This window comes from Sceloporus occidentalis, unplaced genomic scaffold (genome assembly GCF_023333645.1).
Source record: "Sceloporus occidentalis isolate IW3139 unplaced genomic scaffold, rSceOcc1.0.p SCAF_181, whole genome shotgun sequence".
NCBI classification, from domain to species: domain Eukaryota; kingdom Metazoa; phylum Chordata; class Lepidosauria; order Squamata; family Phrynosomatidae; genus Sceloporus; species Sceloporus occidentalis.
The window spans coordinates 1045146-1333503 of NW_028317161.1; the positions used below are offsets into that span (position 1 = coordinate 1045146).

The 288358-nt window shown below is 40.2% G+C and overlaps 3 protein-coding genes and 1 pseudogene across 3 annotated transcripts; 2 read left to right on the plus strand and 2 right to left on the minus strand.

Annotated features, from left to right (window-relative positions):
- Positions 1 to 16814: 16814 nt before the first annotated feature.
- LOC149278771 (peptidase M20 domain-containing protein 2-like) lies at positions 16815 to 25520 on the minus strand. Its single transcript, XM_089501765.1, has 7 exons — positions 25083 to 25520; positions 22819 to 22967; positions 21634 to 21776; positions 20753 to 20907; positions 19748 to 19883; positions 18846 to 18953; positions 16815 to 17014 (listed from the first exon to the last, which is right to left on the minus strand). The coding sequence occupies exons 1-7, from the start codon at positions 25518 to 25520 to the stop codon at positions 16815 to 16817; spliced, it is 1329 nt and encodes a 442-aa protein (XP_089357891.1).
- A 13054-nt stretch (positions 25521 to 38574) lies between these two features.
- On the plus strand, positions 38575 to 43926 carry LOC149278772 (uncharacterized; annotated as a pseudogene).
- Positions 43927 to 52915: 8989 nt separating this feature from the next.
- On the minus strand, positions 52916 to 57557 carry LOC149278773 (proline-rich nuclear receptor coactivator 1-like). Its single transcript, XM_089501766.1, has 2 exons — positions 57297 to 57557; positions 52916 to 53371 (listed from the first exon to the last, which is right to left on the minus strand). Exons 1-2 carry the CDS (start codon positions 57555 to 57557, stop codon positions 52916 to 52918), a joined length of 717 nt encoding a protein of 238 aa, XP_089357892.1.
- A 3136-nt stretch (positions 57558 to 60693) lies between these two features.
- LOC149278774 (mRNA-capping enzyme-like) lies at positions 60694 to 223097 on the plus strand. The gene is made up of 16 exons (XM_089501753.1): positions 60694 to 60757; positions 62965 to 63074; positions 63730 to 63833; positions 75669 to 75757; positions 83351 to 83426; positions 92007 to 92259; positions 97947 to 98056; positions 100376 to 100477; positions 113836 to 113971; positions 115529 to 115600; positions 125947 to 126111; positions 149850 to 149918; positions 167607 to 167707; positions 202380 to 202446; positions 221769 to 221892; positions 222934 to 223097. The coding sequence occupies exons 1-16, from the start codon at positions 60694 to 60696 to the stop codon at positions 223095 to 223097; spliced, it is 1806 nt and encodes a 601-aa protein (XP_089357879.1).
- The last annotated feature ends 65261 nt before the right edge of the window (positions 223098 to 288358 follow it).

The window sequence follows — 288358 nt, forward strand, 5'->3', positions numbered from 1 at the left end:
TTAGGGCTGAGGGGCAACTGCTGATTGACTAGGATAAGCCTGTCTTGGCTCATCAGGCAGGAGAAAGTCGTCAGCAGTCGCTTCCTTAATTAGAGAGCATTCCTTGGAAGGAGGGTTGAAGGGAGAGTCCATAGGGCCCATACTTACAGGTTGCTCTTGCTAGAAGGGCTCATTTTCTCCTGTATAAAGCATAATTAAAAAGTCAGGGATTTTCCAGCAACATCTCATAGACTTAGCTATGTATTATACAGGGCCAGCCAAGCTCCTTACGCAGCAGAAACTTAATAATTTGGCAATTAGAATGTATAGCAAAGTCAAGGAGTCTGCCGCAGACTTACTTCTAAAATTGAGGTGGTCTGTTATAGCAAGAATCCACAAATACCCAGGACTATCTTGCCCAGAGTTGCAAATTCACTCAAGTTAAGCCCCTATGTTTGCTTTTGTACAACAGTCCACAAATCCTCACACTGGAGGAGGGAAAACAGAAGGCTTTGCCAAGCTGGTTCAGTAACCAAATTAGCATTTTCTATATCCTCCCTCTAAAGGTACAGGCGCTGGCACTTTCTACAATCTGCATACCAAAGGAATATAAAAAAAAACAAAAAAAACACTTTAATAATTCATTTTAATTCCATAAGAAAGAAAAAAAATGTTAAGTTCCTTAATGTGCCACGTCAAGTCACTTCCTAGGTGGGAGTTGCGTCTCTATTGGCTCAGCAAGACTCCATTTGTGATTGGGTGTAGCATTTTCCATACTTCCATTACCTCCAAACTGGGATAGCAAACTCCACCGAGCCGTTAATGTGACAAAATAGACAATTAATGCAGGACACACTGTTTGTCTTATCCCACAGGTCTCACTATCCCTACTCCCTGAAAATCAAATCTAACATTTTAGCATTTGTAACGTTTTTACTCATGGTACGTAGACTGTGGAGGACCAACTTATAACATGCTTTTCTGACAAGCGTAATGCGCTTCATAGAATATTTTCTCATCCAGCTTCTCATCAATCTATGTGTTGCCAAAGGATTTCGAGCAGGTTCTCTAGGGCACAACAGTTGTTCCAAATCAATGTAGCAGCTCATCCTGCATTGACCGCCAAAGAGGAAAAAGAAATAAAGGTTAGCAAGAAAGGGAAGCCACATTCCAGTAAGATTTGAATAACCCCCAACCACCCTGAAGCCCTGACTCCAAGGTATGAGGGGTGCATGGTTTCATTGGCTGATGCTGGCAAAGTGACCCAAATCCCTTTGACAAAATCATGCAATTTTAATGCATGAACTGGCTATTACACCTGCACTGCTGAACACTTAATAAGACATTTTTAAGATTGTATAATTGTGGATTATAAAGAACGTTACTGAATTAAGCAAAGAGAGAAGCATAGAAAAGGGGAATGAAACAGGGAGGCAAAGAAGCAGTTGTATCAAGGGAACAAGAGAAAGCGGAGGGACTATGAGCAGCAGAACTGTTTGATGGGAGGAAGGGACAGAAGGGTGACATGAGAGAGCTGCGCAGACGGTGTTGGTACTTAATCAATAAAAATAAACCTACATGTTCATACTCACTGGTTGAAAGGATCACTCCAAGGCTGGTTCCACACTATGTGGCCACACATAATGGTGGTTTTGCAAATACTTGCATAACTACAGACCATCTTGCCTCTGATAGCAAGTTCATGTTAGTCTTACCAGCTGCAAGGGCTCACGGCATGTCCTAGAATGTCATATCTTCTCATCATTGTCAGGGTCTCTGCCAAATCTATGTGTCCACCACTGTCGCTTGTAAAGCAGAAAAAGAAAACAAGTTAATGAGCCACCTGAAAAGGCTGTTCTATTGAAGCAAGCAATTTGCCTTACCACCTAGCCCTCTTTTACCCAATAGTGCACTGGCCCAGACAATAGCCCGATGCATAGATGACCATGCAGCATTCAGGAGCATCACAGACCTTAATGGCACTCGCTCTTGCTTTTTTACTTGGTAAACACAAAAACAATAGAACCATTTTCAAAATGCTAGCAAGGTATGATTTTCACAAATTATTTTGTATCTAACATTTCACCCCTGAGTTATTGGTACCCATCGACTAAAAAAAAGGGAGAGGATGACGACTTAAAAAAAGGAGACAGAAACAGGTGGTACATAAAGACAGGGGAATTGTGCTAAAGAAGGTGTCCGGCTGTGCGCGTCAACAGTACCCGAATTTTATATTTTCATGTAATTATTGCATTTGTTTAAAAACTGAAAGTATGGAAGCATTTTGGGGATAACCTTAGAAAGAAGATACACTAAAGGAGAAGCTTCAATATCTTGGTCTTTTCCTGTTCCAATAAAACTGTAGTCTTAACCTAATGCATATTAGCCAAACATATCTCTCTTGTCTATGAGATCTCTACCAAATCTTGTCTTAGACAATGACACTAAATGCTTATCTTACAACCTTGCGATAAGCAGGTCCTCAACACCAACAGCCACCTGGGGACTAACGAGTATATCTAAGGGAAAGGATTTTATTTCAATTGCCACCAAAAACAATCATCTCAGGGTGGTGTCTGTTGGGGAAGGCCATTAGAATAAAACGGTAACCTACATGGCAACAAATATTGTAAAACACCCACTACTCATTACACACAGAGGGGAAGATGATTTTTGTTAAGCGAAAAGGTCTTACCTTTAATGAAGGGCTAAGTCTTCTCTTTAGCCAGTGTCCATGGATGGGTTGCAATCATTTCTTGCTCTATTTCAGGAAAGTATGACAGTGTTAAAGACTTTTACTTATTCTTATTCATAAGAGATATTGTGGTGCCACACTCCCTTGGCTATTGTGAGGTACCCTGTGGGACTACATTGGCCATTTTTTCTTCCAAAACGTACAGACATAGAGAGATTGAATTACAATATGAACCATTAGGCCCATCTAGCCTGTGTGTTTCTTAACGCTGAAGTCCTTGTCTTTCAGTGTTTCAGGGCAGCTATACGATTTCCCGGCAAATGTTTAACTTCCATCACCCTACTAAACTCTACCACTTCTGATTGAGAGGCTGTACAACTGATCTACAACCCCCTCCAACAAAATAATTACATATTAAGAAACAAAAATCATATACAGGATCCATGAGGATGGACACAGACAGAAGGGAAAAAGGGATTGTGGAAATCTCCAATGGAAATCCCCTGGTCAAGGCATGTGAGATGGAGACGGTGCACTCACAGCCAGAATCTGCTGGCGCTATATAAATAAATGTAGGGGGAAAGCACATTTGGACAAACAATAATCCACTAGGGGCGCTCGTGTATCCGGTTTCAATTATGTAGGGAACAGAAAAAAATAAAAAAATACTAATAGTGTAGTAAAAGAGTGGATATTTCTCTGTTTGTTATTCCCAAATTTTACACTCACAATCTACATGAGTTGATCTGGGTTCAGTCAAAACCAGCCTCGGGTTCCATATGTTGGGTCTATGCAAAAAAACAAACATCAAAAGCCCATGGTGTAGTACCGTTTTGCAATGAAAAACGCCAAAGTGAGAATGCATTTACACTTAGGTTGATAAATGTATGCCTGTAGTTCCAGATTGCCATCTGGGAGCAGTCACCTCCTTCCTCGATGCTGGGTGTCCTTGAGGTTTTGAAGTTCTTCACAGCTTAGGCTCAGAGGGTGCTTTATATATATATCAAATAAATAACTATAAACTGCAACACCAAAGGTATTGTAGTAAAAATAGTATTTTATTTTGGATCCATGCCAGGATTAAAATGAGGCTAAATTTGCTTGGTATACAGCAAATAATGCTCGTAGTAACTTAAAAAGAATAATAAAACCGTGTATAAAAGAGTCCATAAAAGATAAGTCCTTGTATACCGGTATAGAAGTCCTAGGTGATTCACTCAACGCGTTTCGCCAGTTCTGGCTTCATCAGGAGTGTTTTCCGGCATATATAAAAGAAAGGAAAGTCATATATTTATTTATTACACCTTATCTATTTTTACTTACACTGGTCTTCACACTCTTTCGGAAAGCACATTTGGCCAGGGAACTAAAAGCAGAGTGGAAACAAACTGTTGAGGGAGACTTCTCAATTTAATAGAGGCAAGCAGGAGAGAGCAGAATGGGACATACAGTACAGAGAGAGGGGACGTTAATAACAATAATAATAACAAAACATTAAAATGCTAAACGAGGCATAGACTGATCCACCTACTATTGGGGAAGTGTTGGTGACACTCACATATTTATCAGATGGAGAGGATGACCAAGTGTATAAACCATACAATGGTTCAAATTTGATCTAACATGGCACATGGATTTTCTTATGTTTCAAATCTGTACTTTGATTACATTGCCTATGCTATACTGAACAAAACATTGTATAATTTATGTCACATGTTTCATTATCTGGAACAAGTTCTAAGCCAAACAAAAGGGTAAAAAGAGAACTACAAGCCAGAGAATATTGGTAATAGGAGGAATACAATGAGAGAGGATAGGCTAGAAGAGTAAGAGATACGGGCCTTGGGAAAACAGATGAAGACAACGGTGAAAAGAAAACAAAAGTAAAGAAAGAAAAAACAAACGCTGAAACTGCAATTCAAAACCAATAAACTATTAAGTATCTCTACATGTAAAGAAGCAACACAATTCTCTGAGGAAACTATGAGTACTAGAAGAGTTACAGTGAAAGGAAGTTTCAACTCACCATTGTAGATAAGAATAATGCAGGCTGAGGATCAGGAAAGACTAGGGAATCTCAATATGTATATCCTTAAAGGCATTTAACAAATCACAGGAGGGATGTTTGTTTCAAAAGAGGAGAAATGGTTAAACAACGTTCATAATCTGAAACTAGTGAGTTAGAGGCTTAGTTATAATGTAAAGAAGTTTTACTCCAAGAGTGGTAGAGAAATGGAACAGACTCCCAGCAGAAGTAGTAGAGACTAATAAAGCAAAGGAATGTAAACATGCATGGTATAGGCATAAAATCCAACATTAGGCCTTGGACTGATCGAGGTCTGACGTTACAAAGAGAAAATTTTGGTGAGCTGTTGTGCAGGAAGAATTTGGCTACCATGTGCAATGGAGAGTTCAATCACCTTGCACAAGCCCATTGACTCTTGTGTTATACTCTGCCAGCTCAGCTGCCTCCTGGAGAAAGCGGCCAGGGTTAGCCCTGGCTAACACTAACAAAGTAAGGTGTACAGCAAAGTAAGGTATTTGAAATGGAAACCCTTCTGCAAACTCTTGCCTTAGCGAATAAACCCCACTGTTTGTAGTGTAGCACCTGCCTTCTAAGGGGCCTAGTATTCACACATCAAGCCAGTTAGCTTCAAAGATACAACACAACAGAAAAGGGATTGAACAAGACACGTTAAAGCTTACTTTTTGTTCCGTGATTATTGTTTTCAGTTCTTATTATTGTTTTATTTGATTGCTTTCTTGATGCGGGGTGTCTGGTTGTCCACTTTGGGTCCTTTTGGGTGTCGCCTACATGCATCACACTACACTTAATTTTGTCACTTTAAACATCAGGGGCCTAAATAAACCAGAAAGCCGCTCCAGTCTGGCTCATTTTCTGCAATCTACTAAATCTAAGGTGGCTTTCCTCCAAGAAACCCACTTCAGGGATGGCAAAGAGCCGCCTCTATGCGCTAAACGTTTCCCCCTGCGGTATTTCTCTAGTTCACACGACACTAAGACCAAGGGTGTCGCTATCTTGTTACATAAAAGCTTACCTTTTCAACTGGTTGACACCTGGAAGGACTCTGAGGGGAGGTGTATTTTAGTCAAGGGATATATTGTTTCGCAGATGGTTACTCTTGCCTGCATTTACGCTCCTAACCGCAACCAAACAAGCTTTTTAGTCTCGGTCTTGCGCAGGCTTGCGGATTTTCAGGATGGGATTTCTATTGTGGGAGGCGATTTTAATATGACACTTGACCCCAGACTGGACTGCTCCTCTGGACGTTCCCATATCCCCTATTCTCGCATATCCCAAGTTAAGAAGGCCCTCCACAATATGCAATTAGTTGATGCTTGGAGGGTATTACACCCATCCATTAAGGATTACACGTATTACTCAGCGTTACATTCCCGCTATACGCGAATTGATTCCATTTTTATTACTCATTACCACTTACCTATGCTCTCCTCCTCCATCATTGGGCCTACTACTATAGGGGATCATGCCCCGTTACATGTCACCTTGTCCCTCGCTCAGCTCCCGCCTAAGGTGTAGAGTTGGAGACTGAATTAATCCCTCCTGTCGTCTTCGGCTGACGTTCAGGTACTGGCCGAAGAGCTTCGTCATTATTTCCGTGACAATATCTCCCCTGAAGTGCCCTTCTCCACGGTCTGGGAGGCTCATAAATCTGTTATTCGGGGGCACTTAATTAAGTTAGGGGCCGCTGCTAAACGCCTTGCACTTGGTGAAATTACCCATCTTACTAACAAAATAGCAGCCATAGAGGGAACCCATAAATTCACTTTGAACCCGGATCTTTTGACTCAACTAGGTGTGCTAAGAGAGAGGTTGGCATCCCTGGTCAATACCCGTGCCAAACGACATTACCTTCTGACGCGTAGACATTTTAATGAGCTTGGAGATAAAGCAGGGAAACTGCTAGCCAGGGCAGTCCGGGCAAAGCGGGCTATGTCCTTCATCTCTAAAGAGCGAGATCAGGCAACTCATCACTCCACCCCTGACATAGCAGCCTGATTTCAGGCCTATTATGCCTCGTTATATGGCTTGCCCCCTGCCCCCGGTTCGGTGCCTGCCGCTGGGGACTCGCTTCAGCAGTACCTGAATAAATTTTTTCCGGTCCGTATCTCTAGAGAGGACTCCGCAGTATTGGATGCCCCGATTGATCTCACGGAGGTTGAGGCGGCAGTAAAGTCTCTGCCTAATGGTAAAAGCCCTGGCCCTGACAGGTTTACCAAGGCCTATTACCAAAAATTTCTTAAGATACTTGGCCCCCATTTGGTCACCCTGTTTAACGGCCTGACTAAGGGAGATCATTTTAACCCCCATACTAATATGGCTCATATAACTCTTATTCTGAAACCGGGCAAGGATGCGGATCTATGCGGTAATTATCGGCCAATTTCTCTGCTAAACACAGATATCAAATTATTGGCCAAAATATTGGCGGCGCCTCTTAAACCCCTTATCCCGGGCATAATCCACCTGGATCAGGTGGGGTTTGTTCAGGGGCGGGAAGCGCGTGACAATACCATCCGCGTTCTAGATGTGATAGACCACGCGAACAAATCAAATCTCCCTCTTACCTTGGTCTACTGACGCAGAGAAGGCCTTTGATAGGGTCTCCTGGCCCTATATGTTTCAGGTCTTCTGTCATTTAGGCCTCGGTGGAGTCTTTTGCAGTTGGATATCCGCCTTATATTTTAACCCCTCTGCCAGGATTAGAGTGAACGGCTTCCTCTCAGGCCCAATTCCTCTTTCAAATGGCACGCGCCAGGGATGCCCCCTCTCTCCCATCTTGTTTATCTTTTGCATGGAACCCCTAGCTACTGCCATACGATTGAATCCCAACATCAAGGGTATAAAATCCTCAACCATGGAACATAAACTGGCCCTGTTTGCGGATGATATGCTGGGAATGTTGTCTGACCCTCTATTATCGATCCCGCTTTTTCTAAAAGAGCTAGAGACGTTCCAACAGATTTCTAATTATAAAATTAATTTAGCTAAATCGGAGATTCTGGGGGTTCGGGTCCTGGATTCGGTCAAGCAGGTCTTGACTGCATGCTTCCCTATTAAATGGTGCCTTACTAGTTTTAAGTTCCTGGGACTACAGATCCCTGCCGACCTTTCTTTATTATTTTCTCTGAATTTTTTCCTCTTTTGGACCGAGTGTCTCGTGACCTTCGACACTGGTCCTTCCCACATATATCTTGGTTTGGGAGAGTTGCGGTGTTAAAAATGAACATACTACCAAGGTTTTTATACCTCTTCCACACCTTGCCGATCTTTATCTCCTCCTCGCATCGCCTGGCCTTTTAACATTTAGTTAGACCCAAATTATGTGGGGGCCTGGGGGTTCCTCACTTGGAATTATACTATCACGCAGTTGAATGGACTATACGGGTCCGCAAGCAGTGGGTTCAGCTGGAGGGGGGGGTGCTCCCACACCCCATCCATTCTTACCCATGGCTTCCGTCCACGTTCAGTCACTCATGTCACGTTACACACCCCACCATCGCACCGACTTTCTGCATCCTCAAAAAATATGTCACTAAGGGTCAACTTTTGTCACACCCCAGCCCTCTTTTCCCTATCTCCGACAATCCGGCTTTTCCACCTGGGTACCTTACTGGCCGTTCCAGAAGGTTCACGCCTGTATCTGCGGGTGCCCTGCGCTTTTGCCATGTTTATGTTAATGATGTTTTGAGACCTATGAAGGACCTCCTAGGCCAGCGACCACCACATGCAATCTCTTTTTTACATGCAATTACATCACTTCATCGCCTCTCTGCCCCGACGGACTGACTACTGTAGACCCTTGATGGCCTTTGAACACCTATGCTCTGCAGCCTCTGAGCCGCCCCACCTGATGTCTGCGCTCTACTCCATGCTATTAGCATTAGATATGACTTCTAAGCCCTACTTTTTGGCCCTCTGGGAACGTGAGTTTCCCCACATTTCCACAACTGCAGACTGGGATAAAATTATTCAACTTACGCATAAGGGTGCCTTAGCCAGTAGAATACAGGAAACCTCCTATAAATTGCTTATTCGGTGGTACCGCGTTCCCGCATGATCTTCACAAGTTCCTGCCGGAGGTCCCTGACCTCTGCTGGAGGTGCGAGAGTGGTCTAGGCACCTTTTTGCATATATGGTGGGAGTGCCCATTAGTGGTTCTGTACTGGAGGGTTGTGGAGCGCGTATTACGGGAAGTAAACGACTCAGCTTATACTCTGACTCCTGCTGCTGCCCTTTTGCATCACACCCCCCTTTCCATAACTGCTTACAAGCACTCGGTCACTTATCATATTCTTAGCGCAGCGAAGGCGGTGATACCTCTTTTCTGGAAACAAAAGGACACACCTCCTATACAAATCTGGCTTAACAAGGTGCAATTCATTTCGCAAATGGAGGAATTGGTGTGGACCTCCCGTGGGAAGGAATTTCAATTCAACAGAAGGTGGTTTCGGTGGAGGGAACTTATCGCCTCCCCTCGGTTCCCTGAGATACTGCACCCTGTAGGTTAGTTTTACCTCCATTTCTAACTGCTGGGTCCCTTCTGGTTGCCAGTCTCTGGGACCAGTGGCACCGCTTCTGTTCAGGTCTCACTGTTCAGGTACTATTTTTGTCAGCTTGTGACACCGACTCACGCATCGTTTTATGTTTTTCGTTTATGTTTCTTTTTGTTCTTATGTTCACGGGTTACATTATGTCCTTTGCTCTAAGCACATTACGTCTCGGTTGAGATGTATGTTATCTATGCGAATGTACATTCCGGGCATTCTGGGCATCTCTCGTCCTCATACGGGTCCTGGACTTCTGCCCTGTTCAGTACCTGTCCTTATGTATTCCGTTATGTACTTTCATGACGCATACCTGTACCATTGTATTACGGCACAAATGTCCTAGCTGATTATACATGCATTTTCAGACCTGTTGTTTTCCGTGGACGGACTTTTGGGTACCATCCTAATCATAATATTATTTTTTGAATATGTTGTTTCCTAACGCATTATTGTATGCTGTCTTACTACACTGTGCTGTACTGCAATGTTTTTCTTTACACACCTTGCAATAAACGGAGAATTTACAAAAAAAAGACACGTTAAAGATATGGAAAGAAGAAGAACTACTCATGATAAGTGAAGGAAAATACATTAGTATTATTGGAGACGATAGGGTCTGAGACAACTTGTGCTTTCAGGAACAGCAAAGGAAAAAAAAAATGAAAACACAAAAGAATAGGGCCAATGGCAATATAAAAATCGAGACAGAGGAAATACTGTGCAAAGATAAGCCCTGGCCTGGACACATCCCACTGCAACCACAGCACCTGGATTTCTCAAAGAAATTGAACATCAAAAGAACCAAGTGCTGCAAGTGAAGCTTAAAACCCCCTGGGTCTCAAACCCAATGCCTGGTTGGCTGGTGGAGTCACTTGACCAGGTTCAGCCAATCAGAAGGCAGGAGTAAGGCTCAAAGAAAATGGATGAGAACAATACACAAGGGTGTGGGGGGAAATGGGGCATTCATTTACATGGAGGGCTGGCTGAGGGTCATCACATAAATCAATACACAATGTGGGGCTGTCTGGTAGGATAAATACATAATGTGGGGCTGTCTGGTGGGATAAATACACAATGTGGGGATGTATGGTGGGATAAATATTCAATGCAGGGGTAATTTTTAAGTTGATGGTTTTGTATGGCCTTTGCATGATGATATAAAAAAGCACAGACAGTTTTTGTATACATTGTACAGCCAAGTCACTGTTTTTGCAGCATGCTTACACCTGTTTGGTAGGCCTCGTATTATACATTTGTATTATTTGAGCCTGTGACTAGCTTGGGTGCACCAACATTTTTTCTTTTCCCTTTTATTTAATGATATAAATAGCCAAATGTGGGGAAATGGCTAATGCTGAGAGAGTGACCCAAATCCCTTTGACTAAATCATTCAATTTACATGCACGAACTGGGTGGAATAGAACCCGAGAGCCTCATGGACTGTAGTTTGGCCCCCTAACCGTTACTCTACATAGCAATACAGAGAAGGCACCTTGCTTGTCTCCCACACAAACACAATAAATAAACTAAAGCAGGATAGCATGTAAGGGCAGAGACTGGACGACTTATGTTTTGGTCTACCTGCTTGCTGACAATCACCAAACAGAGACAAGAGACAGTTCAAAGAGAAGCACCATGGAGGGGAACTCAGGATCTCAAGTGCCCTAGTCCAACACCCTACGCATGACACTACAGACACTAGCAAATCTGTTCCCTGCAAACAATCCATTGGTTTTTCACCTCAATGCAATCTTGTAGCTTGCCTTCCTCCCAAACACACCAAAAAAATCAATTGGAGTGAATTGAACCCAGAACCTCAACCATTGCACCACAGGGAACAGGTATAAGAAACAATCCTTTAGTTTTACCTTTAGCTAACCTGACTCCCAAACAAATGCACCGAATAAACTAAAGAATGGTGGCTTGTAAGGGTAAAGACAAGATGGCTTATGTTTTGGTCTATGTGCTTACTTAATAATAAATATAAAAAAATAAAAAGATACAAGTACAATTGAAACATGGGGGAATAGAGCTCAGAACCTCAAGAAACCAAGTCCAACACCTTAGCCATTACGCTACAGAAACAAGACATAAGTTTGATTGGTCAGCCCTGGTCAGGTGACATCACCCACCAATCAGGAGGCTTGGGCTGAGGGCAGCCCCTGATTTTCTGAACCTAGTCAGCTGACTCCAGTAACCAATAAGCAGGTAGCCCAGCTTCCCCTCTCTCTGATTGGTCAGCCCTGGTCAGGTGACACCACCCACCAACCAGGAGGCTAGGGCTGAGTGGAAGCCACTGATTGGCTGAGCCTAGTCAGCTGACTCCAGAAACCAATCAGCAGCCGGCCCAGGTTCCCCTCTCTCTGTTTGGTCAGCCCTGGTCAGGTGACGCCACCCATCAATCAGGAGGCTAGGGCTGAGTGGTTGCTAACAATAGCTTTTTTCTCCCTTACCAAACAACAACAAAAAATAAAAAGTTGAAGGTGCAATTCAACCCAGAACCTCATGGACTGTAGTTTGGCTCCCTAACCATTACTCTACATAGCCATATGGAAATGGCACCTTGCTTGTCTCCCACACAAACACAATAAATAAACTAAAGAAGGATAGCATGTAAGGGCAGAGACTGGACGACTTATGTTTTGGTCTACCTGCTTGTTGACAATCACCAAACGAAAAAAAACGCCAAACAGAGACAAGAGACAGTTCAAAGAGAAGCACCACGGGAGGGAGCTCAGGATCTCAAGTGCCCTAGTCCAACACCTTACGGATGACACTACAGACACTAGCAAACCTGCTCCCTGCAAACAATCCATTGGTTTTTCACCTCAATGCAATCTTGTAGCTTGCTTTCCTCCCAAACACACCAAAAAATCAATTGGAGTGAATTGAACCCAGAACCTCAACCATTGCACCACAGGGAACAGGTATAAGAAACAATCCTTTAGTTTTACCTTTAGCTAACCTGACTCCCAAACAAATGCACTGAATAAACTAAAGAATGGTGGCTTGTAAGGGTAAAGACAAGATGGCTTATGTTTTGGTCTATATGCTTACTTAAAAAAAAAAAAAAAAAAAGATAAAAGCTCAATTGAAACATGGGGGTATTGAACTCAGAATCTCAAGAAGCCAAGTCTAACACCTTAGCCATTACGCTACAGAGACAAGACATATGTGCACAGAGAAACAATCCTTTAGTTTTAAGCCCCACACAGTCCTTTAGCTGGCCGGACTTCCAAACAAACACACTAAATAAACTAGAGAATGGTGGCTTGTCGGGGCAGAGACAAGATGGCTTAAGTTTTTGTCTACGTGGTGATCCATAAGCCTTAGGGAATTGAGCCCAGAACCTCAAGAATCACCTAAACCTCAACTTGTGTGGGAGACAAGCAAAACACTATTTCCTTATGGCTATGTAGAGTAATGGTTAGGGAGCCAAACTGCGATCGTGTGGTTCTGGGTTCAATTCCACCTTCAACTTTCTCTTTTTTTCTGTTGTTGTTTTGTAAGGGAGAAAAAATTGGTAACAACCAGGCAGACCAAAACACAAGCCACCCAGTTCATGCATGTAAATTGAATGATTTAGTCAAAGGGATGTGGGTCACTCTCTCAGCATTAGCCATTTCCCCACATTTGGCTATTTATATCATCATGCAAAGGCCATACAAAACCATCAACTTAAAAATTACCCCTTCATTGAATATTTATCCCACCATACATCCCCACATTGTGTATTGATTTATGTGATGACCCTCAGCCAGCGCTCCATGTAAATGAATGCCCCATTTCCCTCCGGTTGCGACTAGTTCCTATCCGGTAGAAGGACCATGTCCTTTACAGGGATAGGAAATAGCTTGCTCAGTGTGTGTGAGCTATTTTCTAGCTCACACAGGTTCCTTACAGGGATAGGAACTAGACGGTTCATAGTGAGAAATCTTGTTTCCATCCAACTAAAGGACTTTTATACCATCAGGTAACAATGGTCCTTTACAAGGATAACAATCCCTAGTTACTATACTGCAAAGGGACTCATATCTCCAGCTTACACAGGTCCCTTACAGGGATAGGAACTAGATAGTTCATAGTGAGAAATCTAGTTTCCATCCAGCTAAAGGACTCTTATACCTTCAGGTACCAATGGTCCTTTACAAGGATAACAATCCCTAGTTCCTATACTGCAAAGGGACTCATATCTCCAGCTCACACAGGTCACTTAAAGGGATAGGAACTAGACGGTTCATAGTGAGAAATCTTGTTTCCACGGTCTTGCCATGGTCATAAAGGCAAGAAACATTGTCTATTAGATTTTATTTACGCTAACGCGGTTTCGTAACATACCCATAGATATTCCTAATAATAATTGTTGTGTTAATGGGTACAGGAGAAAGACACAGGCAGTGGAGCCTTTCTTGGATATTCTCCCTTGTGTATGGCAGTCCGACGAACATAACTGAGCTGTTCCCACTACCTTTGCACTTGTCCGCTGCACAATACTTCGTAGGCAACAGTTTATGCCTGTCTCCTATTCCAAAAAGCCGCCACCACGAGGACGTAATCTATTAATCTACCCATGTCACTAAAAAGTTAATGTTTTGTGAGTGGTTGAGATAAACTGTAGAAGAAGAAAACAGTATAAACATCTAGTTAAAAAAAAAAAAGATTTTTAATTGCAATTCCAGATATATTAAATGCGTTATGTTCATTTAGTTATTCGTGAACATTTTTTATTATTATTACTATTATTTTTTAAACATATACAGCTGTTGCTTTATTTTATCACATTCTCATATACATTGTGAAGCTCTCAATTACAGACATGGCATTTAGTCTATAACAAATGAGTCTATTCACTAAAAAATGATGTGCAGGAGAGTTGAGATCCCTGGCTTAACTAGAGTGAGTTGTGCGCTCTCGCTCTCTCTCTCTCTGGGGGCGCGCTCTCTCTCTCTCGGGGGGCGCGCTCGCTCTCTCTCTCTCGGCGCGCACTCTCTCCCTCTCGGTGCGTGCTCTCTCTCTCGGGGGGCGCGTGCGCTTGCTCTCTCTCGGGGGGCGCTCTCTCTCTCTCTGGGGCGTGCTCTCTCGGGGGGCACGCTCTATCTCAGGGGGCGCTCTCTCTCTCAAGGCGCGCACTCTCTCTCTCACTCGAGGCGCGCACACACACACACTCACTGGCACAGAGAGACACACACACTCACTGGCACAGAGCGAGAGAGAGACACACTCACTGGCACAGAGAGACACACACTCACTGGCACAGAGCGAGAGAGAGAGACACACTCACTGGCACAGAGAGAGAGAGAAACTAACTGGCACAGAGAGAGAGAGACACTCACTGGCACAGAGAGAGACACAATCACTGACACAGATAGAGACACAATCACTGGCACAGAGAGAGACACAATCACTGGCACAGAGAGAGACACAATCACTGGCACACAGAGAGAGTGTCAGAGAGAGACACAATCACTGGCACAGAGACAGAGAGAAACTCATTGTGAATTATTTCACAGATTCAAGTTTCCTTCTGCCTCCATAATATTCTGTATTTTCAGTAGTTCTGTTAAAACTTCATGCTCACATCCCACGTTATTGAAAACGTGGAAACAGCAGCCCAGCACAGCCCATTTGTAGTCATTTGCACGTCCCGCGCTGTTGCTGCTTCTTCTTCCTGTAGTTCTTTGTACCATCCATGTGACCAGTCACATGGTCTGCTGACATCACCAGAGTGCTTCTACTGGGTAGGAACTAGCCGTGACCCTTTTTAACGGATTGTTAACATGAAGACACACAGACTGCAGCTTATTCCTTATTTCTCCTGGAGAAGCCAATGCTAGTTGGCGAAACGCGTTGAGACATTCTTATACATACGGATTCTTCAATACGGACGTTTTTAACCCTTCACTCTTGATTGAGACTTTTTTTACCTATCGTTTACATGCATTACACAGTGGTTATGCCAACTTGTCTGTAAGTTCTACTTTTTTCATTAAACATTTATAAGAAATTACTGCACCATCTGTGTGTTTCTCACCTATATTGCAGACCCCAAGAAGAAATATATTCTTTCTTTTGAGCCTCATTTCAAGTGACTTTTGTGAGTGCACTTAACACATTTATTTAAATCTTTGTTTTGAATTTATTACACTATTATTATATATTTTTTTCCACATGTTCATGCGCCCCTTTTTCGACATACTGATTTATTGAACACTTGTGAGGAGTGTGGTTTGGGAGCAGCAGAACGTGTAGGGTATATATATATATATTTACTTATTATCACATTCACGTGAAGGTGGTTTCTTTTGTTTCTATTGTCTACTAATACGTACCTGTTTTTCTTTTTAGAGGTCACTTCACCCCTGGTCATCTAAATTACATCTATTTCTGACAATTTTATTCATCTCTTTCCATCATCATCTGCATAATATTGCATGGTTGGCCACTCATGGGTGAGTAATCCATGTTATACATTATGTTCATAGTCAACCTGGTGTGTTCAGGACCCTCCATTATATCTTGATAGTAGATGCCTGACCTGTCCCTGGTATGCTTAGAGACTCGAGTTTACTTCCATAAATAAGTAATTTTTAGGTAAATATTCATTTTTCTTATTTTTATATGACATTTATTTCTCTTTATTTTACCCTATTTGTGGCACTATCCTGTTTGATGGCGAGCCCATGCCAATTGATATTGACATAACTATCTCATGATGGAAATTATTGAATATTGAGATTATTGTTTGAATGATATTGATGAATTGCTGTAACTAATTCTAATGAATTATAACTTGATTTGTTCTTACAAATTAAATTCATACACTTGATAATAACATTTTCTGAACCCTATTAATTTCCTGTGCTGGAGTGCATTCTGTTCTGCAGTTTTGCTCCATATTGATGGGTGAAAGACACACTCTATCCCCCAGTTGGAGGAATGGGGTAGAAGCTGACCCTGTGGTATGAACTGTGGGTTCTTTTTTTGCAGAAGTACTCCAAGGGGCCAGAATTTTGCAGAAGTATTTGTGGAGAAAGATAGCGTAACCGAGAAGCAGACAAAGAAAGAGGACAGAAGAACAAGAAGAAGCAAGAGTATAAACTGAGCTGCACAAAAGGAGACATGAAAGTGGTTGGTGGAGAAGGTAGGGACACACAGAGAGAGCAGGAAGGAGCGAGCGAGTGTGGGAGAGCATGAACAAAATTGAGTGAGAAAATACTGTTTTACTCTTCTACTAATGTGTATTTTTTTGATGTTTTGAAATCTGAGGCTTTGTTACATTCAAAAGGCGTTTGGCATTTTATTTATTTACTTGCATATTTCTTGTAAGAAACCCCCATGACACAAAAATATTTAATGTGCAGGTACTATGCAGAACAAAGAATAATCACGGCTTAAAACTATAAAAAGTTCTGGTCTATGGGGTGCAAAATAGGTCATAATATTTTCTTATTTCCTGGATGATCATTGGTTATTCTGTAGCAAAAAGAAATTAAACAACATTCTTTTATGAATAGAAAAATGCAAATAGTAACTCTTAAGGGGCTATTCAACAGGATGCACTTCCAGCTCCACTGCTTGATACTCTGGTGTTTTCTGATGCATTTAAGCCATTTTCTTCAATGCGTTTCATTTTTTTAAAGTCTTCATAAACACTTTCCATCAATCCCGGTTGAAATATTATATCTAATGCAGTCATTGCCAAAGCTTTCGCTGTGCGAAGCGCATAAAACTGGGCGTCTTTGGATCCTATAAAAAAATGATTACAAAAATTTATGAAAACCTCTTTTATTTGCCCCTTCTTTAAGCATTACCTTTTAATAGAAATAGCTGTACCATAGGTGTTCTTCTGTAACGTACTGCACGTGGGCTTTCTAATTTTCTAAACTACAAGAAACGTCTGACCTTGTGATTGCCAACAAGGTTTTGCCACCAAGTACTAAGTCATGTTTTGCAAAGGGGTCAAATGCAAGTTGAAAATCAATTTATAACTTATTTGAAATGCGTGATTCTGGATTTTTTGTTTAATGTATTTTGTGCAATGCTTCCTACTACCTAGGGTAGCACCAGCTGCCCCTTCCCTAAGAGAAGAGGTACTACGCATCCTTGTCGTTTACTCCCTCCTTGTGTTTATCTTGTAGTGGAGGCCTTTCTGGTGGTCCTTCTTTCAGTATAACTGCTGCAGTGGTCACCATCTGTGTGCATTTTCAGGCTCAGTGCAGTGCTGCAATGGAGCAAGTAGGCAGTCTCTGCCTCCACTCTCAAAAAGTGTCCATAGGCCTAGTGAGCCTAGACTTAATGCTGCCCTGGCAACTGTGAATACCATTTGTCGGTGACTAAGACCCCCCCCCTGGTATTCAGCCATACAGTGGGCCAGTTACAAGTGAGATTTTTTTATGTCCCTAACCATACTATTTACCCAGCACAGCACAGCACAGCCTCCTTGGAGTACTTTTTAAGGTATATGGAGTCATATCCCAGTGCTCCAATTCTTAGAGGCACACAATGCCTTTTATTGTAATGCAGATACCAGCCACAGAGGAGGAGGCGACTGGGGGCGCTTCCCTAGGTTGGGCCTAGGGCAGCCCCAAAAGTAAATTTACCACTGCTGTTTGTGTGTTTAAATGTAACATACAAATATGTGTGGTTGGCCACCAGGTTTGCACACATCTCCGGAGGGATTTTGTCCCACTCCTCTGCAGATCCTCTCCCAATCATAAAGGTTTCGAGGCTGACATTTGGCAACTCAAACCTTCAGCTCCCTCCACAGATTTTTCTATGGGATTAAGGTCTGGAGACTGGCTAGGCCACTCAAAAAACACCCCCAAAGCATAATGTTTCCACCTCCATGTTTGACCGTGGGGATGGTGTTTTTGGGGTCACAGGCAGCCTTCCTCCTCTACCAAACACGGCGATTTGAGTTGATGCCAAAGTTCTCCGTTCATTGGTAAACTTCAGACGGGCCTGTACCTGTGCTTTCTTGAGCGGGGGGACCTTGCGGGCGCTGCAGGATTTCAGTCCTTCACGGCGCAAGTGGACATGGTGGAGAGTATGAAATCTGATTGATTTCTTCTGTGGACAGGTGTCTTTTATACAGGTAACAAGCTCCCTTTAAGAGAGTGCTCCTAATTACAGCTAGTTACCTGTATAAAAGACACATTGAAATACTTATTTCACTGAGTAAAATGCAAATCAATTTATAACTTATACGCGTTATTCAGGATTTTTTTTTTGTTATTTTGTCTCTCACTGTTCAAATAAACCTACCATTAAAATTATAGACTGATCATGTCTTTGTCAGTGTACGAAATCAGCAGGGGATCAAATAATTATTTCCTTCGCTGTATATATAAAACAAAATGGACACTAGTCATATAGCCACGTTCTCTAATACTGGGCAGGCATGTCTAATATTTGAAAAAAAGGCCATAAACAAGCAAGTTATTTTAAATATACCTACTTGACCACAGATGTCTCAATAAAAAATAACCTACTTCTTTACAGACACAGAATCCCTGGCCTGTTTGCAAGCCTCAAGGAATGAAGTTATTGTAGTGCGTATATTACTTTTTCAACACACCTGAAGCTTCAGTGTATTGTTCCGTGTGATTAAGAGCTTCAGAACCAATATAAAAATAAGGATGAATACCAGGAACCGCAAAGCTCACATTTCCAAAATCTGTGGAACCTACAATTAAAAGACAAAAAAACAATTGTTCAGATTTTATATTTTTTCTTCATCATGAATGCCAAATTTACACTGTAGCAGTGCATGGAATAAGCAAGTTTAATACGGTATCATAACTTCAATTATTTGTCTCTAACAAGTTAACACAGAATGCAGGTTATAGTCATCATTCCAGAAAGTGAACACAGGATTGGGGGATGTTGGTGAACACAATTATATTGCAGTTGCACATATTCTATACAAAATATAATATGAAATCTAAACCAATGCAAAAAAGGTGCTTGGAAAGTGTCAAAATGACCCGAGTTGCACACCATGATTTATCTACTGTTCATAAACATATAATTTCCGGGGGGTAATTGGTATCTGCAGCAACTGCACTATTCCAGTTATTAAAAAAAATGTGATGCACGCCTTGCAATATTTGCCCTATACCGGTCGAAATAGATGAAAATCCTGGCCATATAGGGTCGTTTCCAAATCATGACAAGTTAATTAATATATTTGGATATTTTTTTCCCATTGGTTCAACATTTGTACAAGTTATACGTATACAAAACTGTTAAAAAATAGTTTTTTTATTTTTTACCTGCTTTTTCAATTTTATTTCAAACAAAACAACGTATTACCGAGCTTAATATGGTTTCAAATGAAAGTCCTACTTGTGCTGAAAGAGGGTGCACTAATAACAGTTGAAGAAAGACATAGCAAAAAACACAAAAACGGCTCTGGTCATTTAGCGCAAACATGGTAATAAACCCCCGGTCCTGAAGGGGTTGATTGTTAGTATTTACCTGAAAGACTGTTTAGCACCATATCGTTTGTTGTGAATTGCATTCCCAATTTTTTTCCATTTTCTTGATAGGCTCTTGCTAGTGTTTTATTTGGGAGCACATTGTCATAGTCATGGCCAGTAGAACTTAAATCTACCTGCAATCCAGATACATACTTATTAAATCAAAGGGAAATAAAAGTAAAATTAAAAACCGAAATGTATTTTTGTATATGTGTTTTTTTCAGTATATGTTTATTTTTCTATGCAAAATAGCTGCCTGCCCCTGCTATTATCTGACTGGTCGGTTTAGCTATGACCCTGATGCACCAGTGGTACAAATGGGTCAGAGCTTGAGAATACACTCCATATGCCTGTGCATGCACATGTTGAAACAGAAAGCTGACATTAAGAAAACATCTCTTAAACAATGCTTTATCTAACACAGATTCGGTGTTGCAAGCATAACCTTTTTGTGAGGTGCCATTATAACATAACTTTTTTCACTTCTACCATGGCTGTCGCCATGCACCAAAAAAATTTAATAATACCAAAGATCCTATGGCTCCATATTTAAGTTATATTTAAGTAGCCACGGTATGCATAGTATACTTTTGTGATGCTTTTTGTTTAAATCCCTTGAAGTGTATACTTTGCATGACCACAAAGTTGACTTTTACACTTAAACACACCGTAGCTTGCAAAACACCTAAAATGTGGTTGCTAGGTGTAACAAACTGTGCATATGCATGGAGTATTTTACGCTTTACGCAGAGTATTACCAGTGAGGGAAAGATCAAAACTCTACAAAGTGTTCTACAGAAGAGAAAAACGCTAAAGAATACAACCCAGATCTTAAAATGATTAAACTATGCATTAAAACGCTGCATTTTCCATCATTGCTGTGCTTTTAGTGCATATGAGACTTTCATGAGAAATTAATGGAACAACAAATACCTATGCTTTTTTTTTTTAAAGAAAACTAATTCCTCCATTCGAATGTCCAAACATCGGGTTATGTATATACCTGGCAACCAGTTGCCTCAGCTGCAGATTTAAAACAAGCATAAACCTTTTCTTGTAAAACAAGGAGATCTTTGCGGGATGAAGCGCGCAAATAAAATTCTAATTCAGCGTATGAGGGAATGATATTTGGTTTGATGCCTCCATTTTTTATTATTCCTGGAAAACAAAAACAATATTTATTTAACCCCTTAATGACAAAGCCTGTACATGTACGGGCTCAAAATGCTTTGTTTTCAATGGGTTTAGGGACCGCCCATTGTCCTTAAGGGGTTAATCCTTGTTGTAGAGCCAAAAGGTGCATGCTGAATGTATTCCATAAAAGCATGAGCAACTATTTAAAGAGAAAAGAAGAAGAAGAAGAAGAAGAAGAAAAAAAAAGGAAGGGTTTAAAATAAATCACATTGATATGCAAATAGGTATCATCAATGTGATATGTGTTTTATTTTTGCCCCCTTTTGTATCTTGGCCCTAAGTAGTGTATTATCAACCTTTAAATACATATTTATATGAAGGGATATTTTTTGTAAATTTGTACGCTGAATTGCCTACAGGTGTAAAGCCGTGTCTCCCTTACATTCAGCCAACACCAGTTTTTCAAAGCAGTACAACCGTCTCCGTGGAATAAAATATTCGTATATGTAATAGGTGAAGACTCAGGATTCCTTATGCTGTCTGTATTAGACATGTACCTTTCTCCATCATAAAACAAACTGCAAATATAAAAAAAACCTGCAAATATGTTGTATAATAACTTTAGAGCCAGCCTTAAATGTGCACACACTCAGCCTACAAGTTTTAGTAAGACACTAAGCAAAGGTATACATACTTCTTTTATTACGGCTTGTGCAGGCATATGAAACAAGACAAGAAGCGGGTTCTCACCATGAACTCTCCAGGTGGGTTTCATTTGCTGTCTTAAGACAGACACATTGTTGTATGCAAGAATAGCAGCATCTAAAGCATTTACTCCTTCCCATGGATATGCAGCAGCATGAGAAGATTTCCCATAATACTTCACAGTCACACTAGGAGACAAAAAGCCATCCATACAGCAACACAAAAATAATCAACAAAACAATTTTCAGTGAATCACAATCTGATGGAATATAATTACAAATGGCTTAATAATCAACATTTTTGTACAAAAGAGGACATCTACTATTCTGCATGTCCCATGCACCCCAAGGAGGACATCTGAATATCTAGCAGTGATATCTAGCAACTGCATCTCTTTCCAGTGTTGCGTGATACTATTTGGAACTGCTCAGTTCTTTGTTCTTTACAAAGCTCAAATAGTTTCAATATATTTACTAACAATGTATTAAACCATTTGGTTTGAGGCCTTATTTAAGACATCCACAATAGTATTGTCAGTTACCAAGGAAACTGAGGATATTTATTGTCCACATGTATCCACCTGCTTCTATAGGTTTAGGCAGCCAATCTCACAGATGAGACGAGATAATAACCCCTAGAAATTTGAGTTTTTTGTCTAAAATATCAAAGCTGTACTGTGGGAGCGGTTCAGGTGGGTCACCGGTTTTCAGGGTACCAGTTTAGTCCATCATTTCCTTCATGCATTACATTCTGCCTGTTTTAGCTTTGATTAAAAAAACAGAGATTTTTGTTTTTAAAACAAACCACTGCTTTAAATGGGTTGGATTAATGATAATACATGCAACAGAACTTTCACAGGAAGCTTGTATGAATTTCCTTACTCTTCTATACTAATAGAATTAGTGTCTTCAAAATAAATCTGTGCAGCCAATTGTGTTAGCTTTACCCACAATTAAACGACTTGCAAAGCAAACCTTAATAAGGCTAGTGGGCTACCTGAGCTTGTTCTGAAAAAAATTTCTGCAGCTCAACTAGGTAGATTGTGAGACATCTACAATGGCAAAACAGACATTGAATAGCCAGCAAGGGGAAAGGCAGTGATATCTAGAGGAGATGAATAGTTTTAGGGGGCATATGGAAGTTCCAATAAGCTGGGGCAAGCTTCAACAGCATAACTTTTCAAGCAGCTACCCTCAAGATAAGTAGTTATAAGCAATATGCTACACTCACTCATGTACTGCAACATCTGGCAGGTAGGCTGCGTCGTCCTGTCCTGGATGAGCCATGAACACTGCATTCATCCCCTGAAATGCACCAGCTTGGAGAAGATCAACTTTGCCTCCACCCTCCTCCTCAGCTGGTGTACCCAAAACGGTCACCTAGTACAAGATAATTACAAAAGACTAAATGATTCTCCTGCGATATATTCTACAAAATCTAGAATCTATGCTCAAACTATAATTAAATCTTAAAAAGTTGTATGAATATTATACTGCTTGCCCTTGCTCTTGAGGGCACGCTATGAGAACCCACAGCAATTAAAGTCACAGTGTCTGTAAACTGGCCTGAACTTTCATAAATAACAAAAAGGCACTTGAGTTTAAATTACTTTGCTCAGTCTTGGGGTTTTATATACATATAGAAGTGCAAATAAGTTTTTCTATTACAAACACTGAATTGTTTATAAACAAATCTGTATCTGTTGTATATGTCTTTTTTTCACATTATTTGTCACACATTCTATTTCCTTTGTAAAGAGCATAGATCAACATCAACAAAGATAATGTCAACTGATAAGTATTTAAAGACTTATAAATCACAATTGTTCCTGTCAATGCTTTCACATGATACCTTGAACTACCCAAGACAAATGTTCATCAACTCAATACCTGAGGCTGTTTTATATGTTGACTTAATTTATTAATCATACTGATTGATTGGCAAAACAGAAAGCATGATTGGATACATATTTCCTGATGGATCCCATTTGGCCAGCATGGATAGTAAAGAGTGTAAAAATGATGTTGCAATTAATTTTCCTTCCAGATGATGTCTTCGAGCAGCTGCTTACCTTGGTCAATAGGGAGTGGCAATCAACAAAAGTGGCATTTAACCTTAGCCAGCAGCCAGAGATGGTGTTAATGCAAAGAAATAACACATCTATAATTTGCTTAAATGGACATTATAGCCATCGTATGCACTTGGCGAGGTTACTTTAAATTGCCATAATGTACCCCCCCCATGAATGCATGGGGGAGATTCTCCAGAATGTCCTAATACTGACCACCTATTCAGATCTCCATGCTCATGGGTGTTAACAAGGGGTAAGAATTGTCGGACCACAGAAGAGGGCAGCTGCAGCTTCCACCACAGGGACATACTTTATGATCTGATATGAAAAATACATATTAAAGTGTTGACAGAGTACTTTAACAAGCATTTTTCTTCAGTGGGCAGGGCAGTAAACCGTCCCTTCAAACAAGCTAACAAATGTCTAGCGCACGCATTTTTGTATCATATTATAAACATTTGGGAGCTCACGAAAAACCATACATTCTACTCTATCTGATTCATTAATACAAAATCATCGCTATGATTGCAATACATATGGGTTTGGCTGAAATACCTAAAGAGGGTGAAATCAGATCTTGGGATGCAAGGCAAATACGGCAAACATGCTGGACACTAAAAATATCAAAGATTTGTGGTTACAAAAAACACCAAACCCACCATCATTCTAATCTCCATCACCTCTATCATTCTAATCTGTTCTTGAATTGTAGACACTTCAAAGCATTGTCCTGCAGTGTGCCCAAAAGCTGTGCTTTCCCCTTTCACAAGGCTACCACCCATACCCTCCACCAAGGGATAGAATTCAACGCTTACTATAACTTATCAAAATGACAAGATATAGAAAAAGTGTAAAAGATATAAACGCACACTGGAAGAGCAAAGCATAGAAGGGGAGTGAAGACTACCGGTATTTGACACTTGGACCAAAATACAATCCTAGGAAAGCACATCTTATACCTGGACTCTGCACTTAAAGACTCAGAACTGTTTAAACAGACCAGATCTCCTAAACAGACCAGATCTCTTAGACCAGTGTGTGTATATATATATATATATATATATATATATATATATATATATATATATATATATATATATATATATATATATATATATATATATATATATATATATATATATATATATATATATATATATATATATATATATATATAACACAAATATCACATATGCAGCCAGTGGCACACTTCAGGGTGTATGCTAATTTTTAGCAATTTCAACAGGAGTAAACAAGTGGCATTAGATCAGACTGTTCATGAGTATCATGGGAGTTAAAAGTTAACCTATAGAAGCTATTACTACAAGCTACAGGAGAAAGGTCGTGTTCCGGTTCAAGAAATCGGGGGTGACATATATGCGGTAACCATGACAACAGAGGCAAGCAAGGCGCTCACACGTACTTTGACAGCTCTAGGTGGCTGAAGGCTCTCCAGGGCGCCCTTCAGCCCCAGGGCGGCGGCAGCCCCGACCTCTGCAATCAGGTTATGGCCACAGGCGTGCCCCAAGCCGGGTAGAGCGTCGTACTCGCACAAGAAGCCAATTTGTAGGTACGCAGCCTTGTCTCCCCGCGGCCCCCAGTCAGCACGGAAAGCGGTGTCTAACTTGTACCGCGGCTGCACTTCCCATCCCGCGCGTGAGGAAAAGAATTGTGTGAGTCGGTCGTGGGCCTGATGCTCCTTGTAAGCCAGCTCTGGCTGGCTCCAGATATCCTGGCTCAGCGCTTGCATTTGCTCGTCTTCCTGCTCGATGACTTCGCACGCCCGCTGCTTGCATTGCTCCAAGAGATTTGCGTCCTCCCCGCTCCCGATTCCTGCACGCAGTTGCTTTACCGGTTCCATGGCACGCTTACCGTCTGTCAGATTCTACAAATCCTGGGTTGTGTCGTCGGGTGAAGTTATGTGGCGCGAGCCACTAGGTGACGTCACGAGCACCTGCTCCTGGCCCGAACGCCAAGTGGTGGTGGCGGCGGCAGCGGCGTCCAATGTCCCCGGGTCGCATTGGTATGCTTGTCACGAGAGTGCTGCTTCTAGTAGCCCTATTCGGTAGTTTTGAGGAGGCCATTAGGAGTTATTCTCTGCTATTTGGAAGCTATATCAGGAGAAATAGCTATTGGGAGACAGATGTTAGTGGTAATCGCTGTAGGAGAATGTTATGCTCTGTTAATCCTTCAGTCTGGAGACACTAAACCTTTAAAATAGTAGCCTGTCACTAAAATTACGTGCGCCTTTTTTTTTCTTCTCTCTACCACTTCCCACTATCTCCTTTCTTTCTGCTTTTTTTCCTCTGTTCCTTTCCCACCTTCTTTCCCCTTCCTCTCTTTCTTTTCTCGTTTGCTTCTTCCCTGTTCGTTCTTTTTTTCTGTTTATTTTTTTCCCCTTCCTCTCTTTCTTTTCTCGTTTGCTTCTTCCCTGTTCGTTCTTTTTTTCCGTTTATTTTTTTTTTCTCCTTATCTCTTTGCACAACACTGTCCTTTCTATACACAGCATGATGCAGCATGCCCTATCTTTCCTCCACACAACATAATCCCGCAGACCCTCTTCTCTCTGCACGTTGGCTATTGCTGACAATTATCTTGAACCCTGATCTCCCTGATCTCTCAGGGAAATGTCCCAACAATGCTAAGACCTTAGATCATATAGTTATGTCCTATAGGTCATCCAGCACACTATTCTCACACAAACTAACAGTAGACCTAACATACGGTACATACTGTACAGAAGATAACAGGGTACGATGAAAAACTCAATATTCAAAAGGAACATAATGGAGATTTAAAGGAACTTCTTTGCTATTGTATGCATTAAAGTGTATATGCAGGCTGGGAAGTGCCTTTAAAATAATATTTCAAGTATATGAGTGGTGCCCATTTAACAACATACCTAATTTATGCACAGACAAACCTTTTAACCTATGACAGAAATACTAATCTGCTGCCCCACCAATGAAGAATGTACATTGAAGTAATTAATTATGCATTATTTAAAAATAAAGTACCTTTTGACAAGAGTGCAAAACAGCAGCACACCACCTCTCAGTTTTTTATGCCCCTCTTGGCTTCATGAATTAGGCAATTGGTAGCAGCACTTTGATCATGAGTCTGACTTCTTGGAATGGTTGTGCAAGCCAGCGAGCACATTTCCGTATACGTTTGCTTTATCCTATTCTTCTTTTTCTCTTGAGTTTAAGATAAAGAGAGAAAGTATTAATAACATAACATTAAATATGACTATTTGAGTTTGTTGAACATGCCATTCCAAAACCGTGGTCATTAATAAGGAGTATGCCTGTGGGGATTAGTGCCCATTCAGCCAAAGGTGCATTTGTGAGGTAAGGCACAGCAGTTGGATGAGAAGGTCTGGCTTGCAATCAACATTCCAACGCATCCTAAAGGTGTTCAGTGGGGTTAAAATAAAGGCTCTGTGCAGGTCACTGGAGTTCCTTCAGACAAAACCTGTCAAACCATGTCTTTTTGGACCTTGCTTTATGCACAGGGGCAATGGTTGGAAGCATAGCATTGTCCAAAATGTCTTGGTATGCCCCCTTCACACTGTCATTCCCAGAAAGCTGTTATAGCTGCAAAGGCGGACCATCAATGTCTATGTATTTAGACTGTATAAAGTCCCTGTTTGTGTAATGGTCAGGTGTCCCAACACTTTTGTCCATATAGTGTATATAAAATACACTGACTGACTAACATAACAATACAGTTCACGCACACTGCTGGGCATACAATTGTCTAAAATTACTTTGTATGCTACAACCGGATGCCCTGGTTTTAGGCCTAACCCCAAAAAAGAAGCGCCAGACTACCAGTGACTGCGTGTTTTTCATCCCTCCAGCCAATGCTTGGCATTGCACATAGTGATCTTCAGCTTGTGTACAGCTGCACAGCCAGGGAACCCCATTTCATGAAGCTCTTGATTGCTTCTACTAATGTTGCTTCCAGTGGCACTTTGGATCTCTGTAGTGAGTGATGCTACAGAGGACAGCCGATTTGTACGTGCTTCATCACTCAGCAGCCATGTGAGTGTGTGGTACATTGCTTTGTGGATGAGCTGCTGTTACTCCTTGATGCTTCCACTGCATTGTACGAGCACATAAAGTAAATAAAACATTTAAAGGCACCCTTCTGGTGTCACCATAATATCATCAGCGGTACCCTATAGTAACAGTGAGATCCTTGGGGTCTAAAAAGCTTCTAAGGGTATTTCTAGCAATGTTGCATTGCCCTCTGACAAGTTCAATTTATAATGGATAAAAATGCAAAAATATTTTGATTTTCATTTTTGACCACTCTTTGACATTTCTTTCATACGTCTTAAAGAATGGGAATACTTTCCAGAGATTGTACCTATCCTGAAAATAACAGTATATCATTTGGTCGGAAAATTACAGCACGTGATTGTTTATTCTGAACTGTGTGTGTTGTAAGCGCTGCACAATCTTTCACAACACATTTAACTTTGAGGTGTATGATTCCAGAGGGAAACATATGTTGGGGAAGTAAACAAGGATCGACTTGCCAGAAACATAACAGGTGGACATACAAGTGCAATGACATATTGGCTTTAATATTTGTTCATATCATGACGGCAATGGGGCTTTAAAATGATTTAATGCTAAACCAGGAGAGCTATGATTTGCATTCAGTGTGTACACAGTAGCAACTATTTTAGTACCAGTATATTTGAATCACTGGATTTTGAGAACTTCAGGTCATAGTTTTCCATCATTCAAGAGGGAATGCTTGAAGGATTTAATCCATGTTATTTTATATTTGGTTCCCTTTCTTTCGAGGGGTATGTTGCCTTTTTTAAAATCATTTAACTTCTAACTTTTTTATTGCTGGACTGGACATTTTTTTTAAAGGGAGCAGTGACATAGCCCAGCCTAGGGCAGCAGGTCCAGGGGGAAGTCCCCCTGGTACAAAACTAGGTGGGGTGATGACTGATGTCATATACTGGCGCTCCATTTCTTTAAGACGAACATTGCCTTTTAGTGTGCCGAAAACCTGACCACAGAGGCTGAGGGAATAGGGATTGATGCCCTAAGGCAACCCCAAAGGTAAATATACCATGGAGGGGTCCAGTTCTCTTGTTTGCTCATAAATAGTAATTATGTTTTTTTGCTGCTTCTGATTTATCCTATTTTAAACAGGTTCCTTTTTTTTGTTTAGATAATTTTAGATAACTTTGTGTTACACAATAAACATGTCTATTGACTTTCCAGTTACAGATCAGTAAAATGTTGCATCTTGCAGCCAGATTGCGTAATAGTCTAGAATTTGTGATATACAAAAATAGCATTTCACCTCTACTATTAGCACGTTATGTAAACCTACTGGAGTTTGTCAATGGTGTAAATGACAGTGTCAGATAAACAACTTTGCCTGTTCCAGGATCATGTGTTCAACATGACAGGGCTGATCCTATAAATCAGAACTCAAATTTTAAATAAACATACGTCTGATCTATTTGTATCAGAGAATTATGTAGTAAATACCTACACTGTAATTATTTTACCATCTTTGTTGGCTGCACCAAGTTAGTGCTTTTTAAACTAGATGCAGGGCCAGTACAACTGATACAAGTGTACCGGGCCCTAACTGTGAGAGTGGGAGCAAGGAGGTCGAACCCCCTGCTAGGCTGCAGTGTCTCCACTACCGCAGTAGTAGAGAAAGAAGTGTAAATGAGGCACTCAGGGAACTAGCACCCCTAGGACTAGCTCCACCAACCCATCTCCCTGGACGTACTGCTAGGCTGGTGCTGCAGGCCACGCTTCCTTAGGCCCAACACACTGAGCCTGAGCACCAGAATATGACATCATTTTCCAGTGCTCAGACAGCGTATATGGACTTTAAGGGAGCAGGGCACAGGCCTCCTGCCTCCTGAGACAACAAAGCTAGGTTGTGTGTGTGTAAATAAATAAGTTAGTGTGTGTAAGTATATTGCTATTTGTGTGTATGTTAGTATGTTTTTTGTGTAAAAGCAAGGCTGTTAGTCTGTTTAAGTATGTTACTGTATGTGTATTTATGCTAGTGTAAGTACTGTGACTGTGTATGTATGATACTGTGTGTGTAGGAATGTTACTGTATATGAGTGCAAGTAAGTTAGTACGTGTATGTTAATATGTGTGTAAGTATGTCAATATGTTGCTCTGTGTACGTATGTTCATGCATGTGTAAGTGTGTTAGTATGTTAGTGTGTGTGAAATGTTATTGTGTGTGTATACGTATATAGGATTGTTTGTGTAAGTATGTTAGTGTGTGTGTAGGAAGAGCTTGAGGGTCAAAACCTTACGTCTCACAGGGGGCCACTGGCATTATTTGTTATGCCACTGAGTAGAGAGGCAGCAGTGTGTGTATATGTGTACTGTATTGTGTTAGTCAATGTGTATGTTTTATATAAACTTTATAAACAAAAGTGTTGGGACACCTGACCATTACACCAACAGGGAGTTTTTTGACATTCTAAATACATTGACATTGATATGTAGTTGCCGCCCCAACCCCCCCCCCCCCCCCAAAAGCTATAACAGCTAATACTCTTCTGGGAAGGACAGTATAAAGGAGGCATACCAAAACATTTTGGACAATGCTATGCATTGGGTACAGTTTGGAGAAGGCCCTTTTCTTTTCCTGCATGACTGGGCTGCAGTGCACAAAGCAAGGTCCATAAAGAATAAAGACATGGTTGTGTGAGTTTGGTGTTGAAAAACATGAGCACTGACCTCAACCCCATCAAACACCTTTGGGATGAACTGGAAAGGATATTGCGAGCTGGGCATTCTTGTTCAGCATCAATGCCTGACCTCACAAATTTTGGGGAAAGCTTTACCTGAAGAATATATATATATATATATATATATATATATATAGTGTTGGGTGTGTGTTAGTGTATGTTGTTGGATAGTGTGTGCATGTATGTGAGTGTTAGTGTGTGTACATATGGTGTGTGTTACTGTATAGCATTTGTATGACTGTATATGCACGTGTAATATTAGAGTGTGTATCTTGTTAGCATGTGTGTGTGTGTTATCGTAAGATTTTAATGTTTGTGAGCTTATGATGTTAGTGTCTGTTACAGTATGCTGGTATATATTGTGTAAGCATCTGTGTGTAGCATCTGTGTGTGTTATTGTGAGTTTCTGTGTCAGCGTATGGTGTTTGAGTGTTAGGAGTGTTAGTTAGTGGTGCCTGGATGGGAGAAGAGGAGTTGCATGAGAAAGAATGTGTGTTTGTGAGTATAAAGTGGTATAGTGAGTGTGTGTTAAACTGAGGGGGGCTTTTAATAAATACTGTATTCAGACACCACTAACCACTGTTCTCATAAGGTGTTCTTATGGGAGGAGCATATGGTGGAGTGATGAGTGGGCTGATGGGAGGGGCATGGGGGTCCAGGCATTAAGCATGTGCTGGACTCCAAGATTTCTAATGGCTGCATTGACTGAAGATGGAGTCCCAGGAAGGAATGGCTATTTAAATAAGCAGTGAGTTTTGTATTAACTGCATCTCTTTTGTTTCAGCTGGATAAAAATGTAAGCAGTTGATGTATATAATTCCTGACTGCTTAACTGATTTACTTGATGTAGGTGTTAGGTGGCAAGCCTCCCGAAGAGCAGTAGAGAGTGCACATGGAATTAGAAGCATAATTTTGATTTTACATATTTTTTCAGCCCATATAGTCTGCCAAATAGTTCTGCTGTAAAGACTCAAACCTCAATTGGTTGTTATGGATACTGAGCCAGGTATGTTAAGGTAGCCAGATGCCCTGGTTTTCAGGGTACAGTCATTTTAAAATGACATGTCTTTTCTGGTTATTTAAACCAGGAAGTGTAGCCTAAACCTTAAACATTTGTGAATTATATTTCACAGTCACCTTCTATTTTGCAACCCATGTCAAATATTTATGGTATATATTGTAATCAAATAACAAAAAATAAAATATTCAATTAAAGATCACTGTTAAACAGAATTTTAGAAAATCCACACAAAACATCTTGGATTCTTAAATTATTGCTTATTTGTCATTAATGATCAAACTACCGGTAGTTTTAATATAAGACAAGGGCAATGTGCGTAAACACAAAATGCTGCTTTGAAACAATCATTTCATTTATTGAAGGTTAAAGAGTTCATCAAAACCTCATACCATCATACCACCCATGTGAAAAAGTAATTGCTCCCCTCAACCTAATAACTGTTTGTGCCACCCTTGGCTGTAACAACTGCAATCAGACGTTTGCAATAACTGGCATTAAGTCTTTTACATTGCTGTGAAGGAATTTTGGCCCACTGTTCTTGGCCTTACTTGAGGGTTTTTGAACATGAACTGCCTTTTCAGGTCATATCTCAGCACCTCACTCTGATTCAAGTCTGGACCACTCCAAAAACCTGTTTGTGTGCTTCGAATAATTGCCCTGCTGTATAACCCAACGGCTCTTGAGCCCTAGATCACAAACTGATGGCCGGGCATTCTCCTTCATAATTGTGGTAGAGGGCAGAATTCATGGTTCCATCAATTTTGGCAAGTCACCCGGTCCTGAAGCCGCAAAGCATCCCTAAACCATCAGACTACCTTTTTCACACAGGGCTAGGCAAAGTTTGCTACCTTTTTCCTTCCATACAAGAAATCATCATTTATAAACTGCAAATACTTTTATAAACTGCAAAGGACTTTTTCTGACCTTTATTTGAAAAATATTTAACTTATCTTCAAAAGCTAATGAAAAAAATTACATGTGGTCATTCTGCCCCCATCTCCTATTTGGGACATCTTTGAAACTGGCCAATTCAATTTACCCCATCAGACCATAGTTTTTGAAGACTAGACACTCCAAGGTATTTCTAGTTCTGGTATTTTAACGCTGTACATGCACAAATTTTACCACCAGCCTTTGTCAAAGTTTGTGGTAGTATTTTTTTGTGTGTTATTCCCACACATATTGTACGTTAGGTATGAATTTACAGCTGACTGTTATTTTATTTTTTTTATGTATTTTATTAATCACATTGTGATAAGTAAAATGGGCTCCATTAACTTGGAGAGACCCTTTTAATAACTTTTATGTTTTAGTTTTTTTAATGAGGCGTGCCGTCTTGCAAGAGGCAAAATCTCTTGCGGTCATAGTGCGCCATGGGGTGCCTTTTCACTGTTGCTGAATGCCTCATTATTTAGGAATGAGAGGGGCCCCTGCAATAAATTTCGATTAGTCTGCGCCCATCTTTGTACCCGGCCAATTCAATTTACCCCATAAAACCATCATTTTTTTTAACCTAGACACCCAATGGGTATTTGAAATGCTAGTGTTATCTTATTCCATGCAAGGATTACAGCGCTAATAATATATATTTTGTACTTTTTTTTACATTTTGTTGGAACTGGAGGTGATACTGCATAATTATTTTTAAATGGCTGCAGGGGACTTGGATCCTCGTCTCTGGCGCAATGCGCGCAGACAACCTCTACTGCTACCTAACACTGGGGCTTCTATGACAGAGTGCCAACGTGACATGACCTTCCGGTGCTCAGTCATAGAAGCTTTGGCGGAAGTGTCAGGTAGCAGCAGAGGTTGTCTACGTGCATCGCACAGACGTCCACCGGCTGCCTCAACTAGACACCAGGGAGTCTGAAGCACGGGGGACAAGTCTGGGGATGCATTGGTAAGTCTGGGGGGGGGGCAGAGTGGCATATCAAGGGAAAGAGTGGCATACATGGGGGTATAAGGCATATTTGGGGCAGAGTGGCATATAGGTGGGTATAAGGCATATCTGGGAGCAGAGTGGCATATAGGGGGCAGATGTGCATAACTGGGGGGCCAATAAAAGAAAATAAAAACAAGAAATTCATTTTTTGCAATCATAGTTTTATAAAATATGAAATAATTATTTACATGTGAATTAATATTTACTAGTAAAACTTTTTTCCTATAGGGTAATCTTATATTAAGAGTTTTTCTTTTTTTCCTAAATTAATATTCACATTTAGTGGGATCGTCTTACAATGAAGCAAATACAGTAATTAGCAAATGTCACACTGTAAAAAAAAGAACTTTTGTGTTCAGGTAAGATGTTTTTTTTCTTTTCATTTTGGAAGAATGCACATTAAAGTACTCAGAGCTCTCACATTCTTCATTAGAGCAGGTATCAGGGACATTAGACTGTCCCTTAAAGCAATAAAACAATGGTATGGAAACACGACCACAGAGAAAGTGTGGAGCTGCAGATACTCTGAAAGTAAGTGTTTTTTTTACCTTGCAAGTTAAAGAATCTGTATTTTTTGGAGGCATTATGCTTGCACATTAATATTAACATTGTACAGAGCTACAGAATATGATGGCGCTCTATAAAACAATAAATAATAATATTATGTCTAATTATTTTGAATACTTTCAATTTTCTTACAAAAATTACACCAATTATACAGCTTAAAACAGCATTGTATTTTGTGCTAAATAGGTCTCCGAAACAGATGCCAGATATATACCTTAATTGTGCTATCAACCCAGTGATGTCAAAAAGGCTGAGCAGGTGACACTGCAGAGTATTAGCCCAGAACAGAACTAGGCTTGGATTCATTACTGAAGAGGCTTCATCAGACTATAATATTTCAATATTCACCTGGTACTTTGTTACGTCACAGAATTGTATACCCTTTTAAGGATATCTAAAGAAAATATTGACTATAGCCATAGCATTACATGTATATCACAAGACCATGCTTTACTACTGCTTATGAATTTATTGTTTTGATAGAATGAACTAGTCACATTTTTGTAGAGATGCTTTTGTTCACAGTATTTGTTCCTTCGTTTTGGATGTAGCTTTCTTTTCCTTGGAGACATGTTCAAAGATACACTTAATGTAATACTGAGTAGAGCAGTAAATTCCAGAGCTATGCTTCTTTTGACATCAAAGGTCATCCACCGTCACCTTGTGGGAATAAAAGAAAAACAATCATCTCTTAAGAACGAATTTCAATATTTATTATGCTTGCATTGTGCAACAATCAGAGAGAATATTTGCTGCTTTTCGTGGTATTTCAAATATTAACAAAGTATCATGAGTAAAAGGGCATGTTGACAAAAATACATGGCAGCTATCAATACCACCATTGTCATATCCTGCACACAGGTTGAAAGTCACCCAAAACAAGATTGTAGTCGTTTTGGGGGTTCAACTGGAATCAAATCTCTATAGTCAATATCCTTGTGGAGGACAAACAAAGGAATGCACCACCAACTCCAGCTGGCTTCCCGTCATTGTTTTTTTATTGACCTTGTTTTCTACTCTACCACAAGACGTTGGAAAAGACTGCATTAGAAACAAATCTGGATTTTTTGGGAGAACATGCAAACAAGTTTTATTTGGACTGAAAATGTTCTGATATAAATATTATTATCCAAATTGGTATTTATTGTATGACATGTAGTCAAGTGTCTAAATTTCACTTCCAAATTGTTGTGTACAATTCAAACATTTAGGAGATATACATACGTTTTACTAAAGGATAGAGGATTCTTGTTCTGATTATGGGAATTATGTGAGATGTTTGCATTAAAAGATTTAAATTAGTTGTAATACAAAATGCATAGGTCTGCTATCTTCTAAGTTGTTTCTTCCATAAAACAATTAAGTCACGTACTTGCTGCCATTCTCCAAACAATGGGCAGCTGCCAGAAACCAGAAATGATACAGGACTACAGCTCACTGTATTCCTGGAAATTATCTTCCCATGGACATTTACCAGGCCCTGCATCCTTTCTTCCTACCATAGGGGAGCCATGCATATCCTCCACTAGAGATCTGTTTCCACAGACTGAAATAAAAATAAAAGGGCATTTGAGAAACAGGAGGATTTGCTTTAAATTAAAATGACATTCTAAAAAAATAAAATAAAAGGGAGGCAGAGATAATTTTATGAAATATTAGCCAGCAAAATAATGTATGAGGGGGTAGTTATAATAATAGTTTTCATATTGCATGCTTACAAATTACAAATACTATGTTCTTTTTTCATTGCAGATTTTTTCAACATTGTAATAAAATAAATTAGAAATATGTTAGCACTAAAATGTGTGGGATTATGTATGTTTTATTATTATTACCAATATAAATTACTCATAAGGACAAACTAACATTTTTTTCCCCACAGATTAAGGTAAGATTTCATATAATCGACCTTAACGGATATGCCATCTACTTATGTTATAACAGCTTATATTTATCTATTCTATGTATCCCTAATGACAAATGTGAATTAAGTACATGGAATATGCAGTTGAATATAGATCTGGTGTACTGATAGAAGCATGATCTGCGCTTTGAATAGTATATTTGCCCCCTTCCGCCTTTGCCCGACTTGTCTTACATTATTTAATATTAAACTTTTATTTAGGGTATAACCACCCCAGAGGTTGTTTATTAGTAAATCAATTAGAGATCTGTAGAAGCAATGCCCTGAAAGTACATGGCTTCTATACATGTGGGTATTTTATTATGTAAAAAATTATTTGAATAATGCAACAAGTCTGAATAATTACTTCACGTTACGATGTGTATATGAGATCTTTGTGGTCCTGTATACGCTTACAGCCGTAGATATTTCTCAAGACACCCTGACAAGGATGAGGACAATTGAGAGAGGGAAAAGATGTCGTTTCTAGGACATGTTCCAGCCATACAAATATCAATATGCAGTAACTTGCATGGGAGATACAGTCAAAAGCCTTGTGATATTAACCACAGAGAATCTTTCGTGGAGTCACAGAATTAAGAATGAAAGTTCATAAGGTGCAATTTACTATTACATAAGGTAGGAAAATAATGTACTTAACAATTCAGTCTTTTTTGCAGGTGTATTTGTTTAGAGCAGGTCAAAAGAAAATGAATTTACTAAATGTGTTTATACATGCAAACAGGGGTAAGCCTAGAATTATTGGCACCTGAATGTGTTATTTCTAATAAAAAAGTGTGTTATGCGCCCCCCCACACCCAACTAAAACACACATACAAACCAACATACGAGCTTGCTCTGACTTCATGACATTCTAGCACCATACTGTGACACACTCAGGCTAACACCATGTGCTGATACATGCACACATGCTAATACCACACACACACGGTAACAGCATCCTTTCTCACATGCTACCACATGTATACTCTACTGCCATACACTAACACAGTGATCGTGCATACATTCACATATCATAACAACACACACACTCTCTCTCTCCCCTCATCCAAGCAGCCTTCACAGCTCCCTTCATTGCAGCGCTGCTGTCCCCCTACTACCATAATGTTTATGTAATAGTAATAATGGTTAGGTGCCACGGTCACCAGGGAGACTGGGTGTTGTGCACCAACCTTAGTGTGCTGAGCAGCCAATCAGAAAATAGGACCGTTTCACATTAGTAAGTATTATGTAAATAAACAAGAAGGAGAAGATACCATTAACCCCTTCAATCCCAGGGGTTTTTGGTACCTCAAGTCCCGGAGCAATTTTGCCATTATCTTTTCCTGTGAATAGTGTACCCATGTAAACTATATATTGTTTTTTTCAAGGAGAGATACAGCTTTCTTCTGATACCATAGTTGGATGGTGAACTGAAACTGTAGAATGAGAAATTTTGTAAAAACTAGCAAAAATTAGAAAATAACACCTATTTTTGTTTAAATGTTCCCTCTGAATCCTCATAAAGGTAAAGTGATGGAAAATCCCCTCCAAGTTTATCAATTCAGGTTTCCTGATTTCGGAAATACCTAATTTATATAGATTTTCCATACTTTCCCAGCACTTATAGGGAACATACTATAACGTGTACATTTTTAGTAGAATTTTTATGCTTATGGCTTAACGGGTTTGGGGGTTGTGAACGGGGGCAGGAGGGAGAGTCTACCTTGAAATTTTTGCCAGGGAGAATATGCAGTAAAAATAACTTTTTACTTGTATTGATAAGGCTAAATTATATTGGGACACTTGTTTTAAAAAATAACTATTTTTTAGTATTTTTTTTTTAACTGTTCTCTATGCAGTATGGCTAGAAATCCCTTTGGTGACATCACTGGGCTCCCTATAAAGGTCTTATTTTTTTTTTTTTTATATTTTAATTATCCTCTATCTGATCTCTTATTTGCTGATCACACTTCAATCCACAAGCTGGGATCAATAGCACTGCATTGATGATTGCAATGTGTGTGATCAGCCAGCAGGAGGAGTCTCTCCCAGAGAGTTTACTGCAGATGTCAGCATTTACACCTGACATCTGGCGATTACTGATTGCTTGATATCTATTTTTGTAGACTTACCTGAACATTTATGAATAGTCATGATCTTCGTGAGTCATTGCATGTGCGAGTCTTAACCATACTGGAAAAGTGATTTTAAGAATCTAGATCAGAAAGTGGCATGCCTGTTTGTCATTTTGTCACACCTGAAGTGGACCCTGTCGCCCACACATTTTTGGATGGCAGGTCTACTTTAACAATGAACATAGCCATTTTAAATACTTAAATGAACCAATTCTTATTTTATTAACTGTATTTACGTAATCGGACTTAAGGTTAAATAAAGTTATTTAATAAAAAAAAGTGCGCTTATATAGAAATATCCGAATCTGTTCCAATTGGGCTTTGGGAACGCTGCCAGAAACAAAAATGGCCACCCAAGAATAGCAAAGCCTCCATAGGCATCGATAGCAAGTCAACGCCCCCTACATGGAATACCTCCGAGGCGGACGCCCTGAACGACGGCATTACGCCTGTCAAGAGCCGCCTACGTAGTATTGCAAAATCGAGACTATTTTATTGGTCTGTGTTTTACTCCCCTAAAGTGTGGGTCCGGAGCGAGTGTGACGTCTCTGAGTTTCCCGGTTTCCAGCCCAGGTCTCGCCATGTCCCGATATTCGCGACCGCCCAACACTTCGCTTTTTGTCAGAAACGTGGCCGATGCCACCAGGTAAGCGTACGGCCTGTCAGCTCCGGTATTAAATGCATAGAGGGCGGGGTGCGTCGCGCCGCGGCTTTTGTTCTGTAAAGGCGGTACGCTAAGCTTTGTGTAGAGCCGCTCTCCTTTAAAATGGCCGAGGCCGCTGTATACGTTACCTTGCACGCTAATGGAGAGAGATTATGGTGTAGGTGACCTAGGCCTGAATCGCGCGGGGTACGCGGATTTAGTCAGGTTTACGTGTGATGGTGTGAGTTACACGGCTCGGCGGGTCTTTCTACCGCCATAAAAGTAGAACAATTGTCTCTCCTTCACGGATCAGCCCAACAAATCTAGCATCGGCACCCATTCACACATACCCCCCGCCTTAATTCGGAAACAATGCAAAAAAAAAAAGGTAGAAAATACATATTTCCACAAGCATGCCAACGTTGTAGTCCTGCTTTTGAGGACTCATCGTGCTTCCCAGGTGTACTGTGGTTCGCAAAAGTTCATCGGTAAATTTGCCTTTTTCTTTAAATATATATATTATCTGGGGAATCACGGTGGTTGGGCAGTGGAACCATAACACCTGCATGTTGGCACAAATGCATTACCACTGCTGTGTGCTTCATGGGCCGGTGGCTGATTTCAGATTGGATTTTCCTCCTAACTTTCTTAACGTGTGGATGAAGCTGCTGATGGTGGTAGATGACCTCTACATTTAACCGTGAACACAAGTTTGATGGGGCTCTCGTGCATACAGTTACACAGCCAAAACCTGCTCTCTGGGTCTGGGACATGACTCTGGAGCCTACTGGCAGGAGATTTTTTTTTTTCTTCTCGCAATCACTTTTATTTTTCCTTACGTGCCATCGCTGAGATGTGGTTTGCATCCTGGGTCTACGCTGCTTCAGGGAAAGCCAAGCAAGCCTGCATGTTCCTCTAATCTAATGCACAGTTCATATATATACTATTCCGAATAGACTGGTCTCCAGCTTTGAGCTAACCGTGTTTCATTGACTGACTTGGTATGCAGTAACTGTATTAACGAGTAGTTTGGTTGCCACAACTACGTTGTGTTGTTGCCACAACTACGTTGTGTTGTTGCCAACGTTCTACTGTAAAGTAATATATATGTTTCAGTGACTGGAGAAACCGTTTCTTGCACCTCTCACTACTTTTCATTATAAGTGCTTCTTCTGCGTAATCTCTGCGTATCTACAGAGGCACAGATCATTCTTCTTAGTTGAGTGATTTTGTTTGCAATAATTTTGAGAACGTTTAGTAAATCAAGGTTTCCCTGAATAGGATATTGTGGGCTTCACTGTGGCTTAAACACTAACTTTCTAAACTTTACAGGCAGCAGGGATTCCAGGTAATACACAAAATATATCTGCCCAGTTTGTATATTTGGGGCTTTTCATTCGTGTTTCAGGGTTCCGGTGGACCTCGACTGTGTTGACTTCCCAATCCCTCCGTTTATGTTTCTAGTGGTTCTTTTCTGCAGTAGACAGTTGTGACGAGAATTAATACTCAATATATATATTGCTTGTAACTTGATCTCCTAATTGGGCTGTTCGAAGGCCCTGGTATTGGTTTGCCGCATGAAACAAATCTAGTCTGCTTTGTTTCCTCTTATTAGTCTTGGGTAAGTATAGAAAGCGGGGGAGGGACGCAAAGAGCACAATTTCACTTGTTTATATACTTAAAATAAAAATAAATAAATAAAAAAAGAAAACATTCTGGAGTTCCATTCTAGGAGATTTATTTGTAGCGATATAGTCCTGTTGTTGTCGTGCCGCAAATGAAGACATCCTGCCAACCATTTTTCTCTACCTTACACACTCCAGGCCGGAGGATTTGCGCCGTGAGTTTGGTCGCTACGGCCCAATAGTAGACGTTTACATTCCACTTGACTTCTACAATCGTCGTCCCCGAGGATTTGCTTATATACAATATCCTTTATGTGCTTGTGTTGATGTTCAGGAGTGTGAACGTGCTTGCATCCTAACTGAATGTGTGTTTATTTCTCTGTCTCAGAAAATGTAAAGCAGTCCACAGTAGCTGGCAAGCACCCCAAGGTTTGAATGAGCCTGGTTAGATAGGATCAAGCGTAAAGCCCACAGACACCTTTGAAGTTGCAGCTTCAAGGAATAAAGAGGGAGGGTGGAAACAGATAATAAAGCTGGAAGAGGGAAAGTACTTGCCAAGCACTAAAGACAAAGCCTGCACCAAGCTGAGGGGTTCACATTTCCTACCTTTAAGTCCAAAGCCAAGTTCGATTTGGTTGATCACTTTCCAAGTTCACCTTTCAAGCCCTAAAGAGTAAAGGTCAAGGTTCAAGATCAAGTCAAATGAGGTAACTGCAGAAGTTTCCTTTCGTATCCTACAAGTATGTTTACTGTTCAAAACGGAGATATGAACAGATATGCTCACTATCTACTGTTTAAAATGTAACTGCTTTAACTGGTGGGGTGCTTTTCAGAGGGTTTGTTTAAAGCAGTAACTATGATCGTCTTTGCATATTGTATCGGAAACCCACTTTAGTTTGCTATCTGGAAGTTTTTTGGACGAGAGCTTCCATAACAGCACCTTGGGCATGCCAATAAATACAGATAGCACACTTACGCAAGTCATTTTGGACAGCCTGTACTTGCTTTAGAGAAGTGTGTCAGGTGCTAGATATTACCTTAAAGATATTTAATTAGGAACATTTTTACATGCCTGCATTTTTATGATAAATGGTTTAGAAAGCTTTTAAAAAGGTGCAAAAGTTCCAAATATAGTTCACCAGAATTTTTAATTGGTATTCTCTGAAGCCCAATGACTCATTTTTCTTTCTGAAGCAATCAATTGTGACTTTCCAGTTTTCTGACCGAGCAAAGTAGGCCATGTAAGCATTTTGCATTTGCATCGGTTTCTTACAAGTGGCGCTCACTCTTTGAGCATAATAAAGCTTTCACCCTTGCCGCTTAAAAAATAAAATAAATCTTTTAAAAGCAACTGCAGCTCAGAGCTCTCTCTGTGTTCCCGTCTTCACTCCAGTGAATGTGTTTGGCTGCCAGTGGTGTGCTGGAGCCCTTTCAACGGTAAGTGTATTTTTTTTATTTTTTATTTTCATTTTTACTTTTTTCCCCATGGTTAAATTGTGTATGTTTAGGTACTTGATGCTGTAAACTGTCTCTTAAAAAAACCAAAAAACAATTGATATGAAAGCTCTTTGTAAGTACTTCCATGGTGTGGCAATTGTTGCCACCTATTGGGGGTACCATCACCAAAGTCTTTTGGGGTGCTTTCCGTGTATGTGCACTAATTGAGATCCAATGCCAGGTGATTCACCAAGCCAGGGCTGAAACTTACTGGACATATCAGGACATATCAGGAAATTTGTTCGGCCAATCCCATCTCCTGCTGGGCAAATGCATATCGGGATATTCTGTGGAATATCCCATGTATTTGCAAGGGGGGGTTACAGCATGAACTTAAAGGGACATCTTGGTTATCATGTGTGCGTTAAAGCACATTTAATTAAGATGCACGTATGGACGGTGCCAGTTTTTGTGTGTATGTGTGAGTTAAAATGCTTCATACAGTGCAAAACCCAGTTTCCCGGCACTTTAGGTGCCCTCGTGCTTTCTTGGATATTTATTTTTCTACACAAATAGAGTGCAATTTGGCATCTACTGCTTTTTATGTTACTCTGAAGGATGTATGCTGAAAACAATCTCTAACGCTACACCCCTGTATTTTCCTTTTCTTCATATTTCTAACAAATCTTTTTCTGGGACTTCCACACCTTGGCTACTTGGCTTGTATTTCCTTTGTGTTTCTCATCTGTGTTCTGCAGTTTGTGAGTGAGTAGAATCTAACATCCTGTTCAGCTAAAATGCTAGATTGAATTTTGTTTGGCAAAAGTACCATATAATGGCAGTTAGCAGAAGGGATGAGGATGCACACAAACAGAAATACATATTGCTTATCTGTTGAAAGCAGTCTATGCTTGTGCATAAAGAAGGTAACGGCAAAACATAAACTGATGTTGGCTGCTTACACTGCTGCTTTAAACAGGTTCCTCTAACTATGTAGAAAATACATGAAGTGCTTAAATAAAACACCTTGTACATTTTATATATATAAAAAACACTCCTTAACGGACAGTCAGGTTTGAAGATGTTCGTGATGCAGAAGATGCCCTTTATAATCTCAACAGAAAATGGGTTTGTGGCCGCCAAATTGAGATACAGTTTGCTCAAGGTGACCGAAAAAGTAAGTACTTAAGAACTACAAATATCGTATAGAGGGCACTAGGCCGCTTTTCTCGCAGGAGCTATAAAAATTACACCTTGCTGTGCTTCAGTTTTTCCTAATGCATTACATTTCAACAAATTATGCACCTTATCGTTGCTTATGAAAACTGAAAAGGATTTGTTATAAAATATTCTTTTTTTTTTTCCTTTTCTTTTCTTTAAACTTTGTCTTGTCCTCTAGCACCCGGACAAATGAAGTCCAAGGAGAGACATGCTTGTTCCCCTGTTGATCGCAGAAGATCCAGGAGCCGCAGCAGAAGGCGAACACGTAGCCGAAGTTCCTCTTGGGATCGCAGCAGAAGAAGGTTAGGCCATTTTAGAACATAGGCTGTTGATTAGCGTAATATGCATTATGATTGGTGGTTGGAATAATTTTCTAAAGTTACTATTTCCTTTTAAGCAATAAAAACCTGCTCAATTCAAAACAGTCAGCTGAGTTAATATGGTAGTGCTAGGTACCATACTTGAAGCTTAATTATTTAACTACAAAAATGTAAGATGATATCAGAATTTAATAGAACATCCATGCTCTGAAATAGTAACGCAGTTAGCTCTATATAGAGTCAGTAGCAGAAATTGAATAATTAAAACTGTTCATGATACATTTTGGGTTCTGTTTATGTACTTCATTTCTCCTTTTTTTTTTTTTTATTTATTTTTTTTTTTTTAGGTCAAAGCACAGAAGGCATTCCTACAGCCATTCAAAGTCCCGATCTAAATCTCCTCAAAGACGTTCAAGGACCCCACAGAGACACTCTTTCTCCAGGGGCCGCTCAAAGTCACTTGAGAAGTCACCATCTGGTTCTCCACCAAAGCAGTCTGGATCAAAGTCTCGATCTGGCCAGAGGCGTTCTGGTTCGCCAAGATCCAACTCAAAATCACCCCATCATAGATCGTCCAATTCACTTTCTCAGAAGGAGGTTGTACGACACTCTCGCTCACGTTCCCGGTCTAGGTCACGGTGTTACAGGGGCAAAAACAGTCGACAGTCTGGTTCTGAGGAAGATTAGGGGCCTTAATCTCTAAATTTTAGGAAATGTAGGGCCCTGCACGTTATCTTCAGTGCACTGCAGTTCGATAATCTGTCATGTTAGTCTTATCATTAGGCTTCCTGAAAGAACCCAATATTTTGGTTAGAACAGAAGATTCAGTAGCAAATTTATAAATTGGGCTATATTATATCGATGTTCTAAGTGGTAAAGTTTCAAAGTTTCATGTCAGTATTACTTTTTCCCCTGTAGCCCCCCCTTTTTTTTGTTTTTTTGTTTTTGGTCCCTCAAAACTTTCAAAGCCTGCTTCCCAGTTTAAAAATATAACAGAACATTTGATACATGCCCCAAAGCTTCTGGACTTGGGAATACAGTTACACGATTCCCTTTCTAGCAATTTCTGTTTGTTTCGTTTCTCATATTATGTACTTTAACATCTTTTGATACATTGGCAAAAGCATTTTTATGTAAATAAAAATCTGTCTACTCGTTTGTCTTTCAATATTCACCTATGCGAATTCAAGGTTTTGGAAAATAATTTTCTGAAAGCGTCTGAGCGCTTAGATCCTGATTAAGGAATATTTTCGTTTCTTTAACAGAATACTGGTTGTGTGCATGAAGTATCTTGACTTTGTTACTTTGTTCTTAGGTTTGCAGTGTTGAAGATAAACCTGTATTGCATTTCTTTTGTTCTGTGTATTTTAAACACAATAGTCTTACTTCATAGTGGGCTTTAGAAGTTGTCCACAAGTGCTGTTTAAATAGTGTTGGACATAGTTATGTATTTTGTTTAAAAGTTTTAATAAATTTCAAACAAACCAAAACTGGTTGTTTTGCAGAAAGAAATTGATTTTTTTTTCTCAGCAATTATCTACAAAGCAAGCAAATGAAGGACAATATCTATAATAGATGTGGAAGCCTACCTGCATATTGGTTGGACAGGTTGGTTTGTTACTCCGTAGCACAATTTTGTGAGCGGTTATTGGTAAATTGCAGGAATATGTGAGATAATAGTTGACTCCCTAAAGGGAGAGTGTGATGGAGGGTTATGCTTTTTAACTCTCACTTCACTATTCATTATAAAAGGCCAACAGGTTTCTCCAGCAAGGAGGACAGAGCTGGCCATACTGTCATGGTCATTGTGCATAGACACTTTGAAGACATCTTACTGGTTTCAAGGGAAATGTCCACCAATAATTTTTTATTACTAGTTGCATATCAGTTGTTTGTGTATATTCTAGTGCTGTTACAGCCTGATTTACTGGACAAACACTCTGACTCCTCATACTGTCTGGTGAACAGTAGGCTGACTCCGTGGCCAGATACATTGCCCAATGACAGTATGGAGCAGAACAGGCTTTCTTTGAACTACCATAAACAATCAGCTCAGTGTTTGAGCAGGTAAGTCTCCCAAAATAGCATATGACAAGGGCAGCCTCCAGGTCTGCAGATAACGGAAGTTCATTAGAACAAAATGATAAAACTGTCAATGCTAATCTACATTACTGTGTATAGCACTGTATTTTATGCTGAAGGGACTTCCTCTTTAACTATGCTCTCTCTATATATATTATATATATATATATATAAATAAAATACGGTACTACACAGAATCTTCTAATAAAACACTTTGCTCTCAGAGATTACCATTTGCGTTCTCTTCCACTAAAGTAGAACTTTGTGGGAGAGTTGTGGATTCATTTATTTCACCCAGGCGAGTTTTGACAATTGTGGAGGGCTGAGCTATCGTTGAATAAAGCATAGTTCAACAATGCAGATGATCCTTTATAATGCATAGGAACATCATAGAAATTTCAGTGACCTGAAATGACAACATCCTGGCTGTATTGCGCAAACCCTAACGACTGCACCAGCAGTATATATACACTTTGCCTTTTCTTGATAGGGTAGTCTGGTGTTAAAGAAATTAAGGTCGATAAACGAGGGGGCACACACTATGCGTATGCTAAGCAATTTGTATGCAGAGAGGACCTCTGGACAGCCCAGCCAACAGTATTGCTATGTCGTTACTATTATTACTATTTGTTTCCCTGCCATCCCAGGTGATACTAAGGATAGACTCCTCCTCCATACCTGAGATAGGGCAGGACTCAAACTTTAAAAGGGCCCTCCCCTCCTACTAACACCAGTTAATAATAAAGGGACTTGTCTTCCCTTTATTATTTTCTTTGGCTCTAGGTTGAGCCGTTTTCCCCGGGCTAAGCCCCCATTCCTGGGGGATACCTTGTACCTTAGCCGGATGGCGGGTGCTGCATCGCCCAGCGCTTGCTCCGGTTTCTTGGCGCGGCTATGGTGCTGTGGTGCCGCCGTCCCGGCGGTGAGCGCAGCAGCTCCGCCGGCCGTGTTTTACGGAGTAGCCAGCATGTAGGCTGGCACCTCCTATGGCCAGGGACGCTTGCCGGTCTGCGATTCAGCGGCTAGACGCTGCTGTTGCGGCTTACTGGCATCGGCCATAATGGCGTCTGCCGACTTCTGGTTCAGGCTTCTGCACTTCCGGTTGTGCGTTCCAAGCCTCGTTCTCGGTCAGAATTCAAATTTTTGGCGCCAAACTCTCTGCTGTTGCAGATTACAGCCTAATTTCAGTGATTTGGCTGCTATGTGTGTTCCTGCTGTTTTCTTTTGGTCAGGTGCTGTTGCATCTTTCATTATGTCGGCCCCTGATAATTCTGAGCCGCCCTCTGTTGAGGACAAGCCTAAGAAAGCTGTTATGAAGTCTAAACATGCCCAATGCTCCGGGTGTCACAAGGCTTTGCAGGTTTCAAGGAAGAAGCTCTGCTCCACTTGCCTGAGATCTGTAGCGGATTCCGAGCCATCTGGGGGTAGGGAGTTTTCGACCTGGCTTAAAGAGGAGATGCAGTCTACCTTCTCTGCCTTCCGTCAGACTGTTCCTGCCTATCACCACCTTCCAGCGGTACAAGACCCCGTTCTCCTGGGGAGTCAGCCTTTGTTGTCAGACTCTGAGTTTGATTATCCTGAGGTAGAGGAAGGTTCCTCAGAGGAAGGAGAGATCCGGGAGGAAAGTTCATTTTTGTTCCCAGTGGAAGAAATTGAGACTTTAATTTCTGCTGTGAGGTCAGCTATGCATTTGGAGGAGGCCTCCACCCAGAAAAATGACTCTTTCTTTGGTGCCAGCTTCTCCAAGCAGTCTGCCTCGTTTCCTGTTCATCCTGCGCTTTCTGACATTATCAAGCAGGAATGGAACCACCCGGAAAGGAGGGTTAACCTGTCCAGACGCATGTTTCCCTTTGATGAGGACTTTGCTCCGTTTTGTGCTACCCCGCTGGTAGATACTGCTGTTATGAGGGTCTCCAGGAAGACTACTCTGCCGCTTGAGGATGGCTCTCATTTTTCTGACCAGATGGAAAAGAAAGCCGAAGCTGCAGTTAAGAAATCTTTCGAGGCTTCAGCTGCTGTCTTTAAATCTGGAATTGATTCTGCCTCAGTTTCCAGAGCTGTCAAGATTTGGCTCTCCCAGATCGAAGAGGATATTGCTGCCAAAACCTCCAGGGAGACTATCCTCAAGAATGTTGCTGCCGTGAAATTGGCCGTGGATTTTCTCTGTGATGCATCCATTGAAAACATCAGAATGACGGCCAGAGCTTCAGCGCTTTCAGTTGCAGCTAGAAGAGCCTTGTGGCTTAAGGCCTGGGCGGCGGAAATGCCTCTAAGAACAGGCTTCTTAATATCCCTTTTAAGGGTAAGACTTTATTTGGGGAAGAGCTGGAGTCCCTTTTGGAGAAAACCACAGGGGACAAGCATTGGATGCCTCAGCGAAAGCCTCCTTCGAAAAGACGGCAGTCCTTTCGGCCTTTCTTCCCGGGACAATCTAGAGGCCATAGTTCTAGATTCAACCCCTCGTCCAGAGAACAAAACTTCCGAGGCAGATTCCCTTGTGGAAGGGGGAGATTTGACAGGATCACCTTCCCCAAAGCGTTTCAAGACCCCAAGAACGCGGCATGACGCCTCCTCCATTCTGGTGGGAGGAAGGCTCCGTTTTTTCAGAGACGGTTGGTTCTCACTCACCCGAGACCCTTGGGTGAGAGCCATTGTATCGCACGGCTATCGACTTCAATTCCGGACCAGACCTTTAGACCGTTTTTTGATCTCCCACCTTCCTCCAGACCAGGCAAGGCAGTCGGTCCTGTTATCCACCATTCAGCAGTTGTCAGACCTCAGAGTCCTGGTTCCTGTCCCTTGGCCAGAACTGGGCCAAGGGGTTTATTCTCTGTTTTTTCTGGTCCCCAAGAGACCGGGAGGTCTTCGCCTAATCATAGACTTGCGCTTTTTGAACAGTCACCTCCAGTTCGTCCGGTTCAAGATGGGAACCGTAAGATCCACCCTCGACACCTTATGCCTCGACGACTTCATGGCTTCATTAGATCTGAAGGATGCATATTTCCACGTTCCCATCCATCCATCTCATCAACGTTTCCTGAGAGTGGCGATTCCTCAGGGTTCAGCTGTCCAGCATTTTCAGTTTCAAGCCCTTCCATTCGGATTGTCGGCGGCCCCAAGAGTCTTCACAAAACTTTTGGCAGTCGTACCGGCCCATCTCCGAGTTCAGGGAATCTCAGTGATTCCTTATCTGGACGATTGGCTTATCCATGCCCAGTCAGCGCAGATTCTTCGGGTTCACCTTTCCACAGTGGTCGACACGTTACAAGATCTCGGCTGGATTCTGGGACAAATTGTGCACCGTTCCCTCTCAACAACTAGTGTTCCTGGGTCTTTGCCTGGATTCCTGTTCCGGGAAAGCTTTCCTTCCGACTGCCAGAATCGAGGGGATTCAATTCCTAGTACGCAGGATTCGCTCTGCGCACCGCAGCTCCTTACGGTTATGTATGTCCCTGCTGGGCAAGATGGTCTCCGCAAAGTATGCAGTGCCCTGGGCTCTGGCCCACATGAGAGTACTTCAAAGATTTGTCCTCAACCATCTAGAAGACAACCCATTGGCTCTGGACAGTCTGTCTTCCACCGCAGGTCAGAGCTTCCCTCTCCTGGTGGCTCCAACAGAACATCCTTGCCGCAGGGAGAAGATGGTCTCTTGTCTCCAAGGTACTTCTCACCACCGACGCCAGCATCAAGGGATGGGGAGCTACGTTTCAGAACCTGTTTGTGCAAGGTCTCTGGTCCCCAGCTACAAAACTTCTTCCCTCGAACTGTCTGGAATTACTTGCAGTAGAAAGAGCTCTGCATCACTGGGAACGTCTGCTCGCCGGCAAGGACATTTTGCCTCGTTCCGAAAATCAGGCAGTGGTAGCCTATGTCAACAGACAGGGGGGCACAAGAAGTCCTCGACTTCTCCGTATATCGCTCAGGATTTCCTTTTGGGCAGAGTCCCATCACATGACTCCGCTGTCCACCTCAAAGGAACTTTGAATTCTCAAGCGGATTTCCTGAGCAGAACTCCTGTGCTAAGCGGCGAGTGGGCTCTGCATCCGGTAGCCTTCGATCTAATCGTCCAACGGTGGGGCTTGCCCGAGATCGACCTGATGGCATCCAGAAACAATGCTCAGATTCCTGTCTTCTTTTCCCTCAGGCCTCAGGATTATCCCTTGGCAATAGATGCCTTCACACAGGAATGGAATTTCCGTCTCGCATAAATTTTCCCTCTGTTTGCTCTAATCTCCAGGGTCCTACAGAAGATCAAGAAGGACCATGCCTCCGTGTTCCTGATAGCACCAGACTGGCCAAAGTGAGTCTGGTATTCCGACTTGATCGCTCTAGGTCTCTCTCCCCCTCTGAAGCTCCCAGCTTGGAAAGACCTTCTGCATCAGGGTCTGTTCCTACACCCAAACCCTGCCGTGTTCCACCTGACGGCCCGGAGATTGAACGCGAACTGCTGAGAGCGCAAGGGTTTTCTTTTTCTGTGGCTGAGACTCTTCTGCAGAGTAGAAAGAAGGTTACCTCTCTGCGATACATTAAGATCTGGAAGAGATTTCACAGTTGGTGTTGTTCCAGGGGGATTTTGCCAACTTCCTGTTCCTCTGCCTCTATTCTGGACTTCTTCCAGGAAGGATTCGACTGTGGACTTCAGCCTTCTACGATCCAGGTGCATATTTCTGCCATCAGTGCTCTCCTGGGGTTCGAGCTTATATCTCTGCCTATGATCAGACGTTTTGCCAAAGCCATCGTCAGGATGCGTCCTCGTTCTGTCACCAGGATGGTTCCGTGGGACCTGAGTCTCGTCCTTCGTAGACTCACATTACCTCCTTTTGAGCCTCTTCAGTCGGTTTCTCTGTATTTATTATCACTGAAGACGGCCTTTTTAGTAGCCATTACTTCCGATCCAGATTCACTCTGGATCTGAAGAGATGCCTCACCATCTATTTGGAACGGACTCTACCCCTGCGTAAGTCCTCTCGTTTGTTCGTGGCCTCTTCAGGGCCCAACAGGGGTGTCAGCATCTCCAAGTCTTCCATCGCTACGTGGATTGTTGCGGCCATCAACTTGGCATATTCTGCAGCCGGCCAACCTGCTCCTGTGGGGATCCGTGCCCACTCTACTAGGGCAGTCTCCACTTCCTGGGCCGAAAGATGTTGTCTTTCGCCCGACCAGATCTGCAAGGCGGCTACTTGGTGGACTCTCCATGCTTTTGTGCAGCATTACCGTCTCGACCAGATGGCTCAGGAGGACTCTCTTTTCGGTCAGAAAAGGTGTATACCTGCCAATCCCTGGTGACACGTTTTTTGTTCCCTCCCTTCCTTTCAATAAATTTTGTTGCATCAGATTGCTTTGCATGTGTGGTCTTTGGTATTCACTGGTGTTAGTAGGAGGGGAGGGCCCTTTTAGAGTTTGAGTCCTGCCCTATCTCAGGTACGTTGGAGGAGTCTATCCTTAGTGTCACCAGGGATTGGCAGGGAAAAGAAGCTCTCGGTAAGTAGAACTTCCTGTTTCCAACATGTGTATTGAAATACACTTTGTATACACCTTTGCATGTTTATCGGAGAGATTGGGTTTATACATTTGCAGGAAATAATGTAAGCAAATTCAAAAGAAAGTGGCCAGGAGGAGGTCCAGTGTGCCCCTGCCCTGTGATTGCTACCAGCTCTCCCCTGACCATTATGGAAGCAAATATGCAAAAGGTGTGTAAAAACTGCAGTTTTATTTGCCACCTTATGAGGGGTTGGTGTGTGTATATATTAAAAAAAAAAAAAGCCAATGTTGCTTTAGAAAGGCATATACTTTTGCGGGGCAGTTTTGGAATCTACATGTCATTTAGGCAACAGTCCCAGACGTCCTTCAAAACTTGAATCTCTCTCTCTCTCTCTCTCTATATATATATATATATACACGTGTATATATATTACTAACTGAATGGTGTATATAAAAATGTGTTGTTTAAAAAGAAAGCACTACAGCCAAAAAATATATAATTTGTGTGAGAGGGAAATTAGCACATAGACAGAAAAGCATAGTAAGAACATTAAAACTGATTGTGTTCTCAAGCATAAAATGCTGTGTCATTTAGGGGTTAATTATTTATCTGAGTGGAATATCAACTTTAAATGACCCATCCCCACATCTATATATTTGGCTACTAAGAATGGAGCTATTACCTTTTCTGGCAGAAATGATTTTATTAAACTTACCTGTAGTTCTTTTTTGAGATTTGACATCATGGAAGATGATCGGCATCAGATCAGTGTCTGCGTGAAGCAGAGCCAGCATTATTCTGGTAACTAAAAGCTTTCTCCCACCCTCACAAAGGCTGCTCAAACCCCTTGGCCGTCACCAACATAATATCAGAGAACTAACTTAATATAGGGAATAATTAGGCAGATCTTAAGAAAAGGTATACATATTTTATACACGCACGTGCCTGGTTTTGTAAAAAGCACCATTATATGTTTGATTTATGGAACTGGAGGATTTAGAAACTGACAGACCTGCTTTAGGTTTCCTTATCTGCTATCAAGCACCCTTTCCAGGTTCACAGCCATACTATCCACTTTAATGCACATTAAATGGTCCCATTAATTAGTGGCATGTTTACATATGCGGGGGGGGGGCATAATCTGCACAATTCCCCATAATCTTCCATTTGCATATACTGTCCCCCACCCCCGTGCTCCCAGTTTCCAGCCCAGGAGACGCGTTTGATGAAACATCTCCCGCCACATGGTATGTTTAGTAACGGTCAGCTCAAGCCCTGGCTCGGAGAGGACTTTTCTGTCACCAGCTGGATGCTATTCTCTCTTGCCTGCAAACCTGAACGACGCGCCGTTAGAACTTTGCAGAGAAATGAATGCATTGGACATGACAAAAACACACACAAGACAATCCAGACATTTTGGGGAGGCCAAATCAATTTATTTATTTTAGCATTGGTCAATTTATAAATTAAGGGGGCATTTTAGTGCATCACATGTTCAAAAGATAGGTTTAAAAACCACAAGTTTATTAATCTTGAAGATTAGAATGCCAATATTTCCCAATTATTTGCCCAAAAATTTTAAAATACAAGAGACAAATCAAGATCAAATGAAGCAGTTTGGGTTTCTGCACAAAGGAGACCAACATTGTAATTTCTTTAATCGAACTGTTTTCAGTGCTTCAATATTAGTCCAGAATAAAAAGTAGAATATTTGTTTTGTGTCCACTAATTGCATTTGTGGTTCCTGGAAGGGCCACACACCGTGATTGCACCTACAAAGGTTTAAGGAAATAGGAATAGGTTTACTTAAAAGTTTAACTTATTTCATCAGACTGCAAATCAGCATTATCACATCGTATAGAAAAGAAAAAAAACTGGCATGTTAGATCAAAATACATAGTTTTATAACAAAACTAAAAATTTACCTGGAGTATAAACATGGATATACACATGTTACACTGTGTACACTATTTACACAACCATACAAAATATAATACTAGACATCTGTACACAAATGTAGAATGCAAAAGTCGCATTTCAAATGTTCAATGCTTTTTTGCTGGATTCTGGGTAGAGTGATAAGCCTGGTAACAAACAGACAGCAAGGGACGATTATAACTGGACTTTCAGCAAGGCTTTCAGCTGATATGTCATGAGCTCCTTACACTGGTCGGCATATTGAGCTTTCCTGTCCATCCAGTGGCTTGGTGGCTTTGGAAGAACACGTGGAGACGGGGGATCGCTAAATTTTGCTCCTGCATAATTTATTTCCTTATCGATCTCCTTGTCGGGAAATAGATCTGCTTTTGGTTTGAGGTCCCTGACATTTTCAGCGCTGGCTAAGGGCTTCTTATCAAGTCTTTGAAAATAACGGTTTACGAGTTCAGGTTCTGCTTGGAGATTTTCACTTTCGAGGGGAAAAAGTGTCTTTGTATGTTGACTGTTGCATTTGCCCTTTTGTCTCTGAAGGGTCCGTTGCTCACATCTCTGATTGGAAGTGTTGTGGGAAAAGTTTTTTTTTTCAGCTTTTATAATCTTTTTTTCGGTTTTCACCTTTGGTTTTAGCCCCTGTAAGAAAAATGGAAAGTTTCAGTTGCGATTTGCGCATAAGAAAGCTACCTTCCAAACATTTTGAAATACTGTGCCCCTTCACTGTAGCAAAACCTGTCCACTTCCATCCAGGGGCAATAAATAGTTTGTCTTTCATATGCAAATTATGAAATTTCATTTTCTGGGCCAACATAGCAAAAATATGTAGAGTTGCATAAGCTTTTGGCACCTAAAAAAAAAATCTGTTCTTACGATGGAATTGGATGTGTTCATCAGAAGTAATCCTTCATTCTATCTTAAAGCAGCGCAGGCGAAAAGTATATTAAGATATTTTTCCCCAAGCCTATCATTTATGAGACCAGTGCTGTACAAAATAAAAAAAAATGTTCACAAATGACAGTAAAAAATAAAATTAGTACAGCATGTTTTTTTGTTTGAGAAAAATGAGACTTCCTTTAACTAAAGATTAAACGGTAAATAACTAATCTGGGCAAACGGGAGGGATCAGCGAGAGCAGGAGATCTGGGACATACCCACAACAACACTTTTGGGATAACTTCTTTGTCTCATGACAGCCAATGTATCCACGTTTATATCGTCCATTAGCTTTTCCCAAGCCCCTTTGGCAAAACAGCCGCATCCAATCGCTTATTTTGAAACAGCCAGTCAATGGCAAGAAGGTTAGACCATGGAGGAGGGCTGCTGCAACTTCTAGCTCAGGTTAGTTTAGAAGGAATGTCTGGGATGTCAAACCTTTTAACAAGTACCTTAACAAAACAGGAGAAAGTGATTGAATGAGTAGGAATAATTATGGGCCACAAGTGCTAACTTGGTCATATAGACCCTGCTGCTCGTTCCTTTATTCGATTTGTATTCGAGCCGACTGTAAACGTTGATGCACTACAGTGGCCCACAGGGGGGAAAAAAAGCATTAAAAAAATTTGAGAAAATACAAGAACTATGAGCAAGACAAAAAGGTGGGGTGTTCATTCTCATAGCACCAATGATGTGCAGGTTCACAAACAGCAAGCAGGCACTGTGTACTAGTGATACATTACATTTTATTTCAGTAACCCCAAAAAATCAGTAATAGTATAAAAATAATTGAATTCAAACACATTCCTGATACTATGACCCTTTAGTGTCATCCACAGTGATGATGATGATGATGATGATGACAATGACGACAACGACAGTGGTTCCTCATCCCTGCCAACATATCACGTGGCCAAATAGGGACAGTTTTGTTATTCGAGGTGTGGTTACCATGCGATGGGGATTTCTCAAGACGTTTTAGCTACCTCTGTGACCTATTGACAACGGTTTATTAGACGCTTCTCAAGAAGAAGAATAGATTTTTCGTAAACTATTTGAAACATATTGTGGCTTTTAGAGCCGTGGAACACACCACGTATTCCGAGGTCCCAGAAAACAGGGGCATCCGGTGAGCAAAGAGGGACTTAGGTGCAAAAGACGGCACTAAATAGGGACACGTAGGAGGTACGGTTCGTACTGGACATTAAAGCAGCCCATGGTGATACATATACATTGCTTAGTCAATAAATTACTAGACTGTCACATCTCGGCACGTACCCAGTCGTTATTTATCCTTACTCATTTTTTATTGATTTCTATAGCGCCATCATATTCTGCAGCGCTGTACAGCGGGTGAACAGAACATAACAATAAGACTTCATGAAACAAAAGAAAAGGAGGATCTTACCTAGAAGCACCAGAACAATTAGGATGCTAACGGGAAAACACGGCTAATGATTGTAAGCTTGGGATCAGGGCCCGCGTTTGTCTTATTGTTCTTGCTACACCCTTTGGATGCATGTACTGTAAGAAGCGCTGGGTAAACTGTTGGCGCTATATAACAGGTTATAATAATGACGGCAGCCAGGGGCGTAACTAGACGCCTCAGGGCCCGGGTGCGAGAATCTGTTAAGGGCCCCCCCACCCCCTCACCCCCCCCAAAAACCATGATTTTTACCCAACAATTTTTTTTCAACTAATTCAACAAATTCAATTTACATATTGAATCATAATCAAAGAAAAAGGGGCGCATGTACAAAGGGCATAATCCAGGGGTGTCCAAGTTTTTTCTGCAGTGGGCCACTTCATCAGAATTGTATACGTGTGCGGGCCGCACTCATTTTTCACTGTGACAAAAAATATGGCCTTTAATAAAATATGCAGATTAAAATAAAGTAAAATGACACAAAACCTTTACTCTTCCTCTCACTGATTTCTGGGCCTTGAAAGTTTTGCGACTACAAATTCAGGATTCCCTAGATTTATTCTAGGGATGAACTAAAATGAAAATTCTGGACCAAAACATTCAGGGTTCACTTAGCCAAAACCGAAAATGACCCCCACCGTTAAAAATAATAATAAAAACTCACATATTTAATAAAAGTAGGTAACACACAATAGGACAAAATTAGCAATATGACTTGGCATGATAGGAGTGTGATTGCTGTTAGCCTAGGCAACCAGTAAATGCTGGTACCTAGGCATGATGGGACTGTGCTCGCTGTGATTGCTGTTAGCAATCACACTCCTATCATGCCAAGTCAGCCAGTACATGCTGGTACAGGGTGGCTGTAAGTGATGTGCAGACCCCATACTGCTGGCAGCATCACTACACGAGGGGGGCAGCTAGCTAGGTTTCAGCATGTACTAGCTGACTTGGCATGATAGGAGTGTGATTGCTAACAGTAGTCACAGTCCCATCATGCCTAGGTTCCAGCACTTACACATCCATCCAGTAAATGCTGGAACCTAGGCATGATGGGACTCTGATTGCTGTTAGCAATCACACTCCTATCATGCCAAGTCAGCCAATACACGCTGGTACAGGATGGCTGTAAGTGATGTGCAGACCCCATACTGCTGGCAGCATCAATACACAAGGGGGGCAGCTAGCCAGGTTTCAGCATGTACTGGCTGACTTGGCATGATAGGAGTGTGATTGCTAACAGCAATCACAGTCCCATCATGCCTAGGTTCCAGCACTTACACATCCATCCAGTAAATGCTGGAACCTAGGCATTATGGGACTGTGATTGCTGTTAGCAATCACACTCCTATCATGCCAAGTCAGCCAGTACATGCTGGTACAGGGTGGCTGTAAGTGCAGACCCCATACTGCTGGCAGCATCACTACACAAGGGGGGCAGCTGGCCAGGTTTCAGCATGTACTGGCTGACTTGGCATGATAGGAGTGTGATTGCTAACAGCAATCACAGTCCCATCATGCCTAGGTTCCAGCACTTACACATCCATGCTATCTCACACACACACACACACACACACACACATATAATCATTAATTCACAGATTCATTCCCTCAATCACACACACTCATTCAAACACCCTCCCCACCCCCTTACCTGTACTGCAGCTCCCTCGATGCCGCTCACAGACTTCAACAGGGGGCGCGGCCTCCCTCTGCCTTCTCTGCTAAAGCACAGAGGAAGTAGGAAGTCACGTGAACTCCTCTTCCTCCGTGCTGTCCAGAAGACCCTCCCACAAGTAAGTAGCAGGGCTTGAGGTGCGGCTCGCGTAAGATCGGTTGCCCTGGCTGCCGATCTTACGCGGGCCGCACCTCGAGGTCTCGCGGGCCGCATTTTGGACGCCCCTGCCTTATTTAAAAAAAAAAAAACGTAAAAAAAAAAGATTTCGGGCGGCCCCTTGGCTTGGGCCCCCCTGCCGCCGGGGCCCGGTCGCAGTCGCGACCCCTGCGACCCCGGTAGATCCGCCACTGACGGCAGCAATTACAGGAAACACAAAGGTCACTGCACTGCTCCCTGGCAATGAAAGGGTTCGTTGTGACAGCCCTGGGACCTCAGCAGGTAGGTAACCAGCCACCTCTGATGGCTAACGGGGCGACGGTATATGCAGTGACACCGAGCTCTTCCCTGAGGTAGCGAGAACCCACCTCTCTTCGCAGCTGGCGGTACTGCGCCGCCCTTGCTTGCGGACGTTCCCCGGATGCCGGGCTGGGGGTCCTGGCTGGTGTGTCTCGGTTCTGGTCCCTCGGCCGCCCCGGCAGCGAGTGGCTATGGTGATGGTAAAGCCGGGTAGGGAATGGGGTCGCACGCACTTTATTCTTCCTCCTTCTCCTCCTGCCGCCACTCCCGGCTCTGCTCACGCCACCCCCGGGCTTTCGCCCTCCTGCCGTTCCCGCCGGCTCAGGCATGACGACCACCCCGTTACACCGGGTGTGCGAAAACCTGACTGCGCCAGAGCCTCGCTGCTATATCTTCCTTGTGCTCACGGTGCTCTACCGCACAGCTTTTCGGGTTTCTTCACTCCGGGACAAAGCGGATCGTTAATCCGGGTATCAGTGCAATAAGATGGCGACCTGCAAACCACAGCCTCCGATTGTTGTGTTTGTAACTTGACGCGCGCCCCCGACACCAGCTGTGCGCGCTCACGCAATTCAACCTCTCACTGCCTGACAGACACTGTCAGCGACATACCCGCATTACATTTACTACAAGTAACTCCCTATTGTACCGTAACCTAAAATACTTATTTACGTAGGGCCCTTAATGCAACGAGCAGCTTCCTTCTTATATCTGGACCAGCAAACATATATATATATATAACACATATATAATATATACTTTATTGAATAGATATATATATATATATATATATATATATATATATATATACACACATAGATATAATATCTCGATCTGTTCACATTTGGACCTGACTTTAGCATCAAGTTACGTCTTAGCTACAGAGCCTATTCGTCCCTCCTGATTGGCTCACTGCTTGGCCAATCACAAGAGACTCTGCTTTCCTTGGCAGCGCACTACTGTCACAGAAGAAGCATCATGGAAAATTTCAGCAGGCTCTGCTTAATCCCTACATTCACAGGCTATTGGATTGCTTTGCTTGTGGCAACGCTCATCGTTTTGTAGTTTCGTGTAAGATGAGAATGTTCAGCCGAGGTAACTATGCAAACCCAGGATTTTCGTAGGCATTAAAATTATTCTTTGATTATTTCTGCAGAGATGAATACTGGGCGTACTCAGATATATGGATTCATCACACAATACTTGCAACATCAATAATTAAAACATAACAAAATAAATGTGAAATTAATGTTTTAATACTTCTTTATACTTTGTTGTACTTGAGATAAATACCAATTGAAATGTATGTATAAATGTAAGTACGCGTGGGGAAAAGGTTCTGGACAGGTTAAAAACTGTATCCACTTGGGGCAAGATCATCAGGTGGTACTGAAATGTAAAAGGATCTGTGAGTTTACAAAGTATCAGAGGTATCAGAGGCAGGGTTGGACTGGGGATGCTACAGCAGATCAGTTGTGGATGGAGTGATGTTGTTCAGCGGCTTGATCAGAGAAAAAAAAATGCCAGCGAATGCTAAAGATAAAGAGGAAAATTTTAGGCACAGGAGAGATGGGTCACAGATATTGCAGAAATGAAGAATTTGCAGGTCAGTAGTACCAAAGGATGCAGAGAGGTTGAAGAAGGAAATTAGTAGGAGTAAGACCTTTAGTTTTTAAAGGTAAGGAGATCATAACCATTGGGCTGCTTTACCACCAAAGTACAAATTAAGAACAAGTGCCTATCATCATAACTAGGAGCTTCCTAAATGAGCTGACCCTGAGACTCTTTAAATATTAACCCTTTAATGGTCTAGCATGCATATTCTATGTTTTATGATTTGTCATTATTTAAAAATACACTTGATTGAGTTACATGCATTAAAACTGGGATGTCATCAATGACATACTGGTAGCAGAGACACAACTATTGGATATTAGATCCATGTAGAGTATGAAGCAAAATGTCCCAGGGTAGGGCCAATTGAAGAGATTACAGATCTCCCTCTACTAGCCCCAAATTAAGGCAACACAAGGTATATTCCTTCACTGTGTGGTGGCGATTGATGCTGAGCAGCGGGATATAATATAATTTGCTGGCACTCAGCATGGTATCCGCACTCACAGCGTGAAGCAGAGGTCTGAAGGGACATAATTGTAAGGGCAGTGTATATGTCTGTAAGGGCATTGTATGTGTGTGTACATAAGCAGGAGTTTATAAGGTGAACAAGGTATATGTGTGTGACAAGGAGTGTGTGCTAGTGTACAATGCTAGACTGTAGGGTGTTAGAATGAGTGTGTGTGGATATCAATGTACTGTTTTCAAATGTGTGTTACACTGGGTTGGGTGTTTGCGTATGGTGTTAGAATAAGTTTGTATCAGTCCACAGTGTGGTGTGTCAGTGTACGGTGTTACAGTGAGTGTGTATGGGGGTTTCGGTGTATAGTATTAGACCGTGTAGTATCTGTGTGTATGTTAGTGTGGACATGTGTTTGGGTATGGAAGTGCAGTGTGTGTTGGTATGTTAGTGAGTTTGGGTATGGAAGTGCAGTTGATTGTGTGTATGTTAGTGATTGCATATGGTGGGTGTTTGGATGTGTCTTTTAGTGTCTCTCCCAAGGTCAGGCTCTGGATCTGCCCCTGTCTGCAAAACCATCCCGTAATGTCTGATGAATGAAGGCTTAGTGTGTCAGGCACCTTAGACGGTGTCTTCAATAACTTGTAGTAGTATCTGTTGATGGTACTGCTGCATAACTGTTATTTAATTATCAACTTATTTTAACATAAGAGGTATACTATAGGCATAACCTTGTGATGGAAATACCCCAGCAGAAAATATCTGTGCATTATTTGCTTAAGAAGGAGAGGCAAATGGTGATGTAGATGTAATAAGAGTGTTGGGTAGAATGGAAGAAATAATTCCATGGAAACAATGAACCTTATTAAAGTGTCAGGTAACTGGCAGCATAGTAACATGGTCATCTATATTAAAAAAGACACAAAACCAATCACCAGACTTAAAACCAAACATTACTTATTATATCATTTTAGTCTCCACGCATTGGCTGCTACTATTAGTTGCATTAACTCACACTGATCACCACACCATGCAAAAAAAAAGTGTCAACTATTGCCGCTAGGTGTCGCTATACGCTCCATTCCGCAATTAGCAAGTAAACTCATGGAAGCGGAAGTCTCTTTGGTCCGGAAACAGTCTCCTAGCGGGGAAGCTTACCGAAGCGATGCACTATGGGGCCATGGTTCCACTTTGAATGGGGGAAATAGAGACGCGGGATTTCAGTGGGGGACCCGTGTCGTCACACTTCTAGGGGTGACGTCACGCCCTGGGATTGCCACCGAGTAAGTGGTTCCAGGAAGTGTCACGTGGCTTTACAGTCCACCGGAATAATAATAATAACAACAACAACAATATACCATCTTTGTGGTTCTGAGCAGTGACATTTCAGCATGGCACACAACAAGATCCCACCTAGGTGGCTCAACTGCCCTCGTAGGGGCCAACCGGTGGCAGGTAAGATGGAATATGCTTTATGAGGGTTGTAAAAAGCTTCATGGACAACGTGCTCTGTAACAGCAGTGTTGCTGCAGTGACCTCAGTAAACAGTGACAGCAAATATTAACCCATTGCTGGAGCGTGACATGGAGTAATGATTAATCAAGTGGACAAATATCCCTAGGTGATTTGCAGTGACAGTGATGTAGAATACCATAAAGAACAGCTGGGTCACCAGCACTGTATGTAAGGTTGTGCTTTTCTCCTCCGTGTGTTACTTCAGCTTTTTCTAAAGCCAAACTCCTTGAGCACTGGTTGGTGATCCTAAGATCTTCTTCTAGTAGCCTTTTTAGATGAATAGTCTTCTGTAACTTTGCAAAGTGCGTTGTCTGACGGTTGCTCTGATCTTATGTTAGCTTTTTGGTTATTTGATTAGTCACCTGTTTTCATTACTGCAAAATAACTGTTCACACAGCCTTTCCCCCCCCATTATTCTACGTGACGGTAATACTGAAACCCAAGCGGCTTTGTTGCTTAAATGTGACATGTTCGATATTTCACTCAAACTGGGTATCACAAGCTCACGTGGGAAAAGTTTGTAAGAGTCTGTAATGAATTTGGTGCTTTAGCCTTTAGGATATATATTTAAATTGATAGACGTGTTTTAGCATTAATTTAATTTTAACCTACGAAATATTATCCTGAAGATAGCTCTGCGTTGCAAATTCCATGTTGTCATTTATTATTTCTTGTTTTTATTGTTATTATTATCCTTTATTAAGCGTCAACATATTAAATGGGTTGGTGAACACATAAATAAGAAATATATATTTACACACAGACCCATAAGCTTTGCCATCAAGCCTTTTGATACTTTTGTTCAATGTTCCTTGTAAGAATGGTGGGCTTATAAGGGCCCTGCTCATGAGCTTACAGACGTGTGTTGTCATATAGTATGTACAATCATTAGGAACACCCCACTGGTTGCTACGGTGGTGATGATGATGATAATACGGTAATAAAAACTTTTCTTTCTACATAACATCTTTTCTTTGTGGCCAAGTTACATGAATGTCTCAGTCCTTATGCCACATTTGGTTTTTTTTGCAATATAAAAAAAAAACAAGACAAGAATGTGCATTACCCTCATCTCCTTTTGTACCAGTTTGTTATAGTGTGAGGTTTTAATTTATTCCTCTGAAATGTAATGTAAGTCACTCCAACTCCTAATTGTTTCCATGAATACTCCAAATCCTCCTGTTTTTTCCCCCCTATCCGTTCTGAACGGTCATGAAACATTATAGGGGTTTATTCCGTTACAGAGACTGTGATGTTATGGACCTGTTTCTGACGGTATTCCATCAGTGCAGTCTTATTCCCGTAAGGCACTTTATGAGCGCATGCTTCTTGTCTTGAGACTGAGAGAGCACTTGGTTCCTGTATCTGGCACTCAAACAAGGGTTCATTATAAATAGTGAGGGCTTGCAGGGGCGTCACTGTCTAAACTCACCCCCTTAATGAAAGGCCAGTTCTGCTAAATTTCTCCTGTAAGAAGGGCTGAGCTGCCCCTGTAATGTATCGATGAGCAAGATTATTATTAAACAAACTTATGTTAATAGTAAGGACTGAGACGTTTGACTGTAGAAATAATTCCTGGAGGGGTTTGAGCAGAGCCGGGAATAATGTTTCTAACGCTACGTTTAGATATAATAAGTTCAGCACAGTATGCGTTACCAAACCTATAAATTATATTTTAAAATATATACAGTAACAAAGTTCTAATCACAATGTCTCTCTGTTTTTATGTGTATAAAGTGAATGTCACATTTGTTGACCAATCTTTTCCTTTAGATGCTTGTCGCCTTCAAGATTTTTCTTAAGGTTCAGGTGTAAGACAGATGTTTTTATGTGGAAGTGATCTAGTATTCCAGGCTATGGCAGTATGCTTCTGCTGAACATTAAATCCTGGGCTCAGTCATTTCAGAGAATCACTGGGGAAGCGTATAGAAAATATATCTTGCCGGCCTTTATTTAAATAAGTAGTGCGTCACAGTATACTGGTTGAAATGTCATCTGGTCACCCTAACGCTGTTCCCCGAATGCACACATGCCTGCTCTCCTGACCGGTTGGGTTGCTTCACTCCTCTCCCCTATGTTCACGGTTAGTGTTTTTGTTGCAAATTAACTTTTTTCAATAATTTTTTACTCTTTTTTTTTTCCTGCAGGGAAATTTTTACCTCTCAAGACCATGCTAGGCTCCAAATATGATGATCAAGTTCCGGAGGAGAACCGATTTCATCCAAGCATGCTGTCTAACTACTTGAAAAGTCTTAAGGTTTGAAGGATCTCTGCTTACTGGTTGCGTGTGTCTTGCAGTAGCGACTTGTTTGTGATGGCATACAATTACAAGAAATGCTTTATATGAGGAGCCTGTATGTTTGAGGGTATATGTTGTTTTTCTTTTGTACTAAAAAAACAAAAAGTGTGATTACTTTTTGTAATTGTGGCCTATAAAGCAAATTACATAATCATTACGTTTCACATAAAACATACACAAAAACTAACCATATGCTATGTGTACATTTTGAACAATCCCTATGGAAGTTTTCAAGATATCTACTGAAAAGGTTTTTTAGTCCTGATCCATTTGGCATTTGCCAATACAAAAACTCTTTGGAATTACTTGGCTTTTTGAGTATATTGGTCATATTGGTTTGCTTCAACTAATAATCTCACAAATAATTATACAGTTTAATGTCTTTATTGAACATCCACAGTGGAGGGTGGAGCATTGACTTTAGGACCCATTGACTTTGTGTTGAAATTACGCTTGAAAACAACATAGCAAAAAATGTTAAAAACCCATAAGTGTAAAAAATACTCTTAGTTCTTAAGGGTTTCAAAATAAAAAGTGGTGTCATCACCATGGCAATGTGCTTACTAATGATGTTTGAAATTATATAATGCCTACTTTTTTTTTATTTCCTTAGGTAAAGATGGGGTTATTAATAGATTTGACCAATACAACAAGATTCTATGACCGGAATGATATAGAGAAAGATGGTATAAAATATATCAAACTCCAGTGTAAAGGGTAAGCTGCATGTTCCGTGATTTTTCATATGCCGCATACATTCCACCAACAGAATACCGTTATTTAGACTTGAATACACAGTAAAATTAAGATCCAGTAACTGTTTATGGGTTGTTTGTTGTGTGAGATTGGTGGTGGAGAATACATGGCCTGTTGGGGTTGAAATGTTGATGAAGCCTATATGTATGCTATGTACATCTATATGAAAAATATTTTCTTTTTAATCTAACCTCTTCAATCCCAGGGGTTTTTAGTACCTCAAAGCCCAGAGCAATTTTGCCATTTTTGGGGTATGTCGGTATAGCGATTTATTCTCTTTTCCTGTGAATAGTGCACCCATGTAAACAATATATTGTTTTTTCAAGAAGAGATAGAGCTTTCGTTTGATACCATAGTTGGATGATTAGCTGAATATTTAGAATGAGAAATTTAGTAAAAACTAGCAAAGATTAGAAAAATAAACTATTTTTTTTTTACATTTTCCCTCTGAATCCTCACAAAATTAGGTAAAGTGATGGGAAATCCCCTCCAAGTTTATCAATTCAGGTGTCCTGATTTCAGAAATACCTAATTTATATAGATTTTCCAGACTTTCCCAGCACCAGGGAGCATACTATAAGGTGTACAATTTCGTATAATTTTTATGCCTATGGCTTAACGGGTTTGGGGGTTGTGAGCGGGGGCAGGAGGGTTATACTGGCTAGATGTTATGCTAGGGCAATGGGAAGTAAGGTTTTTTTAAGAAATGTTTTTTTTTTTTTTATATATATTTTTTTTATTTTTATTTTTTTAAAATTTTTTTGTATTTTTTATATATTTTTTTTTACACAGTAATGGTTAGAGGTCCTCCTAGGGACCTCCTGAACATGCCAGTGATGTCACAATGACATCACAGCTCACATTATAATTTTTTTTAGTATTATTTATATTATTATTTTAATGATTTTTTTAATATTATTTTTTAAATGGACTAAGGTTTTTTTTTTCTGCTTTTCTCTTTCAGGACGGGAGGGGGAGTGAGAGAGATGGTTTCTCACTCCCCTCCCCGCGATCCCCCTGCACCGATCACACTGTTGAGATTGCAGCGTCTCTGTGCCTCATAGGAGGGCAGGATATCCCCTGCGCGATCGGGCAGTTTATGTGTAACAGCTTACCGGCTTTCATGCCGGAAGCTGTTACAGGAGATCGGGCAGCAGAAAGCCGGCGATGCCGGCTTCTGCTGACAGGGGGGAGTCCAGGCTGTCAAACTGACGCTGACCCTGACGCTGCACGAAGGGCTGGACGTACCGGGACGTCCATAGGGGTTTCTTAGTGGGCGTTTTTTGGACGTCCCGGTACGTCTATGGGGGATTGAAGGGGTTAAGGTTTTTGTTTGTATTGTTACCACCTTTGTGAAGGCAAATTGTTTGTTGCAGATGTGCTGTAGACTTGTCATGAAATACCATGAAAATATTTCAAAATATATTTCAGCTTGAATATTTACCAAATTGGTCAAATCGGTTAAGTCTTTTATGGAATCTCGGGATGGTGTTCTGTCCAAGTATGAATTTTGGGGCTGGCCTAAAAAACAAAAGGCTGTTCCTTTACACATAGTAAAGCCCTTTTATCCACTTAAGCTGTTGCAGGACCTCGGAGATTGGTGATTTGGAGAGTGGTGAACAATTAGAGAACTGCTTGTCTTCTCCATTCTATTGAATGGGGATCAGCATAGCCCTGCTGGACACCAGCACTCCTATCACACCTCCTATACTTGTTCACATTTTCTTTGATGGGAGTTGTTTTTCTTTTTCTATGGTTCTTTAGTGCTCATGCAGCTGTTCCTTCTCCTTGGTGTTCTTTATTGTATTTTTCTTGCTTTAGTGTGTCTTTGACACAACATAGTGTTTGCTGGATCCTGGACCACTGTCCACTAAGAGAAGACTGTGCAGCTACTGCCCAATCAAAAGGATATGAAAAGATCCATCGCACAGTTAGTTATTTGAAGCTCTCCTGGAATATGACTGCATATTCGTATCCAGCAAATTCTGTACCCTCGATCGTGGCAGCTGGCTGATGCTGATAAGGGGTTTCCCGAAGATACGTGGATTCTTTTAAAATCTTGTAACTCACATTTAATTGCATGAACGTGTGTCTGGTGTTATGTTGTTTCGGGCGTAAGGTATCAGTTTATGGTTCCTATTTGGAAGTCTTGATTAAGCAGATGGCTGCTTTCAAAGGACAAGAGCCAGCACTGAAATGGGTAACTTTTCCCGTCGTGTAGTGTCAGTACCACGGGGTGTCGCTCTTCCTGGGACAAGGACCTAGAACCGAAGAGGTTAAGATACCTCCTAACCCCTCCTACTCCTCCCTATAAGAGCCCCGGCAACCCTCATACCTTCAGTTTTTTCCTTGTCCCTTGTCAGGGACGGACCTTGTTTTTTTGTTTTTTTCGTTGGTGGGGCACACGGGTTGTGTCCGGGGGTTCCCTCCGATTGCTCCCCGGGTGGTGAGCAGAGCGAGGAGTAACGTCCGCATCGCGCATGCGCACAGCGCCAGAGGGCGCACAGCGCCAGAGGGCGCTGCGTTCCACCAAGAGTACTGACACGCTATTGAGCATGCGTGATTCAGTTTCTCTTGTTCAGGGCGCGAAAACTAACTGGTTTTCGCATATATATAGCTGTGCTGCCCAGTCTGACAGCAGAGGAGCTTGTCAACACTGGGATTTCCGTGTCACCAGCCCCCCCACACGGATTGAGGAGTTGTAAGGTAGGATTTGGTTAATCTTACCCTGTCAAATCCTCTGCCCTGTATATTTTCTACTAAAAATTTTATTTTTTTTTGTGTTTTATATTAGATGTCTGGTCCGGTTTCACCAGATAAGCCGGATAAAGAGAAATCTTTTACACCTGCTCCAAAAAAGGCTGTGGTTAAAACCAAACATTTATCGTGCACTGAATGTGCCACTCCGTTGCCGGATGGTTGTAAGAAGAAATTTTGCAATGCCTGCTCTGCTGAGAGTTTGGCAAAAGAAAAACAAAAAGACATGCAGTCTTTTTTAGGTTGGTTCCAGGACAACCTGGCGCAAACGTTTGAAACGTTTAAAGCAGCAGCAGCTACACCTGTGGAACCCGTTTAAACTTAAATCCCACAAACGTAAGAGGGTATTATCCCCTCATTCTGATTTATCCTCTGGGGAGGTTTCTAGTTCATCCTATTCAGCTTCATCTAGTGGGGAGTCAGAGGATGAGACCAATTTTCCTCCACAGGAGCTGCGTAAATTTGTTAAGGAAGTCTCACGGCTTTTTCAGGATTCAGACCTGTCAGCGCACCCCAAAGGGTTGCCCATGTTATCTCACATGCAGAATCTCATGTATAGAGAGTGGAATAATCCAGGCAAAAGAGCCTTTATATCAAAGCACTCTAAGCAGCTTTTTTACCTTCAGGGCGATGAAAAATGGGAAGATATCCCTAAAGTAGACGTCCAGATAGCCCAGCTTTCCAAACGTACGACCATTCCCATTAGTGAAGTGGCTGGTCTTAAGGATCCTATGGATAAGAGGGCAGAAACGTCTTGCAGACGTATTTACCAATCATCTGGATTCCAGTGTAAAGTGGCGTTGTCTAGCGCATCTGTGGCTAAAGCGCAGGGTGTCTGGTTGCAGTCCTTAGAGGGCAGTCTTTCAGAATCTATGGATGAAGGTTTGTCTAAACTATTTAAAAACCTGACACTGGCTAATAGCTTCCTGCTGGAAGCTGCAGAAGAGGGCCTTAAGCTTTCAGCCCGTAACATGGGTTTGTCTTCCGTTGCCAGAAGGGCGTTATGGCTACGTTCCTGGGCAGCAGATACTGCCTCCAAATCTACTCTATGCGATCTGCCCTTTGAAAGAACCGAGCTATTCGGTTCTTCCTTGGAGGAACTGATCAGACACATGTCTGATACTAAAAAGGCACTTCCTCAGGATAGGAAAAGCAGATGGAACAAGCGATACCAGTATAGACCTTCCAGGCCTTTTCAACCAGTTTTCAAGACTCAAGCCTTTCGTAAACAACACGAGAGAAAGTTTCAGGAACACCCTAAGAAACCAGAGGGTAGGAAGTTCTGACGGTGTTGGAGGTCGTCTGCAATGGTTCCTACCAAAATGGAGGCAAACCACAAACAATTCCTGGGTCCTCAGGATCATTGCGGACGGGTACAGGATAAAGTTTTCCAGTTTTCCTCGTCCTCTGTTCCTGATTTCGTGTTACCCCTCTCAGGTGAAGAACTCAGCACTGTTGGCCGAAAGCCTTACCCTTCTAAAAAAGGGTGTCATAGAGCCTGTTCCAAAGTATCAGGAGTTTCAGGGAGTTTATTCCCGTCTCTTCCTGGTCTCAAAGCCGGATGGGTCCTTCCGTCCAATTCTGGATTTAAAGAAAGTCAATGCGTATATTCCTTACCGTCACTTCAGAATGGAATCCATTCTCACGGTTACCCGCCTGTTGAGACAAGGGGACCTTATGGTTACGTTAGACCTAAAAGATGCCTATCTCCATGTGCCTATCGCCATAGCCTCCAGGAAATATCTCAGGTTTGCCATAAGAGTCGGGACAAGAGTTCGTCATTTCCAGTTTACTGCTCTCCCTTTTGGCCTGTCGTCAGCTCCTCGGATCTTCACAAAGCTTTTAACTCCTATTGCAGCGGCTTTACGAAAAGAGGGGATCACAGTCGTCCCTTATCTAGACGATTGGCTGCTAAAAGCAAGTTCTTCTCAGGAGCTCCGGGCACATCTCAGCTTTACGACCCGATGCTTGGGGGAACACGGCTGGATCATAAATTACAAAAAGTCCAACCTGATTCCAACTACGAAGATCCAGTTTCTGGGGCTCATAGTGGATTCCGTCTCTTCGAGACTTTATCTCCCACGCTCCAAGATCAAGAAGATAAAGAATCAGGTTTCCTTTCTGCAACAAAATCCAACCCTTTCCTTCAGGTTGGCTATGAGTATCCTGGGCAGTTTTACAGCGTGTATTCCGGCAGTAAGCTGGTCCAAAGCGCAGTTGAGACCCCTGCAATGGGACATCCTACAACGGTGGTCCAGGAGACCGGAGGATCTAGATGTTACCTTCACGGTATCCAGGGAGGTTTTACTCCGGCTGAATTGGTGGAAAGCAAAGGAGCGCCTCACCCAAGGGCGATCTTTTCTACCACGTCATTGGATCACCCTCACCACGGATGCCTCCAAGGTAGGCTGGGGAGCTCATCTACTCGACCTCTGCAGTCAGGGCAGTTGGTCCTTAATCGATCAAGCCCAATCATCAAACTTTCGGGAACTGAAAGCTGTGTTCCTGGCACTCAAGACCTTCGGTCCAAGATTACGGGGGAAAGCTGTGAGAATCCAGTCCGACAATGCCACCACAGTCTCATATATAAACAGACAGGGTGGCACCCGGATTCCAAGGCTACAGGACCTTTCAGACCATCTCATGCGCTGGGCCCAAAGAAACCTGGAGGATTTAGCAGCGACACATATCAAAGGAGTAGACAACTGTCTGGCAGACGATCTCAGCAGATCTCGTTGCTCCCAAGCAAACTGGTCCCTGGACAAGAGCATTTTTTCTCTCCTAGTTCAAAGATTCGGCCTACCAGATATAGACCTTATGGCGACCAGACAAAACAGGAAATTGCCAGTTTTCGCCTCCCTTTACAGGCAGGACAATCCCCCCCTGCTAGACGGAATGTCAGTGGTTTGGTCTTTCAAGATGGCTTATGTGTTTCCTCCAGTAGCCATGATTCCTCGGATCCTCCTAAAGATTCGGGTAGACAGAGCCAGGGTTTTAGCTATTCTCCCTTATTGGCCGAATCGAAGTTGGTTTTCGGAGCTGCTCAGTATGGCGATTTCAGTATGGGAGCTGCCAGTTTCCTCCCATCTTCTGGAAAACAAGAACCTGTCCAAGGATGTTCTTCTGCAGTTCAGATTGACGGCCTGGCTGCTGCAAGGATGATCCTCCAGAGCAGAGGCGTTTCCAATTCTATGTCAGAAATCCTCTTGGGTTCAGTACGAAGATCTACGTCCACTATTTATCTTCGAGTCTGGAATAAATTTCTCCACTGGTGTGTCTCCAAAGGTTTGGATTTCTCTTCTCCCCCCACAAGTTCTGTTCTGGTTTTTTTGCAGGAAGGTTTTTCAGCGGGTCTCACAGTCTCGACGCTTAAGGGACAGGTTTCAGCCCTGAGTCATTTTCTCCTGTCGGAGTTGGCGTCCCAAGTTCTCGTCAGGCGTTTTTTTAAGGCTGCCATCATTCAACGGCCTCCCAGACGTTCGCATTTTCCCTCCTGGGATTTGTCATTGGTCCTCCAAGCACTCTGCTCTGAACCATTCGAACCTTTGGAAGAGGTATCTCTAAAATTTTTATCCCTCAAGACGGCTTTTTTGGTGGCCATTACCTCAGCGAGGAGGGTCAGTGAACTTCAAGCTCTTTCCGCGGCTCCAGAATTTACTATTTTCCACCAAGATAAAGTCGTCCTGTATGTTAAACCTTCTTTTTTGCCCAAGGTTATCTCTGAAGCTAATGTCAATCAGCCATTAATTTTGCCCTCTTTCTTCCCGTCTCCTTCAACTCCGGAAGAATCACTCTGGCACACTTTAGACGTCCACAGAGCTCTACGAATTTATATAGACCGCACTGCCTTTTTCCGCTCCATGGATCAATTGTTTGTTAATTATTTTGGTAGATCCACAGGCAATGCGGCCTCCAAGCACACGATATCTCGATGGCTTTCCGATACTATTCGCTTAACCTACTCTCTCAGTGGTCAGGTTCTTTCATCCCGCATTACTGCTCACTCCACCAGAGCTATGGCTACATCCTGGGCTGAAAGGTCTTCGGCATCTCCAGAAGAAATATGCAAAGCAGCTACTTGGTCTTCCTTTCACACGTTTATCAAGCATTACCGGCTAGACATCTTCTCCTCCTCTGATGCTGACTTCGGGCGTAAGGTGCTTCAGGCAGTTACCTCGTGACCGTTTTTTCCCCACCCAGGAGGGGTCATCTTGCTATATCCCCGTGGTACTGACACTACACGACGGGAAAAATAGTAATTTTACTTACCGTAAATTCTTTTTTCCTTAGTGTAGTGTCAGTACATATATCCCTCCCTGTGCATTTTTGTATTAAAATTATTTTTTGCAAGCTATCTTGTGTTTCTTGGTACTTTCTGAAGGTATGAGGGTTGCCGGGGCTCTTATAGGGAGGAGTAGGAGGGGTTAGGAGGTATCTTAACCTCTTCGGTTCTAGGTCCTTGTCCCAAGAAGAGCGACACCCCGTGGTACTGACACTACACTAAGGAAAAAAGAATTTACGGTAAGTAAAATTACTATTTTTTTGTGGGCCTGAAAAGTCTCTCTCAGAGAGGATTTATCCAGTCTGCTAGCGTTCTCCAAAGGGAGAATTTAAGAAAAAGGAAGCCTTATTGATGCCAGGCAATCTCAACACCCTATTGGAGGATGGCTGGCATTGTTTCTTCAGTAATGGGGGTCTGTTATTACAGACCAGTGGGTGTGGAACATTATCAAACAAGGTTACATTCTATACCTGAATTCATGTCCTCAAAGATTTTTTTGTATCCACTGCCAGATCTTCAATATGTCAATTAAGGTTGGGAGAAGCGGTGAACAAGTAATTGCAAAAAATGTGACGGAAGAGATGCCTCTGCACCAATTACAGGTTATTCCTGGTTCCAAAACAAGACTCTATTCCATCGTATCCCAAACCTTACATTTGCCAACAAATCTATGAAGCAAGAACCTTTTCTCTCAAAAAAGACTGTATGCTTCTTCTGGATTTAAAAGACACCTATCTCTATGTCCCTATAGCAGTAACTCGCAGTGAGTTCCTCAGGTTTGCAGTATATCTTAACAATGTTTTGTTCCTTCTTCAGTTCAGAGCCTTGCTCTTCATAAAACTAGTTGTGGTTATGGTAGCTCGGTTGCATCAGCAGTGTTGGCATTGTGTCTTCCCTCGATGACTGGCTTATCAAACAGATTCCAGGACTTTAGAAGTCCGTTCTTTACCCAGTGTCTAGAAAAACACTGTACGGTTTTAAAACTTGACAAATCTGTGCTTGTCCTTTCAAGATGTCTTCAGTTTCTGGGAGTAGGACAAGGCCTTGAATATTTGTCAGGAGATGACCAGATTCAGACAGCTCTCAAAATCGGTTACGCAATGTTAATTTTGGGTTTGCTAACAGTCATGATTCTGTTCATTACTTGTGCTGCTTTCTGTGAACCTCAAACAGGAACTGCAATGGTGGCAGAATATCTAGAACCTTTTGACTGGGAAATCCTTACTACTTTAACAGTGCTGGATTCTTATCACAGATGTCTCTCTATCTTGATGTGGAGCTCATCTAGATTTCTTGAGTGTGTGCAGATTATGATTGTCTTGATGTCTTCAAATTTTAAAGAACTGAAACCAGAATGGTTGGCGCTTTTAACATGTGCACCTCAGAATCCTCAGGACACTGTTCAGATACAGTTGGACAATACAACAGTGGCATATATCTAGGGCTGCAACAACGTATCGATAAAATCGATAATCGATTATGAAAATCATTGTCAAAGATTTTCATAATCGATTAGCTGAATCGATTTTTATCGATTTATAAAATGATGTTTTTCAGAGCAAATGCTCTGAAAAACTCTATAACTCTAGAATCCAGACCCCCCGCAAAGCTGCAGGAGACCTGGATCCCCTCTCCCACCCGGTGAGGGTCGGTTCAAAACGCCCAGACATCCTCCGCTTCTCCCCTCCACTTCCGCCAGGGCTTCTATTACTGAACTCGGCGTCACGTGACCTTCCGGTGCGTCTTCCATCATGGAAGCCCCAACAGAAGCGGAGGGGAGAAGCAGCTGTCTGCGCGCATCGCAAGGACACCCACTGGCTGCCGGAGAGGATCCAGGTCCCGTGCAGCGCTGCAGGGGATTTGGATTTTAGTGCGTGATGTGCGCAACCTCTGGTACTTCATCTCAGTGCCACTTCCACCTGCCCCACCAGGGGTTAATATATCAACAGAAGAAAAACAAGTAAGCAGCACTGGGTAAGTATTATCTTTATTTTTATGCTCATTTGCCCTGTGTTTCTTCTGTTGATATATTAACCCTTGGTGGGGCAGGTAGAATTTTTGCGGGATCTATTAATTATGTGCATTCTTTAATTTGTGTTTTTTTTATTTTTTGATGTCTGTAATATTTGATTTATTGTTTATATTGTCCATATATTTATATTGTATTGTGTATTTATTTTTTTTGTCTATATTTAAGAAATATAAAAAACCTATTTTAGCGATGTCAGTTTTTCTCATATCGGGGGGGACATAAGACATATCAGGGGGCCCAGTGGTATCAGGGGGGGACAGTGGCATAAAGGGGCTATAAGGCGTATCGGGGGGACAGTGGCATAAAGGGGCTATAAGGCGTATCAGGGGGCACAGTGGCATAAAGGGGCTATAAGGCTTATCAGGGGGCACAGTGGCATAAAGGGGCTATAAGGCATATCAGAGGGCACAGTGGCATAAAGGTGCTATAAGGCGTATCAGGGGGCACAGGGGCATAAAGGGGCTATAAGGCGTATCAGGGAGCACAGTGGCTTAAAGGGGCTATAAGGCGTATCGGGGGGCACAGTGGCATGAAGGCGTTATAAGGCATATCAGGGGGCACAGTGGCATCTCAGTGGCATATAGGAGTAAAAGGCATATCGGGGCATGGAGGCATATCAAGGGTAAAATGCATATCAGGGGGCATGGTGGCATAGCAAGGGTAAAAGGCATATAGGGGGCTATAAGGCATATCAGGGGGGCACAGTGGCATCTCAGGGCACTGTGGCATATATGGGGCTATAAGGCATATCAGTGGGCACAGTGGCATATAGGGGGTATAAGGCATATCAGGGGACAGAGTGTCATATAGGAGGTATAAGGGGGCACAGTGGCATCTCTGACATATAGGAGGGTATAAGGCATGTATAGGGGCAGAGTAGCATATAGGGGGTATAAGGCATTTCTGGGACAGAGAGGCAAGCTGGGGGTGAGATGTGCATAACGGGGCAAAAATAGTTTACATGAATATTTGCTAGTAAAGCTTTTTTTGGTATTTTTGGGGTTCTTGTTAAAATATAGCTTTAGTTATTATGTCAGTAAAAAAAGAAGGCAAATCGTGAAATGCCATTGTAAATTATAAGTTTATTTTAAATAAACCAAAAATTTGCATATTGTTTTTTTTTTTTACCCGATTAATCGATTAATCAAAAAAATAATCGGCCAACTAATCGATTATGAAAATAATCGTTAGTTGCAGCCCTACATATATCATAAGGGAGGTACAAGGTCTCCCAGACTGCAAAGGCTAGCTTGCCAGATTCTTTCTTGAATGATAACAAATTGGAATGCAAAAGTGGCCGCCTTTGAGTCTCTAAACAAATTGGGGCATCCAGCTATTCTAGTTGCTCTGTTGGACCCATTACAGTCTGATCACCAAGGTTCATTGGTACAGCGTACCAGTCATTCTGATTGTTCCGTATTGATCCAACTTCTGGCTGTAAAAGATCTTCTTTACACTCACGACAGCTCTCTGGTTCCATACGTGGAAAGACTTCATGTAACAGCCTGGTTTCTGAAGGGGATTTATTAAGGAATCATGGCCTAGACACAAAGGTCATTCGTATTTTGCTCCTGGCAACAAAACAAAGCAACATCTAAGGTTTATTTCAGGATTTTCTCAGCTTTTGGACCATGGTGTGCTATCAAGAATATGAAACCATATTAAACCGTTATCTGCAACTATTCCTATTTTGCAATTTCTTTAGAATAGTTTTGAAAAAGATATTCAGCCAAAACACTGCTGCCTTAAGTGCCCTCTTCTTCAGGAGCCTAGCTGTTAACCCCTTAATCAAACGTTAGGCATGCTAAAAATTAGACGCTCATCTGGGATGTTTTGCCAATGCGTTTACCCCTTTAGCCCCCTCATTTTCTGTGCAGGAGATGTGTTTGGCTGAACATATCATCCATGCAAGTAAAATGCTTACCTCCAGTGTTGTCTCTGTTCAGACTCCTTTAAGTATGCACAGAAATTATTTTATTGGGAGCGCTTTTCAGCTTCTAATTGGCTAATTTTAGCAACTACTTGGTCATAAGAACCATTGGGCCACGGAGAAGGAGAGCAGCTGCAGATCAAGTAAGCCCTTTATTTTTATGTTTTAAAAAACTGCCCCTTATTAAGGACATTTAACAATAATTGTATATCATTTTATATTTCAAGATTAAAAAAAAATGTTGGTCTACCTCTTCTGGCTGGATCAAATATTTCTATTGACTCGGCCCATTTGGGTATGATAAAATGCAGGGCCTATCTCGGCATTTTTACAGGTGTTTCATAGCATTAACAGTGTTGTGCCTCAACATATTGGGGTCTTTAGTAACGCTACAAGTTGATTCTAATTTAGTAAGTTATAAACAAGTATGTAGCAAAACTTGAGGGTTAAACTGTGATGTAAAATAAGTTGCTGCAGTCTCGTTGTCTACGTGATAAACATTGGTGAGCTATTCATTGTTTTGTTTTTCACACTTGTGTTAATTTAAATAAAATTATGAAATCCATTTTTATTGAACATCCATTTAAAGAACAAGCTTTCGAAAGGATCAACCTCCTTTTTATCAAGTCGAAAGCAATACCAAGCACAAAATTAAAAAGAGACCTCTGCAAATAGTGTTTTTGTGAATGTGTGGGTGCATAGATTGTTTAAAGTACTCAAAATATGCTGCCAAAATGAGTATTTTAACGAGGTGGCACCGGAGTTTTGTAATGAATGTTAATTTCTGTCTTGTAGACATGGTGAGTGTCCGTCATTGGAGAACACAGAGACCTTTATCCGGCTGTGTGAACGATTCATTGACCGGAATCCTGATGAGCTAATAGGTATGTTTTCATAGTATATGTAAAATGTAAAAAAACAAACAAAAAAACCCATTGTACATTGATATGTCACAGTGAGTCTGAAAGGCCACATCTTATTACAATTACTGTGGTGTTGCATGTGCCATAATTTTGCAATGTGCAGCTCGGTGTGTGTGTGTGCGTGTTGTTTCTAACTACCCTCTTTAAGAGAGCCACTTACGTTTAAGATGTTTGGGATTTTTCGCTTGTTCGCTTTCTTTGGCAAGCAACATGGGTTTCCCCTAAATATAGGGTTCATGATTGCTGGCGCTACTCATGCCAGTGGCATGCTGGCGGTACTGAACAGCTGGCATGGGCTGAGGCAAGTGGCTCTGCAGTTTTACATATAATGGGAGAACAGTTATGTTAACAAAAAAATAAAGACTGGAACTTTGCAGTTGTGAATAGAGATATGCAAGCCTGCCTTCAGTAGAGATGAGATATGCAGGCATCTCTAGTGCGGTGGTGGCAATATAAACAGAATTACTCAGTAGTACGCAGAAAGTAGGCCATAGCTTTTCTTCGGTTAGAGATTCCCAAAACACTCTGGCTTTCTGGTGTTCATAGCAATATTGCCAGATGGCCCCTGGAAATGCCCCTTTAAATAGGATAATCATTTTTTACTATATTGCCATTTGTAATTCACAATAAGCCCATCAGCTACTCTTTATGTGCTGATGTAGTCTACTTTTATGTGAAATTAGTGCATTTACAGGGAACTGTAAATGTGCTATTATATGTTGTAAAAATGTAATCTGGTTCAACATCTGCTGCTTTTCATTTTAGAATGAAAACCTCATTTTCAATTTGAAGCTTTGCTGCTTATGTGCTGAATATGATAACTATGTGGCATATATAATTGATTCTTCATCGGGGAATCCGTGCCACGTTTCAGCATTTATGTGAGGTTTATTGCGTGGAGGTTTATAAACATGGATGTTTAGAATTTTTAATATAAACATCTTTTTTTACAACTTAGTTTGAAACTTCACATGTTGTGTAAACGTTGTCTCTTCATATTAAATATATTTCAGTAGCGTGTGTCTGTGTCTGTCTGTGTGTGTGTATATATATATATATATATATATATATATATATATATATATATATATATATATATATATATATATATATATATATATATGTGTGTGATAGAATCAGGAAAAATGGGCAAGCGTAAGGAACTTTGACTTACAAGGATGACTTTGACAAGGGCCAAATTGTGATGGCTAGACAACTGGGTCAGCGCATCTCCAAAACTGCAGCTCTTTTGGGGTGCTCCCGATCTGTAGTGGTCAGTACCTATCAAAAGTAGTCCGTGGGGAGTGAAGGCTGGCCAGTGTGGTTAAATTCAACAGATGAGCTACTGTAGCTCAAATTGCTAAAAAAGTTCATGCTAGTTCTGATAGAAAGGTGTCACAAATCACAGTGCATGGCAGTTTGTTGCGTATGGGGCTGCGTAGACACAGAAAAGCGCCTACGGTAGACACTTAAGCATAAGAACTGGAGCAATGGAAGAAGGCGGCCTGGTCTGATAAATCACTTTGTCTTTTACATCACATGGATGGCCAGGTACGTGTGCGTCGCTTACCTGGAGATCCTTTTTTTGGAATATCTGTAAATAAGTTTTCGAATATAATGAGAATGGAACATCTTCACTCTACCTCCTACCGAAGAAGCAGCGGTGTTCTTATAAGAGAAGGCGTACTGACTGCTGGGCTACTGTGTCAAAATGGTCACAAAATGAAGCTTGAGTATTTTCTGGGATTGTAGCAAGTACTTGTCAGATGAAGGTCAACATCCGCACCAGAAATTGGTTAAAGCATAGTCATCTACCCTTTGTGGTAGCCGTTCTTTTCTTCTATTGCTGGGCCAAGGAATTGGACAACTACATGAGAGAAGTGACGGGTAAATTTGAGGAGAGCTTGTTCACTAAGCGTAAGAACAATGCCAATTTTAAGCCTCTTAAAATGACAATCCCAGCTCCTTTAGAACTTCAGTGTTTATATTCATTGAAGATGTGATGGTTTTTGGTTACTTGAAGTGTTATAGAAATTGTATCCCTGAATTTATTTTGTCTGTGCTTTCTAACTGTTAATCCTCTGCTCTTGGAATACCCTGTGTGGTATAAAAAATTTAACGTCTGTGAGTTACTTGACTGTCATATGCAATAAAATCCCCAAAAACCTGTATCTTCTCAGAAGAAAAAATATCAGCTGAACTGGCTGCATTCTGTTGCCGTTATACTCATATGGAAACACGGGGTGGCAGTATACTACTGCAAAAGAAGAAATATCTTATTTGTGGTTTATAAATATGAGTAAAGAAGCATAGACCATTTGGTCTATATATTTTGTCTTTTTTTCTTGATGTTAAGACTCAAACCTTGGTCAGTCCTATGTCTCGTTTTAGGTTAAGGCTAACCTTTGTGCCTGACATGCATGCTTAAATGCCCTTACTGTGTTAACCTCCGCCACTTCTTGTGGGAGGCTACTCCTATCTCAAACTCTCTTAGTAAGGTAAAGCTTCGTTGTCTGCCCATTTTGTTTTCTGCTGTGAAAAACTCAAACTTTATTTGAACTTTAGCCTGGTCTTATATTCAGGAGAGACTTCTGCATATTCCATTGGTGTTCAATCTCTTCCTCCCCTCATGATACATTCTAACGCTACCCTCAAATAGTGTGAGGCTGTCAATCAGAGACAAGAAATGTAAGTGGTTTCTCTTTCATTTTTTTTTCTTTTGAAAGAATGCATTTTAAACCAAAGAGTACTTTAATATGGATTCTTCTGTAATAAAGCTGTCAGGGACAGGCTTGTAGGTTTCCCAACAAATTCAAAGCACATCACCTCAAACAACTAAAATTTAGAATGGCAATTACACTTTAATGCTACCCAGAAGAGTAATTTGACTGAACGCTGTTATTACTAAGATTCCACTGAGACTTAATTCTATAACAAGAAGCATGATAAGCACTGCTTTGTGTTTCCATAGGTATGTTCATGCTTTGTCCCTAATTATGGAAGCCACCATTTTATTTTCAAGTAACCGCTTTCTGTTCAGTGACTTGCATACTTGTTATATGAAGACAATTACCCCTCTGTTAAAATGAAAATATTAATATTTTAACCCTTTTTGAGCTTCGACGTTGAGGCGTTCAGCAACACTGAGATCTGCATCAGGGGCCATGTCTGGCCCCTCCCTGGGGCGTCAACGTCCACCATACAGTGTATGGCGGTGGACGGCCATTTTCAAGAGTTTAGGAGGAGTTCAACGATCCCCTCCTAAACTTCATCCCAGGACGTGCTTGTGACAGGGCCAGGCTAGCTGGCTCATGTGTCATATGAAGTTTAGCCGGGTCACGGAGCACTTTTGTGTCCGGTTCTGTATACTGTGACCCGGTAATATATTATATTGTGTTTATTGTGTAACCGGCCCAGAGACTGATGTGGATTCAGCCCCAGCCTTCAAAGAGACGATCCTATAATCTGGCTGGGGCTCTTAATCAGCCAACACAGCCCTGTCTGCCCAGACGGCCCCCGCACTACAGGGGGGATAACACAGGTGGGGGAACCCATTGTATTCTGTAATCCCCTCACCTGATACATCCCCTGTATACTGATGGGATTTGTGATGGGATGTGGCTGATGGGATTGGGGATTGGGTTCGGTACACATTGCATTGAGATTGTATATAAGTTCTGTGTGTTTGTAATAAAGAGAGTTCTTGGTTTGCTACGAATGGTGGTCTGGATGATCCGTGGATAGCTGAGTGCTATCCGTATGAGGGACTGACTGGTGATTCCTCAGCCCTCAAACAGGGGTACCCAGCCTTGGGTACGGTGACCCTGTAACAGTGCTACAGAGAGCAGTCACAACCGCCACTGCGAGTGATTTTGCCACTGGCAAGATGACGGCGCGTCCTTTACAAAAAATAAAGGATATGAACTACCGTATTGGCTCGAATATAGGCCGCACTCCCCCCCACCACACTTTAAGTCTTTAAAGTGGGGATGTGGCCTATATTCGGGGTCTAGCGCCCGACGTCCCGGGACATGCAGTTCCGGGTGCCGGGGAGGCAGCAGGGTTAGGATACAGATCCCCCGCAGCGGTGCAGGGGACCTGCATCCTACTCTCCGATACGCTCAGACAGCCTCCCCTGCCGGCACTTTCAATGGGGGGAGTGCCTGCATGGGAGGTTGTCTAAGCGCATCGTGCAGATGTGCAGCGGCGATGTGCGTAAACAGCCTCCGCTGCCGGCACATCTGCACGATGTGCTTTAACAATCTCTCTTGCCGGGAATTCCCACGGGGGGAGTCCTGGGAAGGGAGATTGTTAAAGCACATCGTGCAGACGTGCCAGCAGCGAGAGGTTGTTAACGCTTGCATCGCCGCAGCCGGTGAACGTCTGCACGATGTACGCTAACAATCTTCCTTGCCGGCACTTCCCATGGCGGAAGTGCCAGCACCGGAAGTTGAATACGCGTACTACGTAGCTGTCCCCCGCCGGCCCTGCAAGACCCAGGGGAGTCTGCACCGGTAAGTCTAGGGGGGGCACGACCTCTTGGGGGCAGAGTGGCAGCATATCTCAGGGGGGGATAGAGTGGCAGCATATCTCGGGGGGGGGCACATCACGGGGGCAGAGTGCATATCTCAGGGGGGGATAGAGTGGCAGCATGTCTGGTGAGGGCAGAATGGCAGCATATCGGTTCCACTAAGTGTGTTTTTTTTACTAAGAAATTTTTTTCTTTAAAAAAGCACCTAACTTTTAGGGTGCGGCCTATATTCGGGTGCGGCCTATATCTGAGCCAATACGGTAGTTTCGAAGAGGGTCTCTCCATACCCTCCTGAGAACTCTGGCTTAGGTACTGCATTCAACCATGCAAGTCAATGGAACCCAGCTTTCTAATCACTATGTGATTAGTAAAATAAATGGGGAACCTTCCAGTTCCCAAAAATGTGAAAAAAGCCTAAAATAAAATATATGTATATAAAAAAAAATATTTTTATGAGTATTTGAAATACCCTGGCGTGTCTAGTTTTCAACAATATATGGTTTTATAGGGCACATTGAATTGGCCAGCTTCAAAGATGTACCAAATTGGGCATGGGCCGTGGATCACCAAATGTCAAAGTTCAACATTGAAAAATGCACATGCCCCAAATGTGGCCCTTTTGCCCACAAACAGCCAGGCAAACCCATTCATGGGGCGTATCACTGTACTCGGGGGATGTTGCTAAACACATATTGTGATGTTGTGTCACAGTGGCATATACCAGGGGGCTATAAATTCATACATGAATTAAATGTGTGTGGGGAAAAAAATGCAAAACAATGACTAACAACAAAGTTTGACAAAGACTGGTGGTAGAATTAGTGCATGGAAAGAGTTAAAATACTAACATTTGAAATACCCTGGGGTGTCTAGTCTTCAAAAATATATGGTTTAGTGGGCTAAGTTGAATTGTCCAGCTTCAAAGATACCCAAAATGGTACATGGGGTTAGAATTGCCAGATTTGGAAAGAATGGTTTTGAAATAGCAAAACGCTACTTGTACTTATTGCCCCATAACATGCAAAAAGACATAAAAACATTGGGTATTTCTAAACTCAGGACAAATAGTAGAATCTATTTTGCAGGTTTTTTTCATTAGCTTTTATAGATGAATAAAATAATTTTTAAGTAAAAGTCAGAAAAAGTTATTTTTTTCAAAAATGTTCACCATATTTTATACCTATTTAATGGTAAATGATATGATACAATCAAAACAATGACATCTAAAGAAAGTCCTTGTCCTGAAAAAACAAATATATAACTTGTGGGGGTTACAGCTAAACACGGGCAGCACAGAAATGTTAAAACAGCCTTTGTCACAAAGGGTAGAAAAAATAAAATCGGCCGTTGAAGGGGTTAAAAACAAAGCTATGTTCAAACTTTGAAGAGGCAGGCTTCAATGCATATGATAGCTGAGTGATCTCTTTCAGTTTCCACGCTGTCCCAGTTGCAAATGCACAGAGAAATTTGGTAAAATCCCCCAATATGCATTTGCACCTTTTCCACACTGAAGCTACCTGGCACACAGGAGATGCTGCAATGTTTCAAAACATGTAGCAACCAGTCAGCATCAGGAAAGGGCCACGTTAAAATCAATAGAAACAGTTTTTATATGCCTGCGCACAGGGAGCCTTGTTAGATTCACTTCCTCCTTGGTATGTTTACCACATGACTGGAGATGTGTTCAGCTGGCATATAGTTGGGTGGGGGCAGTTAGTCGGCGGGAAATATATATGTGGGGATTCTGCAGAATCATGAACGTTTAAAGGGACCACTCAGCTGTCATGCGCATTAAAATGCATATTATCGTTGGCATGTCCCTTTTACTTGTAAAAGGGACAACGTCTAAACCAATAACGTTGGTTTAGAAAGAGCCGCATGTTTTAATGAGTTATACAAGCAAAAGTTTAACTGTGAGCAGTTTGAGTATTCTTAGATTGTGTTATGAGCAGTGCCTGGAAATAAAGTTCTGTCAAGTGGGAGAACTGCTGAGCTGACAGCCCAGAAAATGTCCTGTCGTTCCTCTGGTTCAGGTTCAGCATCTACGTAGACCTGCTGATTGGATAAAGAATTTGTATTCCCTCAATTGTGTCTTTAAGTGCTACAGTCAGTGAAGTGCTATTAACATGTGACAGTTTGATATGGAAAATGCATATTCTTCAAGCATTTAATTTCATGCTGGCTGAACCAAGGCGTGATAGATGGTGCTCACTAGATATCCTTTACTTCCCTTGATGTTTGATATCTCTTTGGACCATAGCTATGCAAATCTATGTAATTTGTGCCATCATTTTGCTTTGGTATTCTAATTACTCTGAATATGCAGGAAGGTTTAGGTTTAGTAAGACCTTTGTCTACTGCTAAAGAGATGCATGGCATCTCTTATCCTGACATCTCACAATCTGCCAGAACCGGTTGTGATAAAGATATATGATGTAGAAATATTATGGCTTCAAATGCAGAGTTTAATTAGACTATGCTGGGATTAAGTCTGTTAACTTAACTATTGAGCTTATGAGGTGAGTTCGTAATTGTTTCATGAAGAGGTTTGTGGTGTGGATGCAGTCAGAATAGCTATAGGCTATAATGTAAGCATTTGGTAAAGCTTCCTTCTTCGTAGGCCTAGACAGACAAACGTCACCATTGTTAAACTAGTATTCTTTTTTTATGCTTTTTAAAATGACATTAAATTGTGTGTTAATGTGAAAACGCCACTAGATGGACCCTCAACACACCTAAATAATTAAGCAATACAATCCAAAAAAGGAAATATTATTGAAATGCATTTAATTGATGATGATAATGACAGTCTGGAAATGTTCCATAAAGATCATATCAAAATGTTTTTGTTTTTATGCATTTAGCCCTGAGAACAGTAGGGTGTTTATTTCTTTAAAGTGACAATTTTCATGCAATAGTGTAGTTTCAAGCTACTGAACTCCAAAGTTAGTTAGAGGCTCTCAAATGTATGAATGCTTGAACTTTTTGCACAGGGTAATCTTATCTGTTTGTTTATTATTTAGGTGTCCACTGCACTCATGGCTTCAACAGAACCGGCTTCCTTATCTGTGCCTTCTTAGTGGAGAAGATGGATTGGAGGTAACATTGCACTTTTATGTTGAATCGTAAATACACAACTGACAGCATTTTTAATGGCCGCTGCTGCCTCATCCTATCTGCATGAATGGTACACTGATTTTTAACAGCTGCTGCTTTAGCTCCTGCCGCACCTAGGCTGAACAAGTGTTTCATTCTGTACCCCATTGTCAAACAATTACATGCTAGAATTAATCATCGGGATACTAAGCTAGGTTCTCAAAGGGCTAAGAGACAGGGTCAGATTCCAGGAGATCGGTCAATACAAACGTTAAGATGTTAAATGCTACAAAGTCTACAGCTGAGCAAGAATGAAGAGAAAGAATGACACCATCAAAGACCAGAATAAAGCCTTCGGGTGCCTGGAGCTGAGTAACTGCCGATGTTAATCTTAAACTTCGGTGCTGAGTGCACGACGCATTGTGAACGACAATAGTGCACCTCTCTGGTGTGGGACCTTCTCTGAGATGCCACCAGCGGTCTGAGTCAGGAGGCAGCATGAGCATTGCGTGTGTGCTCGTGACAACTACATTTGGTATCTGCCTTGCGTCATTGAGTCCTTGGTCAAGGTGTCATCCACTTGGTGTTGTAATAGATGCCGGGGCATCTTAGCAATGCTAAAGTTTCCTTACCCTAGCTTTTTTTTTTCAAAATCCAAAGTTTATTGGGGTTTTCAAAAATTTTTTAAGGATGAGGGAAGGAGGGGTACAGAAGGCAAAAAAGGGGAAGGGGGAGAGGAGCAAGGGACAAAGGAAAAGGAAATAATACAACATTTGCAATATAACATGCCAGCAGGCGAAAACATCCCGAAACGGACAGGACTATGCGCCCATCCTAGCGTAGACAAAACAAATAGGCAAAAAGAATTTTACACCCCTAACGAGTGAAGCAATCATGGAGCACGCCTACCCAAGAAGGAGAGCCAGTGGAACCAGGTAGCGGTGTAAGCCTCCCTCTGTTTAAGAGAAGTGGCGGAAAGGTCCTCAATCACCCTAATGTCCTCTACTTTGGACATCCAGGCATGGAGCGTCGGAGGATGGACCGACTTCCAGTTGAGAGGGATAAGGCATCTCGCTGCATCAAGCAAGTGACGCACGACTGATTTCTTATAACGCGATACAGGGAGCGACGTGTGGTGTAAAAGCATGGACAGCGCCTGGTAAGGCGGGGGTGAGTCAGTAAGCTCTGCAATAACCCGGTATACCTCCTTCCAAAATACCTGTAGCACGGGACAGGCCCACCAGATGTGAAGCATGGTACCAACATCCCGGCCGCACCGCCAACAGCATACGGAGGCAGTCGGGAACATGGCATGTAACTTCTCAGGTGTGCGGTACCAGAGAGACAGGATTTTATAATTAGTCTCCTGGACCTTGGTGGCTCTAGAACTCTGATGGGTGAGGGAGAATATCTTGGTCCAGTCAGCGTCGGAGAGTCGTACGTCACATACAGATTCCCAAGTCAGGCAAAATGAAGGGGGCGAGTCCGTCAACCCCGACAGCAGCAACGAGTAGAGCATGGAGATGGCCCCCGCCGGCGGGCGCTCCTGAGTGCATAAGGTCTCGAATACCGTGAGGCCCCTGTACAGGCTCTGCTGATTAGGAAGGGAGGAGACATAGTGCGTTATTTGAAGGTAAGTGAAGCGATCCAGCATGGACGGTGGACCGTGTGCGTGGAAAGCTGCAAAGGGCAAAACACCCCGATCACCCAGAAGCGCGTGCAATCGAACAGGCGGAGGAACCCCCAAGAAAGCCAATCTCCCTCGGGCACGACCCGGTGCGAAGTCCGGATTCCCCCCGAGGGGCAACATGGGAGAGGGCGACGAGGAGAGCCGGGCCCGGGGACCCACGCTCCGCCAAACCGCCAGGGTGGCGGAAATCAGAGGATGCCGCCCCACACCACAGCCAACTCTAGGACCCCATAAAGCATGATGGACACGACCCCTGAGCGCACCCAGTTCCAGGTCGACCCAGGGCTTAGCAGTCGGGCCAGCAAGATTCCATTCTAGGATGCGCAGCAAGTGGACCGCCCGATAATATGATTGAAAATCGGGAAGAGCCAAGCCCCCCCGGGACTTAGGTCGAGTGAGTTGCGAAAATTTCTGTCGGGGGCTCTTATTGCCCCAGACAAACCTAGTGACAGACAAACGGAGTGACGAAAAGAAAACGCGCGGCAGCCGGATCGGAAGGGTTTGAAATAAATACAGCGCTCTCGGGAGCAGATTCATTTTAACCACGTTGACCCTACCAATCCAGGAGAGGAAGAGAGGCGTCCACCTGCGCAGGTCGTCAGCTAGCGCAGAGAGCAACGGTGCAAAATTAGCCCGGTAAAGGTGCGCAAGGTCGGCAGTCAACCAAATCCCTAAATATCGCATACGGTCCGAGCACCACCGAAAGGAGAAGCTAGACACGAGCGACGGGACCAAAACAGGGGGAACCGAGATATTGAGAATCTCAGACTTGGCGTAGTTAATCTTGAGATTCGATAGGGACCCATAAAGGTGAAACTCACGCATTATATTCGGCAAGGTAACGCTGGGGTTGGACACAACAAAGAGGAGGTCATCTGCATACGCCACCACCTTGTGGTGAGCGTCCCCTGCGCAATAACCCTGTATGTCGGCGTTAGCTCTTATTGCCTCCAAAAACGGTTCGAGGGACAGTAGGAAAAGCATTGGGGACAAGGGGCAACCCTGTCTGGTGCCGTTCCTAATCACCACCGGGGGTGACAAGGCGCCGTTAATTCGAATACGGGCGGTAGGCGTGGTGTATAGAGCCCCAATCCAGGCCAACATAGCAGGGCCCAGGCCCTGATGCTCCAAAGTCGCCCGCAGGAATGTCCAGTCCACCCTGTCAAACGCTTTTTCAGCGTCGGTGGACAGGAGCAGGACCCCGCGATCCTCCTTCTTCGCCCTATGTATGACGTTAAGCACCCTGACCGTATTATCGCGTGCTTCACGGTGGGGAACAAAGCCCGCCTGGTCAGGGTGAACCAGTAGGGGGAGAAACGGGGCCAACCTGAGGGCCATCATCTTGGCGAACAATTTTAGGTCAGCGTTAAGCAACGATATGGGCCTGTAGCTCTGGCACAGGCTAGGGTCCTTCCCCTCCTTGGGAATAACAGCAATCGTGGCAGACAGAGCCTGGGGAGGAAAACAGAGGCCCCCCTGGACGGAGTTAAGAGCCCGCACAAGGTAAGGGAGTAGCCGGGCCAAAAGGTCTTGTAGTACCCCAAGGGCAAACCGTCCGGCCCCGGGCATTTACCCCGTTGGCTGGATTGTAGTGCCAGTGAAAGTTCCTCAACCGTAAAAGGGCCTTCCAGGGAGGAAGCCTGCTCAGGGGTAAGCCGGCGGCGAACATTACGGCTAAGGTACTCAGATACCCGCGCCAGCACCTCCGGCCGTCCGTCTCGGGGATCCCCCGCCCGTATATTATACAGTGAGGTGTAGTAGGCATGGAATGCCTCGGTGATCTTTGCCGGGAAGGGGGAGACCTGACCTCCCACCGACCGAATCTTGTGGATATAGGAGCGACGGTCGAGTGGACGCAGCATTTTAGCAAGCAGGGTACCACATTTGTTGCCGTGCTCGTGGAAAAAACGCTGGCTATAAAGGGAAGCCCTTCGGAAACGGGAGTGGAGCAGATCAGCGAGCTTACTCCTCAACGCCGTTAACTCTCGGTAGGACTCAGTAGAGAGAGAGCGTTTGTGCGCAGTTTCCAGAAGGGAGATCTGCCTAGTGAGCTCAACAATTTCACGATTACGTGCCTTCTTCCGTCGCGCCCCTTGCTGTATAAGAAAACCTCTGATCACACTCTTATGGGCCTCCCACAAGACCAGCAGGGACATCCCCTGCGTATCATTGCTCTGGAAATAATTTTGTAATTCAGTCTCAATCTGGGTCACCATAGTTTCGTCCGTCAAAAAAGAGTCATTTAGTCTCCACGACCATTCCCTGGCCCTACAAAGTGGCGACAACATGGTCATGAGCACAGGAGAGTGGTCCGACCACGTCAGCGGCAAAATAGCAGCAGACTGTAAAAGGTCAAGATGGGCGTGGGAGAGGAAGACATAGTCCAGTCTGGAGTAACGATTGTGGGGAGGCGAGAAGAAGGTATAGTAACGAGCCGTGGGGAACAGAGTACGCCAGCAGTCAACCAGAAGGAGTCGTGTCAGGGTGCCGCGGAGTGAGCGCAGGCGACTATCAGGAAGGCAGCTGGAACCGGACGACGTGTCTGACTGTGGAAAAAGGGGGGCGTTCAGGTCACCTCCAGCAACCAGGACACCCTCCTGAAAGGTCGACAGAAAGGCCGCGATGGATCGCAGAGCAACGTCCTGCCCCTTATTGGGGAGGTAAATACTCGCAAAGGTATAAACGACCTCCGCGATCGTGCCCTTAACAAATGTGTAGCGGCCCGAGGGATCCAATAGGGTGTCCTTAACAACAAAGGGGACCGTACGAGCTATCAGAATGGCCGTGCCCTTGGATTTGGCCTCTACATTATTGCTAAAGAATCCTGTAGGGAAATACGCATCCCTAAGGCTGGGGGCCTGTCCCGCTTTAAAATGGGTTTCTTGCAACAGCACGACAGAGGCCATGTGAGATCGAAACTCCCGCAGGGCCCTGGAGCGCTTCTCAGGGATGTTAAGACCCTTAGCGTTGGCCGAGTAGAACGTGAGGGGCGAAGGTCGGTAGGCCATCGTGTGGGGTGTAGTGGAGGAAGGGAGACGGGAAGGAAGGGAGCGGGGTGGCGAGGTAGAGAAGGAACCGGAAGGTGGGTAAGACGGAGGGTGAGCGGGGGAGAGTGGGAAACGTGTCAAGTACCGGTAAGGATACCGCGCCCCAAGTAGCGGGAGCGGAGACCCCAGTAAGAGGAGTATGACACCAGGTCCCTGAGGGGCAGGAGAGCCGGCAGGCGAGGAAGAGGGAGCAACTACCGCAAAAACGCGGCAACAGGTGACTTAGTGTAACAATGTAACAAAGCCCCGCCACCCGCCCAAGCAAAACAAGGCAGAATGGCAGCACCAAAATAAAGTCGCATGTAGATAGGCGTAAACAAACCACACCATTGCATATAACACTGAAAGAAAATAATGTAACAACAATTGAAATGAACCCCTGTGAATGGTGTAGAGAGCACCCAGACGCATCGTGAGAGGAAAAAAAAAAAAAAAAAAAAAAAAAAAGGGGGGGGGGGGGGGGGACGCACCAAATCATAAAAACACTAAGCTCCCCAGCAGCGGGAGAGGCACATCATGTGCCACCTAGTGGTCAAACAGGGAACCGAGGCAGCCGAAGGCAACATCCAGGCAAATAGACAGCGCAATCCCACATGCGGGCCTGACCTAGGTCAGTGGAGAAGCGAGTGGGGAGGGAGGGGGGGGGGGGAAATATATAATCCTGGTGAAACGAACAAATGCAACGTGTTATGTGACATAAGGCCACCAGGCCTGAGTAAGAAAGAAAACAAAAACAGGTGTCTCACGTGAGCCAGGGGCGCGCTGGCGTATGAAATGTCCAAGTCCCTTGAAAAGAAACGCCGAGAAAACGACAGATCACGGAGGGAGCCGTGCACCGGGGAGATCAAACTTGGGCGTCCTCTTGCGCAGCACCACGTGGAGAGCGAGGGCGGCCATCTCTGATCCGCGAAGGCCTTGGTCTGTACGGTCGCGGTACAGGGATCCAGTCGAGCCAATCGTCGAAGGCCACCTCCGGTAGTTGCAGGGACCGCAGGAAAGGCCCCACGTCTGCGGGCATACGAACCGTGGCCGTGATATCACCTCTGCGCGCTATCAGGGCAAACGGGTGGCCCCATCTGTAAGCGATTTTGTGCTCTTGGAGAACAGCAGTGACGGGTCGTAGAGCCCTCCTGGCCTGTAGGGTGTAGCGAGAGAGGTCTTGGAAGAGGGACACTTGGTGACCCTCAAAGTCCCAGAGCCTGCGGGCACGTGCCTTCTGCATGATTGCATCCTTCAGGGAGAAGCTGTGCAGGCAGCAAATTACGTCCCGGGGGGGATCACCCGGGCCTCCTCCGGGGCGAAGCGCCCTGTGTGCACGGTCGAATTTCATGGGCTGACCACCTGAAGCAGCAGGTTTCCCCAGAATCGTTGAGAAAAGGCTATCCAGTACCGTACGGAGGTCCTCAGGGCGCTCCCCCTCTGGCAGGCCCCGCACGCGTATGTTGGACCGGCGGCCGCGGTTATCAACATCCTCTAAATGGTAAAATAAGTCAGCTACCTTGGCGGAGAGTGACCGGTCAAGAGCAGCAACTCGGTGCTCAACGTCCCTCAGCCTGGTCTCCGTGGTGGTGAGCCTCGTGTCCATGCGCCCCATGTCGGCACGCAGGGCCGTGACTTCCGTCCTGACCGTCTGCTTTACTTCGGCCACCAACAAACTGAAATCATCCTTGGTGGGGAGTGAGGAGAAGATGCGTCTCCAGTCCCTAGAGGTAGGTTCCGGGGAGCCCCCCGAGTGCTGCTGTGCAGAAGCGTCCCCGTCCGAGGCCTGGGAGTCAGCGTGGGTCGGCGCCATATTGGAATCGGCGCGCTCAGGTTGCAGCAGCGCCGGCGTGTGGAAATATTCCCTCAGGGAGGACGAGGGAGGTCGGGAACTGGTCCCCGGTGTGGCAGGGTCGGTAGGCACCTTTTTATTCCTGCCCATGGTATGGTATGCGGGTGTGCGAGCGTTCGATCAGAGGCAGGCGGCGCGGAGCTCAACAGTTAAGCGGCCATCCTCATCGCCAGGCCAGCCACGCCCCCCTACCCTAGCTTTTTAGTTTCAATATGTTTAATCAAGCAATTATATTGAAGACACAATTCAAATGAGTGGCATTCCCTAAAGCTAGGATAAACACAGATTTAAGTATTTTTGTGCTGGGTTACAAAGTATTTGCAATGGTTTACTGAGAGTTCCTATTGTTTTAAATGTATCTCCAATTTTAGGTATATTTTTAATTATGATAAACTGCTTGAAAGGTATTAAAGTATTTTTAAGTATAACATAAATGCATCTCTGTATTAGTCTAAATTCTGTGTAGATTGGTACCCAAGAACATATTGGTCAAAATGTGAATCTCGGTTACCTGTAAAAACGAAGCCACCTGGTTAGCCATGTGTAGCCGGACATGTTCAGCGCTCGCTGCATGTTATACTCTGGATGTTTTGTTGTACATGCACACTTTATGATAGTTCTGTGAGTGTGACTTATTTTGCGCTGCCTTAGACCCTATTGCTTTGCATACAATGTGTTTTTAATGTGTACAGAGAGCGTGAGACTGTCACAGGCTTACCATTTGGTAATTTCCTTTTTTCACGAGGCAACAGACAACCTGAGACATATGTTTTGGCCTCTTCAGGGTCCCGTTGGTGAGGTGGGATTGGTATGATTTCCAGGCACAGTAAGCAACAAAGTCCTCATCTGGACTTGCTTTTTACTGTTAAGGAGAATTTCCAAAATCAAGAAAATATGTATTTGATAGTTTGAGTTTGATAGTAGCTTACATGAGGATGGACAATTTTACCTTGTGTTTTTACAGAAAACTGTGACCTGTTTCCTCCTTGGCATCAGACAGTTCTTAACCCCTTTGTGGTAGATGGGTTTACTCCACTAATTGACCTGAGCTTTTTTCCCATTTTAAGCGTATCATTCTATACCGAAGATTGCCCTTTTTCATGTTAAGTGTACCCACACAAATTATATATTTGTTCTTTCAAGGACTAATAAGGCTTTCTCTTTATACCACTCGTTAGAATAGTCTTTCATTTAGTGTAAACAGCAAAAAATATGGAAGAATTTTTTTTCTTCAATGTGTTAAGGATTTCATCCACAAATTAGGGCCCATCGGTAAAACAAAAAATACCCCCGATTTATATCCTGCTACATCCCTTGAAAAGGATAATATCCCACATGAATAGGTTTTTAACTTTTATGAGGGAGCATACATACATACCCTTTTTTATGAGGGAGCATACTACACTATTTTACTTTGATTGGGGGCAGAGAGGTTTTTTTTTTTTAAACTTTAGATTAGATTTTGACCAAAATCTCTTTAGGACCTCAGGGGCCTCTCTTGAAACTGGATGTACCCCTTATGATGTCATGAAGACATCGCTGGTGACAGTTTACTTATTAATTTGTAGATGTATTTAATTTTAGTTTTTTTATACTTTTTATTGTAAAGGGAGAACAGAACGGGGTCCTTGGAGTCTTGGGTACCCCAACTGAGAGGGGGAGGGAAGTGTTACTGGAGACAGTGATGCTGAAGATAAGATTAAAAAGGTAGGATGTGAACCAGGAGAGAGCAGTGTCACAGAGACCAAGATCATGAAGGGTCCAAGGGTAGTGGCCCTTGGATTTAACAGTGAGTTAACCCTTAAACAGGTTAGGTTTCAGAAACACCGAGTGCTGTGGAGGCTTGGCTAAGAGTGGCTCTCCTTTTAATACACTGAATCTTACTAACTAGTTGTTTAGTGCTTTATTTTATGCATACCTCTTTTTAAGCGTTACTTAAGTAATTGTGAAAGCAAACATATAGTCTGTTCCATTTTCAGTGTATTTATTGTCAAGTTTTATTCTTTTCTTGTCAGCATTGAGGCAGCTGTAGCCACGTTTGCTCAAGCCAGGCCTCCTGGTATTTACAAAGGTGATTACTTGAAGGAACTTTTCCAGCGTTTTGGGGATGTTGAGGATGCTCCTCCCCCTCCTGAACTCCCAGACTGGTGCTTTGAGGAAGACGATGTAGATGATGATGATGATGATGGAAACGGTGTACTTCAGGAAGCAGAGGCTGGCTCATCAGGAGGTGCCTTTCACAGAAAGAAGAAGGAGCGTTTAAAACTGGTAGGGTATCACTTTTACTTGATGTCATACAGGATATGTATTTTCTGGGCCCTTTTTTAGGAAAATAAAGATGTTTGCTATCGCATAGTACACAGATACAGTTAATTTTGCTGAGCTTAGTTGGTTTTTCTTGGGATCCTTTTTTGTTTTCCAGTGAACTGATCTACAAGTAGCAAATACATGAAAATGCGAATGGTCTCATGTGCAGATGCCTCACCAGTTGTCAATAATGAAGCAGCATATCTTATTAAAACATTTTGCTATGCTGATCCTTGAAACAAACAAACAAACAAAACAAATCTTGAGCATGTTGAACCAATTAACACTGCAGTTTTACTAAGAAGAAGTAAAAGTCAGCAGTTGGGTCCATGGAGCAAGCAGCCAGTGTGGCTACTGCACAAGCATCAGGGACTGAGGTGCCACAGGAGCCCCCCACACACTTTAACCCCCTCAAAGAAAGAAAATATATATTTATATAATATATTTATTTAAATACCTTTTTATAGAAGAAAATGTACAAATGCGCTTCAGCCACTCTGATGAGCACAGTTGTAGCCTCCCAAAGTACTAAGTTTCTATCACTTTTTCTGTTTTGTTTGGACTTTTCAGGGAAGTAATGGGGGGAAATATGTTTCTATCACTCTATTTTCGTATGCATTGCAAAGTTTGCCTTAAACTAGGTATGTGTAAATGCAAAGTGCAAGCACTTTATAAGACTCCCACATGTCACAAAACCATGAAACTTGGCCCGGCCCACAGGGACAGTTGTACCCTGATACTCCGCAGTCAAAGGGGTAAATCCAACATTTAGAAATCATGGGAGCCATCAAACTTGAATAATTACCTTGTGTAGAACTTGTAATACGAGACCTTGATGGCAGGCCTTGCGTAAATACAGCAGAGTGAACCATCATGGTACATTTTGCCTGATTTTGTCATGCAACTCTGCATACATTAACATTAAATGCTTCCAAATATTTAATGTTAGTAGAGCAGGAAGATTGCAGAGGGCTTTTAATGGCTGACGGCTAGCGTTTAATATCGCTCATGGTGATATTGCACAAAGCTCAAACCAAGCTGTTTCTTTCCAACCCTTCACATTTTATATGTCACATTTGGTTATTCTATATACTGCAGCCCCATCAAGTAAACAAATTCTAAATGTTAATTGTGATATATATATATATATATATATATATATATATATATATATATATACACACACTGTATACTGTATAAACGCACACGTATACATATACTGCATTGTACCCTCTGGATAATGTTTGTCCTGCTTCTCTTCAAGTTTCTCGCCCACCCTTGGGGTTTGTGTCCTTAAGGTGTCACTGAAACAGATGGTTACTCGATATGGCATAGTCTATCCACTGGGATTCCTCTGATGCTTGAAATTAAACTGCGTTAAATTTGTAGTTTCTGCATTTATAGCTACTGTAGACCATCTGTATCCACGCTTCCAAGTATAGCACATTAACTCTCTGTGTGCCAGCCAGGTTTGCTAGCGGCACATGGAAATAAATCATTAGCCCCACTAATTGCATTCATTGAATAGAATGTTAACCTAACTTAGATAAAAACAAGATTTTTTCTGTATAATTTACAGCTACAGCTCACTGACAGTCCCGGCATCCTCTTACTTTCCTCTACTTATTACCATTCCACAAAATGGAATTAATTTATGCTCTCTTTTGTGTTTGAGCAGTAGAAGTGATGCTCATCCATCTAATTTTGCGGAGTTTGCAGAGCTCTTGAGTATCTTTAGGATAAGGCTGAATTGTGCCAATTAGTCATTTTGCGATATAAGTAAAATTAAAGTGACCTGTTATTTAAGCAGCTGTCAACAGGACCAAGGTGGCATTTCTTGTGGAATTTGTCTAAAGAATTCCCTTCCAAGGAAGGGATTCTTTACAGTGAGGACAATAAAGGTATGGAATTCACTTCCAAGGGAGGTGGTGTTATCCAATACATTAGATACCTTCAAAAGGGGCCTCAATATTTTCTTAGAAAGGCATGACATACAGGGATATAAATAGAATAACATTAATATTTTAGAGCTTCTTGATCCAAGGAGAAATCTGATTGCCTCTTGGAGTCAAGAAGGAATTTTTTTCCCCTGATGGCAGAATTGGAAGTAGCTTAATTAGGTTTTTTTGCCTTCTTTTGGATCAAGAATAGGAAGGTTAGGTAGAAGAGTTGAACTTGATGGACTTAGGTCCTTTTTCAACCTTATGAACTATGTAACTATGTCTCACGAATGAGGGATGGAGCCCAAAACATACTTGTGTCTGTAATTTTTCTTTTTTTAATTGCTGCGATCATCCTAAGCATAGGGTACAAGCACCTACTTTGTAGGCTCAGAATGACTCTGTTCTCTGGCATAAGGAATGGTAAATGTTTTGCCTATACTGTGTTTAATGGGGCACTACAGGTGAGAGGTCACCTTAAATTCCTGTGTGTCCCCCCTTTACAGATTCAGAATGCCCGTTTCTGCACCGGGCAGCTGAGAGAAAAAGGGAAAAACCACCTTCGTATGCATTCAGTGTCCAAGGGGCACCCTGGGAAGTGTCCCTTCAACTCCTTGATGACTGAAAGGGTGTAGATTTAAAAAAAAAAAAAAAGGGAATCTAATTTCTTGAAGTAAAGTGAACAATTAACATTACCACGACCAATATACGAAATTAACAATAACATTGCCACACAACATATACTTATGTTTCAGAGATGTCATTGGAGTTCAGTTGATACCTGTGAACGTATTTTAAAAAGTGTAATTCTACATACATATATATATATATAAAAAAATATAACGAAGGCTTTAAATTGCACAAGCGTCTCAGTGGGTTGAAAGGAAGTGCAGCCCCACTGATTCAGCTCCTTGGTAAGCAATATAGCTATATGAAACTAGGTAAATGGCATACTTTGACGTAGTGGTGGGCAAAACGATATATGCCAATATAGCGTGACTGAATCCCCAATATTTATGCCTTTAGTTTTTGTGGCAGCCAAATTTTGTGGCAGCCATATTATAACCTAGCTCTTCCAAAGTCGGTGGTAAGTAGCTGTCATTTTACAGCCTGACCGCCAGTTCACTGGCAGGGATTTAGCTATGGTGTCAAGGAGCGTTTTTTTTAATATATATATATATATCCCATACGTCCACGACCAATAAGGGGTTAAAGGGAAATAATATATTAACCATAAAATTAGTGTAGGAAAGATCCATTAAAGTCAGTGAATAACTACTCCCTAAAACTCCTGTTACTGTAAACGTCCTTGTGGCTGTAATGATCTGCAAGCAAAACATGATAAAGCATCAGGTAGTGACCCCAACTCTTTAATTCATAGAAATCTGTTCTCCTTGCCAACCCTCCACTACTAAGACTATGCCAGAAAGCTGCATTATGAACGCTTGAAAGTGAAAACAGTGCCTCTAGATGTTATGGACTAAAATGCTCATTTTCCTTGACTATAGATTTCCCATCAGCCTTTGTGTGTTTGTATAGCTACATGGGCATATTCTATCATTAGCTTTATGTGCCTTTGTGGCATATCGGTACCTGTTTAACAGTGTTAAATTGCTATCAGTAGAAGGGGGAAAAAAAAGCATCAAGACATTATGAAGAATATATATATATATATATATATATATAAAATTTTCTTTAAAAAAATGGTGTTAAGGGGAATGGAACACCAGATGTGTACTTTATTTAATGGCAGATGAATCTGGTTTAGCAATTTGATGCCGTAACATATTTTTTTGTATGTACAGATTGTTAGCCACGGTTTGGTTTTGTATTACGAGTATGTTCGTCTAGTTACTCTTTTTCAGAGAATCATTACATCAGCCACTCTGAGCCAGTACACAGCTTCTCCAGACACAGTGACCTATCTTTCTAAAAGAAAATTGGTTCTGTCTCGTTAAGTTTTTTTTTTTTTGTATTTTACTGCTAGAACATTAGGTTTCATTAGCAAAAGTACTTAAAAGCTCTGCAAATGTTCATCAATTTCCCAGAGCCCCAAAGGGTTAATAGCTTGGGTACTCATTCTTGATAAGGAACTTTTAAGGGAAGATGCTACATATTTAATATGTTGTAGATTATAGATTTTTTTTTTTTTGCTATGATTTAGATCAGGGCTCGACAAATCCCAGGCGCCAGGTCGCCATGGCGACTCAGAATTTTGTCCTGGCGCCTAGGTGTTTGTCAGCCTGTGATCGCGGGGGCGCTGCTGCTGTTGCTGTCTGCCCAGGACAGCACAGCCACTCAGCCCCGAGCCTGAGATCACTCCCCCTGCAATCGTGTTTTCAGCTGCCACAGGCAGCTTCAGGAAAGGGGTTGAGTGCCTGATCGCTCAATGAGAGCGAAAGTGCAGCGTTAACCCCTTCAGTGCCACGATCGCAGCATTTTAGGGGTTAATTCCCGTTTTGTAAGGGGCTCTGCTGCTGGTGGTCTGTCTGGAAGCCCAGGCAGGCCAGCAACAGCAAAGACGAGCCCCCACAATCCCTGTGATGACTCCTGTAGGCATGGAAGCCTACAGCAGTCATCAGAGACTCCCCCCTGCAATGGCTGGTCTATAGACCAGCAATTGCGTCCCAGCTGCCAGAGGCAGCTTCAGGGACAGGGGGAGAGGGTTCTTCGGTCTCCACATGAGTGTGGACACCAGCCCCAACACCCCCTGCTGCCTGATCGCTCCATGAGAGCAACAGTGCAGCGTTAACCCCTTCAATTCCACAATTGGGGACTAAATATCAGTCAATGCTGTTCTCCAATGGAACATCATCATTGAAAGCGTTAAAAAAAACAAAACAAAACAAAAAAAAAACCAACAAAAACCAGCACTGACCTGAAAGTCCAGGGTGCTTCCAGGTCAAATGCTGTGAGTTTAGTAAGTGGGCTGATGATGATCAGATCGCTCCTAACCAACTGTTAGTTTAAAAAAAAATCCCGGCTCCTAACTTTTTTAGCTGGCGCCTAGATTCACAACATATTTGTCAAGCCCTGATTTAGATAAACAGAAAGTGTTCTTCCTGAATGCAAGTCACATGTGGAGTAATATGTAAGGCTTTAGTAAATATACAAGCTGCCTTGTTTGTAAATAGTTTAGATTTAAATTCACTCTTTCAAGTAAAATCCTGTTTGTGGAGTCTTGAAGTTTGCAGTTCCAGGTCGTTCTGAAGAGCACGGTGAATTCAAGCGTGGTACTGAGATACGATGCCGCCTTTACACTAAATCATCGTGAAATTTCACCAGAAAAGGTTAACATATACAGCCTGGAAGAAAGACGTGACAGGGGGAATATGATAGAAACATTAAATACTTAAAGGGAATCAACATGAAGAGAGTTTATTTAAAAGAAGAAAAACAACCGCAACAAAAGGGTCATAGACTTAAGCTACAGCGGCAAAGGTTTAAAGTAATATCAGACCATGTATTTAGAGGGGCCGAATGGTTCTTATCTGCCATAACTATCTAGGTGTCTACATTTTTCATTTCACCAAAAAGCAATGGTTGGCTGAACCATTACACTTTTCGGTTTATTGTGGGGCAAAATCAGAAAAAATGTCCATAGAAAAAAAAAATATATATGTATTTCTTTTAGACAATATGTGATTATGAGAAACTGATGTTGTTGTATTTTGCAGTAATCCTAGTAATTTCCATTTATCTGTCCAGGGTGCAACATTTCTAGAAGGTGTAACAGTAAAATATGTAAATCAAATAACAACTCAGCCAAAGCTTGGAGAAATACAGCGGAAATGTCAGCAGTTCTGCTCCTGGGACAGGTATGAGAGTATCAGCCTACTTTTTTACAACCTTCTGACTTTTTTTCTTTATAAAGTACAATATTTCTCCCCAGTACACACGTACATATATATTGTTACTTTCAGGACAAGTAGGGCTTTCTTTTCAAACCATATCCATCTATATAATTCATAACATATATATATATATATATAATATATATTACAGTTATACTGTATTCTTTGTTTATATTTGTTGCACAGTTCATTGTGACAGATTTTGTGTATGAGTTTTTCCACCAATCTCATGTGAACTTGGAACATGCACATTTTTAAAAAAAACATTTTGGGGTAGTATTTATCTTTTCAAAATGTTTAAAAATGTTTCTTTTTCTTTCATATATTGTGCACTTTTCTATAGAAGAGAGCAGTAGACCATAACCAGAGGCCACAGGGATCTCTTTTGAAACATGGGAAACATTTGTGAACAAAGTGCTCATAGAGTACTGTACATTTTTGCCTTTTTTTGTTTCCCCCTCTTCTGCAAGCTGCTGTGGCAGCCTGTTGCAGTGCCTACAGCTTCTCTATCTCTGCTAACACTGTGATTAGAAGGCCTTGTAGCCCTGCTGTCCTCATCACATTGAAAAGTGTGCTAGGAGACCCTATTGGGCTCTCTACAGAATATAGAAGTTGTGGCATTTAAATCCTCTGAATGTGAAAGCTTGTCGTGTTAGACGACTCCCCTTTGGAACATAAAATTTGGCCCTAGCCTGATCTCCTGTACTCTGATGTTAAAAAGTCAGGATGTAATAGTATGTCATCCGGTGTCAACTGCCAGAATTTTGTAATGTACTATTATGTCCATCATCGGGAAGGAATTAAGATATTACTGTGTGTTAAATGTTTTTTTTTCCTCTCCCTCAGCTGTCAGATTTTTTAAAAATCTCATATTGCACAGATCATTGTACACTATATATATATATATATATATATATATATATATATATATATATATATATATATATATATATATATACATATACACCGTATTGGCTCGGATATAGGCCGCCCCCGTATATAGGACGCACCCTAAAAGTTTGGTGCTTTTTTAAAGAAAAAGTTTTTTTCTTTAAAAAAGCACCAAAAAAACATGCTGCCACTCTGCCCCCCCCCCGAGATATGCTGTCACTGTCCTCCCTCCCCGAGATATGCTACCACTGTCCTCCCCCCCCCGAGATATGCTGCCACTGTCCTCCTCCCTCCCCGAGATATGCTGCCACTGTCCTCCTCTGCCCCCCGAGATATGCTGCCACTGTCCTCCTCTGCCCCCCGACTTACCGGAGCAGACTCCCGGGTGTCTTGCGAGGCCGGCGGGGGACATCTACGCAATACGCGTATACAACTTCCGGTGCCGGATGTGCCGGCACCGGAAGTTGTATACGCGTATTGCGTAGATGTCCCCCGCCGGCCCCGCAAGACACCCGGGAGTCTGCTCCGGTAAGTCGGGCGGGGGGCCAGAGGTAAAACGCATCGTGCGGTTAGACAACCGCACGATGCGCTTAGACAACCTCCCGTGCCGGCACCCCCCCCCCCCGTGGGAAGTGCTGGCAGGGGAGGCTGTCTGAGCGTATCGGGGAGTAGGATGCAGGTCCCCTGCACCGCTGCGGGGGATCTGTATCCTAACCCCGCTGCCTGCCCGGCGCCCGGGACTGCATGTCCCGGGCGTCGGGCGCTAGACCCCGAATATAGGCCGCACCCCCACTTTAAAGACTTAAAGTGGGGGAAAAAAGTGCGGCCTATATCCGAGCCAATACGGTGTGTATATATATATATATATATATATATATATAATGGTGGTTTCAAATCAACATATATTAGAAACCAAAAATAAAATAAAAGGCATTGGCATTTAGATGGAGTCAGTAAGTGAAAGGAGTTGTCCTCAAAGCTCTCACAGTACTGGTTTGAGCCCTAACTGTGCTTGGCTATGTGGTCCCTGTGCGGCCCATCATGCATACTCAACTACCAATATGTAAACTGTTATAAGCCATCATTGGCCCAAAAACGAATAACATTTACTAAAAATGTGCAAGCCTTACTTGTATTTTTTACCTGCATTAATCTGCATTCAGACTCATATATTATAGTTTTTTTTTATGTGCATTATAAGGTCAATTGATGTCATGCTTTTTCTACCATAAGCATACTCAGTAGTGATTTAAAAAAAATAAAATAAAAAAACTTTATGATAGCTCCTCTCAAATGCCACTTATTGTCTTAAAGCAAAAGTAATTCCTCCTCTTAGTAGTCTAAGAAATGTATTTGCTTGTTGCAGTGTATTAAGTAAAAATATTATTTTAGATCTGGGTTCCCTGGAGCACAGCCTGTTTCCATGGACAGGAACAATCTGAAATTTCTGGAGCAGAAGTCATATAAAGTAAGCTGGAAAGCAGATGGCACCCGGTAAGTCAAGCTTGGAAAAATTGTATTGGTATTCCTGTGCACAATCCACGATATTGGAAGTTTGTTTATTTGTGCAAGGACATAAGGTTAGGCTGCCATATCAGTGCTGCTAACGTAATACATCTTGGTAGTCAAGTCAGCACACCGGTGAAGGAGCGGGAAGAGGATACATAAAACACAATGTAGTGTGCATCAGCGTGTACGTTCTCTGCATCATATGTTTCCAACTTCTTGATGAATATGAATCGGTAAACACTACTTTTCTTGCTGGATGTTTCCTAAACTGCTGTTTTGTTCGTAATATACCATAAAGAACTTGTGTGAAGCTAATGATGCTGTCTGGATGGCATACATTGAGTGGTCCTTTTCCTCCCTCATTTATAAGGTCAAATCTTTTATCAAATTAGAAGCAACAGTTAATAGAACAATCTGTTTACTGACCACATGACATCAGCAGGATTAGAAGGCCCCAGCAGCTTTTTGTATTGGAAGCTCAGCAAACAAGCCACGGTTTGTTTTAAGACCCCTTTTAAATAATGCAAGGCACTTCGGACTTTGTGACTGGTAGTAGGTGATATCAAAGCTCTTTGTTTCCCCGTATGTAATAAACGTGTAGCTGATATACCATCCCAAATAAAACATTTGGTGATAAAACATGTCTGCTTATCCTCTAAACATGATATAACATCTGAACAGCTCCCTTTTCTCTACTAATGCAACAATGCACAATGTAATAAACATCAAACCTAAAAAGCATAGGTACGTTTGAAATAAACTATAATAGTATAATAATAGTAAATACTATTATACCTAACCTAAGTGAAATGCAGTGAAGTATTATTACATTTGAGTATTTTTTCTCGGGTGCAGGAAAGCAGCTGTTTTCCCTCCTATGGGTACGACTTGTACTGGAAGTCAACATGATGAATCTCATTGTAGTTAGTAGAAATCCTGCTGATATGGCAGGAATTTACAAGTGATACCTGAAACAGATGTAGTGAAGTCATTAAATTACTTAAGTAAGCATTCATTGTTCAGGTGGGTGCATGGCATACTTGGATATTTTGCTTCATCAGTTTGGCTCTGTCCTGGCCATTGGTTTATAAACTGAATTACATTTATGATTGTTTGTTTTTTTTGTTATTTGACATGCAGAAATCTATGTATCTACTAGTTTTACTTCCCTTCTAACATGCCAAAAACTGTTAGAAGGATAAGAAAAATGATACATGAGTTTCGTCCCCCATCATGTGTTCCATTCAGAAAGGCTGGAAAATTTAATTTGGAACATTTTTGTTTATTGCTTACATAGTTGGTGTGTCTTCTTTATTCGCATGGATGACATTTAATGAATGAGTTGCGTTCTGTGAATAACAATTGCTACAATATGTTTGGAGTTTTTTTCTTTTTTAAAGCCGTTGGCTCTTATACTAATCAACGGGTTAGTGTCTTGCCTTCATCTCGTCATTACGTCTCTCATTAACGACGTGTGTAGCAGATGTTTGTTCTAATGAGTAGAGCCGAATGTTCAGACAAGATTAACAAGTATATAGTAACAAGGCAGCAATCTGGAAGAAAATTAGCTTCTTATGAAGAGAAATATTAGAAGGTGCTAAACTTGTTTGCTACAGCATGTTAGCAAAAGTAATGTCTTTTGAAGATGCGTTACTTAAATCTGTGCAAGAGTCATTTATGTTCTATAAATCTCTCAGTATAAGAAGTAGTGCTTTGGAAATGCAAATGGATGAAAGGACACGATGGTTGCACTCCCTGACTTTACTTTAAGTAAATTTCAGTGAGCTGAGAAGACATTTGACAGTCAGCTGGTTTTATCTGGAAGAAACTCTTAAAGTTTATGGGATTTTCCCCCAATATATTAAAAGCAATCCTATTGATATATACAAATCCATCCGCGAAAGAAGGTGGTCAGGGAATGGAATCCAACTGGCTCAAACTGCGTAACAGTACGCGACAGAGCTGCCCCTTAGCGCCAATGTTATACGTAATTTCATTTGAACAATTAGAAAAAATAAGACAAGGGCAAACAGGCAGATAAAATGGAAAATGATTGGGGGAAGAGAATATAAACTGCCAATGTATGCCGATGATGTAATTTTGACACTGGTTGACCCGCTGATCTCTCTTCTGGCATTAATGGAAGAGGCTGAAACATTTGGTTTCCTATCTAATTATAAACTTAATACCAGTTAATCTCAAGCAACTTGTGTGGCGAGGGAAAAAAACCTAGGCTCAGGGTTAACTTTTCAAACGTAACTGGAGTTCCAATCAGTTCTAGTTTTGCCCTACCCCCTTGAATAAAGTGCATTGGATGAAGTGCTGCGTAAATTGTCGTTATATAAATAAAAGATAATTATAATAAAAATAAAACGGAGTACAGGAGCCACTGATATCTACATGCAATGTCTTTGTGACCTGGCCCACAAGTGTCACGGTAAGAACACAATGTACAGTAGGTGCACTAAGAAGTCAGTTGAGCAGCTATTGGATGCAAAGAAATATATATGTTTATATACGTGGCTGTGATATGAATTAGGAATAAAATACTTCTTTTGGAAGTTTGTGTGACCTAATTATCTGAACTGCTGACTTCTGAAGTTCTGCTATATTGCAGTAGTTTGTGTATTTGACACTTCTGTGCCCCAGCAAGCTTTCTCCTTCTGTGTGCTTTTTATTATAGGCATTTATTGAAATATAACATCCATTTCCTTGGCAAATCTTCTATATTTCATTGGGTGGGAAAATTACACAGTAATAAAAATGCTGGCAGTTTTTCCAAGTGCAAATATGTTGTTTTCAGAGTTAATAGAAACAAACCTATTGAAACTCGGAGCTCCAAATAATTTGACCTGCCAACTTCGGGTCAATGCTTTGCGACATTTCAGGCGCTGCAGCTTTAGGCTTATACTTTCTCTGCCTATTAAGCAATGGAGGTTTCTACGGGATGATGTTGAGTTGTATTTGACATCCTACCCTTTAGTGACCATGCACGGCTGCAAACACTGTCTAAATATGCACAGAAAGGGGACTTAGAGGATGCTGGGAAAATATTATTTCTTATTTATTCTGTTCAGCTGATTTGAGGTTTAAATATGGCATTATAGCCTTTCACCCAAAGCAAGGTTTGATTTTGAGCAGCAGAGCTTGTAATCTGCTTATATCTTTATATTTGTGAACATATACAATTAATCTTCCCTGAGGATACTGTTTGCTTTATCACTATCACCAGTGGTGACCTTATGTTAAAAAAAAAAAAAAAAAAAAAAGTCTGCTCCGGAGCTACCTATAGTTAATCATTCCTAAAATGTCTCCATTGGGGAAAAAATCATCAAGTTAAGCCTGTGATATAATCATGAAAAGGGAGAGAGATTTAGTGTCTTGTCTTTTTTGTTTCTATTGGATTTTCTTCTTTTGACTAAAATGTTATATCCGTTCTGCCTCCAAGCAAATTGGAATTGAGCACAGTGCTAAGTGATTTTTGTTAATAGGTTTTGTGTGGCTTTCATTTTTTTTAGGAGCGAATACTGCTTATCACTGCGTATGGATTAGGTTACCTGGACTTTGTGTAAACCCGACCTTGCCTTAGGAAAGTGTTCCAATTCAAATCAGTGGGGGCACTTTCCACGCATTGACACGGTGGTCTCTTTAGACCCAATTGAGCATTCACAGAGCTACTGCAGGAGCCGACTGGCAGTAAGTCAATATACCCCCATTTAATGGATGGGGAGAGGGACAAATGCTCATGGGGGGGTTGTGCAGAATCCTCCATGGAGCTGCAATGGGACCACATGTAAATCTAAAGGGCCATTCTGCAATCAAATACATTCCTTTGAGGTCAACAGGAATCTGTTTCAAATCAGAATAACCAAAATATACTTGTACATAATTACAGAATGCAAGAAGCACGTTATGGCAACCAGGTCAGAATGGGGCAGGTTTAAATGTGTAGTCTAATCAGTCTAGAAGGCAGCCTCTACTTGTGAAAAAGGCTTTGGACATGAACAATCAGAGATACAAGGATTATGAGGTAAATCTAATTTCCGAATGAGTGCCCTGGTCGTAGACGGAATTTAAATGCCTCGGTCACAAAGTCCTATGCCTGAAACCTGTGGATTTCTTCCACATTCACATTCTAAGCGTTTTGCTTTGGAACTGTGTGTGGTGCTTGGTAGGAGATGCAATGGGAAGTTACTACAGTGGAGAACAGTAAACGGGACGCTCCAGTTACACGCACTCTGTTGCATTTTAAAGCATGTAAATCGGTGCACATGTTTCCTTTTCATGTGAGTCAGCGAATTTTGTCTCCGTTCCGTCAGCCAAGTGCGGTTCCCCTGAAGAAGTCAGTGTTCTTATGTGTGCTGTCTATTTGTGGCTGGTGACACCTCAATTCTGGTTGCGAGTTGTGTGGCAACGAAATAAAAAGCGGATGCATTCACCTGTTAATGTGTGATGAAATGCTTCACGCTGTGTGCAAAATTGACTCCAGTACGTATTTTACTAAAGTTGGGGAGTGTTCCTTCAGTTGTAGTTGTATAGTAAATTTAATTCCATCAATCTGTTATCCAACAGGTCAAATGATTTTCTATAAAAAGTTATTTTTTACTCATAGTGTTCAAGGCATGGCACACCATAATGGGTAGGCTTCTGTGTGTTTTTTTCCCCACTATGATAAGCATGTTCCTTTATTTATGACTATGGAGTTCAAAAGAAGAGAGACTTCCAGGCTGTAGGCATCACATTTGAAAATTGACGGACCATAGCCTTGTAAATTGTAATCAGTCTTATTTATTAGGCTGGAGGTGACGCTTAACATTAGTATAATAAAAGCCACGATGAAACCTCTTTGACAATTGGAAAGACCTCATGTGTTCCTTCCTGTCTGAAGAGCTGTCACGTTTTGCACTGTGGACAACCTGTTAGTCTGATTGCCTGTCATACCAAACAACTGTTTAATAGCTCGAGATGTGTTGACACACTTATGATACTCTTCATAGTTTGTCTTGATGAGACTACAGCTCATCCATTGATTTAACCTTCCATTATGCAGTGGATGTTGACACTTGTGCTGTCATAGCAACAAGCCTCATCTATATGATACATTTCTGGTGTCAGATGGAGGAAGCATTTTACACGATTCTGTTATTTCTGCTTAGGTGTCCCAGTTGTATTTGCATCACATGAATATACATCTTCTTAATTATTCGCCCAGTCACAAAATCATCTTGCAAGTTTCGCCAGCATCTTCACCACGTTAATAAAAAATCCTGCCAACATACAGCTTTTTTTTTTTTTGCTGCTTGTTGATTCTATTTTTTGGCCATTCATCTGTAGGGTGCATTTCCATGAATTTACATTACGTTCAAGGGATGACTGGTCACCTGTAAGAGTATAGACAATAATCTGAGTGGCACTGTGGTGTTAGGTACGGTCTTCCATGTGTGTGTGTGTATGTGTGTATGTATATGTGTATGTATATGTAATTAGTACACTCTAGCTGCTGGATGAAATCTGTCCTGGTTTCCTTGGTAACAAGAAAATGGTGCTCAAGCTGATGAGACTTCCATCAAATTCTGTAGGGCTTTACAATCGGAGGCGGTAGGCTTGTGGAACACGTAAGCTCCCGTAGAACTGTCTCAAATGCTCCCTGGCACTTAGTCTAATGTGAGTCTGTCATCTTACAAGATATGCCAATTGCTTCCATTTGATCTCCTACATTAGCTGGATTGGTCCTCTTTGTATTGTATACTTGAGGCATCATGTGTAATCTTTTTTGGGGATGATTGTATTTCTGGACATAGAATGCAGATTAAACTTTTTGGATTGTCAAATTCTGTAGCAGTTTAGAAGAAAGGAAGGTTAGTAGCGAATTAGTCCTCCTCGGTTAATTTGTGTAACAAATAATAATTTTGATAAAACTCAATACATTGATTCATCTTTTGCTGGTGGATGTCTATTTGTTTAGCTAGCTCTCTCTGCCTGTGTATATTGCATCAACAAAATTAACACAGAAATAAGGAAACAAGAAAATAAAATAAAGGGCTGCTCTACTTCTCCAGGTGTTAACAGCTTCTCAGTTTAGATTAATGTTGCTCAGCACTTTGTAACAATTCACAAGTAATCCTATTGTTCTCCAGCATATCCTTATTTTTAGCATTTTTTTCTTAAAGTAACAGTAAACTCACTTAGTGTTATGAGAAGACCACTTTTTATCAATTTTTACAAGCAGAAGAATGCTGACAGCTTATTGATGACTTATCGTCAATTCCAAGGCAGGTCTTGTTGTAATGGTATGGTAAGGATTTATGGGATCTATGAGAAAATGAAATCCCCGTATAATGTCTATTTAAGTCTTGCTCTTGCAGATGTCACTAGATGGCAGCAACGTAGCTCTCCAGATTGATATTTTCCACACACACACTCAGAGGAAACCAGAAAACATGTCTTTCTTAAAAAGAGAAAAACAACTGAACGGTGGACGTGAGCACTGTTTCTCAGCAAATTATCACGAACTCCTTCATGGCTGAGGACAGCTGTAGTTACTTCTTGTCTGTACCATGTCAGTAAGCACCATTGTAGGTCTGCAATTTTTAGCTAATTAAATGTGGAATCTTCTGAGCTTTAACAAAAAGAAGCAAGTCTTAACGGTCATATTTACTGATGTTGTTCTGTGTTAGCAGCAATAGCTAACTTGGATAATAACGTGTTTGCTTTAGTGTTTGTTTTTCATTTATGGTTACTAAGAAGAATAAGGTGAATTTTCTAGTCATAAGTGTGAAATCTTGATTGGGATTAGAAGGAAAAATAGGGTTGCATATGTGCGTAGGACCTCAGACGTACATTTGTCTGATGCTTAGTACACATTTAACCTTTTCAATCTGTCCTAAAACCCTCTATCTGTGCGTTTCCCTAAAGAAAACATATAACTAATAAAATGTGTACCCTCTGAGTATGATTTCTGATTATCTGCTATAAACCTCCATGTTTTCTGCTCTCTGTTCATAGTTGAATGCAGCACAATTGAAACAGAGCAGAGTATATACACAGACATAACGTCTGTGTTCCCAATTCCTTCTGAAGGTTATCTGTTCTTTTTTCAACTGTAAGATTTGTGGGGTACATGGATATGCAGCAGTTGCACTTTTTATATCATTCCTTTTTACCTCCCAATCTCTTGCTCTATTAAGTGACAAGCATTCCTTGTTACAGAGTAAATAAAAAAAAAATATATATATATATGGGGCTTTCTGTAACTTATTATTCACTAGTTGCCCTGTAAAAAATACATTACAGTCCTGAACATACTAAATAAAGATCCTGATAGGATTAAGTTCCCACAATTGCATGAAGGCGAAAGGACACACAATTCAAGTAGTTTGTGCTATCTAGTGACCCAAGAACTGTTGTGTCCCCAGAGTGATGGTGCAAAGCAAAAACTAATGACCTGCATTCAGGACAGAAGGTGAGCAACAACACCAGGAGGAGATGAAGGGCCAGTAACAATCCTAGTAGAATGTCTAGCACTGTCAACATCTATGAGTATAAATAGCATGAGTGGAAGCAAAGATTCTTAAGGATGGGTGCCAAAGTTTTTTCCGTTTTCATATAAAGGCCTTAGATGTAAGGTGGTAGGTAGTTGTACATCTACAGCTTAACATTTGCAGTCTTGACTTGAGCCGCCCATTGTCAAGAAACAAAACTTGCCTTAGCAACTTGCCTTGGTTTGTGATAAAAACACAAACCAAAAAAACAATGAATATCAAACATGTTGGTTTGGATACCGCTTACCATGCATCTTCACCTTGGTGATAATGTACAACAATGTTTTAGCCTTTTCTTTTTATGGTGTCATGGAGCGGTAAATTGGCACAGTCCTGTGCCACAGTTAAAAAATATATAAGCTGCGCATTAGGCAAATAATATAAGTATTAATATGAGTATTTAATACATGGGACAAAAATATCTTATTTATTTTCTTGTAAGATGGAAGCTGCACACTACTATTTAGGGTTGGATATACCTTTTAGACAACAGCCCCCAGTATTCAATTGGTAAAAACTATGAAAAGCGGGAAGATTTGGTCTATGATGAATGTAACACATGAGAGCTTGCAGTTATAGGATAATGCTTAGGCTTTGACACCCATCCCAGTGGGCTCACATCTAGGGTTAGACAAAAAAGACGTTTTAAATAAGCATGCCCAATATGGATAGTTCAGATTTTCTAATGCTAATATATCAAACTGGTTGGGTGTTAAAGAAAACAAACCAGTTTACATTTGAGTATCAGTGTGTATGTTTAGTTTTCTCTTGAATGACACGAGTTTTTAATTGGCTATCAACCTTTCCATCTTCAAGAAAAATGGGCTAGTTTGGATTCTGGTTTATTGATCTACAAAGCGTCTCTGTTGCTGTGATTGTGTTCGAGCGTTGTCCTCTGAAACCACTTCCAGACCAGTTATTCGGGCCCTAATTATAGTCTAATCCATTAACCTGTGGTTCCATTTGTTCTCTGACAGAGAGTGCATGTGAAATCTGGTTTGTTTGAGGACAGATTCTGCATCTCCTGTTCTGAAGATGGCTATTTATAAAAGTAATTTGGTAGAAAAGATTAGCAGCCTCCTTTTACCGGCAGTACCTGTTATTTTGCCGGAAGTTGCATGTGCATAAATGCCAGCGGGTCATGACCTACATGTGATTCTACTCTAGGTATATGAAATGAGCAGATAATTACCACTGGTGCACTTATAACACTGAGCAGAATGTTAATATTGTGTCTTGTTAGATTTGTTCAGCCTTTATTCACCAAGAGCATCAGGTATTTCTTTACCTGTGCTTACCCAGGCACCGTACACAGGAGTGTGTGAAAATATTTGCACCCTTTCAAATGTTCTGCCTTATTATATATCTGTGTCGGTGCTCATGGCTCTGCGATCAGAAAGACACATGGTAAACAGTGGGGTAGATGGTAGAGTAGAAAGGTAGAGCCCATTGCCCTCTAATAAAAGCATGAATGTCTGAAATCACCTGGTAGTTGCAGAGGTTTCTGGGTAAAATGGGTCCCTTTATTTAGTCTTTGAATTGACAAGCAAATATTGTCTTAAAGGGACACTCCAGCTACCATATGCACTTTAATGCATTTGATGGGTGCATGGTCCTGTTTGAAAAAAAATAAAAAAAAATAAAAAAAATAATAATAATTGTGTGGTCTCTTTTACAATTACATAGAATTCTGCAGAATCCCGCAAACACTTTTGGCACCTTTCCCAACCCCCAGCTGATTGCCCTGCAGCAAATACATTTGGGCAAATACGTCTCCCTGCACTTGGTAAATGCTGCATGCAGGATATGTTTACCCCAGTGCACCCGACGTCAATGGGAACACTTTCCTGCCACTGGTTCGCTGCTTATGGTGTCAGTCAGTGACAAGAGAGTGTTCCCATTTATTTAAAGGGAAGTATTTCCCTGCCACTGATTGACAGCTTTAAGCAGCCAGTTGGTGACAAGAAATGTCGGATCACGGGGGAAGAATGCCAGACCTGTCTGTCACTCTAAACCCCGTAGAGATGCTGTGGCTGGACCTGCTGTTCTCTAGAAACGAGCAGCCAAACATTTCTCCACAGAGCTGGGAGGCTGATCGGTAACTAAAGGAACAGTTTGATTGCAGTTATTAATGCTATAGGAATCCAATAATTTACTTTTTCACCCAGGGACATTCAATGCTGCATGAATTTTTTCAACCACTTCATAGCCAGGTTTTTCACACAAGCTTTTTGATATTTTTACCATATATTTGTTTAATCAGGGTTCCCCTTTTCATGTTTAAGGTACCCACACAAATACTGTACTCTTACAATTACAAATAGGGATAATTTTTCATACTATTTCTTAATCTACACTCCAGCAAAACAAGTTTACAGTCTAGAGACAAAACCCTTTGTCTGAATTTCTGCCCTGTTGCATATATTTGGCATGTAAGGTTATCAGATAAAATGTAATGGTGCTTAGCATGAGTGTCACTATAGGACTGAATAGATGTATGAGGAAGATAATACACAATATAAATTTATATTATATGCAACAGTGCAGTGCTTTGGGGCTGTTTGTCTTCAGATGGAACCGGGGCATTACTCAGGGTGGAGGGAATTATGAACCGTTCCAAATACCAGGCAATTGTGGCACAAAACCACCAGGCTTCCGTTAGGAAGTTCACCTTTCAGCACGACAACGACCCAAAGCACACATCCAAAGCCGCAAAAGCTTCCTCACCAGAAGAAGATTAATGTTTTGGAATGGCCCAGACCTGAATCCAATTGAACATCTGTGGGTTGATCTGAAGAGGGCTGCGCACAGAAGATGTCCTCCAGATTTGGAGCGCTTTTGCAAAGAAGAGTGGGCAAATATTGCCACGTCAAGATGTGCCATGCTAATAGACTCCTACCCAAAAAGACTGATTGCTGTAATAAAATCAAAAGGTGCTTCAACAAAGTATTAGTTTAAGAGTGTGCACACTTATGCAACCAGGTTATTTACAGTCCCCCCTCAAAGATTTTAGTTTGTTTTGCAATTGAATTGTTCACGTTATAGGTCACAATAAAGGTGAAAAGAGTTCTGACATGATTTATCTTTGTCTCATTCTTTAACATCACAAGACCCTGGCATTTTAACAGGGGTGTGTAGACTTTTTATATCCACTGTAACTCCATGTGCTTGAATGCTTCTAGGGGCTGGCATTAGCAATGAACCCACTGGCACCTTCTCTTGTTTTCTTCCTGTATTGAATGTCTTATTCCAGACATGCCTAGAGGAGGTACTTACAGTACATTACCATTTTATTTATATAATAAAATTAAAATCCTAAATGAATCACTAATGGAAAAAAAAATGTAGTTGTAGATAAATTAGAGACAAGCATATTGAAGAAAATATGAAATATGAATCCAAATATTCAAACCAGAGCTGAAAGAACTGTTTCAAACCCATGTTACATTTCTACAGAGGTTAGTGAAAAATAGATGTGGTTCACCTAAATGGAAAGGTTTAGAACACAAAATACAATATATTCTACAATAGAAGTTTAAGAAATGTAGACTGTGTAACATCAGTCAGAGGCTGAACAATTCCTAAATCTGAATAAAATGCATGTAGAAGGTTTTTTCCCCCATTGCTTGAAATATTAAAGAATGTTCTGTTCTCTGTTCTAGTATTTCCTTGTCATGTGTTCTTGTCACTGATTTCCCTTTTGCTTTTTTGTTTTGCTCACCTGCTCACAGACATATAGGAATTATGTTAACAGAAACATTATAATATAGCTTGTGCGTTGACAAATGTGACTTCAATTGGATTAGTTGCTAACTTACGCATTTATCTTTTGAATTGTCTTAGAGGAGGAACGATGCGTTTGTAAAGGTGTACTTATCTTTGCCTGCGCCAGTTTCTCAACCTTTTTGAAAACCCCGGATTTACGAAGAGGGCATATGACTGCTTTAAAGTTGTTTTTGTTTCTTTAGTTTAAATGTTATAGTTACTTAGTCACCCATACATTCTATTTTTTTTTTGGGGGGGGGGTGTGTTAAAAAATCTTATACATGATATTTCTATGTTCTAAAAGTTACACCTTTGATTTAAGTCACGTCTTTCCTTCTGTAAAACGTTCCGAAATATTTTACTCGTATTTTTACTTAGAGAACCTCCATCCTATGCCATTAAATTGTGGTTGATATAGGAGACACTTTCTAGGAATATTAGCAATACCTAACCCATGATGCTATCTAACATTGGTTACAGAAAAAAATGTTTGTTAGAATCATAGATTTTTAACCCCTTCAGTACCCTATGGACGTACCGGTACGTCCAAAAAAACGCATCCCAAGAATCCCCTGTGGAAAATCTATATAAATTAGGTATTTTTGTGTAATCTTCGGTTGCAGTATTTGACATAAACTCGTGTCCGCCAAATTTATCTTCTCAGCAAAGGGTCGTTTCTCAATTTGAAATTATATTTTTATATTTCTCCAAGTTGTACCTGATACTTACCAATTTCAGCCTACTTACCCTGTTACCTAAAAATGAAATGTCTATTGAATCCAATAAGTAATTACATGACATTAGGTAATAAAATTAAAAAACCCAAAGTATATTTAGCATTACATAAGTTATGGTGGGTAAAGGTGATGGAAAACCCATACACTTAAAATGAAGGGGGTAGTAGAAGCATTAAAGTATAGTTAGTACACCAAGTGGACAAATTACAACTGATATTGCATTTAAAAATATTTAAAAACATTTTTTATAAAAACGCTGATTTGTAGCTAACATTTTGCTTCAGTGAGCACAGTGAAGGCTTCAGCTGTGATCTTCTATGAAAAATTGGAAACAAACATTAATAGTTAGGGTGGATTGGCTGGCATTGCTGGTATCTATTTCTGAAGGCGGTAGAAACAGATAATAACAACAAAAAAGTTGGCTCTGAAAATTATAGGATTCTAGGAAAATGCTGAATGAATAGTTTAATTATAGACTTTAAGTCGTGAAACTCAACTTGTTAATCATTATCAAAGGAAATTGATTTTAATCAATGTCAAGTCAATATAAAGAGATCATTTGAAATTCGAAGGCACCCATGCAGTATGTTTTCATCGGACTGCATTCAGTATAGAGATTGTTCTTTAAATGTATTACTTTTATATATGTGTGTGTATATGATATGGACTGCAATACGTTCACATATTGACAGCAAGGCTCTTATTTAAATGTAAAAAGCTTAGCTTTGCATACCTTGCCATGATTGCATTCTTAGGCTTTTATTCTTTAACTGAAATAATAACTCCTGTCACTTGTGTTGGATGCAATCATACCCATATGCCACCTCCTGTTTATTAAGTGACAAATACCTATTATGTCAAACTTTTTCATGTGACCACAGAGCTTGCTCTGCCCATGCGACAAGCTGAGCATTTCTGGGTATCTAGGGCATTGTCATCATAAAAACGTTCCTAAGATTTGGTAGATTCAGGGGCCCCTTCCTTCTAATAACATTTTTAAACTCGGATTATAACTCTTTAACCAGTCTTATTTAAATTATGAAAGTAGCCAAAGAGCATCATGTTGGAAATGGTCTCAAAAGTGCGATCAACCATGTTTCCCTGTATTTTTTGTACATTACATGCTTAGAGTCATCGCAAGCAGAATGTTTTGCTGTTTGGCGTCTTATTGCCAAATCGGTACCCTGTCTGCCTAGCAATGAAATTGTCAATTCAATATAGTACATTTTTATGCACGTGTTCATAGAACTATTAATTCGAAAAATATACAGCTCACTGATGCTTATTTTTTTGTTTGCAGATATATGATGCTGATTGATGGCAAAAATGGAGTATTTATGATCGATCGGGACAATTCTGTTTTTCATGTTTCAAACCTTGAATTTCCATTTCGAAAAGATCTTCGACTTCATTTGGCAAACACTCTTTTGGATGGTGTAAGAATATATACATTACTGCTATTTACCTCTGATGCTGTTGTCACATACAGGAATGCGTTCAGATATTTCAAAAGCGAAGGATATGTCCATTGCTTTAACATTAATGACTTTTCATCTACGTTGGCATGTGAGCTGGATAGTGTGCAATACTAGGGTACGCTATGAATACAGTAGAGTTTTGAGGCACAATGATTTAATTCATGTTAAATCGTTAAACATTCTCATAGGACTGTTTGGGTAGTCTAGAGCATTAACAACATGTAACCACCCTACAGTGTGTGCTGGCAGATATATGTCTCCAAAAATATTGGCATGCTTGGTAAATATGAGCAAAGATGTTGGAGAAATTTTTTTATTTAACCTTTGAAAAACTCTGCTCTCATGGATATCAAACAAAATACAGGTTTATAAAACAACTGTTAATTGTTAAAATCAAACAAAAATAAACAATTGTCAAACTGTTAAAAAATAGTTTTTAATATACCTAGGACTAGGCTAGGAACAGAAAATTGTGCAACAATTACAATGCAGGTGTATAAATCTTATGTAACACGTAGGCCAAATTCCCTCAGTCAATCATCACAAAGTTTAAGACAAAGGAATATAGCTGTGATGTACGGCAAAAAGTTGTTGAGCTTCACAAAATGGGAAGTGTCTATATGAAAATAGCAGAAGCATTGGAAATGCGCGTTTCCACCACAGGGCAATAATTAGGAAGTTCCAGTCAACTGGAAATGTAATGAATCAACCTGGAAGAGGACGTGTGTCTATATTGTCTCAACGCACTGGGAAGAGGATGGTTTGAATGACCAAAAAGTCTCCTTAGCCATATGGAAAAGTACCTCATGCCCAGAGGACCTGGACATTTTGTTAGGATGCATGGCATCATGGCCTCTGTCAAATATTAACAGATATTAATACCTCTGCCTCTGCCAGAAAGCTTAACATGGCCGTGGTTGGATCTTCCAGCAGGACAATGTTTCAAAACATACCTCAAAATCAACACAAAAATGGTTTACTGGTAACAAAATCAAGGTTCTACCATGGCCATCAGAGTCACCTGACTTGAACTCTATAGAAAACCCGTGGGGTGAAGTGGAGAGTCCACTTGCGTCAATCTTGAAATTTGAAGGATCTGGAGAGATTCTGTATGTAGGAATGGTCTCAGATCCCTTAGCATATATTCTCCAACCTCATCAGGCATTATAATGTAGAAGAAGTCTCAGAACTGTAATATTGGCAAAGGAAGGTAGCACACAGTACGTACTAAAAGGATGCCAATAATTGGAAAAAATGCTCTAAAGTAAGATAGCTTTCAGAAATAGACATGTTAATCGTATATTTTTTTGCATTTCTGCCAAAGCGGTGTCATTATAATAACAATATTTGTTTACCAAATCTTGACAAGTTTGTGACTTGCCCTGATTACTTTGAAAGCAAAGTTACACACGTACCCCTAGCGATCAGCTATAATATAGGTCCAAGGGGGCTCACATAGGATTAAAGGTCAGTTGAATGAAAACTAAATACGTACCTTTGTTCATCTCTCTGCAGGAAATGATTATCGACAAAGTTAAAGGGCAGGCTGTGCCTCGTTACCTCATATATGATATTGTCAAGTTTAATGTAAGTATTCATAGTAGTTTTTCATCTTTTTAGTTTGTACTTTACATATGTTATGCATTTTAACTCTGAGTCCTATATACAGGGATTAATGATCTCCACGGGAATTTTTCTTCATATGTTTTTATAGTCATGCTGTTCTAAATGACACATGTTCTTGTAAGTTTATGCTTTATGGAATGGGTACTGTCATCTTAAAGCCATAAGCTTTATGAAAAAGGTTGTCAGAAAGTCCTTGATTCAAAACAATTCTTCCATAAGCACTGAATGATGAAAGGTAATCTGAAGGTGTTTAAATTGTGCCCCATCTTTGTCATAAACTATAGAAATACGAGGTGAAAGAGCTTCTGGTTGAAATATAAACTTTTTAAAAGTATTAGAATAAGTTGAAAACGGACCATCTATCTGTACTTCTTACCATAATTCTAAATGAGTTGGTAGAAGAGCATCTTAGAAAATACAATAATTGAGGAGGAATCAAAATGAACTATATTGTACAGATGTTTTAAGTGAAGAAGGGTATGAGCAGCCCATTCCTTACAGGCAGGATGATGTGTAATTCACAGCTAGCAAAGCCTGTCATTCATTGACTTGCACAGAAATAATCAATCTGTCCTCCATAATGAGCACTTCAAGCACAGAACTAAACACCTGTGCGCTATATTTTATAGTACTGGCTATGGAGTAAACTTGCTTGTTTATCACTGTTGGTTTGTGCTCTTTTTTTTCTTTTTCCCCATTCTCATTTTTTTCCATCTGCTCCACAACTGCAGTACATACTGCAAAGCGCCATTGTGCTTATTTCGTTTTTAGTCGTATGGGTTTATATTTAATGCTAGACGTGATGTTGCAGTTCATAGATTTCCCCACTGAATTTGAAGTAGCTACCATACCCTTTCCTAGGAATGGTTACAGTGAGTGTCTGACCATACTACAATATGTTCTTTGCATTAAGTGGTAAAAAGCTAAATACATACATCTCACATCAGTAGTGCTTGTTGAATTCCCGTATTTGGACAGCTTTGTACCCAGGTACAGCTCATTAGGAAATCAGTACACAAAGGGTTAGAATTAAATGGCTTCAGTTTATGTATTATCCACTTTTTATAGCAGGTAGGTAAGTACAGAGGGATCACTGTCATGACTGCAACAGTAGCTGGGCGCTCTGTGTCTGCGCTCGAATGTGAATAAAGAAAGGCAATTTATATAATTTCTAATGGAAAATAGAGCTGCATATTGTTGAAATGGGAGTTATTGAGCTCTAATTATCTGATTCTCCAATCTGTAATTGAGATTCACAATTTAGAACCTTTCTGCTCTTTCATTAAGCCACAAATCCAATAAGCTTGGATGAAGTCATGGAAATGAGAATATAGAATATGGCTCCATTATTCCTTGGGAGCAAATTATTTCATTTCAAGTTAACCCCCACACTCCTTTAGCCAGTTAGAAGGTATTATGGATAGACGAGATTCAGCAGTGGCACCAAGTCACATATATAGCTATGAAGATAACATTTGTGTGTGTGTGTGTGTGTGTGTGTGTATAGTGACATATTCTAGCCCAGGACTGCTGGGCCTATTGGGCAAAAGCCCCTGTGTGGCTTTACTAAGGGCCAGTTACCCTTGGATGATTGGCCTCTAAATTGCTTTTGCAGCTTTTAAGGATCAAAAATCTCCCCTTAAACTGGCCCATTTATATCTTTACATCTTCTCCACGCTGGCTAGTGCCAAGCACCAGGAAGGATAAGGCATCATATCCCAGTGCTCTGCGGGAAAAAGACCCATAGCGGAGGAGGAGCACCTTGTGCACCCCCATAAGTGCACACACAATGTATGCATACAGAGAGAAACTTTTATCCTTAGTTTTAAGGATTTACAGAGTGTAATGTATCCTTAAAACGAAACACATTTGTATTAGATATTGCAGTTATAGGACACTGAAAGTGAGCTAGTAAATTGGGCCTAATGTTTCTTATTGAAAATATCCTTCACGTAATCTTGTAGTTTGTTTTAACACATTAGTCTGCAAGGCCGAAAGCGAGATATGTATAGAAGTCTCAATTTTAAAACAAGGGATTTACTGAACAAGTTTGAAGGGTTGTAGCATTTTGATTCGGATTCATGTTACAGCAAACAGTAAACAAATAGGTGAGTTTAAGAAGTAAGAGTTGAAAATGAAGGTTAGATAAAGTGTGTTAATGCAATAGGGCTATACTCTGGAAACAATGATTTACAATTGCTTAAATTGGTCAAATTGGTGTTTCACCCTCAGTTGCATGTATCTTGGTTTTTTCCCATGACCTTTTTTGAATAACCATCATGGTCACAAAACTGTGTGCATAAGATTACATGCTTCAAATACAATTTTATTGTACAATTTGTAGTTCAGTGATATTTGAAAATTGATAAAGGGATCTGAATATTTTGGAAGCTGCGTTTATCATTTCTTTTTTTTTTGTGTTGCAGTTCTTCTCATATTACATGAAAGAAAATTCAGCATTTAAAATAAAAATATTTCATATATTCATGAGAAATTTGTAAAACAAAATTAAGTTGTGTAGTCCAGGGTCTTAGATGCTAGCGTTTTTCATTAGCTAAAATATGCACAAAATCGAATCAAAAGATGCTTTAATGCTTACATGATCATCTGACGTGTTTAACTGGTGAGCTCTGAGAACTAGATATCAGTTCATGTGATTCTTAGAACATTTGAATCCTTTTATTATTTAAAACAATGTGAGTATGCTTTCTGTAAGTAGAACAAAGCTCATGTGGCTGCCAAGACCAATACAAAATGTGTGAAGTGTGCAGCCAACTGTTATTGGGCATGTTGGTTTTACATTAGACAATGGAAGAAACCCTCTAACTTAGGATCTGTAGTAGGTAATAGATTGAGTAGATTTGTTTTGGTTCATATTGACTTCTCTCTGGCTAGAATTTCTTTAAACATCATGAATTCATATACTATACAATCTGTCAATTCAACCATTTTATCAAAAATTTAAACTCTTCAAGAACACCTCTATTAGTGTTGATGAATGGTGGGAATGTGAGAAAAGTCAAGGTCTCTAACAGTCAGTAACTGTTAGAATTTCCTCAGCCTTTAAATGTATTAGTATGAATGGTATGGTAAGTGTACATATAAAAATAATTACTTTAGCATTTCATATCTATCTGACCAGAATGCTATAATGAGGCAATTTGTGCTTATTGTTGACACTAATTAATAACTAATGCAAATTTTTACTCGGTGAGACACTGGTTTGCACTTGTAACAAATAAAAGTGGCTTCTACTACCGGCGTATATCCACAATCACTAAGTTAAACAGAACTGAATGAGTGTAAACATGACTATCTTCTGTGGTATGTGTTTTATCTTTAATAAGGTGCTTACTGTAAATGTCTTAGTCACCTTATTAGGATATTAGTGGTACAAAATCTTTATGTGGACCTTAATTGGTGTGGGAAACATAGAAAAGTAGTAGTTGACACCAGATAAGAACCATTCAGCCCATCTTGTCTGATCATAATCAGTCCTTGGTCTTGTCTTAGAATGTGAAACATGAATGCTACTTTGCAATTTTGTTTATCAGATATTTGTTCAGCAAAGCCATTGTGTTGGAACTTTCTTTGTGTCATTAAATCGGTTCAGTAATATTCAATGAACTGAAAGCATGCCATATACTGTTAAATACTGTTATGTAAGGGTTTGAAAGTTGGAATATTTGTTCCTTTTTTTCTCTACCATGCAGAATTCTATTCAATAATAATCTTGTACGTGAACTTTAGCCAGCAGCATGCCAAAGATTTGTCATTTTCTGTTTTATCTTGAGTAGACCCGTGATTTGTCATGAGCAGTAATCAATATACCTGCTGACTCTAAATGCGGTCATGCTTTTAGATGCTATATGATATGAATACAATGCAATATTATCACTTTGTAGTTGATATTAGAATATATTGTAGATATGATTTTTTAAAAATATTTTTATATATTTAGAGATTAGAAAAAAGTCTTAACTGGTTATAACTTTGACTTCTATAAAACAGAAACATCCATACTTTGTTGGCTCTACTCCCGTGGGGTTTCAATGAAAGAAAAAAAATGAACCCCCTTTGCCTGTTTCTTACATCTTACTAACCAGGATTGCAACTACCGTATTTGGTTGATTATAAGACGACCCTCATTATAAGACAACCCCCCAAAAGAAAAAGCCTGAATATAAGACTACCCTATAAAAAAAAAAGTTTTACTAGTAAATATTAATGTAAACAATTTTTCATATTTAAATAAACTATGATTGTGAAAAATGCATTTTCTGTAATTTCCTTTTATTTGCCACTCTGTCTCCAGGAAGCCCTTACACCCCCCCCCCATATGCCACACTTTAGCGGACTTACCGATGCATCCCTCGACTTGTCCCCCGTGCTTCAGATTCCTTGGTGTTTAGTGGGGGCAGCTGGTGGAGGTCTGTGCAATGCGCTCAGACAACCTCCGCTGCTGCCGACACTTCTGCCGGGGCTTCTATGACTGACATGTGATGCTGGCGCTCCTTCATAGAAGCCCCAGAGGAAGTGCCGGCAGCAGCAGAGGTTGTCTGCGCGCATCACACATTCATCCACCAGCTGCCAGAGAGGAGGATCCGGCCCCCTGCAGCATTGCGGGGGATCTGGATCTTAGTCTTGTAGTCAGACATCTATTTGAGGTCTTATTATAAGACAACCTCGAATATTAGACAGTGGTTAATTTTAAGAGCTTATGCTCTGAAAAAAACCCGTCTTATAATTGAGCAAATACGGAAATTTTTGGTTATGTTGGGGGGAAAAACTTTTAATGGAATTTTGGCTGCGAACTCTGAGATTTTACTATATAGGTACCATCTAATTTTATCAAGGTGTGCTGTAGATCTAACAATGAGGGATTTGTAGACTGTGTTCTATTAAAACCATTATTTAATATGTTAAAAACAGTGAAGTTTATAAGAACTCAAGAGGCAGTAGCAAATTCCGGGTGAGGAGCTTTGGAGCGTCACATGAACATTCTTGGATTTACAGCGCAATGTATGTATGTAAGATGTCTTGGTGTCATTGTAGCTTGGTCTAACAAAGGCAGCAGAATATGATGTTGTGAAACACACCAACAGTGGCCTCTTTTACTTTAGTCTTTATGAAACTTTTGTGTTTTTTAATTTTCAACATTTAAGCTAGACTTACTAAAGTGCTTTAAAAGCAGTTTTACAGAACATGGACAGACCCCTGATTAGCGTGTTGTACACTTTGTTGGCTGCACACACTTTTTTAATATATACTATGAAATGGAAGGAAAACACTAATATGTTAAAATAGAAAATTGTCTGCCGTTTTAGAAAGTTAAATTGTGATGTTGTTCTTGAGTGAAACTTCCAGTAAGTGTTTAGCAATACACAAATGTGAAAAGTACATTTAAAAGAAATTGCCCATGCTATTTAGGGGTATTACATATGTTCTGCAGAAATGTTTATTCCCTTGACTATTAAATAGAAATTATGATGACATTTCCATTTGGAAATGCAGATGTCAGCTGCATACTCTGAATTGTCAGCGATAATGTTAGCTCTGCTAATAATAATAATACAATCTGTACTTGTTCAATACCAATAAAGTTGCTAAAAGACAGTTGTGACATGTTCTTCTCTGGGTTAATAAATCATGCATTCCAGTTGGCCATGCATAACTTGCTTTTAATATGCAACAAATCAGTTAAGACTTTATTTTATTTTTTGGGAACATAGAGAATTTGTAGAACTGATGGTTCCCCCATTCCATAAAATAAAGGACAATAAAAGCAATTCCACTTGTATGGGGAAACTCATGAGGCTGTGATCAGGGGACAACTTGTCAGCATAGGATCCTACGCTAAAAGGGTTCGAATTTATCCCTAGAATCAATAATAGCAAAAACTAGTTGATTTATAGGACAGATCAAAGGAATGCTTCCTGAAATTCCACCACTCACTATACAATATTGCTCCTACCCCCCTGATCTGCACAAACACTTAGGTTTCCAATTAAAACCTGAGGATGGGGCGAGACTTTGGACATGGATATAACACAGGAGGAAGCAGAAGAGACTGGGACCAGATGGCCTCACCATTACTTACTACAAGATATTCCAACTCCGTACTCCATACCTTAGAAGCACATTAAACTCTCTAGCCCAGGGACAAAAACTACCCCCACAATCACAAGAGGCCCATATCACAGCCAAAGCCTGGCAATGGTCCAGAGCTATGCTCCAGCTTTAAATACATTCCACTGCTAAATGGGGATAAATCTTGGCCAAGTGGTTAGAGAGCAACCTTCCTGACACAGTGGGGAGAGAACAGGACGGATTGATCCCAGGCTGATAAAGGTCCTTAATGTGATCCACCGGGCGAAACTTTGGGATACACCAGTGATTATTCTTTCCACCAATGCCAAGAAGGCTTTCGAAAAGGTCAGCTGGACTTTTCTCTTTACAACTCTCAGGCACATAGGGATCGGACCTCATATGCTTAGCCTTATACCACACTCCTTCTGCTCGTATTAGAGTCATGGCCTCTAACCCTGTCAAACTGGAACTAGGCAGGGTTATTCCCTGTTACCACTTATATTTTTGATTCCCCTCCAGCCCTTGGCAAATGCCTTAGGACAGCCTCAGTGTTTGAGGGGATCAGGGCCAGAATGAACCACCACAAACTGGTGGCCTTTGCAGGCGATCTGCTCATGATCGTTACACACCTTGACGCCTCATTGCCTGCCATCTAAACAAATCAGAATTTCAAAATATCTGCTTACCTCTGGACCAGGTGGCATGCCTCCAAGAGTTACACCCATTTAAATGGGCTGAACTAACAAACTTAAGTATTTGTGAGTGTTCCTATGCCCAGACCTGAACTCTCTCTCAATCTCAATTCGGTTAAGATCTACCCTGAATGATCATGCAGGCGCTGGAGATGTTCAGAAGCCACTGGTACACACATTTGCATCTAATGTAGCTGCCCTGGAGTAACAAAATATTGGGAAATGATAATCAAAGTTCTGCGGCACACTTCCGCAGTGTGTCCCCAGCAGCAGTCCTACTCCACCACACACCCATGGCAATAAGAGATCATTAGTTATCCACCTGCTTAATGCGGCCAAAGCTTTAATACCTATACATTGGAGGCAGAACTCTATCCCACTTTCAGGGAATGGGCAGAGATGGCGGATGAGATTAGGACCATTGAAAATATCACCCACACATAGAGAAGAAACTGTGCCGCTAATGAGCTGAAATGGCTCCGCTGGGCACAGTTGCTGAGCTTGAGCCAATTGCGGGAGGCAATGCTTACTTGACCGTAGGGGCTGTCTGAAAGTTTCTAAAACATGCACACTGCACCCCATGAGGAGAAGGACAGCCACACTCCCCGCATATAGTTTCCAGGCGAGCCACAGGCAAACACGTAAACAAAACAAATCTAAAAGGAAAACCCCATATGCAAGGCAGCATGCTAGGTTTATTTACTTGATTGTTTAGCTTTTTTTTTTGTACGGCCCCACGGTTGTAATATGCTAAAGTAGCATGGCAGCCTACGGTTGCAAGACCTCAACATTAACATATCCAACTATGTAACAGTACTTGGCTCTGAAAACAGATGCCAAATCTAAGTGTTATCCTTTTACTATGACACTTCAGATTATGGGAAACGGCTGTCATCTACTGGAATTAAATAAAAAGATACTGAACAAAAACAATCCCACTGAAAGATATGTTTTAAATGGTGCCTTTTTTATAGATTTTTTTTTTTATTTTTTTTTTTACATGTTTGGTTGCTTTGTGGTTGACTTATTGTAGTTTTATAATAATAGAGATCAAATGGCTTTACCTAGTCTTGTAGAAAAAAAACAACCCGATGATAATTTTGGGCATCTTGTCTCTCAGTCCTGTATTTGTGGAAGAATACAGCTGGTAATTAGAGTCCTTTGGGTTTGTTTTCCTTTGTTACTCCATGTTTGAGTTGGAGCCTGTGCCATTGCTCCTACCTTCTTCCCCCATAGTATCTCTAGCACCCTGTGTCATTGTTACCTTGTTTTATGATTTGTGGAGGGTTCTTTACCCTTCTTTTGGGTTTCCCAGTGGCCTGTGCCATTAGCCAGTGTCGGGTCCCAAAATGTCCTGTGCTTTGTTTGCAATTCTTAGGCTTCTTTGCAATTCAGGAACTGTCTTTGCTATGTTTGTTCCTGTTCTCAGTTATTGATTAATAAATCATTAATGAACTCCTGATTAAAACAACAAGTAAACAGTGTGGTTTAATCTACCCTTTCCTAAATTGGTTTTTAAAACTTAATTTCGAAAACAAGCAGAATGCCAGAGATATTGCCAGCAGCCTGACTGATTTTAATTTAGCTATATCTTGCAGTATATTTGAGAACATTGTCATGCAGCCTTTTTTTTATTTTTAAATGACAGAGAATAATTTGTGCTCGGATCGTGTGAAGCATGTGTGTATGTAAATGTTTATTGCGGGCAAGTGACAGTTTTGCTGAACTCTGTGCTGGAGACAGGTGTTTTTAAGGTATCATGGGTCAACCCCAAAGCAAATTGAGTTTATGACAGGCTTTGTGTATTTCTCATTTAAAGAAGTCAACACTGTGGCAGGGAATACACAAAGCAACCAAATGAATTATGTACTTATAAGCCAACAGTGATATACCCAAATACATCCGATATAACAGAGAATAGAAAGTTTGTAAAAGCTGACATTCAGACAGAAATACAGCTGCAAATGTTTGTTTGGTTGAACCCAGACCAATATCTTTCTTTAGTATTATTAATTACATGGCTGATTGCTTTGTGATAGACTGATCATTGTCTTTTATATTCTGTATTAAGGGTCCTGAATGGGAAATACTGTGTTTTATTTCATGGTGGGGGGAATTTGCAAATTTGTTAGAGTAGTAGGGATATTTATGCATGCTCAAAACTCAGAATTATATTATTCCTTGAAATAATCTGTTTAGTTTTTGTTTTATGTGTTAAGATCTGTGCCCACTTATATTTTTCCTCAGTGAAAGTTGTTTAAGACGTCTCTTGTATAAGCACCTTCTCAAAAGCGAAACCTATCTTCTAAGTGCCCTGAAAGCTTTTCAGCATATACTACTTTATTCTCAAAGTATTTTATGGAATTTGTTCTGAGTCTTACGTATATGAAAAATCCATGAGAACATCAAGTTACATCTGATCCTGTCTTCAGGATGTACTTTATGCTTTAAAGACAGTCTGTATGGTTGCAATTTCCTCTCACAGGTGTGGGGACACACATGCTCTTTCCATCCTAATGAAAAGTTGAATTTCCCTCTACCACTATAAGACAATGTAGCTTCCTTACTAACAACATGGGGTAATGTCTGTCTCAGAAAGTTGCATAGATGTGATGTTTCAGTGCTTCACTACCCTTGATCATTTGAGAAGCTAGTTCTCACAAACTGGGATGCCCCTTGGCATTCAGAACACAATATCTGATAGCATCAGAAGTAGCGTGTGAAGTAACTGGTGCACAGTGTATAGATCAGTATAAATAATTAGCTGCGAACGGTGTCAAAGGATACTTAAGAAGCATATTGTTACAGAAATAGCAAAATAATTCTGCATGTGATACTGTTTTTTTGTTTTGTTTATACACAGTGCTTTTGTACACATCCGCAGGGTACCTAGACTATGAACTTCGGTAGCTTTATTTGGGCAGAAAGGACATTTAAGACCAAATGAACATAACGGCTATATGGTGAAGCCTTCATCCTTACTTAAAACATTACAGGATCAATGCTTTTTTCTAAGTGCTGTACTATTCCCTGTCTGCCTTATGTCTTGCTTGTGTGTGCTGCCTGCTGCCGTAACTTTTACATGAGAAGCACATGATTTCCGCCGTGCGTTACAGATTTGTTTGTGTCACGTCATGACTCGGAGATGTTTAGTCTTTTATATTAACACTGCCTGATGGAGATTAGGGTGGGTTTTTATAGATCTGTTCTGCCTTTCCAGCAAGAGTCGGAGCCTGTCTTTGCTCCCATGGGATCAGCATTCCTAGATTAATAATTTAGGCTTTCCCTCCAAGTGCTGACTTTTAACATGATCCTCCATGACAAGGGCTAACCTTGAAGGTTATATAGCCTATTGTTCCATGCTATACCCTTCTGTTCTTCAAAATGAGGCAAGTGGCAAGCATCCAATAGATTTATTTTTTCTGTTTAATCTGTTAAATGTCATTGAAAACACAGATGAAATGTATTTTATTTTTATATACAGTATATATGAGGCTAATCAGGACAGATGCCTTTCTTTTCTAGGGTCAACCTGTTGGAGAATGTGATTTCAACATCCGGCTGGCTTGCATTGAAAAAGAAATTATATTTCCCAGGCATGAGAAAATGAAAACAGGACTAATCGACAAAGCACAAGAGCCATTTAGTGTCCGGAACAAGCCATTCTTTGATATCCATGCTGCAAGAAAGGTACAGATTTAAACTACGCATTAAAAGTAATGACTGTTTAGTGGACTTGCAACTGATGTAATGTGTTAAATCACTGTTGCATGCTGAAAATGCTTTGCATTATAATTCAAGATATGTACACTCGCCTTCCGAAGCATTCAAGTGAACGTTGTTTTGCTTTTAGTTTTCAAAGTATGATAAGTCCCGTTAAGGGCGTTTACAGCTGTCCTTGAGTGGTGAGCTGGCTATTGTACCTCTTTCCTGGGCTTTCTTTAAAGGCTGTCTAATGCAGCAGACATTTGCTCAATGTAGGTCCATGTATAAAGAGGATATAGAGACAAGAAAGGTGATCATTGTTAACCTTAATTGCATATACCTACCTAGGATCCCTTACAGTAGAACTACGAGATTTCTGTTGGAAAAGAAAATCATCTGGCTTGTCTGGTGGATGTTACTGAGTGTTTAATATTACCTATACACAAAAGAGCAGGCCTTAATAGGGACTATTAACCCTATCTGAATTTAACAATACACAATATAGTAAAAATATATATATATAAAGTTTTTTTTTGCTATATTTTGTAATGTTAAATTCAGATAGGACTGTCTTCTTTAGTTCTACCTACATTTTAGACAACTGTTTAAAAGTATTTCCAAGCTTTTGGAGGTTTCAGCCCTCTGGTATAATCGATAAACTCAGACAAGAATACAACAGATTTTTGCATATTTGGTTGGACTATTTATATTGTAGATAGGAATAGGATGAAGAATTTGTAACCTTTTTTTTTGGTTCTTTGTACAAAATCTCTCCCAAAAATTAAGTTGCCTTGCCATTTTAAGTAGGAAGGTTATGTAAGTGCTACGATCTCTCTCTTTTACCCAGTGGTTTATTAACATAGGGTGCAGCACCCAAGGAGCTGTCTCAGTTTTCAGAACCGCACATCTCTTGCAAGAAGTGTAGAGATATATCATCACATTCCGCTGCTCAGCAAAGAAACGCAGGACATTAGGTACTATGGAGGCTATGATTGGTGGGAGATTGATCTTCGCAATAGGCTCATTCAGTAAGCAACGTACCAAGGAGCTGTATGAATATGCAAGTGAGAATTATGAAAAACGTTAAGTTCACAAATTCATCCAGTATACTTTCATCGCTACCCATTTCAACAGTGTTTCCCCCATTTCTTGTCGTCGGCATCTTGTGGCAGTTCTTGAAATGTGCATATGTTGTTTAACCATATAAAAATTGTTCTTTTTAATGCATGGATTCTAAGTAAATGTACTACTGCACCTTTAAACAGCTTTCTTTGGAAAGCTTGATACGTTACTGCTTCCTAATATCTCAAATTCAAGCCAACAATATTAGCAATCTGGCCTTGTCAGACAAATCCATTTTTAATATTTCTAATTTCACAGACCAGTGGCTCTGGTGAGGGGATGAAAAAAGTTTGGGAAGTTTAATTGTATGAAAATGAACAAGAAGAAGTAAAAAAAAAATCTTACCTTAGCCATACTGCAGTATCTTGTTTTTTTCCTTCACGTTTGACATCTTACTTTTTAGAAGTTGCTTGCTGTTATATAGTAATGCTAGTGATTTAGTACAATGAAAAATGCACTTATCCTAGCTCTGTAGCTCTAGATGGGAACAATTGTCTGCAGATACATGTCCTCAGTGGAGTCAATTTCAATGCAGTTGGAATGCTTCTATCATTTTTATTGATACTACATTAAGGTGAATGTAGAATCAATTGCATCATCAAGCATGAGCCTTTTGTTACATGCTTTAGACCAACATAGTCTTTTTAACTGTGTAGTTAACTCTACGTGACTCCTCTTCCGCTTTGTTAAAAGTTGGACAGAAAGGATGCAGCAGTGGTAACTGTAACAACAAGTGGATATATTCATTACACTGTAACATAAGTCTTTCTGTGATCCTTCTGTTATGCATTTGTACACAAAACAGCTGAACATGTCAGTAATTTTCGGTGTGAATCTGTGTACAGAAAACAGCAGGAATGACTTCAACTGTTACAACAGGACACTATTCCATACAGAGTTCATCAGCTACATTTTTCAGGTTACACCTTGTAACCAGGACCATTACTGTTTTCTGTGGGCATTGTGCCCAAACCTGGCGTGAAAGATTGACATGTCTCACCATAAGGTGTATTCATAAAACTGGGAAGTCAATCGTTCCTTGGCCTCATCTGAGATTGAGGATAGTCATAGGCCTATGCCAAGCTTAGTTGTACAGAATGAATAAGGGAAAAAATAAGATGACATTCAAATCTCTTGCAAACTAGTTTAGTTCCTTCTGGGATTATACATCTTTTGGACTTTTAATTGGAGGGTCAAAACCCACCTGCATTTTACGCATGCACAGATGTGTATTGTGCTGGACCACCGTGGAGGATAAACCTGTTGGGTTTGGAGCCTTATAATGCATACCCAAACACATTTAAAGTCACTTTTGCTTTGGTTATAATGGGTACCAGGGAGTCTAGCGCAATGTCCCTGGCCGTCACTGCTGCCTTCCTTATAGCTAAATACTGATACCATATCATATTTTCTTTAATCAGTATTGTATTTATGTATGGTCTGATACATATTAAACCTTTTAAGGCATTTTATACATTGCCTAGGCAGACTTGAATGTTTATTCACACTTGAAATGATTCTAGCATTGTTTTTGTAAATCATACTTTGAGAGTTTCCAGAAGAAGGAGAGTTAAAAAAAAAAAAAAAAAAAAAAAAAAAAAGATAAGCATATTCCTCGAAAGGAGTACAGAGGTGTACATTGATACAGGGCCAGCAAGGAAGAGTGGTGGTACTCCTCATCTTTGTCACCCACTTGCACCAGCGGGGAGGGGAAGATGGAGAGTACGTTTTCTACCCTCTCTGACCTCCACACACACCAGGGGGCTAAGCACACACTGCTCTCTAGAGGCAAATAAATAAGTGACTGTGGCATTTTGAATCCAGTTTGTGCAGAAGATGGTACACCCATTCCATCAGTCTCGATATGTGGGACAGTCTATGAATGAATTTATGAAAGTCCGCCCTTGGACTTCAAGCATGTTAGCAAGTATACTTAGGATGTGCATTCCTGCCATTCCACACAAACTTCAAGTCATGGTTTTTAGTGATTGAAAAAACCCTGGGGAAATACAGATCAGAATTGTTGAGAAGAAATACTATAGTATTGGCAGGACATTCATTTTAAACACCTTACCATGCCAAGAGACATGAGGCAAAATATCTACGCAGACCATTTTGAAGGAACAAAGGGTTCCCAAGAAAGTTTTCCTGGTAAAATGCACCAAGGCCCTTTGGAATTCTCACACCAGGTGTTTCAAGCTGGGTTACATCACTGGTACGGGAAGGCAGCACGGATAGCTGTGGCCTTTTCAGGGGAACGGGAGGTATCCAACACCTCAGAATTTTTAAATTTGAGAGCGAGTCTTATTCCACCAACTCACTATGTATGTTTGGAAGGGAGAACGCTGGCTGGGACACCACAAAGAGCAAATGGTCTGCATATGTCTTTTGCAGGTGCCACAGGCATGTCAACCTGTATATGACAGGATTGTCCCTTAAAGCCTGCAGAAAGGGCTCCATGTCTGTAGACGAGGAGAATCCTTTGATCCATAAACTGGGCAATATAATTTACATTTAATGCCTTGATTGTGCTGTTCCGGGCACAAAGCCTGTCTGATCTGGTTCAATAAACGGTGGAAGCACTCTCTGCAGTCTAATTGATAGTACTGTTGCAAAATTCTTCATTCCTACATTTATAAGGGACATGGGCTTGTAACTCTGACAATCCAATTGATTCTTCCCTTCCTTGAGAGTCATGATAATTGAGGCCATCACAAAATGGGTATGCAGCTTGACCCCCTCCCCCCATCTGATGGTCAAGCAGAGATACATAAGGAGTATTCGGATACCTGCCATAACATTTTATAGTATCTCAAGGGGACTTCATATTCAGGCGCTCAGCATGAAATGCCGGCACCGTGTCCAGGACAGAAGCTTGTCACTCAGGGGGCGCACCAATGCTTTTGGTGGCAGGGCGCGGAGGAAACAGAAGGGCTCTGAGCGGTTCCATGAGCGACGGCTCGGCGCCCCTCTCTCTCCTTCGCTCCCTGCCGCCAGGGTGCCATGCTCCCTGTGCACCCAGTGCGACCCTGTCCTTGGTGATAGGACGGCCACCTGGCGCCCCTGCTGCTATGGTGCCCCGTACGACTGCACACCCCAGAGGCCTGGCCAGTCAGCAACCTGGCCATGTGCCACAACTAAAGGCTTCATGTGCCCATTGTGGCACGTGTGCCATAGGTTTGCCATCTCTGGTTTAAGATCTAGATGCATTTTTATATCTAGATGCATATATCTGTTTATAAACAACTTTTTTTTTTTTTTTTTTTTACTTACATTAGAGCTGATTAAAATCCTACCTCCCTTCTGTAAACAATTTAAATGAAGTAATGTAATTCACCAGGGGCAATGCAGGGTTTTTGGGGTTTTTTTGCTTCACATTTATATAACTGTATCTCATTACAGATATTGTCCAGAGGGTTTGAAATGAACTCTTCTGTTTTTTCCCCCAAAATGCTATGTATACTGTACCTGCATTGTCTATTGGCTGAGCCAGTTTGTCATCAGAATCATCATCAGAAATGACAAATGTACTGATAATTAGCATTTTTGTCATTTAAGCATTTTATCCAAATAATAATTGTCTTAATCGAGGTGAAGGATTAAAAGAACAAATATGGCAAACTTTTATTTTTTCATAGGCTGATTAGGCAAACATTACATATAATAGGCGAAAGCATAGTTCACCTGGATAACTATAACGTGAACACTTCAATTGCAAAACAAACCCTAAACACCCCATTAACTATAACTGCCTTTAAATTAACCCCCACCTCCCCTAACTTTCAGCAGCCCAAATATTAATTTTATACTCAGATGAGTGTCATGGCCAGTTTGGCCTCGCCCCTTTCTTCCTCCCTGTCCCTCCCTGCAGTCACTGCCGATTGGCCCTGCCCCTTTCTTTTCTTGCAGGGCGGGACCGGTAAGTAGGAACTGCTGTGAGTCACAAACGGATTATAAAACGAGGGGTGTTTTTCTGAGAAAAACCCTAATTTTATAATCGATAATCAATTGAACTAATCGATAATGAAATTCGTTGGCAACGATTTTCATTATCGATTATTATCGATTTTATTGATTAGTTGTTGCAGCCCTACTCTGGTTCAATTTTCTTCAACCACCACAGCAGTATATTATTCCTAACAATGCAGCAAGGTAAGATCTCAGTGAAGTCATCCAGTGGGGTGAGATAAAACAAGACTATATAGAGGTTGGGAGATAGACAAACAGCAGGGATAACCATAAAAATACTCAATACAATCATACATTGTTTAGATATAATGATAATATAGTGGGTCTTATTTTAACATTTAAATTGGTATACATTTCTATACATTCCATGTAATTTTAATACTTTTGAATTTACAATAATGTACAAAAATAGTGTTAATCTGTTGGACAAAGAATAAAATCAGAAATCCTTTTTTTTTCTTCTTGAGCTTTTGGATAATCTTGTAAAAAAAAAACAAAAAAAAAAAGTGCTTCAATAAGAGTTTTCTGGTAACAGTGTCTAGCACACTGGGCATATAGTGCTGTGTTTTGATGTCTTTCTTACATGACCCGAACCGTCTACATGGTATGTGATAGGCCAGTGCTTCAGACTTCCTTGTAATTTACTGCAATAAAGGAAAGCCAGACTTCTCAGCTCTCATTCTGTGCAGAACAAAGTGCTGTAGAATAACTGAATGTGGTTTGACAAGTCACTTACTCACCCAGAAGCCCACATTGGTCATGTGGAAAACTACAGCAGCTCTTTCTAAGCATAATTAAAGTGGACTATCTGTCCTAAAGACAATGTCACAGTCAGAAAGGCATTCAAAACATTGTGTTTACAAGGTTTTTATATTATGTCATTGATAAATTGTACCCTAACTGGCCCTGGAATTCATTGCATATGTAGCATTTTTTTATTAAGCCTTTCTACTATCTTAAGAAACCATATCCGACTTAAGTATTGCTTTTGGTTATTCAGCTGTTTACACAAATTTTTAATAGCAATCAAAATGGTTAACTGCCAACGCCAAACTCCTTAGTAGTTGTTACGTAACCCACCTACTTTTTATACCCTCTTGAAGTTTCTCAAATTATTTTTGGCACATTGTCTTAAGAATGACTTTATACGTAACCTTTACCCTCCAGAAGAAGCACAAAAGCTACATATCATTGAAAGTTGATAGGCTTCAAACTAATACTAAGAATCAGCTTTTAGAATAATAAGTAGGACTTGATGAAGTTCAACAAACTTCACTGTCAAGGGTAAAACACATATTGAAGTTTCCACATGGTAGATATATGGTGAACATATAGCAGTTGATGACTTTCTTGTCATACTTTAACTGTACTATACCAGCTAAACAGTTGCCCATTACAAATGGCCTTTACATCCATCTTCTCACTGTAACAAAAACACTCTACTGGAAATAAAGGCCCTTCTATGCACATAATGAATTATTGGATCTGTGATGTGGCTACAAACCTCAATAGTCCCATAGCATGCCTTATAATGGTTTAAAGACTTCAATGTCCTCTCCCATGGGGGGGTGTTGTGTTATTATAGAACATCCAGCCCTCCTTGAGGCACCCACTTCACATTGTCTTCTCTTAGATGTTGCATTTTCCTATTTTGTAAAAATATTGTGTAGCTACATTTTCCAACGATGTGATCCAACTAAAGGTTCTATTTTATACGGTAGAACAAGTAAACTCTATAACTTTTCAACAGTTTGGGATACGGCCTAACACCGACACTTCATGCTTTTCTATTTGTAACGGGGTGTTCCTTTGATTTCTTGGATGCATGTACTGTCTTAGTATCAGCATCTTTATTTTATTTGAATACAGGTGTTATAATTGTAATTTATTGACATTAAATGAATTCTGCTGCGTCCAAGTCTGTTTAATTTTGTTAATTGAGCCATAATTGAGTATAACTGTGTTCAGTAGTTCCCTGGGCTCTCGACCAGTTAGTCTGTTAAAGACAGCATCCAAAGTCACGTCAGCATTTTATTCGGCCACAGAAGTGGTTTAGGGTCTGTGGGATAATTTGAGAGATTGAAATCTACTAAAAATATAGTTCCATTGTATTTACGCACTGTGAATAGAAAGATTTCCAGTACAACAAGCTAACAATAGAAAATCAATTAGTCCTTTTTGCATGTGTTTGGACAGGTCTACGTGTTTTTATTTGTCTAAAGTTGTGATCCATCTTAAAATATATTATTTATCTAAGCTTCTAAATAGATTATAAATATATATATTTTTTTTAATTCAATTGTTCTAATAGATAATCAAATGAAACTATGGTATGGGCTCATCATTAAAAAATACATAACTGAAAATCTTTCTCTTTTCCCCTTTCTCACTCTCTCCAGTCTCTTTCTCCATATCAGTCTCTCTCTCTCCCCCTGTCTTTTTTTCTGTTCTCTTTCTCTCCTTTTAATTATTTATTTTGTCAGTCACCCTTACTCTCCTTGATTTAATCGTTTGGAATCTGCCCCAGATTTTCTTGGATGTCATTCAAGGGTCAATTTACTCTTGTTCCATTTTATTGGATTCATGCGTTTCTCTGCCAGATGCCCAGATTCTATAGAAAGGAGACCGATACACAATTGCCTCAAAACGTCTTAAATAATAAATGCACATAAGAAGTAAAATTGAAAGTATGTAATTATTCATAGTGGAGGAGGCTGAAGGGAATCTGTCTAAGAACAGGGAGAGGGACACAAGGGCCAGTCCAGAGCAGACAGAAACTGGAGGGGTGGGTGAGTGCAAGGGAGAGTTGGAGGGGATGGGTCAGAACATGAGTGGGGTAGGGGCAGAAGGGACAAGCCAAAACACTTATCCTCATTGGCATTCATATTTGTTGCAGAACAGGGGCCAAGTTAAGATATTTCACAAGTCTTACATAAATATTTAACATTTTATTTGATAGACAAGCAATGCATTATTTTTTATAAGATAATTTATTTATTGTGTCTATTATGGTATGTGTACAATTTGTTTGTATCCTCCAAGAAAATGATCAGTTTGATATCTTTGTCACTCCCTTGTTTTTTCTTTCATTCATAAATGTAATATATTCTCATTAATTATTTATACAAAGGGCACATATTTCAACAGTTAACTTCCATTTCGGGCAGAGTTCAACCTTAAATCATATTGAAGCAGAAAATTCAATTTGTAAATGAAACCAAGAAAAAGCAGAAGAAAAAATAAATTTAGAAATCAATATTCTCTGGCTAACACTCCAAGTCCCGTTGGCTCCTTTGCCCCTTTACCCCTCATAACTAACACGCATTGACACATGCTCTCGCAGACACATAATTAAACACACACGCTCATGCTAATACATGTATACAGATACATTAATCCTAATACTGTCACACACACTCATTCTAGCACACACACACTTGCACATATCCTCTAACATGCATACATACTCCCTTCTCTAACATGCATACATACTCCCTCCTAGTAAAATGCAAATAGGATTGGAGTGTTTCTTTAACTTTGAATCTTTTAAGGGTATAAAAATGCATTTAATTGCTATTTACATTGGTTTAGCAGAATGTAGCAGTGTCTGTTATTGATAGGTGGGCATGTTGAAGGGCTGAAGCTGAGAGGTAAAGCGAAGGATGGTTGATGGTAAATGACACAGAACATACATATCTGCTTTGTTGTTACAGAATTTCAGTAGTTATTCAACCTTGAATCGTAAACAAATGTATGTTTTAATATGACCCGCATGTGAAATGGAAACATTAAAAGTGCTATATAATGTGGATGGAAGCATTGATTTAGTGATCCTTTGTCCACAAGGTATGGTCTATTTTATCTTCTTTGTATTTCTTTTAACATAGGTGAGTGCATATAGTTACAGTGTCAAGTGGAGGGGAGCATTTTGGTTGTGCTCAATAGAAATATATAAAAACAAACAAAAAACAAGCAAATTCCTCCTACATAAACTGTATTTGGAGAGAGGAAAAAATAAAATAAAGCAGTCTCTAAAGCTTTAAGGCTGTTCCTTTGACGGTGAACGAGATACACTTTGTCACAAGCCTGTAATTCATGTTTGCTGGGTAACATAATGTGGTTGGATTTGGCGAAATGGAAAGTGTCTGATTCTATTCATTACAACCTGAAATTGCTGCACTCCCTTAGGCAAGACGCTCAACTTGTCCAGTGCCTTCCTTTCAGGCTGCAGCAATTAGGTGACATCAATAATGTATTAACAGCCGTTGCCATTTTAATGACTGTAAAGACTTTAGGATTTAATACTGCAAAGGTGTTTTAATTCAACAGCAAGTGAAATTAACATTGTGGCCTCTGTTAACAATCTGTTACTATAAAGGCCATTTATTAATTGCAGATAAAAAAAAATCTTCACTTGGTATTACTTTCCCTTGATTTAGGAAACAGAGAATGCTAGCTACAGTTATTCACAGAAATGCAGCTAAGTGTTGTAATCCAGGTTGGGCTATGTGGACAGTTCTGTGTTAGATGAGATTGCTGAATGTAAAGTGACCCTTGTACCCCCCCCCCAATGGCTATAACATAGAAACATAGAATTTGAGAGCAGATAAGAACTATTTGTCCGATCTAGTTTGCTCATTTTTCCTGATGTAAAGACCTTCTGACCTTTATGCCTAAAATTCCCTTACTGTATTTGCTTCCACTTCTGCTAGGATGCTGTTCCACTTATCTACATATCTCTCTCATTAAAATAAAACTTCCTTAAATCGGGGCCCAACAAACCCTGGGCACCAGGTCACCATGGTGTCTAGAAACCCCTTCCTGTGCCCAGGGTTTTGTGGGACAAGTGGGTAAAAACCAACCAGGGGCTACCATTGTGAAATGTTTGTGATAATGGGCAATGAGTCTTATATGTCGCTGTGGGGGAGTTTTGCCACATTGGACAGTTCCAAATGAACTCACTTTTTAAGGTCCTGCCACAGCATCTCGAATCAGATTCAAGTCAGGACTGTAACTTAGCCATTCCAAAACATTACGTTTGTTTATTTTGAGCCATTCAGAGGTAAACATGCTTGTGTGCTTCAGGTCATTGGCCTGGTGTATAACCCAACTGTGATTGAGCTTAAGTTACAGAATTGTTTTCTGGTAGAGCAGAATTCATGGTTCTTTCAATTATGACAAGTCCCCCAGGTCCTGAAGCAGCAAAGGAGCCCCAGACCATCACAATACCGCCACTGCTGTTTGACTGCTAGGATGGTGTTCTTATTGTGAAATACCGTTAGCTTGAGGGGTGGAGGTACTCAGAATGTTTTCTTTGGCAAATATAAGACATGCCTTTGTGTTCTTTCTGGTTAGCAATGGTTTTCACCTTGAAAGCCCTGGCACACCGTTTTTGTGCCAGGGCTGGCTCGTTATCCCAATCCAGGCCACCTCTTAAGGGAATATCTGGTACTCTTTTTAGGCATGCGCAGTGTTAATTACTGCTGTCCAAATATGTCAGGCCTTTTTGGCAGACGTAAAATGTATGTGATAGCTTCTTCGAAGATCCCATAGATCTATTGTGAAAATATTTTAGATGCTTACCAGTTTTACATTTCAGAGTATATTTAAGTCTCAGGAGAAAAAAGGATTTGATCCATATTTTGATATGTGTTTTGCAAAAAGCACTTCATAAAGCCATCACAAAGACAGATTAGATATTTTAAGTTAAATAACTAGGATTGCTGGAATTTGAAATGAAACAGATCGTTGACTCGAATAATGAAATTCAAGATTAAGTTGTTTTCCAAATCCTAAACTCTGGAAATGAATATATTTAAAATCCATCATCGGTGTATTAAATATGCAATTATTGCAGTGTGTGTTTGCCTCCAAATTCTAGATAAAAGCAACATTGCTGCAAAATTATTTTGTCAGAATAATTTCTTAAATCAATCAATGACAGTCTGCTTCTGGATTGATTTTTTTCTACATCTGTAAATTTCCCTTCTCATGTCACTATTGTGTATGTAAGTTTGAGCTTATACCGCTTATATTGACACTTCATACATGACAAACGCATTGAATTATGTCAAACGTAATCGAGAGCTGTTTCTTTTTTTAATGATCTATATATAAAAAACAAACCAGGCACCTAAAGTGCCAGAAATAGTTCAATAGTTTTTCCGCCAGCTGTGTGTGAAATTTCTGACGTTGTTGAAAATGTAGTTTATGTTCTTATTGGCATAGAATGGTACTGCCCTACATTTAATAATTCATTGAAAGATGAAATTCTTTATTACAGCGTTTAATGAACATATTCAGAGAACTCTTTTGCCTCTAGGTTTCTCAGTTTATTGAGGTGCCTAAAAGGTCATACTCCAAGTGGCAAGGTGTCATCTTCTATAGCTTTCCTTGAGGAGCACGACCGGACCATTTTCCGCCATGTCTGGCTGTTCTATGCCCCATTTCAATAGTTATGAGCTCTTTAATATATTTATACAATCATAATGGTATGTGCCTCCTATTTGCATATATCAGCAGCTAATGTTTTGAATTGCAAACAGAAATAGGAACTCAAGCAATGTAACTAATGATTAGTGATGAAAGCTCTTCCATTGGGAAACAATATGAACCAGACATTTAATTGTATTAAAAGAAAAAAACTACCGTATTTGCTCGATTATAAGACGAGGTTTTTTTCAGAGCAAATGCTCTGAAAAATACCCCTCGTCTTCTAATCGGGGTCGTCTTCTAATCAGAGCTCAAATAGAGGTCTGATTATGAGACTAAGATCCAGATCCCCCGCACCGCTGCAGGGGACCTGGATCCTCCTGTCTCCCCCCCCCCCCCCATTTAACACCCCACACACACTTACCGGTGCTTCCTGCTGTATTGCCGTGGCAGCGGGTTGACGTCTACGCGACCCGCGTACACAACGTCCGCTGCAGCCGGAAGGAGGTGTGGCTAGCAGCGGGGGTTGTCTGCGTCCGTCGCGGATACCTTCCCCGACTGTCAGAGATCAGAGTTCCCCGCACCGGTGCGGGGAACTCTGATCTCTGACAGCCGGGGAAGGTATCCGCGACGGATGCAGACAAGCCCCGCTGCTAGCCACACCTCCTTCCGGCTGCAGCGGAAGGAGACGTGCTGCCCCGGCAATACAGCAGGAAATTGGAAGCACTGGTAAGTGTGTGTGTGTGTGTGTTAAATGGGGGCATAGGGCATTTCTGGAATGCCTTATACCCCTATATGCCACTCTGGCACTTAGGGGGTTAAAAGGCATATTATGGGGCAGAGTGGCATATAGGGAGGTATAAGGCATTTCAGGAGGCAGAGTGGCGTTAAGGGGGAATTTAATAGAGCACTCTGCCTCCTGAAATGCCTTATACCTCCCTATATGCCACTCTGCCCCATAATATGCCTTTTAACCCCCTAAATGCCAGAGTGGCATATAGGGGTATAAGGCATTTCTGGAGGCAGAGTGCTCTATACAATGCCTTTTAACTCCCTTAATGCCACTCTGCCTCCTGGAATGCCTTATACCTCCCTATATGCCACTCTGCCCCATAATATGCATTTTAACCCCCTAAATGCCAGAATGAGATATAGGGGTATAAGGCATTTCTGGAGGCAGAGTGGCACATAGGGGGTCAAAAGGCATACCATGGGGCACAGTGGCATATAGAGGGTTAAAAGGCATATCATGGGCCACAGTGCCATATCATGGGCCACAGTGCCATATTGGTGTGGCAAGCCTGGGGGCAGATGTGCGTAACTGGGGGACAGGTTGGAAAATACAAACAAAAAAAATATTTTTCTCAATCATAGCTTTTATTTAAAAAAATAGTTTACATGAATTAACATTTACTGGTAAAACTTTTTTCCTTTAGGGTCGTCTTATAGTCATGCTTTTTCTTTTTTTCCTAAGTTAATATTCAGATTTTGGGGGGTCGTCTTATAATCAGGGTCGTCTTATAATCGAGCAAATACAGTATGTTCCACCCAACTAACAAATAATGATTGTAATGCATCTGGACAAACTTCTTGATTATGAAGAAAACAGGTGTTGCATAGATCCATAGTGATTTATACCCTTATACCAACCTTCCACATCTAACAAGCAAGTTTCATTATAAGAGCAACCAATGGAGAGGGATCCCTGTGCATATAATAATGAATATTTGTTCTGTCAATACAATCCTATCTAAAATAAGCTTTCACAGAAACACAAGTAAAGCTATCGTATGTTTGCTGTATTTCCGAGCGTTACGGTCATCCCTTTCAAAGTGGCAAATAATGTGAAATTTTGGATTTGCCAAATTGTCAAGTAGTGTCTGTCTGTTAGAATTCTGCATAGGCATCCATCTGTGTAGTAAGCTTATCATTTGAGTGTAAGAAACAAAAGGTTATGGGTAATATCTATTCATATGTGCTCTAGGTTATGTTTTTTATATCATATCTATTCAGACAATTCTCTTTTCTACGCAGACATTTATCTAGGGCGACTGATGCTGTGATCCATGTATTGTGATGTTGTGGTCTGTGTGTGGTTCACAGGTCTGCAGTGTATGTACCCAGTAGTACTGGAAAGTATTTATTAGGGCTGCAACTAACGAATATTTTCGATTAGTTGGCTGATTCTTTTTTCGATTAATCAGATTAAAAAAACAATATGCAAATGTTTCGTTTATTTAAAATGAAAACGTATAATTTACATTAAGATGTGTCATTAACACTGGCGTAATAATTAAAGCTATATTTTAAAGGAACCCAAACACACAGACAGCCTCCACTTCCGTTGTGGCTTCCATGACGGAAGTCGCACCGGAAGGTCACATGACAGCGGCGTTCAGTAATAGAAGCCCCAGCGGAAGTGGAGGGTAGAAATGAAGGATGTCTGCACGTTTTGCACAGACCCTCACCGGCTGACAGAGGGGAGAATCCAGGTCCCCTGCAGCTCTGCGGGGGATCTGAGATTCTATTGTTATAATCCGATCTCTGTTTGAGGTTGGATTATAGAAGGAGCGGAGTTTTTCACAGCATTTGCTCTCAAAAAACTAATTTTATCAATTGCTAAAAATCGGTTCAACTAATCAATAATGAAAATTGTTGACAGCGATTTTCATAATCGATTATTATCAATTTTATCGATTCGTTGTTGCAGCCCTAGTATTTATACCCTTTATCCCTTTCATTACAATTTGCATAGATAAAGCAGTGTTAACCTATGTTTTTAAAGCAGAACTTGATAAATTTAGCACAGTCTGAACACTTTCCATTTATATTCAGGATAAAAAAAACACATTGTGAGACCTATTAGTATGCTCCAAATTAAACTTGTCTAAAATTAATGGTAAGTCTACAAAACATTAGAATTAACTTCTAGTTTGGTGATCCTGGGTGCAAAATTTAGGATGAGACTGTGAACAGTAACATTTTCTGTAAGTAGTTTTTGCCCTGTGAAAAAATGTATGCTGTCAGGTTTACAGAAACTACACAGCCAAAAAGCCCTTATTTTTTTCTTGCTAGTTTTTAATTACGTTGTTCTTTTTCACACCGTGGTATCTTACAGTGCCCCCAAGCACACGGCTGCAATTATGGGCATCTTAATATAAGTAAATTATTTCCAATCTAATTATTAGCCCTCAGCTGGAGGGACAGGGAAAATGTCATGTTTTATAGAATTATGAATGCCTTTTCAGATATTGCCATTGTAATGATCATCAACCAGAAGATAAGTATTTAAAGTTAGCTTTTATCTTGTATTGACAATGGAACACTGTAAAATGAATGACCAAAATGTAGATTCAGGCGGTTTGGTCTCTGTTTAAGAAGGTCCTCTTTTTAGGCATGCTATCTGTAATATAGAAAACACATGTCAGTATTCTCATTTTAGTCTAAGATAAAGTTTCCCATTAAGAGATTCTCTGATGGACACAAATTGCTCAGTCAGTATATAACTTGTACCAGACACTCTCCTATAGTTCAACAAGAAACTGTGTTTTAATACAATATATATTGTATTGAGTTAACTGGGATTTGTATACATTTTGCCTAAAACCCCTTACTTATAATATCCTATATTTATATGACAAGCTGGTTGTTTCTATTTAAAGGTAAATTGGCCCCCAAAACTACTGTAAGTAACCAAAGCTCGTTATTATAGACTAGATTTTTCCTCGACCCAACATTTACTTCTAGGTTGAACTCTGTTACTTCATTTGCTGAAGACTTGCGTGTTTTACTTGGAGCCTCTGAGTTCAATGCCATTTCTCCAGGTCGGTATCTTTTGTCTCTGGGCAGAGAAGTACAATTTTATCATGCCCACCCCCTTGACTAGGTTCCACCCGTGTCCCGGCCTTTCAAAGTGGAAACATAGATTGCTACAGCAGAAGAGAACCAATGAGCTCATTTAGTCTGCCCATATAGAAAGACTTATTTATTCTTTAGGATAACTTTATGCAGGTTATTCTTGAAATCCTTTACAGGGTCAACACACACATCTACTATCCATCCTTTCAATTTGAATGTCCTTAGTCTAACCGGGGCCAGCTCTGTCCTCTTATGATAACCACATGTTATCCATGCCTTCCATAAGGAGCAGGAGAGGGCGACTTCTGCAGCGCCATCCCTGAGTAGTTCCCATGTATGTTCACCAGAGTAGTGACCTATGCAGGTGGCTACAGAGCCTGAGTATAGACCAAGCTAGGGCCAGTACCTCTGTCGTGTTTGAAGCTGAATGGGACTTTGTTGTTCAGCATTTACCACTTGTCCCAATTTGCCCTTTATAGGTATGGCCTTTTGTAACAAGGAAGTGCTGACTTATGTTTGTTTTTGCAACTTGAATGGAAGCTTTTCTTTTGCCCAGAATATAGCAATTTAAAAAGTCATACCATCATATAAAAAGTCATTTCTGCGGTTTTAACGGCAAACAGGTTATTGGATGAGGGAAAACAAGATGCAAGTGATCAAGACAACATAATACTACTGCTTTTGTGCAGAGGGTTTATGAATGCTGTGTAATAATAATAAAACTTTTACAAGTCACCTCTGCTGTTTATCAGTTTTTGTTGTCTGCAAAGGGGTAATTCTTGTGTATGTTCAAGAAAACTCAATTTACACCTTTATGAGACAACCAGCTGGCTAATTATTCATTTTCTTGCTTCAAGTAAAACAAAATCACACCTGAACGACAAAAAAACTTTCATCACCATTAATTACAGCATCCAAACAACTCACACAATGAAAAAGAGATATTTTTCCCCAGTGATTTTTTCCTGCATCCTCTCAATGTTATTACAGTTGTGTAATTTATCCTAGAAATTATATGTGATGGCTGACAGTGCTCGTTTTTCATAGGAATTGCCGTAGGGTGATGATGGCTTATATACACGTGATTATGCCTTTTCAGGTGCTTCACATTTCCAAGGCCTTGCATTTAGCCTTATTGTTGTTCAAAAACGCAACGGGTTTATTTAACCTTTTACTTAACATTTGGAAGATCTGAACACCGAGTATCCTGTGTTTCAGATCATATCCACATAAAGGATGAATGGATATTATCCACAGTATTAACCTGCTGCCATTTTCAAATGAAAAGCAAGTGGTTCAGATTTTAAACATATTTTATACATACATTTTGTTGTAACATAAGCACTCTCTCACTCTTAGTCAATGTTTTTTGTTTTTTTTACTACATCTAATATTTTTTAAGATGAGTTCATCCTCTTGGAGGTATGTAAGGAAAACCCTTTGGCAGGGGTAAGAAGCAATACGCAATGCATATGAATATTGAAACAGATGGGATTTAGCCTTATTTCAGTGATTCTGATTCGATGAATGTTTAGCATCAGATTCTACAGACAGAAGTTCATTGTCACATAATTATGTGCCTTGATGATTTTTTTCCAGTTTCCAAAGATTTTTTGTACTTACAGGAAAATCAGGCAGTAGAACTGCATACATCAACCTTTAGTTCTTGTGGTTTGATGGTCGATTTCAGGACACTTCATGAGATGCTTAGTGAAAAACACTATTAGTTATTTTTTCTATTATACAGAAATAAAATCTGCTTTGGCTTCGTTACATCTCTGGTGCAAGCTATGGTACCAACCAACTAGCGCTCTCGTTGCTTCGATACAATCACTTAAAATATGTAAACATTGAATTGAATGGTGGTTAAGAACAATTAGGCCAATCTTGCCTGCATTGCTATATGGTGGACCTTTCATGTTTAAGTTCTGTCACGATATTACAGCCAGGAAAGCAGTTTATGTGCTTGCTAGTTCCTCTCCATTTTTTTTCAGGACTGGTCCTATGTAGTAGTTCCCAAACAGAAATTTGTGAGGGAAACATGAAGAAATAAATTGTCAGTGATATAGCAAATTTATTAACACAATGGTGATTGCCCGATTATGATTTGCTTTCCTGTTCCTTGTATTACTACTTCATTCAACTAGTACACATTTTTATTGCTACAAACAAATATGAGTATGTTTCTTTACATTTTCTTGTTCAGCTACTTTTATCTTGTTTAAACGGCATTATAACTTTAAGTGAGCTGGATGTGCGTGCGTGTGTGTGTATATTCATTCACACACACACATACAGTGGCAAGAAAAAGTGAACCTATAGGAATAAACCGGAATTTGTACATAAATGCGTCTTAAAATATGATGTGGTCTTCATCTAAGTTACAGTAATGACCAAGCACAATCTGTTTTAACTAATAACACACAACTTATTGTATTGTTCTTGTCCATATGGAATACATCATTCAAACATTCACAGTGTGGGTGGGAAAATGTATGTGAACCCCTAGGCTAAACACTTCAACGAAAGCTAATTGGAATTAGCAAACCTGGTGTCCAGTCAATGGGATTGGATGTGTGTTTTAGAGGTACTTAAAACAAATACTCAAACATTTTGAGTTTCTGAAATTTCAGAAAACCTTTAATCAAGAATGATTTGCATACAGCTAGAAATGGCCACAAAGTAATCTGAAAGAATTTAGATCTTCATCAGTCCACAGTTAGACCAATTGTTAAATGGAGGGAACTTAGTACTGTGGCTACTCTCTAGAGGACTCCCAAGGACACACAGAATGCTCAATGAGGTAAAAAAGAACCCAAGAGTAAAGGCTTGAAGGAATCATTGGAACTGGTTAACATCTCTGTTTCTGAGTCTACCGTACGCACAGAAAAAGCCATGGCTCTCCAAAAAAACCAAACATAACTGCGCGTCTGAGGTTTGACAAAGAGCACATTGACGCTCCACAACGCTACTGGGAAAATGTTTTATGAACTTATGGAACTGAGGTTCAACTAAGGTTGACTTGTTCAGGCAAAGCACACAGCACTACTTATAGTGTAAAAAGGGCATACTAACATAAAAACATCTTCCCAGTGGTTAAGTTTGGAGGGAGCATCATGATTTGTGGCTGTTTTGCTGCCTCGATGCCTGGGCAGTTTGCCATCATCGAGGGGACAATGAATTCCCAAGTTTATCAAGGTATCATACAGGATAATGTCAGGATAGCTGTCCACCTGCTGAAGCTCAGTAGATGTTTGATGATACAGCAGGACAATGGCTTGGCCACAAATGTCATCAGTGCCAGCTTTAAATGTACAGTATAACTTATGCGGCCTTACATGCCCCAAAAACTGTCCACACACCTGCACTGTGGGAGCGCTTGTTGCCACACTATACTATGCGATTCTACAAGTTCTGTGTGTCCCGATCTAAATCATACAGAGCAAATCACTAAGAAACTGGAATCTGATTCTGATTATTTTTTCTCTTGAAGTCATCCATAAGTCAAATACGTTATAGTTTGTGGACTTATTTACTGATTTCCACCGCATATTTTTAAGGCAGACAGGTTGCTTATTTTTGTTTTGTCAAACAAACAAAATATACAGAGTCTGATTTCAAGTCCTGTAATTTAGTAATTATCACAGGCAGCGTCGCTCAAAGAAAATCATACTAATGAAGCTTGTATGAAATTAGATGTTTTTCTCTGAAGATCCGCGCCGATAGGAAAATCTCTTCGATAAGTAGAGAGGGTATTAACGCTATAGGATGTCAAAATGAAAGTGCTTTATAGATTGGGATTTTAATTGTGGCCTGTGTATCTTCTTAGGTGAGCTTACTACTGGAGAGAGACAGAGGCCTGCATTAAGTTGCTATCACCTCTCACCTCTCACTTGTGGACCTTTATATCTATCTTCCAATTACTATTTTTTTTGTAATTCTTTTTCCCATATAATAATGGTGACATATTTAGATATCATTAAAGCCTTTGGAAAATACTGTCTGTCCTGTGAGGTACAGCTTCTTCAGTGTCTCTGCCAAATATGTCCTCCGTGCCATACAATTCACAAAACTGTATATCAACAGTGTATGTATATGTGTATATATATCTATATATATATATATATGTGTGTGTGTGTGTGTGTGTATATATGTATAATATATATATATATATAATATATAGTCACAGAAGACACCTGCCCTACGCGCATCGTCCAGCCAAACAAATAATTATAAGAAAGAGAACAATTTGTTTATGTAGCATGTTAATAAATAAATGTTTTATTATAAACCTCATTCGATAGAAACTTTTCAGTCCTTGCTAGGGAAACTAAGAAAACTAGGGACACAGACATGCTTATAGAACAATCCATTATGCAAAATGAAATGTACACACCACCAGCATGACAAACCACAAACCCGTTACCCTGAAACTGAAGTGTACCATAACTAATAACACTCACCCAGTGCCATAGCAACAGTGAGCAAGTACAGAGGAACATTGAAGCTTACAATAAACAAACATCATGTTACCCATCATTTGCATTCCCGTTCTGAGAGGTGCTGTGATGTATTTTTCACCGTGTAGTCTAATAGACTAGCTTGCTGGTTTAGGTTCAGCAGATCGTGTTAGTCGTATGTATGCATTGAAATTTTAGGATGTTAATATTGGCTATTCCTGAGAACGCCAGTGCAGGGTACCCTCTCTGGTTTTGGAAAGCAGCAGGGCTAGCAGCATGTATGATTGGTAATAGTCCTAGGGAACCTTTAGCTGGAGCAAAGTGGCTTATAAGTAGCAAGAAGAATACTGAACGAGTTAAGGCTATGTTAACTCTCTTGAAAGTGAGTGTATTTTTCCTTTTGGCAGATGACAATCTGTAGACAAAAAAAAAAATCATCACCAATTTTCAAGAAATTACTTGCTGGACAATCCCATTTTAAGTCACAGATGGGCAAAATGTAATTCTCTGCATGCGCTAGTCCTATTTAAACGTGCTTCACAGGGGATTTACACCTAGATGCCTGTCCTTCCTTTTTATTTTCTTTCTACACATTACTTCATGGAAAATTGCCCATTGTGACTTTCAATGATTGCTTTTGATAGAAGAATAATAGCAACGGTATATTTTATTGGGGCACACGGCTTTTGTTGTCAAATTAATTATGTCTTCTGATTGTGTGTATTAACTACATATTAATGTCTATGCATTTAGAATGCAATGTCATAAAAGTCCCTGTTGGTGAAACGGACAACACATACCATATAGTGTATATTAAAACGGACCACAGCTTGTCCTCTTTCTTGTGCTATTTCTTACCCTTAATGGTTTTAACATTGCATATGGTATCGATGCATAACACTGTGTATCTCACTTTGCCATACTCAGCTGTGCGCCCTCCCCCACCTCCTGGATCTTAAATTTCCATCTGTCTCCACCATCTTTTATCTTACTTACAAGATCTTATCTGCAGCTTATTTCCCTTTTTTATTTAGATTTTTCCTATATATTCACAATTCTCACTAGCCAGCAGGTTTCTCACCATTTACTGGGTTTGTTATTTTACTAATCCTTCAGTAGGTGTTATTGTAAATAAATGAAATTGCACCAAAATGTTATGCAATATAATGGTTTTCTGAACAAAAATATAATCTCACCTGTGTTAAATAAAGGATTTCAGCTATATGAAGTATTAATGGGGCGAGTTGACCTTTAGATTGTGCTTATACATCCAGGACCTTGATAATAGAGTAAAAATGTGCCATATACCCAAACTCCCTCGTTTTCTCCAACCTTACTTGAGCACATTTTTTCATCCTGTAAAGTACATTTGTTTAGAGTACTTAAAGCAAAAGAAGTACTTCTCAGATGATCAGCTATTTGTTGATATCACAGGCTAATGAACAATCTTAGGTTTTCAAAGCGCCTCTTTAGTGTTAGCTGGACAAGTGCCAGCATAATATCTGGCACATATTCTGTTACATGCCATTCATGCTGTAACTGTGCTGCTAAGCATCCACTTTAATGCATAGACACTAGATGATCAAGACTCCGCTAACCCTGGAGCATCCAAGCTCCATCAAGTTCTTATTATATGCCAACAATGTCTGTTGGGTACGTCACTAAACATGGATCTACAAAAGACTTGCTTGGTGCTAACTTGACGTGCTGATTACTGTTGCTGGCCCAAGAGAGTTGTTGGGAGCTGCATGCTTGAGCATGTAAACGTCTTTTCCAAATGTGATGTCTTCTTTTCCGCAGCGTTGAACAGCAGGCTTACGTGCTCTGCCATGAGTAACATTGCAACGATAGAAATGGGTACCGACAGGACTGTTGCTCTATTACACATTTTAGCATTTTTCAGTTTTTCTTTTTTTTCCCCGAGAGACTTGGTAAATTTCTTTGCAGATTCTAAAGTCTGAAAAGAAAGGTCAGACATTGTGCGGTGTTCACGAAGCCGCTATGAAATTGAAGTCTGAGTTCTGCCTAAGAAATGTACATTTCGCAATAAGTAAGATTAATGCAGATTTGATGAAACCCAAACTAAAGAGCGTGTTTTACAGAAAATAATTTTAAAAAGGTGGCACCTCATTAACTACTACTATTCCTGGCAGTGATGGATGTTTTTCTAATGGAGCTGGATGTTGAGACTAAAGCAGTAGAAGGACGTGAACACCTTCTTACGAGGGCATAAATGTTGTAATATCTACTGTATCAGAGCACCCATCTGAGTGTTAAAGGGCCATTCACACTTTGCATGCCTGTGGTATGTGGCGCAACACACGTTATTCACTAAACATGCATTTGTAGATGAATTGTGGTGATATTAAACATCTCCTGTAACTGTTTTAATTACCAGTTTTTGTCCTGAAAGAACGACTGGAGTGGCCTCATACGCAGATAATTTCAATTTGCTGTTCTGTTTATTTCTCTGTAGCTCCCCCTGCATTTCTCTGTGAATTAACACAATATTGGCTAGTGCCATAACCATTAGGCATAAAGTGCATTCTATTAATGTTAAAACAGTTGCTTCACTTTGTGAAGCCATTAGGGACACATATTTGCCCCCAAACGGGTATTTTGACAGTGGCTTGGCAAGCATAAGGCCAATAATAATCCTGTGAAATAACATGGCTATTATAATTTCAAAAGGCAGGAATTCTAGACACAGATGTACTACAGGGAACAAACTTGTTGCATTGATATTGAAAGTTATCTTTTCCAGGTACACTGTTCCACTATTTAGAGGCTTATTGGTAAATAATACACTGAATACATTTATACCTGTATAGGCTTGTACAATGCGTTGGTAAAGTGATACAAAAAAAGGCCATTATTTTGTTCCCCTCTATACATTTGAGTTTTTTCCGGCATAAGTGAGCTTGGGATAGCTAATGTGTTCCTGTGCCTGAAGCCAGATGATATCAATGTATTGGAGCAGCAGAATTTGATTGTAATAGTTTATGATTTTTCTTGGTCCTAAAGCGTTGCTTAATTCATCAAAAAATCCTTTGTGACAGAGCCTGTTGTCTGCTGTAGTATAATACATTGGCTCTCATGTATAGCGGTAGGGATTCTGCTGTATTCTGTCGGTATGAAGAAGACAGATGTTTCTGAGGATGCACTATTATATCTACAGCATAAGTTGAATGTGCATGGAAATTATACACACAGCTGTACGTTGAAGAAAGTACAGAAGGTAAATTGTAAAACTCTGCTTTTACTGCCGAAGTAAATCCTAGAGAAAGCAGTCGGTGTTGCAGAGAAACGCTTTAGGAAAGAACGCGAATACATTTGAATGAAATCTGAATTCTGGTTGACTCCTTGGTTATTTCAGTTTATCAAATCTTTTTTGTATTTCAAGTATACATGGTCTCTGGACCTGGTTGGAGAGTCTCTGTATGTGCCTTCATGCCTGCACCCTTTTGACACCCATTTTGCGTTGGTATATAATAGAGGATTTATTTATTTAGAAAATGTTTAGCAAAGAATACACTGAGATTTATATCATTTTCAAGTATGTTCTAGAGGGCATTGACATGTCTGACCTTAAAAATGCAGATCAATTTACACGTACAAGGCATCGCCATAAAACATTCTTTTGGAAATGGTGGCATGAGTCACGAAGTAACCCGAGTTATTGTCTTCTCTGTTTCTTGTGTATGCTATATATGTGAGGCAAAAGGAAGCTGATATAAATTAGCAATGGCTTGTTGTGTGTGTGTGTGTTTCTTACCACACATTATAACTATTATATCTTTGGAAGATTACAACTTCAACTTACATTATGTGTTTGTTTCTGTTAATTCTTCTTTTGTTATAGTGAGATGTTTTGTCTTGCAGTTACTTGAAGGAAGCTTTGCCAAAGAGGTTAGCCATGAAATGGATGGCCTCATCTTCCAGCCTACTGGGGTAAGTTCACTCCTTAAATGGTTATATTGGTAAAAAGCTTTGTCTTGGCACTCTGAAGAATGAAAATGAGACGTCACATTTCAGGAAACTGCTAAGGTACTTATCTCATTATATTTTTGTCAAACATAATTAAAGAGATGTGTTGTAATGATTGTCAAACCTGTGACATATTGTATTTTAGTATGTATAGTTGTATTTATTTTGTTATTACTGCCTCCCTATGTGTTGTCCCCACAAACACTCAAAGCACACTTGCTAACCAGATTCTGGCAATAGTGATATTGAAACCTAATCTATTAGAACCACAATTAATTGGCTACAGTAGCTTTGTTCCCACAAAGTTGGAAGCATAGCATACCAAGACATTTTGGACCATGCTATGCTCCAACTTTGTGGGGACAGTTTGGGGAAGGCTAATTTCTTTTCCACCATGACTGTGTCCCAGTGCACAAAGCAAGGTCCGTAAAGCCATGGTTGGATCTAGAAATGTAAGTGCACATGGGATATAATATATTACGAAATGACTTTATAATAGGCATATAAATTTGCATGCTCTGTACTGAAAACTGGTTATTTTTATTATTCCCTTATCATAAGCCTTTGTAATTTTTCTTAAACCTGTTTCATTCATTTGAAAGTTGTGTACACTATGCTATAATTCCAGATTTATATTAGCTTTTCCAATTTTCCATTTGTCGGGTTGCACAACCATGCAGGCCCCAGGGGTAGCTCTATGACAGGACAGATTGCTTAATCAACAAGTAATCAGTGATTTAATAATTTTGATTAAACAACCTGTAGGACCGCAAAGGTATGCCTTTACTGATGTCTTCCCCAAAGGGCTTCACATTGGGATGAACGGATCTAAATTACCAGCTACTTCTGCAAAGATACACAAGTGAAACTTTTTTTTTCTCTTTTTTTGCTCTTTCAGTATCCATTTTCCCATGCTCATGAAAGCTGTGCAGCTGTATAACCATTTTACCAATAGTGATGTTTGAACAACAACAACGTTGCAATTATGAATTTTAAGAAAATGTATCTGCTGACAATATAACATTAATTAATATCTTATACTTCTCCACAAAACATAGAATTGCTCTTGAATGCCAGCAGCTGTTTTTGTTATTTTTGGGAGGCTTTCTGCTATTTTTTGCAGCATGTCACAATTTTGCATGTTTCAAAGCAAATTATTTTAATTACAGCCTTTGCTCCAATTATCGCCTGAATCTTCACTTCTGCTCTTTGTTCAATCTACTTTAATTGATTCCATTCAAGTTCTAAATTTGCCTGTTATGTGTCAGTTTTAATTGATATATCATATTTCACTGTCTCAGCATAACCCAGTACAACCATATATGAGCTAAGTATGTTGTGCCATTAGAGATTAAACAATTTGGCGACTAAAACCACCTTAGATTTTAATACGCCCTGCAAAGCCAAATATTGGTGTTAACACATTGAAGTAACTACTGTATAAAGGTATAATAAATCTTAAAACCAGTGCATGAATCTAAATATTACTAATTTTACTGGTTGGAACACTAAATAGACCCATGAACGGAATTAAACCAAGGGCTGAGCTATCAGTACCGTTTCTGACTGGTGTTAAACTAATTCTCCCATGATGCTTGGCCCTCTTCATGAGAGTTGTAGTTCTGCAATATATACTGCCGGTGTCGACGTTCAGCTGCTGTTGCATAAGCCTTATTTTCAGCACTACCCATTTCTACTCTTACGTAGATGCTGTAAAACAGATCTTTTTATTTTCATACACGAACTTTCATTTAAATAGCATTAGCGGTCTTATTGTCGCTTGTTGTGTGTATGTACATTGTATGGAGTTAATGTATGTTTAATGTGGAATTAAAACTATTCTTGTAAGGCCTTTCTTGATATTAGGTCATTTCACTGTGTCATTAGTATTAAAGCAGAAAGGCGCCATCAGTCCCCCTGGTTATCAGATGTTTTCGGCCCCCTTAGCTTTGATGCTGTGCATGGGCGTCTTTGCCTTACTTGCTTGCATTTAGCATGCCCCATTTCATTTCTGCTAAATGAGCATCTGTCATGTTTTATCCAACTGATTTTTGTTATTTGAGATTTATCTCTCTTATGGTTTATGCCCTATTAAGTTTATTCTTTTGTTCAAGCCCCCATTGACATCACTTAGTATGCGATTGTTTATACATTTCATTAGCAAGAGGTTTTGTTGCACCTAAATCAATTATCCATCATGGATAATCTGTGTAATACGGACAATGCACAAAAATGGATGCAGATACCTGAGCTGTAGCTTTTTGAGCCGTTTTGGAGGATTCTCAGTGTGTCTGTGGCGATTCAGTGCTTGTTTCAAGCCATAAGAAGCGTATGATTATTGGGCACTGTGATAGAGGAATGCATTGGGAGGCGGGCGGTCTTGCTGGGGCTGCGGGCGGGAGCGGGCGGTCAGGCACTGTACCTGCGGGTCCCGGTAATCCCGCGCAGTCCTGCAAGGCTGCCTTCTCGCTGCTCCCTTACAGTGTCTCTTATCTTGCTCTGCCCAGGAACAAAACAGAGTCACGTGGTGTGACGTCACTTCCTGTGACTCCGCCTTGTTCCTGGGTGGAGCAAGAGAAGAGGCGCTGTGAGGGAACAACTCGAGGGCAGCCTTGCGGGAAATCGGGTAAGGAGGCGAGCATGATTGGCCACAACTGTGGCGGGAGCGGGCGGGATTGGCCACAAATGTGGTGGGAGCGGGCAGGAGCGGAACACCCACATTGCGGGAGCGGGATTAAAAACAGCAGGAGCGGGATTAAAAAAGCAGTCCCGTGCAGGGCTCTACACTGTGAAGCCAGTAGTACTGTATAGATGAGCCTGTGGTTAATCTTGGCAAGCCGTTGGTCGCCCCCCCCCCCCCCCCTCCAAACAAAAAAATTTAGAAGGACACTCCAGCCACCAAATGCAGTTTAATGCAAATGAGAGTTTTTGTCCCCTGCAACAACACTTATACGAGGGCTGTGCCAGTGATGATTAGTTTGATGTTTTTTTCCCCCAAGCAGGCCTTTTAACGTGTATAAAATTACTTATAGGAATCTTGGATTTGGTTTCATGTATTCTACCTGTATTTACAAACTGGGCAGGGGGTGGAAGCAGGTGGAACTGTCTGGTTTTTCTATAGCATATAAGCCTAAAACCTATATTCATTACAGAGCCAAAGCTTCATATCTCTCATAGCTGACTATACTATTTCTTCGGGTTTTGTTTTTTTTCCCAGCTTTTCCTTCATTAAACTTAAATGCATTGTTCAAAGCTAATTATTTTAATTGCAACCTTTACTCCAATTATTCCCTTGCATCTTCATTCATGGTACTATTATTATTATTATTATCAATATCATCTTTTATGTATATAATGCTAACAATCTACGCCGCTTTTCTTACAATACATATATTTAAGGGGTATGACAAGACTAGAATTGACAGATAAAGACCAACCCATACATTAGGTAAAGTGGGCCCTGCTCGCAAACTTGCAATCTAGAGATACACATAACACTGGAAGTAGCCAATACGCCTTATTTATAGAGGGCAATTCTGGTGCAGGCTACTTATTTTAAAGCAATTTGGAAAGAATCCATTGATTTCATGGTAACATAGTTTTCCATTTAGTATCACCACTTACCCCTGCAACAGCTGCCCACGTTCTAATATTTATTTTTATATTGTACTATCTAGAGCACACAAATTAGTTGGATTATTGTATTTTACCGGTGCTCAGTAGAACTTTGCCGTTAGGTTTCCTATTTGACACAGTAAGAGATAAGAAATACTTTTTAGTTTCTTTAAGCTGTAGTTTGCATGACTCTCGGGTAATAAGCAGTCACGTTGGGGCACTGGTAGCTTTTCATTTAACCTGCATCTGCTCTTCCCGACAAATCTGCAAAGTCCAATTCAGCCGGTTTGCATGGCTCTTTGACAGCGTAATCCCCAGGTAATTTCATGGCACACAGGAGCCATTAAGAATACCAAGTTCTCCCAGAAATATCTGCTAACGTTTAAGATATTAAAAATAGGAAAATACTTTCCAGGCAGACCCAATGTTTCAGGAACTTTTTTTCCCCTACATATTAGTAATTTCTTTACATCATAGCTTGTATTCAGATATTAATGCTAACATTCCTACATAAAATGTGTGATTTGACACAATCATATGCATACCAAATGAACCCATCTTGATTATCTTTTGTCATTCTGTGTATATATATATATATATATATATATATATATATATATATGCACACATTACAGAGTAAGGATGCTATAGTACGTATTTGTTTAAATTACAAAATTAATGCACTTTGCTCTGCATGAGCAATTTCCTTACGGTAACTGTGGCAGCTAGTTTGCTTGCAAATGTATTGGCAAAAAATATTATTACGGGGGAAATTGCTGTTATGTCTATGCAGCCAGTTCCGCAAAACCTGAATTGCACAGTTTAGTTTGCTTCCCTGATGATTTAGTCACATGAAAACAACCCATTAACTTTAAACATGGTGACACCCCATCAATGTCTGCTATTGTGTCAAATGACAAATAACTATTCCCAGCAAACATTTGAATGATCCCAATTTTTAGATGGTTTAAGTATTATTTCTGGTAAAGATTGTGACATTCTACGGTACTAGGAATTATATTTTACAGATACCGGTAGTTACATAGATGTTCAATTAAGCAGAGTAGGTAGAAATACAACTTTAAAAGGACAAATATGGCTGCCTGGAACACTGGAGTGTGCCTTTAATAAAATATTTTCCAACAATATGTCACACTCTCACCTGTCATGAATGTCTCAGTGTTTTGTAACTTTGGGTTTTTAGTTATTTTTCCACAAGAATGGAACGTTAAATCTTCTCAAATACTGGAATAAGATGTATATTGTACTGCTGACTTTTATGGGTATGAATGTCTATTTTTAGTTTTGTTGCATAGTTCAAACTCCACACAGATTTTAACAAAAGCAGTGAAATTCTTGCACTGGAGTAAGATGATTCAACAATCCTGTCTCAATAAAATCTAAACATAAATATAAATGGATTACCATTAAATACATCTTGTGTATTAGTTTTTTCTAAGGGTTAAAATACTGTCATTTTGTTACTGCACGCCATGACACTACCATGCATGTAAGGGTTTACATCAGGTGCATATTTCCATGCAAAATCATGTTTACCACTTATCTGCTAGTAATGAAATCGTATCACAGACTTGTGATTGCAGCCCATGCAATATGCATCAACCTGTGATACAGAGGGAAATTAAATGAATACAGGAAATATTTTTTTATGAATGTTAAGTGTCCACAGATGTAAAACATACTTCCCAAGTGTTTCTCTTTGGGACCCAAAATCCTCCGTTCCTCTCTCCTCCCTGATAAGCGTATAACAAAGAAAAAGGGTCTGCAAACGTATAATTTTGAAATACAATACATTATTCCTCTAAATTCAATAAAACATTAATAGATATCGACAGTTCACAAAGTTTCATAAAAGGTATCAGGAAAGCCCCTGCCCCTGTACCTATTTGGCCATTTGTAATGTTTGGTACAGCATTTTATTGTGATATTAATGGTGGGACTTAGAGCTCAGTCAACACATTAAAAAAATATCAAACATATTTTATTTTCCAGTTAGAGCAACACCGCTTCCACAATTATATCTCGGAATCCACAATAACTTGTGTCATTTTGTCTGTATTCAAAAAACAAAAGTACTAGCCTATATGTCGCAACCTGTTTTTTTTTGTCAAGTATATGTGGATATATTGTAACATAACTCTGTGTATTAGACTGTGTATTAGCACAGCAGAGCTGATATTAATAACAAAGGGAAAAAAGTAGGTTAACAACAGCGGGTTGAATGAAATGTCAGAAACAAAACTACTACAGGGATTTTAGCGTTAAAAACACATACTAAAGAAATTACTCTTAGGGAATCACAATGTGTATTTTCTTTACTTGTCAACACGAATGGTTTTTTTTTTCTAGAAAACATCAAAAATAGAATAATACCTTCCTGTTTGTACCATGTTCTACCAAAACAGACAGCTGCACAAGAAAGTCAGCCCACATGTTTTATTCAGCTAGCGATATCCCTGGGAAATCCATCATGCATAGTCAAACTGCCTCCTACCCAAAGACACAATTTTGTTGGCTTTGTCATGATCCCGTGGTTAGTAAGGACATGTTGGTTCATTACTTTGCTGGGCATTTGGCTCTGTAGATATTCATATTGCATGCCCACCTCTATGGATACGGAGGTAATGCAAGATAAAGTGTTGTTCATCTGTAGTTGTATTTTGGTAAGTAGAACCCCCCCAGTCAGGTATAGGCAGGTTTCCAGGACTATGCATTTTTTGCAATCTTAGTAATCAGATCATAAATGCTTATCAGACCCTTAAGCCTAATTTTGTTCTTTCAAAAGTAAAAGAAAAATATTATTCAGTAGATTCTCATAAAAAAACAAAGCTAATGGATTTGAACACAGTCAATAGGCAAACTGCTTTTAAAAAAAATAAAACCATTGAATAACAAGTGACAATCGCAGATAAGTAGAGCAATTTGTATTACAGGTTTTATGTCAAACACCATGTTTGCAGCTGAGATGATCCATCACTTCTGACCCCATTGTGGTCCTTGAATAGACTTGGTCAGTTTCTTTTAACTTACTTGGAGCAAGAAATCACCTGTCCACTCTTAACCTTTCATTGTACATAGAGTCACACAGAAAAGGACACTCAGGGTTAACATAAAAATATCCGCTGAGAAGCTGAAGGCACATATTCAATATTCACAAAATATATATATATATATAAATTTCAAACTTAAAAAGGTATTTACTTTATGGACAATCTGCAGCTCCATTCCTCCTCCATATTCTGATGTTCTGGTCACTGACTGGCTGCTTCAAGCAGCCAATCAGTGGCTTGAAAGCACTCCTTTTGGAATCAAAGGGCAAATGCATATGAAGGAAATTATGCAGAATCCCCCAATGCATTAACAAGGGGGTACCCTCTCAACTATCATATGCATTAAAATGACTTTAACACGGGCACCGCTGTTGGGGACTGCAAATCAGCTGAATAATAATGCACCAGCAGGCTGATAAATATTTTACTGTTTGATAATATGATTAGTTTTAAATATGGTTTCTCGGCTTAGAAAATTGCTGAATATGAAAACCAATCCTGGTTGCTTACAATTCTTTAATTGATAGGCTGGTTTGTGCCAGTCTAAAAAGTAAATATGTAAATGTTTTTCTTCTTTGATCTTCTGCATTTACCATGTACAATTCAGGGTGCTGAAAGGGTATTTAACAGTCATATTTATAGTTTCAATGAAATCAGGGACATTAACTAAAACAGACCTGCCAGTTGTAAAGTTGCTTTTAGCAATATAGCAGGAAGAAAAATTCACAACTTCAGAAACCAAGTCAAAACCCCCAAGTGCTTCTCACTTGTCATAGAAGAGATTTTTGTTTGCCTCTGGGAAACTAATATGCAAGAATTACTTCAGTCCTTTCCTATAATCTAATGAATACTCAGTGATTCCCATGATTATGTATGAACATTATTAAATAGCAGTAGCTTTATCCCCTTTGCAAATGCATGTCATGTTTCTGCAGAATCCCCCCATATGCATTTGTCATGCTGGTTGCCACTCAGGAGGTGTGCTCAGCCCAGCACATCTCCTGACATGTGGCATCCCTAACATTAGCTCCCGTGTTGGGTTGCTGAGTATCGCATATTAATTTTAAAGTTGTCTTGTGTCCTCTAAAGGATAATGGTTCCTTTCTATAGGGGCCCATTCAAGTGCATAGCCAACACTCCTTAATAGGGATAGTTGTTTCTGAAGATCTTGTTTCATTATGTTTAAAAACATCACAAATAAACCCAGCAGGTCTTTTGGCTCTTAAGGCCGCTTTACTTTCGGTTTACACCACCCAGGGCTAGAATCCGCATGCTTTTATTTGAATGCTGTGAGTTTATGTTCCTCAGCAGTCACGCAGAATAAGCTATTGATGACCTGTGAAATGAAAATGAGCTCTGTGTAAATATGCTGTCAAAGAGACTATTGGAAAGTGGCATGCTTATCTGTAGTAATTGAGATGTTACCATGGTGAGAGCTTTTGTTTCCATGACATTTCTCTGTTGATTTGAGGGTCTTCATGTATAAACGATAATCAGTTACATCACTTTTTATTTCGAGTGGGGAGATATTTGTTTAATTGTCAACATGAAACATAAAGTTCAGACATCCCTGAAAGAACCTAAGTTTGTTTCTAAAACGGCTTTGGGGTTGTTTGAGTCGTACTTGTCTTGAGTGTGAAGAATTGCATCTTTGGAGGTTTCCCGAAGGCATCCATAGTGACTTGCCAGGCTTGTGTTTCTGATGCTACTCCACTTGAGCTGTGACATTTCAGATTCTTTATGATAATGTATTCTCCTCATTTCTAAGCCTGATGGATGCTGTAAAACCCACAGTGTTGTGGTTTTCTTGTAGGCTCTGCCGCACTATACAATGCCATTTAAATGTCACATAAAATAAAGATTGCATTAGACGCTGTAGTGTAACTGTAGCTGACTTGTTCCTTCTTAAAGGAGGTGTTTCAGCTACAAATATGTAACATAGTAACATAGTTCATAAGGTTGAAAAAAGACCAAAGTCCATCAAGTTCAACCTATATACATATTGTGTCCCTACTGTGTTGATCCATATCAGCATGGGTTTACAAGGGATCGGTCCTGTCAAACTAACCTGATCAGCTTTTATGAGGAGGTGAGCTCAAGACTGGATCGGGGTGAATCGCTGGATGTCGTATATCTTGATTTTTCCAAAGCATTTGATACGGTGCCACATAAAAGGCTGGTACATAAAATGAGAATGCTTGGGCTGGGGGAGAATGTGTGTATGTGGGTAAGTAACTGGCTCAGTGATAGGAAACAGAGGGTGGTTATTAATGGTACATACTCTGAGTGGGTGACTGTTGCTAGTGGGGTACCACAGGGGTCAGTTTTGGGTCCTATTCTTTTTAATATATTTATTAATGACCTTGTAGAGGGATTGCATAGTAAAGTATCAATCTTTGCAGACGATACTAAGCTCTGTAACGTGGTTAACACAATAGAGGACAGCGCACGATTACAAATGGATCTGCATAGGTTGGAGGCTTGGGCTGGGATGTGGCAGATGAGGTTCAACACAGATAAATGTAAGGTTATGCACATGGGGAAGAAAAATCCAGGCTGGGAATATGTATTAAATGGGAAAACACTGGGGACGACTGACATGGAAAAGGACTTAGGAGTTTTAGTTAACAGTAAATTTACCTGTAGCGACCAGTGTCAGGCAGCTGCTGCTAAGGCAAATAAAATCATGGGGTGCATCAAAAGGGGCATAGATGCCCACGACAAGGAAATAATTCTACCCCTGTACAAGTCACTAGTCAGACCACACATGGAATACTGTGTACAGTACTGGGCACCAGTGTACAAGAAAGATATAGTGGAGCTGGAGAGGGTTCAAAGACGGGCAACCAGAGTAATAAGGGGAATGGAAGGACTACAGTACCCAGAAAGATTATCAGAATTGGGGTTATTTAGTTTGGAAAAAAGACGGCTTAGGGGGGACTTAATAACTATGTATAAATATATAAGGGGACAGTACAGAGATCACTCCCAGGACCTATTTATACCCAGGACTGTATCTATAACAAGGGGACATCCTCTACGGCTGGAGGAAAGAAGGTTTCTACACCAGCACAGACGGGGGTTCTTTACAGTAAGAGCGGTGAGATTATGGAACTCTCTGCCAGAGGAAGTGGTTATGGTAAACTCAATAAAAGAGTTCAAAAGGAGCCTGGACGTGTTTCTTGAAAGCAATAATATTACAAGTTATGGATATTAGATTAATAGGGACAGAACGTTGATCCAGGGATTTATTCTGATTGCCATATTTGGAGTCGGGAAGGAATTTTCCCCCTGGTATGGGGCAATTGGCATCTGCTTCATAAGGGTTTTTTTGCCTTCCTCTGGATCAAATATGTGTATGACAATGTCTGCTTCTGGTAAGACCTTCTCTGAAATAAGCCAGCCAACCTTTCTTTTTGTTCAGACTGTGTAGAGTAAAATTGTTAGGCTATGAAGAAGCCTGATGTTATGGTTTGTTAGTTATAGTGGAGTTGGGAAAGTGTCAATTGTGTAAGAGAAAAAAAAAAGAAGATGCAAATGAAGGCGCAGGGAGAAAAATCACCAAATAAAAGAGTATACGGTAAAATAAAATGACTTAAATGAAGGCTTTTTGTGTCTTGTGTACACCATAGAGTTGAACATCTATCGATGCTCTAAGACATTACAACATGTCTATGAAGAAAAAGTAATTAGATGCCTCGACACATTTATAAAGGCTAAACCTAAAGTAATTTTAGTCAGTGTAATGGTTGCCAAGGTGATTGGAACACATTTAGCACATAGCCACACATTTGGCCCAGTTTTACCTCCTTAAATATGGCCTTATGTAGAAATCTCTGTGTGCATCTTAGTTATGTGTCAACCTGCTGGAGACCATAACTTATTTTCTAGCCATTCACTTTACTTTGATTACAATTTCCCCTCCTTCTTTCTTTCAGAAGCCAGGTGTACTCCAGTTGAATTTAATTATGCATATATATGGTAAATATAGCTTGTGCAATTATCTTAATTTGTATATTTCACCGCTGCATGCCAAAATGTGATTTACTTTATAATTACTCATTGAAGTGTGATTTCCAAGCATATTTTAATCCCCGTTTGGTCTGATGAAATATTTTGGTTGTCTGATTTCTGCTAAGGTTTATGAATATTTAGCTTTACATGTCCCAGTCATTTTGTAATATCGCCTTGAGAGCTAATTCCGGTCATCTTCTGCCATGTAAATAAGAGAGGTCTGTTCCAGCTCTGCTTCTTCTTTCTGGTTTAATTAAAAAAATGCATCTTCAATGATTTCCTAGTATCGTCATGGATGGAAACAGACATCCAAAGGTTACGAGATCTGTTTATTTCAGGGACAGGCATTGGAGTCCTTTTCAGAGTTAAATGGACACTCCAGTCATGATAAGCACTTAAATGCATATGTAAATAATGGACTTTATATTTCCGTGGTGCCTTCCCTTGCAAACACATCGGGAGATTATGCAGAATGCCTAATATGCATTTGCCCCTTTCCCCATCCCCACTTATTTGCTGTGCAGGATATATCCATTGGCTGATCTACTCTGGCTCCAGGGACAGACTGGTGATGGTTGGGTGGCCCCGGCAATTTGTCTAGCCAAGGCTGCCATCTAAAATCTGTGTGTCTCTTATCAGACCGCCGCATGTCCATCCCATTGCTTCACCCATCACTCCACCCATCACTCAGCCTTAAGATCCTTCCATAAGCACAAAGGCGAGTGTAGGATTAGTGGGGCCTGGGTGCAGTATTTCTTCAGGTCCCCCTATAACACACAAACTTACTCTAACACCGCATACTTACATACATATACATTCTTTCTCCTTCTCCTCTTCATCCTCTCCTAGGCACCACTATCCCTAAACTCACACCTGACACTTCAACACCATAGGCTGACACACAAACTTAAACAAAACATCATCCACTGACATCTACCTACACCCATGCTACCATCATATGCTCGCAACCACACCTTAAAGTAACACACCCACATGCGAACACCATACAACAAAACATACACACTGTAACACTATATGTGGATATACACATTCATGCTAATGCTATACAGTAACACACACACCACTGCACACTCATATATATATATATATATATATATATATATATATATATATATATATCTATATCAGTGATTCCAGGGCCCCTGGAATTGCATTATTGGACTGTGTGCCTGAACAGGGTCCATAGACTAACATGATTCCTTTTCATGACTATGAAAGTGGCAGTAACCAGGAAATTTCTGTGTTAGAAGGATTTTTCTTTTGAGGTCTTTGCGTTTATTTATTGTTTGCTTTTTATTTTCTTTCTGTATTTCTTCTTATGTAAGCTCAGACTTGCGACATAATCGATTGTTTTCATTGTATCTTTTCTTTGAAAGTCTCAAATAAACATGAAACATTGTAAAACGCTCACATCATGTGGCGCAAACGCACATTGTTTTATCTGCAAATGTTTGTGCTCTAATCGAATAGGGTTCGAGAAAACTGGCTTTTATGTATTTTGTAATCGAGGTTTCTAGTATCTCCCAGAGCTCACGCTCTCTTTATTAAAAAAAATAAATAATGAAATACATTAGGCTGCTGACATGAACCTGTTGTGTTAAATCACGGCAATGTCTGATGAATCCCACCGTGCCGTTCTGTGACAGCCTGCCGTGGTGGTGGTTTCCTCTCTTTTTGTTCTTTTAAAACTTTGTGGTTATTAACGTGTAGCATGCACAGATAATTACAGAACACAGAAGTTACACTCATTGGGCCGAGGAAGCAAGCCTTTTTTTTTTTTTTTTTCTTCTTCTACTAATATATTGAAGAGCTTTGCCTCGAGTTTAGTAAACACAGCCTGATCCTTTGGGAATAATTGATCGAGCAGCGTTAAGGTTTGAATGTCTTTCCGAGGACGTGGAATGGCGGAGGACATTGATTTAACATGTTGCTTTATGCAGCTATACACATGACAAGCTTGTGTCTGACTGCCCTTTTTCACAATGTCCCTAGTGCTTTTTTTTCCTCTTCTCCCACTCAATAATGTTATATATTTGTAGAACCGAGGACTGCAGGATAATTTAGTTCTATTCTACTTCCCGTGTATGCAGTTTTTCCTCTATCCATAAGCTTTTGTTAAACTGCAAGTAATAAATGTTAACATTTTTCGTAGATGCCGCTTTTCATCTCCGCCATAGTCAGCCTTTAAAAAAAAGTTCTTTGTTATATGGCTGTTGTTAAAGCTTTCCTTTTATGTTTAAACTGATTGATTTTTTCCCCCTTCCTTGTTTCATTGTGTTGCTATTACCATCTTTGTCTCTGCAGATGAAATGGCAGCTTTTTTTCACCTACCCTTTGTGCTGCAGCACTGCAGAATATGATGACACTATATAAATAATATAAAAAATTACAATAATACCTTTCCCCTCTTCTTTGTTTTTGAGCTTCTAACAAGCAATAGTAACGAGTCCACAAGCCTTTTTTGGCTAACTTTCAATGAAAATTTAAGTCATCACATGCTCTTTCTCTTTTTAAATTGTTTCGATTAATAAGTTGCCCCATCATATATAGTTTGGGACTTATTTTGAAAATATATATTTTTTGTTTTTTCCTTCTACTTATTTCACAATTGTAAGGTCCAGCTGAATTAACTTAAATGGACATTGCAGCCACCATATGCCCTTGAATCCATGCGATATATGACTGTCCCCTTTAGATTATGGTTTTCTTCCCTTGCAAATGCATGTGGTAATTCTGCAGAATCCCCCCCTATAAATGTGCTTCTTTACCCCCTACACCCGGTTCCTAGGCTTGTAGGAGATCATTGTTCCGCCAAACACATCTCTTGCTCGTGGAAGTGCATTCATGCTATCCGCACCTCCAGTTGCGACAGAAACTTCTCTCAAAGAGAGGTCCTCGATGTAATTACAAAAGATTATCCATTCTTCGTTGGATGAGATGTGTGAGACAATAGACGGTCCCCTTTTATAGGGATAATTGTCTCCGTGTAAAATGATCAATGTATTTTAATTCATCTCATGGAAACCAAGATCAACAGTAAGGCAAGAGTTATCTAGTCAAATACCTGTCCTGTAGGTGACCTGAAGTCCTTATAATCTTCTGCTATTTTCTCTGTGTTGTCAAGGGTAGTGATATATATATAAACATATATATTTATACACACAAGGGACATATTCCCCCAAAAGATCCACATTTCAGCTGTATAAGCAATGCTGATTAAATAAAAAAAGAAAAAAACTCAAACCCTTGCAGCTTTAAATTTGAATTGACTAAAGAATTTTAACAGACTAGTTCTTCGTAAGCCTTATGTGTATGCTGATATTTAAAAGCGCAGTGCAATATAATCTCTCATTATTTAAATGAAGCTGGATATTAACAGTATATTTGTACATGTCACTCAGCCTGGCTTTCTGATAGTACCGCTTAATGGGATCTTTAAATAGAATACAGCCATTATTGTATCTAGCTAGCACAGCTCTGCACATTATCGGGTGCCAAGGCGCTGAGTGGTGAAAGTCCTATTGCTGATCTGGGGACTAATCTGGGAATTTTTATTCCACCGGAAAATGAATATGCTTTATGCATTTTAGCATAATTTAAATGTATGATTCACTCTTTTCTTTTAAGCCACAGGCGCTGATCATCACGCTAACATATTTTCTCCCTGAAAACTGCTGGATCTAGTTAAGAGGGGCAAACAGGTCTCAATACATAACGTATATAATAAGAATAAATCATATGTAGATAATCATCAGTCTATGTACGTTCCAAGAGTAGCATCTGCAGATTATCTTGATCATGTGCCCATATTTTTGGGGTTTAAGGACTTTGGTGACGTGTCACAGCACTCAGATTTGTACAATGCATACATCAAACGCATGCTTATTCAGACAGCACAGTGCCCTCCTTTATTTTGATGCTTAGAATATGTACTGTGTATGATTGTATTATAGTTTTCTACAGCCCAAAAACCTGCAGTTTTCCATGTAAAAGTAGCAGAAAATGTCCATAAATGGTCCATATATTTTTTGTCCATTTGAAGTCATACTTAACACGTTTTTTAGGGTCCCACACATGCTCATCCACTGTGATGACATCATGGGCGATACTTCTCATTTTACACCCCATCTTCATCTGCCCTTTTCCAGCATTACTAATAAACAGGCTTTCCCTGGGACACCCGGCGGCTGAGGCATGGGGGGAGCAAGACGTAAACTAAATGTGGATTTAAACTAAACCGTTGCTCCAGGGAGAGATGGAACTATAGTGAGGCTAAATTGCCAACATTGCCTCTAATAAATTCCTGGTGCTTTTCCAGGCTAGCGTCTTTTTTGTCCAGGTTAGAGTCTTTGTAAATGTGCCAGCCCTACATTGTATAGGCAGCCAAGAGATGAGAGAGGAGTAGCTGTTGCCAGGTGGTTAGAAAACAGACATCAAAGGCTTTTTTCATATTTGTGGCTTTGAAACGGCAACAGCCTATAATCCTTGTATGCTGTGTAATTTAGTGACTTGCGCATGCCCAGAGGCTCACGGGTTTGAGAGGGTTTCTGTTCTGTCCTTCTCTGGCACTTCGTTCTCGATCTCTATATAGGAGAGGGTACTTTGTGCTAACATGCCATGAGTTTATGCTTCTTTATTTTATTGACTAACCGCAAATGGTCTCTTAATCTGTAGGAAAAAAACATGCAAAGCTTCATAAAGCTCATGATTTTGTGCAGGATTTCAGTTATATTCTGCAGATTTACTGCTAAGAGACTATTACCATATGCTTAAATTCAAGAGGTTAGTCAAAGCAAGTGATGCTTTTTTGGGTAAGTGTTGATTGCGATTTCAACCCTTTGTGGTGAGTAGTAAAACTAAGCAAGTCACATTGCCAGATATGCGAGTCATGCTATATATATATATTTATTTTTTTTATTATTTTTATTAAGTTTTTTTTTTTATTTATAGAAAAAAAGCACCTTTTGACTTGTCTGATGGCTCTGTGGCTAGCCCAGGAATTATTTGGAATATTAACCCTTCCACATGAGTATTTTCAGCACCTGGATAAAAACCTTCTTGCCTGAGCAACAACGTAGACTTTCTAAAAGTGTCTTTTGCTTATAATATAAGGGAACTTATAAAGGATATAAATGACAGCACATATCAAATCATTTTCATTGAAAATACCATACCTTTAAGAGAGTAAGCATTGAACACAGTCCCTGCAGAGGGTCCCTAAGGAGCAGAGTTAGTCATGCATTGCATTAATAGTGCAGATTGCGTAAGAGAAGGGCGTTGTGACACTACGGAACTGTCATCACATTCCCATTTTACCATAACTAAAACATAATTACACTTTTGTGTGTGTGTGTGTGTGTATATATATATATATACACACACACACAATATATTTACCCACATTCCTCAAAATAGCTTCTCGTTTGTAATATACTCCACTCTTTGCCACGTATATGACATCAGCGCTGTTTAGTTATTATATGATTGCACAGACTGGCCTGTTTTATTTTACTGACCCCCCCCCCCTTAATCTCGTCTTGGGAGGCTGTGAAATAGGTTCCTGCACCGTACTCCATTGTGTGTTTTCTTTTCTTGCCACCAGGATTCTTTCTTTCTTTCAAACACCAGGGCCAACAGTGACTTGTTGGTAGAACAAGCAGTTTGTCTTTGCCATTATTTAATTCAGGATAATGACAATGGCTATTTTTCTTGCTCCTTCTGTGTAACACTCACTGAATGTACTGTTTCAATTTTAATTCTTTCTGCCCTTTGTTGAGTAAAAGATCAGTATGCGGCGCGTGTTAGTAATGTAATTTAGTTCTGTATTCCATTTAAGTACTAATTATAAGGCTAATAGAGTATAGCTTAATACAAACCTTAAAGCATATCACTTTGAAATGCCCGAAGAGCTCAGCTTTTTTCTTCTTCTTAAATGGGGATGAAATATTCAAGCTGAACATGCACTGTAAGACATATCTTTTTCCAGGTTCCTAAACTGTTCTAATTTATTTAGCACTTAAAATTCCTATCCTGACGTCCCAAGTCTGCATACTATGAGACACGGAAGGAACAACTGTATAGCAAGACTCGGGTCCTAGGTCTTAAACGTTGGGATATGTAAATCATAAAAACGTATTAATTGTAGCTTAAAGTGAAAGTACTTTAGGCGTTAATACTTGATGGATTGTTAGCCAAAGCCTCTTAGATACCTTTTACTTCTGTATTTTTTTCAGATGTATTCATTGATTTCCCCTTGCAAATGCATTGGGAGAGTCATTTTCCTTTTATGCATTTGTTCTCCTTTGTTGTTCTCCATTGCAGAAGGTGCTTTTGGTCAAACACTTTTAATTCTTTTTGGCAGTAATTGCAGACACATGGATGCTTCATGCCAGACACCTCTAGTCCTGACTAGCATGAGATTTTGAGGGGGTCTGCTGAAGCCCACATGAGTAGTAAGTGGTCCCATTGATTTTAATGGGGGCACATTCAACAGTGGTTGACTGCTTTAATCCCTTAATGACAAAGCCCGTACATGTACGGGCTCAAAATGCATTGTTTTCAATGGGTTTAGGGACCGCCCATTGTCCTTAAGGGGTTAAGTAACCAAAACTGCCCCGAATAGTGGCACATAGAAGGGCTGTGTGCTGCAGTATCTTCTAAAAAGTTAAGTCTCTTATTTATTATTTTTCCTTACAGGTAAAGAACTTTAAAATGCGTTTTTGTTGATGAGGCATTAACCGTCTCTTTAGCAGTCCTGAAATCCCTTTCCATGTAGCCATGCTACTTGTATCATTCTGTTCCCAGTGGCAGGGAAACAGATGTTAAAAAAATATGCATACGATTTTTTTGCACATAAAATAAAGCCAAATGTTAATATTCCTTTGAAGCTGCAGTGTTTTTCATCAAGAATTGTGTCCCTTTTATGCTTTAGAAATACAAGCCTGGTCGATGTGATGACATTTTGAAATGGAAGCCTCCTAACTTGAATTCCGTGGATTTCCGACTGAAGATAACAAGAGTTGGAGGTGAAGGGTAAGCAATATTTACTCCGATAACAAAAGCTAACGAGTTGACGGCCATTCCATTAGGTGGCACAGTTGGAATCAACAACCGCCAGGGCACGAAGCATTGCCAAATGAGCTGACATGCAAACTGTTTAAGTTCATTTGGTAGACTTGTGGTTTAAGAACAAGGAATGTCATGAAATAATAGTTAACAGATATAATCTTGCCTCGTACCTTTTGAAGACTTGACTGTGCGTACAAGGAAATCGTTTTCTGAGTATAGTTGCTTCTCTTTGTCATTTCTATGCATGCTGTGCTTGTGGGTCCAGTTAACCCCTTATTGACAAAGCCTGTACATGTACGGGCTCAAAATGCATTGTTTTTAATGGGTTTAGAGACCGCTATTGTCCTTAAGGGGTTAAGAGAGAGGTGGCTGGGCCTATTTCTATTCCCGTTACATATTCTCATGTTTGATGTTATGTCCCTAATACCTGTTAGCATAAAGTGGGGCCTGATGCATTTCTCCAATCCCACAGCTAGTCAATAGAATTACCCTAGACATATGATGTAAATCATGATGTGCATCAAACCAATGCTATATGATATTGTCCGTTTTTAATGCTGTGTAAACCTTATGTGCATAGCATGGAGAAAAGGTATCTTACCTTTTTCTCATGGTCTGAATGATTTTCCATGGTATGCTATCTCCCTTTTGTAAGAGTGAAATGAAGCGTCTGGATCGAACATCAGATTAGATACTAGTTGTGCCTATCCTTGACACATCTCCACGAGGTGTGAATGTTTAATTACATGGATTAACAAAAGGTAAAAGCTACAGGTAATTAATAATTTCAGTTATGCTAAAAGTTGTGATGGCAACGGTTTGTCCTTAAAGGTGACGCTATTCAGATTCCTATTGAAATTTGAATGGATTACAATTCCTATCTCTATCTAATCCATGGAAAACCTTATTTTCTACCAATGCTTGTTACATATTCATTGGTCAGCAAGCAGCATACATGTGATACAAAGAAACACTAAGAAGAAAAATTGTATAAATCTGTTCTTCCGTGTGTTATGCTTTCTAGCTGACAAGATCAGAATAAGTAAAATGATCTTTTCGCCTATCAATTTGCTGCAGATGATATCTGTGAAACTCTCACGTTGGCAGAGGGCTGCTTTTTCATGTGATTTTTTTTGTGCTTACCGCAATTAAATCCATAGGTTGGTTCTGTGGGCAAGAGTTTGTCCTTCTCTGGGGACATCCTTCTGTTCTGCTAGTGTCTTGGCTGTTTTGGATGCATTTAACACCAGAGTAATAAGCTCAAAAGGACACAGACACTTATTTACATCTTAGGCTTGATTCATCACAGTTGGAGTCCAAGTGCTAAGCAGACAGCAGACAAAATATATTTTAACGACTTTCTGTTACATCTTTTATGCATTATTATATATATATATATATATATATATATATACGTAAGATAATTTTATTGTACAAAGGGTACCGTATTTTCACACACACGTCAGTCCATAAAAACAAAGCCAGTGTGGGTCAAACAAAAGCACCTTTATAAGTATAATTATCGTCTAGCTCTTGTTGTTTTTGTTATCTGATCATGCTAAGATCTCTATTATCAGCTATATTTTAGAAGATTTACTAAATGTCTAAAATACACAACAGCGTTTTAGGATGGTCATCAGGATAAGACTCCTTCCAGCACAGTAGAATCTTTCATTTTGCCAACTAAAGGTTTGTTGGGTGTAACCAGTGGTGCCCCCCCTGTTGCCCCCCTGCCGAATTTGGAATAAAGTCCAAATTGGAATAAAGTCGCGACTTTAAATCCCGTCTTTTTATTTTTATTTATTTTTTAATGCGGAGGAGAGAGAGGGGTGCCTAGCAACCGCTCGCTGCCCCCCATTCTCCTCCACGAGGCCTCTACCTCCGTCGCGGTGCCGGCATTTCATGCTGAGCGCCGAAATATGACGTCATATTTCGGCGCTCAGCAGTGAAGCAGCGGCCACCGCAGCAGAGAAGGAAGACTGAAGCCTCGTGCTCCCATCGCTGGACCTGAAGTTGAGAGAACTACAAAGGGGGGGGGTAGATAGTGAGTAGGGGAGGGGGGTTAGAAAGTGATAAGGGAGGGAGAAGGGGTAGAAAGTGATAAGGGAGGGAGAGGGGCTAGAAAGTAATAAGGCAGGGGCGTCCAACATGCGGGCCAAATGCGGCCCACGTAAGATCGGCAGCCAGGGCAACAGATCTTACGCGGGCCGCACCTCGAGCATGTACTGGCTGACTTGGCATGATAGGAGTGTGATTGCTAACAGCAATCACAGTCCCATCATGCCTAGGTTCCAGCATTTACTGGTTGGATGTGTAAGTGCTGGAACCTAGGCATGATGGGACTTTGATTGCTGTTAGCAATCACACTCCTATCATGCCAAGTCAGCCAGTACATGCTGAAACCTAGCTAGCTGCCCCCCTTGTGTATTGATGCTGCCAGCAGTATGGGGTCTGCACATCACTTACAGCCACCCTGTACCAGCATGTACTGGCTGACTTGGCATGATAGCAGTGTGATTGCTAACAGCAATCACAGCAAGCACAGTCCCATCATGCCTAGGTACCAGCATTTACTGGTTGCCTGGGAATGATAGGAGTGTGATTGCTGTGTGGGCAGTGTGGACGCCAGGGCTGACTTTGGGGTAAGCAACCTGTGATCTATGCCTGTAATTTAGGGGGTTTTAAATATACCTTTTAATGACGTGTTTTTATGTGAATCCCAATTGATCTATACCTGCAAAGCTGGGTTTTTGCGTTATTCAGTAGATCCATATCTATATATTTCCATACATTATTTATGTATACCTGCAAATACAGTGTTTGTATGTCTTATTCAGTTGATTAATACCTGCAGTGCTGTTTCCATGTATTTATTTGATCTATACCTGCAGTGCTACGTTTCATATACTATTGTATACCTGCAAATACAGGATTTGTATGTCTGATTCTGTTTATTTGATATATACCTTCAGTGCTGAGATCACAAGTGAATTTCAGTTGATCTATACATGCAAAGCTTGGTTTGTGTGTTAATGTGTTGATCTATACCTGCTATCGGCAACTGGGGCTAATAATATATATGGGCAGCAGGGGCATCAATACACAAGGGGCAAAAACACTAAGGGGGGTATAAACGACAATGCAGTGTGAAAAATCCATCCTGATGTAGACGTCTGTGACGTAGATTGTGTCCTGCTGTTTGTGTGTTTTTGGTTATCAGTGTAGCAGAGCCTGTCCTCGGGTGTGTTTGTATAGGTGTTGGTGTGGCAGAGCCTGTCCTAGGGTGTGTGTTTGGGTGTCAGTGTGTCAGAGCCTGTCCTGGTGTGTGTGGGTGTGTGTTTGGATGTGGGTGTGGCAGAGCCTGTCCTTATGTGTGTGGGTGTCTGTGTGGCAGAGCCTGTCCTGGTGTGTGTGTGTGTGTGTGTTTGGTTGTCGGTGTGGCAGAGCCTGTCCTGGTGTGTGTGTCTGGGTGTCGGTGTGACAGAGCCTGTGTTGGTGTGTGTGTTTGGTCATCTGTTTCCTGGCACTTAACTTACAGTAGGACAAAACGTTCAAGGCCCTGAAATCATTTAGTGGAAAAGTTATTTATTGTGTTATAATATTTATTTCAAGGATTAGTCGCACTCAATTGTGGCTTCAGGCTTCCCATGTTGAATGATCAAGTATTATTTTAGCCCAATAACAAAAGTATAATTCCATAGCACATTACTTTTGGAAATTATGAATGCCCCCCCAGTTTGACTGTGGTATCTTGTGTGCCCCCCCTATATATGGTTTCTAGAGTCGCCACTGGGAGTAACTAAAGGGAACAGATATTTAGGAATCCAAGAAGTATAGTTTTGACGAGAGAGCAATATAAAACTAATAAAATCACTATTTTCTGAGTGTTTTAGCATCATCCTAAAACACTTTCTATATAATTTCGCTTTTAACCCCTCTGTTCATCTTAATTTTTTTTAAAGTTTAGATTCACGTTTCATTACCCAATAGTATTGTAATACTACGTCGTAATACTATGTCGTAATACTACGTCGTACAAAATCCTAATAACTTACACTTAATTACTCCGAAATACATTTTATTTGACACGTGAAGTATGTACCTTCTGCTGATTGTATCCTGATCTAGCGCTTTAATTTTCACGCCATACACTGTGGCATGAGCTAGTCAATAGGATTATGTTTCCCTAAACATGTGATGTAAATCACGATGTGCATCAAATCCATGCTAGATGATCCATTTTTAATGCTGTGCATCTCAACCTATTTCAGTATTGCTGTGACATAAATAAGCCTACAATTTGACAGAATTACTAGCTGCTATCTCTATTATATGGATACCACAGGAAAAGGCTGTAAAGCTATGATATATTTCTAGCTGTTTTTGCTGATCTTGCATTCCATCCTATACCTTTGTTGTTGTAAGCCCATATATCTGTGATTCATCCCAGTGCGCTTAGATTCCGATACATTTAAATGCATTAGGTCTTTATTGTAATAAATGTAATATGGTATAAGTTTGATTTAGCAAACTTACTTGGTTTATCATAATGATAAATGTGGCAGTGCGCATGAATGTGTTTTTCATTATTTGAGTTTGAGTCTCAATACATCCACACTTCCATTCTGGAAGCAGCATTATAATTGTGGGGGGTTTTTTGGGGGGGGGGGTTAAGAATCTATACATACCATTTGTACGTTTATAGAGTAATATGCAATCGGGTCCGTTTTATGTCTTGGGGATGTCACTCAAAAAAGCCATACTGACCCTGTAGTCTACTCTTTTTGAATCACATCTTGCTTATTTAAGGGATAATAAAGGGGCAATCCAGCGATTCATATGGACTCTAATGTAAAGAAAAAAAATATACAGAAAGGGGGTGCGCACAACCTAAAAAAGCATGAAAGACAAACCCATTCAGATTCCTGGGTTGCTGCTAGAATAATAATGACCAGTAAGTGCACAAAACAAAACAAGAATTCAGCGCAAATCTGGCGAATACCAAAAAATTACCTATCTGAGGCATCCATCACTGGCCATATATTGCTCAGTCTGCCACTATGGCAGAGTACCCCATGTCTGACTATATTGCTAATCAAGGTGCTGAATCAGTAGGTATGCACTGCATTTTAAAATGAGACTCTCAAGCAATTTAAAACTTTCTCTGGACACCGTCGATAAGGCACCTGTGTGACTGCTGGGGCTGCTCGCAATGTAGCTATGAAAAATTAGGACTCTCCAAACTTGGGATCCTTTGACATAGTGGCAGGCTAAGCAATATATGGCCATATAGTGTGACAAAATCCCCAAAATGTATAATTAGATATGTGTTTTTTGAATAGTATTTGCTGGGTATGCACTGAATCCTTGCTTTGTTTTGTGGACTTTAATTTATATGATAGCTGATTGGCGCCTTTAAATTACATTTTTATTCTACCTTGCAATTGCATAGGCTGATTCTCACCAAAAACAAAACATTAAAACTTAAATTTTGTGTATAAGTACTTAAAAAGTATGTAGTATGGGACACTGTTAAAACTGGCATATGCCAACATCCGCTCCTGCCAGAAAAAATCCTAACAACTTTGGTCCCTAATGGACTTCCTTTCTCCCTCCTGTTTTCAGGTAAGTTCCACCCATTTCTTTTTATTATCTGTCCATTTTCTGCCAGGTACTTTTCAGCCTAGAAATATCTGGTAAATCCAGCCCTACCATATGAGTGCAGAGCTTCTCATAGCACCTTGTCTGGCTTCTCAAAGTTAAATTTTTTCACTTTACACATCATTGAGCAGAATGACACCGCTGTACCATAACGAATAAAGCAACAGGAGTGCCCATGATGGCATCAGGTTATTGCCCTTTTACTAAAATGATCATGAGCTATTTGTAAGTGTTTTTTTTATACTTTTAATATCTTGATGATAACTGAATGGATCGGTGTGTTTTACTGTTTATTTGTAAGTGGTATTGCTTGTAGGTGTTATTTAGCCACTGAAGTGGAACTTATTAATAATACTTATTTCTTATATCTCCCGGCAAGTAAATCTCTACAGAAGATGCTATTTAAGCTAAAATCAGTAGATATGCACCTCATATCCCTGTAAGCTTTAGACTTTTTAGATTTGTTTTCAGTTAAAACAAATACATTCTGCTAGTGCGATGAAGCGTGACAGTAGATAAGACAGAGAAGATGTTTTCAAGCTGAAATTATTTCCAGCAATCAATATAGACCACTTCATCCTTTGCACAGACTTCTCTAAGCAGAGATGTCTAATGGGTTCCCACATCTTCTGGAATGCTGTGTCCTGCTACTGCAGCAGATATGTTAAGAACTGCAACCTGAAGGGATTTGAGAAAAGCATGGACAGTCTGGTGAAAAAGTATTTGCCCCTTCCCGATTTCTTCTATTTTTGCATATTTGTCTCACTTAAATGTTTCAGATCATCCAACTAATTTTAATATTGGTCAAAGATAACCTGAGTAATTACTGTATTTGCTCGATTATAAGACGGCCCCCTAAAATCTGAATATTTATTTAGGAAAAAGAAAAAGCCTGAATATAAGAAAACCCTATAGGAAAAACGTTTTACTGGTAAATGTTAATTCATGTTAACAATGTAAACTATTTTTTTTTAAATAAAAGCTGTGATTAAGAAAAATATTTTTTTTGTTTTTATTTTTTTTATTTTCCAACCTGCCCCCCAGTTATGCTCATCTTCCCCTCTGCTTGCCACTCTGCCCCAGAAATGCCTTATACCCCCCTATATGCCACTGTGCCCCATGATATGCCTTTTAACCCTCTATATGCCACTGCCCCATGATATGCCTTATACCCCTATATGACACTCTGGCATTTAGGGGGTTAAAAGGCATATTATGGGGCAGAGTGGAATATAGGGGGTATAAGGCATTTCAGGAGGCAGAGTGGCGTATAGAGGGTTAAAAAGCTTTTCTGGAGGCAGAGTGGCGTATTGAGGGTTAAAAGGCATTTCTGGAGGCAGCCTGGCATAAAGGGGTTTAAAATGCATATCTGGAGGCAGAGTGACATTAGGGGGGTTAAAGGTCATATCATAGAGCACTCTGCCTACAGAAATGCCTTATGGCCCCCCATTTAACACTCCCCCTCCCAACTTACCGGTGCTTCTGACTCCCTGTTGTGTAGTCGGGGCAGGTACCGGTAGCAGCAGGGGCATACACCCTCCAGCTGTCAGGTTTTTTTTGGGGGGGGGGGGTTAAATGGGGGGCATAAGACAGGAGGATCCAGGTCTCCTGCAGCGCTGCGGGGGATCTGGATCTTAGTGTCATAGTCAGACCTATTTGAGGTCTGATTATAAGACGACCCCGATTATAAGACAAGGGGTATTTTTCAGAGCATTTGGTCTAAAAAACAAACAAACTTATAATCGAGCAAATACGATACAAAATGCAGTATAGAAGGTAAAAAGCTATCCAACCCTACCTGGCCCTATGTGAAAAGGAAATTGCACCCTTAGTTACTAAATCAACTAATTAACCAAATTTAGTTTATAAGGAAGAACATGAGAACAGAGCACCAACAAAGATTATCAGATGAGCAGAGATACAGAGTAAGAGTGTATTTTGAGATAGGTTAGGACAGGGGTGTCCAAGTTTTTTCTGCAGTGGGCCACTTCATCAGAATTGTATACGTGCGCGGGCTGCACTAATTTTTCACTGTGAGAAAATATGGCCTTTAATAAAATATGCAGATTAAAATAAAGTAAATGACACAACCTTTACCCTCACTGATTTCTGGGCCTAGAAAGTGTTGTGACTACAAATTAAGGATAATTAAAAATGAAATAGTTCTATTTATTCTAGGGATACACCAAAATGAAACTTCTGGACCAAAACATTCACTTAGCCACCTTTAAAAATAATAAAAAAACCTCACATTTTTAATAAAAGTAGGTAACACACCACAATTGGACAAAAAAAAATAGCAAATGACTTGGCATGATAGGAGTGTGATTGTTAACAGCAATCACACTCTTATCATACCCAGGCAACAAGTAAATGCTGGTACCTAGGCATGATGGGACTGTGATTGCTGTTATCAATCACACTCCTATCATGCCAAGTCAGCCAGTACATGCTGGTACAGGGTGGCTGTAAGTGATGTGCAGACCCCATACTGCTGGCAGCATCAATACACAAGGGGGGCAGCTAGCTAGGTTTCAGCATGTACTGGCTGACTTGGCATGATAGGAGTGTGATTGCTAACAGCAATCACAGTCCCATCATGCCTAGGTTCCAGCACTTACACACCCATGCTATCACACACACTCATTCATTCATATACTCGTTCATTCACAGATTCATTCCCTCAATCACGCATACTCATTCAAACACCCTGCCCACCCCCTTACCTGCACTGCAGCTCCTCGATGCCGCTCACAGACTTCAGCAGAGGGCGCGGCCTCCCTCTGCGTTCTCTGGTACTGCACAGAGGAAGCAGGACTGGAGCAGAGTCATGTGATGTCACGTGAACTCTGCTGGGTTCCGCTTCCTCTTTGCAGTACAAAAGACCCTCCCACTGGTAAGCAGCAGGGCTCGAGGTATGGCCCGCGTAAGATCGGTTGCCCTGGCTGCCGATCTTACGCGGGCCGCACCTCGAGGTCTCGCGGGCCACATTTGGACGCCCCTGGGTTAGGAGATGGTAGGTAGAAGAACTGCTGTATAGGTGAGTGCCAGGATTTTAAATTGAATCCTGAAGCATACAGGCAACTGTTTAAGAGATTGCCAAATGAGAGAGATGCTAAAAGAACTATGGTCAAGCAAGGTAACCCTGCAGCATTCACAATGAATTTTAAGGGGCTATTAGGTAGACCAGATAAGACACAGTTGCAGTAGTTGAGACTGAAGATATGTGAATTGTAAATATGTGAAGTGTGAATGTGCGTCTGAGTTAATGGTGACGCAAAGGCAGCAAGAGTGTAGGTACGGGGTTGCACCATTGGCAGCTTGAACAAGTTAATCAGTGACACAATCAACACTTGGAGGTATGGCATGAAGAACCATTAATTGTAAGCATCTCCTATCCCCGTTTTTGCAACTGTGTTGCATATTACCTAGACACATAACCGTTAATATCACGGTAAATAATTATGCTGCTGTCCACTCAGAGCATCCCACTATACTGGTTACTATAGCAACACCCTGAATTTTGCATTTGATATGTTTTGCATTTCAAGCAATATGCTTCCATAAAGATTTGGAGTGTTTCTTTTAACTGCATATGAAATGCTCTGAGGGATATTTAAATATGTATAATTATAAAAAAGTTTAAGAAATGGCTGGCATGCATTAGTCTCGCAGGTCATCTCCTCCAACGTACACGGTCTTTTGTCAGTGCAAATAGTGAGCAGTGTAGTTGTGTGTCCTGTAAAGCGAGGGTGTTTTTCATAGCTTCATAAATTCTTCCTGCTATTCATTTTGTGCACGTAAGCAGCGGGTTTCATGGAGTTCTGCAGACAAGCATTCCATTAATTGACGCTGCTATAAATTTATGCTCTATTGAAAAGTAACTGTGTATCTAATAGAAAATCTAATTTCAGCTTGTAAACAAAATAGCTTAAAATGTAGTCTTTAGTTGTCCCTATGTGCACATTCACAAGAGGTTATAAAACATATGAAACAATTAAAAGTGAAACTTCCACAGCTTTGCTTGGGACTTGTAGAAGGGGAATATAATTAAAAATGGAAATAGAGTAATTCAATTATATAGAGAGCGGAAAGCATTGTGACTAAAGTGGCAGTCCCATCTTCGTACAGCAGCGATAGCCAAGAAGTGCGTCTCCTGCTGTTCTGACGCTGTGACTCATGTGTTGTTGGCTACGATTGATGCGATTTGTTTTTTTGTAGGATTTGGGTAGCTACATGATGGGTAGAACCTTGTTCGCCAAGTTTTGCAACAGAGATGGAGCCCTGCTTTTTAAAACCATATATGTAGAGATGGATCTTCTCTACTGCATTTATCGCAATCCAGCTTTAATCAGCCTTACTGAAATACTATTTTCCTTTTTGTTGCACCTTGCAGAAGGTCACAAAGCGTGGTGGACTGGGAAGTGTATGTCGATCGTCAGTAAATGGCCCATGTACTAAGTTGAGCAAGGAAAAAAAAACAACTATTAGGCAATGCAGATGACAAGACCTTTTTGCAAATTTAAATGACATTTATTTTGTCAGTTATTTAGAAGCACAGCTGTGTACCACAGAGGCTTTCAACAGTGTTAACGGTAAATTTGTGTAAATAATCCAAATTTCCAAAGGAGAGAGGATCAAAACATGACAGGGGTTGTGACTTCACTGTACTTAATGAAGGTCAGAGATGGCTGACCCGGTGTGATTTCTTTAGTCTCCTCATCCATTAAATTATACATTATACAGGCCAGCTCTCTTATTCTTGCTGGAGGAACGTAACATTATGAATAGTGAAGTGAGGGAGTTGCAGACTTTCCTGCACACGCACCATTAGTGAATAGAACACACTGTATCTTATAGTAGAGCAGACTTCTTAATAGGGGAACATATTCTTTTTCTGTTATTAATTAAGGAAACAAACAAAAAAAAGACAAATGATCTAGGAAAAGCAGAGATAGTTGGATGAGAGGGAAGTGGAAAAAAGCAAATTCACTAAGATAATAAGATATTTAATAATGCAGTGTAATAATAATAATAAAAAAGCCTGTCTGAAATAATACACCATTACATATTTAACCATTTGAGTGCCAAGCTATAAACACAGCCAGCTTAGAGCAGGTTACTGACAGCATATTCCATCATCAACCATACTTTACATTAAGCATTCAAAACAGAAGGTTTTGGGGCTTGTAGGGCACCGAGTAGGTTTAATAAAATAGCATGGGGCAAAAAACACCTCACATCCTAAGCTTTTAGTGTGGGGTCAAAAAAATACGAAATGGATTTATCTCCATGACCAGCAGGGTCAGAAATGCCCGGGTCTTCATGTTTCCAACACTTAGATTTCTTAGTTTCTGTCTTTAGAAAATGTTCTTTTTTAAAACTATTTTTAGTAGTCAGTTATGTATTATTAAGTAGATCTTGCTGATATTAAAAAAAAATGGAGGCTTTTGTCTGGTCCTGCACTTGTTACCAATAATTGTCTTCACAATGGAATCATTTTTATTACCATCTGTTCTTTCTAAGAAATTGCTTATATTTTATTCTTAATTCGGGGCAGTATTGCTTTAATTACAAACCTCTTTGACCCCTTAATGACAAAGCCTGTACATGCATTGTTTTCAATGGGTTTAGGGACCGCTCATTGTCCTTAAGTTCCTTAAGGTGTTAAGAATGGCGTCTAGTTTTTTTTTTAAAACTATTGAAGTTCCCCCAGTTTTCCTGTTTTTTTTTTATGCTCAGGGCAGTCCTATGTCAGCATATTACTGTTTTAAAATCGCTTTGTGGCCTGTGTATAGCATTACATTAGAGAACAATGACTGTGCATGCTATTAGTTTAGCTAATACATGTTTGTGCTCTTTTATTACTCATTATTGTGCATCTAAAGGCAAAAGAAGAACATAAAAACATCAAAAATTTAAAATTATAAATGAGGTACAGGATAGAGAGTGATTAACCCATAAACAAAACTGCCTTTCTTTTCCCTGATGAAAAACCCACTTTATGGTTGAAAAAATCTTTTTTTGCTGTAATTTGTTTGTGAATAAATATTTAACACAGAAACATAGCAACATAAGAAATGTTACATTTAAATGTCTGACCCTCCAATTTTAGACTATGGCCCCTTGTTCTAACATTTCTTGTCTGAAATAAGTATTTCAATGTTTCTATACACCATTAACTGCAACCTTCAACCTCCTGTCACTCCACAATTGCCTTATCCATTCATCTATTTTGACATCCAAACCCAAAGACTGCAATTTATTTGTAAGTGCCTTACTAAAATCTAAAGGCTAGATCAATAGGGTATATAACAGCTCCTCCTTGGGCTATTATTTTAGTTACCAACTCAAACAAATCATTTAAGTTAGTCTGACAGGATAAACAGTAAAGCCATGCTGTTTCTTGCCACGCAAGTGCAGGCTAATACAGTGAGGGAATTTACGCCTATCTTGATTCTGGGACAGGACAAGTTTGGGGTTTGAGTCCTTACAAAAAGTGGGCAGACTATCTGCCGTCATATTCTATGCTTCTATACCCCTTTTACGCACCCAAAGAGGGGCATCTGGGAGATATAACATGCTTTCTGTAAATGTTTGTATTCATTTATTATTAATTTATTAAGTTATTGCTTTAAGTGTGCACTGTGGTCCACTCTTCCAACCGACAAGTATGGGTTATACATATTCCTTTTCTTCTGGCCCTATAAAAAAAAAATTGCCACAACCTTCCTTAGCAGTGCACTTGTACTCCCAGATATCTGCAGTCCAAGCACACACTTCCCATAGATTATCATCTCACTTTCGGCACAGAGCACACAGCCGAGAAATACATCCTCTGCTTCCTGTTCGTTTTAAAACAATCTTTTATAATAGATAGCAAGCGTATATCTTAACTCAATCTATATTGATTTCATTTTGCTTGCTTGATGTATGCCACACTGGCCACTGCTTGTTACTGATATTGGAACGGATGCTGTTATGCATAGTTAACAGTGAAATAGCTTAGTACTGTTTTCTGTAATTGCATACAGCTTGAGTCCTTGGAGAATACTGGCACTATAGGTACATTTTCTTGCACGTTTACTTTCTGATGTGAGTTGACCTGTAAATTAAGAGTGTATTATTGCATTCTCAATATTTTAACAAGTGCAATGCATATGCATACCTTTAAAATGCATAGGTATACCTTTAAAATCATCTGATATGGACCATGTTTGAAAGGTCAACTCAGATACAGAAGTGCTCATCACCCTTAATAATTACAATTAAAAGATGGAAAATGAATGTTGCCCATTGTCATGGAAGAACGGATTATGGAATCCAGTGATGGCCATTTGTGTTTCAGCTGATATCTCATTAGAGAAAGTCCATTGGGCAAAAGTGATATGGAGCACAGAATTGTGTGATTGTACCTACCCCAACCCACTTTTTTCTGTTTACATTACTTTTTTGCACGTCCCATTATGTTAACACAGTCTCTTAAATGGTTTCATAATTGCATTACAATTTGATTTGCACAATGCATCTCGAACAGTGGAGATCCAACAGCGGAGCATTATTCTTCATGTCTTCACAGTATGATGTGTACACATAACCTCTGCTGGAAGAAATGATCTCTTGATCTTGCCTCGGTCACTACATGGTTCTGAAGAAGAGGAGAAAAACAATAAACATTTGTAAGATATATTAATAAGAGAAATTGCAGGTGGTATTGATTCACACTAAAATGGGGAGAAATCACCTGACTGAGGTTTATTGGCTTCTTTTACCTCTACCGCAGCGTGCTAATAAAGCAGCATTAAACGACTTTTTAAATAGTATATCTGCAGTTTCTTTATAATAGAACGATGTCTGCGTTTCTCGTGAATTACATGGACGCCGCTAAGCAGAGTGTTTTATAACACCTTCTGCCTCTGTTTCAGTTATTACCAGAAATTACTGCGGGTGTCCTGTTTTATGCCTGTGCTAAAATACCCGTGCTGCAATTTCTCTTGTCTTTGCTTCAAGCATTTCAAAGAGGCCCCATTGTGAAATAATGTTGATTTTCTTATCTTTCCTGTAGAAAAATACTGTTTCACTTATGCTGTTGGTCGAATAACCATAACTCTTGTTAATGACTGTCAGTGGCGACTCTAGAAACAATATATAGGGGGGGCACACAAGATACCACAGTCAAACTGGGGGGGCATTAATAATTTCCACCATTAAATCATACCACTGAAAAAACACACACACATATATATATATATATATATATATATATATATATATATATATATATATTGCTATGGAATGATACTTTTGTTATTGGACAATACAATACTTGATCATTCAACATGGGAAGCCTGAAGCACAATTTAGTATGACTAATCCTTGAAATCCTTTAAACACTAACTTAACTTTTCCACTAAATGATTTCAGGGCCTAATATTAGTCCCTGCTGCCGATATATATATATATATATATATATATATATATTTATATATATATATATATATATATATATATATATATATATATATATATATATATATATATAAATATTAGACCCTGCTGCCGATAGCAGGTATAGATCAACACATTAACACACAAACCCAGCTTTGCATGTAAAGATCAATTGAAATTCACTTGTGATCTCAGCATTGAAGGTATATATCAAATAAACAGAATCAGACATACAAATCCTGTATTTGCAGGTATACAATAATAATATATGAAATGTAGCATTGCAGGTATAGATCAAATCAATACATGGAAACAGCATTGCAGGTATTAATCAACTGAACAAGACATACAAACCCTGTATTTGCAGGTATAGATAAATAATGTATGGAAACATAGCATAGCAGATATGGATCTACAGAAGAACACACAAACCAAGCTTTGCAGGTACAGATCAATTGGAATTCACATAAAAACACGGCATTAAAGGTATATTTAAAACCCCCTAAATTACTAGGATAGATCACAGGTTGCACACCCCAACCACGCTGCCCACATAGAACCTGGCCAGCACCCAGATAACACACATAAGATTTGCCATCTTTGTCCCATATACACCCTGCCTGTGCCATCCTGTTCCCCAAGGCTCAAACATCCTGCTAGTGCCATCTTTGCCCTTCCACAATTATACATCTATGATACACACAATCACATTAACTCATGCTCTCCCTTATTCAGACAAATCATCCACATATTAACTCATGCTCTCCCTCATTCAGACAATTCATCCATTTTAAGAAACTACACCCCTTGGAGTTTCAAATGAGGGGCTACATGTATTTCTAGGACAAAAGTTGAGTGCACAAATAATGATGGAATATGTCGCTTTGGCTTGAAAATGTTTTTTCTAACCATAACGACATGTTCATTTGTGTCTTGCGCACTCCAGGTTTGTACTAGAAACACATGCAGCCCCTCATTTGATGCGCCAAGGGATGTCGTTTTTGCAAATGTGTACTTTTTGTGCCATAATTTAACTTCCTACGTGAGCAGTAATGCCACGTCAAGGCTTCAACCCTAATTACTGACCATTCACACGCCTTTCATATCTCCATTCACTCACAGAAGCACACACCATACTGTCCATACATTCACTCGCCATTCTTTCCCCTTACAATCCCAAAGAAATGATGGTAAAGGGAGAAGAAAAAATCACTTTTACAGCAAAAGTTTTGCAGTAAAAATGCAAGGCGCTCCAGGGATGATATGGTTACTCACGTACCGCACAGGCTAAATGGCTGATTTTAATAATATTTGCAGTTCATCAGGATTTCAAAAATTGCCTCCCTCTACCGTTGGCTAAATTTAACCCCATGATCAAAGGGATCATAGGATTAAAAATTAGTATCGGCCATTTTTAAAAAGGGAATGTGACTTTTTATAGCTATATGATCGCTGTGGTAACATTGGCTACCACAGTGATCATTTAGCTAGAATACTTAAACTTTTTATTTTTTTTTTAAAGTTAAACTACTTTGTTTAAATAATTTAATTTGGGGGTCTCTAGGCAATTTTGATCTTTTTTTTATCTGCCTTTAGAGACCCCCAAATCATTTTTTTAACTTAATATTTTTTATTCTTTTTTTACAATCTATATACTTGGAAAGGTGAGGCGATTACCTTTCCAATGGTATATGTTGGGGGTATGTAGCTGCTTAGATGCCTGAGATACAGGCATCTAAGCAGCATGCCCCCATACCTCTTTAACTGACAATTGTCAGTTGTTAATAAAGTTGCCCCGGTGATGCCCTTCAGTGTGAGGGGCAGATCGCCGGGGTAGGTGGTGGTGGGGGTCCACAGACCTATATCAAGGTAAGATAGTGCTAGTGACGGCATGGTGCCGTCGTTAGCACCTGACTGGGACTGCTAGCGACGGCACCATGCCGTCGTTAGCAGTCAAGGACTGTCCTGGGTGGTTACAAATTCGGCAGGGGGGCAAGGAATAACCTAGGGGGGGCAATTGCCTCCCCCCCCCTTGCCCCCCTGTAGCGACGCCACTGATGACTGTGAGTTGTGGATAGCATACACATTGTCGCTCAGACCCCCTGCCCTCAAAGGCTGTCATGTTATTGGCATCACCAGTTACTCCGCGTCTATATTAATGTAAGTTTACTCGGGTACACTGGGTGTGCTGCAGACTGCCCTGCTGTGTAGCAACCGTGCGTGGAAAGATGAATGTGCTGTGACTTTCTCTTTAAGACAAACCTCATAAAACTCTCAAACATTCAAAAAAAACCTGGATTTTAACCCCTTAACGACAATTGCCGGTCCTGGCACGACACGGAAAAGCATGTGCTTTACGACAATTGACGTGCCAGGACCGGCACGTCTTTAAACGGGTGCAGAAAGCGATCTGTTTTCGCTTTCTGCACCCAAAAAACGTTGCTGAATGCCTCGACCTCGAGGCATTCAGCAACGCCGCGATCGGAATGAAGGGGCCATCTCTGGCCCCTCCACGGGGCGTCAACATCCGCCATACTTTGTATGGCGGCGGACGCCTGTTTTAAAAGCGTTTAGGAGGCGATCGACGATCGCCTCCTAAACTTAAATGGTGTCGCTGGAATGCCTCGATCAGGAGGCATCCAGCGACACCAAACACTTACCTTTCGATGGGCTGTGACCGCTCCGGAGAGCGGTCACAGCCGCAGCTGCCGATGATCTTCGCCATCAAGCAAGATGGCCGCTGCCCTGTAACAGGAACCAACAAATTTTAAAAGTTCGCTAGATGGTCCAGACCATCTAGAGAACTTTGGCTCCACTTGCAGGTTGAATACAGGTACTGCATTCACCATGCAAGTCAATGGAACCCAGCTTTCTAATCATAGTGTGATTAGTAAAAATAAATTAAAAAATAAAATAAAATTAATAATAATTAGAAAAAAAATAGTAAAAAACTAGTAAAATGTAAAAATAATTTCCCACTGATGTCACTATCAGGGGAACCTCCAAGTTGAAAAAAAATGTTAAATTTTTTTTTTAAAAAGACAAAAAAAAAATATATATAAAAAATATATTTTTGTGAGCAAGTCCTAAAATTAGCATATTAGCTTAAAACAATTCTCGCATGGAAAGAGTTAAAATACTGGCATATTAAATGCCCGTGGGGTGTCTACTTTAAAAAAAGGTATGATTTGATGGGGTAAATTGAATTGGCCAGGTTCAACAACGTCCCAATTAACACCGGGGGAAGGATGGCCACACACCTAATTTCCAATTAGAAAAATGCACACGTACCAAATGTGGCCTTTTAGTTCCCACAAAAATGACACACCCATGCATGAGGGATATCACTGCACTCAGGAGATGTTGCTGAACACATTATGGGGTGTCGTGTGACAGCGGCATATACCAGGAGCTGTAAATTCATACATAAAGTAGGTGTGTGTGGGAAAAATACACACACAAAAATACTACTGCAAACTTTGAAAACATGCTGGTGGTAAAATGTGTGCATGCAAAGAGTTAAAATACCAGCATTTAAAATACCCTGTGGTGTCTAGTTTTGAAAAATATATGGTTTTGTTGGGCACACTGAAATGGCCCGGCTCAAAGATGTACCAAATAGGGCATGGGCAGTGGATCCCCAAATGCCAAAGTTCAACATTGAAAAATGCGCATGCCCCAAATGTGGCCCTTTTGCCCCCAAACGGCCAGGCAAAATCATTCATGTGAGGTATCGCTGTACTCAGGAGATGTTGCTGAACACATATTGGGGTGTTTTGTGATAGTGACATATACGAGAACTTTTTAATTCATACCTGAAGTAAAATGTGTGTGGAAAACCAAATGCAAAAAAATGACTACCACAAAGTTTGACAAAGACTGGTGGTAGATATGGTGCATGGAAAGAGTTAAAATACTAGCATTTGAAATACCCTGGGGTGTCTAGTTTTCAAAAATATATGGGTTTATTGGGCACACTGAAATGGCCCGACTCAAAGATGTACCAAATAGGGCATAGGCAGTGGATCCCCAAATGCCAAAGTTCAACATTGAAAAATGCGCATGCCCCAAATGTGGCCCTTTTGCCCCCAAACAGCCAGGCAAAATCATTCATGTGAGGTATCGCTGTACTCAGGAGATGTTGCTAAACACATATTGGGGTGTTTTGTGATAGTGACATAAACGAGAACCTTTTAATTCATACCTGAAGTAAAATGTGTGTGACAAAACAAATGCAAAAAAATGACTACCACAAAGTTTGACAAAAACTGGTGGTAGATATGGTGCATGGAAATAGTTAAAATACTAGCATTTGGAATACCCTGGGCTGTCTAGTTTTCAAAAATATATGATTTGATGGGGTAAATTGCATTGGCCGGGTTCAAAGATACCCGAAATGGCACATGGGGGGAAGAATTACCAGATTTGGAAAAAATGGCTTTGAAATAGCAAAACGCTACCTGTACTTATTGCCCCATAATGGGTAGAAAAAAGCAAAAAAACATAAAAACATTGGGTATTTCTAAACTCAGGACAAATAGTAGAATCCATTTAGCAGGTTTTTTCATTACCTTTTATAGATGAGTAAAAGATTTTTCAACTAAAAGTTAGAAACAGTCATTTTTTTCTAAATTTTTCACCATATTTTATACTTTTTTTAGTAGTAAATAATATGATACAATCAAAACAATGTCATCTAAAGAAAGCCCTTCTTGTCCTGAAAAAAACAATATCTAATGTGTGTGGGTTCAGTAAACGGGAAAGAAGAAAATTACAGCTAAACACGAGCAGTGCAGAAATGTTAAAAAGGCCATTGTCACGAAGGGTACAAAAAGTAAAATCAGCCTTTGTCACGAAGGGGTTAAACCATCTGTTGGCCTACAACAGAAGCAGACAAAGTGCTCTGTTTATTTTAAAGTGGAGAACAGAGGTCAGTATTAAACTAGATAGTCAGGGGCACAAATTAATCATTTAATTATTATTAGAATCTTTTACGCAAGGGAAAATGGGCAGAAGAGATGGGTCGGATGGTTCTTACCAGCTGTCCAAGTCTCTTGTTTTTATAAACTTTGCTGGCACAGTATCTTGGTTGAACATTGTGTGTGCATTTGTGATAAAATTGGTGAAAACTGGTTCGGTGCACTGGTATAATATCACTGCGCGCATATTATGGCTGCGCCTATATACAATCACTAATGTTGGAGTATCCCATTCTCAAGGCATGAACAGTAGATCTAACTTTTGCCTCGTGTGGCGTTTTCATTGTGGATCTTTAATATAAACTGAAACAATGTAGTCATTTGATGTACAAAGAGAGTTTCAACAGCAAGAATACTAATTGTAGTGTTTTTGTGTAACATACGGCATGTCACTGGGGTGATGCAGCTTTCTGATGCCGCCGTTGAATCACCTAGTATGTGCTTTCTTTCTCTAGCACTGTGATCATTCTTCAGAGGTCTGGATGCCTTTCATGTCTGGCTTTATCAGTGCGACTGCTGTGCTTGATTTCTGATTCCTTGGGGGGTTTTTCTTTTGAGGGATGACTGAGCCTTCTGATCTTTTCATTTCCCCCTTTTTTTAATTTGAAGAAAATTTAGCATCTATGTTTATTCTTCAGTAGCACTGTGACTTTAATCCCATGTTGCCAGTAGTGTTTGCCTCTAATAAAAGATATGAGAATTCTTTTTGAGTCATAGGAGGTGGTTATTTGTTTCATTTTCAAATCTGAAAGGTCACGGTGAACTCTGGGTCTCGTTACATTAGCTGTATGTAAAGAATATACACGCACTTATTTTTTTTTTAGTGTTCTTGGGGTTTTTTCTTTCTTTCTCAGGCGCAGTTCCATCATTCATTTCTCCCTTGTGTGTAGTATAACAGATACGGTTGATTTCTCTTTTGTGGATTAGCAATAAAACATACATACAAATTGCAGAGTTGCGAGGGGAATTGTTTAGAAATTTCCTGTATTATTACTTCCACTCCCCTTTTGCCACAGAAATGCTGTTAGATTGCTGATCTGAAATACAAGGAAAGTTTTCTCACTAGTCCCTCCCTTGCTAGCAACAGCAACACATTGTATTTTCAGTTCATCTACATGTAGAAAATCGTGCAGCGCACGGATGGATGATAAATCTAATTAATTAAGCTGTTTTACCCAGAAAACATTGTAAAAAGAAATAGAATAGGTCAACTTGATGACACCTACCAAAGCTGCGTAAGCAAAGCTGTGCAAATGATATTGTATTGAGGTAAAGAATACATCGTATATTTGTCGTGTATTTTTTAAATCCACACCATGTGAATTAGAAATTCTACCAATGGATTCTGTGAGTTTGTTGGGCATGGATGCTACAGAACAGATTTGTATATATTTTGCAAGCCCACCTATTCTGCTGCTAATGGTTTTATCATGTATTGTATTAGGGTGAATTGTGGCTCCGTATGGTATGTAGATAAATTCCAAAATGGCACTTTTGTAATAGTATGTGAAGCCTGAGATAGCCATTCATCCCTAAAGTTGCCAAGTTTCCTTATGCGTTTTACACTTTCTTTTAATATATGTGTGTAATACCTCAATTTGCTATATAATGGCCCTTTTACAATCTCAGTAATTCTCATCTCTCTTGTCTTATTTGACAATTTTATACTTTTTTTGATAAAGGCGTTGTGGACATATTGTTGGGTAAAAAAGTGTCACCTTAAAGCCTTCGTATTGTTGAAAATGTTGTTCTTAAAGTTAGGTTCGCTATGATTTGACCTTTGCTTTATGCCCCACCCCATGTAACCAAGAATTTAAACCAAAGCTCTGCCCGGTTGTCTTGTGTGCTTAGAGGAGAGGACTGATGAATAGTGTTGTGCACAGCAAGAGAGAAAGGAGCCGCACGATAGTGTTTGGTGGGATAAACCGAAAAATCATAGGTAGTGACGAAAGAAACTGATAGTGTTGGGAAAGATGAAAAAAAACAGAGGCATAGCAGAGCGAGTGAGAAAAAATGCATGTAATTTTAATGATGTGCACGTATGCTAGTACATAATAGTAACCTGATATTGTGTAGGTCCCCCTTTTGCCACCAAAAGATCCCTGACCCGTTGAGGTATAAGACTCCACTAGACCTGATGGTGGGCTGTGGGATCTGTCACCAAGATGTTCGCAGCAGACCCTTTAAGTCCTGTAAGTTGCGAGGTGGGGTCCTCCATCGATGCATGTGTTCTCCAGGTAAGCGACACACACGCACCCAGCCATCCACGTGATGTAAAAGAAAACATGATTCACCGGACCAGGTCACCTTCTTTCATTGCCTTGTAGTCCAGTTCTTATGCTCACATGCCCATTGTAGATGCTTCCGGCAGTGGACAGGGGTCAGCATGGACATCCTGCCTGGTCTGCGGCTACCCAGCCCCATAGGCAACAAACTGTGACACAGTGTGTGTTCTGACACCTTTCTACCAGAACCAGCGTTAACTTTTTTCAGCAGTTTGAGCTATAGCAGCTTGTCTGTTGGATTTGGCCACACGGGCCAGCCTTCGCCCCCCATGTGCATCAATGAGCCTTGGCCGCCCATGACCCTGTCGCCGGTTCACCACTTTTCCTTCCTTGGGCCACTTTTGGTAAGTACTGACCACTGCAAACCGGGAACACCCCACAAGAGCTGCAATTTTCGAGAGGCTCTGACCCAGTCATCTAGCCATCACAATTTGTCCCTGGTCAAAGTTGATCAGATCCTTATGCTTACCCAGTTCTCCTTCTTCTAACACAACAACTTAGAGGATCAAATGTTCACTTGCTGCCTAATATATCCCACCCACTGACAGATGCCATGATGCCAAGATTATCAGTGTTATTCACTTCACCCGTCAGTGGTCATAATGTAATGGCTGCTCTGTGTATTTGTAGTCTATAGTTATTCTACAGCTATGGGGATGTTAAGTCCCAGCTGGCTGCACCTTTTGTAAGCACTTAGTTTTTCAAGCCACATGTTCCAAATGTGGTGATTTCCTCAACCAAAGCATCTTTATAACGGAATACTGCACAATTACCATGACTGTTTTGCATCTAGTTATTTGTGGAGCCTCAAACATGGCATTATGTGTATGCATACCATGCTCATATGTACACATTGATGTTATTTTGTATAGGCCCGTCAAATAATATAGCTAATTTTGAAATATGCTTTTTTGTCTTGATCCATTACGGGTTATTGTCCAATGTGAGGTTACAGTCAAATATATTAATAAATAAAATCATTATGTATTAATTTTCTAACTACCCCTCCCACCAAACTAACCTATAAAGTCTTGTTAGCCTGCCATACAAGGTGCATTCCAAGGTGCATTGGGTATGTGAAAACAAAACTTGTTGGTAGTGCTAATGTGAGCTCCAATAAAACGTAAAAAGTGATAACAGTCCTGGATGAAAAATTTATGTGTTTTCTGTTAACTTGTCACACATTCTCTGTAGCTTAAATGATCACAGATGAATGTATTTATTTCCCCCTGTCAGAATTAAGTAAATACCCTATTACTTTTGAGAGAGCAAGCTGACATTGTCATTGTGTCATCGGTTATCCGTGCTGCTGCGCTGCTTAATAAGTACCAGAAAACAGGGACTGCATTGTACATATTAACCATTTTTATTGAGAAAATAAATCATGCACATGTCTCTTGCTGTGTTTTTAATCAAACATATTTTATAGACCGCTAGCCTATGAATTGAAAATAATCTTTTAAATAGTTGACTCTGTTCCTAGAAATCTTTGTGTTATTTATTCTGATTATTTATAAAATTCAAACTAAATGGCATTGCTCAAATTGTCTACTATATAACTTGGGACACATCCCCCAACATTTAGTAGAATGTTAACTCAATCTCGCTACAATAGATTGACCAGCCTGGCCACGTGAGCCACATCACCTTGATGCTGAACCCCGTCCTGGATCGAGTCACAATTATTATTGTTAGCCAAAAATATTCTGCTTCTGTAAGCATAAAGCAAATTAAGATCTAATCTGAGAAGATAACCATGCAACTCTCTGGAGATTATATGTGTTAATATGCCCTTTTCACACTATACGTAAAAATGTTTTTGCTAGATTATGTTATGTGGCACTGGGTTGTCAGTGTACATTTGTGTGAAGAATTAGTTTCCCCTGGCTGGTTTTCTTTATTTCTGTATATAAGGAATGTTATTAGATCTTGAACCAAAACTTAATATAATAAGTAATATAAAAGAGAACATGAGTGAAAAAACACCTAATTTTTAAACTTATTTACTAAAGACTTGTATGTCATACCCAGTTTTAATGTGTAAAAAAGTAATCACCCATCAGTTTCAAGGCCTGGCTACGCCACCCTTAGCAGCAGGAACTCCAATCAACCGCTTCCTGTAGTTCTTTGCTTTTTGACAGATGTTAAGGGATGTATATTGCTCAGAAAGTTCCACTCCCTGTCCATAGAATGTTGTTGCAAATCTCTTGAAGAGCATCCAGATGCTATTGGCAAACTCATTCAATCATTCATGTTCTTTTTTGCCTGGTTAATTTGCCGTGAATCCCATTTTTGCCTAACGTCCTGATTGTGGACACTTAGCTGAGCTGAAATGAAATAGGGTTGTGACCTGGATGGTTTTGCACCTTGCGTTTTTTTATATACTCCTGGAAATATTGGCTAATTTCTCCAGCCTTCTATATTTGATTGGCTTATGATCATCAGATCTCCTGACCATCATGACAGCCACTTGATGCCTCCTCACCTCCCATCAATGACAGCTGCCTTAGATGAGGGTGAGAGAGTTTAAAAATAAAAACACACAAATTATTAATAAAAAAAAAATCATTTTTTTATACATAATTATTTCTAACTAACCTCTTAACCAGTCACATGTTAGGTCAGTAATAATTGATCAGTTTAATTTGGGGTTTTTTTGCATTTTACAATATACCGTATTTGCTCGATTATAAGACGACCCTGATTATAAGGCGACCCCCCAAAATCTAAATATTAATTTAGGAAAAAAACAAAAAGCCTGAATATAATACTACCCTATAGGAAAAAAAGTTTTACTAGTAAATATTAATTCATGTAAACAATTTTTTCTTATTTAATAAAAGCTATGATTGAGAAAAATATTTTTTTATTTCCTTTTATTTGCCAACCTGCCCCCCCAGTTATGCACATCTGCCCCCAGGGTTGCCACTCTGCCCCCAGAAATGCCTTATACCCCCTATTTGCCACTCTGCCCCATGATGTGCCTTTTAACCCTCTATATGCCACTCTGCCTCCAGAAATGTCTTATACCCTCCTATATGCCACTCTGCCCCATGATATGCCTTTTAACCCCCTATATGCCAGAGTGGCATATAGGGGGTTAAAAGGCATATCATGGGGCAGAGTGGCATATAGGGGGTTAAAAGGAATTTCTGGAGGTATATATATATATATATAACTGCTAACAGCAATTACACTCCTATCAACCCAATGCAGCCAGTACATGCTGGGAGTGTGAGTACAGCCTCCCTATGCCATGCTACCACCACCACCCCCCTTCCCCTTCAACGCTATCATATATACACGCATTCACAAACATTTAAATACTCATTCATTCCATTAATCACACATACTTGCTCAAAAACCCTCCCCCACCCCCTTACCTGAACTGCAGATCTCTCACTCGAAGACTTCTGAAGGGGCCCGGCTGTGCAAGCAACTTCTCTGGCCCCGCCCCCAGAGGAAGGAGGGGGGAGGCAGAGTTATGTGACACTCTGCTAGCTTCCTGTTCTCCTGCTGCTAGTAGAAGAGACGCTGCTCGCGACCAAAGCACCGGTAAGCAGCCTGGCCCCAGCGGACATTTTTTTGAGGTCTGATTAGAAGACGACCTCGATTATAAGACGAGGGGTATTTTTCAGAGCATTTGCTCTGAAAAAAACCTCGTCTTATAATCGAGCAAATACGGTAATTCATTAATTAACCTAATAAAATCCTGATCATCCTGCTAACGCTGTCTTACACTAACTGTAACCTAACCCAAACATGTACCTTTATCTAACACTTTCAATATCAACTAACAGGACCCCAGTACTACCCCTTACACCGTCCCCTAACCTAACTCCTAGGTATATTTCTTAAATTGTTAAGTAAGTTACTTGCATGCCAGCTGCTTCTGGGACACTAAAAATAAATTTGAAAAATTAGCCCCAAACCCAGGGAAGGAGAGACACAAACTTTTAAAATGTTGTCCCAAAAACCATGCCATGTACGCGCGAAAAAAGGAAATCATATTCATCCTGATACGTGCAAGAAATGTGAAAAGGCAGAAGGAAACACCTCAATCTTTTTGTGGTTATTAGAGAGGTTAGTGGGGGGGGGTCTTTGAGGTCATTGGGCGGGGAGGTGCTTTCAAGCAATAGTTTGTGGGGGGATATTTTGATGTTTAGGGGTTTTGCCCCCAAAACATGAGGTGCACAAAGTTGAAACTTCTTTACACTGTCATGATTTGGATGGTCTTCTGTGATTGTGTAATGTTAACATACGACACATGTGGGTGCTCAGTAGAAGTGGGAGCTTATTTTTGGGGGGTTTCTTTCTTGTGTTCCAGGTTGGCCAATGTAATGCATCCATTTCAAAATGTGCCTGGCATGTGGACCCCCCCCCCAAAAAAAACATAATTCTGTCATCCATTAAATTTGTGGATACAGTGGGCAACTTAGAAAGGTAAATGGGGTGTTGAAATTAAGATGTGGACCTAGCTGTGAAAACCTCAAGTTTGAAAACTGTAATTGTAATTTTCCAATTGTGACCACAACAACCAGAAAACCATGCCATTCCCATACATTTGGGATATTGCTCTACGGGGGGTAGGGTTTGCTGACTACAAATCATGAGTTGTTTCTGTACTTACCATGGAAAATAAATCTACTGAAATACTGCGTTTCTATATAATATGTTTGTTAAATGTTTGTTTGTTTTTAAAACTAAATTTTACTTCAGTGTTTGGCTCAGATTGGTGTTAAAATGGTTATATGAAAATGTTAAAATGTCAATGCTTTTGGATATCAACTTTAAAAAAATTTACTTTTGTTTAGTAGTTTTGCCTTTTTTCTGGCCATTATTAAGGTCCAACTCCCACTATATGACATGTTTTTCTTTTAATCTGGTTTGGAAACAGTGATGCACATCTATCCTCCTATATGCCACTGTGCCCCTAGATATGCCTTATACCCTCCTATATGCCACTGTGCCCCCAGATATGCCTTCTGCTCCCTGATACGCCACTCTTCGCTGCTGCCCGGCACGTTCTCTGAAGCTTCTATGATGGAGCACCGGAAGGTCATGTCACGCCGGCCCTCCATCCCCTGCAAGGCTGAGGGAGATCTGGATCTTAAGTGTTAAAGTCACTATAAGACAAGGGGTATTTTCCAGAGCATTTGCTCTGAAAAGTCCCTCATCTTATATTCCATAAAATCGATTTTATCGATTAGTTGTTGCAGCTCTATTTTTGTTTTCCACCTGCCTTATTTGTGGAACATTAATTTGCTCGGGAAAAAATACTATGCACATCTGCAGTATAAATTGACTGGTTTCAAGGGAGCTCTACTTGCAGTTCCTAGCAAGTAGCTCCAGGTGCTGCCAGCCTAGTGTAGAATACATAACTGTCTGGAATACAAGCAAATAAAACTTTGGTATTGCTTGTTTTCTCAGTCTACCTCTATATATTACTACACCATACAAAGTGTAAAGCATTCATCCATTGTGGGAATGTAAGAAACAAGATTTCTTTCCCAACCTGCACCCATATAATTGTTTAGCTGCATGGAAGCTCTGCCTTGGGTGCACAGCATTGTGTGACCTGGCGGGTAGTAGTAACACAGAGAGTGAGAGCTGTGCTAAAGATAAATCTCTGCGCAAGTTAAGAATAGTTCTGCAGGCTGCTCTGATGATGGAAGAGTGAGGGTATTGTATAATGTTAGAGCCATTGTGTCACGGCTAGAGGACCAGCAGTGCAGGAACCTGGTATCATCCACCGGTACGGGAGCAGAGCAGTATATTGGTTGCAACAGGCAAAAGAGTATTCGTTACATGGAGCCGAGGTCGGGAGTAGACGAGGACAGGATAATCAAAAACAAGCCGGGTCAAACACAGGAGATAGACAGGAAGGTCAAAAACAAGCCAAGGTCAGAAGCCAAAATCACGAAGTAAGGTATTTAATAAGCACAGCCAACATGCACAAGGCACTATCACAGGCAATGAGCTAGTGCAACAGCCAGGTTTAAATAGACCTACTAATTGTATTTCCCGCCCCGCATGAAACCGGAGGCTTGGAACGCATAGGTGTAGTGTCTATAAGAGGCCACACGGTGGTGCGCGTGTGTACAGAGCCAGAGTTCATGCAGTCTGCGTTCAGGAAACCTGCCAGCGGCTACAGGCGACGAGGGGCTTCAGTAGAACGGCGGTTCGGGGGAACGGAAGGTAAGTACCCCGTAGTTACACATTGTGTGTTACAATATGGAGGTAGAGTTTGTGTGCAAGTTTATCATGTTACAGTAATTGTCTTTGTATGCTGTTAGAGTGTATGTATGTATGTATGTATGTATGTATGTGTGTGTGTGGTAAACATAGTCCAAGCACCATAGGAGCCACAGAGTATTCTCACTAATTTCTCCACTTATGTCACTTATAGTCTTAGCTGATCTCTTTATTATCACTGGTATCACTAGTACTGTATTATGTTCTAGAATTGCAAAGACCACTTCTGGTAAACACTGTGATCCTTAAGTTTATCCCTGATCAGGCTGTCACTTGTCAAATGCAAGCTCCATGTTTTGCTCTCATCTTGTAATCATACATTTGAATGATCTGTATAATTACGCTGATCAGGCACACACGCTGGCCTTGAGGCTTTCAGTAATGTACTGTAATACTGGAAGGAGAGCAATGCAACTGGTTTAGAATGCCTTGGTTCTCCTATATTAAAGTAACACTTTCAGTAAACTTTGGATTGTATGTAATGTTTTCTATGTGGGATACATAGTTGATACTCAATATACAAGACAGACATTGGTCAAGTTATTCAACAGCGTTATTCATTGTCAGTGCTATGTGATATACATTTGAGTTGATCTTTTTCCATTGGGCGTTGATCTTCTTGTATGTTCAAACTAAGGTGTCTCTAAAGATGACCTTCTTTGACATCATGGTAGCAAAACCAGTGTGATAAGTTTTAATAGCTTCACTGCATCTGGTAATTAGCATAAAACCTTTACATTTCCTTTAGTAAATTAATCCTAAGAAACATATTCAATAGAACTAAAGTTACAGTGTCAAATAACTTTGTTTTGCTGGAGAAATGTAAAATAACGCAGTCATGTGGCCACCGTCAAGCCTTGTTTTTGTGCTGCCTCCTTAATCAAATGTATTTTGTTCTCTTCCTGTTGCTCTTCATGTCCCCTGTGCATTTGCACTCCCGTCTTTTGTCTGGCTCTGCCCAGTCAGTACAATTCTCACTTTCACATTGTCACAGCAGAGTATCTCTAGTGAGAATGTAGCTATGATAATGGTAGCGAGGCGCTGCAATCAGCAACTTGTTCTATATTTTATACAAAATCAGATCACATTCAAGTCAAGCAGTATATTTCAGGAGTCGAATGCACCCCCCCCCCAATTCTAGGACAGCACCCAAAGCATGAAGCGCTTAGGGGGGCTACTTTTATTTTCGAACATTATCAAATCATTTGCCATGTTTAAAATTTCTCGGTAATGATTCCCTGTCTGATGCATTAAAAATCCTTACAAATAAACTGTAGACTGGTTGTATTTTATATATACGAATCTCTGGATTCCTCTGCTGAAACATTTTTTGTTTTCAAATAAGTTCAAATCTGGATTTAAAAAAAAAGCTTGTTTTAAAAAAAATAGGCTATTAAAATAGTGGGGTTGATTTGAAAAAAGTTGTAATAGTTTGAAATGCTTACAAATGTAATCAGCATGCCTTTCAGGGGTGGAAAGGTAAATGAGCAGACATGATTTATCTTTCTAATAGAGTTTCTGGGTAGTGTTCAGTCCTCTGACCTGCTTCTTTCGCCAAATGAATTATATCTTGCTGTAGTATTGCTTTAGATTAGTTCTTTATGTAGCCGAACGCTTATTGTCCCGGGTCTTGTGTATTTAATCACAAAGGTTTGTGGGCTTTAGGAACAGTAAACACAAGAAAAAGTGAATATACAAAGTATTGCCTGAAAGCTATGCTTATATATAAGGCCCTCGATGGCTAGATTTGGACAGCTCTGCTGGTGTACATTACATGTTTCATATTCACGGTTAACATTCTGCATTCGTTACCTTGAATATTAACTTTGTAATGGAGCTTCTTTGTGAATATTTAGTTTTATTTAATCTAAAATATGTTGATTTCGAGAGATTTGAACTCTGTCTTGATGATACATAAATTCCATACGTTTTGCATAAAATAATCAGGTTTTCAGATGTAACATAAAAATGAAGCCTCTGAACAATAGCAAAGCAGGCAGAGGATTTAGTCAGGTGCAGGATACCATGTGTTGAAGCTTGTAGAGACTCAAATGAGGACCTTGATAGCATCGTACACTGATTTATCTTTCTGGTCTTCTAAGATCCCCCCAACCAACCCAATACACACATACACTCAATCCACAACTTTATAGTTTTGTACACTAAAGAAACAATCTATGTTTAATAACCACTTCTAGACCAGTACTTTTTGTGCTGTAGGACCAGAAAAAAATATGTTAGTACAAGTAAGTCTCTGTAAGACGAGAGCAGAGACAAAGGCAGTGCTTACATGCAATGTATTTGTCATTTTACTTTATCAGCGAAGCAGTTGGCTACTGCAGTGACCCCGCAATAGTGGCAACGTGGGATAGTCATTGGTCCTCTAGTGATATCTTGTCACCTGGTACTTCATTGGTCATGAAGGGGTTAAAGCTGATCTTATGTCTGTCATGTGAACCGCCATATTAACTTTCCTTTCTTAGATTGTGCAAGATTATTCCTTCCCTGTTAAATATCTGGTTATTGACTGGAGAAGGGAGAGAACTTGAAGATAGGAAATTGATTATGCTGACTTTGCCACTTAGAGACCCGGATTTCTCCAAAACAATTACAACAATGGAAGCACTAAAATCACAAGCCGTGAATAGTTTTAATTACTTTAATAAAAACTATTCATTAATTAAACTGGTCACAGCTTGTGATTTTAGCTGTGTGGTCTCTCTAAATTTTCAGTGTTCATTTTGCAAATGCATTGGGGAATTTTGCAGAATCCCCAATATTCATTTGCCCCTTCACCCACTCCCAATGCTTGAGTCCGCTCCGTCGCTGGAATGCGAATGCTGGGGGTGGGGGCATATTCAGATTTCAATTAAAGTGCTTTCGTGGCTCCAAACAGCCAATCAGTGGCAAGAAATGTCAGACCACGGAGGAAAAAGCCAGCAGCAGCAATAGAGGGTGGAACTTCTAGGTCAGGCAAATGTTTTATTTTTTGTACTTTGAAGGATGCATATTAAAGTGCTCACAGAGTACTTTAGTATAAATTCTTCTTAAACAGTGTTTCCAGGGACATTACATTGTCCTTCTAAGTGTATTTAATGGTTTGAGCCAAGGAAAAGTCATAAGTGCAGACACTTAATGGAGAGAAAAAAAAAGATCAGTAATTTATGTGCAAATGTTTCATGGCGCACAAGAAATTGCTACATACAGGACAGGTAGACTAACTGCAGTTAATACATTGCTAGACAATTGTAAATCTCTGGGGTTTTACATTTTTTTTATCCTAACAAAAGAGACGTACAAAAAGTAACCTTTAGATAAAACGCTGGTTGGGAAGGTTGCAGTAAACCCTCTGAAGTATTATAACTTAAAGTGTGTTAGGTGTGTTCAAGAAAAGCAAATGTTAGCTATAGAGATATTTTTAACCCCACGCTCCCCAAATGCCATCGTGTTCCATAGTTGAAATTAACCTCCATGCAAAAAACACAACTTGATTTTCTAGAATTGTTACTGTGACAAAATGGTAGTAGGTTTTGGCCCAGTGTCAGCATGTTGTTGCACCGATGTAATTCCAAAATGTGACACATACAGAGTGTGCATTCTGTAATTATGCAATATCCACATTGATATGTTACATGCATAAGAGAAAGCAGGGGTGTTTACATGCAATACTGATGGGAGAAGCCCAGTATTTTCTAAAAGCTCTTGATGTTGCACTAGGTGACCCTTTATAACATATAGAGGCAGTCTATAAGTGAGAAGACCATTGCACTTTAATAAAACTTGTCTGATAGTTTTTTTTCCTTTTGGATTGTAAAGGTGCCTGGCAGGGGGTTTTATCTCACTTGAAAGAGGATCCTTGCTGCTTTGATGGTTTTGCACCAGAATTGGGAATGTGCATTGGTTATGATAATCTAATACTGAGCTTATTTGGTTTCACTGTATACAATGAGAAACTAATATGCCGCGAACAGTAACTGAACTAGCTGCAGGGCATTTTAGATTTCTGCTAGGCAGGGAGCCACTTAGGTCTTAAAGAATTGGAAGGATTACAATAGTTTCAGCAATAAACCTCAACTCAGACATCATGAAACTCCAGTCAGCATAAAGTGACATATGTAATTTTACAGAGTATCTGGATTTCGCATCTTGTGTACTAAGGTATTTATAGTTTTATTATTGTGCCAATATGTATCTGTTTTCTGAATCTTCAAAGCAATAAGCTTTGGTATTTTTTAATACTACTAACACTAAATCACGTTATAGGTGTTAAAGGAATCACCGTATACAGCAGTCACTAAACTTATCGTAGTTGCAATAGAATAGACCAGTGGGAGAAACTCTGGCAACCTACTCCAGTCAGTAGGTCGTGCCGAACATGATGTGGTACAAGCCAATTCCGTGGCTATAGAAAGTCTTAGAAGGTTTCAAACTCCAAAGGGGAGGAGGTATTTTAGTGAGCTCAGCTCCAGTTATCACCATTTTGTCAAGCTAGGCCAAGCTTGGCTTTCGGCTCAAGCCAACACCAGCTCACCAGTTCTACTTCTCGCTCTTTGACATCATTGCAAACAGAACTTCTAAACTCCGGGATATTATTTAATATACACTGTGAGATGTATGTTGAAAGCTCCCCCGTTTCTACCTGGCCCCCTTAAATCTCCCCAGTTCTGCTAGGGCTGCCTCACCCAGTAGTTTGACTATGTTGTCCGTTATATCTCATCACCTAGAGGCTACTAGTTGATTTTTAATGTACATTACTTGTGCAATGACTTTTGTATTTCCTCAAACCCCTGCAATATAGTGTTTGCATTTAACTTTTCCTTTCCATTGATTTTCTTAGATGTGAAGCAGTGCAGTCAGGGGCATAACTAAGAATTGATGAGGTTACAAGGGTACAGCATTTAGCGGAGATTCCCCATTCTTTCACCTACAGGGCTGTAGTGGAGTTTGGTAAATGCTTCTCAAATGAATAGTGTTATTTGTAGTCAGGCAATACATTCAGTACTATTGTTATACTTTGTTCAGCACTCAATAAATCTGTGCCAGGAACAAGGACAGCCCAAGGCCGTTGAAGGTGCTGTTCCACCTACTCTGTCAAATGTAACACTTCTGTAACTAAATGCAGCATTAAAAAGATCATTCCATGTACTGTTGAATGCCCAGACCCTGTCCAGCTCTAAATATTTAATCAGGTTCGCTTTGTTTAGATTTTTTGTTGTGAACACTTATTGTGGCATAAAAGTAAGTCTCTGGTTATTACCATAGTAACTGAAAAAAACTTATTGAAACTTTTTTGTGATTAAACCTTCAGAGAGGAATATTCAGAGTGCAGTTAATGTTTTTGACTAATTGGAACACACATACTTGATCCAAATTAGCCTGAAAAGACCTTTGTAGACATTTTATATCTTGCCTTTATGGTTTTCTTTTTTCCTTTGTATGTGCGTTTTTAGCACTGGTCTGAATCGGGTAAGACAAGATCTCTAGCTTCTATAGTACAAGCAGGTAGTTTCTGATTTTTAAATTGAGTTTATAGCTCACCCAAATCCTAAATTAGATAATCCAGTGTCTAATCCTTTATTATATTTCTGTTTTGTTCACACATATAAATTACCATAGCACGTATTAGAATGCCCTTGTACAGCTGCTGCTTCTTGCAGTTTTACAAGGAGTTAAAGGAACAAGAGGTAAATTCAGGGTATAAGACGTGGGTATGCCACGTGCCAAATCAGTAACATGAATAGACTCAACTAATTGTCAGTTTTAGTAAATCCATTCTAATAATTGTAAAAGCTGTGACATGTAACATGTCAGCATCTGAAATGTCATACTTTTTTTCTTACGATAATTTCATTCTGGTCACTGAGCCTGAAATGAAAACAGTCATACAAATTAAGGCTGCTAAGTACATGCTATTGTACTGTTGTGCGGTTTCATCTTCAGAACTAAAAACAGCATTAGACCCGTCATTTCTAGTACTCTTGATTTCCAATGTCCTTCCTGGTAATACGTCTTTATCATGTGAAGTGTTGCAGGCAATATTTAATTTTCATGTGACACGAAAGCAGGCACTGATTGGTTATTGCCATAGAAAAAGAAAAAAAATGCATCTTATGCATTTGTGTTGTTTTTTGTGTTCAAGCTTGTTTTTTTAATTAGGAAAATAAACAGATCTACCAAGATTTATTGGTTTAACACAAGAGGGAGCTTAATTAATGTTTAGTCCAACAGCTCCATTAATTAAATCATCCCCACACTGCTAGAGCAAAAAAACTGCTGTATAGAGGATAGCGTATAGAATAATATATTATTCCTTTAGGTTTGTTGTACGGTAGACTGCAGTGTCCTAAAACCCTGATGTGTTCCCATATAAATATGCATTTAAGAAATAGCTGTCAGATTCATGTGTCTGCTGGATTGCCACACACAATTACATTTCACTGGCCTGATGATATATAGTTTTCCGTGTTGCTTGGAGATGGCGTGGTGAGCAATGCAGAGCACGCAGTTTAAGGAGCTGGAGTCCTAGTCTGGTTTGAGCTTTGTAGCACATCAATGGGAATTGGAATTCCACTTTGCCTGCAATCTCAGCCCCATATACTATATTATCATGAGAATGAAGTACCTGCTGGCTGACAAGAAAGATTCTTCCATTATGCTACCATTTTTATTCGCCTCTGCAGCCTGGGAGATTTCTTGTCTTTTGTTTTTTTTCCGCAGCGCTTTCTGAGGCTGGTAGAGGTTTTCCTTTGCTGCTATAAATTGAGAACACTTGTTATATAAATTGTTGATGTTCCGCAACAGGCAGACAGGTTCCTAATTGTTTTTTTTCCCTAAAGGCGAGAAGTATTATTTGTAGGCTGTTGGACATATAATAAATTCCGCTTTAGTAACATGTATGTGGGTTACCTAGTACAGATTTATTTGCATTTTCTATTTTTTAATCACTTTTTTTTTTTTTAAACGTACAACTAGTTCATTCTTTACTATTAATTTATATTCTTCTTTTAGGTTACTGACTCAGAATGTTGGACTGCTTTATGTTGGAAGCTATGACCGCCCCTTTTCCCAAATTAAGGTATGTCTACAAGAAAAGTTATTGCTACAGAGTGACGCTTTTTCATCCTCAGTTAGCTCTCCTCACTTAAATACTATTTGCAATCAGTATGGACTACTGTAATCCCAGCATCTCAGCAGAAATATGTCGCATTATGCTGATATGAAACATTGAAAATACCTGGCTTAGCTATGTATATTCAATGGAAAGTCTTCAAAAAAACACTTTAATCCATACTGAACATCTGAGTATGGATTAAACAGATTAAAACAGCTAAACATCAGCTACATGTTGAGCAGAAAACCAGGGACATTATCTATGAGAACCCAATTTTACTGACAGACACATTTTAGTATTTTATTTCGTGAATTGGGTTCTGTCCTATATTTCTGATCACCTTTTTTACTACTTTGAAGCTTTGATCTTGCCTTACATGAAGATCAACATCTTACCTTATAGCGCTTTTAAAGGAGTAGCTTTTGCTCTTCTCATCTGTGTTTCCCTTTTGTGTTTGGCTATGACTTTAATAATCGTTTTGCTGTGCAGCGATAGGGAACAGGCAGCCAAACTAGTTGCTATATGATCCGATTCATCATTCCTGGCATCCATTTTAGGTGATAGAGTTGGTGGTTTGGTACATTTCTATAGATGTATTGCATTGGAGAGCTTTTGATCAAAAAGTACAGAATTCATTGAACAGATACGCACACAGACAGAGTGGCATTAAATTATAGCTGTTATCACTTCAGGAGAGATAAATGGCGCCAAGCCACTCTCAGCTGCATGTGTGCTGCGACACTAAATATCCACACGTTAAAATAAAATTTCAAAAAATGCACTATTAATGTGTCCTAAAATATATAGAATTCTGTGGAAGTGTCTAAATTAAGCTGGAGCTAAAATATTATATACCATTCAAGTTAAACAGCCAGAACCAGTGGCAAGCCTTGAGCTACACGGAAAATGGACATTGCTGTGGAATCAACCACCCGGCAACTTTGTAATGTTCAAAAACGATAAAGTATCCACACAAAATTCATCCTTTCCCAAGGAATCGTTACATTTTTTTACATGGAGAACTATTTCCCCTTTTCTGCATTGCTGCATATATTTAGGACTGAATCGTATTAGATCTTCAACCAAATCCTTATATTCTATGAAAGAATCCTGAGTGAAGAAACAACATAAAATTTTGACATTTCTGTCATTTATTTGCTAATGAAATCAATGCAACGCCTAATTCCAAATCCTCAGCAGCAAAATGTGGTTAACTCCGGATAACCCAAAAGCCAAACATTCTTACAATATGTTTGTTCAATTATGATTTCCCTTTTTCATTTTACCCCCTTATACATCGTTTTTTGAAGGGCAGATTTTATTTTTATTTATTAAAGGCCACATTTTTTATGATCTTGCTTTGATAAACTCACAAACTACCCACAAAAGGGTTACTAGCACCCCTGTGCCCTAAAACACACACAGATCAGCCATAACAGTATGACCACTGACAGGTGAAATAAATAACACTGATAATCTTGTTATCATGGTATCTGTCAGTGAGTGGGATATATTAGGCAGTGTCCTGAACAACAAAACCTGATGGAGACGATAGGGCAGTTTAAGTGGTGGAAGGGTGAGAACCCTGACAGGCAGCAAGTGAACATTTCATCCTCAAAGTTTATGTGTTAGAAGCAGGAAAAAAAGGATCTGAGCAACTTTGACAAGGGCCAAATTTTGATGGCTAGACCACTGGGGCACAGCATCTCCAAAACCGCAGCTCTTGTGGGGTGATCCCGTTCTGCAGTGGTCAGTACCTATCAAAAGTGGCCCAAGGAATGAAAAGCAGTGAACCGGGGGGCCAAGGCTCATTGATGTTCATGGGGGTTGACGGCTGTGTTCAAATCCAACAGACGAGCTACTGTAGCTCAAATTGCTGGAAAAGTGAATGCTGGTTCTTATAGAAAGGTGTCGGAACACACAGTGCATCTCAGTTTGTTGCGTATGGGTCTACTAAGCCTCAGACCCGTAAGGGTGCCCATGCTGATCCCTGTTCAATGCCGAAAGCGCCTACAATGGGAACATGAGCATAAGAACTGGACCACAACGCAATAGAACAAGGTGGCCTGGTCTGATAAATCATGTTTTCTTTTACATCATATGGATGGCTGGGTGCCTGTGCATCGCTTACCTGGAGAACACATGGCACCAGGATGCACTATGGAAAGAAGGCATGCCGGCGGAGGCAGTGTGATGCTTTGGGCAATGTTCTGCTGGGAAACTTTGGGTCCTGCCATTCACGTAGATGTTACTTTGACACGTACCACCCACCTAAGCGTTGTTGCCTACCAAGTACACCCTTTCATTGACACGGTATTCTCTGAAGGCATTGGCCTCTTTCAGCAGGATAATGCACCCTGCCAGAAAGCAAAAATGGCTCCGGAATGGTTTGAGGAACACAACAACTAGTTCAAAGTGTTGACTTGGCCTCCAAATTCCCACAATATTAAGCAGGTGGTCATAAAGTAATCGCTGATCAGTGTCCATAATAAAGCAAAATATGTTGTGCACAGGCCCGACAAAGTAATCTATTGCTGGAGAAATCGGCCAGTGTTCACCTTTCGCAATATGTAGTGAAGTGAGCGAGCTGAAATGACAACCCTCCTGCAAACTTCCCCTTGAATGATTAATCCCCAGAGTGGGTGTTATGTGACAAAATTGCAAACGTATGACATGTTGCATTTGGACTGATTATAATGTTGAAAAGGAATGTTCGTCTGAGAAATATGGTAGACAGCACTGCCTGTTGCAAAGCTGCGGACATTTCAAAAGTTAACGCGCTGTGTGCTTGAGCTCATTTAATGGGTATTTGAGTCATACATTCTAAAAATAAGCTGCTGATACCCTCCATGGTGTCACGTATAGTCTTAGGCTGCATATAACAGCTGGTGTTCTAAACTATTGTTGTGAATTCTGCAGTTTTTTTAGATTTTCCTTTAAAACAAAAGACAGCTTTGCAGTTACAGCCCAAACCAATTAGTCCAGTAAATTAGCAGCCAAAAGCACTACAGACGGGTCCACTAATTTTCTCAGCACATGTTCAGTATAACTTATTACATAGTAGCTTGCGTAGTAGCGGAGAGGATGGTGCCTGTAAACCAGTCTGTATAGCAAAATCACAGCCCTGGGGAGAATTGCCTCCTAAACCTTTAGACAATTTATTATCGTGAAATATAATGGCACTGTTGATAGTGAAAGGAGCCAGGATATGAAGTAGTACCCTAGCCTCCCACTCTTAAGGACATGTGGCACAGGTACAGCATTCTCTGGAGGCTATGCCAGCTAGGAACAGTTCTTCATAGTGCAAATTGTCGATTAAATTTGATTTCTGATGTTCTTACTGAGCCTATTGAGTATTATTATTATTATTATTATCCTTTATTTATATAGCGCCAACAGTTTACGCAGCGCTTAATACAATACATAAGTTCAAGGGATATGACAAGACAAGAATTGACAGACTAAGACAAACCGATACATTTGGTGGAGAGAGCCCTGCTCGCAAGCTTACAATCTAGAGGGAAATGGGGTGACAAACATAAGGCATAGAGAAAGGGTGAGAGGTATTGTGGGGGTTGTATCGATGACAAGGAAGTTCTAGCAGCTAAGATGGTGTGCTTCTCTGAAGAAGTGGCTTTTTAGATGTTTCTTGAAAGTTGGGAGGGAGGGAGAATGCTGAAGGTTCCTTGGGAGTAGATTCCAGAGATATGGGGCAGCTCGAGTGAAATCTTGTAGACGGGAAAAGGAAGAGGTGATGAGTGAGGAGGAGAGCCTTAGTCCATGGGAGGAACGTAGGGATCGAGTAGGAGAGTATTTGCTAATGAGGTCAGAAATGTACGGAGGAGCAGTATTATGGATGGCCTTATATGTCCAGGATCTTAAATTTAATTCCAAAGGTAATTGGGAGCCAGTGGAGGGTTTCACAGAGGGGGGAAGCAGAAGAGGAGCCTAGCAGCGGCATTTAGGATAGACTGTAGAGGAGAGAGTCGAGACAGTGGAGTGCCAACCAGAAGAGTGTTGCAGTAGTCAAGACGGGAAATGATAAGGGAATGAACCAGGGTTTTTGTGGATTCTTGGGTGAGGAATGGGCGGATACGAGAGATGTTTTTTAGGTGCAAGCGGCAGGATTTGGTGAGGGACTGAATGTGAGGGATGAAGGAGAGGTTTGAGTCAAGGATGACCCCAAGGCATCGGGCCTGGTTAGTAGGAGAGATAGTCGTGTTGTTAATGGTGATAGAGAATTCAGGTTCTGGAGTGGAGATGGAGGGAGGGAAGATAATGAGTTCAGTTTTAGAAAGATTAAGTTTCAGGTAGTGTTGTGACATCCATGAAGAAATAGCAGACAAGCAATTGGTAATACGGGACAGGAGAGATGGAGAGAGATCAGGAGAAGACAGGTAGATTTGGGTATCATCTGCATATAGGTGATACTGGAGGCCAAATGAGTTGATTAGTTTGCCAAGAGAGGAAGTATAAAGAGAGAACAGCAGAGGGCCAAGGACTGAACCTTGGGGGACACCAACCAAAAGTGGAAGGGGTGATGATGTCTTGCCAGAGAAGTTGACAGAGAAGGAACGGTTAGACAGATATGAGGAGATCCAGGAGAGAGCTGTATCTCGAATGCCTATAGAAGCAAGTGAGTCTAGAAGAAGGTGGTGATCAACAGTATCGAAAGCAGCAGAGAGATCCAGTAGAATTAGAATAGAGTAGTGACCTTTTGCTTTGGCAGAGAGCAAGTCATTGGAGACTTTTGTTAGAGCTGTTTCAGTAGAGTGAAGGGGTTTGAAACCAGACTGTAGAGGGTCAAGGAGGGAATTAGAGGAGAGGAAGTTAATGATGTACACAATCCGTTCAAGCAGCTTAGAGATAAAAGGAAGCAGAGAGATAGGGCGGTAGTTAGTCAAACAGACGGGATCTGAGGAAGGATTCTTTAGAATTGGTGTGATTAGCGCATGCTTGAAGGCAGATGGTACAGTTCCAGATGATAGAGAAAGATTAAATAGGTGGGTAAGTGATGGACCAAGGGATGGATATAGAGACTTTGTGAGGTGTGAAGGGATGGGGTCGAGGGGACAGGTTGTTGGGTGAGAGGAAGAAAGAAGAGTGGCTATCTCTTCTTCGGTTGTAGGGGAAAAGGCAGTTAGTATAGTAGGAGTGGAGAGAGTAGTGTTGAGTGGTGTAGGAGGGAGTTGTAAGGAAGAGAGGTCTTTTCTAATAGTCTCGATCTTCTCTTTGAAGTGGGTAGCAAGATCTTGGGCAGTGAGAGAGGTTTGTGGTGTGGGTGTGGAGGGACAGAGAAGGGAGTTGAAAGTAGAAAAAAGGCGTCGTGGGTTGGAAGAAAGAGAGGATATGAGAGTGGAGAAGTAGAGCTGTTTGGTGAGAGAGAGGGCAGAGTGGTAGGTGTGGAGCATGAATTTATAGTGATTAAAGTCTTCGCTGGATTTGGATTTTCTGAAGTAACGCTCAGCCGTGCGGCAGCACTTCTGAAGAAACCGTGTGGTTTTGGTATGCCATGGTTGGCGTTTAAATTGTCGGGGGTAACTTGTAGTAATTGGAGCTATGGTGTCGGGATGAAGCAAGTGTGTTGTTATAAAAAGAGGCTGCTGTGTCTGGGCAGGAAAGGGTTAACATGGAAGGTAAGAGAGGTTCAAGTGAGGCTGACAGTTGGGTAATGGTATTGTCTGGTAATCGCCTACAAGTATGAGGTGAGCGCTGTAAGTATGTCTTGTTAGGGGTTAGCACTGGAGAAAAGGATAGAAGGTGGTGGTCAGACAGAGGGAACGGGTAGATGGAGAAGTCTGAAAGGGAGCATGATCTGGAGAAAACCAGATCAAGTGAGTGTCCCTCGGTGTGCGTAGGGGAATTAGTCCATTGAGAGAGACCAGAGGAGGATGTCAGGGTGAGGAGTTTGGAGCTAGCAGAGTTGTTAGATATATCTAAAGGAATGTTAAAGTCACCCAGAATAAGACAGGGGATATTAGGAGAGAGGAAGAAAGGGAGCCAGGCAGAAAGGTGGTCAAAGAACTGCGAGGTAGGACCTGGAGGGCGATATATGACAGCAATTTGAAGAGAGAGTGGAGAGAAAAGACGGATTGTGTGAGCTTCAAAGGAACAGAATGAGAGGGAGGGAGGGCTTGGTATATTCTGGAAGGTGCAGTGAGGTGAGAGAAGGATGCCTACACCACCACCCTTTCTGCCATCAGGCCTAGGAGTGTGGCTGAAGTGTAGTCCTCCGAAGGTAAGAGGTAGACAAGCAATCCTGAACTTCTAAGGAAGCAATATGCCAGTGGTTATGTGGCGGATGTGCTGCCCCGACCAAGTGACCTGCCACCCAAAGCCTCCCCAAGGCCAAAATATATAATTGAAAGTAACAGTAAAAAAAGTTTAATCCCTATAGCTCAGTAAACTAAACTTGTATAGTCGGTCACTGCTAATTATTTTTTAAATTAGTGGTAGCTTTTAGAATTCCAGCGGATCTCTACATTTCATTTATGTGTACAATGAATTATTTGATTTTATTATAATCATTTCTGAATGCCATAAACGTCAAAGAGTTAGTATGTTTACTAAAATATATGCAATCAGTTCTAAAATGCTATAAACGTCAGAGACAGTATATTGACTAAAAGAAAACCAATCATTATATATACTCATTTCTGAATCCCATAAACTTGACAGAGATAGTATATTTACGAATTTATATATATATATATATACTCATTTCTGAATGCCATAAACTTTACAGATATAGTATATTTACTAATATATATATGTATATACTCATTTCTGAATGCCATAAACTTTACAGAGATAGTATATTTACTAAAATATATATACTCATTTCTGAATCCCATAAACTTTAAATAGTATATTTACTACAATATATATAAGCATTTCAGCAAATAAATACTTGTCATTGCATGCAGCAGACTGTCTGTGAGCGTGTTTCCTAATGGTATTGTCATTAAGTAATGAATATTGTAGGCACCCAGATCCAGAACGTGATTTGAGAGCAGAACTTGATTGGACTTTCAAATGAATGATGAGATTTAAACACACTGTTGAGGCTGACTTTTGTTTCCCACAGGCAGAAAGAGGCCATAATTCATTCTGTAGAATACACACACTGCCACCTTACTGTTATTTATATTTTTCTCTTTTGTAACAGATGCTTGTTCACCTCTAAGAATAGCTTTGTTTATACCTCTATGCAACTTTCATGTGCGAATTGGAAAAAATGGCTTTGTAAGAGCCAAGTTTTTGTATGTGACTGGATGCTCCTATTGCATTGCTGATTTGGGTAAGCATGCAATGCCATTATCCTGGCTCAGTAGAGATGACAGTATTTGTATATGTAAAATATGCAGGTGGATCAATACATTATGCATCCATCCAGGTTTCTAACAGTAAGGAGCATTGTCTAGCATATGTTCTGTGGCCATTACCGTAAACTCACAGTCTATAGTATCGACAGTTGTCTTGTATCATGTGATATATTTTACAGCTATTTCTGTTAGCACCATAACAGGCGGTGTTAATCAGAGCTGATTATCTGTGGTGGGGAAGGTGCGAGTTGTGTGTGGCTTGGGGCATGCTGTGGCAGAAGCAGGGAGCACACCCAGGGGAGGGCTGGCAGCCTAAGGCCTGGGGGGCAAGTCTAGTCAACTGGCCCATTGGGCCATCAAAGCGGCTGCGAGCGACATTGAAAGCGGCCGTCATGCGGCAGTCACTCCACCAGCGCCTAATGAAATTAAAGTGGCGGACGTGCACACACCGCGCTGCCCAATGGCCGTGCCTCAGCTCTTCATCCCACCCCTTTTAAGACGTGGGAAGAAGAGCTGAGGAATGGCCGTTGGGTCTGACTGCCGCATGATGCAGGGGCGTACCTAGAGTATTTGGCTCCTGTGGCAGATCCTGTATGTGGCACCCCCCCCACACACACACTTTAAAACTGCATAGTTTCTATGGTTAGGCAAACATTGACAGGGGTACAGCATAATTGTTATCATTATATACTTAGGGATAATGCGGTATCACCGTCAATGTGTGCCTATACATTGAGCCAGACACTGACAATACTGCAGTACAACCCGTATCACTATATACTAAGCCAAACTTGGATGTGGTGTAGGCCTACCACTTCAGTGACTGGCTTAGTATATAGTAGGGATGCACCGAAATGAAAATCCTGGACTGAAACTGAAAATTCAGCATTCACTTGGCCAAAACTGAAAAGAAAAAAAACCTTTAAAATACTTTATTAAAAGTAACACCAAAATTAGACAAAAAATTGTGTAATAAAGGCTGTTCAGTTCTCAGGTGGTATACCATTCCGCACAAAAAAAAGCTCTTGTGACCTTCTCCAAATTTAGCAAAGTTGAACTATTTATCATTAAGTAAGCCTCTGAAAGATGCATGTTATAATTACAGAGAGCCAGGTATGTGTTATCCCTGTGCAGTGATAAGCGATGAGGGTAGGTTGAGGCATTGCTCTTGGTCAGGCCTAAGACAACCCTATCAAAATATACCACCAATAATCAATCATGCCTTGTTTATAAACATTTATGCTCTCTCCCTAACATATGCATAGTATATGGACTACAATCTATTTTTTGTATGTCCTTGACTATTTTTTTTTCCTGTTTTTTTATTCTAAAACTAAATACACTTTCTACATGAAGCCGTCATACAGCTCAGCCATGACAGTGTTAATCAGGGAGCTTGCTGTCTCCAACCATACTAAAAATGTCCAAATTGATTTAGCATGACCTTGGAGAAGAGGTCACATGCTGAGCTACCCTCTCTTCAGCTAGAGAGAGAAGAGGCCATCTCACACATTCCAGGAAAGCAAGGCAGACAAATACTTAAAGGTATTTTCCTAACTTAGAGCAGCTTGCCTTGGAGCTTGCAATGAGGTGTTATCTTCACTGGCAGGATCTACTGATTTGATGTTTGATCTCTGAAGGTAAACCTCCATTCCTTGAATGCCTGATCTTGCAATCTGGCACTCCCTTTTTTGCAGTTATCAATGCTGACACCTGCCAGAAGCTGCCAGATGAGAAAACTAGGGATTGGGGGGGGGTATCTCCAGACTCTGCTGGGATCTCAGATCACCACCCGACTGCTGGCTGGTCACAAGTACTGCGATCAGCAATAGAGGGCTGCGGAGCCCCAATTTAGTGTATTACTGTTACCATGGAATATTGGTAAACCTAAATTGGGTTATTGTTCAACAGTGACACCTACTCTGTAGAAGAAATCTTAAGCAAAATTGAAAGGCAAGACTTTTTTTTCTATTTTAGCATAGGTTTGTTACATGTTAGTGCTAATAATTGTTATTTACGTATTTCTATGGTTTCAAAAGAACGGCAAGACTTGCCCTGAAAGAAACATAGAAAAAAAGAATCATGTTTTATCAAACAAATGGTAAACATTTCAAAACAGCTCTGGACTTTAGGTTAGAGGTTAGAACACTTGCAATTTAATCATTTGGGCTTGGAAGCGGGATAGGAGATTTCTACTAAATTTGCTTTTGTCTGCAAGACCACATAACATCCACTTTACAAGATTTCTTGATCTCTGAAGATCAACCCTGAACTTTGTAACCCCCTTAGATTTCTGATTCTGCGTGGGGAATTGTCATGATAGCAGAATTAATATGTTTGGCATCAGAACCTAAAATACCTAACTTGAAATGGAGTGTCTTCAAAAGGTGTTATGTATTTAAATCAATTTTAAAAATGCAAGTGGATTTGGTTGTATTATGTTTAAAACAAATAAGTTAGTAATAATAGTAAAAGAAGCAAATGGATTCATTATCCTGCCCTAGGATATATCAGGAGTTATGTGTAAATAGTAAATCTGGTACAAATTGGATACCAGATCAACCATCTGCAAGAACATTGTATTGGTTGCTCTGTAAACAGTGCATGTCAGGAGGTCAGAATGCAGTATAAAGCTGAGTGGATGAGAAAAGCCTCAGATTTTTCTAATTATTTATGATAGTTATAGGAAAACCTGTGTTACTAAGAGGCATGGCTTTTACGAATAGTACTTGAGAAGAAAAAGATTGAGAAGCGCTGCTCTGTAACCTTCTACATTAGCGAGTCCTTAGTAAGTAAATAATGTCAAGACGTATTTTAGGAGAGACTATAATTAGTGTTTCAAAAGAGCCCACAAACCAAAGAAATGCCAATGGAAGTCAGAGAAAATGGTCTAATTATAAACATCCTAACTAGAGTTTTAAAGTACTTTCTAACACACCCCATTTGCTATGTTCTGTTTTTTTAATATAGAATTGATCTTTGGTGACAAATCATCTTTGCGAATGTTCACTGTGTGTTCTGTTTAATGCATTTTGAATACGGTTGTCTGGAAGAAAAATCACTAAGTTTATAATTTAGTCTGTACTTAATCCATTTAAAATGTCAATTTTGCAGTCAGTTTAAGCTGACCTTTTAAGCTGATTTAGCTTAAAAAAACCATTAAACTTTTTACTTAAACTTTCTTTTTTTTATCACCTAAGTGTCATGTTTGTTGATGAAGTGGAAAGGCTTTGGTTTTCAGTACAAAAGCTTTTCATGCCACCTATGCGAGTGATCTCCAGTCATTAAACTCAATAGTGCCAGAGAATCGAACTACACGTATGTCTAGAATTCGGTAGTTGGTGTTGGAGCATATTATTTAATGGATGAAACACAAATTGGTTTGATTTCATATCTTTGTTTTCATTTGTAGTACTCTGTTAGACTTAAAGGGGGACATCCACCATTTTATCATTACTAGTATCAGATAAAAAATACTGTATTTGCTCTATTATAAGACAAGGTTTTTTCAGAAAAAAAGCTCTGAAAAATACCCCTCGTCTTCTTATCAGGGTCATCTTCTAATCAGACCTCAAATGAGACTAAGATCCAGATCCCCCGCAGCCCTGCAGGGGACCTGTATCCTCCTGTCTGGTAACCTCAGCTACTGCCTGCACTTCCACCCGGGCTTCTATCACAGAGCGCCGGCGAAAGCGCGGGCAGCAGCGGAGGCTGTCTACGTGCATTGCGCAGACCTTTCCCGGCTGCCAGAGTGGAGAATTCCTTGCAGCGCTGCGGGGAATTCTCTTCTCTGGCAGCCGGCGAAGGTCTGCGCAATGCACGTACACAGCCTCCGCTGCTGCTGGGGCTTCTATGAAGCGCTGGTAAGTCGGGGTGGGTGTTATATGGGGGGCATTAGGCTTTACTGGAGGCAGAGTGCCCCATGATATGCCTTTTAACCCCCGTTATGCCACGCTGCCTCCAGTAATGCCTTATACCCCTCTATATGCCACTCTGCCTCCCTTATATGCCTTATACCACCCTATATGCCACTCTGTCCCATGATATGCCTTTTAACCCCCTATATGCCAGAGTGGCATATAGGGGTATAAGGCATTTCTGGAGGCAGAGTGGCATATATGGGTTAAAAGGCATATCATGGGACAGAGGGGCATATAGGAGGGTATAAGGCATATCAGGGAGGCAGAGTGGCATATAGGGGGTATAAGGCATTTCTGGGGCAGATTGCGTAATTAGGGGCAGGTTGGCAAATAAAAGGAAATATAAAAAAATATATCATTTTTTTTTTTTCTCAATCATAGTTTTCATTAAATATGAAAAAAAATTTACATTAATATTTACTAGTAAAAGTTTTTTTCCTTTTAGGGTAGTCTTATATTAAGGCTTTTTCTTTTTTTCCTAAATTATTAATCTGATTTTGGGGGGTCGTCTTATAATCAGGGTCATCTTATAATCGGGCAAATACAGTAAGTTTTCAAAAATATTGTGTTCCTCTCTTAAAACAGTTCTAGTTTTTCAATAATGTTCTCAGGCAGCTGTATTAGCCATTGATATATGTTCTAGCTCTGTGATTGTAGCCCAGTCTACTGAACAAACACCCTCACACCTTGTCATACTACCTATGGTAAACAATAGAACGTCTCAGTCGTAATCACCCAGCTGGAGACTCTGAATAATAAAAGTCTATGGAGGAATGGATTTCATTAGCATTGCCTTAAAGAATCAGCCCAGTATGGTGTTTGAGCATTCACAACAATGGCAGCCTCCAGGTCTGCAGATAAAGGAAGTTCATTGGAACAAAATGAGAGAAATCAATTTTCTCCTTCAATAATAACGTACATTGCTGTACACAGTACTATAAGAAGAAGAAATCTTTTTCAGTTTGACTTTGTCTTTAAATGGATGATATTAACCATTGAAATTATCTCCCATTCGCAACATTTTAAACTTAGTTTTTACTGCCTTTGCTGCTTGAATGTCATATATTTGTGTGAATTCTTAGTACATAAAAAAAATGCCTTTATTAATACACATACATGAAATGTAGAAGGTGCCAGGACATGACAAAAGCATTCACTGACTGCTGTGTCCTCTGTTCTAAAAATCATGGTGTACAATTTCGGCAGTTTGGCTGTATATCTACATTTATCTAAATTGTATTTATCCGAGCATATCTCGGAAGCATTAGTTACAGTCAGTTTTGATCCTGAACCATGTACTTATGGGGGATTACCTTGTATGCAAACATGTAGTTTGAAAGAATAAGATGGATTTAAACGTGTATTAAAATACAAAAGGCACTGTTTTGGGCTCCTAAATATTTACTTGCTTGTTGCTTAAAATACACATGTGTAATAATTTTATATGGACCCCAAACATAAGCTAAACCTGAACACGAGCGGGACCAGAGGGAGACGATCAAGGTACACATTCCACCATCAAAATTTGTGATACCTTTTATTGGACCAGTGTTTATTTTTATGCTCGCTGCTAAGTAATGTGTTTGCATCACAATTCCCTGTAAATTATAAATGCTGCGTAGTGTTCAAATAAGGAAGCCAGGATGAGACCTTAATTAGCATTCTAAATCAAGACATTAGTGTTTCATTTAGTCCGCTGCTGACGGTCTGTTCTTCCCATACGTTCTTGGTGTACGGTATAGTCACAGCTCAGCTATGGTCTCGTGGGAATAGTTAATCATATGCCTATAGTTAATTATTCTTTTAACATCATTATGCGTAATTAAAGTACGTGCATCAAAACTTCGAGCCACTGATGTAATGTATATCATAACCAGCTGGCATGTTAGAAGAAGCCAATCGTTACTTTATTCTGCGATGCAGTCATCATGTGAGTAATGACTAGGTATAAATCCGTACATGAGCAATGTGTGACTTTGCCTCTTTCCGAAGGCTTCAATAGCATTACTTGACCCATACTTCATTTCTTTCTATATTTAGTTTCTAGCTAAATCAGTACGCATGGCACCATTGCCAGGCTCATGGCCAGTTGACTATCGACTAGTGATTTTAAGATGTAGTTGATACAGATTGGATGTGTAATGTTCGCTTCAAGATTCCGGGAGTGAACATTTTTTATATTTTTAGGAGTGTGAAATGATACATTCTTACGCGGTATAATTACCAACCTACACAGTTGCTGACTATTCTGGATCTAATTCCAGGAAGTAAGCCAAGTAACACAGGCCTCCTCCATCTTTTTTTTTTTATTTCTTCAAATATATTTTTATTATTTTGCAGTGCGTTGGTGCTTTCTGTCATTAGCGTTTACGATTAATATTATGAGACTGAATAAAGATTTCTGACAGGATGCAACATTTATTATTTTGTTTTTCCACAAATATGACTGTTTTATATGCGCTTTGAATCAAGAACGCATTGATTTTTAGCAATTGTCAGGTGCCAGACAAGTTGTTTTGCCCAAACATACATTTCCATATATAGAATTAGAAAAACATCATGTATTCTGCTTTGACATCACCAGGAGCATTTAAGGGACTGATGCAATGAAGGCCCTATGCCAGTGCCACTAAACCAACCACCTTGCGCCGGGCCTACTGCCTCAGTCCCAGCAACCTAAGTCTGAAAGGAGGCAGTGTGCGAGGACCGCAAGGGAGCAGCAATGGTGTCGTCGCTGGTGGACTACCCACTCCTGAGCCAAAAAAGGCAGTGTTAGAAAAAAGTGTGTTAGAGCTTGTGTTGCTATGTATATGTATCTTACTGTGTCTGTTAGTATGTGTGGAAATGTTACTGTGTGTGTGTTAGTATGGGTGAGTAAGGATGTTACGGTGAATGTGTGTGTCACATCACAATATGTAGTTATTTGTATCTCAGAAACCCCCATATTTTTTGTTTACAAGCATATTTACATGTAATTGTTGGATTTAGCTGACTCCTAGATCCGAACCAAGGTTTTCCATACCTGATCTACAACGAGAAGATCAGCAGCTTAGATGTAATGTAAGGAAGTTTTACTTTGCTGAGAGTTAGGCAGAGCAGCCTTCCAGCATAAGTGATGAGAGTTTAATACTGTAAGCTAATTTAAACACATTTGGCATAGGCATATGGCTATCCTAAATAAAATAAAAGGCCAATGACCTATAAACGTTTGAGTCTTTACATCAAGAATAATGGCCAAGCTATATGGGCCGAGTAGTTCTTACCTGCTTTCAAGCGCAGTGTTTCCAAGTAGGCTTGCATTACACTTGCATGGAAGTGTACAATGACATGATATGATGGCATGTAAATGTAAAATGCACAAAATTGGGAGCCAGATTCTTCTTTCTTTTATTGATGTCCCTGCTATCTAGAATGCTTGCTGGGTATGAGAGAGGGTATCAGAGTTTTACAGCCCAAAAATCTATTATAATGATAATAGAAACAGTAGAATAAAAAAAAACAAAAAAAAAACTTCTAAACCGTTTTGTTATAAGAATTGCCTTGGTGAAGGCCTTCCCCTGTAGCAAAACCCCTTTATACCTCCTAAAATAAACATATCCCTTATTAAAATGTTTGGGGGCTCAGTGTGATTGTATTCTCTGTACCGTAGATTTAAGAGGGTCTGCTTGCTTCTTTAAACTGCAGTGCCCATACTCTGCTTCTTTAAACTGTTGCCTGCCGTCTGCAGAGGTATGCTGTTGTGAGTTCTTCTGCAGAATATCTAATAACACAAATGTTTAACTTAGTGTATTCATTGCATGCAAATGGGGGAAAATAATCAGTCTCTTGTGAACGAAAACATACCGCAATTATCGCAGTTTATCCGGAGAGTAGCAGGGGTTCCACTTGTTCACTCTTTTGCTGCTTCTTAGTAGCAGTAAATTGATGCTGTGCTACATATTGCCGTTAGGCTTGTATTTTGTGGTGTTGAATGCAAGGTAACATTTGTGTGCATGTGTACAATGTATTTACCATGCACGCACACAGGGTCATGTACACCTTCTTGCAGGCTTGTGCTTCTGTGTATTGTTGGGACTGGGCTTCTCAGACAGTGATGTTCCCGCCTTATAAGATATTAGAAGATATTACTGTTACCAATGATATTAAGCTCATTTGAGCAGGGCCCTCCTCACCTGTTGTCTCTGTTAGTCAGATTATTATGTTACATACTACTTGTTTTGTCCTGCCCACCCATTGTACCGCGCTACGGAATTTGATATATAAAACAATAAATAATAATATTACCGTTTTAAACATGATCTGTTTCCTGATCCCACACAACTTTTTTGCTGTCTCATCGTCAGAGTCCATATTTATTGTAATATTGCCTCTGAATTGTATGTTATCGATATATATATATATTGGAAGACAGGTGTTTGGTTTCTTTACTGAAAATATATTTTGTTTGTGGTGACAAATCTCTCTTGTTTCGAGGTAACACACTGTTCCCGAGCACTGATGCTTTACAAATACTAACAATACCAGGTGTCATTCATTTTTTTAAAGATTTGTCAGTAAACAGTATTTTTTATTTTTTTTTGGGGGGGGGGGAAAGGAGAGCTGAGTCTCTCTGAATGTCAAAGAGCCATTTGCCAGCAACAAAACAGTAGTGAGTCTTTGTGGATGCTCATGCAGTATTCACAATCAGTGATATTTGTTGCTTACAAAATATATTTCCACATTATAGTGTTTTCAGATTGCAAACAATGTTGTTCCTTTATTCATGTTTTTAAGCAATGTAAAGCAAAGGGTTGCAACTTAAAGGTGCTGTTCCACCCAGGGTGCCTCTTATAATATCCCCAGCTAAGTGCTGCATCATATAGAGTATAGAGTTATGTGTGCCGGAGGGGTTGGTGTATTAGATGTGATTGAGTGCTGTATTTTGTGTGCTAGGAGTTATTTGTGATAGATGTGAAGGGTTTTGTGTGATCAGAGCCGGCCTTAAGTGTTCCGGCGCCCTGTGCGGACTACTCCTATGGCACCCCCCCCCCCCATCCCAAAAAAGGAAAGGAAAAAAATCTTTACAGCGTTTACAGCTGAGCGCCGGAATATGACATCATATTTTGGTGCTCAGCATGAAACGCTGGCACCGCGACGGAGTCACAGAGAGTGAGGGGCGCCGAGCGGTTGCTGAAAACTTCACGAGCAACCCTGCCCGGGACTTAAATTAAAGGATCGGGGTTTTTTTTGTTGTTTTAACTTTATTTAACATCCTCCATGTTAAATCAAGTTTAAAAAAAACTTTATTTAACATGGAGGATTTAAATAAAGTTAAAAAAAACAAAAAAACCCTGATGTTTTAATTTAAGTCCCGGGCAGGCGCCCCTGTTGCCATGGCGCCCTGTGCGGCCGCACAGGTCGCACACCCCTAAGGCCGGCCCTGTGTGTGATGGGTGTGAGGGAATTAGGTGTTTTGTTTGATAGATGTGACGTGAGTGAGATGTGATAGTTGTGAGGGGATTTGTGTAATAGTTGTGATGGGAGTGACAGAGTGAGGTGTATTGTGTAATAGTTGTGATGGGAGTGAGGTGTCTTGTGTGATAGATGTGAAAGAATGAAGTCTGATAGGCGTTAGGTGTGATAGATGCATTGTGTACTTTAAAACCATTCAAATGTTATGATGTTTCAACAGCTGTTAGATAATTGTGCTTCAAAAGAAACATAGATCCTTTTTTTGCTATTGAAAGAAATCACGTATTCTACTAAATTAAAGCATAATGTTCAGGATTTGGCATAGAAAAGGAATATATTGTTCTTAGAATATTTATCCAATGTTCTACAAATGGAGGCAGAAGCAGCACATAATGCATTTTCAGTGCTATTCTGCCAGACGCGCTCTTTGCTGTGCTACCCTTGCCATCATTGAACATGGTTAAAGATATTTGTAAGAATGAGAAGAGAGTTATAGAAGGCACCGATTACACATGATATAATATGTCAACCACCTCCCTAGCATCTAGTGTTAAATGCTATGCTTTTCTTCAATCCATGATTTTCTCACTTAATTGATAGGACTTGGCAAATGAGCTGCATATGAAAGCATTCAAATACTGGGAGTATTTCCAACTTTGAGATGCATACAAGCAGTCCAAGCTAGAATCATGTTTTTTTTCTTTGTATCTTATTTTATTCTCCATGTAGTCCTAGAAGAGATCATATTTAGTTGAGATGTTTTTATTTCCTATTTTTTTTGTGTGTGGGGGGTAACACTAGGGAGGCAAATGCATACATTTTGGAATGGTGGGTGTACATATAATATCTCATTCTGTTGGTAGTTGATTATTATTTATATGATACAGGACTACTAATTGTTAACGGTGAATTGAGGCTTGTGTATCTTCATGTTGCCATCTTATCTGATGTTTTTATGTACAGTGCCCCTCCCAAGCAACAGTGAAATCTGCCAATCAAAATATGGCGCTCGATTTATAACCAAGATTGATCACATTAGTACTTCAAAGTGTCAGCCTCCCCTCATGTCCACTTTCCTTTGTCTTCAGTAATCATAATCCCCTTGGTTGTTTAAATTTTCGCTTTCACGAGTAGTATTTTTCTACCTGTGTTAGTCCAGCTGCTCCCAACTGCCTGGATGTTAATTGCCTGAGATAAATGGCAGGATGTAATACCTCTGACGGATGTGGCAGCGCATAATCCCATTCTCAAAGCTGTGTGATCATATTTACGGATGTCTCTCTGTATTGGAAAATGGATTACCTGTTATAAAAATGCACGTATAAGAAGTGATGTGCAGTAAGTCAGCCTATACATTAGCATGAGAAAACCTATCTCAAATGCTATAGTGTTGGCAGTTTCTTAACCAATAGCAAACAGTATACACAGTATATATAGCAAACACATATAAATAAATATATATATATATATGCTTTTATCTAGGGTTCTATATGGGCTATTCACTAAATAGAGATTTTGCTGGGGAGTTGTACATTTCACCTCTCCAATAACATTATACACATTGAAGCGCAGCCACCAGCGAGTGTCTCCTGCAAAAATGTCTAGAATTAATTATAAAAGGCCGGCTCAACCCTTTCTGCACTAGATCGTCACTGCCCTTTGCCCTTCATTACGTGCAGCGTTATCAGATTCTGTGAGGTTTTAGTCTTAACTTTGGTGACCAAATATATTTAAATATTGAGTTTTTTTAGTTTTTTTTTACATATGTATTAATGTGAAATAATTTTAAGGTACAGATGATGATAAAACCAGCAGTGAAACTGAAAGCAGAACACTGATGCACTTCAGATGGGGTATTATTGCCCTTATACTAGTCCCTTGCAATCCGGTTAATACAGTTTACGAATTAGCTTCTCTAAAGGCAGAAAATAACATAGCCATGCTTCCAAAACGGTAAGATATGTAGAAGCTTTGGCAAGAGGCAAATTTCAATTATTGTGGTAGGAGCAGGAGTGGAATGGATGTCTAATGCGCATCGTGATTTTTCTCCCTATATTAAACTAATTGCTACAACATGGGCTTTTTACAGGTTATGATTAGCTGTTTTTTTTAAATGAAGATTTATTTGGTTCAGTGCACTAGCAGCTATTTTCTTTGTGAATGGGTTGCTCTCGCATATTGCTAATCACCGGCCAAGGAAGAACATAGTTAATAATACTGATTAATTGCTGTGGTCAGATAGAGCAACTGCATAATTTACTTCTATTTTGGTACCATGAGCGCAATACCATGGGAAATCTCATTAAAGCATGAGTCCACAAGAAAAAAAAATGTGTATTTGCCAGCTATACTTTGCAATGTGTTGATACTTTGGAAACTAAGTTCTCTATGCCTTATCTCCATAATGTGCGCTTATTGTAAAGGTGATCAGAAATGCATTGATAAATCCTTCAGAATGCAGGCTTCTGCGTGCGTACAGAAAGTTGGATTATCGCTCTGTATTGCAGCATTAACATTTATGCCGAATTATGTATTTCACATTATGTTTGTAAACGTAGCGGTCTTTATTTTTTCCATCGGTTTTTTCAAGGTGACAAAGGACTTAAAACAATATGACAACAAAATCATTGAATGCAAGTTTGAGAACAATTCCTGGGTCTTCATGCGGCAGAGAATTGACAAAAGCTTTCCAAATTCCTACGACACTGCTCTGGGTATGTACAGCATTATGTACGAAATTATATTTTTAACTATTATCCTGTCACACAGAGAATACAGGGAAAGTGCTTTTAACTCTATTAACAGCCACACATTCTCAAACATCTATATATCCAGGATTCTTTTGCTACCTATTTCAAAATGTAATCTGGCAAACTTTTGTAAAGCGTTATCCGTTTTTGTAACAGGTTTATAGGGTGATAACATCATGCCGTTTATAGTGTCTAACATACCATGTTATTTCCTTGCAAACGTAGTATAAAATGAATCGCTCTTTATAAATGCTTGATTTCACTGAAACTATTTCCATCCATGGTTCAAATCTAGGAGTAAACCTCTCTGACGACATAGTTGTCTGTTGACAACTAATGAGAACTCTTGAAGCAACAGGATTTGTTTCTTCAACTACCAGTTTTGTTATAGAGCGGGTTAACTCTCTAGCTCCTTATGTAGAATCCTGGATATTATCTCTTTACGTAAATGTGAAAAATGTGACAAATGGGGTGATAATAACTTTTAGGTTTTTTAGAAAACCGGTTATGTAAATTCATTTCCAGGCTTATTTAGTTTTTGTCCTGGTACAGACAATTTAATGTTGCAAACATTTGTTCACACAAAGCGGTGTTCACAGAAGAACTTATTTCTACACTGTATGCATTGGTGAATATATGTTAGCCATGTATTGCTGGGAAGCACAGGAAGGTTTATGTTCATTAGAAAAGCTAAGGATTAGTTCCTCTATGGCTAGAACCTCATTTATTTTTATATAACTTGTGTGTATTCTTGTGCTCCTGTTAATTTGCGGTTCTTTTTGCTTTGTTGTGTCATGTTATAGGATAAATGACAGAAAGTTACTAAACTTTGTTATTCCGGTTTAACACAACTAAAGGAATTTTAATTCTTTTAAAAATAATTATATTTTTATGACTTTATTATTATTAATTATGACTTTTAATTAAGTTTTATTTACAAAAATAATTGTGAAACTAATACACTTACACACATTTCTGATTTTACTATTTTTGTTTTTCCTTCAGCTGTGTGTAATAGCATCCAACATCCAGTAACCAAGGACATCCTGTTTGAGTTAATTGACAGATGTACTTCAGGAGTTCAAGGCCAAGATCGGAAACATCCATCGGATTCTGATGCAAAGCTCATGCCACCACCTCCCCCTAAAATGCCCCGTGTTCTTAATTGAAAATTCCACATTTCAGAGGCATCATCCTCCATCCGAAAAACAGCGACATTTGAAAAGCATGTTCCATATGAAGTTTACAATAAGATGTTTTTCCTTTTCATTTTGTTTTTTAAGACTTTTTTTTGTGCAAATAGCTAATATTTTGGCTTAAGTACAAAGATTATTTTTGCCTCAAACTGTCATCGAGATGATTTTCTCCTACCTTGGAACATATATGGGAGTGTGATAGCTATGCATAAAGCATTAGGTTTGGATACTTTGGAATATAGTACAAAATAAAGTACCTGTAAAACGTAACTTTTGTACATATATGGATACTTTGGACAACATCGCTTTTACAACACAATCCTTAAAAAGTATTTTTTTTATTTAACTGATCTCTGTGTCATAGCTTTAATTTAAAATGTTTTTTTCTTAATATTTGTTTGAACAACAAGTAACTGCTATAAATATTGTTTGAACTGTAAAGTATGAAACATCATTGTCTAGGTAGGCTCCTTTTAAATCTTGCTTCGTATTTTGACATATTAAAAAATGAAACTTTATTTTTTGTACTTTGCATAATTTCCTTAGTTTATGTTTACAGATCAGATACCTAAATCTCTGGTGTAACCATATTTTTTGGCGATGGTGACTTAAATTTGTGCTGCCATTAAAAGGTAACTTACAAAACAAAAATGTAATTCACAGCTTTATGCCGTTGGTTAATGCCATAATTCAATATGAACCTATATTGTCCTTTGTTCGTTGACTGAAACTTCACTACTTCACAATGTGGCTAATGCCTAGATTCCTGCATCAAGAAATTACATTTAATGACTTTTAGCACTAATACACACTGGATGGCTGCACATACAATCACTGTGGTCCAAAGGTGGTCATTAATAACAAACAGAAGCAGTACCCTCAATCGCTCCCCCACGGCACTTTCCTCACTCCAGAGCTCCGGGATGTGAGGCAGTCTGTGGAGGCTGTGCCAGCTTAGCACAACCTCCATACATATACAGTATTTAGTAGAGCGCACAAACAGAATTAACCCTCTTCTTTATGGAGAAGAGGGGACAGATCTCAAGGTTACCATGTCTCTGCAGTTACAATTCTAAGATGCTGATCTGCATGGGGAAAGGTCTGAGCTGGATGAACAGTGTAAGCTAGCAGATGAGAAATGGTTAATTACACATACCAGATATCTTGTATAATATATAATATAATGGATTGCCATCTGTGTATGTATAAACCCCTGCAACACATGAAATGTATGTGCGTTCTAGAGGAAACAACCCTTTTGGCAACGCTAGCCTATACCAGAGCGGTCTTACATTGTTCTAGAAACAGCCACTTGTGTTTTGGGCAAATTAGAAGGCAATTTATTGGCAAATATTCCCTCACATTGAATGGATGTTCTGAGTGTTTTGTTCTGGTTATGTTTGCCTCTAAAATAAACAAATATCAAATATTATGGTAGGACTTAGAGGAGAAGGGTACAGACAAAACATCTATTTTTCTACATCCCTTACGACAGGGGTTCTCAAACTGCGGCCCTCCAGCTGCTGCAGGACTACATCTCCCATAATGCTCCTTCAGCTAAGGGGCTGGCTGAGGAGTATGGGAGATGTAGTCCTGCAGCAGCTGGAGGGCCGCAGTTTGAGAACCCCTGCCTTACGAGATTCACTATAATAGCAAAAATACAACAAAATAAAACCTCTTCAACTCACATACCAAGAAAAAAAGCGTACATCCAATTTGTACATAAAGCAGACCGACCAGTGGGGCAGCTACTTAGGACAGCACCCAAAGTTTGCACTGTCCCATGAAAACCAGGACTGTTGGTAGGTATGCAGTACACTCATGCTCATCAAATGCAATGAGATCCTAGAAAAGAGGGGCAACAACGGCAAATTTGAGTACTAAAGATAGACTATGCTTTCTAAAGAAGAAACGTTTAAGCGTCATAACTAAGGAAATTGGGCAGATTTAGTTATCTATTTAAAGGTTGTTTTGGAGCAAATTTACCAGCTGATGAAATGGAAATTTGGTTGCTATAATAACGTTTTATACCCCCATAGTACTAAAATGGATGCCATATGCATTTACAACCAATATCTAGCTGTTTTAAACCTTCATTGCTTATGTGCTGGATAATAGGAGTTGTGGTTTAATATACAGATACTTTCAGGTAGCAGATCAATTAAAATATAAACAATAAAATATACTTCTGTTGCAGGACACCCTTTAACTTTCTTAAGTACTGAGGTTGCATCTTATAATTTACAGCTTTTCAGGCCATTTGTATTGATTTACAGAATGGTTCTCTATATAGCCATAAACACGTAGAGTTGCCTTTAGCGACTGTACATCTCCTCTGTGATAAAACTGCCATTAGTACATCTTGTAGTAGATCTGCCATCATAAAAATGAAGGATATACCCCTGACATTGTTTGGAAGGCATTTAGCGAGGAACCTTTCACTGTTGCTGATCATCAACAAAAGCAATATGAATTCTGCTCTATTTGTTAGGTAAGGGATTGTCTGTACAAACAAACAAACTTGCTCTGTTAAATTAAAAACCAGAGACTATATGAAAGTTAACAACACATTGTCTTTACTGGCTAGTCATAAACTGTGAATAATGCACAGGGCATGTTTGATATTGAGGGCCATAACATTTTTACTGTAACTGCCCTAAAGACCCCCACATAAAGTATCTCTGGGTATGGCACAAATACATTTTCTTAACCTTCCTGGTAAAATTTGTATATAGAAAATTGATATTAACACATGCTTATAATGAGATACAGTCGTAAAATCAATTTTTTTTGTTTGCTGTAATGCTATGCAAATTAAAGCAAAACCTAAATTTAAGCAAAATATTATTGAGATTAATATCCATGTGAAACTTTGTAAAATCTCAATTTACTCTATGTTTTGTTACAAAGTACTGGAGTATATCTCTTTATATTTTCTTATTCTGTTACAAGTAAAATCCTTTGAAACGCCTGACTACATTATAGTAAACCGAGAAAGCCCAAGGCTAATCATCAATATCTCTATGAAACGCATTGCAATGAGTTAGTCATTGACACATCAACTCCTGTATAAAGCCCTACAGCAGAAAAGCAATGAAGTAAGATCAAAGTTGACACTGGTCAGGTTACTCAAGTAAACTACTAGGCAATTACACCAACAAAGATTTTTTGTTCACAATGGTATCCTTTAAAAAATTCTAAATGGGTCATGTTTGTAAAGAGCAATTTAGTAGTTATAAATCTGGAGCAATAGCCATGGAAACTAGTGGCTGTGTAAACTACACATCATGTGATCAATATACTCTTCTTTTTTTTGGTAATATTGGTTTTGAGTATTCAAATCAAATAACGAGGGTACAGAAGGCAAAAAGAGGAAAAGGATAAATGCAAGTTTGTTAGGATACATGACATCGTGGGGTGTATCAGATTTCAACTTATATTAAATGAACACTTAACTGCCTCTACCAGAAAGATAAAAATGAGCTGTGGTTGGATCTTCCAGCAGAACGATGATCCAAAACATACTGTACATCAAAATCAACACATTAATGGTTTACTGAACATAAAAGTAAGGTCCTACCATGGCCATCCTGTTCCCCTGATTTGGACCATATAGAAAACCTGTGGGGTGAACTGATGCCACCAGCGTCAACCTGGAAATTTTTAAGTATCTGGAGAGATTCTGTATGTAAGAATGGTCTCAGATGCCTTGCCATGTATTCTTCAACCTCATCAGGCATAATAGGAGGATGCTCAGAGTTGTCATCTTGGCAAAGGAAGGTAGCACAAAGTATTGACGATTGTGCCACACATATACAGTATTTCATTTTGTATTTATTTTTTTATAAACCTGGGTTGTGTTTCCAATTGTTTGATAACACACGAGAGCAAAGTATTTCTGTTTATTTATTGAAGAACAATGAAGACCATTTTTCATAGCCTTCTTTGCTCAGATTTAGCAAGGGTGCCAATATTTGTGAAGGGCATTGTATATGTTTGATTGTACCCGCTGCCGAGCAGTTTCTCCAGCAAAGGTTACTTGTCCCCTGAAACATTTTAGCTAAATGTTGTGGGTCCAGAAACTACCTCATAATAACTTTTCTTTGGTTAGAACAGTGTGACATTCCCACCAGACCTCAACCAATTCAACCAATCACCCCACAACCTGCAATTCCTTTTCCCACTCTTCCATGTATTTTATCATGGGGGAACTTATGGTGGGATCATCACCTCCCAACAGCATATTATAACACACAGATACACTCTTTGGGTAAAATGGTAACTTTTCCCATACTTGATCAACCTATTGGTCATACCTTTGCCTGCAGACTCTGGGTCACACTGGTTTATCCCATATGTAATTTTCAGACAGAAACAATTGTATATTCCTTTGCTCAATAAATATGCTACGTGTGTTAATCCTCTCTGTTCCCACTTGGGTATAGGCAAAGCTTGGATATGTAAAGTTAATGCTGATAGTGGGGTGGCAAGAGAAAGTGTACAGACATTTTTAGCTTTCATAACTGTCCCCAATCTCAAGAGTGGTTTACGAGCAGGGTAAAACACTGGCCAATAACAGTGTTCTAGCTTTAGGCACCCATAGCAATTGTGCACGTTATATCCTCTTCTATTCAAATGCCAGTGCAAGATCTAATTTTGAAATGGTTACATAGGCACATATACTAACATGATTCATTGCAGTAGGCTGCTATTTTTCTGAGCATACCGTAAAACATTTTTATTTTCATTAATGGAGATTCATAAACTAGCTTGCCTAATTGGTTATAAACCTCACTGGCATTTAATTAAATATATTATTAGATTTCTAGAGCAAGTAATGCATTGAATAATGACAGGGTACAATAATGCATAAAACTAGTATGTAGCAATACAAAATGTTAGCCCTAAACAAAATAGTAGTATCGATAAGAGGGACTTAACCTTTAATAACTGTAGTCACTAAAATAACACCTTAAGCCGTTGCATGCAATGCGCATGTGTCCATGGACCTCCACTCAAGAATTTTGAGTATACCATATGTACTTTGTAACAACTGGGGGGTGTAGAGAGTGCCTAGCGCAAATGCATAAGGAGATTCTGATCCTTCCATCCATTTGCAAGGGGAAAACATGCACATGATGGTTGGAGTGTCTTTTTAAAAGAAAATTAGTTGTAAATAGAAGACAGACCAAGGAACAGTTTTAGGAGGAGGTTTAATTAACCTATATATTTTTTAATTATTTTTGCCCATATGAACTCTTATTCTAATAAAAGAATGCAGTACCAAGCACAGGATCTCTCATTGTAGGTACTAATGCTCATTAAATTAAAATGGATTCTTCTGCCACATCCTCTGTGCAAAGGCTGAATAAAACATCTGAAGCCTTTCGTCTCTCTAGAATAACCCACATGGGAAATGAACAATTAGAAGTGCCACCTACCGAGATTTAGTCTAATGTTCAACAAATGAGCATACTGGACCTATTTTTTTATCAATCGTGAAGGTTCGCAATACTTTTAATAAAGTGCGTGATTATTCAATTTTATTCCTTCAAAGCAACTTTCACACCAGGATCTGCTTTTCTCTGGCAGGAGGTGTGTTTGAAGAAGTGAATATTTTTTACGTCTTTAGCATGCGGTCTTGTTAGTGAATTCAATAAGACATCAATAGATTAATTGACAATACACAGAACATTATTTTTGCCTTCTATAATTAAAGATTTATATATATATATATATATATATATATATATATATATATATATATATATAGACAGTATATTAGTATTATATAATATTTCTTGAGAAATCAGCAAGGAAGAGTGAAAAATTGTCTGTATGGATTTTACAATACGGCTGCTACCTAACAGTGCTGCTCTATGCATGTATGTATGTATCCTGTCCTGGTTCATAGATGCTGTGTCTTGGAACATCATGTTGAATGTGTGAAATTTGTGTTTCTTTGTGGAGCAAAAAAAATGATTTTACAGCTCTTTGGGATAGTCAGGGCGATTGGATCCTCCAGTCCAGCCCATGACCCCATTGCCCACAAAAGTGGTGGACAGTGGGTCAGCTACGAGATACAGCAATTGGGAACACTTGGAAGTTGTGATATTCTACAGATGAGAGTAAGGACAATCATTCATTTCTACCAGCTGGGTGAGGCTGAAAAGAGCTGTGTGTCACTGGAGACAAAAGGTTTGTGCGGAGCTGGCTGCAGATGAGAGTGCTCAAGGATTAAAGAACCTACTGGTCAAACAAGTGCTATTTTAGAAACATTGTTCCTTGAGATATATGGTGTTTGCCTTTTCCCATAAAGAACTTCTTAGCAGTGTTTTGGTCAGTACTGTCTAAACAAAACCCCAAAAGTACATTGCCATCCCCTTAATTGTTTATTTCTAACTAGCTATGAAATGTCTAAAGCAAAATCGAGTGTAATCTGCAGGAAAAGGAAGAAACCCCCCCAGCACCCATAATTTGCTAATTTTATTAATACCAATTACAGAGTTGCAAATGCATTTATTAAACAAGCTGTGCAACTTTAAAAATATATATCTGGGAATAATTTCTCTTTAATCATTTTGCAGCGCGAGTTTCACACACATGCTGTGATTGTTTATTAGTAGGAATCTAAGAAAGACTTCAACATTAAACACTTTGGTTTAAGAATTACATATGTTAAGATAATTATGCTTTTGCCCTAATCCTTCTGTTCCATACTTATTTTTACAAATGAATTAAAGGAATGTTTTTTTCTGGTATGATGTAATCAAAGAACTAAGCAGTTCTAAAATGCAAATAATTGCTGGAGATATTGCCTACACAGCATGGCTCAGGTAATAGATTGACATGACTTCAGGTGGAAAGGAAAAGTGATAATTAATGGTATACACTTGACTGGTGCTTTTGGAGGAAGGCCATGCTGTCAGCTAGTGACCTTTAAGTGTAAGAAAAAATGTACTAAACATGGTTAAGAGTGCACATTTCTCTACGCGAAGGCAATGGCTCACAAACGGAACTGTCGGAAAATAAGGCCATGTGTAAAAACATGCATGCTATGACTATTGATTGTCAAATATTGAAATATGATCCTTCCATTAAAAGATACTTAATTTTTTTCATTCATGTCTGGTTTGTGAGAGTCTATTGTTCAGGTATTTCTAGTTCAAGCCTACCTTGACATATCTAGACATAACCATATTTAAAAGAACTGTAATGTACAGTTTAGTGCAAACAACTAAAAGTGAAAGATTTGCCATATGTGTTGTAGAATGGACTATAGTTGAGTAATGTTGCAGTGGCATACCCCATGTCCAGCAAATGGAAAGTTCATATTTCATCTTTGCGTCCATTCTGCTCCCCATTTATCTTAAGTGATCTCCAATGGTCTTTTAAATATTGCCCAATTATTATTCTATACCCTTTTTTCCCATCAGGTTTTCCCAGGTCTACAGAGACAAGGCTGGACCAGAACCCTTCACAGCAGTTTATGTTTTTTCATTAAGCACTAAAGAGGCTTTCAGCCACATAGACTATGAATGAAGTTATGCTAGAAATTATATGTTAACATAGTTTATCAAGCAACTAAACATTTTTTTGAGTAATCAGAGGATTTATCATGATTAGGCAGTTCTACTTTGGCAGTTCTCAATACTATCTACTATCAGCCAGCTCATCAAAACACCTCTGCTGAACTGTGTTGAAATGAAGCGAGTTAATTTCTAGATTACCCATTGACGCTCATCAAGGATTTGTCTAGTTAGGCTTTATGTTTTACAAATAAATCAATTCCTACTTATCTATTGATTTTACAAGCTGGTGATCTTTATAGATGTTGGTTCTAATAAACCTGCAGTGAGCTCATTATTAACCGTGAGTGGCTGAATAGCTTTTATAATCAGTCATAAAAAAGCTTTGGGATCAGATTCAAACTGTGGATACAAATATATACGTCTACTGATGTCAGAAGGTCAATTTACATGTCAACTTTGCAATTAGGTCTTATATAGAGTATTTGAAACAAGATAGAACCTGGAAAACATTGCTTTATGAGTATATGTATTTCACGTAGAGACATCATCTTAGACATCAATCAACACGTTGATTCAGCTTCATATAAGCTTATGCAACCAATGTGGCCTAAAGAATTAAAATTATAGGTTATTTGCCATAGCCTTGGTATTTTTATTCTCTCTCTCTTTTTTTATTTTTTTAAATTTTTGGAAATATTTGCCATAGAAAAAATAAAAATTACATTGATCCCAAGAAATCTAGAAGAAGATCCATCTGTTACTAAAAAACTGACATATTTTATACATGCTTGTTAATTCCTGCTTTGCACTTGCTTTTTCAGAGGAACATAGCATTCTATTTCCTATCATTTTTTATAGACATCATTCATCATGTATTCACCATTTCTGAATACAGTGAATGTGTACAATAGCTATTTATGAGCACTTGCTTCTTAGTGTTTTCAATGTGATTATTATTGGATATGTGAAAAGGTCAAATAGGGCAGAACGTATAATGGCAAAAAAAAATTAAGGTCGCCAGGTTAATTTATTTCTTAAGAGGCACTTCGACCCTGCTCATGCATCCCTGTTTAAAGAGAAGCTCAGGCTGATGTCTAAATAAATGGGTATTGGCATTTGTTAAGGTACATAGCGATTAATGGGCAATTTAGTACTGGTGGAAGTGGTCAACACTCCCCCTTTAAAGGATCAATTAACCCTCCCATTTAATAGTGAATTGAGAAATATTTAATAATGAGATACCATCATTTGAATAATTTTGAAAAAAACAAAGCTTGAAAGCATTCTTTACTTGCACAAAATGTTTTCTTGCACCTCTCCCTCCCCAAGAAGCAAATGGTCACTGTCAGGATTACACGTGCATATGCACAGGGTGCCTCATTAGACCCCCTGGAAATCCTATGTGAACAAAGGCTGATGAACCCCTTTATGCATTTGCATGTAAAATTGATGAACATATCAAGTGCACTCAGCTATCATTTGCATGCAAGCGGAATGCAGTGACATTTCTACCCATCTCAGTCCATAGATAAAGTATGTCAGATTACTCAGACTATGGGTACCAATTACAGATCCTTGCAAACCCCAGGACTCTATCTAGAATCCAGTTTGGCTTGCATCTGGATGTTCCCCATTGGCTCAGCTCAGAATGCAATAATAATAATAGCAGTGATAACAATAATAATCTTTCACTTTACAGAGCTCTATATTTTCAATTGCAGTGTGCTTCTCAGGACCATGGACAGCAGTAATATGTGCCTGGAAATATACCGTATTGGCTCGATTATAAGACAAGGTTTTTTTTGAGCAAATGCTCTGAAGAATATCCCTCGTCTTATATTCAAGGTTACCTACTAATCAGACCTCAAATAGAGGTTTGATTACAAGACTAAGATCCAGATCCCCCGCATCGCTGCAGGGGACCCGGATCCTCCTCTGTGGCAGCCTCTGCTGCTGCCAGCACTTCGATCCGGTGCTCCACCATAGAAGCCCAGGCGGAAGTGCCGGCAGCAGCAAAGGTGGTCTGTGCGCATCCCACAGCCTGTGAATGTTACAGATAGAAATGGCTCTGTTTAAAGTGACCAGGGGGTGCCACCCTCCCCATGCCTGCTGCCCTAGCCTAGACGGACACCACTAGTACTAGGTACTTAGACACCATTAAATTTAATGTAAAAAGCCCCCCATGTCTTTCAGAAATGCAGTGGGTATGGATAACAATGATTTAAGAGGAGGCTTTAGAAATGGAGTGATAATGGCAAAAAATAAAGTATTGCGATCGCAACATTTCCCCTTTCCAGGGGAGTTGTAGGGTTAAACCATTCAACATAACATGAGGCAGATGGCAGTATAAGACATAATCACTTGCTTGAAATGTTACTTTGAATAATATTTTGTTTTCTTCTAACATTCTGGGTGCTAGAAGGCAATGGGATTTGGTTGGGCCTAACATGCCACAAGACTGCAGTCTATAAGAATGAAAGGAGGTATTAATAAGAGTTTAGGTAGTGACAAGGTGTGGTGCGTCACTGATGTGTGACAGCCAGATATGCTTAGACAAAGGCCTATTTTATGAAATGTTTTCTTTTCCTTATATCATTAAATCTAAAAAGCATTTATTTTTCGTCAGATCCTTGAAGCATACTAGCAATAGGTAATTATAGTTTGCCTCATGCAGAATATGCATTCATTTTTCTTCAAGCGCAGCCATGTAGCTTTGAAAATACTGTGTTATGTGTTCAAATTCAACACCTATTGGCTTTTATGGGACTAAGCCAAAAAAACCATACATTTTTATTTCAGTTACTAATAGGTTAAAACTCAACTTGATGCCAATTTAGTAGGCGTAATAACATTAATAAATTAGCACAGGAGTCTGCAAGTTGACTCTCATGTCACCTCCATATAATTTTCTCATTTGACGTCAGGGTTTGCTCTTGTCAAGCTAATCATTGGAGCAATTTCAACGATTAAAGATGGGTAAATGCAGAGTGACATAAGCAGGCTTCCCATTTGAGACTAAGATTTAATTTACATTGATTGTCTAGGGTATTATGAAACATGTTAAACAGAAATTTATCAGTGGGAAGACAACCTCAAATTATCTGCTGCTGTATAAAATATGCAGTTAAAGTATTGTGTCCTCTGCTATATACAGATTAATAAAAAAACACTATTTTGTGAACATTGTAGTAAGTATATAAATCAGGCAACGGCATCACTACAGAGACTGAATGAGATTTAAATTAAAAGGTTATGTTTATTAAGGTCATTCATCTATATGGCAGGTGAAGTCATTAAAAGGTGTGGAAATCTAATAACAAATAGTAATATTTGTAACCATATTAATGCAAAGTAGGATCCTAATGGGGGATTCAAGGGCCCTATATCTAGTTATAGGATTCCATTTAACATAATTTACTTGTAAGTAAGTGGTAAGTGTAACTACGAGAATTTGCAGTCCTCAAGACATAGTTGGATGAGTGTGGAAGAACTGCACTGGCCCGCACAGAGCCCTGACCTTTACCCCATCGAATGCCTTTGGGATGAACTGGAATGGAGATTGCGAGCCAGACCTTCGCAAACATCAGTGCCTGACCTCACAAGAGAGGAAGCTGTGTATAGCTGCAGTGTGGGGTGTTATTGAATGGTATTTGCTGTGTACACAATTAATTCTTGTTTTGTGTACTTATTGGTCATTATTATTCTAGCAGCAGCCTGGGAATATGAATGTGAATGCCATTTATGATTCTTAGGTTGTTCACTCAGCTAGTTTGTACTTTTGTGTACTGTGTATATTTGTAGGTTTCCAACCAAACTTTAGAGTTGAGCCTCCCCTCCTGCCACAAGTGCCTCATTAAAGGAGTCCACAGAAGGCTTTAATTGCTTCAGTTTGGGTTTTTAAGTTTGGCTTCAAATACAGTGCAGTCACATTGATTTAGCACATGGGTAAGTAGTATAGCCATGAAAAATTAGATAGGTCTCAGCAAACTTGGGGTGCTTTGATATAGTGATGGGCGTAGCAATATATGACCATATAGTGTGATGGCATCCACAATATTTATGCCTTAGTGTGTTCAAATGTGTTTGCTAAAATATTAAATGACATATTTGACATGATACTCTTGCTTGGAAATGTAGCTGCAGTGGCCTCATCCCAAGTGGACAGATAAGAGTTACACTGGACTATCAAGACATCCATCCCTGGTCTTCATGCTTTCATCCGACTACTTACTTGGCAGATTGTATTAATCTCAACCATTTCTCTCTCTTACTGGTATGGTTATATCATGTGTTTATATAATCTGTTATGTGTTTATAATGGTTACTATAAGAAGATGGGCAGGGCATCTTACATCACTGGGTTTTCCCAGGAGACTTCCATTTCCGCATCAGGTGCTTTCTTAAGTGCTGTCCAATTTGTTGGTGTTATTTTGTACTGTTTAGTTATTTTGATAAAGGAACATGATGTGGTCCGAAATGTTGATTTGATTTTTCTTGTCACGCTACTTGTTTGTTGAATAGAAACTAGTTTGGAGACCTGTGATTGCAGGTCACCATTACTAGACTTTGCATGCATCTGGCGACAGCTGCGCCCAGGCAGATAGTTAAGGTTGATTTGTAGAAGCTGGGTAATAGGCTTGTGGACTTATATTTTTACACTAGTTGCAGTTCTCACAATAAATAGTTATCAAAAAGCTATAAAGAGGGTCAAGCAGTAGAGAAGCAGATTTGTTTAAATATCACACTTGGTCCCAAAACCAAGACGCTAAACTAAGGTATAATTGGAGCTTATTTTCTTGAAAACTGCTATAGAAGCAAAAACAGAAACCATTGACATTTTTGCTATGTGCTAAAGTTTAACACATTTTTTTCCAATGTAATAATCCCATGAATTTAGATGGAGTTGATTGCTGTATATTGAAGAATGTTCTAAGACTCTTTTGTGCTTTCATAATGAATTTAATAATAATAGATCTGCAGCACACAGCAGAATAAAAAACAAATAGTTTGATTGAATAGCTATCGTATTATGGCTGTGGTATAATGTTCTGAAGTTGAATGCGTTCAGCCTCTATTTAACATAGATGGTGCTTTTCTTTCCACCTAGAAACTGAAGGTTAGCGTATTGTTGGGTGTTGCAACACATATAATTGTGGCCTTGAAGGGGGCTGCAGTTAAGCAGTAAATAGCAGAGTTGATTCTAATCATGTACAAATGTTCTGGAAATGTACATTTATAGGGGGAAAAACTGGCTTGACACATAAATGTCAAAGTCCATTGTAAACAACACGGTTGAAATATAAAGTGTTATATTTATGTTCCACTTCTGTTTGAGATTGATCAACATAAATAATTGTAAAGTAAATGAGTCTCAAGCATCTAGTGCTGCAATCACCTGACAAATACCCAGCAGAGGATTTGAATGTATGTACTAACCTTGCAGTACTAGGCTGCACATAGAATGAAATAGCCTGACCTGGAACACACCAGACATGTTAATAGTTTATTTGTATCATCTAACAAAAGGCAAAGGGTGTGCATAGAGGAAAAATATAAATTTGGAATGATCACACTTTGCCTTCAAAATAACATCAATTCTTCTAAGTACAGTTGCACAAAGTCAAGGATTTTTTAAGGCATATACCGTATTTGCTCGATTATAAGACGAGGTTTTTTTCAGAGCAAATGCTCTGAAAAATACCCCTCGTCTTCTAATCGGGGTCGTCTTCTAATAGAGGTCTGATTATGAGACTAAGATCCAGATCCCCCGCACCGCTGCAGGGGACCTGGATCCTCCTGTCTCCCCCCCCCACACTTACTTACCGGTGCTTCCTGCTGTATTGCCGGGGCAGCGGGTTGACGTCTACGCGATCCGCGTAGACAACGTCCGCTGCAGCCGGAAGGAGGTGTGGCTAGCAGCGGGGGTTGTCTGCGTCCGTCGCGGATACCTTCCCCGACTGTCAGAAATCAGAGTTCCCCGCACAGGTGCCGGAACTCTGATCTCTGACAGCCGGGAAAGGTATCCGCGACGGACGCAGACAACCCCCCGCTGCCAACTCCACCTCCTTCCGGCTGCAGCGGAAGGAGACGTCAACCCGCTGCCCCGGCAATACAGCAGGAATTTGGAAGCACCGGTAAGTGTGTGTGCGTGTGTGTGTTAAATGGGGGACATAGGGCATTTCTGGAATGCCTTATACCCCTATATGCCACTCTGGCACTTAGGGGGTTAAAAGGCATATTATGGGGCAGAGTGGCATATAGGGAGTTATAAGGCATTTCAGGAAGCAGAGTGGCGTTAAGGGGGCATTTAATAGAGCACTCTGCCTCCTGAAATGCCTTATAGAGTGCTCTATACAATGCCTTTTAACTCCCTTAATGCCACTGCCTCTTGGAATGCCTTATACCTCCCTATATGCCACTCTGCCCCATAATATGCATTTTAACCCCCTAAATGCCAGAATGGGATATAGGGGTATAAGGCATTTCTGGAGGCAGAGTGGCACATAGGGGGTCAAAAGGCATACCATGGGGCACAGTGGCATATAGAGGGTTAAAAGGCATATCATGGGCCACAGTGCCATATTGGTGTGGCAAGCCTGGGGGCAGATGTGCGTAACTGGGGGACAGGTTGGAAAATACAAGGAAATAAAAACAAAAAAAATATTTTTCTCAATCATAGCTTTTATTTAAAAAAATAGTTTACATGAATTAACATTTACTGGTAAAACTTTTTTCCTTTAGGGTCGTCTTATATTCAGGCTTTTTCTTTTTTTCCTAAGTTAATATTCAGATTTTGGGGGGTCGTCTTATAATCAGGGTCGTCTTATAATCGAGCAAATACGGTAGTTAGGTGTATGAGTAAGCAATTTTACCAAACAGATGCTAATGATCATGAATTTAATCTGTAGGTTGAAACACACTCATTAAAGCTGTGTAGGAGGAATAAAACTGGGTGAGGAACAGCCCAACAACACGGCTTCAATTTAATGTCAAAAGTCATATGTCATGACAAGACTGAGAACATAAACAAAACTCAAGGTAGTTATACTGCAGCAGCAAAGTCTCTCCCAAGTGGACAGTTCAAGGAACACTGGGGCTTCCAGATGTTCTTTCGAAGCTCTTTTGAAAAAGCACAAAGGAACAGGCAATGTTGAGAACCGTACACGCAGTGGATGACCAAGGAAACTCAGTGCAGCAGATGAAAGACACATCACACTTACTTCCCTTTGCACCCATATACTTTTAGGCAGTGGCGTCGCTACAGGGGGGCAAAAAAAAAGCCCCTGTTGCCCCCCTGTCGAATTTGGAATAAAGTTGCAATGCGACTTTAAATCCCGTCTTTTTTTAATTTTTTAAATTTATTTTTAATGCAGAGGAGAGAGAGAGGGTGCGGCCCGCGTAAGATCGGCAGCCAGGGCAACCGATCTTACGCGGGCCGCACCTCGAGCCTTGCTACTTACCTGTGGGAGGGTCTTCTGTACTGCATAGAGGAAGTGGAACCTAGCAGAGTTCACGTGACATCACATGACTCTGCTCCAGTCCTGCTTCCTCTGTGCAGTACCAGAGAACGCAGAGGGAGGCCGCGCCCTCTGCTGAAGTCTGTGAGCGGCATCGAGAAGCTGCAGTGCAGGTAAGGGGGTGGGGAGGGTGTTTGAATGAGTATGCGTGATTGAGGGAATTAATCTGTGAATGAATGAGTATATGAATGAATGAGTGTGTGTGTGATAGCATGGATGTGTAAGTGCTGGAACCTAGGCATGATGGGACTGTGATTGCTGTTAGCAATCACACTCCTATCATGCCAAGTCAGCCAGTACATGCTGAAACCTAGCTAGCTGCCCCCCTTGTGTATTGATGCTGCCAGCAGTATGGGGTCTGCACATCACTTACAGCCACCCTGTACCAGCATGTACTGGTTGACCTGGCATGATAGGAGTGTGATTGCTAACAGCAAGCACAGACCCATCATGCCTAGGTACTAGAATTTACTGGTTGCCTGGGTATGATAGGAGTGTGATTGCTGTGTGGGCAGTGTGGACACCAGGGCTGGCTTTGGGGTGTGCAACCTGTGATCTATGCCTGTAATTTAGGGGGTTTAAAATATACCTTTTAATAACGTGTTTTTATGTGAATTCCAATTGATCTATACCTGCAAAGCTGGGTTTTTGCGTTATTCTGTAGATCCATATCTATATATTTCCATACATTATTTATGTATACCTGCAAATACAGTGTTTGTATGTCTTATTCAGTTGATTAATACCTGCAATGCTGTTTCCATGTATTTATTTGATCTATACCTGCAATGCTACGTTTCATATACTATTGTATACCTGCAAATACAGGATTTGTATGTCTGATTCTGTTTATTTGATATATACCTTCAGTGCTGAGATCACAAGTGAATTTCAGTTGATCTATACATGCAAAGCTTGGTTTGTGTGTTAATGTGTTGATCTATACCTGCTATCGGCAACTGGGGCTAATATTAATATATATGGGCAGCAGGGACATCAATACACAAGGGACAAAAACACTAAGGGGGGTATAAACAACAATGCAGTGTGAAAAATCCATCCTGATGTAGACGTCTGTGACGTAGATTGTGTCCTGCTGTTTGTGTGTTTTTGGTTATCAGTGTAGCAGAGCCTGTCCTCGTGTGTGTGTGTGTGTGTGTGTGTGTGTATAGGTGTTGGTGTGGCAGAGCCTGTCCTGGTGTGTGTTTGGGTGTTGGTGTGGCAGAGCCTGTCCTGGTGTGTGTGTTCGGTTCTCAGTGTGGCAGAGCCTGTCCTAGGGTGTGTGTTTAGGTGTCAGTGTGTCAGAGCCTGTCCTGGTGTGTGTGTGTTTGGATGTGGGTGTGGCAGAGCCTGTCCTGATGTGTGTAGGTGTCTGTGTGGCAGAGCCTGTCCTGGTGTGTGTGTGTTTGGTTGTCGGTGTGGCAGAGCCTGTCCTGGTGTGTGTGTCTGGGTGTCGGTGTGACAGAGCCTGTGTTGGTGTGTGTGTTTGGTCATCTGTTTCCTGGCACTTAACTTACAGTAGGAATTATTTAATTTATATTTATCCAGAGATAAAATGCCCTCCTGAAGTTGTAGTGACTTCAGGGGACAAAACGTTCAAGGCCCTGAAATTATTTAGTGGAAAAGTTATTTATTCTGTTATAATATTTATTTCAAGGATTAGTCGCACTCAATTGTGGCTTCAGGCTTTCCATGTTGAATGATCAAGTATTATTTTAGCCCAATAACAAAAGTATAATTCCATAGCACATTACTTTTGGAAATTATGAATGCCCCCCCAGTTTGACTGTGGTATCTTGTGTGACCCCCCCTATATATTGTTTCTAGAGTCGCCACTGCTTTTAGGTGAAGTCTGGTCAGAAGTGGTCTTCATGGAAGACCTGCTGCCACAAAACCATACCTCTGATGTGGAAACAAGGCCAATCGACTCAACTTTTCACAAAACCACATGAACTGGGGTAAAGACAAATGGCAGCAGGTGCTTAGGACTGATAATTCAAAAATAAAATAACTGGATGTTTGCCCAATGGTTAGAGAATACATATATATATATATATATCCATATATGCACATACACAGTGGATTAGCAAGCCATTTACTGCTCAATTGGATTACTACTTTCCCCTACAAATGTACTTTTCTTATTAACCCATAGACAGTTAGAATGGGATTGGAACACTCCAGACAGTATCATGCACAAGCATCACATTAAAAGGGACAGAAACAAATCCAAGGGGCATCATGTACAGCAAGTTATTGTTCCCACAAAACAAAACTACACAAAAGTTACTCACATAACTGATTACCAATCAGATAACATGAAAATAAATAATTACATTTGCATTGGAAGCTACTTCTGTCCTCGTGCTGCAACAAGCTTTGTAATCCCGAGCTTCGTTTCAGCCTCATACTCAAATAAACAGAAAATCTTTTGGATGTTTTTGATTACTAGATATATATGTATAATATATATATCTATATATCTATATATTGTATATTATAGTGCTGTATTTACCTTTGAGGCTTCCCCAGGCCCGACCTAGGTCAGTGCCCCTGTGAGGTTGGCATCTTTACTATATTAAAAGACGTGCAGTGCCTTTAAGATGTGATGCACCAGTATATGACATCAAATGTCACTTTATTGTTACCTTTTTTTGCTGTTTTACTTATGTAATATATTCATCATTTAATGAATTAAAAAATCAGCTGTGGCAAAGTACCTAAAAGTCACTTATGTGATAGTGGCATCTGTAGGCAAGGATTTAGGAGCAAAATGAGCTGGAGCAATATCTTTTAGTTCACTTTTCTTACAGTGACTTACAGTGCAGGCATTCTACAGATAAACATTAGGAAAACAGTTGGATTATTTATTGACGCTGACTGAGGTATCATTGCCAGTATCATGATGTAATTAAAATTCCCCAAAGAGCATATCTGACAATGCAAAGAAACACACCAGTAGTTCCCGAGTGGACAACATGAACATTTACAATCATGTCACTTTGATGTCAGATACGCATGATTTTTCCCTTTGTGCTCCCAGGACAGTTGTTGGGAGTATTTCACTTTCCAGGCAGTTTTCAAACTTTAAAAACCCAAGACACGATTCTTTCATTTATTTTAAAATAATGCACACAAGAAGATAGAACATTGAAAGGTCAGGTCATTAAGCTGCAGATGTGTTAAGAATAAAATGTTTGCTAATGTCAAATATCACTCACTTTTATTAGATTTCATTGTAAGTACAAATGAAACATCTCTAGAATAATTATTAATTGATATATGCAATGAGGATGTTTTTGTGATGCATGTAATTGGTTTTCAATTAGTACTTCCACAAAACATGACTGAGGTAGCATCAATGTGGGACCCTCTTTTAAAGACACAAATAAAATATAAAGACACAAAAAACACCATAGTCATTTTAACAATGTTTTTTTATAAAGTCGACTATGGATAATTTAGGCCACGGTGCAGTCCGCTTTTTGCCTTCCACACCATGACACGGATATAAAAAAACCTTTATTATAATAAAAACATACAATATTTGAAAACACATGATAAACATGATGTAATATGGCAATACACTAAATGTCCAAGCCAACATCAGACAAATGTATCCCATCCCACCTAAACAAACCCGCGGGATCCCCCTCCAACTCAACATGCTTAACGATGACACTACTCTGATGATACCATCTCGATCCCTGTGTGAGAATTAGCCCCGCGCCACCGAATACGAGGAACAATATCGGACCACACAAAAAACGATAGGAGACCTGAGAGGGACCTGTCCCAAATCATTCCCTCCAACATGCAGTAACAGGACCTGGGGCACCCCATGCAACAGAATATGCCTTGACAACTCCCTGGACACCCGGTCCCACCGCAGACCCCGGAAACCACCACCACCTTAGATGGGTCGAAACCAAGCTGTTTACCTGCAGGATGAACAGCAGCAGGCCTCGCTGCCCGATACACAAAGGAGTGTCCCAGGATCTACACAAGAACTTTGCCTGAACCTAAAAGAAAGAACAAACACATAAGACACAAAGCTGACCAAAACAATAAAGCACTCACAACAAATGCTGGCGAACATAAGACTGGAACCTAGACGATTCCCACGGTCCAATCCTCATAATAACATCCTGGTAAAGACCCAAACAAGCCGCCTCAGTAGCAGCCCCAATCCGGAAAGAGTGAGTTAGGATAAATGTGTGACACTAGAGTGAGCTGGTAGGACATGTGAGGGGATATGGGTAAGTGGGCAGGTGGTGAGGTTGGACAAAAGGGTTCTAGAAACCTCACAAGGGGTGACATGATTAAAGCAGCTGAAGGTGGCTAATGGCAAAGGGCAGGGTTGAGTTATAGATTAAATAGCATCACGGGGGAGGATGTTATCCCTGATGTTATTTATTTTATAATAATTATATATGAGTGTGTTAAAAGTGGAAAACTGAAGAGAGTATAAAAACACTGTATGTTTGTTTGGAGAAATGGCGAGCAGAGCCATAGGAAGGTAGCATTAATCTGTGGGTATGCAAATCAGTAAAAGTGATTTCCTCCACAGATGTGCTGTGCAGTGTGAGCACTTTTGGAGGTGGTGGACCTGTTTGGAATTCCATTTCTCGGGCGAAAAGCGTATTGAGTGGCTAATAATCCCATGAGCAACCTCATCTAGGATCAAAGCTGTGGCAACATCAGGAAAGAAAGGTAAAGGTAAAGGCAGGAATGTGCATTTAGCTGTAGAGGTAGACGAGGTGTGGGAGGTATGGCAAGTTTGTATGTTAAAAGGTTGTAATTACAAGAGAGATACGAGACCGGAAATTACAAACTATTTTGGACTCTTGACATTTAAGCTTTTGTGCACAGCTTTCCATGTTGTGCCACTGTTGACCGTAAGTGTTTCCTGATTTCTTATCTACCGTATTTGCAAATGCTCTGAAAAATGCCCCTCGTCTTATAATCGAGGTCGTCTTCTAATCAGACCTCGATTAGGTTGCCAGGTTGCTTACCGGTGCTTTGGTCGCGAGCAGCATCTCTTCTAGCAGCAGGAGAACAGGAAGCTAGTAGAGTGTCACATAACTCTGCCTCCCCCCTCCTTCCTCTGGGGGCGGGGCCAGAGAAGTTGGTCGCACAGCCGGGCCCCTGCAGAAGTCTGCGAGTGAGAGATCTGCAGTTCAGGTAAGGGGGTGGGTTTTTGAGCAAGTATGTGTGATTAATGGAATGAATGAGTATTTAAATGTTTATGAATGAGTGTGTGTATGATAGCATGGATGTGTAAGGTAGGTGGTGGTGGTAGCATGGCATAGGGAGGCTGTACTCACACTCATATCATCCCCAGGTTCCAGCATGTACTGGCTGCCTTGGCTTGATAGGAGTGTGATTGCTGTTAGCAGTTATATATATATATATATATATATATATATATATATACCACCAGAAATGCCTTTTAACCCCCTATATGCCACTCTGGCATATAGAGGGTTAAAAGGCACATCATGGGGCAGAGTGGCAAATAGGGGGTATAAGGCATTTCTGGGGGCAGAGTGGCAACCCTGGGGGCAGATGTGCATAACTGGGGTGGCAGGTTGGCAAATAAAAGGAAATAAAAAAATATATATATTTTTCTCAATCATACCTTTTTATTAGATATGAAAAAATTGTTTACATGCATTAATATTTACTAGTAAATTTTTTTTTTCTATAGGGTAGTCTTATATTCAGGCTTTTTGTTTTTTCCCTAAATTAATATTTAGATTTTGGGGGGTCGTCTTATAATCAGGGTCGTCTTATAATCGAGCAAATACAGTAATTTTATCCAAGATACCGCACCATTGTAGACTGTCTATTTTACAGATTTTAAGAAGCCATTAAAAGGAATTTTTAACTGAATCCTCTGATGGGTCCGATTCATCAAGATTTCATAACTCTTTAGCTTTCTTCATTCAGACAATTTGTCAAAGCTTGGTTTATTAAATACAAGAGCACCTTAATAAAGCAAGTTAAATATTTACAGTGTAAAGCTAATTAGGATTTAATATTTTATTAATCAAACACAGAAAGATAATACATTATAGTATGGAAAGTAGGCTGTTGAAGTTACTGTATTTTCATCAATTCATATACTGAAACATATTAATGGATAAACAATGAGTCTTGGCTAACTTATATTTCCCCAGTTGGCCTTGCTTGCTGCAGATGATTTCACACTCGGATCTATGATTTAATGATTTCTGTCTATTTAACAGGAAAAAAAACAACCAGCATGTGGAGGGGAGTCTGTTCACTACTCATCCAGTTGAAAATTATTATAGAGATAGTTCAACGGACTTCATAACATAGCATTTTTAGTCTCCTAAATCACTGTAAAATTGCTTTGGAGGGCTTTTGAGTTGCTTTCAGGGACAGTCAACTCAAGTCATCTTTAAACGTTATTGAGTCAAATAACCTTTCTTTATTAGTTTGTATTAGTTGAGTTGCTCCAAATCAGCCAACTCAGTTGACATTGGGTTTAGTAGTTCAATGAGGTCCATAAAAAAGGCATGTTAGTTCTCATTTTAGTGAGATTTACTAGGTAATCAAAAACAATTTTTGTGGGTTTACAAAACTAAGAACCACCACTTGCATTGTAGATTTTTTAAAACTTTTTAATTGTTCAAATGCTTTTTTTGCAGCAATTATTATTATTTTACATTTATATTATTACATTAAATTCTATATATCATTTACATTTTTTAATTACTTCTCAAAAACATGCAAAACATAAATATGATTACAATGTCTATCATTTAAAATGTGTATGTAACAGTTCTATTTGTCTCGTATCAATTTCTGTTCATATCAAAGGGATCTGGACATTTTACGGCTTCTTTAGCTTAAATGAATCTGATCTGACAAGAAGTAATTTTCAATCGATTATTGTGTTTGTTGTGAGAGTTACATGCGCTAAACGTACATGTGGTTAAGTAGTTGGATCCAGTCACTAATAAGTTGACTCGACCAGACATGCCTTAAGACACATGCCCTTGTATGCTAACACTCACAAAACACCTTGCAGATTCACTAATCTGTGAGTTGTTTGCAAGGGTATACAAGTGCCTGCAACTTTAAATTGTGTTAATTTCAGGTAAAGGCATGCAAGCTCAATGATTACTTCCCCCTTGTTTACCAATATGGGGGCATCGATGATTGCTGAAGGCTTTTTAGACAAGGCATCGGTAGAAGGTCGCCAAAATATTGACATACACTTAGGCAGAGTTTATATTTTGTGGCTGCTAGTTAATCTAGTTAATTAGAATTATTACATTTTAGTTATAGAGTGCCAGCAGATTCAGTTGCAGTGAAAGTGAATACAACATTGCCAATCACATTAAAACTTCCAATTTAATTTTGTAAACAATAATAAACTATGAACACACATAAAGCATACTAGTAGAAAATTATTACATTCTTTTAATTCAATATGTACTAAGATGTGAAACGGAAGCTTTAAATTTAGAAATGTAAAATCCACTGGGATTTGGTTTGGAGTTTGATTATGTATAGCCTAGAGGTAGGCACCAACATTGCTCAGGGTGGCAATTTTCTGGGGTCTGTGGTGGTCAACTTAATGATGTTCTATATGCCATCACAGACCTAGACACAGACACAGCCTAGCCCTAATATAACCAGTGGTTCCCTTATAAGATGTGGTCCTAACCTTCAATGTTCTATGTTCCCAGTTAGTTGCGCATCGCCTCCTGACCTATCCTGAAGAGCACATATATCCAGACTCCTTCTGTTACTACTATTGAATAATTTAAAAAAGAAAACCATGAAACTATCAGCACAGAAGGGGAATTCAAAAGCAAATACACAGTCAAAATAAAATGTGGAAAAATACGTACCAGTTTCATTTTCTATAACTATTGTACCATTCAGTTTATAAATTAAAAGTCTAAGATTTTCTGTTGATATTTTTATGTTCCACTGAAGAGTGAAATTACAACCCATAGCAATCCATATTGCAATGTCCCTCAACTTATATTATTGCAGGGCTGTGTGAATCCTGATTTTATTGCCAGAGGTTAATATTTTATCTCCATTGTCTAACGATTCTCATTTATTCACATTTCCTCCCATAAATTATGACTTATAAATAATAAATTGTATTTCCTGCAACTTTTGCAATAAATAATACCACACTAAACCATTTTGTCTTTGCCTCAGATATAGTCCTAAAAAATAAATAAAAAAACTACTGATAAATATATTGTTCCACTTATTGGGGTCCGTGACATATTAAATAAGCATATAATTGCACTGTGTGTTCCATGCAAAGGAAAAAAAAAACACATTTTGTACTGATGCCTTTTTGGCTGAATTGCAATAGATTTTTGTATTTCTGTATCTTTTATATATATATATATCTAGATACTCTGCATTAGCTGTCTCCAAATTACTGTATAAGTGTGAGAGCTATTTCAGCTTCAATGTATTACATGACTGAAGAAGAGACCTGAGTAGTCTTGAACGTTAGCAATCTGTTCCCATTCCCATAACAGTATCGTCTTGGTACCATATTTGACAATTTTTATTAAAACACATTAGCAGATTTGTTCTTTATACCTCTGATGATTAAATCCTGTGCAGCACATAAATCAATATTACCATGCCTCCTCCATGACCACAGCCCTTCCTTCTAAGCACTGGGATATGGGGTCATATCCAAGTGATCCACTTATGAAGAATGGGTGGTCCCTGTAAACAGCATGTTTACCTTAACTCAGTAACGACAGACACATGAAACTAGGGTTGAAAAGGCCACAGACATTTTTATTTACTAACCAAGTCAATGCCACGCAAAGAATACTAAACTGAACTCATAAATATAATAAATAACATCAATGCACATAAATAGCTAACAAAAAACATAAAGCCTACCAGGCAAACTAGGAACCACCACACAGGGATGGACATTCCAAGATACCCAAACCCAAACCTGAGGCTCCCAGCACCACCTACCAGGAACCTCCCATCAAATGCTCTCCCCCAGAGCCTTCACACCCCCTAGATGCCTGGTAAGCTACCCACACGGCTGTGACAGCAGAAATACCCCAACACAACACAATAAACAGGGAGGGAGGGCAGACCAACAACACAGGGTAAGGTGACTACAAAATGTGCCCAAACCTCTTGTCACAACCCCTTAAATAACCACCCCCTTAACCACACCTCCAACCTACCAAAACTGGTGCCAAAGCCTGGCCCTACTCGGGAACCCAGTCAGGGCCCACTCTGTCCATGCTGGCCCCTTGCGGGCATCACTCTTTTCGCTGAACGCTTAGATATTAAATTACAGAAATCCTTATGCAATACTTTTAGTTTTTAGAAGAACAACCTGCTTTGTGTATGTTTCTGGCAAAAAATAAAAATAAATGATGAAATAAATAATAAAAAAAAATAATGGGGGGCAATATTACTTGATTTAAATCATTAGTTTTGTGAATTGCTTGTGCATTCATCAGTACTAGTAATCATACCTGGGAACTCTCCAAATTTCTCCCAGAAACTCCGGGAGAAGGGCTGGATCTCCTTGCTGACACCCAAATCCTCTGGGTGGCAGGGGGGGGCATCTTGACATGCCCCACTCCCCACCATTTCCTCTTTAAATGGAGGTGTTTCCCACGATTTTGTTATTCAACAAAAGCATAATAAACTTCTCCACTTTTATAAACATCTTCTCTTTGTTATTACTTTGTTATTACCTGAGTCATTCGAACTGCTTTGGTGTTTGCACCCAGGTAAAATACAATGAACCAAAAGCATAAAATTAACTCCTTGACAGGCAACCAAAACACCCAAGGTAACCAATTCTCTCAGTGTTTCTGTCCTCTGCCTACTCCCAAAACCGTTGTTGCCATGCCCATCAGTTTGTTTACCGTCATATGGAGTCACCTTTCCCCAACTAGGGCCCACTGTGCCAAAATGTGTATTGTATTAAAATTTTTCTGGTAAATAACCTCATCCAGATTTTTCATGTATGGACTCTTTATTTTAAATTCTTAAAAGCCCAGTTATTGGCAGTTCCAGGAACTTCCAACTTCTGCTTAACAACATGTTTTCATATTATCATGTCATAGTGTACATTAAGGAGTTATATGTTTGTAAGCTTTTGAATGATAGTTAGGGCACTCAGCAAAGCAGCATCTTTGTGTGGGTGGTATTCTAAGGAAAAACACATCTCCAGGAGATACATAAAGACACATCATCCTCTCTCATCTAACACCTGTGTCAGATAGATTTTACCCAGGTTGTGCAATAGGTTTTGAAACAAATTTCTTTCTAGACAATTACTTTAAGTAAATTTGATGGACACAAATTAAACATTGGTTTACCGATGAGGTCTGGCTCCAGGTCAGAATGAATCTGCTCTCTGTCTTTACTGAACCCGTTATTATTATTCAGGTATCCTCCATAAACAGTAGCATACCTAGCGGGGGGCAGTCTGCACCGGGTGCCGCTCATCAGGGGGTTGCCAACTTGCCGGCACCCGGCACCCCTCCAGAAAAGGACAGTAATGTCCGCCGCTGGAGGAGCAAGCTCGCAAGGGAGCGGTATCTGAGGTTTTTAACAGACCCCTGGCTCCCTTGAGTGATTTTAAGCCGGTTCAAGGATCTCCCGGAAGAAGACAGAAGAACTGAAGAAGAGGAGCGAAGAGGAGGAAAAGGAGCTGTAAGGAGAAAGGTAGGAAAGCATTCAGTGAGAGTGACAGTGAGAGTGGATTAGTATGTGTGTGGATTGGTATATGTGTGGATTGGTATGTGTGTGGATTGGTATGTGTGTGGATTGGTATGTGTGGATTAGAATATATTTGTGGATTGGTGTATGTGTGGATTGGTGTATGTGTGGATTGGTGTATGTGTGGATTGGTGTATGTGTGGATTGGTATATGTGTGGACTGGTATATGTGTGGATTGGTATATGTGTGGATTGGTAAGTGTGTGAGAGTGATGGGTGTTATGCTGTACCATTTCCAATGTATTTTTGATTATATAATTATGCTCTAAAGTACATCATAACTCCCATCACTCTATACTGTTCCATAAAGTGGCAGAGCTGGGAGACAGAGGCCTTGTACCCCCACGGCAGGACTCCTGAAAGGTAAGTGAACTTCAAAGAGGGAGAGAGTAGATAGTTAGGAGGGGGTAGATAGGGAGAAGGGAGTGAGACGGGGGATAGGGGGTAGATAGGGAGAAGGGAGTGAGAAGGGGTAGATAGGGCAATCATACTTCTAACATGCCAAGTCTGCGAGTACATCCTGGAATCTTGGTATGCCTGGGCATGATAGGAATGTGATTGCTGTTAACAATCATATATATATATATATATATAGTTATTTAATTGTTTTGTCCTATTTTGGTGTGTTACTTACTTTAAATAAAAGTGTTAGATTTTTTTTATGGTGTGGGGGGGTCATATTTGGTTTCGGCCAGGTAAATGCAGCATTTTCAGTTTCAGTCCAGAATTCGTTTCGGTGCATCCCTAAGCCAGACAATGAAGTGGTAGGCCTACACCACATCAATGTTTGGCTTAGTATATCGTGATAGGAGTTATGCTGCACTATTGTCAATGTCTGGCTCATTGTATAGTGATAGGGATTACGCTGTACCACCGTCAATGTGTGCCTCAGTATATAGTGATAGGTGTTTTGCTGTACCACCGTCAATGTCTGCCTCAGTATATAATGATAACAGTAATGCTGTACCACCTTCAGTGTCTGCGCCGGTATATAACGGTAGAAGCTATGCAGTTTTAAAGTGTGTCTGTGGGGGGGGGTGCCACATATAGGATCCGGCCCAGGTTCCAAATACTCTAGGTACGCCCCTGTCCATAAACAATAAAAACTACAATACCATATTAATTTTATTGCAGCTATTGCAATAGAATACTTTCGACAACATGTCTTTGTTGGTTAGTTTTATTTATTATTCAGAAGCTTGATACCAGAAAGGAACATATAGAACAGAAAAACAAGTTTTATAATTAATTAATTGCATGTACAAGTATAATAGAAAAATGTGCAAGGAAAACTTAATAGGTTTAAACTGTGATTGAAAATTATGGATGGGGTGTTTTTTTGTGTGAAATGCACTGCCTTTATCCTGGTCCTAGCTATAATTTAATTTGAAACCGATACAGAGTTGACCTGCTTACATGTCTCAATCCTGGAGACAGCAAAAATCACCAAATACAATGTCAAGCGTCGAATCGAGTGGTGGTGGTCGACCCAGAGAAGTAAAAAGGTGCTCAGTGGAGTGGTGAATCACGCTTCTGGGCTTGACGGATGCCTGTAGAACGTTACCTGCCTGAGGGGGGGGGTATTCAGGAGGGTGTCCAGTGGGACGGGGCTAGTCGAGCAGATGTCTCTGCAGCCCGACAGCTGCCTAATGCGGGCCCCTAGCTTACCACTGTGGAGCTCACACAGTGTGCGTAGAAACTCACTTTTTCCACCCAGGTTCCTGCTTCCCCACAAGGCCAGCTCAGCCCTTGCCAGTGTTGCCTTTATTATAAACAATGAAGGGACGAAGTTGAAAGCATAAGTCTCCTGCAAACTCTCCTGACAACTCTTCCTCTAGTGCAGAAAGCCCTTTATAAGGAACATTGGTGAAAAACCAGCAGCTGGATCTCTTTTATTGCACTACTGTTACTGCTTGGTGCTAAAGCTGACTGGAATATAGACACTCTTCTATGTACAGTCTGCATATCTGCTTTCTGTGGTATAATGTGTGTGGCTGTTACATGCCTATTTCAAAAACAACAGTGCTTAAATGGTTAATAAAGGGTCATTATAATTTTGATTCATATCTGCAATGATTGCTATAGCAAAATAAGGGCAATCAAATACAGTTCATCTGATGTTTAGGAATCATCACACTTACATAGCTTACAGGGCAACAGATGGCTCACGGCAAATTAGATATTCTGAACTCACTGCTTCATGAACTTTGGAATACATTTATAAAGCTCTAAAAATGAAGTTTAGCAATCGACAGGAGCACGGCATGGTATTCTGCGGCAATTGCAGTACATTAAACATTTTGTACAGTGCTCTTTATTCATACAGTGTTAAGTATCATGTAGAATTGGATCACCACATCAACCAGTCCATGTACATAAACTGGAACAAGTTGTAGCTTCACTGGCAAATGAATAAAGCTGCTTATGCACTACTAAGTTGGAGCGATTGGGTATGAAATCATATACAGAAACTCAAAACTCAGAGGCTCAGTTCTATGGGAAAAGATACTGCTCAAAGGTACTGCTTTTATGTAGAAAATTACTTTACCTTTTCACGCTTGTAGTAATACAAGAATGATATTTTTGGTGCTCTAGGGGACGTCTGTAATCTTGCAGCTGCTATACTCTAAATAAAAACAGCTTTAGAGAGGCATCATGAGAATGCAAAAAGTCTGTAATATTAGAGGCTTTTTGTTAAGCAAATAGATATAGTGTCCATGAATTGGGCTATCTTCTACTTAGGTCACAGCAATCTTTTATGAAAGGTTATAAGAAATTATGAAAAATTAGCATGGAATGCTCATTTCTTTCAAGTAGTAAATTGATATCATACCTGGAAAATACCACTTCCCATTCACATCTGCTCTGATCTGCCCCTTACTGACCCCTTAATTAACAGTCTGGTCTTCACTTTGACAACTCTGGCCAAAAGTTTTGGTTTTTAAGTGTCATTGAATGTAATGATATGCATCATTCCTGTTGCTGTGGGAACCTCTTCATGTGGCATCGACTCACAAGGTTTGTACAGACCCCAGTCTGATTAAGCTCCTGGCAATGAGCCCAGTGGGATCATATAATGCATATTAAAGGCAGAATCACATAGGAGAAAGAGAGCATCAGGATCTCAGGTAGGAACCCAGTTGCAGGTGCAGAGGTCAGAAATCCAGGCAGCAAAGGTTCATAAGCGGAATAGGCAGGCCAAGGGTCCAAGAGCGGATATAGGGTATATAAGATATATTAGATAAGATACATATGATATATAAGATACATAGACTCAGGACCCAAATGTTCTCTGCAAATAGCACAGAACAACTGAGCAATGAAGGCTCAATTGTTCGGGGTTTTAAAGGGTGAAACTCCACCCTTTGGTTGCTAAAATCAGCATATTCTGGGGAGATTGGAAGCCGTTCCTCTATCGTTTAACAGCTGTGTGTGTCTCCCCGGCATCTGTGGTGTGTGTGAGTGTGGGGGCCGGCCCTCTTCCTGGTTTGTCTTCCTGGCGTCCATGGAGATGCCGGGGAGATGCTTTGTATTGAGTTCGGTCCGCCGCCGCCACGTGAGCGGGAGCTTGGTCAGTGGGTGGACAGCGGCGGGGAGGATGGGTAATTTGCGCAATGCGTGCCAAAGAGAGAGAGAGAGGGAAGAATAAATGGATAGAGAGGAAAAAGAGAGAGTAAGATACATAAATAAAAGGTAAAGTTAAGAAACAGGACAGGGAGAGAGGAATAGAGTGAGAGAAAAAAAAGAGAGGATTAGAGGAAAAAAAGAAAGAGAGAAAGAAAGAGGGCCAAATTATAATAGCCAGTACACCTATCCACATTGATCAGTATAGTTGTTCCACTGTATTGCACAAAATATGAGTCCATCTATGAAATAGATCAGCTGTAATAGATTAACATTTTGAGTCAATATATTGACACTAAATAATGCCAGAATAGCTTAATGAACGATGGTGCATTTGGAAATGTTTGAAGTGAAAAAACATCGGGGAACTACAGCATGCTAAAGTTATCTTGCCTTCTTGGAAGGAAGGGGAAAAAAATGTAGATTACCTCCTCTCATGATCATCAACATAAAAATATGTAAATTAAAATATTTGAAAAATAGCCGTATAGATATACACTATCAATGGAGCTTTGAAATAACCAAGCTCTGATATGTTCATCTGGCGCATCTTTGTAGTTATGTCTAGGGTGTCCAGTTTGCTGTTTGGAAACATTATTTAGTATCTGTTTGTTGGATGATGTGCCTTTGGATGGATGTGATGCATCAGAGTGTATGTTAGTTGATGCAGATTGTCGTGTTGAAGATGGAGGATGCAAGCAAAAGGGTCTCGGATGAAAGACACAGGTGTACAACAGGGCTCTTAAGGGTAAGACACAGTGGGGCACACAACATAATTGCTTTATCTGGACAAGATGGTTGATGATGAAGTGCTTTAGGCAGACATAAAATCTGCTTCACTGCTTCTACTTGGATCCAATATTATCTTGAGACTAGAGAAAGTAAGCTAAAGGAGGTAGCTTTTGGTAATTTGGAATTACCTCTTTCTTTTTACCATGGTGGGCACATAAATCCTCAAAGTATTGCAGTTAGTGATGATGGTGCTTTTTAGGCTAAACCTTGAGAAAGAGCATGTCATCTTACTGGAGAATACGGATGGTTCAAAAAATCTAAATTAATTTCTACTGCTTAGATTAAATGCCACTTAGATCATATGTAAAAAATTGGCATAATTGCCAAAATATGCCTTTTTAGCTTACACTAGTTGGTTGCTAGCTATTTCCATATATATTTGCCCCAGTAGATTGGTGGCTTAAAAAATATTATTATATACATTATGCAGTTTTGTGATACACATTGGGCCCATAGACCCCACAAAAATCTCCTCACAAGCAGTAACTGTATCAGTATTAAAAAGTTACTTTGTTCTTTTTCATTCCTAGCAGTTAATAATTAAAATAATTAAATATCCCATGGTGCACACAGCTTTCTTAAAAGGTCTCTGTCTGTCACTAAAATACGTCCTTCTTGTTTGTTATAATACATGGCGTCCCTGTGTAAATGTTTTATGAAACACACAGAATAATTTAGAACGGTGATTTTAAAAATCGTCAGCACAACAGTCATGCACTTTTAACCATACCATCTAATGACCCTGTCAGTTGTTTAAATGTTACTAAGTATATTACCACAAATCATTATCTTATGGAAAGACAGACTGACAGCTCTTTCTAGCAGAAGCCGTTGAAAGTTAATTATTTGATCATATTCTTACCTTTAAGTGTCATCATTGATGAATATTTAGTATTTCTCAAGATATAATAAGGGTGGCCTTTTGTTTCCACCTTTTATGGGAGATGCCACTTTGTGATAATTATAGCGACCTACAATGGCCTTTCAAGTTCTTTAATTTATACTCTGGTGATTCCATAAGAGTCCCATGGTAACTTATTAATACATCCCTTTTGGGTTTTTTTGTTTTTTTTTAACTTTAATCTTGCCTTCTTGTCTAATCTGTTGACATTGACAATTATTTATTTACTTCAACTACTCTAGAAAAAAGCATACATTTCTGTAGCAAGATATTATAGTGTGTTTAGTGTTTAAAGCAACCACATAAACATACCAGTTTATATGCTTGTGTTAAGGAAAATGAAACCGCTTTTACTTGAACTGATTTATTTATAATCTCCTAGAAAGCTGAAGTTAGTGGTAGGTTTGTAATTTTGACAGAAATGGGGGGGGGGGGGGGGGAGATACTCTCTTTAGTACATTGTATTAATTATGTTGTTGAAACAGTGCCGATTCCTGCTACTCTCTGCTTTTGGCATCAAATAAAAATAGTGATTAGGCAAGTTCAGTTTTGTCATTAAATACAATCTCACTTGATTTATATTGTTTTTCCTAGTCCTATTACCCAGCATTTCTTTTGCAGAGCAAACGCAGCTGTAAGATTGTCTACGAATACAGCTTTCAAATGTGCAGATCAGGTTTCCCAAATATAACACAAAATAACTGTGATTAGTGAGCATCTCCAGCTTTTCAAACAAACAAAAGTGAAATAAATACACTTAACATCTTCGCTACTAGTCTGAACCAGAATTACTCCCAGAAAGCAGCCAATGGCTTGAGAGGTAAGGCGATGTGTCTGTATGTACATGCACAGGCCCGGACTGGGACAAAATATAGGCCCGGGCATTTCAGACTGAGCAGCCCATTTTTATGAAAAAACATATATGTACATACATATACATAATACTTGGTCATTCAACATGGGAAGCCTGAAGCCACAATTTAGCACAACTAATCCTTTAAAAAAATATTAGAGTAAATAACACAATACCTTATCTTTTCCACTAAATGATTTCAGGGCCTTGAATGTTTTGTCCCCTGAAGTCACTACAAATTCAGGAGGGCATTTTATCTCTGGATAAGTAAAAATGAAATAGTTCCTACTGTAAATTAAGGAAACAGATAAGCAAACACACACACCATGACGGGCTTTTCCACACCGACACCCAGACACACACACCAGGACAGGCTCTGCCACACCGACACCCAAACACACACCAGGACAGGCTCTGCCACACCGACATCCAAACACACACAAACCAGGACAGGCTCTGCCACACCGACATCCAAACACACACACACCAGGACAGGCTCTGCCACACCGACATCCAAACACACACACACACCAGGACAGTTAAAAAAAGAAGAAATGGTTCAGCACTCAACTCCCAGGAAGCTGGGCGCTAGCAGGAAAAAAGGGCAAAACAAAAACAGAAAGCATAACAAAAATAGCAACGTTTGGCCGAAACGTTGCTTTTTTGTTTTGCTTTCTTTGAATAAAGTAACCTAAGGATTGGAAGCTGATTCGAGTGCTGGGGTTCTTTTCTGTGTTCAAACACACCAGGACAGGCTCTGCCACACCAACACCCAAACACACGCCCCAGGACAGGCTCTGCCACACTGACACCCGAACACACACACTAGGACAGGCTCTGCCACACTGACACCCAGACACACACATCAGGACATGCTCTGTCACACTGACACCCAGACACACACACCAGGACAGGCTCTGGACAGGCACACCGACACCCAAACACACCAGGACAGGCTCTATCACACCGACACCCAAACACACACACACCAGGGCAGGCTCTGTCACACCAACACCCATACACAAACACACACCAGGACAGGCTCTACTACACTGACACACACCAGGACAGGCTCTGCCACACCGACACCCAAACACACACACAACATGACAGGCTCTGCAACACTGACACCCAATCACAAACACCTGGACAGGCTTTGCCACACTGACACCCGCATCCGGAGGGTTTCCACGGACGGTTTCACTCAGCCTGCCTGTGGCAACTTTGCCACCAAAACAGCCTGACTGTTGCATCTTTGCCCCCCCCTTACACATCCATGCTATCACACACACATATTCATTCACTCTTTCACAAATATTTATTCACTAATTCACAGATAATCATTCACTCATTCAGATATTCATTCATACATTGATACTCATTAATTCCCTCATTCAGATACTCATTAATTCCCTCATTCAGATACTCCTTCACATATACTCATTCACATTCATGCACTCACTCCTTCACATATACTCATTAATTCATTCTTTCATTCAATCTCACATACTCCATACAGCCTCCCTCACCCCCTTACCTGAACTAATGATGTACGCGCCGCTCGCAGACTTCTGCAGATCTGCACAGGGGAAGCAGACGCGCAGCAGGGTCATGTGACGTACGTGACGTATGTCACATGGTTCCGTTGGATTCCTGCGTCCCCCTGGCGGTAGAAGAGACGCTGCTCACGTGCGTCTGCCGGGTAAGTAGCGGGCCCGCTGCTAGAGTTGCGGGCCCGCTGCTAGAGTTGCGGGCCCGCTGCTAGAGTTGCGGGCCCGGTCGCAGTTGCTGCGGGCTTAAGGGGCAGGTGCCCCTTTTGCCCTGCATTAAGGACAGCCGCATAGGCCCAGTCAGTCCGGTCCTGACTGGGCCTATTTTAAGGTAGGGGCCTGGAGCTGCAGCTCCATTAGCCCCTAAGCCAATCCGGCCCTACATGTATGCATGTATGTGTGTGTGGATGAGTATGATTTGTGTGTTCCTAGGGGTCCAGGATGGCTTTAATCTGACACTGTTAGAAATGAAGGAATCAGGTTGGAAATCTGCACAGTTCTGCCAAAATTGGAATGATCAGGTAGTAAACAAACAGAACATAAGCTAATTTAATATGGCCTATGTAAAGATAATGTTTAGTTAGTATGTATATAACTAGTTAATCCAATGTAGTAAAGGGTCTTAGGCTAACATCCATTTCTACCTTTGAAAATATTCACTCATAAATGACATATTATCCTGCAAGTCCTTCTCAACTCAGCAAATTGCTGAGACGTTGCTTCAAGTTATATGAAATTAATGGGTATGGTTTTTTTTGCAGGCTATTTAACTTTTTGATTAGGCAGCATTTTAAATGCTTGCCTTGAAGTTTTCTGGCTCACAAAACTTTATAAATTGAGTAGGTATTTCTATATTTGTATGCATCGTTATTTTGAAATAAATGCAGACAAACACAAAAAATTTTCCATAAACACAATGTGCTTCTTTTTTTAGACTTTGCCAATACTGTTCTAAATTTACAATACATATAGCCATCCTTTCTCATTACCTGAAAAGTAACATCATACCTGAAGACACATTCCTTTTTTATCTTAGGGACCTGATACAGTAGCAGCAGGAGTGATATCAACATCATAGTTGATGTTTTGGGGTTTTGAGAATCCATCATAGCCATGCTTTAATTTAAAAAAGCCTTGCATTAACAACTGGTATACTGGTATCTGCCCTGGAGGCAGATGCTGCTTCTGTTCCGATACAAGTCATCCCATGACTAGATTTGTGTGTGTGTGAGGCCGGAGGTAACCCTTTTTTTTAGCTACCCTGGCGATTTTACACAATGCGCATCCCAGGCATCGTCTGATGACGTACCCCTCGCCCCGAACTCCCCTTCGGCACGATACAGATTTTCTCCAGGCTTGGCCAAGGTGGCTTTCCTGTTGATGGGGCAGAGGAGTCCCCGATGCTGCAGTCTTATATGCTCGGACCTAAGATCCGACCTTTCTCTACCCTTTTTAGGGATATAGTCCCGCCTTGCACCCCCTTTTTACAATTGAAAAATTATTACATTACATTGTGTCTATCCCACAAAAGCATAATCTTCTACGAGAGCTCACCCCTTTTGAATTGCTGCATACGAGGGATACCTTTCTACCACATAGCATTTCTATTTTATATAAGGTTCTTATTCAGGTGGAGGACGACCCCTTGCCCACAACAAGCGCTTGATATATCGTTGTCTAAATCAGAGTGGGAATAGATTTTGCGGTTGGCACATGGGTGCTCCATCAGTACTAAAGCTTAGGAGCTTTCCTTTAAACCTCACGCAGTGGTATCATACGCTGTCGCGACACCACACCATGTTCCCCGACCATCCTGATGTGTGTTGGAGGCATGGGTTGCTGGGGGCAACAGTTCTGCATATTTGGTGGGAATGTCCCCTTATTGTTCTGTTCTGGAGGAAGATACATGGAATCCTTCATCCCCCTTTCTGCCCTCTCAATTGCTTGTTACATCATACCTCCTTATCGGTGGCTGTTTATAAAAGATCGGTGGTCAGGCATTTATTAAATGAGGCCAAGGCTCTAATCCCCTGCATTGGGGTAAGACCTCACCGCCTTTCTTTAGGGAATGGGCCGCGCGGGTGGAGAACGTGCGGGTTTTTGAGGAGTTGGTGGCCAGAGCTACAGGTCACGAGGAAAGACATGGAAGAACATTGGTCCTGTTACGTGGCTGATCCCTTGACACAGGCCCTTTTAGCTTTAATTCTTTGGTACTTTGGGAATGCCATAGCTTCATATTTATGTTTTACCTTGCTGTAACCATATGTGTTTTTTGTGTAACCTGTGTGGTAATGCTGTGCCAGGGCTTTGATGTGTGCTGTTTTTTCTTATGTGTTAACTGAAACTGGTCCCTCCTGCTCCCCCCCCCCCCTTTTTTGTGTGTTCCCTGTTTTCTCCCTTTCGTTTTTTTGGTTTACAAACAAAAAGAATAAAAAAATTTGATTTACAAACATTATATATGCAAAAAACATAAATCATAGAGCAAAGATAATATAATGTAAAGTAAAGATGTAATTTAACTGCACTAGACACCTTCCTGTCCTGGTTGCATTCAATTCATGGTGTAAGGTTTTTTCATCAAATTGTGCATCTAGAAGACCACTACTTCTCATCATGTAGACTTTATAATGATATATAATGGAGTGTTCATGCATTTATAGAACTCACAAACTTGCTTAAAATATTTTTTTTCAAATCTGTATAGAAGAAACGATTACATATATATATATACCATATTTGCTCGATTATAAGACGACCCTGATTATAAGATGACCCCCCAAATCTGAATATTAATTTAGGAAAAAAAGAAAAAGCCTGAATATAAGATGACCCTATAGGAAAAAAGTTTTACCAGTAAATGTTAATTCATCTAAACTATTTTTTAATAAAAGCTATGATTGAGAAAAAATATTTTGGTTTTATTTCCTTCTATTTTCCAACCTGCCCCCAGTTATGCACATCTGCCCCCAGAAATGCCTTATACCCCCTATATGCCACTTTGCCCCATGATTCCCCGACTGTCAGTGATCAGAGTTCCCCGCAAATCGCGTAGACAGCTACACGCTGCCCCAGCTACACACCAGGGACTCAGAAGTACCGGTAAGTGGGGTGTGGGGGCAGGGGAGACAGGAGGATCCAGGTCCCCTGCAGCTGCGTAGGATTTGGATCTTAGTCGTCTCATAGTCAGACCCATTTGAGGTCTGATTATAAGACGACCCCGATTATAAGATGAGGGGTATTTTTCAGAGCATTTGCTCTGAAAAAAACCTCGTCTTATAATCGAGCAAATACGGTATATATATATGATATTTTTTCATCTAACCTTCTCTTGTCATATTCCTCACGGCATTGTGTGAGGAGATGAATCAACAGGGGAACTTCCAAGACTTGCATAAGAAAACAAAAATCCAGCAAATAAAAGGATTTCACATCTCCCAAGGTTCATTTTGCATTCACTACAATGGTTTGCATTTAATTTCCCTTTGGGTAAACTGATCTTTCATTTATCTGAGTCTCCTTTCACAACCTACACTGTATTGCCTGGGGTTTCAGCCTATGACATAACTAAAGGCATCATAAAGATCTATACCATCAGTGTCTTTGTTGAGCAATGTCTTGGGACAGTTGGTCTGTGAGCAGTTATCTCATCAGCAGGATCTTTTTTTTTCACACTGCAATTTTTTTTCTTGTTTTTACTATTCTTTTGATTAAACCAATAATTCCCTGGCTTCACAGTTATCAGAGTCATATACTAATAACCTTTCCCTTTTTACCAGATTCTGGTTCAGTTTTGAGAAAATACATCAAGATACATAAAAATTACATGTTTTGTGTACAAACACTGCCCTTCGTCTCACCCCTAACCGATCTAATATTCCTGTCTAAACCATAGCTAGCTCAGCTATTATTTTTTTCTATTGCTCATTCCTGCCTAGTATGTGAACAATAATTAAAAGGCTAGCTGGTCACACAAGCTATAAATCGACCTAGGTAAAAATCTTAACTGTGTTTTTTATTAGTTTAATTTTTCATGTACTATGTTGAGAATTAAGAGGCCATGGGGCTAATTAACAAAAGTCCTGCAAGCACATGAGAAGCTAGTTTACACATATGCTTCATTTCTCCTGGTAAAATAATCAACCAAGGATAAAGCATTGAGAATGGGGCACTGTACCCTGAAAGGTTTGTGTTATTATGAGCTCAATGTTCTCATGTATATTTTAAGCGCACCACTGATATACATGCATACATAAATGCATAAATGCACATATATTCTTGCATAAATAAATTGTAATGAGCCTAGAGAAGTCATCCAAACAAATTTCACATTTATTTTTCCCCTTCTTTTTCTACACTGAAGTAATTGCTCAAACTTCATTTCCTGCAAAAAAGCAAGTATATTTTGTGTACAGTGAATTATACATACACATACGATATGGATTTTGTTGACTGCCATTAAATGGATTATTGTGTTTTCCTTTGTGTTTATGTTAATGTTGAACTGTTTTGTGTGGCTTCTGCATGTTTGTCAAAACAGAGAGTCAAGGGAAAAAGGCCTGCTAGTGTTTAGCAATAACTAAGTGAACCCATGAGAATTGATGTAAACCTCTTGCAGCTAGAAGACTAGAATTAAAACAAGAGAAAATAATGTATTCTCTTTCTCCTAAAAATTTGTATGCAGTACACTGATTTGTTACTTGCTGTAATGTTATGCAAACATTCGCAAACAAGCAAAGGAATGAAGCTTCCAGTTCTCGTAGAAAATATTTTTATTTAGAGCTATTGTGTAGTACATTAGGACAGATGTAAGACAATCATTTTTTCCTGTAGGTGCTAAATATGGATTTGCTGGAAATCCAAGCAGATTGTTCAACATTTAAAAAACATATGTTGCATTTATAGCTATACTGCTGCAAAGAACATTGTAAATAATATTAGCAATACAAGCATTAAGCTCTCACCTAATGTGTAGAGCTTTGAGCTAAATGTAAATTTTAGGTGTTATTGACCCAAAAGAAAATCTGCTAGAATGAAGTGCATTTTCATTGTCACTGTATAATATATATATATATATATATATATATATATATATATATATATACATATATATATATATATACACATACAGTATCTCCCCAAATTAGTACACCCCTCACATTTTTGTAAATATTTTATTATATCTTTTCATGTGACAACACTGAAGAAATAATACTCTGCTACAATGTAAAGCAGTGAGTGTACAGCCTGTATAACAGTGTACATTTGCTCTGTGTGGCATCCTCAAACGCAAGGTCTCTAACCTCCACCACTTCCGTGATGTCGTCATGGAGGAGTTGAAGAGGACTCCAGTGGCAACCTGTGAAGCTCTGGTGAACTCCATGCCCAAGAGGGTTAAGGCAGTGCTGGAAAATAATGGTGGCCACACAAAATATTGACACTTTGGGCCCAATTTGGACATTTCTACTTGGGGGTGTACTCACTTTTGTTGCCAAGGTTTAGACATTAATGGCTGTGTGTTGGGTTATTTTGAGGGGACAGTAAATGTACATACAGGCTGTACACTCACTACTTTACATTGTAGCAGAATGTTGTCACATGAAAAGATATAATAAAATCTTTACAAAAATGTGAGGGGTGTACTCAATTTTGTGGGATTCAGATCAGGATCAGGATAGCATACAATATATTGATAAAAAAATTATCTATGAAAATGATCTATGTCCATTAATGTTGCTTACGATTATAGCTACCTTCCAGTAACTGAGATACCACCTCACTATAGCCACTTCTCTGATGGAGTCAACTTCCCCCACATAGAGAGTATGACTATGCTATAGACTTATTTCTTGGTGCACCCATTCCTTTTGGTCATCTTTATCCTATGTCCAAAACAGAACTTGCTACACTCAAGGACTACTTAGTTGAAAATCTAGCCAAAGGGTTTATATGACCTTCTACTGCACCTGCTGGAGCTGGTATATTTTTTGTGTCCAAGAAAGATGGTGGTTTATGTCCTTGCGTTGATTACAGGGAGATGAATAACGTGAAAAACCGTTATCACTTGCCTTTGATATCTGAATTGATGGAATGTGTTCACTCTGCTTCTGTTTTCATGAAGATCAATTTGAGAGGTGCATACAACCTGGTGAGAATTAAGGATGGGCATGAGTGGAAAACAGCATTTAGATCCAGATATGGGCACTTTGAGTACCTAGTAATGCCATACGGCCTGTGATGCCCCAGCCACCTTCCAACACTTCATGAACAATGTTTCCTGGGATATGTTGGATCAATTTGTTGTGGTCTATCTGGATGATACCTTAATCTACTCTCCTTCATTATTGATGCACAGAGAACATGTCTCAAAGGTATTGGAGCAACTAAGGGAGAATAAGTTGTATGCGAAACCTGAGAAATGCGTTTTTGAATCCCAATCAGTAGAGTTTTTGGGTTTTATTTTAGCCCCTACCAAGGTGGAGATGGACGCTAAAAAGATCGTAACCCTCCTGCAATAGCCACCTCCTACAGACAGGAAAGGCGTCCAACCATTTGTTGGTTTTGTTAACTTCTATCAAAAATTCATCAGGAACTTCTCTAAGGTCATTCAGGCCATCATAGCTCTCACATAAGTCAAACGAAAGTTCTTGTGGTCCAAAGCCGCTCTAAGAGCATTAGACTTTTTAAAGGAGAGATTCACCTCAGCCCTGAAATTGATTCATCCAGTATCCCAAAGACCATACATACTCGAGATGGATGCTTCCGACACTGCAGTCGGAGCTGTCCTATCTCAAAGTGACAATACCGACAACCAACTTCATCCGGTTGCCTTCTTCTCCCGAACACTGACCCCCGCAGGAAGGAACTACCGAGTGGGAGAAAGAGAAATGCTGGCAATGAAAACGGTCTTGGAGGAGTGGCGACATTTATTGGAAGGCACTCTTCACCCCATTACAGTCTACACGGACCATAAAAATATGGCGTTTTATAGGACTGCCAAATGTTTGCAACCCAGACTTTTTAGATGGTCTCTGTTGTTCTCACGCTTTCGAATCTATATCACATACCAAGGCCGACTCAGTCTCACGCACGCTTGATACACCAACATCGCATACTCATGAGGAGGACACTGTACTGAAACCTGGACATTTCCTGACAGTCACACGGTCCTTATGGAATGCCTTCCGCCTACATGCTTCCGATACGATCCCTTCTGATATGCCAAACCTGCGAATGAGAGGGGGGTTCTACTATCATGATGACAAGATCTATGTACCCCTAAAGTACGTCTTAAAGTCTTATAGCATTTCCATGACACACCTGTGGGTGGACATGGGGGGATCACCCAAACCACAGACCTGATAAAAAGAACATTCTGAAGGCCTACCCACAAGGAAGATGTCCTAGCATTTGTACGATCCTGTAACGTTTGAGCCAGGTCCAAGGGTTCCCGTAACAAGCCTGCTGGTCTTTTGTGTCCGCTACCAGTTCCGGTGAAGCCGTGGACTGATGTTTCCATGGATTTCATTACCGATCCACTGTCCTCAAACCACTATACCACTCTCATGGTAGTGGTAGACAGATTCACAAAAATTGCTCACTTAATTCCCTCTAAATATCTGCCTACTACGGATGAAACAGCTGCCTTTTTCATGAGAGAGAGCTTTCACTTACATGGATTACCAGAGAACAGAGGGACGCAATTCACATCAAAGGTTTGGAAGGCCTTTTTTTGATGAATTATACATACAACGGTCATTATCCACTTCCCCAGAGTAATAGTCAAACTGAACGTACTAACCAGACATTGGAACAGTATCTCCGTTGTTTCACTCACCTTCAAGACAATTGGCACCAACTGTGACCATTGGCGGAATTCGCATACAACAATCACATCCATTCCTCTACGCATATGTCCCCCTCTTTCAGCTACGCCTTCAACCTTTCTATGCTTCCTCGTTCTCCTATCCTCAGTTCGGTTCCCTCAGTAATGGAAGAGATCACGAAGATGATAGAGGTCTACAAAACATTACGCATCACCCTTACCAAGGCGACATTGATACAAACAACAATCGGATAAGCATTGCATCGCTTCCCCCGTATACAGACCCGGTGACAAAGTGTGGCTGTTAACCATCCATCTCAAAATGAGTTGCCCCTCTAACAAGTTGGGGCCTAGGCATGTTGGTTCATACACAATTAAACAAATCCTCTCCCCTGTAACGGTCGAAGTACAACTACCTCAATAAGGATCCATCCCATATTTCACGTCTCTCTTCTGAAACCTTGGAACAAGAATCCTTTTCCGGACAGGCATCCTGACCCTCCTGCTCCTGTTGTCATTGACGATACTGAGGAGTACGAGATAGCCCAGATACTGGATTCCAGAAGGCAAAGATGACGTCTGCAATACCTCATTCAATGGAAAGGATACGAGGACAATGAGAATTGTTGGGCAGATGCCCAAGAGATACATGCCTATGAGTTAGTGCAAGCCCGGAGGTCTCTCCTTAGGAGGGGGGCTGTCACAGTCCACAGCGCAGCCATTCACCGGAGTACCTGCGGTTAGCCTCCTCTGTTGCCTTTTCTCTGGACAGAGCTGAGTGTGTATATTTTCTTTGCACATCATGATTTTTTGTTGTTATGTTATACACTTTCCAATGGCTTATGTTGGTTTCCCATCCAACTACTTCTATCCTTAAAATTCAAATACACACTTCCTCATACAATAATAATATTACCCTTAGAATTTAAAATGTATTTTTTGTTGTCCTGCATACTAAAAAGAAACCACATTTGAACCCTCTAAAGTTCACTTTGATTTACGTTTGTTTTCCAAATAATTTTTGACCATGTAATCTTTTAATTTTGGTGCTTCTTTGGATATTATTATTGGACATTGTCCTAAAATCTCCTGTAAATCTGGATTTTCTTAATTTTTACACCATTATAATTAACAATCAAGGGGATATCTCTAGTCATGTGATTATGTTCATTTTCTTTCCTTTTTTATGATATAATATATACTCCTGTTTCCTTTAAACCACCTATTTCATCATTACCAAAACTATGTAATATTTATGCAGAGAGACTAGGAGAATTTATTATAAAAAAAACAAGAACAATGTCGACTTGCAACAAAATGTCCTTGAATATTCCTAGAACATTTTCAGGCTAGTGCTAAATCTCAAGGCTGCAACCTTCTCCAGGGCAAGAGGGACACCTGTCTCTGGAACCACAAGGTAAAGGATGTGCTTAAGCTTTCCAGTTGCAATGCCTATGCACCTCATGTGACATTAATGTGGGGCAAGAACTGTGTCACAGCTGTCTTATTGTCTGACCCCTTAACACAACTCTCCCACTGTATGATGTGACATAGCTGGATACATTAGCACTTATACATAAGACTATATCTATGTATTTATATTTAAGACTATTTACACCTTTAGAAGACTATTATAGTTTTGACTTTACTGTTACAATGCTTTCTTCTGGTATCCGGTTCCGGATACTGTGGTTAGACCCTGCTGATTTTCTGACTTTTGGATTTTTGCTCCTGTCTGTGACTTTTATTTGGCTTGTTTACTTTCATTCATTTGCTGTCTGCCCTTTGGCACTGGATTATTTTTTTAGGCTTGATTCAATAATCTGACTAAACCTCACCGAACGGTAATATGTTGAAAAGAAAAAGTGATGTTTATTAATATTATGGAGATGGTGTTTGTGATGTGTGCAAAGGTGTATTATGTGTTATTTACAGAGCAAGATTCTCCTCCTATACCCACTGTCAAATATCCCCGTTGTCAATCCTCTCTGCTTCTCTCTCTCTCTCTCTCTCTCTCTCTCTCTCTCTCTCTCTGAATATTCTTACATACATAGGAAATTATATGGGTTATTTGGAAAGATTGTTGCAAGCCTCCCATTATGGTGTGATTAGGTGATACAGTCATTTTCTGCTTATGTGCATTTTGGGTAGACATTGGGCAAAGACGGCTGGGTGCAAAAACATTTTTGGTAAAATTGCTAACTCTTTCCCTTAACATACATAACAGCTCTAACCACACCCATTTTTACTCCACCTCTTTGAGCCCCCCAACGTCACCACATGACATGTCACTCACTTCCCACAGTGCCAACTTTGCCCCAAACAATTTGTCAGTGCCATCTTTGTCCCCAAAGAGCTTGCCAGTGCCATTTTGGGCCCAAACAAGTCGTCAGTAATATATTTGCCCCCCAAACAGCATTACACTTAATGTAACAGTGACATCCGGTGTTCTGACTGTAAAGAAGCCTCTGAGCAAGACAGGTAAATCCATAGCTAGCTCTTTTTGCTCCCAAGGCAAGAACAGAAAATTGTGCTCCCCCACAGTTGGGGGACTTTAACTATCCCGACATAAACTGGAAAACAAGACCTGTGAATCACATAAAGGAAACCGGATTCTGACTATAAGTAAGGATAATTATCTGTCCCAAATGGTACAGGACCCGACCAGAGGGGGCGCTCTACTGGACTTAATATTAACCAACAGACCTGACAGAGTAACTAATGTGCAGGTCAGGGGGCATCTAGGAAATAGTGATCACAATATGATACATTATAACTTGTCCTTCAATAAGGGAACTCTTAGAGGAGCCACAAGAACTATGAACTTTAGGAAGGCAAAGTTTGATCAACTAAGAGAAACCCTTAACACTGTAAATTGGGAAAATGTCCTCAAAAACAAGAGTACAGACACTCAATGGGAGATTTTTAAGAATATCTTTAATTCTCACTGTGAAAGGTACATACCGTATGGGAATAAAAGAGTCAGGAACAAGAGAAAACCAATGTGGATAAATAAAAATGTAAAGGGGTAATAAATGGCAAAAAAAGGCATTTAAGCTACTAAAACAGGAAGGCAGTGAGGAAGCACTAAAAAGCTATCGGGAAAAAAATAAAATATGTAAAAATCAGATAAAAGCAGCAAAATTGGAGACAGAAAGACTCATTGCCAAAGAGAGTAAAACAAACCCCAAAATGTTCTTTAACTATATTGTGACGGAAGCCTCCATCACTGGGGCCACTGGAGAAGCCTGACTGCCAGCCTCCTCCCTATTGACTATGGGCCCTGGGTTTGTAGAGACTTCTGTGGCTACCCCCAGCAGTATCATCTCATCACTGGCTGAGGACAGCCAGGATCTGCCACCAGGGAGTGACCACCATTCTTTGATGTTTAATGTTGTATAAATCAGTCTCCCCCCTATTGTATTGTTAATCCCGTTACTGCCCCTGTTGTCTCTGAGAGGCAGATTAAGGGGGAGGTTTGTGTCCCAATATCTTGTTTTATGTTAATGTGTGTTTTGCTGGATATATCCAGCTCTGTGTGTCTAAAATAAATCAGTCTTCGTTTGGTTTTACCCTACACTGAGTCTCGGCGAGTGACTGGGGAACCGGGGAAAGTGTGTTGTCCCAGGCTAAGGGAGCACAAGACAGCGGAGGCAGTCGGTCGGACTAGCCAGCTCCGTGACATATATAAATAGTAAAAAGGTTAAGAATGAAAGCGTTGGCCCCTTAAAAAGTAATGAGGGAGAAGTTATAGACGGGGATCAGGAAAAAGCTAATCTATTAAATATATTCTTCTCTGCTGTATTCACACAGGAAAATGAAATGCCAGGTAATATACAGCAGGATGAGATAAATGCCCCAGTACATGTTGCCTGTCTAACCCAGTAAGAAGTGCAGTGCCGCCTAAAAAAAATCTAAATAGACAAATCACCAGGTACAGATGGCATTCACCCCCACGTTCTAAGGGAGTTAAGTAATGTAATGGACAGACCCCTATTTCTAATATTCAAGGACTCTATAGTGACAGGGTCTGTTCCCCAGGACTAGCGCATAGCAAATGTTGTGCCAATATTCAAAAAGGGGACAAAAAGTGACCCGAGGAATTATAGGCCTGTTAGTTTAACTTCTGTTGTGTGTAAACTGTTTGAGGGTTTCCTAAGAGATGTTATTTTGGAGTATCTCAATGAAAATAAGTGTATGACTCCATATCAGCATGGGTTTGCAAGGGATCGGTCCTGTCAAACTAACCTGATCAGCTTTTATGAGGAGGTGACCTCAAGACTGGATCGGGGTGAATCGCTGGATGTCGTATATCTTGATTTTTCCAAAGCATTTGATACGGTGCCACATAAAAGGCTGGTACATAAAATGAGAATGCTTGGGCTGGGGGAGAATGTGTGTATGTGGGTAAGTAACTGGCTCAGTGATAGGAAACAGAGGGTGGTTATTAATGGTACATACTCTGAGTGGGTGACTGTTGCTAGTGGGGTACCACAGGGGTCAGTTTTGGGTCCTATTCTTTTTAATATATTTATTAATGACCTTGTAGAGGGATTGTATAGTAAAGTATCAATCTTTGCAGACGATACTAAGCTCTGTAACGTGGTTAACACAATAGAGGACAGTGCACGATTACAAATGGATCTGCATAGGTTGGAGGCTTGGGCTGGGATGTGGCAGATGAGGTTCAACACAGATAAATGTAAGATTATGCACATTGGGAAGAAAAATCCAGGCTGGGAATATGTATTAAATGGGAAAACACTGGGGACGACTGACATGGAAAAGGACTTAGGAGTTTTAGTTAACAGTAAATTTAACTGTAGCGACCAGTGTCAGGCAGCTGCTGCTAAGGCAAATAAAATCATGGGGTGCATCAAAAGGGGCATAGATGCCCACGACAAGGAAATAATTCTACCACTGTACAAGTCACTAGTCAGACCACACATGGAATACTGTGTACAGTACTGGGCACCAGTGTACAAGAATGGGAGGACTACAGTACCCAGAAAGATTATCAGAATTAGGGTTATTTAGTTTGGAAAAAAGACGGCTTAGGGGGGGACTTAATAACTATGTATAGATATATAAGGGGGCAGTACAGAGATCACTCCCAGGACCTATTTATACCCAGGACTGTATCTATAACAAGGGGACATCCTCTACGGTTGGAGGAAAGAAGGTTTCTACACCAGCACAGACGGGGGTTCTTTACAGTAAGAGCGGTGAGATTATGGAACTCTCTGCCAGAGGAAGTGGTGATGGTAAACTCAATAAAAGAGTTCAAAAGGAGCCTGGACATGTTTCTTGAAATAATATTACAAGTTATTGATATTAGATTAATAGGGACAGAACGTTGATCCAAGGATTTATTCTGATTGCCATATTTGAAGTCGGGAAGGAATTTTCCCCCTGGTATGGGGCAATTGGCATCTGCTTCATAAGGGTTTTTTGCCTTCCTCTGGATCAACACAGTAGGGACACAATATTTATATAGGTTGAAATTGATGGACTTTGGTCTTTTTTCAACCTTATGAACTATGTTACTATGTTACTAAGTTAGTATATCTTTATGAAGGTTATTTTGAGGAAAGTAGATAAAAAATAGCAATAAAATTCTTGATATTAGAACTGCAGAGAGTTAAAAAATAATAGTAAAATACATTTCCCCAGACCCAGTGATTTATTTACATTTGACACTGACAGTGGTATAGCATAACTCCCATCAATATATACTGACCCTGACGGTGGGTACAATATGACTCCCACCAATATATATACAGTATCGCACAAAAGTGAGTACATCCCTCACATTTTTGTAAATATTTTATTATATCTTTTCATGTGACAACCCTGAAGAAATGACACGCTCCTACAATTTAAAATAGTGAGTGTACAGCCTGTATAACAGTATACGTTTGCTGTCCCCTGTTTGCTGTCCAAATTGGGCCCAAAGTGTCAATATTTTGTGTGGCCACCATTATTTTGCAGCACTGGGCATGTAGTTTACTAGAGCTTCACAGGTTGCCACTGGGGTCCTCTTCCACTTCTCCATGACAACATCACGAAGCTGGTGGATGCTAGAGACCTTGCGTTTGAGGATGCCACATAGATGCTCAAAAGGGTTTAGGTCTGGAGACATGCTTGGCCAGTTCATCACCTTTACCCTCAGCTTCTTTAGCAAGGCAGTGGACATCTTAGAGGCGTGTTTGGGGTCGTTATCATGTTGGCATACCGGCCTGCGGCCCAGGGAGGGGATCATGCTCTGCTTCAGTATGTCACAGTACATGTTGGCATTCATGGTTCCCTCAATAAACTGCAGCTCCCCAGTGCAGGCAGCACTCATGCAGGCCCAGACCATGACACTCCCACCATCATGGTTGAGTGTAGGCAAGACACACTTGTCTTTGTACTTCTCACCTGGTTGCCGCCACACACACTTGGCACCATCTGAAGCCAATAAGTTTATCTTGGTCTCATCGGACCACAGGACATGGTTCCAATAATCCATGTCCTTAGTCTGCTTGTATTCAGTAAACTGTTTGAGGCTTTCTTGTGCATCATCTTTCTTATGGGACGACAGCCATGCAGACCAATTTGATGCAGTATGCAGCTTATGGTCTGAGCACTAACAGGCTGACCCGCCCCCCCTTCAACCTCTGCAGTAATGCTGGCAGCACTCATACGTCTATTTCCCAAAGACAACCTCTGGATATGACGCTTAGCACGTGCACTCAACTTCTTTGGTCAACCATAGCGAGGCCGGTTCTGAGTGGAACCTGTCCTGTGAAACCGCTGTATGGTCTTGCCGAACGTGCTGCAGCTCAGTTTCAGGGTCTTGGCCATCTTTATGTAGAGCAACAGACACTGACGTTGGTACAGCATAACTCCCACATAAAGCATAACACTTTTTCATTATATGTGCTGGGCCATTGGTGCAAGCTTTCTTAGTTTTTATACCAAGTAGCTGTAAGTAAAACATGTGTCCAATAAATATACATTATTAAGGGCCAGTTTAAATACGTAAAGAAGAAGCTAGAAGAAACCATAAAAGGTTCGCCCATCACAATGTACAGATAAGAATATGAACATTGATCCATCACACATCAACAAGCTATATTTTATAATGTTAAAGTTAGAATACAAAAACAAACAGAAAACTACCAAAATTGTGATCAAGAGAAAAATGCACATTACATTGATCCACATAGCAGGCATAGGTCACAGGTTGCACACCCCAAAGGCCAGCCCTAGCACCCAGGTTACATTCACGGGATTTGCCCAGCACTCAAGTTACACAGACAGGACATGCCCCAACACTCAGATTTCACACATGGGACTTACTCAAGCACCCAGATTGCATTCACGGGACTTGCTCAGCACCCAGATCGCACTAATAGGACTTTCTGCGGCACCCGAGTTGCATCCAAACCACTCACCTAGCACTCAGGTTGCACTCAGAGGACTTGCCCCAGTCTACCTCTCACTTCCATTTCTCACTATCTACCCTTCCTTCTCCCTTTTACCCGTATCCTGTTCCTGTATAGCTTCTTTACTGCGTCCCTGACCCGTGCCTGTATACCGCTTACGAGATTGTTGCTGCCTGCCCTGACCTGTGTCCTTCTTCTCAGCCTACGTATTGTTCCTGCTTTGGGTATCCCTTATCTAATCGTGCTACGCTGACAGTCCCGCTGCTCAGTCACATGAGGATGGCCACAAGGCATGCCTGGTTACCACAATCCCCTACTCTCCACATAAATCTAACCTGGATGAGTACTTACACCACCCTGCAACCTATGGATAGATGAGAATTCACCAAAGTAGTAGGTAGCTCAGACTGGCAATGGACCAGCCACAGTACAGCCCATGTGGGATGTTCAACACCATACAAGGCCCATTGACCCTGACCTATTCCTCCCCTTCCACTCAAGGGGGTATTGATATTATGGGGCCCTCTGAACTTTTCTATTCACGTTATTTACCTATTATGCCTCAGCTGCAGACACAGCTACACCACCAACTAGAGCAGCAGCTACTTGTTCACCAGCCACTTCACCACCGTAGCTGTAATACCAGCCACCTATGCAGCAGCCACCGATATAGAAACACCAACTGCTACCTCTGTAACAGCCACAGCTATAGAAACATCTCCAGCCATCTGCAACAGCCACTTATGCAGCATCCACCTCTATAACTGTACCATCAGTAACAGAGTAATACACCATGTCACATAATGTCTTCTTCCTCTACTCTTCCAATTAGCCTTGAAAGGAAATACAGTACATCCACATTCAATGAGTGTGTCAAGGTAGGAGCATTAGTACCTCCATAGTATGAATTGTAACCTGGTAGCTCTGGAATAAATGAAACACAATTGAAAGAGCTGAAAATACATTAGATATTGACATGTCAGAATGGGTACTGGTGGTACAGCCTGCTTTGTAATGTTGCTCATCTGCAAGGTCAGGATTCCCAATGTCAATGAAGCTTTGCTTTGTTGTTCCCTTCTGTGTTGCCTTGGCAGCTTTATTAGAACCATTGTGGTAATCTTGTTGTGATGTGCAGGTAAAGATGGCGGGTATTTTGTTGTGATTGGTGGATAATTGTGCTCATGGATATGATGTTACAAGATACAGGAAACAATGCGTGTGCATGTTGTTAAATACGGGGTGATACCGTGTTTCCCCGAAAGTAAGACAGTGTCTTACTTTCTTTTTATCCCTAAAAGCCCCACTATGTCTTACTTTCGGGGTATGTCTTATATTGGGAAAAAATTGTCGAATTTTTTGTTTTAACCATAAAATTAACATGGATGGACCACGGAAAACATTATTGCTGCTCCAGCAGAGGAGAACTGTAAGCCCACACAGCCCGGTATGTTGGGACTTGTAGTCCTCCTCAGCTGCATCTTGCGGTTACAATAAGAGCTGCAGAGAATCTCTTCACACCCCCCTCCCCCTCCTTGGTCTCTCTCTGTATGACCAGCACTGACCTTTTTCCGGGAGGACACAGAGCCAGTGACACCTGTCGGCAGACTGATCAAAACGGCGCTGTCTCTTCAGTCGGAGGGGGAGGGCACTGGAGGCAAATCCCCCCGTGTTTCCCCGAAAGTAAGACATATGTCTTACTTTCGGGGTACGGCTTATATTAGCTGACCTCTCTGAAACTCCCGATATGTCTTACAATCGGGGGTGTCTTACTATCGGGGAAACACGGTATGTATGTGAGTACAGGCCGTGGGGCATTTGACAGTGTTGATTAGACTTGTAAATAGGGTGTGAGTACAATGTTTAAGTAGTGCAGGACTAGTGATGTGGTTAATATAATGTGTCAATATTAAAAGTGTTAAACATCCTTAGTAAGGTTTATTTTTGCTTAACTGTGCATGTGCAGTTTGTTTAATTGGTTCTTGTATGGGGCCTACATGTAATTTCATCAGGTTTAGTAGAGGTTAGATAAAATGGTCTGAATTTTATGTATGTATCCCTTTTTACTTTAAGAACAGGGTTCTCATGTTGCAGAATGTTGAGTCGTTCTATGAGATTTAGACAAGTTGTTAATTTGCTAACTGTGTTTTTGTTACACTGTTAAGGCCAATTAGAGTTTAGTCAGGTCATTGAATCAAGACCAATATGCCGATAAATGAGCATTATACTCACTCCCTCAAATAACTTTTATTCAAACCTTACTGTGGTTTGGTAAACCTATTAAACCATCCATGTGGGTATCAGCCTTGTACCTGGGAGGTGAATAAACCATCACATATAGTAAATTGTTTTTTCCTGCTAGTTACAGACTTAGCTTTAATTATTACTGTCCAAACACCTTACAGATGTGGGAAATTTAACAAGCACATGGGACTGCTGGCCCTAGCTGTGAATATATCATTTTAATAAATAACATAATTAGACATTTTTATTAGTATGGCAGGCAAGCATAAAAGCAATGCTAGATTATGCCTTCAAAAGTGATAAATGAAAGCTTAAAGGAATGCGTTAGTAAAGTTGAAATTCATCTTCTGCTATGTGGGCCATTTCAAATAATATGACATTGCATTTATTTGGTAGTTGTCACTTTTATCGCCTTTAGAGAACCAACATTTATTTCTGAAAATTACCAACAGTTTGTCAACCAGTGCAATTATTTTGAATATATTAAATAAATATTTTACCTTATAGAGATCTGTGGGAAATGTAGCAGATAATCCCCCAAATGTTGTGAACAGCAAGTTAAAGTAGGTGCTCTCTGTATCCATAGAAGGCTGTTTTTAACCCCTTAAGGACCGGGCTAATTTTTCGTTTTGTACCCTGTGGGACCGAGGCTGTTTTGACACTTTTGTGGTGCTTGTGTTCAGCTGTAATTTTCTCCTCACCCATTTAGTGTACCCACATAAGTTATATATTGTTTTTTTCAGGACAAGATGGGCTTTCTTCAGATACCATTATTTTGATCGTATCATCTTATTTACTATAAAAAAATTAAAAAAACATGGTGAAAAATTGAAAAAAAACCACATTTTATGACTTTTATTTGAAAAATCTTTTACTCACCTAAAAAAGCAAGTAAAAAAACTAGCTAAATAGATTCTACTACTTGTCCTGAGTTTAGAAATACCCAATGTTTTTATGTTTTTTTGCTGTTTTTTGTAAGTTATAGGGCAATAAGTACAAGCAGCGTTTTATGATTTCCAAATCTTTTTTAACAAATCTGGTCAGTCTGCCTCCATCTCCTCTTTGGAACATCTTTGAAGCCGGTTAACTCAATTTAACCCATTCAAACCATATATTTTTGAAAACTAGACACCCCAGGGTATTCCAAATGCTGTTATTTTAACCCTTTCCATGCACCAATTATACAACTACACTTTGTCAAACTTTGTAATAGTAATTTTTTTTCTTTTTTTTCCCACACAAATTGTACTTTAGTTATAGATATACAGGTGCTGGTATATGTCACTGTCAAACAACACCCCAATATGTGTTCAGCAACATCTCCTGAGTACAGCGATACCCCACATGCATGGGTTTGTCAGATTGTTTGGCTGGTAAAAGGCTACTTTTGGGGCATGCGTAATTCAGGTGGTCATTTGGTCATTGTGCCTCCCTCTCCTCTTTGGAATATCTTTGAAGCCGGTTAACTCAATTTAACCCATTCAAACCATATATTTTTGAAAACTAGACACCCCAGGGTATTCCAAATGCTGTTATTTTAACCCTTTCCATGCACCAATTATAGAACTACACTTTGCCAAACTTTGTAATAGTAATTTTTTTTTCACACAAATTGTACTTTAGTTATAGATATACAGGTCCTGGTATATGCCACTGTCAAACAACACCCCAATGTGTGTTCAGGAACATCTCCTGAGTGCAGTGATACCCGACATGCATGGGTTTGTCGGGTTGTTTCAGATTTAAAATGCCACATTTGGGAAGTGCGCTTTTTTTCTCCATTTTGGTCAGTCTGTACCTATGCCCTATCTTTGAGCTAGGCCACTCCAATTTACCCCATCAGCCATTTTTTTTATATATTAGACATATATTAGACACCCCTTGGGTATTTGAAGTGCTTTTTTTTTAACTCTTTGTTGAGATTTTTGAGAAATTTTAGCACTTGCTCAAAATAATAAACTTTATTTTTTAATTTTATTTTATTTTTTTAATACTTTTTTTATATTTTTTTTTACACATTTTTCTGGTACTGGATGGTTCATCTAGTGACATCACTGCATAATAATTTTTAAATGTTAGCACATTTTTTTTTTATTTTTTTTTCCATTTTTTATTTATTTTTATTTTTTTTGAATATTTTACTAATCACATAGTGATTAGAAAGCTGGGCTCCATTGACTTGCATGGTTGAATGCAGTACCTGTATTCAACCAGCAAGTGGAGCCAGTTCTCTAGAGGGTCTGGAGACCCTCTAGCGAACTTTTTCGTCTTTATTGTTTTATTTCCCGGGCCGCCGCCATCTTGCTTGATGGCGAAGATCACCGGCAGCGGCGGCTGTGACCGCTCTCCGGAGCGGTCACAGCCCACCCAGAGGTAAGTGTTTGGTGTCGCTGGATGCCTCCTGATCGAGGCATTCCAGCGACACCATTTAAGTTTAGGAGGCGATCGTTGATCGCCTCCTAAACACTTTTAAAACGGGCGTCCGCCGCCATACAATGTATGGCGGCTGTTGACGCCTCCGGGAGGGGCCAGACATGGCCCCCGATGCCGATCTCGGCCTTGCTGAATGCCTCGACATCGAGGCATTACAGTAACGCCATTTAAGCGAAGAAAGTGATCGTTGATCACTTTCTAAGCTTATTTTACTTTTTGACGGTTCAGGACCGTCAAAGGTCATTTAGTGACCTTCATCTCATGACGGTCCTGAACCGGCAAAGGTCGCGAAGGGGTTAATACATATTGCTTATTTTATCTTGGAAACACTTGTATGTGGTTACCACTGGCATAACAGAGGCCCCTGCAGCCCTCATAGTGGAGATCCCCCTAACACCAGTGTCACCAAACCCATCCCCTCAGACTGAGCATACCACACCATGAGCTATAAACAGGGCCGGCCCTACCATGGAGCAGAGTGGGGCAATTGCCCCAGTGCCGGATTGTAATGCTGAGCGACGGAAAATGACGTCATTTCCGGCGCTCAGCAGTAAAGCAGCGTGCACCGTGGCAGAGCAGGGAGTCTCGCTGCAGGACTGCTGAAAGGTAAGTGTGTGATGGTAGCCGACTTAACAAGGATTAATGTGTATTTTGTATTTTCAAACTGATGTTCCTTCTTTGTATAATCCCTTTATGTTTATTGGTGCTGCTTCCTGTCTGCAATACCATTATCTTGAGGTGATGGTATTGATCCTTTGTTGTGGTGTGAACTATTGTATTGTATTAATTAAATTAATTAAGAGTTAATTTCTTTATGTTAACTTTCCTTTTGTATACAAAGTACTTGGTTGTTTGTAGTGTTTTACCCACCCCTTGTTTTCCTATATAACCTTGTATGCCTTGCAATAAACAGAGAAGTCTTCCCCAAGAGTTTGGTGTGCGTCCATTTCTTGGGAGGGTTGCGGCAGAGTCTTCGGATCTGTCAGCATTGAGCTTAACACTTGGCAGCCTCTGTAAGGGCTGTACTTGGAGGCAGAAGGATCAATACATGCCTTCCTATCCAGTGGCTAAAGGACTCGATGCCTACCCCAGCTCAGGTCAAACCTGCTACCGTCTACTGACCCTTCAGCCTCGATCCAAAAGTTTCTACTGAGACCAGCATCCTGGGGGAGATATAGTCACCGACTTGACCCCGGTCTCAGCAATGCTCCTTTCTGGATGATACATCCTGAGGGGAGAGGCTGCTCCAGGTATCCGTATCCTCACAAAGTGCAAAGGGGGGGGGTAGGGTAGATAATAGTGAGGGAGGGAGAGGAAGGGTAGATAATAACCCCTGGCGTTGGCGGGGGTGGGGGGTCGGCATTTTAAACTTCGCCCCAGGCGGCATTATGTCTTGGGCCGGCCCTGGCTATAAAGCAATGTAAACATGCAAGACTTAAACCAGCCTGTACTCTGTAGTCCGGTTGGTGTAGACTAGTGTTTAATAATTAAGTGGAGGGATCTTCCATCACCTTTACCTCACCATAACTTTTGTTATGTGAGATTTTCCTACTGCTCCAAGCCTCAGACAATTAGTCAGTATCACAACTTCATGCTGATGAGTGCTTTCCATGAGCAGTGATCTGGCTTCTTGAATTCAGACCCAGTCTTTGTTTAAAGTCTGTCTAGTACAGTTGGCATTTGCTCCAAGGCGTCCATGTCTAAAGTGGATTTAGAGGCAAAAGGTGATCCTTGGGGCAAGAAAACCTTACAGTTGTGGCAGCACTACGAGATTTCTGAGGAAAAACAAGTCTTCTGGTTTGTCTGGTTGGTGTAGACTAGTGTTCAAACATGCCTCTGCTACATCATCAGTGATCAGTCACTGTCAAAGTATGTTGTGGGACATAACAATATTAACAAGGCAGATACAAGTCACGTTGGACAAGATAGGTTTTGGAAACGGTGGGGCATATGTAGTTACTGTGTGAGTACACATCATGTTACAATGGTTGTTATAATATATATATATATATATATATATATATATATATTTTTTTTTTTTTCATTTATAGAAGTTGGCTTAATTTGGATCTTGGCATAATATTTTGTTTTATTTTAAGGATGTGCTCCTATATTAGCCAAAATATTTTCTTACTAAATTAAGAAAAGCAACATTTTATGTTTCCTCCTCCATGATTAATGAGTCGCATCTATCCTTGTGTACATTTACGCATCTATTCCCTTGCTGTATTCCTTATTTTCCAAGTGCTTGCATGCTGTATACATTTGGGAACTACAAGTTTATGTCCCCATCTTTTTATTGAAGAATACCATCAATGGGGAGACCAGGTTCGGCAACTGTGGCACTAGATCATATTTAATTTAAGCTACTTATGATTCACAATTTTTAAGCACGTTTGTCTACACTCTCTTCTTAGCAAGTGACAATTGTATAGTATATCAATACAGATGACTTTGTGTCTCTTCTGGAACTGTCAATCACTACATACAATTAATACTTTGTGTAAAATACCATGTCCAGAGGCAGATTGTGATTACCGCTATATGTTCTCAACTGCACATATAGTAATATGCTTCAAATCTAACTGTTTTATAGGCTTCCATTTTTCACATTTCAATCTCTCTCCACCTAATGTATCGGTTTGTCTTAGTCTGTAAATTCTAGTCTTGTCATACCCTTGAATATATGTATTGTAAGAAGGGCTGCATAAATTGTTGGTGCTATTTAAATAAAAAAATATTATAAGTTATAATAATTAATAATAATAATAATCAGAGAGGCGCATTTTTTGTTCTTATAACACTTATTCTGTTTTTAAAAATATTAGTTTATATTTTCATAATCTCCTCCACCCTGCCTTTCAATGATGCTCTTACGTTAGTATCGCTATGTAACCAAAGTAAACATCATTTGCACTAAATCTACTTTTTTTTTTTAAACATATTGTTGTCTTTTTGGAACAGTTACATATAACAACATATGTTCAACATATGTTCTTTCCTATTTGTCATGTAAAAGATTCAAAATGTAAAATATTTAACCAATGTGTTTATTTTTAAAATAAATGTAATTAAGCAAGAATAATTGCATGAAAGTTGCCAGTTGTAAACTTGCAGGATTAGGACAAATTTATGAAATTCAATTTACATTTGCAAAAAAAAAAAATCACACTTAATTTGCATACGTTGTAGTAGTATTAGCCTTGCGCACAAGTACCAATATAATTTTAGACATTTTTTTTGTTTTGTTTTTGACACATTTTTTTTTGGACGGCGGATTCCATTTCTGGCCCTTTTGGGTGAGGTCCACAGAACCTCTTTCTTTCCTCATCTTTGCATCTTTGCTCTTTTGGTTAAGATTTTTAAACATATTACCAATAAGTTTAGTTTTAGAAATTTCAGTGGGTTTTGTACAAAATAGAATAAGCCCTGAAAGGATGAAATTCCAGGAAGGGTACCATGACTGCGGAAGGATGCGGCACACCAGGATGTCTCTAGGGGTTCATTTGGGATGGAGTCAAGTCTAGGTCAGTAGGTGGTAGCATTGCAATTGGTAGGATTAGGTCAGTCTCCCTCTCTACCCAAAATAATAAATTCCCTCTCTCAACCTCTCTCAGTTATTCCATCTCACACTCTCTCACAACCTCAGTCACACTCTCTCATGCTCTTTCTCAATGTTATGCTACCTTCTCTGTCATGCCTCAGTGTATCTTTTCCTGCAGTTCTTCTTTTTCTTCTCTTGCTTCTTCTTCTTCTTCTGTCTACTTTGTCCGCTTCTCCCTATGTCTTCTTTCTTTGACCTCATCTCTGTGAACCTGGCCTCCCGGTGCACTCTCTACAAAAGGAGAGACCAGAAGTGTATTTAGTTTAGCTAAACGTTGTTCCCCTTTAAATGTTGGCGGGGTTTTGTTAGTGATATTCACTAAGGATAAACTTTCTGGCTACTCAGTTTCAGTTTTCCTTAAAGTTGTGATATTTTGTCATCATTTGGCCCTGGGACAAATGCTTCCAGACTGCCCCCATGATATATTGAGTTCCAAGCAAAACTTCCAAACCACTTATCATGTACTAATAATTATAAATAAAGCCTCTGAATTAAGTAAACACATACACTGAAGTTTTTGAATGTCAATAGAGCAAAAACATATTTTGTATGAAAGTGAATTCAAAGCACATCAAAAGACTAGGATACACTTCCTGGTTACTCAGTTTCATTAAAATGTAACCTCCACAAGAACATTTTCCCCACACTGTTGCGTCCACAATAACCTGGTGAGAATAAGACACCAAATTTCCATTATATTAACATTCTAATTGTCATACAGTATGCCAGCTGGAAAATAATATAATTGAAAAATTGCCATATCCAATTACATAAATATTTACTTGGAAGAATAACATATCTAGCATTTTTTTATTGTATTATAATTACTGTTTGTACTTTACATCTACTGCAGGACAATGTACTTTATTGGATCAAGTAACAGCAAGAGTTAGTTATATCCTTAGGGTTCACTTGCGTAAGGGAGAATTTCCTCTCTTCACTATTTATTATGAATGGCCAACACTGACAAGTTTTTTCCAGCAAGACGGGCTGAGGTGGCCCTGCATAATGTATAGTTGAATGGGTGAAGATATTATATATCATGAAGGGCCATCCAATCTCATTCCTACAGTAGTATGATTAGCCCTTCATAACAGTGAAGAGGACAAGTCTATTCAGTAAACTGTGCTTGCGAGTTGCTAAAAATGAGTTTGTAGCGGCAGACAAAAGACCATCTTACAAAAGCCAACTAGTATTAGCACTCATAGTACAAGGACATTCAGAGTAGTATACCCCCAGGTTTTTTTTTTAAATTTCCCCCCATCACCCCGTGCACATGATGGGGGAACCTCTTTTTCTTTTTATATATTTTTTTTACATTTTTTATTATAATAGGGCAGGGGCGTCAAACATGCGGCCCGCGGGCAACCGATCTTACGCGGGCCGCACCTCGACCCCTGCTACAACAAGAGCCCTGCTACTTACCAGTGGGAGGGTCTTTTGTAGTGCACAGAGGAAGCGGAACCCAGCAGAGTTCACGTGACATCACATGACTCTGCTCCAGTCCTGCTTCCTCTGTACAGTACCAGAGAACGCAGAGGTAGGCCGTGCCCCCTGCTGAAGTCTGTGAGCGGCATAGAGGGAGCTGCAGTGCAGGTAAGGGGGTGGGGAGGGTGTTTGAATGAGTATGCGTGATTGAGGGAATGAATCTGTGAATGAATGAGTATATGAATGAATGAGTGTGTGTGTGATAGCATGGATGTGTAAGTGCTGGAACCTAGGCATGATGGGACTGTGATTGCTGTTAGCAATCACACTCCTTTCATGCCAAGTCAGCCAGTACATGCTGAAACCTAGCTATCTGCCCCCCTTGTGTATTGATGCTGCCAGCAGTATGAGGTCTGCACATCACTTACAGCCACCCTGTAGGCTGACTTGGCATGATAGGAGTGTGATTGATAACAGCAATATTGCTAATTTTTTTTGTCCAATTATGGTGTGTTACCTACTTTTATTAAAAATGTGAGTTTGTATTATTATTTTTAAAGGTGGGGGGTCATTTTCGGTTTTGGCTAAGTGAACCGTGAATGTTTTGGTCCAGAATTTTCATTTTGGTGGATCCCTAGAATAAATAGAACTATTTCATTTTTAATTATCCTGAATCCTGAATTTGTATTCACAAAACTTTCTAGGTCCAGAAATCAGTCAGAGGAAAAGTAAAGGCTTTGTGTTATTTACTTTATTTTAATCTGCATATTTTATTAAAGGCCATATTTTCTCACAGTGAAAAATGAGTGCGGCCCGCGCACGTATACAATTCTGATGAAGTGGCCCACTGCAGAAAAAACTTGGATGCCCCTGTAATAGGGGTTATTTTGCAAGTTTCAGATGAACACATGCAAATTCACATTGAATGTTTGACACAGTAGCGTACCTAGCGGGGGGCGGTCCGCACCGGGTGCCGCTCATAAGGGGGTGCCAACTTTCCGGCACCCCTCCAGAGACGGACAGTAATGTCTGCCGCTGGAGGAGCAGGCTCGCAAGGGAGCGGTATCGGAGGTCTTTAACAGACCTCTGGCTCCCTTGAGTGATATTATATCCGGGTTCAACCCTTGGACTCGGCTTAAAATCACTCAAGGGAGCCGGAGGTCTCTTAAAGACCTCCGATATCGCTCCCTTGCGATCCGCGCGGCAACACCCGCAACAGCGGGTTTGTTGTCAGATCCCGGCGCACAACACTGAAGCCGCGCCCACTGAACTGGAAGAAGACAGAAGAACTGAAGAAGAGGAGCGAAGAGGAGGAAAAGAAGCTGTAAGGAGAAAAGAGGAAAGGTAGGAAAGCATTCAGTGAGTGAGAGTGGATAAGTATATGTGTGGATTGGTATGTGTGGATTGGTATGTGTGGATTAGTATATGTGGATTGGTATGTGTGGATTAGTATGTGTGGATTGGTATATGTGTGGATTGGTATATGTGTGGATTGGTATGTGTGTGGATTGGTATGTGTGGATTGGTATATGTGTGGATTGGTGTATGTGTGGATTGGTGTATGTGTGGATTGGTGTATGTGTGGATTAGTATATGTGTGGATTGGTATGTGTGGATTGATATATGTGTGGATTGGTATGTGTGGATTGGTATATATGTGGATTGGTATGTGTGGATTGGTATGTGTGTGGATTGGTATGTGTGCATTAGTATATGTGTGGATTGGTATATGTGTGGATTGGTATATGTCTGGATTTGTATATGTCTGGATTGGTGTATGTGTGGATTGGTATGTGTGTGGATTGGTGTATGTGTGGATTGGTATGTGTGTGGATTGGTATGTGTGTGGATTGGTATGTGTGTGGATTGGTATATGTGTGGATTGGTATGTGTGTGGATTGGTATGTGTGTGGATTGGTATGTGTGTGGATTGGTATGCGTGTGGATTGGTATGTGTGGATTAGTATGTGTGGATTGGTATATGTGTGGATTGGTATATGTGTGGATTGGTATATGTGTGGATTGGTATATGTGTGGATTGGTATATGTGTGGATTGGTATATGTGGATTGGTATGTGTGGATTGGTGTATGTCTGGATTGGTGTGTGTGTGGATTGGTATGTGTGTGGATTGGTATGTGTGTGGATTGGTATGTGTGTGGATTGGTATATGTGTGGATTGGTATATGTGTGGATTGGTAAGTGTGTGAGAGCGATGGGTGTTATGCTGTACCATTTCCGATGTATTTTTGATTATATAATTATGCTCTAGTACATCATAACTCCCATCACTCTATACTGTTCCATACAGTGGCAGAGCTGGGAGACAGAGGCCTTGCACCCCCACCGCAGGACTCCTGAAAGGTAAGTGAACTTCAAAGGGGGAGAGGGTAGATAGTTAGGAGGGGGTAGATAGGGAGAAGGGAGTGAGACGGGGGGATAAGGGGTAGATAGGGAGAAGGGAGTGAGAAGGGGTAGGTAGGACAAAAGGGAGTGAGAAGGGGTAGATAGGGCAATCATACTCCTATCATGCCAAGTCTGCGAGTACATCCTGGAATCTGGGTATGCCTGGGCATGATAGGAATGTGATTGCTGTTAACAATCATATATATATTTAATTTATATTTTATTTAATTGTTTTGTCCTATTTTGGTGTGTTACTTACTTTAAATAAAAGTGTTAGATTTTTTTTTTATGGTGTGTGGGGGGGTCATATTCGGTTTCGGCCAAGTAAATGCTGCATTTTCGGTTTCAGTCCAGAATTCGTTTCGGTGCATCCCTACTACTAATGAAGTGGTAGGCCTACACCACATCAATGTTTGGCTTAGTATATAGTAATAGGAGATATGATGCACTATTGTCAATGTCTGGCTCAATGTATAGTGATAGGGATTACGCTGTACCACCGTCAATGTGTGCCTCAGTATATAGTGATAGGTGTTATGTTGTACCACCGTCATTGTCTGCCTCAGTATATAGTGGTAGGTGTTATGCTGTACAACCGTCAATGTCTGCCTCAGTATATAGTGATAGGTGTTATGCTGTACCACCGTCAATTTCTGCCTCAGTATATAGTGATAAGTGTCATGCTGTACCACCGTCAATGTCTGCCTAGGTATATAATGATAACAGTAAGTGTTATGCTGTACCACCTTCAGTGTCTGCGCGGGTATATAACGGTAGAAGCTATGCAGTTTTAAAGTGTGTGTGTGGGGGTGCCACATACAGGATCCGCCCCAGGTGCCAAATACTCTAGGTACGCCCCTGGTTTGACATAATATTTGTATAGAAAAAAGGTTAGTTACATGAGACCTTGTCACTGCTTATTGGCTATTCTATACCTTCAAGCAATAACAGCTTTTAAGCTTTGCATCACACGTTCTGGCTTACATGCTCAAAAACCACAGTCTCCTAAACACTTCTAAAGTCTCCAATGCAGCTTGAGGCATGGAAACCAATCAAAAAAACATGCCATCCTTAATTCAGAATTGTTGCACTACTTATCCATCACTTCTATTTCAATTTTGATTAAGAAATTAAAACATGGAAATGAGGTATCTATCGTTTCTTTTGACATGACCTGGAGGTGATATCTTGGTTAAATGAAATTTAATATATATATATTACATAAAGTTATTGTACTGGCTGCCTGGGCATGATATGAGTGTGATTGATGTTAGCTGCTAGCAATTGTTAGCAATTGCACTCCTATCATGCTCAGGCAGCCAGTACATGCACATCACTTTCAGCCTCCCTGTGCCCCCCTCCCTGTGCCCCCTATACACAGATCACTGCTAAGACACACACACATTCATTTACTCTCCCACCTTACCTGAACTGCAGATCTTCTGCTGCAGCTCGCAGACTTCCGTGGGGGCCGCTGTTTCCCCTCTGCGTTGCTCGAGCAGGAACTGAGCGGAGTCATGTGATGCGATGTGCATTAACGTGACTCCACTGGGTTCCTGTGTCGCCGTGACGGATCAAGAGACGCTGCTGAGCAAAACAGGTAAGCGGCAGGTCCCTTTTCCGGTCCCCATTTTAGTAAAAAAAATAAAATAAAAACATCTACCACCACTGTATAAGACGCACCCAATTTTTAGACCCAAGGTGCGTCTTATACATGGGGAAATACAGTATATAAAAATTGAATTTGTCTTTTGATTTGACTTTATCTCAATGTAAAATACTGATCTGACACATTTGAACGACTCCAACATTTACAGTTTTGCATTCCAATCTGCAGTGAGGGCAATGTGTCAGAGGCAGAACCATTAAATCCTCTTAGTACCAACACTGCAATGTTGGCATCTGGCATCGGTCGGTATCTGGTCTCAGGTCATTAGTCCAATAATTTTAATTGGCATTGGAGATTTAAATGCCCAAACTAGCTAAAGATTTTCTTTGAACATTAATCTACTTTAAAGTAAGTATATATAGATCATTCCAGCTTTTAAAGCTTTTCTGCATTACAATAAAATATAAAAAAACAACATCCTGAGCTCTGGTGATCTGTAGCCATATGGAGGACCAAGTGTAATGAGCTCTTTGCTTGACTCTCCCAGAAATGAAGCAGAAAGTAATCTTGCGTGTAGTCTGGCATCTCAACAGGAAGCTTATTAGTGTCTTTGCCGAGTCACATCATATAGAAATGTGAAAATAAGAGACAGGAAAGACCCGATAACTAGAATGCCATGTTTGTAATTATCAGACGTATCCTGGAGTGTATAACACAATACGGTCTATGAAATGCTCTATGGGGGTAGTGTGCAGAAGCTAACAAACTTGCCATGGTGTTGACCCTCTTTTGTGACACTCTTTAGACTTAATAATAACAGCTGGTCAGTGAATTGTTAGTCAGAAATTTAACAAGCACGAAACAGCAAGATGCACCTGCCAATAAATTTGAAAGGAAGAAAGATGCACACAAAATTCATTTTTTTTGAAGTGGCAGTCAGAGGACTGTTAAATTGTTCTCTCAAGTGGTATTAACAGTTACTGGGTGCAGTGAATTAGTGTAAAAACAGCTCTGTTTTATGTGACGCCTATATAACATTCATTCTTTTTCTACACATTGACAAAATGGCGTAAAACTAAACAAAGGCACAACATAGGATTAGTGCAATTGGCAGTTATATGTAACATGCACATTTACTTTGTTGACCAGGGCACATATAAACCAGTGAGTTACACAAAATACATCTATGAGCATTACAACAGGTAGAGCGGGTGCACTGCACCAAAGTGCTCGCTTAGCAAGGGCACACTTCAGGTCCCGCCACCCCTCCAAGGGCACAGGAGAGGGGGAGGTCTTGAGAGGGCCGGTAGACAATACAGGAGCTGATGGGGACAATACAGAGTTTATTGTAATGTGATCTGATGGAAGGAAGATAATGTGGAAGCTGATGTTGTTTATATAGTAAAAGGAGACATGATATAGAAGTTGGAGCATGTGACATGGTGAAAGGAAAGAAAATACGAAGACTGTTGTGGATTGGACCTACACATCCGTGGAGCAGCAGATCGGATTAGAGTGAGTGTGTATTAGGGAAAAAGTGTGTGTGTTGGAATCTTAAGGTGTAAGTGTGAGCGAGTGTGTCTTAGCATTTGGTAAGTATATGGTGTTACAGTGAGTTTGTATGTTAATGTATGGTGTTGGTGTGTGTGGATGTTAGTGTGAGTTTACATGTAAGTATGCTTTAATCTTTGTGTAAGTGTGTGTATGCTACCTGTTGAGGTGGGCAACAAAGAAATCCTGCACCCTGGTGCCAGATAACCCTAGGCTCACCCTATGTCTCACTAAAGGTGATAAACCTGCATAATTTTTCTCATGGTTGCATGCCACAGTGAAGCCAGATTCCTGATTACTTTTTAGTAGGGGGGTGTTTTGACTCCCACATCATCTTTAATAGATAAAGAAGGAGGTTCATATGAGGAAGACGAAAAAGATTGGGGACCCTGTGTTACTTTGTGACCTTACAATAGCACAGTACCAGCACCCTTTCTTCACAAGACCATGTAAGACACAATGCCTAGGGGTTTTAGATTAGATTAAATTAATTTAGTGACTGCACAGTGCTTGTGTTGTTGATTCATACGTATGTCACTCAGTCATATTTGTGGGTATTATGTAATGAGTTTAAACTTCACTCAGTGGAAGGGGTTCATAATAAACAAATCTGAACATGATAAAAAAAAATAAAAATCCCGGCGCAGTGGTAGAAAAATGTTTTTTTACTTCCTCTGTGGTCCAGTGATGTTCCACCAGGGTATTAAATAAGCATATGGTTCGCTAGGCATTATATCCATGTTAATAGGGCATTATTTGTTCCTGAACGACAAGGTCATGAGTTGAGAGTAATAAGTGAACCATAGTAAGCAAAATTATGGCATTGATTTCACATCTTGCAGGTGGAATTTTTCTGTATTAAAGGAGCAAGAAAATAGATATAACAAAGCAGATAGGTATATTTGTTGAATGTGGAAAATGTGCTCAACAGTGAATTTTAGAAGATTCTGGGGTCCCATATAGCCGTATTGTTCCCCTGAATAAAACACTAACAATGGTGTATTGCAAAGAATGGTACAGAACAGAATGACACACACTGATGCTCATCATTCAGCGTTATTGTCAGCTATGTATGTATGACCTTCAATAAACACTAAAAAGCCTTTAGTGATAATCTCTTAGAACCAACCTCTGTTTTCTAGAAGATTATTATTTGATGA

What these genes read in the sequence shown, in the direction of transcription:
- LOC149278771 (XM_089501765.1), bottom strand. Translation starts at nt 25,520, where the DNA reads ATGGAACCGGTAAAGCAACTGCGTGCAGGAATCGGGAGCGGGGAGGAC. An exon ending in ACCCACCTGGAGAGTTCATG is followed by an intron (nt 20,908 to 21,633) that starts GTGAGAACCCGC and finishes TTTGTTTTCCAG; the next exon opens with GAATAATAAAAAATGGAGGC. An exon ending in CTGAGGCAACTGGTTGCCAG is followed by an intron (nt 19,884 to 20,752) that starts GTATATACATAA and finishes TCTGGATTGCAG; the next exon opens with GTAGATTTAAGTTCTACTGG.
- LOC149278773 (XM_089501766.1), bottom strand. Translation starts at nt 57,557, where the DNA reads ATGCCTGAGCCGGCGGGAACGGCAGGAGGGCGAAAGCCCGGGGGTGGC. An exon ending in ACCGCCAGCTGCGAAGAGAG is followed by an intron (nt 53,372 to 57,296) that starts GTGGGTTCTCGC and finishes TTTTTCTTACAG; the next exon opens with GGGCTAAAACCAAAGGTGAA.
- LOC149278774 (XM_089501753.1), top strand. Translation starts at nt 60,694, where the DNA reads ATGGCACACAACAAGATCCCACCTAGGTGGCTCAACTGCCCTCGTAGG. An exon ending in TGGAAAGCAGATGGCACCCG is followed by an intron (nt 100,478 to 113,835) that starts GTAAGTCAAGCT and finishes TTTTGTTTGCAG; the next exon opens with ATATATGATGCTGATTGATG. An exon ending in CAAACACTCTTTTGGATGGT is followed by an intron (nt 113,972 to 115,528) that starts GTAAGAATATAT and finishes ATCTCTCTGCAG; the next exon opens with GAAATGATTATCGACAAAGT.